The sequence below is a fragment of the Trichoplusia ni genome, chromosome 21, assembly GCF_003590095.1.
Source record: "Trichoplusia ni isolate ovarian cell line Hi5 chromosome 21, tn1, whole genome shotgun sequence".
NCBI lineage: Eukaryota > Metazoa > Arthropoda > Insecta > Lepidoptera > Noctuidae > Trichoplusia > Trichoplusia ni.
The window spans coordinates 1,369,187-1,633,808 of NC_039498.1; the positions used below are offsets into that span (position 1 = coordinate 1,369,187).

At 34.7% G+C, this 264,622-nt stretch overlaps 15 protein-coding genes, 2 long non-coding RNA genes and 1 other non-coding gene across 33 annotated transcripts; 7 read left to right on the plus strand and 11 right to left on the minus strand.

Moving 5' to 3' along the window:
- Positions 1-5,926: 5,926 nt before the first annotated feature.
- LOC113504354 lies at positions 5,927-6,033 on the minus strand. Its single transcript, XR_003401564.1, has one exon. It is a non-coding gene; the product is annotated as a U6 spliceosomal RNA (small nuclear RNA).
- Positions 6,034-9,922: 3,889 nt separating this feature from the next.
- On the minus strand, positions 9,923-11,676 carry LOC113504259 (kappaPI-actitoxin-Avd3c-like). Its single transcript, XM_026886475.1, has 3 exons — positions 11,395-11,676; positions 10,585-10,639; positions 9,923-10,050 (listed from the first exon to the last, which is right to left on the minus strand). The coding sequence occupies exons 1-3, from the start codon at positions 11,453-11,455 to the stop codon at positions 9,939-9,941; spliced, it is 228 nt and encodes a 75-aa protein (XP_026742276.1). The 5' UTR covers positions 11,456-11,676; the 3' UTR covers positions 9,923-9,938.
- Positions 11,677-12,232: 556 nt separating this feature from the next.
- On the minus strand, positions 12,233-16,151 carry LOC113504258 (kunitz-type serine protease inhibitor long epsilon-dendrotoxin Arg55-like). The gene is made up of 3 exons (XM_026886474.1): positions 15,986-16,151; positions 13,074-13,128; positions 12,233-12,363 (listed from the first exon to the last, which is right to left on the minus strand). The coding sequence occupies exons 1-3, from the start codon at positions 16,113-16,115 to the stop codon at positions 12,252-12,254; spliced, it is 297 nt and encodes a 98-aa protein (XP_026742275.1). The 5' UTR covers positions 16,116-16,151; the 3' UTR covers positions 12,233-12,251.
- Positions 16,152-32,563: 16,412 nt separating this feature from the next.
- On the plus strand, positions 32,564-33,982 carry LOC113504232 (trypsin inhibitor-like). The gene is made up of 3 exons (XM_026886408.1): positions 32,564-32,890; positions 33,341-33,404; positions 33,804-33,982. The coding sequence occupies exons 1-3, from the start codon at positions 32,830-32,832 to the stop codon at positions 33,916-33,918; spliced, it is 240 nt and encodes a 79-aa protein (XP_026742209.1). The 5' UTR covers positions 32,564-32,829; the 3' UTR covers positions 33,919-33,982.
- A 4,400-nt stretch (positions 33,983-38,382) lies between these two features.
- LOC113504206 (pupal cuticle protein PCP52-like) lies at positions 38,383-39,707 on the minus strand. Its single transcript, XM_026886382.1, has 2 exons — positions 39,278-39,707; positions 38,383-39,101 (listed from the first exon to the last, which is right to left on the minus strand). The coding sequence occupies exons 1-2, from the start codon at positions 39,287-39,289 to the stop codon at positions 38,508-38,510; spliced, it is 606 nt and encodes a 201-aa protein (XP_026742183.1). The 5' UTR covers positions 39,290-39,707; the 3' UTR covers positions 38,383-38,507.
- A 2,126-nt stretch (positions 39,708-41,833) lies between these two features.
- Positions 41,834-42,781, minus strand: LOC113504228 (pupal cuticle protein PCP52-like). The gene is made up of 2 exons (XM_026886404.1): positions 42,638-42,781; positions 41,834-42,461 (listed from the first exon to the last, which is right to left on the minus strand). The coding sequence occupies exons 1-2, from the start codon at positions 42,647-42,649 to the stop codon at positions 41,868-41,870; spliced, it is 606 nt and encodes a 201-aa protein (XP_026742205.1). The 5' UTR covers positions 42,650-42,781; the 3' UTR covers positions 41,834-41,867.
- Positions 42,782-45,624: 2,843 nt separating this feature from the next.
- On the plus strand, positions 45,625-47,352 carry LOC113504261 (chymotrypsin inhibitor SCI-III-like). The gene is made up of 3 exons (XM_026886477.1): positions 45,625-45,726; positions 46,615-46,723; positions 47,048-47,352. The coding sequence occupies exons 1-3, from the start codon at positions 45,648-45,650 to the stop codon at positions 47,208-47,210; spliced, it is 351 nt and encodes a 116-aa protein (XP_026742278.1). The 5' UTR covers positions 45,625-45,647; the 3' UTR covers positions 47,211-47,352.
- Positions 47,353-50,453: 3,101 nt separating this feature from the next.
- On the minus strand, positions 50,454-51,385 carry LOC113504308. The gene is made up of 2 exons (XR_003401548.1): positions 51,235-51,385; positions 50,454-50,843 (listed from the first exon to the last, which is right to left on the minus strand). It is a non-coding gene; the product is annotated as an uncharacterized LOC113504308 (long non-coding RNA).
- A 3,580-nt stretch (positions 51,386-54,965) lies between these two features.
- On the plus strand, positions 54,966-56,727 carry LOC113504205 (translation machinery-associated protein 7 homolog). The gene is made up of 3 exons (XM_026886381.1): positions 54,966-55,074; positions 56,030-56,152; positions 56,424-56,727. Exons 2-3 carry the CDS (start codon positions 56,030-56,032, stop codon positions 56,493-56,495), a joined length of 195 nt encoding a protein of 64 aa, XP_026742182.1. The 5' UTR covers positions 54,966-55,074; the 3' UTR covers positions 56,496-56,727.
- Positions 56,728-56,809: 82 nt separating this feature from the next.
- On the plus strand, positions 56,810-58,915 carry LOC113504204. 3 transcript variants are annotated; one of them, XM_026886379.1, is made up of 3 exons: positions 56,810-56,922; positions 57,254-58,497; positions 58,774-58,915. In XM_026886379.1, the coding sequence occupies exons 2-3, from the start codon at positions 57,261-57,263 to the stop codon at positions 58,854-58,856; spliced, it is 1,320 nt and encodes a 439-aa protein (XP_026742180.1). In that variant the 5' UTR covers positions 56,810-56,922; positions 57,254-57,260; the 3' UTR covers positions 58,857-58,915. The 3 variants fall into 3 exon arrangements, with proteins under 3 accessions (XP_026742180.1, XP_026742178.1, XP_026742181.1); XM_026886377.1 differs by having other exon boundaries at positions 56,810-58,497; XM_026886380.1 differs by having other exon boundaries at positions 56,810-58,367.
- Positions 58,916-59,489: 574 nt separating this feature from the next.
- On the minus strand, positions 59,490-83,094 carry LOC113504271 (PC4 and SFRS1-interacting protein). 4 transcript variants are annotated; one of them, XM_026886497.1, is made up of 17 exons: positions 83,021-83,094; positions 82,744-82,892; positions 81,744-81,799; positions 81,036-81,198; positions 80,505-80,612; positions 79,984-80,064; positions 79,514-79,689; positions 78,412-78,571; positions 77,693-77,729; positions 75,002-75,166; positions 74,341-74,442; positions 73,797-73,931; positions 73,070-73,251; positions 72,127-72,253; positions 71,592-71,711; positions 70,803-71,173; positions 59,490-61,353 (listed from the first exon to the last, which is right to left on the minus strand). In XM_026886497.1, the coding sequence occupies exons 2-17, from the start codon at positions 82,822-82,824 to the stop codon at positions 61,297-61,299; spliced, it is 2,121 nt and encodes a 706-aa protein (XP_026742298.1). In that variant the 5' UTR covers positions 82,825-82,892; positions 83,021-83,094; the 3' UTR covers positions 59,490-61,296. The 4 variants fall into 4 exon arrangements, with proteins under 4 accessions (XP_026742298.1, XP_026742300.1, XP_026742299.1 ...); XM_026886499.1 differs by lacking the exon at positions 83,021-83,094 and having other exon boundaries at positions 75,002-75,163; positions 82,744-83,001; XM_026886498.1 differs by lacking the exon at positions 83,021-83,094 and having other exon boundaries at positions 73,797-73,928; positions 82,744-83,001.
- Positions 83,095-83,592: 498 nt separating this feature from the next.
- On the plus strand, positions 83,593-146,893 carry LOC113504269 (phosphatidylinositol 4-phosphate 5-kinase type-1 alpha-like). Of its 7 annotated transcripts, XM_026886493.1 has the most exons (19): positions 83,593-83,905; positions 84,034-84,077; positions 96,448-96,586; positions 113,241-113,452; positions 115,918-116,082; positions 116,497-116,649; positions 116,968-117,120; positions 118,095-118,243; positions 119,267-119,314; positions 121,136-121,228; positions 121,731-121,863; positions 122,380-122,467; positions 124,388-124,450; positions 125,708-125,713; positions 127,802-127,876; positions 138,452-138,671; positions 139,226-139,320; positions 139,821-139,951; positions 146,381-146,893. In XM_026886493.1, exons 1-19 carry the CDS (start codon positions 83,809-83,811, stop codon positions 146,462-146,464), a joined length of 2,148 nt encoding a protein of 715 aa, XP_026742294.1. In that variant the 5' UTR covers positions 83,593-83,808; the 3' UTR covers positions 146,465-146,893. The 7 variants fall into 7 exon arrangements, with proteins under 7 accessions (XP_026742294.1, XP_026742295.1, XP_026742289.1 ...); XM_026886494.1 differs by lacking the exons at positions 124,388-124,450; positions 125,708-125,713 and having other exon boundaries at positions 83,597-83,905; XM_026886488.1 differs by lacking the exons at positions 138,452-138,671; positions 139,226-139,320; positions 139,821-139,951; positions 146,381-146,893 and adding an exon at positions 128,625-130,682 and having other exon boundaries at positions 83,601-83,905.
- Positions 146,894-155,232: 8,339 nt separating this feature from the next.
- LOC113504272 lies at positions 155,233-164,525 on the minus strand. The gene is made up of 4 exons (XM_026886500.1): positions 164,379-164,525; positions 163,494-163,989; positions 161,007-163,134; positions 155,233-160,732 (listed from the first exon to the last, which is right to left on the minus strand). The coding sequence occupies exons 2-4, from the start codon at positions 163,897-163,899 to the stop codon at positions 155,332-155,334; spliced, it is 7,935 nt and encodes a 2,644-aa protein (XP_026742301.1). The 5' UTR covers positions 163,900-163,989; positions 164,379-164,525; the 3' UTR covers positions 155,233-155,331.
- Positions 164,526-165,573: 1,048 nt separating this feature from the next.
- Positions 165,574-167,403, plus strand: LOC113504273. 2 transcript variants are annotated; one of them, XM_026886502.1, is made up of 2 exons: positions 165,574-165,675; positions 166,184-167,403. In XM_026886502.1, exon 2 carries the CDS (start codon positions 166,192-166,194, stop codon positions 167,269-167,271), a length of 1,080 nt encoding a protein of 359 aa, XP_026742303.1. In that variant the 5' UTR covers positions 165,574-165,675; positions 166,184-166,191; the 3' UTR covers positions 167,272-167,403. The 2 variants fall into 2 exon arrangements, with proteins under 2 accessions (XP_026742303.1, XP_026742302.1); XM_026886501.1 differs by lacking the exon at positions 165,574-165,675 and adding an exon at positions 165,682-165,758.
- Positions 167,404-167,474: 71 nt separating this feature from the next.
- Positions 167,475-174,084, minus strand: LOC113504274. Of its 2 annotated transcripts, none has more exons than XM_026886504.1 (8): positions 173,875-174,084; positions 171,026-171,137; positions 170,464-170,542; positions 169,777-169,901; positions 169,035-169,171; positions 168,249-168,752; positions 167,828-167,914; positions 167,475-167,579 (listed from the first exon to the last, which is right to left on the minus strand). In XM_026886504.1, the coding sequence occupies exons 2-8, from the start codon at positions 171,092-171,094 to the stop codon at positions 167,540-167,542; spliced, it is 1,041 nt and encodes a 346-aa protein (XP_026742305.1). In that variant the 5' UTR covers positions 171,095-171,137; positions 173,875-174,084; the 3' UTR covers positions 167,475-167,539. The 2 variants fall into 2 exon arrangements, with proteins under 2 accessions (XP_026742305.1, XP_026742304.1); XM_026886503.1 differs by lacking the exon at positions 173,875-174,084 and adding an exon at positions 171,473-171,772.
- A 1,968-nt stretch (positions 174,085-176,052) lies between these two features.
- LOC113504275 (PTB domain-containing adapter protein ced-6) lies at positions 176,053-255,080 on the plus strand. 3 transcript variants are annotated; one of them, XM_026886508.1, is made up of 13 exons: positions 176,053-176,190; positions 176,292-176,399; positions 240,567-240,684; positions 243,835-243,999; positions 246,860-247,095; positions 247,598-247,700; positions 248,318-248,483; positions 249,305-249,412; positions 250,020-250,134; positions 251,030-251,118; positions 251,910-251,996; positions 252,465-252,835; positions 253,918-255,080. In XM_026886508.1, the coding sequence occupies exons 3-13, from the start codon at positions 240,568-240,570 to the stop codon at positions 253,993-253,995; spliced, it is 1,635 nt and encodes a 544-aa protein (XP_026742309.1). In that variant the 5' UTR covers positions 176,053-176,190; positions 176,292-176,399; position 240,567; the 3' UTR covers positions 253,996-255,080. The 3 variants fall into 3 exon arrangements, with proteins under 3 accessions (XP_026742309.1, XP_026742308.1, XP_026742310.1); XM_026886507.1 differs by lacking the exons at positions 176,053-176,190; positions 176,292-176,399 and adding an exon at positions 190,920-191,269; XM_026886509.1 differs by lacking the exons at positions 176,053-176,190; positions 176,292-176,399; positions 249,305-249,412 and adding an exon at positions 190,921-191,269.
- Positions 234,249-235,193, minus strand: LOC113504277. The gene is made up of 3 exons (XR_003401543.1): positions 234,929-235,193; positions 234,476-234,680; positions 234,249-234,321 (listed from the first exon to the last, which is right to left on the minus strand). It is a non-coding gene; the product is annotated as an uncharacterized LOC113504277 (long non-coding RNA).
- A 974-nt stretch (positions 255,081-256,054) lies between the features above and the next one.
- Positions 256,055-260,152, minus strand: LOC113504276. The gene is made up of 3 exons (XM_026886510.1): positions 260,084-260,152; positions 258,933-259,317; positions 256,055-257,741 (listed from the first exon to the last, which is right to left on the minus strand). Exons 2-3 carry the CDS (start codon positions 259,312-259,314, stop codon positions 257,647-257,649), a joined length of 477 nt encoding a protein of 158 aa, XP_026742311.1. The 5' UTR covers positions 259,315-259,317; positions 260,084-260,152; the 3' UTR covers positions 256,055-257,646.
- Between the last annotated feature and the right edge of the window lie 4,470 nt (positions 260,153-264,622).

Below are 264,622 nucleotides of genomic sequence, written 5' to 3' on the forward strand. Positions count from 1 at the left end.
ATATACATATATTTACAATAATAACAAAATATCAGTACACATAAAACTACTAATTATCTAATACTACGGCATACACATTGCGGCGAGGCGCATTGGAAACGCGTTGCATCTCCGGTTGGAACCGGATCGGTCTTACGTCCGGCGCGCGCGCCGCTACTCACCGCGCCGCGCCAGTCGGCCACTTATCTCGCTCGCGAAGCCTGTGTCGCCCGCTAACCGAATGCTGTACGGCTACCGCACGCACCAGCGTGTTATTGTTAATATTTTCGTCATCACTATCGCTTGCCTATCCACCTTTCTCCTTCAAGCACTCCTTCTATTCTATAGCTCTGCTTGTGCTATAAGACTGTGTGTATGTGGACTATGTGTGATTGAACAATATAAATATTACGTGTAGTGAAGTTGTTGGAACTTTTATTTATCCGAACCCTCTTGACGAACACCACATCACCCATCCACACCACATGCTCTTTCTCAAGGTCAACTCTATCTCTGTACCAAATTTCATTAAAATGAGTTCAGTGGTTTAGACCTGAAAGCGTAACAGACAGACAGACAGACAAACAGAGTTACTTTCGCATTTATAATATTAATAATTAAGTAGGGACACTAAAATAAAGATTATAAATAACTGTTATACACTCTCTTTATAGACGATAAATGTATGTACTTATAGATATGTAAACAGACTTTTCAAATTGTCCATGAAATAAATTTCACCGTGTCGGATTTCACACAGAAACTGCTTATGTAAAATCAATAAAGTTGGAAACAAAATAGAAATAAGCATAAGACCTTTAATATAAGAATTCATCTACAAATATTAAATTAACAAGACATTCAAACATTTTATTAACTTACTAATGTAAAATGGTAAGAAAAAAACAATATCAAAAAATTATCATCTAAACACAGCTCTGCCAACCCTAGAACTAGATCCCCTCCCACTAGGGCTGTGCAACAATAGCGCCGTAGGGTTGTAATTAAAAAAAAGCGCGTAACGTTGGCGTGAATTTTCACGCGTACCACTCAATAGGGTGTACGCGTGTTCGAATTATGAATCGCGTATGTGTGCGTGTTAGGCGCGTTCTGCATTAGATTTTTTTTTATATAATTTTTTTATAGGGTTGTGGCTTCATTTTTTTAGCATTTTTAAGTTAGTAATTAATATGTTTTTTTTATTTTGATTTTAATTTTCTAGTATAAATTACTTAATTAGTTAGCAAGAAAAAGAAAAGACCACTGAACTCGCCGTTAAACAAAATGTTTGGCGAGGATTTTAGTCTTAAAAATAAATGTGAATTTTTAAAATTGTACTTCGTTAAGCAGAAATAAATAAATAATGATGCTTCCGTTTAGATTTTTTTAAAGAAAAGCCCTTGTTTTAATTGATAAACGTGAAAGTTTGTATGTTTAGATTGATGTTCGATCCTCTTTCACGCAAAAACCGACAAAACTTGGTACTGAGATGACTCATAACCAGAATTGTCACTTTCAATAACAAAGCCCTTTAACAAACACAAGTACTAGAACAAAATCGCAAACATTCACGTTAACAACATTAAAAATCATTCTACAAAAAAACACCGGTGTGCAAACACCCTAACGTTAAGATATATTTATAATATGCGTCAGTAAGTAATTAAAACAGTGCAGTGTAATCAGTCCTTATGTATTAAAATATATGGAGAGCTGCTAGACCCAAGCGGATTAGAAATGGAAAATATAACTAAAATGAAACATTTCTGACATTGTCATGCATTATTTCAGAATTAGAATAATTTTTTGTAATGAAAATGTATGAAATTGTAGTTGGAACAGGAATATTGACAGACTGGGCTGTTGGCCTAGTGGTTAGTGACACTGACTGCTAAATCTCGGGTCGTGGGTTCGATTCCCACCTAGGACAGATGTTTTTTTTTGTGCTTAGCACGTTCATTTGTTGTCTGGGTGTGATGTATATCTATACTAATATATAAAGCTGAAGAGTTTGTTTGTTTGAACGCGCTAATCTCAGGAACTACTGGTTCGATTTGAAAAAATCTTTTTGTGTTGAATAGACCATTTATCACGGAAGGCTATAGGCTATAAAACATCACGCTGCGACTAATAGGAGCGAAGATACAATGGAAAATGTAGAAAAAACGGGGAAAATTCTAACCACGTGGACGATGTCGCGGGCCACAGCTAGTTAGTCTAGTTACTTATGTATGTACTTGGATAAGTATGCTTATCAGTTACTGTTGTCTAGTAATAATACAAGTTTTGCTAAGTTTGACACTAGATGGCGTTGTGTGTAAGTTGTGGAATATTACTATTATAAAATAGGTGACTGATTCGCTCAAATGTATTGGAATGACAAGTCAAAGTCACGTCACTTGTCGACAAGGAATGTCATTCTTATACATTTAAAGATTTTTTGTATTCTTAGGTGATCACAGAACCGGCCACCACTAAGAAAGTGCCTTGATCTTATATGTATAATCACTTTTGTAGGATTATGTAACCATTTTGTCTGTCCATCCGACACCAGGCTGTATCTCATGAACTATAAAAGGTAAGTAATTTTTTTAGAAATTATGTATTTCTGTTGTGATTTATAATAACCAATACTAAAACGAAGACTGAGGTTAAGCAACTGACGTAACGGTGACAAAGTTGCTGGTAGGTGACAAATAAATTGGAGACTGGGTGCCACCAATTTCTTTTTTTATCTTCAGCCTTTAACACTTGGTTACGTGAGTTCGTCTACCATTTAACCGACTTTTTTCATCTTAACAATTTTAGTTAAACTTACCATTATATTTCAGATTCTTCAAAGATATGTAGTTTACTCCCCTGCCACTTCCCCACAGCATCTTCTTAACCAAGAAAATATAATTAAAATATCATGAAACGAGATTCTTTCGCTTATTTTATGAAAAAGAAATATGTTTCAACACTTTTTTTATGCATGTAGTCACCCTTTAGATGTAAATTCAAGCGTTTTTGACGCGGGGGTCGCAAGTGGCAGCTCGCGACACCTCACAGCCTTATAACATAACTGTATAAAGGAAAATCAAGATTTAAATTGTCATTACTGACGTTTTTGATGAGTTAGCATCATCCTGTATTAGTTCTGAAAAGGCTTTTAATAAATAGTACTTTAATAATTGGATCATGTTAAAATCTATGACTATATCTATACTGATAATATAAAGCTGAAGAGTTTGTTTGTTTGAACGCGCTGATCTCAGGAACTACTGGTTCGAATTAAAAAATATTTTTGTGTTGAATAGACCATTTATCAAGAAAAGCTATAGGCTATATAACATTACGCTGCGACTAATAGGAGCGAAGATACAATGGAAAATGTGAAAAAAACTGTGTAGATATAAATCATAACTTATAACTTCTAACCACGCGGACGAAGTCGCGGGCGACAGCTAGTGTTAAAATAATGGCAAAAATGTAGTGAATGTTATTTCAGGCTTAGACGAAATTACATCACAGCAGGATAGAAAATTTGAAACGTGTGGTACTTAATGATATTTCTTTTGGATAACTGACGTGACTTTGACTTGTCAGTTCAATATATTTGAGCGATTCCTCAGCGTTAGCGCGAGGAGACGTGCTGTCTATACGCAGAGATAATCTGTCAATTTTAAGCTTTTTAAAACTTGTATATGGAGGGCAAAGGAGTAATATAAACGAGATACCTAATAACTGAATTGGGTATTTGACTAAAAAAAAAAATTTACTCCATCAACTTTTACAAAATATGGGATACAATATTTTTTTATCGCATAAGCAAAAGTAAGTTAATGACGTACGTTAAACTCTCGTATGACGTCACTTGTCTGTGCACTTTCTACCGAGATGTGTCGTTATCAGCCCCCCTTAGACCTACCACCAACTATGTATGATGAGAATTACATTCTTTAATTTTCATTGATTTAATAAAACAAAAAAGTGGTGTATCAGTCCAATTATGAGCGAAACCGTCTTATACATTATTCTACACACAAAATCACCATTTCAAATAAATAAAAACATTGCTTAAACATATTTTAAGAGCAACAAATGAGTATCTTTTAATCTCGCACTGAATATAACATTTTATACCCATGTAAGTTTTGTCGGAAGCAAATGTAATTTCTCGCATACATTCACAGGTTTCTAAGCACGGTACCTATAGTACCTATAGTTGGTACCTACATGAGCTAGTGTCACGCACTTTTATAGACAAGACAGGGATCCGTTTCCATTGGACTTTTTGAAAATTTTTAAATGGTATGATGAATATTTCTTTTTCAATATGAGTCATGTAGTTAAATGTACATTGAAACTTGGCCTGGCACGCCACCCCGTGTCTTAATACGTATGTGGAATACCTTTTGTCCTGTAAGCATAAATTGATCGAATAGGGTATTTGACCATGTCTGATAATATAAATCTGTTTAATCCGTTAAAAAGATTTCCAAAATATATCGAACACGTATTTTTCATTTTAACACATCGTTCAAAAGTTCAGTAAGGAATAATGAAAGCTAGTAATATCAGTTGCTAGGAAAAGTGACGACATACGAGATTTTAAATCACTGTAACCACTTCTTTTTTTGTCAAAATAAAAAATATGTGTCCAATTTTTTTAGTCTGTCGAACCGAACAGTTTTTTGCGAGATACCTAATACAGTAAATGGAAATTACTCGTGACGTCACTTCTGCATATACATTTTGTAGAATCGTTACGTGACAAGCCCCCTTTCTTAAACTTTAAAGTAGTTTATATTGTTAATCACAGGTTTTACCAATAAATCTGACGTTTTAGCAACACAAATCTGCTATCGAAAAAGTAAAAAACTAAAGAGGTTTCAACATCCCATCAATGGAAACCCACATCAGTCATACTAACAAGCCTCAGCACCCCCTCACGCACACATCAACATTCAACTATTCACACACACGGACACGCACTTTGATGCCTATACATACATACAAACATACCTCTATACACTGCTATTACTCGTATCCGAAGGGTGGATTCTATACCCTTTAACGAGTCTGGACATAAGTAAAGTATTTGTTGGAGTACCACATACTTTCATGTTATTCGGGAGCGCGGATAGCCAAGTGCTTGAGGTCAATAAGACAAATAGTAAGCGACCGCAACGTGTCGAGTGTTCGATCCCCGCGTACGACAAAGAATTATTGTTATGTTATTAGCGAATGATTGATCTAATTTTTTTTTTGTACATGTGATTTGAATGTTTGTGAAACCTGCGATATTAGGATTATTTTATAAAGTGCGAGAGTCGAAAACAAAAGATCAATTTTATACAATGTATTAATTTACTAGCTGTTGTCTACGCCCGCCAGGTACATAGGTATTTCTCGTTATAAACTATCTAAGTACCAAATTTCGTCAAATCAGTTACAAGGTTTTTGCGTGTAACAGTAACAAACTGTCATCTATACCTAGAAACTTTCGCGTTTATAATATTAGTAAGATTTTGAGCCATATGTCATAGATTTGATGATGATGATGATGATGACTATTGGATTGCCAATTCCAAGGTCAAGGTTCAAATCCCAGCACGCATAACTGTATTACTAATAAATTATCCGTTGCTAAAAACAGCGTGAGGAAAGTGGCAGGCCTGAGAATTAATGCTTATTATTGAAGTAAATATCGCAAAAATTAAAATATCGATTAGATTATAATATTTATGAGATAACGTTTTTATCTTTAATCAATGTAAACAACATATGTGAATAGAGTTATAAACGACAAATATTTATTCACCTATTTATTTTGCGAGTAATAAAACTATTTATTAGCTCTCAACAAAATTAAATATATTTAAAGCACCGAATTTATAGTTTTTCGAAAGAAATGAGCGCTCATGAAAATCTACAAACTTTGAAAATTGTATGAAACTCTCCAAAAAATGTGGAACGCTTCACGATTTTGCGTGTCATCCTTGCGCAGGGGCCATGCTAATCTTCTCTGTATCGTTCCAATTTTAGTATATGTACTGCCGAAGCAAGTACGAAATATGAGCGCCAAAAACTTAATCTGTACCTATAAAATTGGACAACTTTGATTGCGCGATTCAGAACTCTATACATTGCGCCATCTATTGAGGAATGTTAACACCAAATGAATTATTATGCCATGCCTACAAAGAAAAAAGTATTTTTTTTCCTTAAATTACTGAATTTGTAGATTTCATGGTTAATATAATCAGATAAGACCTAAAACTTGTTTTTAATAATTTTACAAAAACTTTTATTTTTCCACAACAACGAGCGAAATGATGTCGCATTATTTTCTGATTGCGCAATTTTTTGTGTGGATGAGTGCGCAAATAGCATTATATTTAATTTATTTTTTGTATTTTTCAGAACAGAACTACTGGTTCAAATTGAAAAAATATTTTAGTGTTGAATGGACCATTCATCGAGAGAGGTTTTAGGCTATATATCATCACGCTGCGACCAATAGGAGCGAAGAAAAAGTCATAACTTATATCTTCTAACCACGCAGACGAAGTCGCGGGCAACAGCTAGTAAAATATAAAAACCAAAACCTGCAATCATCTCACATACAATCAAACTGTAATCACCTTCACATCTGCAAAAAAATCACAGTTTTGTCTAGAAAAGAATTAAGTAACATGAACTTGAAAAGGTCTTAGAAAGGAATCATAAAGTGTATTAATACATTTTGTAGTTCTTTTCTGCCTCTCCTTACCCCAATTCTACTATTTACAATTGCCGATGAATTAATGGAAATTGAATTCAATTTAACCCTATTATTATTCTCCTAAGCCTTATTTTCATTGAAAAATTTGGAAAATCATTGTATTGACACAGTTTTTCAAGTGTCAGTGTTCATCAATTTTCATCCAATTCAAATTCAATATAGTTATCCTAAGCAGTACCGTTTAGCTGCCAAAGCCACCAGGACTCAAACTCCATAATCGACCATTGTTCTTACCTATGTCGGGAGCAACCGCTGACAAAGTTTCAGTTTTTATAAAATAACGTAAGTCTGGCGTCCACGGGCTGTTAACCCATTGATATGCGAATATACGTTGACTCTAAAATATAAATAGGTTTAATATTATTCTAAATATTCCATAGCCCTCGAAGATGAATAAATTTCCCTGTTTTTTCCTCATCTTCCATTGTATCTTCGCTCCTATTAGTCGCAGCGTGGTATGTAGCCTAAAACCTTCCTCGATGAATGGTCTATTTAACACAAAAATATTTATTCAATTTGAACCATGTTCCTGAGATTAGCGCGTTCAAACAAACAAACACACTCTTCAGCTTTATATATTAGTATAGAGTATAGATTTATGAAACATAATTATAAAAAAATACTTTTAAAATATTTTTATGGCTATATGTCTATTCATACGAATCGCCGCGTTTTGCGAGTCAGACTCTCACTTGCATAGTTTCATACACATATTTAAATAAGTCGTTTGACGTCAAGTAGGATTCCAATCGGAATGCAATCTCGCTCTCAAATGGCTCAGTTCCGTTCAAAGATGAACACTGAAAAATGTGTTAAAACATGCTTACTGTGTGTACAGAAACATGCTTCCGGAGAATAAAGGATGGGAGACTGTCACACCGAACTGTAGCACATACATATAAGTAAGTTAACAATAAAAAAAATGTTGTTTAAACTCTCCCGCCTAAAGGAATATAATCTTTGTGCCGCAGAAGGGTTCACAAACATTTAAGTCACATGCACAAAGACACTCAGACACATGATTTGTGGAACACGCAAATAACTGTCCTATTGGGGATCGAACACGCGACACGTTGGAATAAATAAGTTGGGTGTGGTAACCTCAACCACTCGGCTATCCAAACACATTTCTGCCAGTTCGCCTCGCTCGCCGTCGGCTCTTGATTAAGCACTCCGGTTGAGTCCAAAACCGGAGTAAACCGTTATCAAATAAACAATGTTATAAATCGAAATCTCTTACAAACAAATCGGTCTAGTGCGAGTCCGTTGTGTCCGCTGAGTGCGGTTCCGTATCATTAAAGTTATGTCAACAGCATAAAACATGTTTTAGAATTCCGTAACCAAGGATTAAAAATATAACCCTATTAGTCGTATTACTGAGGCAACGCTGATTAAAATAATGTATTTTCTTGTATATGATTCATATTCATATTTATATATTTATTTGCATTCCATAATGTTACAAATGATGTTACAGAGGCTTAAAGCTAGGTACAATGTTATGGACCCTGTTAGGGCACAGCAAAAGAAGGCATTACAAATTTATATTACATAATATTTCAATAATATATAAAATACTAGCTGACCCAGCAAACGTTGTTTTGCCGAACTTTTTTTCTAGTTGTATGTATTTTTAATGCCAAATTATAAAAAATAAAATATTTTTTTTGAAAAATAGATGTTGTTCTATTCTCAGACCTACCCAATATGTACACAAAATTTCATAAGAATCGGTCGAACCGTTTCGGAGGAGTACGGTAACTAACATCGTGACACGGGAATTTTATATATTAGATTAATTATATGCTATAAGTTAGTAGGTTATTTTTAATTTAGAATATTTAATGATTCAGTAATATGAAACTACGCTATGGTTTTTTCTAAGTACTCATTGACGCTATAGTAAATGACGAATCAACTTTTTAACATGCAACAAACATTTTTACAGCCTTGTACTAAATATTTATACATGTATTAGGTAAATCAGGCCGTTGACTTGCCCACGAATGACCTACTTACGTATTCATACATGTTTGTTTACATTAAGATATCACCAAGACAGCCACTGTAGCAGTGTGATGATTGCTTAACTTTTCATTTATAATCATGACATATAATTCTACTGTACGCATGTCGCTGAATTCCTCCTAAACAGCTGGACCGATTTGGATGTTTTTTGCTAATTTTGACTTTGATTCACGTATCAGTCCAACTGAACGAAGATTGCTGTTTTAATTAGTTCATATTTAAAACTAGCTGTTGCCCGCAACTTCGTTCCCGTGGGTAGAAGATATAAATTATGATTTATACCTGCAATATTTTTTTCACATTTGCCATTTTATCTTCGCTCTTATTAGTCGCAGCGTGATGGTTTTTTAGCCTAAAGCCTTCCTCGATGAATGGTCTATTCAACACAAAAATAATTTTTCAATTTGGGCCAGTAGTTCCTGCGATTAGCGCGTTCAAGCAAACAAACAAACTCTTCAGCTTTATATATTAGTATAGAGTATAGATAATTATTTTATCATATCCATGCCTAAAACAGATTTTTTTTTTAAATTCTTTTAGTTATTTTTATTTTGAAAACCCATTATCCAACCGAATTCAAACAGGGGGAGGTTCTAAATACATGTTTCTGTATTTTGTTACTTCTGATCTTCGGACTGGATGAACCCATTTTGTTGATTCTTTTTTTTATTTAACGTTAGGTAATTGTCATTTGGTCGCATAAAAATGACGCCAAGACTCTCTCAGTAGCTCTCTCATGTTTTACTTTTTAGTTGTCAAAAATTATTTTAAATTTTTTATTGTTACACTACGGTGTACAATACCGCCATTGTCAAGGTGTGCGCTGACTCAGGATGCGAATAAGACTGTGCCAGTAAACGCAATTTGCGTTGCACTTTATGCATTTACCAGTACAAATGTGTTTCATCCTACTAATATCATAAAAGCGAAAGTTTGTAAGTATAATGTTTGTTACTCTTAAACCGCTGAACGGATTTGGACGAAATTTGGTTCACAGATAGTTTGACATGACTCGTGGCTTTGACATGTCATCTCAATACACACAAGCGTTAACGATTGTAGAAATGTAATTTGGCTAGAGGCTGGTGTAGATAATCAGGGTGGAGGACCGAGGCCTTCTGGCCGAGAGAATGAAAACGAAAGATGTCAGATTTCTAGTCTTTTATTTGCAAACAGCATTGCACTCTGCCTTACTGGTGAAACGGTTGTTATTACCCATACAGCCGCCATAGAAGAACTTCTCACAATTTCCGGTCTCACTGTTAAAGTAGTATCTGAAAAAAGGGGAATTTATATATTTAAGCTAAGCTATAGGTTCAAAAATTAGTATATTTAAAAAAAACGACCCCCACGGTAAGGAATTTAATCCAAGTGTCGCGGGGGCTTCACAAACATTCAAACCATTGCATGTGACAGACGGTGAAAGACAGCCAGACTCAGAACAAGCATTCGTAGATATAACAAATGCTTGTCCTACGCGGATCGAACCCCTAACACGTCGTGCTCTTTGGGTGAGTGGTCACCTCAACCACTCGGCTATCCGTGCAGTCAGGATGAGTCAAAAGATGACTCTACGATCTAAGGCTCGATAAATTGTGGGTCCCAGTCATTTGTATATGAGAGTTATTTATCTGCAACATGCATATTTTTAGTAATATGTCAATATGTTAATCTGTGATCTAGTAAACACATATAGCTTTGCTTATTTCGTCAATAGATGGCGTTGTATGGCAGTTGTGGAATGAATAGGAGGAAAATTAACATGATGTTTGTTTGTTTATTTGAACTCACAGTTAAAGATTACTTACGCAGGTATTTGTCCTCGACATATCCCAGGGTCAACAGGTTGCAGGCATTTAGCATCTATAACAAGATATAATTTTATCTTTAAAAAAATAAGTAAGAAAGCGAGTTGGTATTAACAAACCCAAGACAAAACAGGGGCCCAATTGTGCTATTTTAAATAGTCATTAAATTTACTATTTCACCATTAACGGGACAGAACAGTCATTCTCAAAACAATAAATGCTCAAAAAATGAGTTGACAAAATGCTAAGATGCGAATAGTGTCAAATTGCAATCATGAGAATTGCAATCCTGCACAAATTGTGGATAGCGAAATTAGGGCCTATACGAATTAAAATTCGATGGAGTTGAGACGGTTATTACAGAATCGTATGTCCATCATCATATCGGCACCATATTTCTTTTTCACACAAGATACATATACCTACATACAAAATATCAAGTCAAATCCATACCGAGAACTTTCAACTTGTAAGATTAGATTACAGACAAAAGGACCGGCAAAGAGCTCGTGGCTAAACAGCATTAAGTGCACAAGTTGATCGATCACAGGTTAAGCTACTCGAGATACATAAAGATGGGTGACCATTTTATGTCATGTAAAATTTATTGTCCCGGCTGTTATTTATACATCTTTGATAGTCGTTACAGGTAGTCAGAAGCTAACAAGTCTGACAACCAGGCTGACTAAGGGGTATCGTGTCGTCCAGAGTATCATACTCCCTATACGGGAATATGCCTGCTCCCAACAGTGAGACGAATATATAATACACGAAATTATATATTAAATAAATGAAAAGCTTTAAACATACCTCTAGCGTCGATCATCGCAATGACACCAAATAGCAAAGCAAAAATACAAAACAGTTTCATAGTTTCTTCCTAGGCACACTTTATTCTTCAAAACCTATTTCTAGACTGAGGCACAATAAATATAGCTCTGGTATATATAGGCTTGTTATAAGATAACTTTAAGGTCATCTTATGCATATATTATAACATTTTTTCGTTTTGCATATATGTAAAAAACTATAAAGTTCGAAATAGGCATGTCCTTTGTTAATATCGATAAGCTGTTTATCGAGTCGATGAGAATCGATATATCAAAATATCATGTTATTATTTAAGTAATTTATATTAATTTGCTTTGCATATTAGACATTATAGGTATACGGTAAGCGTTAAGAACGTCTTGCCATCGCTTAATAGGCCGTCCACATATCCGTTGATACCCTACTATGTCGCAAAAATTAAAATCGATATTCAGAATTATCGATAACGATCGGACATCCTTAGTTCGTCACGATATTTTGTAGGGTTCCTTAACCGCAATTCTAGTTAGTATTTTTCATATCTGTTTATTGTTATCTTTTTACCAAGGCTTTGTAATGTTTTGTGAATAGGAATGTCTTTATTTTCATTTAAACTTATGCCGCGTTTCACAAACATACGAATCACATGCATAAAGACAAAAATACTCACTACAAGCATTCGTGGGTCACACAAATGCTTGTCATAAACGGGTATCGAACCCGCGGTACGTCGCGCACAGTTGATTTAGCGTTTTGACCTCAACCACTCGCCTATCCTTGAAGTCAATATATATTGGGATAAAGCTATGCAGATGAGTAGAAAAAATAAAAACAAAAGAATGTTAGATCTGTTATATTTATTGACAAGCGGATTTGCACTCTTCTATAGTCTTGAAGCGGTTACTGTTACCCATACAGCCGCCGTAGAAGAATTGTTCGCATTTTTCAGTCTCACTGTTGAAGTAGAATCTGAAAAGAAATAAACAAGTATATTAATCTACTAGTTCATCATCATCATCATCATCTCAGCCTATAGCAGTCCACTACTAGACATAGGCGTCTCCATATGTTCTCCAGAGCAACCGGTTCATTGCCACCTGCATCCAACGGTACCAATATACTAGTTGTTCGCTTAAATCGAAAATAATCCCACGGGAACATAAAATCGGGATAAAACTATCCTATGTGTTAATCCTGGTTATAAACTATCTGTGTACCAACTTTCGTCTAAATCTGGGCTGTGGTTTTTGCCTGAGAGATGAGCAAACATCGACACATCCCTACATGGGTGAAAACTATTATACTTTCTAATAATTCTAAAACAAATCTGACTAACCGTCAGACAAAACATTACATAGGAAAATACCCAGTGGGAACAGAATAGAAAGTGCATGGTACATCATATACGGTGCGATGCTCTCTACAGGCAAAGGAAGCACATGACACCAACATTTACCAACATGACACCAACTTGCCGGGCCGGTTGGTCTGGTTAGTGACCCTGACTGCTATACTGGAGGTCGTTCGGGGTTCGATTCCCGCCCAGGACAAATGTTGTGTGACTTTGCTTAGCTTGGGATCAGATAACCGTGTGTGAGTTGTCCCAGGATATATATTTACAGCCAAACAAGCATTACTAGTAAAAAAATAATAATTTAGTATTACCAAAATAAACTCACCTTGGAATCTCAGCTCGACAAATTCCAGGCTCAGCAGGTTGCAAGCATTTGGAATCTGTGATAAGAAAATGGAACAATGTAAGATATTACTATATTTTTTTTAACATCATCATCATCGGCCTAGCCTTTTCCCAACTATATTGGGGTCGGCTTCCAGTCTAACCGGACTCAGCTAAGTACCAGTGTTTTACAGAGAGACTGCCTATCTGACCTCCTCAAAGGGCAATTTACAACGATAAAATGGGGACCCCCTATTTATAGTTGTAAACTGCATTGCCAACGGATTTGAAGCTACCCTGAAAATATCAGGATTTCACAGAATTTCTCATCGCCAAACCGTTGTGGGCTAGCGTGGTGATCAATGCTCAAAACATCGCTACACTTTAAGAGCCCAACTGTGGGATATTCATAGACAAGCATTATTATTGTTTTTAAATGCCAAGGTGAAGACGACTTGACTTTATTTATGTACGACGTGCAAAAGCAAACAAAACATAGTGCACAACAAATTATTAAATTCATTCGCTGTATGGCTGTGCTGCAATTAATGTTTATAAAAAAACTGGGTAAGTAAGTGACAGACGCATGACTTTGCGGGCCCGTATAAATAAGATAAAGAAAAACGAACACAAATAAAGCAATTGACCATTGACGTGACCATACAAACTACTGCTGCAATTGATTTAATGTTGTATATTTATTATCTTCTAGCTGACCCAAAAAAAAGTTTCTACGCCATGTGAAAAAGGGTATCAAATAGGATGTTGTCCGATTCTCAGACCTACCCAATTTGCACGGAAAATTTCATGAGAATTGGACGAGCTGTTTCGGAGTTCAATTACGCACACCTATATATTTATTAGATTACAGTGAGCACTTTAAAACGTCATCTGTATTTTTTTAACTTTTTGGCTATCACGCTTTATCAGATTAATTCTGGTGACTAACGGATGGACCAACATCCTATGTTTACACTGTGTATATATTTATTTTTAAAACAGTATCTAATGGAGTTTCTTGCCGGTGCTTCTCAATAAGATTGTCATTCTGGAACCAAGCAACGAGTGTCATTATTGTATCGTTTTGAAAGTGCCTAGTAAACGACCTAGGTACTTGAAATGAAAACCTTTAATTTTGATATTACTTTCTCTCATATTTGACACAAATATACCTATGTATGCAACTGATACAAAGTTCACAGGGTTATCTACTGATTAATAACTATGTATTTATGCATCTTATGTTTAGTGTTTTCGAATATTTTGCAAGTAGCACAAGAAACCATAATTACCTATTATCGACGTAGAATGCAAAAAAAAATACAATGCAATTTAATTTTCATAAAAGGTATTTTTTACTAATAATTAAGAAGAACGACGACAATTTTCTATTTTATATGAGTCAGTTATTGTAATTAATACTGGGTATTCAATATTTATTTTGTACTATACTGTACATATCTGTGATAGTTCCTGATCTCACCACCACATCTGATTACAAGCGAATCTTGAATGATACGGTGGAAAATATTATGCGTTGGCTCGATCAAAATAACCTTACAGCCAATATATCCAAGACTAAAGTAATAAAATTTCGAAATTATAATAGTGTGGCCTCAAGTGTTAAATTAGAATACTGCGGACAAAACATAGAAGAATTGGACACAACCAAATTTCTAGGAGTGTTACTGGATAAAAATGTGAACTGGAAAGCTCAAGTAGCGAGTGTCTGCTCTCGTATAAATAAATTTGTTTATGCCCTTCGGAAAATTAGAAAGCTTACTTGTGAAAAAACGGCTTTACTAGCGTATCACGGTTATGTAAGTTCGGTACTCCGGTATGGGTTAATATTATGGGGTAATTCTACAGAAGTCAGTAGGGCATTCATATCTCAAAAAAATGTATCCGGGCTATCTGTGGAGCTAGTCCAACAGAGTCGTGCAGACCACTATTTAGAAGATTAAATATATTAACCTTAAGTAGCCTTTATATTTATGAAATCGGAGTATTTGTTAAAAAGCACAGTCAGTTGTTTGAAAAAGTGAATGATAATAAAAGGTACCAATCACGCGACATAACAAAATTAGCTCTGCCGAGAATTCTAACTACTTTGTACAAAAAAAACTGTAGCTGCATGACGATCCATATTTTTAACAAAATTCCTAAATCAATTAGAGAACTCCCATTATCCAAATTCAAAATCAAACTTAAAAAGTGGTTACTAGACAAATGTTTTTATACGGTTTCTGAATTTATTAAACACAAAAACGCATGATACAATGTGTAAGTAGTGTCTAACACACTATGATGATTGTTTGTAAGTAATGTTAAAAAGATTATAATTTAATAATGTTTAATTTAATATTTTGTGTTATTTGTAATTAAATAGATTTTAATTGTATTATCTCGATTGTTGTAATTTTATTGAATTGTCTGAGATAGCACTTTTGTATGTGTATGACACTGTAATATTTATTTTTTATTTTATGTCAATGTAGTATGTACCAGTGTCTACTCGAAATTTGCATACCGATTGAGCGGTGAGATATGCATGTACATTATGTAATTTACCAAAACACCTGTACCTAATACCGTGTCTCTGCAAATAAAGATTCTTATTCTATTCTTCTTATTCTTATTCTATACTAAAAACATAAATTACGCCCACAAATATAATATTAATAATTAATACCGCAATTGTACGTACAAGTTTAATTGCAAAAACATTTAAAATAAGTGTGACGCCACTTTTATGTATAATTAATTTTACTTAGTCGGTACCACAAAAATCCCTCTTTAAAACAGATTGTTCAGATAAGCTTAAAAAAAAAACACTATTCACCTGACGAATAAAATACATTTTTAATTACTCACACCTAGTTGACATCCCTATTAACGAAAAATAAAACTTACCTCTAGCGTCGTTTAAGGCGAAGATCCCAAACATCAGAAAAACAAAAAATAACAGTTTCATTTTGGTACAACACAAACGCACAGTATTCTTCAAACCGCTTATCTTAACTGAGACACAATTATATCGCATTCGTATTTATATGCTCTCATATAATTTCAGGGTCATCTCTCGCATATATTACCTTTTTTATTGTTTTCTTAAGTATACTTTATTATCTTTTCATTCCATTTTATTATATCGATAAATTAAAGAAGTCATTTATGATGTCGATGTGCGGTGATCTCAGGATCTGCTGAATCGATTTTGATTGTTTTTTACTAATGAAAGCTACATTTTTATGGATATAGGCGATATGTTTATGAGTGTTAAGGCTAAATCAATATCAAAAGTTTTTAAGTTTATACTTCTTTTGTAAATACAAGAATACTATAAAAGATTTCTAACATAAAATTATTAACGTATGCATCAACAAAAAAAAGTGAGTGCATACAAAACTGGGGAAAATATATTAATATACACCGTGTTTTTTTTGTCGTCTTACAAAAACAGCCCAGTTCATGTATCCAATGACTAGAACACGTTCATGATAAAAAAATAGGTATTTATGAGATTTGAAAAAAAAAATGCAATTTTTATTCAATATTATTATGCAATTCGTAGTTTTTTAGAAACACAGCTCTGTTGCGAGCGCGGTCCGAGCCTTGTAACAATGGTGAGGGGCGCGGGCGGCGGCAATTTTATCATTTTTAAGAGTATATTTCAGATTTCTCTTGTTTAATTTTCTTCGTACTTATTATCTTAGTTGATGATAAAAAAAATAGAAATCGCGCCTAGGGGTATTTTACGTCGGATACATGAACTGGGCTGCTTTTGTAAGACGACTGAAAAATCACCGTGTATGTATTGACACAAGGATTCTAAATTATAGCCACTTATCAACTGAGAAAATTTTATATAGTTTTCAATAGGAATGCCCTGTCTTTTAAACCGTTACGAATAACATTTTATTACCGATTAATCGATACAATTCTGAATCGAATTCATGTGAATCGATCAGTTAGAAATTGTTGAAATCATTTTTTGTACCATTTTTATTAAAGCGGCAAAGTTTGTGATTTTGTGACTTAGTACTGTAACGGAGAAACTCAGCATGTACAGAACCGATAGAAAAACGACTCGAGAAAATAACATATTTACTTCACACAATCATGTTTTCGTTTTGCCTGAGTTTGTTAGCTTCAACTCGTGCATTTATCAATGGCTAAACAACACTGAACATTTTAGAAACCTCTTAAAACAATTCTTTAGCTATTATGAAAGTGAAACAGTACACTACACAGCGTAGAGCGTCTAGTGATTAGTGGCCCTGACTAATACCTACACTTGTCGTTGGTTCGATTCCCACCCACGACATTGTTTGTGTGATAAGCACAATCGTTTGTTGTGAGTCTGGGTGTAATTTATCTGTCATATATTATGCATGTATTTAGAAACATATAAGAATGTTTATCAGTTGTCTAGTACTCATAATAAAAGCTTTGCTTAGTTTGAGACTAGATGGCGTTGTGTGAAGGTGTGGATTATTTATTACTAGCTGTTGGCCGCGACTTTGTTAGAATAAGTTAGAATTTTCCCCATTTAAGCGCAAAAAATGTGTTTTTTTACGACCTCACATTAGAAACCTCAAAAATTGTAGCCTATGTGTTATTCTTATGTATAAGCTATATTGTGGTAAAGTTTCATTAAAATCCATTCAGTAGTTTTTACGTGAAAGAGTAACAAACATCCATACATCCATACTTACAAACTTTCGCCTTTATAATAGTAGTAGGATTCAGGTTATAAAGAAAAAAAACACGAAAAGAAGGTCATATTCGTTTTATTTTAATGACAAGCGGCTTCACATTCCTGTTTCGTTTCAAATCGGTTTTCATTTCCCATGCAACCTCCATAGACGAATTCTTCACATTTTCCTAAAGCTGAATCAAAGTGGTAACTGAAAACAGAGATCAATAATTATCATCTGTCTTTATAAATATGATACATCTATACTCTATACTAATATATAAAGCTGAAGAGTTTGTTTGTTTGTTTGTTTGAACGCGCTAATCTCAGGAACTACTGGTCCAAATTGAAAAATTATTTTTGTGTTGAATAGACCATTCATCGAGGAAGGCTTAAGGGTATAAACCATCACGCTGCGACTAATAGGAGCGAAGATACAATGGAAAATGTGAAAAAAATAGGGCAGGTATAAATCATAACTTATATCTTCTACCCACGGGGACGAAGTCGCGGGCAATAGCTAGTTGCAGTATAAAAGACTGCACGGATAGCCGAGTGGTTGAGGTCACCACGCCAAACCCAATGTGCGCGACGTGTCGCGGGCTCAATCCCCGCGTAGGACAAGCGTTTGTGTGATCCACGAATGCTTTAACTGAGTCTGGGCGTGTTTGTGCATGTGAATTGTATTTTTGAGAAACCCCAAGCGATACAAGGATTAAATTCCTTACTGCGGGAATCGTTTTTTTTAAAGAAAAGAAAGTCAACGGATAGAAAACTTCAAATATATGGAAATGACATAACATTTCAACAAGTGATGTGGCTTTTTCAAAACATATCCTGCACTTAAAAATGTGTTCCCTGTGTCGCGGGGGGTTTCTGAAACATTCAAGTCACATGCACAAAGACACCCAGAGTCAGGACAAGCATTCGTGGATCACACAAACGCTTGTCCTATGAGTTGATCTAACCAACGATTGGCTTGGCGATCTCAAGCTCGGCTATACGTGCATTCTATGTTTAGCATTTGTTACATTTTGACGCCAGTATTGCTGAACTAATTTAGATGTGCGTCATTACTTACCGCACTATATTTCCAAAACATAATCCAGGATCTGCTGCTTTAAGACATCTGCCTTCTGTAACGAGAAAAAGAAACGCAAAATTAAAACGATTTAAATATGTAATACAGATATATTTAATGTTTGAAAGAAAACAGAGATAAAATCATTTCCTCTTAATGTAGAAGGTATTGACTTTCTTTTTTCTTCGGCAAAAATGTTTTGTTTTCCTAATTAGTTTTCCTAAAGAACATGCAGAACAAGCATTTATGAATTACAAAATATTCATCCTATACGGGGATCGAACCCGCAACACAGTACACAAACACAAATAAAGAAAAACGTTTTTTACAATATTTTGTTTAAAAACAATGTACAGAACTATGTCATTAAAACCTTCTTTTTCTTTCTTCTTCTTCTCCTTTATACATAAAAGTGAATTGCTGTTCATTAGTCTCGCTAAAACTCGAGAACGGCTGAACCGATTTGATTTATATTATTTATTAGTCTTTAAATATTCGTGAAAGTCAAGGGAAGGTTTAAACGGTGAAAAATATATAAAAAAAAATGTATTTATATATGCATTATTATCATCGACTGTTAGGAGTTACGTATAGTTCGCCGGGACAGCTAGTAAACAATAAAAATGGCGTTATCAAATTAAATTAATTGTTTATAAACATACCTCTTGCGTGACCCAGGACGATAACCCCAAGTAAAAATAAAAAGAAATAAAATAATTTCATTATCACAAATTCTAAGTACTGTTTTGTATCAAGTCTCTTAACTGAATAACAATATATTATGATTTCTCGCGTATATGTATATTCCTATAAAGATGTTTTCCAGGGCCGTATTGACTAGGTGTATATTTATTTTGTTTTAGCAAACGAATATTGAAACGGATAGGACGAGAGATGAGAAGGTTTTTGGTTCCGTATATGATAAATATTTTAAGTATTTGCCTGGACTGTTGGTGATAGTAGATGGCCTTTGATTGCTATACCAGAGATCGTAGGTTCGATTCTCAGCTAAGAAAGTGTTAAAAATTGTGATAAGTATGATCGTTTGTTCTGTTTTTTTTAAGGAATAGAAATAAGTACGTTTGTATTGACAGTACAAGTTTTATTTAGTTTGATACTAAATGGCATGGTGTTAAATCTGTTTAACTGTAGTTAAGTTGATGATAGGTCTAGTTTCAAATAAATATTCAGTTTTGTACAATACCTATGTTACATACTAAATGTAATGGCCCACAATTGGGCAAAGGCACGAACTTCACGAACCTGGAAAATTGTTTATAGCAATGCGTTGTTTTATAAAAAAAAATATGACTTTGACGGATGGCCGTGTGGTACAAGATTGAAGGCTAAACATATTATTGTGTATATTGTGCGATGTCTTGCTCTCAAATTTCCAACTGTATTACTTTAAAAGTCGCTAATATCGCAAATAAATATACTAAGGTTAATATCTGAAACCAACATTTTCGAGATGGAAAATTAAAGCATCACAAACATGACAAGTTTTTTTTTCAGATCGGAAATCATCAAATGCCTATCAACTTTAGATTGTAGTGTCAGACTTTTACTGACTAAACCCACCCTTGTTCCTTCCTTTGCTCTTTGTGTTCTCGGTAACAATTTTGGACGATCCTGCTGGTTTGACACGATGGTACGATGTTACGGAACCCCAAAATATCAAGTAATATGCTCTTGACATTGAGGCAGAAAACCAGTAAACCAGTATTTTCAATTAAATATAGACAGCGTTAAAAACGTGTAGTGTTTAAGTATACATGCACACAGAGGCAGTTTCCCTATGCTTATCATATTGTTTATTTTAACGATGTGAGAAATATCGTACACTTTGAAATACATTGCGTTATCACACAGCTCTGATGGCGTTTCGGCCGCTGAGTTTCGTCCGATCTGGTCGAAATAAGAATTTCATTTTTATTCAAGAATCAAGAATATTAATTTGTTAAACATAGGTACCTACATTAAATGCTGGTGTTAAATATACATAAGGAACGCTATGTTTTGCCATGAAGGCGTACAAATATAACAATTAAGTTAAGATTTATACATTTTAAGTAACATAGGTACTAATATTTTTGTGTGGTAGTTCGGACTATATTTCTTTTGAACCAAATTTTGTACAGTCAGAATGAAAAACCTTAGGTAGGGTTATATTATATAAATAGAATGCCAGTGGATATTAATGACAACTGGGTGTAAAAAGAAAGTCTATTTAGATTTTAGTCCCTCAGTTAGGTAATCGAATAATACCTAATAGATATCTTTTCCTTTTTCTGAAAAACTAAAATTGAAAAAAAAAACAATCTGCTTTAAAGTTTAGAGGCGTCTTGTGACGTAAATCGTGACGTCATGCGTAAGTTTCATCCACTGTATATTGATGGTCGAACCTGCGACTCGTCGCGCACAGTGGGTACGACGTGGTGACCTCAACCACTCGGCTATCCGTGCAGTAAATGTTTGCGATACATCGCCAGCAATGTATTACAACTTGTTCGATATTTCTCGCCTCATCTGAATGAGAGTTTGTTCAAACAAGTTCTGAATCGACTCATAAAACGATATTATCTATATAGGTACTTACATATACATATAATTATATAAATTTGGAGTGTCTGTTTGTATAATATGTAATAACTGATCTCTACTCTATGCATATGAATATATAAATATACCTACGGCAAAGACACCATTTATTTTATAAATTTTTGTCTTTCTCTCTGTTTGTCCCGGGTATTCTCTAAAATGGCTGGACCGATTTTGAAGGGTTTTTATAGGTAGGTAGCTGATTTTATTGAGTAAGTATTATTAAGTAAGGCTACTTTTATTTATAAAAATAAACGAAGTCGCAATATTATAAAGCTTAGAGTTTTTTTTAACGTCCTGATCTCAGACGTTACTGGTTTAAAATATTGTTTCAGTGTTAGATAGCCCACTTATTGAGGACGGCTATAGGATATTTAAGCAGTAATTAAAGATGTTGCAAAAATGGGAAGAAGATATGTGTACTAAATGTATTTATCCAATTTCAAAAAACGAAGTCGCGCGTTACTGTTAGTTTGGATGCAGATATATATATTTCACATTATTACGGCCCTGGACCCACAATCAGTTGGGGTCATGCATTTAATAAATCTCTTCATAATAAATTTGATAATAATTGATCTACTTTATTATAAGGAAAATGTTACAACGTATTTAATTGAACCAAGGTATCTACTGCAAGAATGTTGTTTTTTGCCCTAGTAACTAAATATGTAAAGGAAACTGGTGAAGATACTTCCTCTCTCTTTCTCTCTGCCCTCTCTCGTTTTATCTTCCTTTTATTATTCCCCTTTCTACCAACTCTTTCCCGTGTTCTTTTTCCCCTATCCCAATTGTCCTATCCCCCCGTCTATCAACTTTCCCATTCCTCAAGTCGTCATCATCGTCCTAGCTATTCCCAACTATGTTGGAGTTGACTTCCAGTCTAACCGGATTAAATACTAGTGTTTTACAATGAGCGACTGCCTATCTGACCTTCTCAACCCAGTTACCTGGGCAACACGATACCCCTTAGTTAAACTAGTTGTCAGACTTTTCAAGCTTCAGACTACCTATAACGACTGTCAAAGAGGTCGGAATAACAGCCGGGACCCACAATTTAACGTGCCTTTCGAAACATATAGGAACTCTTTGTGACGAAAATAGTCACCCATCTACGGACCATGTCACACGTAGCTTAATCTGTGATCGATCAACTTTTGCAGTTATAGCTTAGCCACGAGCTCCATCCATTCGGCAAATAAAAACTTTTTATATAAATTTCAGTTAAACTTATTTTTTATTATTATTATTCAAGGCTTGCACTCCTTTTCGCAATCTTCCTTCGTATAGAATCTGTTGGCATTTCCCCCGCAGCCGCCGTAGATGAACGAGACACACTCGTTCAGATTCGCGTCGTAAGCAAAACTGGAATGATTAATTAAAAAGGTTTTATAACTATCAGCAAAGGACAAAAACCCACTTCATCTTTTCCACGACTCATTAAGGAATTGAATGTTCATTAATAGAAAGGAATTAAATCCTTGTGTCACGAGATTTTTACAAATATTCAAGTCAGATGCACAAAGACTCAGGACAAACATTCATGGATCACACAAACGTTTGTCCTACGCGGGGATCGAACCTGCGACACGTCGCGCACAATGGGTTTAGCGTGGTGACCTCAACTTGGCTATCCATGCAGTCAGTTACAACCGCCCAGGGTGTTTTTATTCGGTAAGACGAATCCGACGTAGAACCACGCCTTGTCTTCGACGTGAATGATTAAACTAGGGCTGCCACTAGGTAAAGCAGTACTTTTCGAGGTTAGGTTTTGGGTGGGTATCCACTAGGGTAAGCAGCACTGGTTTAGGTTTGGTTTTTGATAATAACAAGAATAATATGTATGTCTCACCTCGGTATGTAAGCGAGACACCGTCCGGTCTCACGAAGCCCTAAGCATTTCACATCCTTTGGAACTGAAAAACAAAATATTATTTGAATAGTCATAAGGTAGCAGTCTTTTTAGATAATTGTTATCATAATAATTCATAATAGCCCATTTAAAACAATGTGCAATGGTTTTGTAGCTACCTTGGGCCGTCCATGTTTGTTCTTTAATAGAGCAGAGATGGATGCCCCCTGGTAGATACCACATCACATTTTACATTAAAGTTCTCAACAAGACCTCTGCGTGTTGGACCTGTGTCCCCGTGCACACCTTTAAAAAGGACCGGGTCTGTTCCCATGAAGTTATCCCGTGACAGTAAAGAGATACACAACATTCGCACAACGCCATCTAGTCTCAAACTAAGCAAAGCTTGTGTTATCTACGTGACTACTGATGAACATACCTATAGGTAATATGTTTTTTTAAAATACAAACATATTGTAGATAAATTACATCCAAACACAGAACAAATGATCGTGCTCATCACACAAACATTAGTCCTGAGTGGGAATCGAACACACGACATCCGGTATAGCAGTCAGGGCTACTAACCACTAGACCAACAGGCCAGTCTTTCTTCTACAAGAATTTTAGGAAATTAATCCTGAAATGTATTTAAATGAACCACTTTAAAAAAAATAGCAAGAGCAAGTTATTTCATATTCTAATTTGTTTAATGTCTATAATGTATATTTTAATTGCTGTAATTGGTTTTTCATCGTTGTAATCTATACATATAATAAAATTGTAGAAATGTGAAAACTATACATTAAATATTTTTAAAAAGAACAATTGCTGTGTGCTCTACGGACGATTCCGAAGCCGAAAATATGATTTTTAGATTTTTTGTCTGTTTATCTCTTTGTCTGTATGTATGTCCGGAAAGATCTCGGAAAGTACTGGATAGATTTGATTCAAATTTTCAGAGAATATCAACAAGAGGTCGCACATTATCTCGCATTTCGTTACAGGCAGAAGCATTTTATATCTATCAACAAATATCAAATTATTAAATAAATAAAAATATTTACCTGTCGCACTGCAAAACGTCGCAAAAATGGCGAGAAACAAAACAAAAAATATGTTCTTCATTTCGATAATGTTACTTATTTCTAGTAAAATCCAAATTAAACTAAATTATTTTCAACAAAACTACATCTCTTAAAAGTATATTAGTATATTGATTCTAAGTCATTAGTACTAATATGATTTTAATAAGAATTTTATTTAAACTGATTGTATTCCGAAAGCTATATCATTAGGTTACTTATTATGTTATAAATAGTTTACCAGTTGCTACGTTAATTAATTGAAAATTAATTAAAATTATCATTTGTAATAACAGGTATTAATGTCCAAGTTGGGCACAGGCCTCTTCCCGTACAGGGGAGGTTTGAGCATTGATCACCACGCTAGCTCACTGCGGGCGATTTGAGATTTCAATATTAAGCATAGTCTTATCTATATGTCAATTCAAACTTTATTTATTTTATACATTTTCCACAAATCTATACTAATATATAAAGCTGAAGAGTTTGTTTGTTTGTTTGTTTGAACGCGCTAATCTCAGGAACTATTGGTCCAAATTGAAAAAAGGGGACAAGTGCGAGTTGTATGTAAGTTGGTACGCACAATATTGAGTGATTTACCATGTTATTTTAATATCATGGACTTCTTATAGGTTTTCCTATAATCTATAAGGAGAAAACGAATTTCTATATTTTTTTCAAAATTTTCGGTTCAGTAGTTTCGGAGACAGGGGGGGGGGATGGTCAATTTTCGTCTATTTTCTTAAATAACTTGGAAACTATTTATTTTAAAATTAGAAAAAATATACATTTCAGTTGGGAGAGTTACTCAATATTGAATCATTTCCATAAGACTAGGGCAGCCTGTGCAGGTAAATATGAAGTCCCCAGAGTAAATAATTACCATGGGGACAGAACACTCAGTAAAAGGATACCGTACCTTGTCAACAGCCTGCCCACCAGTATACGAAATAATAATAATAAAAAAGCTTTTTGCAGAACTCTAAAGACTTACCTTTTGGCAGGCATGTGAGTAACGACCTTTCGTTGCCTACATGTTTGTCAAAGGATACAGTCGGAATATATTATATTAAAAATATATATATTGTTATTATCTTAGTTACTATCTAGAATAAGTTTAATTGTAAAATTGTTAGTTAATAAGATTAATTCATTACGCCCACAGACAAACTGTGCAAACAGTTTTGTGGGGTTTATACAAAGCAAATAACTAAAATGTAAACAGTTTAATAAATAAAATATAAAAAAATAAAAAAAAAGATCTTCTCAACAAGACCTTTCATTTGATATGCCACACGATGCAGATTTCAGAATTATTATTTTTTATTTTCCCCTTCCCCTCCAAAAAGGACCCCCCATATACAGATTTCATCTGCTCACGTCACACCTCTGTGTTTGGGTCACAGGAATTGATATGTGCACCAAATTTCAACTTAATCGGTCTAATAGATTCGGAGATAATTGACTGTAAGCGACGGACGGACAGACACACGAGTGATCCTATAAGGGTTCCGTTTTTGTATTCAGACGTACGGAACCCTAAAAATATTGTGTTGAGTAGACCATTCATCAAGGAAGGTTTAGGATATATACCATCACGCTGCGACTAATACCAACGAAGATACAATGGAAAATGTGGAAAAAACAGGGCAGTTATAAATCATAACTTATATCTTCTACCCACGGGGACGCAGTCGCGGGCAACAGCTAGTATTTACATAAACATACACTTTAACGTCAAAATAGCAATCAAAAGAATAAAAATGACATTTCGTTTCGATATTACCATTAAAAGTAACACATTATTTTCAAACACACCATCAAATCTGCATGCTGTGATTTCACTGCAAAGTTTATGACACGATTGTAATTTAATGCTATCATCTTTTGAATCACACTTTGAGCAGATAAAGATATTTGATTTGATAGACCACGTGACTTGGACTTGCCATCTTCACATATTCGAGTGTTTTCTATTTACATGAGATATGTCATTAGACCAGAGAGGCAGTTTTTGAGTTATTCTTCTTTTGAAGCGATGAAGAATTACACCTGAAATTCTACATCGTGAAGTTGACATATTTTTTTTTTAATATAACTTTTTTAATTTATTTTTAATATTTATCGTTAATGACTAGTTTTTTAGTTATTTTTTCGCCTTACGCCAGAGAAGTAGTACTTCTAACATGAGTAGGCACACTTTCTTATTTCTCATAACATTTTCCTTTACCATTTAGCCATTATTAAAATCCATACAACCTATGACTTACAATAGTCGGTATCGACCCTACATTTCAAGCATACAAATCCATACGTTACGATTGTCTATCCACTCTGACAGATCTTTGATAGATTTCGTACTTCGTAAAATAAAAACTGTCAACTGAAGAAGAATTGGCTACGGCCTTTTGAGAATCCTATTTTTGACTTTACTGAAGAAAACTTGGCTACGGCCTTATGAAAATCCTTTTTGGACTTTAATAGAGAAGACTTGGCTTCGGCCTTTTGAAAACCCTATGATAGACTGTATTGAATAAGACTTGGCTTTGGCCTTTTTAATTGTAATCCAATAACTAAGTTTTTGGCTTATGTCAAATGAAATACATACACAAAGACATGGCTGTATGGGCTTAGATCCCGTTGCCTTTCCCATGCGGGAAGAAAAATAAAATAAAAACTGTCAAGTGCGAGTTGTACTGTCACTAGGGATTCCATACTTAATTATTAGAAGAAAAAACAAATTTGCATCAAAAAACAAAAAATAATAGAAGTCATTTTTTTTTGCAATCATAAAACGCTTTTATTTGAAGTCTTTCTATTCCACGATTCCGTACTTAAATACGAGAAAAAAAAACAAAAATTTTGACAGGTGTCATTTCTTTTTTTATGTAATTATGCTCCACAAGCCCTTTGGCAGTCTTCCATAGTGTAGAAACTATTTTTATTTCCACCACATCCGCCGAAAATGAAACTTGTGCATTTTTTTTTCACTAGATCATAGCCGTACCTGAAAAAAAAACATTGCACTGAAGAGGTAAATCAATAAAGAGGTTTAGTTTTTGACGGCAAAGAGTGTTTTTTTTTCAAAGTTTTGTGTTTTTGCACATATTATCTACTCTCATACAGTTTTGACAGATAAAACAAACATGATTAAATTTACAACTTGAAATAAACCGTTGATTTATTTTTTGTGGCCTTTTTTCATATTTGGTAAATTTTAACTATTCTTAGTCTTATTCTACTAGTCTTAAACTGGCGATTTAAAAAAGTTTTTGTGTCTCAGTTTGTGGGGCTCAGTCAAAATTAGTTGAACCCCATGAGGTAATCGATGCATGAATGCCACTTGCGGCCACAGGCTTACTCTGACCGATCTGGTACTTTCCTCGTAAGGCCAATCCAAGAAATACTATGCATCAGTTTATACATATACTCGCATTTTAACAATTGTCTAGACTTTAAAAGTTGAGTTTGTTTCGACATTTCTTCTTAGATAAAGTAGTCAGATAGGAAATGACGACTCCAGCGTTCTCATAAAAATGAGATAAATGATAATATAAGTACCTTACTTTCAGAACAAATTATTTCCTTAATTTACACTATTGTATTCCAAAGATTTTCAATTTCCTTACCGAATGCTCGCCCTTAAGCACATCCCGTGATCGATCGGTTGGAAACAGATGTTTTTACCTGAACAAACAAAGAATCCATTTGGAGCACCAATACACACATCTTACACGGCACAAAGATTGTACGTTCATCATCATCATCATCCTAGCATTGTCCCAACTATGTTGGGGTCGGCTTCCAGTCTAACCGGATTCAGCTAAGTACCAGTGTTTTACAAGGAGCGACTGCCTATCTGACCTCCTCAACCTAGTTACCTGGGCAACACGTTACCCCTTAGTTAGACTGGTGGTCAGACTTTCTAGCTTCTGACTACCGTTAAATCTATGCTCTAAGTTAAAGAAAGCGTACTATAAAATTTGTGATTATATAAATGATAAGCGCGCGTGGACTTAGTATTATCTCTGTACATGTGGTCTCCCTGGCGGTCTACTAGATCATTATCTGATTTTCCTTGTTATCTACTATTAGTTTAGCCACAGCTCTATTCATAGAAGCTATGACATGCCTTGACATTCCTGTTAAGGATTTGATTAGGACTACATATTTAGATTATGTAAAACTATCATTAAATTATTATTGCTTTCCTTTTTTTTTGTGAAATATCCTTTTATATGTATCAACAGTGTAAACCTCAGCAAAACTTACTTTATTGTAACGTTATTTTATTTTTTTATTTTTTCTTCTCCGGAGGTCAGTTTTTATAGAAAATCATTAACATTTTGCTATTTGATACTTGTTTTGCTAATTTACGCTGTTTTTGCAGACATTCACTTTAATGTAAAATGCTACTGTAAAATTTTATTTTGAAAAGAGTAACTTATGGAGTTTCTTGCCGGTTCTTCTCCATAAGAATGACACTTTGGAACCGTGCAACTAGAGTCAGTAATATAACGTTTTAAAAGTGCCTGAGATACGGCCTATTTGAAATAAAAACTTTTTGATTTTGATTTTTGATTTAGACCTGTAACCACAAATGGTGTGGTTAAAAATTAATATGTTCAGCTTACTTTTTAGCAGATCAATAAATATTTCACTCCCATTTATTTGCAGAATAATAACGATCAATATTAACACCACACATTTCATTTCGATTACTAACTAATATTAACTAACTAATGCGATGACTAATTATAAACACATCAAATAATCTTGAAGCGTTGAAGTAATTATTTTTAACTAATTATTGGATATGTCGTTGTGGCCTTGTAGTTCTATGTATAGATTTTTTATGCATATTTCAGGATCGATTCCGAATCAAGTAACTACCAATGTGACTCCCTTTAAGTTATATTATACAAGCAGTTGCCCGTTGGCCCACCCGCTACCAAACGAAAATGATCCCACGGGTATATAAAATTAGGATATAAACTATCCTATGTGTTAATCCCGGCTATAGAATATCTGTGTGCCAAGTTTCGTCTAAAAACGTTCAGTGGTATTTTTTTTGAAAGAGGAACAAGTATCCTCAAATCCAAATTTAAACTTTGACGTTTATAATATTAGAAGGACTTTTAATTATTGTAAGACTCCGCATAATTAAACGGAGAATAGAAAATTCGGGGTAGACCCTTTTTTTATGACTTCCTCCGCCTTGGGTTTAGGGAAAGTGAGTGTCAGACTTCTACTCATTAAAACCCACCCTTCATGTACCGGGGCTTTGGTAGCCCTTTCAGATAATCTCACTGCCCTTGCAGTCCTGAAAACCTTGATTCTATATATTGAAATCTGTGAAAATTGCTAAAACCTGACCTATATCGAAGAGGCCTGTGCCCAACAGAGAGAAGTGGCAATGGCAGCTTCGGTGCATAAAGTACCGGGTTCAAAGTTCGGATTGGGCCAAAAATACCTTTACTGACAGTGATAGCCTAGTCGGGGACTGTGGCAGTTGACTGCCAAGGTCTTGAGTTCGAAAATAGTGAGGAAATCTGGACGCCAAACATTGAATTCTGAACCACCCGCAGTGAGGTAACATTTTAATCAATGCTCATACCTTCCCTATATGGGAAGAGGAACGGCGGTTCAGATTTAGTCAGTAAGAGTCTGACACTACCCGATCCCTGTGGGAGTGGGTGTCTATGAGTATTCCCTTTACCAAAAAAAAGTTCGTTGAAGCAGCTAATGCCAAAAAAAAAGCTTCCAAGGCCCTTTCAGACTCTTCTCTTGTCTCTTGAAGTAAGAAGACCAAGATAGTAACAAAAAAGGGACAATCCCCCAGGGACAGTGCCCCATCTCTTTCCTTCCTAACCGATGGAAAAAAAAACACCAAACAATATTAAATATAAAAAGTACGTATATTTTAAAAAACTATAGTATCAATGAGTTCGTAGTCCGGATATAGAGGTGGGCATTGAGTATCACATTCCGCCTCTGATCTGAAGTTGTTTCTGTTACCTCCACAGCCTCCGTAAACGAACCTCACGCAACTGTTTATAACTGGCATGAATGCGTACCTGAATGGAAAAAAAAATCAGTTTTTACTCGACATTAGTTGTATCTCTTTTCTGTCACGGGATCACTTCATGTGAACAGACCCGGTCCTTTTTAAAGGCGTACACCGGGACCAACATGTAGAGGCCTTGTTGAGAACTTTAATCTAAAATGTGATGGGGTATCTACCTTATTATTACTAGCTTTGAATGTCCCACTGCTGGGCAAATGCCTCCCCACTCTTCTTCCACTGGTCTCTCTCATGAGCCGCGAGTGACCAGTTCGGTAAGAACGAATCCAAGTCATCCCGCCATCTTCGTTTGGGTCTGCCTCGCTAATTTCGGTTTTATGTCAAGGACACGATATATTACATACGTGTGTCACGATACAATGGACATATTAAAACTCTTGGTCAGTGACAACTTGGGCGTAGTTGGTAAAGTGATTGGTGTAAACCTGGTCCTGTGCAAGTTTGACTCGCGACACTGAGGGTTGGGTACGAAGAGGCGACAGAAAAATTATGAATTAACCTCGATTATGTTCTTAAAGCAATAAGATTTTTCACAGATAATAAATATGCATCATTTGTAACAAAAATCAGCCGCAGACCTGTCACGGTTCATGAGAGCCAGAAGACAGACGGACAGATAGTGTTATTGATCAGTGTTTCATTTTAAAAAACGCTGTGGGTACAAAACTTATTTTAGAAAGTCGATAGGAACCAAAACTTATGAATATGATATGTTTTACCTTAATTTTTGATACGAAAGCAACCCACCCAAGTTTCTTCTTTTGCTCTTTGTATAGGTACCGGATGTAACACCTTCAAATAATCCCGCTCTCCAATAGTTTTTTATTCCTGGGATATAATTTACTTACCTATTTATAGAACCTAAACAATAGCCTTGATCTATTGGTAGAGAGCAGTAAGGGTTTTCTAGAAGGAAAAAGAAATCTTTATATTTTATCAACACTATTTGGTAGTATGAGCAAAACTTTTATAATACAATTCTTTAAAACAGACTTTACATATATTTTTAACCTTTGACGTAACAATAGGGATGTTACAAATTGATCGATATGAGTCTGTGTATCTGTCTGGGGCACCGCAGCTCTTAAACGAGTGAAACAATCGTAGCGACGCAAAAAAGCGGCGATAAAAACGACTCCCGCAATAAGGAATTTAATCCTTGTATCGCGGAAGGTTTCCCAAACATACAAGTCACATACACAAAGACACCCCGACTCAGCGGGTGCGAACCTGCGACACGTCGCGCACAGTGGGCTTGGCGCGGTGACCTCAACCACTCGGTTGCAGTAAAGCAACTGTCTACACTACCACCCCGTCTTAAAATAATATTAATACACTTGTGCAAGCAAGACAGGGCGTAGAGTGCCGTCTCTTTCACACCCGCTATAATAATAATTAAAGATTTTAATTCGTAAAATTATTAATATCTCAAAAAAATTACCCTCCACTTCATTCTCATATATTTTTCGACATTGAATTTGCATAAAAACAACAGCGAAAAGCAACACCACACATTTCATTTTGAAAAATAAATTAAATTACTAAACAACTACATGTGGCTAATTTATCACATCTTGATTTAATATAAAAACATTAAATTCATTATTTTTGATTAATACCTTGTTCGGTACGCAGTATAATAATTCTAAGTAATTTTTAAATTATTAGATTATCATACTTATCAGCAATTTTCGTTTAACAATTTATGATAATTATAAACGCAAATCTATTTGGTTTTCGAAAGAATTTGCAATATTGACAGGCTTATAGAAGAATAGTGTTTGTAAAAATAGCCTTTTTCGAATCAATTTGTGAAAACGGTGAACGAAAACATCGTGAGGAAACAAGCACAGCTGAGGCTTTTTCAAGGGCATGTTAAGGTACGTCAAAGGCTTAAAACTGACATAATGCGGGAGTCATTTCATAAAAATAGAAATAAAATTTGTCGAAGGCAAGTCGTTTTAATCTTGTGGCTAGATTGTTCTATGTACGGATTTTTTACACGATGTTGCAGGTTCGATCCCAACGCAAGCAAAATACCAATGTGATTTTTTCAAAGTGTAATTCCTTAATTATTCTCAGACACCACTGACAAACGGTGGAAAACATCGTGATGAAACCTGGATGAGGAAAATTAGACTCCAAATATGGTAATCTGAATTCGGCAACCCAAAACTCGCTCCACGTCACTCATTGAGAAGATAGACAAATTACGACAAAGGTAATTACAATTAACCAATATACATTAATTACTCGTTAGTAACGAGAACTGTTAATTACAAATTTTAGAATATAAACTCTCGTTTTTGGGAAATCAAACAGTTCATTTTTGGATTGCGGAAAGTAACATCAAAATGAAGTGTTTAATTTTTGTCTTGTTTGTCGCTGTTATCGCCATGGCTTCTTATTCCGAAGGTGAATATTTATTTTGGTTTTTATAACTTCATAACAAGCAATTGTTTTCACTTTTCCCTTTGTCTTATATCAAATCGTGCAAGAAAAGTTTATCACTCTTCCCGGTTTGAGCTGTAGTTTTGAAAACATGTATTTTACGTGAAAATGTAATAACACATTGACGTGGAACTGTTCCTACTAGAGCCATAGGAGGATGAACTCACTAAGACTGAGAAAAAAACCTGTGTTTAAGAATACAGTTCTAAAAAGATTATTTGGTGTCTAACTAATCTGAAAAATCATTTTGACGCAGCGGCTCCACCCGTTACAAGTCGAAAATGATCAAACGGGTACATGAAATCGTTATAAAAACTCTTTTATAAAATCCGTTCAGAGTTAACATCCATCCATACTTACAAAACTTTCATAGTGTTAGTTGGATCTATCATTAATAATTGTTTTTTGTTTCAGCCCATCTTCACCTTAGATGTGAGCAGCCGATAGAGAAAGGAAGGTGCCATGGCCATTTCCCCAAGTAAGTCAGCTATGTCCCATATGTACCTAAAATAAGATAAGTTCCTTCGTGCTTTGCAAGGCATGTTAAATTGTGGATCCCGGCTGCTATACATTATATACATGTGACAGTCGTTACAGGTACTCAATACTCAATATTTTAATTGCACTGCATATGTAGAACACGCAGAATATTAGTGTAGTACACTATGGAGATGGACCCTGCAGTGCAGAAGCTAGAAAGTCCGACAACTAGTCTAACCAAGGGGTATCGTGTCGCCCAGGTAACTGGGTTGAGGAGGTCAGATGGGCAGCCGCTCCTTGTAAAACGGAGTACTTGAGTGACTGCAAGCCAACCCCAAATAGAAAAAAGTCTAGGATAATGGTGATGATTTTTACATGGATTGCTTATTTTTTTCAGATATGGCTATGACCAGGAGAAGAAGGAGTGCGTCGAATTCGTCTTCAGTGGATGTGGGGGCAACACCAACAGGTTCCACACCAAGAGGCATTGTGAGATCTCATGCATGCTTTAGATGAAATAAAGTCAACCATCAATTTGTGTCCTTTTATTTACCTTGCAACATCGTAATATCTTGATAGTAACTATTACTAACTATCGTGAGAATGATTCATTATTAAATTATGCAACGGTTTACTCACGTTTGTCGGGTTTGCCCGACTAGTTTCGGACCCAACCGGAGTCTTTAATCGGGCCCAGGGCCCCGATTCTGATATTTCCAACGGCCGACAAACGTAGTCGTGTTGTTCAAATAATCTTTCATCTCCTAGCATTGTAGCCATTTTCATGATAGTTTATTTAGTTTTTTATACTTATCAACAGATGGCACTGTTACAAGCTTATAAATATAATTATTTAGTCAGTGACCATCGTGCAATAAAATTGACCAATTCTGTAACAGAAACAATATTCCTTGTGTCCATTTTCTTGGCGTAAATAGCGCAAATATCTTCTTATATATGTTAACGGCCAAACCCGATTTCAGGATAAACTAGTTCTGCCTAGGCTAAACTAGTTCTTCCTATACGCGATAGGATTAACTAGTATAGCCTAGTTCAAACTAATTTGTGATAAGCCCGATAGGATAGAACAGTTTAGGCTAGGCCAAACTAGTTGATCCTGATATAAATGTACACACTCTAGGATAAACTAATATGGCCTAGTCTGAATATTCTAATATATCTAGAAAGTCAAAATCTATACTCATATTATAAAGCTGAAGTTGTTTGTTTGTTTGGTTGAACGCGCTAATCTCAGGAACTACTCATTCGAATCGAGAAATTATTTGTGTTGGAAAGTCCATGCATCGAGGAAGGCTTTGGGCTATAATATATATCATCATGCTATCATCAATAGGAGCAGAGCTGTGATGAGAAATGTTACAAAAACGGGAAGAATTGATCTCACTTGCAATTTAAACTTGCGTTTACTGCGTCAACGGTTAAAGTTAGATAAAAATGATGTATTTTAAATAGTTGAAACAAAAAATCCAAGACGGCATACGTCTATCTTTTAAGGCTGAGTTGAAATAACCGTTTTCATGAAAAAAATATGTACTATAAATGGTTTATTTTCGGAGGGGTATTAAGAGGTATGGCGTTAACTCTCATCAAAATAAATACAATACTCTTTACAAGCATTCAATTCTGAACAATGTCGAAATTTTAACATTACTCAACACGAAAATAATTTATCGATTGCCACTGCTAAGTGACGTGCTCAAACCTACTTTTTTACTGTTCAGACTAGGCCATATTAGTTTATCCTAGAGTGTGTACATTTATATCAGGATCAACTAGTTTGGCCTAGCCTAAACTGTTCTATCCTATCGGGCTTAGGACAAATTAGTTTGAACTAGGCTATACTAGTTAATCCTATCGCGTATAGGAAGAACTAGTTTATCCTGAAATCGGGTTTGGCCGGTAACATATATAAGAAGATATTTGCGCTATTTACGCCAAGAAAATGGACACAAGGAATATTGTTTCTGTTACAGAATTGGTCAATTTTATTGCACGATGGTCACTGACTAAATAATTCTATTTATAAGCTTGTAACAGTGCCATCTGTTGATAAGTATAAAAAACTAAATAAACTATCATGAAAAGAGCTACAATGCTAGGAGATGAAAGATTATTTGAACAAGACGACTACGTTTGTCGATTAAATAGTTAATGCTATCAAGTATCACAAAAACTGTATTTTACTATCTTTTGTAATTTACACAACAGCGCGCGTAGGTACCTACTGAATTTTATTGAGTAATATTTTGTTTGAACGCGCAATGACTTTTATTAATATTTCTATAAGCGAATGTATGTTGTCCTACTGTTGGACCAAGTCCTCCCTCCCATTTTTCCATTTTTCTCTCTCTAGGGAAAGTGAATATTCTAATGACCTACGGCCATCATGAGATCAGGGCCCCAAATCTGCTGTTTACAATGGCCGATGATCGAATGAAATTTGGCTTAAAATGTCTATTTTCGTTTTCTCTTAAGAATTTTTCTTCTTTTTCTTTTCGAATAATTTCAAATTTAATCCGACTGCCATTCATTCATCGGCCGTTGGAAATATCAGAATCGGGGCCCTGGGCCCCAATTCTGCTATTTACAAGGGTCAATGAATTGAGTTGACGAATTTTCTCATTCGACTCTGAATGAATCATTCTCACGATAGTTACTATCAAGATATTACGATGTTGCAAGGTAAATAAAAGGACACAAATTGATGGTTGACTTTATTTCATCTAAAGCATGCATGAGATCTCACAATGCCTCTTGGTGTGGAACCTGTTGGTGTTGCCCCCACATCCGCTGAAGACGAATTCGACGCACTCCTTCTTCTCCTGGTCGTAGCCATATCTGAAAAAAATAAGCAATCCATGTAAAAATCATCACCATTATCCTAGACGTTTTTCTATTTGGGGTTGGCTTGCAGTCTAAGCGAATTCAGCTAAGTACTCCGTTTTACAAGGAGCGGCTGCCCATCTGACCTCCTCAACCCAGTTACCTGGGCGACACGATACCCCTTGGTTAGACTGGGTCCATCTCCATAGTATACTACACTAATATTCTGCGTGTTCTACATATGCAGTGCAATTAAAATATTGAGTATTGAGTACCTGTAACGACTGTCACATGTATATAATGTATAGCAGCCGGGATCCACAATTTAACATGCCTTGCAAAGCACGAAGGAACTTATCTTATTTTAGGTACATATGGGACATAGCTGACTTACTTGGGGAAATGGCCATGGCATCTTCCTTTCTCTATCGGCTGCTCACATCTAAGGTGAAGATGGGCTGAAACAAAAAAACAATTATTAATGATAGATTCAACTAACACTATGAAAGTTTTGTAAGTATGGATGGATGTTAACTCTGAACGGATTTTATAAAAGAGTTTTTATAACGATTTTATGTACCCGTTTGATCATTTTCGACTTGTAACGGGTGGAGACGCTGCGACAAAATGATTTTTCAGATTAGTTAGACACCAAATAATCTTTTTAGAACTGTATTCTTAAACACAGGTTTTTTTTCAGTCTTAGTGAGTTCATCCTCCTATGGCTCTAGTAGGAACAGTTCCACGTCAATGTGATATTACATTTTCACGTAAAATACATGTTTTCAAAACTGCAGCTCAAACCGGGAAGAGTGATAAACTTTTCTTGCACGATTTGACATAAGACAAAGGGAAAAGTGAAAACAATTGCTTGTTATGAAGTTATAAAAACCAAAATAAATATTCACCTTCGGAATAAGAAGCCATGGCGATAACAGCGACAAATAAGACAAAAATTAAACACTTCATTTTGATGTTACTTTCAGCAATCCAAAAATGAACTGTTTGATTTCCCAAAAACGAGAGTTTATATTGTAAAATTTGTAATTAACAGTTCTCGTTACTAACGAGTAATTAATGTGTATTGGTTAATTGTAATTACCTTTGTTGTAATTTGTCTATCTTCTCAATGATTGTCGTAGAGCGAGTTTTAGGATGCCGGATTCAGATTACCATATTTGGGGTCCAATTTTCCTCATCCAGGTTTCATCACGATGTTTTCCACCGTTTGTCAGTGGTGTCTGAGAATAATTAAGAAAGTACACATAACTTTAAAATATGCAAAATAGTTTTTTCGGATTCCCAGACCTAAGTTTGCTACCAAATATGTTTCTTAAACGAAAAATCGAAAACGTTGACTTTATATAAATTGTTGTGATAGCTTCAAACACCGCCATCTATTGGTATGTGCAAGCAACTTTGCGTAGAGTTGCTTGCATCTTTATTTTAGTTCTTATGTCTTTTAACAGATGGCGTTAATTTTATTGAATTATTACAAAGGTCATCAAATCAAGTGGCTTCAATTCACATGACCTCGAATCACGTGACGTTAAAGTGTCACTTGACGAAATTTGACAAACCTTATTCCTGTTTTATTTTTCACATATTTTCTTGTAGATTAGTGACCATCTTTGTCATAACGCGTTTCTGCGTGTTTCGGAAGGCACGTTAAAGTGTGGGTCCCGGCTGTTATTCCTACATCTTTGACAGGTAGTCAGAAGCTTGAAAACTCTGACAACCAGTCTAACCAAGGGGTATCGTGTTGCCCAGGTAACTGGGTTGAGGAGGTCAGATAGGCAGTCGCTCCTTGTAAAACACTATACTTAGCTGAAGCCGGTTGGACTGGTAGCCGACCCCAACATAGTTGGGAAAAGGCTAGGCCGAAGATGATATTTTCTTGCATGCTGTCATCATCCGTAGTTGATGGAGTACAGACCTGCGTACTTTTTGTACTTAATTCTGAGTCTCACACGCATACAAACTTTGTTTGAGGTTCATAAATAACTACTTAAATAAATAAATTACATCAGGTGACCTCAAATCAAGTGGCCGCGGTATAATTTACATTCACGTAATTAGTGCAGTAAACTTTTTGTAACGTATTTGAGTAGGTTGTAAAGCAAAGACATCAATAAAATTACTATTTTAATTTATTCACACATCCTCGCTTCTTTTAGCCTGAATTTTTTTGGAATAATTTATTTACAAATCCGAATTTTTTGTATAATTTTGTTTGGTATTTAAATGTTATCACAGTTTATGCGTAGAATCCACGAGCGAAAGCGACGGGGGCGGAGTGCGCGACCGCAAGGGGAGCGTGCGCGTAGGCCACGGCGGGAGCGGCGTAGGCGTGGCCGGCGTAGCCGTGAGCGGCGTAGGCGACGGGCGCGGCGGCGACCACGGCGGAGTGGCCTACCAGCTGCTTGGCGAGTGTGGGCGCGACACCGGCGGCGGCACCGTCCAGCTGAGCCTCGGCGGTCTGGATGGCGTTAACAGCTTGCCAGGAGTGGTCTTCAGCGGCGTTGATAGCCCGTCCCTGGAGCTCGGAGGCTTGGTCGTGGTACTCGCGGGCGGCGTCGGACGCGGCGCGGACGTGGTCGGAGGCTTCAACGTGGGCGTCGATGGCGGCGCCGGCAATGTCTCCGGGGGAGATGGTGGGCAGGGCGGGCGCGGCGTGGGCCACAGCCACTGGGGCGTGGGCCACAGCCAGGGGGGTGGCGTGGGCAACGGCAGCGTACGGAGCCGCGTGGGCTACCGCAAGACCGGCGTGACCGATGAGGCCATGCCCGTAGGGGGCTGCCAGCAGGCCGGAGGGCGCGGCTGCGGCGCAGGCGAGGAAGGCGGCGACAATCTGCGAAACAAAGCCGATTAGAATCGATTACATCACAAACGAACATCTATATCGATACATTGATATTTGCACCCGTGTCACATCACTAATCACAGACACTGAACTCGGAGCACTTAAAACAAAAATGTTATGAACAAAGCACTAAACAGTTAATGAAACTGAATGTCTCAACTAACCAGAACTCTCATCGTGCACTTCTGTGTTAGACTGCTCGAAGGCTACTGACTGATCTCAATTGGTCGCCGCTGGTTTTTATACCATTGCACGAAGCTTGTGCTCTGTACGTAAAAAAAAGTAAGTGGACCGAATCAAGGGCGGCAAGGGTGTAATAATAGGAAGTGCGACATTTTTGACAGATAGATTGCAAGGAAATGGCCGACAACTTTCTAAAAGTGGCACGAGATTAAAGAATGCAGTCGATTTAATTTTAATTGTAGTTCAACTTTGATATTCGAGTTTTAATGTTGATTTCTTAAGGTCGAGTGACGTATCAGACGTATGTTATAATGAGCTTATTATGACGTACAACTGTAGCAGTTATTTGCATATGTTTGAGCTATTATACAATCAGTTTGAAGATATATTATCTCAGATCAATAAATACTCTTTAAACAAAAATATACGTTGGCTATGTAAAAATGGATGGTGATCGCCAAGTCATGATAAACAATATCATGACTTGGCGATCACAGCATGAAGAACATGGACACCGAACAGCAGTCTGGCAGTGGCAGAACATGTCTGTAATGCGGGGACGAGTCACTACATACGTTTCGACAAAGCCTCCGTACTTCCGAAGGAGAAATACTTCGTGCCGCGATAATTACGGGAGGCTATAGAAATCAGCCGTCACCCGAATTTCAATAGAGATCTCATGGTCGAAGGATACAAGATTAGACGTGAAAAATCAGATACAAATGTCAAGTTGTATAAAATAACTTGGACTGCGTCCCATGACGACAGTCGCTGAGAGAGGCCACGGGGTCCAATGTCACGTGAGGAAATGACGTGTCTCGTAATTTGATGCACAAGATTAACTTGTAACATGATCTGAGATGAGCGTGATGCAAAGTGATTAGAGATTGAGAAGTCTGTAAGCGTCAAGGAGTTTGAGGTCAGGTGACTACAGATCAAGTGATTTAAGGTCTACAGATTTAGGGTCACAAGATCCGAAGTCACGAGGCCAAGGCCCTAATTTTGCTATTTACAATAGCCGATGAATAAATGGAAATCGGCTTAGAATTACACTTTTTGTATTAACTTAAGCATTTCTTCTACACAATAACTGAAAATTAAGGACGGGGTGGAACACTCATGGTCAATACAACGATTTTCCTATTATTGTATTGACAAAATCCTTAATAGAACAGGAATAGTTTCAAATTTAATCCAACTGCCATTCGTTCATCGGTCATTGTAAGTAGCAGAATCGGAGCCCAGAGTTGATGTCAACTGAGGTCAGAAGATAAATGATTAATAGTCGTGTTGATCTTGCGGATCTACGAAGGGGTTTATATGCACGAGGTGCAGGTTCGACCCAAACGTAGGCCTTAAAAAAATGTAGTTTATAAAAGTTCAAAGAACTTTCTAAAAAGTTCTCAGATGAACTGACGAACGGGGAAGGAAAATATCGTGAAGATAACTTTTTTCTTTCGGATGGGATACTATGAAGTGACTCCTTTTGTTTTGAGTTGAGTGGAAGACCGTGTCAGGCAACTACTAAAACCCACCCATTTTGCTTCCTTTGCCCTTCGTGTACCAGGGCCAAGGTAACCCTTTTAGACAATCCAGCTGGCAGGATCGTGGTGATGAAATGACTTTACTTTTGTATATTTTTATTAGTAACTTTTAAATGTACATAATTATCATCGTCATCATCATAGCCTCTTTATCTTAGGACCGACATTCAACCTAACCGGATGCAGCTAAGTAGCATTTTACAATAAGTGACAGCCTGCCTGACCTCCTCAACCCAGTTACCTGGGCAACACGGTAACCCTTAGTCAGACTGGTTGTTAGACTTTTTAGCTATGACTACTTACCCGAAACGGATGTCAAAGATATGTAAATAACACCAGGAACTCACAATTCAACACCCATCCAATAGTCATGATATTTTTATAATAACTATCGTGAGACTGATTCATTATTAAATGATGTAATGGCTTACTCACGCGTATTTATCGGGGGTGCCTGACTAGTTTCGGACCCAACCGGAGTAATTGTCTCAAGTATTTTTCTTAAAAAAACGAAAATGTCCAAAACTTAGTGGTAACTTCAAACACTGCCATCTATTGGCATGTGCAAGCAACATTATGACAAAACAATGGTTCATCTTTATTTTAGTTCGTATGTGCTTTAGCCGATAGCGTGAATTTTATTAAAATAGGTTATTACAAAGGTCATCAAATCAAGTGACTTCAATTCACATGACCTCAGAACCCGTGACTTAATTTTTAGTCTTAAAATACGCGTACAACCATTGTTTGAGACCCATAAATAACTAATTAAAAATATCACATCCCGTGACCTCAAATCAAGTGACCACGTTACAATCTTCTATCACGTACTTAGTTAGGACGGTAAACTTGCTATAATAACTTGACGTATTTGTGTAGGTTGTAGAACAAAAGACATCAATAAAATTACTATTTTAATTTATTCACACATCCTCACCTCTTTTAGCCTGTTTTTTTTTTGGAATAATTTATTTACAAATCCGAATTTATTGTACAATTTTGTTTGGTATCTAAATATTATCACAGTTTATGCGTAGAGTCCACGAGCGAAAGCGACGGGGGCAGCGTGCGCGACCGCAAGGGGAGCGTGCGCGTAGGCCACGGCGGGAGCGGCGTAGGCGTGGCCGGCGTAGCCGTGAGCGGCGTAGGCGACGGGCGCGGCGGCGACCACGGCGGAGTGGCCTACCAGCTGCTTGGCGAGCGTGGGCGCGACACCGGCGGCGGCGCCGTCCAGCTGAGCCTCGGCGGTCTGGATAGCGTTGACAGCTTGCCAGGAGTGGTCTTCAGCGGCGTTGATTGCCCGTCCCTGGAGCTCGGAGGCCTGGTCGTGGTACTCGCGGGCGGCGTCGGACGCGGCGCGGACGTGGTCGGAGGCTTCAACGTGGGCGTCGATGGCGGCGCCGGCAATGTCTCCGGGGGAGATGGTGGGCAGGGCGGGCGCGGCGTGGGCCACAGCCACTGGGGCGTGGGCCACGGCCAGGGGGGTGGCGTGGGCAACGGCGGCGTACGGAGCCGTGTGGGCTACCGCAAGACCGGCGTGACCGATGAGGCCATGCCCGTAGGGGGCTGCCAGCAGGCCGGAGGGCGCGGCTGCGGCGCAGGCGAGGAAGGCGGCGACAATCTGCGAAACCAAGCCGATTAGAATCGATTACATCACAAACGAACATCTATATCGATACATTGATATTTGCACCCGTGTCACATCACTAATCACAGACACTAAACTCGGAGCACTTAAAACAAAATTGTTATGAACAAAGCACTAAAGAGTTAATGAAACTGAATGTCTCAACTAACCAGAACTCTCATCGTGCACTTCTGTGTTAGACTGCTCGAAGGCTACTGACTGATCTCAATTGGTCGCCGCTGGTTTTTATACCATTGCACGAAGCTTGTGCTCTGTACGTAAAAAAAAGTAAGTGGACCGAATCAAGGGCGGCAAGGGTGTAATTATAGGAAGTGCGACATTTTTGACTGATAGATTTGCAAGGAAATGGCCGACAACTTTCTAAAAGTGGAACGAGATTAAAGAATGCAGTCGATTTAATTTTAATTGTAGTTCAACTTTGATATTCGAGTTTTAATGTTGATTTCTTAAGGTCGAGTGACGTATCAGACGTATGTTATAATGAGCTTATTATGACGTACAACTGTAGCATTTATTTGCATATGTTTAAAGTATTGAACGATCATTTTGGAGATTTCTTGACAACTTTTTATCATTGAAACATTTAAACGTACTTAGCTGCGTCAATTTAGACTAGATGTTGATTCTCACTCAATGAAATGAAATAAAAATGGATAGAATTATGATGCAAAAGGCTAAATAAAAACAAATTTAGTCTTAAAGGCTTTTTTTGTAAATCGCTTACTATAAAAAAGACCGAATGAAAACACAAAACAAATTGGAATCAAATGTGTTTAATAAACAAATAATATTATTGAAATTTTTACAAAATGCAATAACATCATAATAACTATTTGTGCTGTCAAATCTTTTGACTATTAAATTAGTTAATCGAAAAAATGTGATATCTAATCACATCATCTCAGGCTATGTAACCTCAGATCTCGAGACCTCAGTTCTTGTGACTTCGGATCACATGACCTCAGTCCCCAGGCCATGTTAGCCTCAGGTTTCAGTCCACATGGCCTGAAACCTATCAATCTTGATAGTAGTTTATGGTAACGTGATCAACGTTACAGACAACATTTTGACTGCACGGAAAGCAGAGTGGTTGAGGTCACCACACCAATCCCATTGCGCGCGACGTGCCGCGGGTTCGATCCCTGCGTAGGACACATATTTGTGTGATCCATGAATGCTTGTTCTGGGTCTGGATGTTATTAAGCATGAGATTAGTATGTTTGTGAAACCCCCCGCGACAGAAGGATTAAATTGCTTAGTGCAGGAGTCGTCTTTCTTTGAAAAAAAAAACTGCATGACCTCTGACCTCTTGACCTTAAGTCACGTCACGTGACATCAAATCGCTGTGGTCACGCTTCAATCATAAGACTGATATCAGACCACAGAACCATGGACCATGACTGTGACCTGCGATTAAGTGTACCACGAGGATTCACGTGGACAGTGATGTATAAGGGGGCTCAGAAAAGGAATTCACCAACCTCATGACTTAAGATTTTTGACCTTTGACCACACGACCCGTTGACCACGCGACTTCAAACCGCATGATATCATATCACCGTCAAATCTGTACAGTTTATTTCAATCGTCGATGTTTTCAAATATTAAATATCATTGTTTTATATGTAGATAGTGTAGAACCGAAGAAGAGAAAAAGTGGTTAGCGTGAAAATCAAATGGAGTGCCATTTAGCAGTAAAACTTGAATAGGACTGCTATTAATGAACCAAAATCATGGTGTTTTAAAAAAACGGAAAACAAATGTCAAGTTTTACCAAACATTACATACAGGGTGTTGTAAGATATGGTTACTTTTTTATGTAACGTATTTGGCTTGACACAGATCTTCCCAATTGAGTCTAAACGTATTATCTGTATCTATACTCTATACTAACATATAAAGCTGAAGAGTTTGTTTGTTTGCTTGTTTGTTTGTTTGAACGCGCTAATCTCAGGAACTATTGGTCCAAATTGAAAAAATATTTTTGTGTTGAATAGACCATTAATCGAGAAAGGCTTTAGTCTATAAACCATCACGCTGCGACTAATAGGAGCGAAGATACAATGAATGAAAAATGTGAAAAAAAACAGGACGGGTATAAATCATAACTTATATCTTCTTCTACCCACGGGAACGAAGTCGCGGGCAACAGCTAGTACAGAATACGAAGACAATGTTTCTTTTCGGGTGTGTGAAGTGATTTAATTTTGACTTGTCAGTTCTATGTATTGACAATATAATATATAATATATCCGGGGACAACTCACACACGGTTATCTGATCCCAAGCTAAGCAGAGCTTGTGTTATGGTAACCAGATAACTGATATACATACTTATATATTTCTAAATACTATATTATAGATAAATTACACCCAGACACCAGAACGAAATGTTCGTGCTCATCACACAAACATATGTCCTGGGTGGGAATCGAACCCACGACCTCCGGTATAGCAGTCAGGGTCACTAACCACTAGACCAACAGGCCCGTTATGCCCGTGATGCTCGAAGAAGCTTGTCAAAAGTAAGGCGAAGAACGTCATGCCCTGCAACAGTTTTACTTAAGGATTGTGTTTTAGACTTACGGATAAAATAAACACATCTCTAACAATTGTTACGGGTAGTCAGCTAGAAAGTCTAACAACCAGTCGAACCAAGGGTATCGTGTTGCCCATGTAACTGGGTTGAGGAGGTCAGATAGGCAGTCGCTCCTTTCAAAACACTGGCACTTAGCTGCATCTGATTAGACTGGAAGCCGACCCCAGCGTAGTACTGAAAAAGCTAGGATGTCTTAAACTTAAAATATAGAGTAATCTGGCCCTACTCAAAAAACTAGGACCACATTCTTATACACCCTGTAGATGTAAGTTAGATAACGTTAATCGCGGAAAACTGAACATTACCGTGCCTTAACACGTGCAACCAGTCACTCTGGGTTCAATTTAATTGCATTTAAAAAAATATTCATTTATTTAAAAATATTAAAATATATCTAGTCATGTATTTATAAAATTACAAATGGAGGCATATTTTGTTGAAATTCAAATGTGATGTAATTTTTAATTTAATGAAATAAATTCAGAACAAAGTAGAAAATAATTAAAATTAAAAAGAGAAGACAGATTATTGCTAAAGTGATAAATAAATTTAAGAAAATAATGAGTGACAGTATTTCAATTATTTTATCACTTATTGTTATATTCAGTATATGCAGAGCTATTCAAGAAATTGAACTTGGTAAGAATATTCAATTGTTTATACAAAATTCTAGTAAACTGTACACAAATTGGGTTCTAAAAAAATCTAATATGTCTATGTACAGTACTAGAAAATGACACAGGTGACGCAGGATAATTCTTACGTCACAACAGAAATAAAAATTAAGATGGAAAATAGTTTGCTACAAAACTGTTTATGTCTGCAGTGATTTTTAAAATTGTGTAGTTTGCATGCCTTTGTCGGTGGGATATGGTTAATGTGCAGTATTATAATATTTAAGAACTTCTATGTACCCATATTCGCAAATGAATAAATGATTTGATTTGATTTGAAAACTATTGTACAACTTTTTTGTTGCTTTGGCTCTGGATGGTAATCTATAGCCTTAAAGATCCATCCTTTTCAGCCTTGATTGCTGTATTAGCCCAGGCTGCTAATTCGGGGGTTCGATTCCCATCACATATTTGAGTTATGAGCACAGTAATTATTTTGTGTCAAGGTGTAATTTATAAATGCACTACCCAGCAAACGTTGTTTTGCCAAATATTTTTTGCATATTTGTATGTATTTTTAGTGCCACATTATAAATAAAAACAATTTCGTCCAAAAAATAAAATATTTATTTTTATTGTGAGCAACTCTTAGGGGTATGAAAAATAGATGTTGTTCTATTCTCAGACCTACCCAATACGTATACAAAATTTCATAAAAATCGGTCGAACCGTTTCGGAGAAGTACGGTAACTAACATCGTGACACGGGAATTTTATATATAAGATAACTTGTGTGTATTTAGAAATACAGAAGTATATTTACCATTTACCTTGTAGTCATAACACAAACTTTGTTTAGTTTAAAACTAGATGGCGCTGTGTGTAAATGAATGACGTTCTTCTTTATTTTTCAGAAAGTGAAGAAGATGACGATGACAATATTTGTGATCTCCCGATAGACGAAGGTGACTGCTACAGTGACAGTCTGAGTGACAGTGACGAGGATATGAACGGTACCACTGTGTGAGTGACATTCGGTATTTAACTAATCAAACGTGCGATATATATAACTTATGGTACCAGCCCCTGATCCCAAGGTCATTTAGAAATGTGTTTAATGAGGCACGAGGAATAAATATCTTAGTCTACGTTATCAAATGTCTGTGAATTGTGCCCCATGCGACAGTGTGAAATTTTTTGTCAGTCCCAAAATCAATCTTGCTAGAATTATCAGCTGATTTTTCTTCATGTTACTTTATCTGAGTTTGTAACAAACAAGTGGACCAACAACAACCTTAGCCCAACATTAAGAGATAAATAAGGCTATTTCTAATTATTTCATTTCAGATACGGCTACAACAGAAACACGACAAAATGCGAGGAATTCATATATGAAGGCTGCGACGGTAATAAAAACAGATTTGATAACACCAACGAGTGCTGGAAGACTTGCTACACGCCAATAAAATACTTTCTAGCTAGAGTCACACAGTTATTATCTGCACAATAACAAATAAATTACAATGTTTAATACAATAAAAGCAACTCTTATTTTTCAGAAAATAGTAAAAAACAAAGTCGCCTTTTCCGTCCCTATATCCCTTTGAACGCTTAAATCTTTTAAACTACTCAACGGATTGTGATGCGGTTTTTTTAATAGATAGGTAAAGTGATTCAAGAGGGGTTTTAAAACCTGCGCATAATTTAGTAGAGGAATAGGATTCATAAGCTTAACCCTGCGAAATACATATTATTGAGCCACTGTAACCATTTTTTTTTAAACGCTTATTTCTAAGTTGTTTATTACGATGCAGCGATGGTATTAATCCTTATCAAAATATGAGTGTAACGAAAATTTTGTAGCGTATATTAGCATTGCTCCCGTGCGAAGCCGGGGCGGTTCGCTAGTATTATTATAATAATACCAGAATATTAGTTTCCCAATGCTAGGCACAGGCCTCTTTCCAAAAAGGCACGGTAAGAGCATTGCTCGTCAAAAGATTTCTGCATGATTGTGATTTTGGATATCAATATTTGGAAACCATCTCCAACCATCAACCATCATTCATTCTTTTCTTTTCTTCTTTGTCTTTAAAAATTAACGACTCCCGCAGTAAGGAATTTAATTCTTATGTCGCGGGGGGTTTTACAAACATACAAATCACAGGCACAAACACACCCAGACTCAGGACAAGCATTCGTGGATCACACAAACGCTTGTCCTACGCAGGGATCTAACCGTCGCGCGCAGCGGGTTTGGTGTGGTAACTTCAACCACTCGGCTATCCATTGATATTCATTGATTTAAACATTGATAGCAACTCAACATTCGTTGAAAAGTGGAGATTCGTAACAACAACCACTTGAATTTCGTAGCAATTTGACTTGACATTCGTAGCAACTTGCTTAATATTCGAGGAAAACTGCACATTTTTAGCAACAGCTGCGTGATATACGTAGACACAACTTGACATTCTTAGCAAAATGCCTTTGTAGCAATTCCTTAATATTTCTTAAACTCCGGTTTGGCATTCATAAATTAGGCATTCACGTGCAAAAGCAAAACAGTGAAAATTTGACATAAAAATCTGTCGTATAGAACAGAATAAGATAATACGTCAATAATGCATCAATTAAACTAACTAATCATTATCATTATAATTATATTATTAGATAATAACGCGCATTAGTTAATATCTGTACTGTTTATCACGCTATGAGCATGCTACAACAAATAGCTATAAATAAGTCAATTCTATATGATTTCTCATGACGGGAAACGGAATATTACACAACGGAATACATACTTAATTATAATTAATTTATGCTCATGTCTCAAAAAGTAATTTTAAATCGCATCGAAACGAATTAATTGGCATTAAAAATATTTAATTAACTTTGGAAATTATGGCATAATTCTTTTCAAATGTGTGTGTTTTTTTATAAGAAGAAAACTTTTATTTATTTAATATGTTTTTGACAAATAAACAACTATTACTAATACATTTAGAAACTAGATACACGTATTAAAAAATTAAAACAATAATGAAAATAAAGCATAAAAAAAAATCTTCGTCTTCGCTGCCGGCTGGGAGAGTGCCCAAAAGGCTAAGGTGTAAATAAATAGTAGAAAAACTTGATCCTAAAACAAGAATCGAATGTGTGACTGCCAGGCAAAGCACTACTCGCTTTACCGGCTAAGCTATTTTATTTTTATTTTTTATTTTATTTTATTGGGACAAGAAACAGTAGCATATTGAGGTTTACATTTCAAGTACGTATTTGCTAAAATGATAAACATACTACCCACAACGCTGTCCGCAGATTACAATACTGAATAGCTGTTAATAATGACGTGTTTGTGCTGCATAGATATTTAAAATTCTAAACTTACAAATTTACAGAGGCTTTGAGGCTTTCTTAGGTTTCCGTTTCAGCCTATAGACCTTACACCTTGAATTTAGGAATAGGAACTTGAATTAAAAATTAATCAGAAATTTCATTCATTTTTATTTAATTAAGTACATTAAAACTCAGGAACACCACCACGACTTAAAGTTAAATTGTTTATTTTTTTATGACAGTTATAATATGGGATTATGACAGTTGTAGAAGCAAGACAGCGCTATACACGGCGTATATCGGCGTCTCTCTTCCACACACACGATGTTATTACTTTTAATTTTCTTAGTACATTTATAATTTTATTTGTATCAGTTAGAAGGTCTGGTTTTTTATTCTAGTTTTCTTTTTTCTATTAATTTGCTTTTGGTACAACGGTGTTCGTTTGGTTGTAGAGTTTCTTCAGTTTCTTGGCAGACAACATGTGGCTTGCTATTACTGTAAATAAAATAAAACATAATCGATTTAAAAAATCTAAAAACCCACGTTTTAAAATACCACTTTATTCAAATTTCATCACAGCCGGTTCAGCCGTTTTTTATTGTAAATTGCTATGTCATCAGGTTTGAAGCTACACAGAAAATTTCAGCCTGCTAGCTTATCGGGAAGTGCCCCAAAATTGAGTTGCAAAAATCCAACCGGAACGACAAACATACAAGGAAAGTGAGTTTATAAAAGAGACATAGGAACAAAGACACTTACAAATAAAATGTTTTGCTATTGATAAAATAAAATACAAAATAGATTCAGTAGTTCATGAGTTATCCTACGTCGCAAACTCACAAACTTTATTCACTCTCTAAAAATAATACGAAACTTACCAAAATTATCAAATAGGAAATAACACAACACCGCAACAGTCATGATTATTAATAATTTATTCATTGTTTTATTATTAATTAATAGTTAATACGTCTATCGGTGACACTTGATCGATTTGCAATAACAATGATTGCAATGTGAACTTGATACGATAGCAGAAATAAACTACACAACAATAGTTTATTGTAAACATATAAAAACTGCTTATAGGGAAAAAGACTGAACTTTGCACTGACGTAATTGATACCAAGATAGACTAGCTGTTGCCCGCGACTTCGTCTGCGTGACTGTATAGATATAAATTTCGTTTCTTTTTTAAACAGATTTAGATTTTAAGCTAATTATTTTTTGTTTCTGTATTATTGTTAAAAAATAAAATAAAATTTTTGCCCTGTGGAATACTTTACATTATGACATATTTCAAAGCTAACTGTATCGAGGGTAAAAAAAGAACACTTTACTATTTTAAACATTTATTTTGTTTTAAATTTCCACTGTTAGGTACTATTAAGATTTAAAAAAAACACTGTACGTCTTTATAAACGGCTGCTTTCCTTTATTTTTTAACTGCGTATGTTATTAATGATGCAACGGTTTACTCACGCGTATTTATCAATCCTGCCGCGTCAGCTCATGATTAAGGACTCCGGTTGAGGCCGAAACTAGTCGGGCGATCCCTATAGATACGCGTCAATAACCGTTGCATTATTTAAAAACTAATAATTTTCACGATAGTTACTATAACAATAATTAGGTAACTATGTTGTTATATTGGTGCGGTAAATACGCAATAATTTACTGCTTTCCAAAAAGGGAACGTAATTTGGTTTTGGATCATATTCTATAATTGGTGGGTATGTTCTAGGATCGCTGCGATTCTCATCATCGTTCATGATTCGTTGTATCCGAAAAGCTGTCACTGCAAATAAAAGAATAGCAATAAATAACTAAACAATAAAATTATTTCATTGCTAAACGGATTAAAACAGGCACTTAAGGAACGTTAGACTTTTTTCTTCCTTTTTTTCCAAAATCGAATCTCGCTTTAAGGAATTAGATCCTTGTATTGAGGATTGTTCCACAAACATTCAAGTCACATGCACAGAGACACCCAGACTCAGGACAAGCATTCGTAGATCACACAATTGCTCAAAGCACAGATCACTGTATCAACTTCATTATTTGTTTACGACACAAAATAACTAACTTATTCAATAGTTTTTGTTTATTTGTCTGACGGACTAAACGGAGGTTTTTGTTAAATATGTACCATATTGTGTAAATATGTACCATATTGTGTAAAAACTTACCAAAAGTTTCAAACAAAAAACAACACGACATCACCGCAATTAATATTTTAAATAATTGATTCATTTTTAAAAATAATTATTTTGAAATATACGTCTCTTGATGAATCTTGACACATAAGCTATGACAGAGGAAACAATGACATTTATAATTTATAAGTTGTATACCACAAAAACAAATTATGATTAACTGTACTAAATTAAACCAGCTAAGTGCGAGTCGGACCCGCGTAAGAACGGTTCCGTACTAATGTCTACAAAAACGGTTTAAAACATGTTTGTTGTATGAAAAACCCTTGAATGTTAATTTATTCTGTTTTTTCTTTAATAGATATTTTGTTTTACAGCAGCAATAGAATTATATAATATTTTAATTGCAAGTCTTGAAAGCCAGGATTTAGGTACAATGAAACCAACGAAACGCTTAAGCTCGGTGTGTCCCAGGGGAAACGATTAAATGCCTTGGAACCCGCAACGAAATTAATCAGAAATAGAAGAAAGGAGGAGTGAGAAAAAATATTCCACTTAATATATTGCAAGCGGGAGAAAAAATTAAACTAGAAAAGAGATTGAACCGAGTTATAGGCTCAGTTGTCATCTTATTTAAGTTATCTTATAATTTAGGTCCTATTTTCTTGATTCGAATGTTAAATACGGCTAAAACGTCAGAAATAACTACTTATAGTGCAAATCCAACACCAGGTATCAACAACTCCTGAACTATCACTATTCATGAGACATATGGATAGAAAGCAAGAGTAAAAGGGTTTTTACCCTATGAGTACAGAACCCTAACACTGAAAAGTTAGCAAAATGGCAAATAAGGAAAAATACAAAATTTGTGCGGTCACAATAGGCCTGTTGTTTGTGTAGGCATCATATTAACGTAAATAATATTGACGCAGGCCTCTATTTTGATGCAAATAGGTATATAGTTACAGTAGGTAGTAGGCCTATAATATGGCCTCTGGATCTTTGCAAAGTAATAACTGTCCCAGCAAACGTTGTTTTTTGAATGGGTGTTTGAAAATTACATATTATCCCATTCTTAAACCTACCCAAAATAGCAAAGAAACATGAGAATTGGTCGAGCCTTCATCATCCTGGTCTTTTCCCAACAATATTGGGGTCGGCTTCCAGTCTAACCGGATTCAGAAAAGCACCAGTTTTTTACAAAGAGCGACTGCCTATCTGACCACCTTAACCCAGTTACCTGGGCAACACGATAGTATGATACCCCTTAGTTAGACTGGTTCAACCGGTTGTCAGACTTTATACCCTCTGTGTGACTGTCAGAGGAATAACAGCCGGGACCCACAATTTAACGTGCCTCTCGAAAAAGGATGGCGCCCTCTCTTGTGTCATCTCTCTTATACCTAAGGTGACCAGTTCGTGAGGACACAATAATTATCAACTTCGGTAGAGCGTCAAAAAACCTAGTTCTATAAAACAGAATCAACTGGTTGGAAAGAACAAGGTTAAATAGTTCCTCGTGTAACTCTTTAGTTTACTCACTACCTACCTATTTGTAAACTGGTTTAATGAAGAGATTTTTTTTAACAACAAATAATAGGCTGGGTTTTCACTATGCTTGTGCACCAACTGTGTTATGCGCAACTTTTGTTCGAAGCATAGACTACAAATACTGGGGATTTTGTTCCGCGTTTCTTCTCTAACAGCAAAAGTCCTTAGGAAGTGGTAAAGGGCAGGCGAAACTGAGTACTGTCCAGTGTAATCTGTCCTTCAAAAAGTGCTACTTAGTAGCCTAATTTGAATAAATGACTTTTGATTTTGATTAGACATTTATCGAGGCTATGGCGACGCATCGCTACGTTAAATCGATCATTTTATTGGTAACGGAGACACAAAACAACAACACTTAGGTAGTTTTCTTGGAGCTTGCTAGCTTTCTTGGTTAGGGACTTAGTATTTTGTTGAACCAACACAATCTGTCTGTTGAATCTCGAAATCGATTATTGCGATATTCGATTCTTGATGTCAAAAATCTTGTGGTGAGGGTTAACCAGATTGTTAGCATGGGGATAAAGGGCTTGTCGACCCATCCCCACACTACATAAGTACGCGCAATGTCACAGTCCGATGGCAACGTCGCGAGTTAAACTTTCTCTTAATTTCGTTTGTTCATCACTTAAGTTCGCTACACTTTTTTCAAACAAAAGACTTGATTTGGGTTAAAGTTAACTAAACTGTATTGGTTTTTCTTTGCCGGTAAATGAAATTAATTAATGATTTAATTTAATTTTATACATTATTACTTATATCTTGAGGATTTGATGACGTTACAAAATGACTCAAATTTTTCAGAGAGCTGGGATAAATACTAACGACGTTAACAACGTTCACAAGCAAGGGCGCCCAATTTTGGGTTCAGAAGCTGGCCACAGCACAGCCTCTTAATGTAATACATATTATTTTATCGAAATGGTGGTAAAGAGATGCACTCTACACCGTGTAGTGTTTTGTCAGGCTTTCACAACTGAAACTAAGTATTTCCATTGCTTAGCACCGTTTCGAACAGCTTGGGCAAAAAATATAGTGTGAACCTAGCTTAATAGGATGAATAGAACAACAACCAGTGCCTAATGTATTCATTTATTAAAACAAATTTATCCTGTTGCTAGCATTCACTACAATCCGCCATTTTGTTTGAACGCGTCGACAAAATGAAGTTTTTGTTCGTTTTATTTGTTTTCGCACTTTGTTATACTTTATTTTTAACATACTATGGTAAGTTTCTATATGTAATATTAAAATGGCTTACGTTCTTTTTTTGGCTTACAAACTTTTTACTTCAGAATTGTAGAAATGTAAAGATTTTGACTATGTTTCTTTTTCGTTTTTCGCCTGTTTTTTTTTTAAGATTTAATTAAACTCATTGTTTCGCGCATCGCTACCTATGTTAAAATGTATGTACATAATTAGGTACAATCTGTATTAGTAGAATTCTCTATAAGTAAACAAATAATTTCACTTTAAATTCCTTCTTTTTTACAGCATACGCTGACATCATTTTTCTTGGCCCTGCCAAACAAAAAAAGATTTACAACCGCACTTTGACGGAATATTAATTGAAAATAAATGTTTTAGTCGCAACCCTAAAGATGGTTTCATTTGTGGAGTAGTTGAACTGTTTGTGCCAGCACCAAGTTAACCAGTCTACTTATGCATAATACTTAAAAAATATAATTATATATTTAATATTTTACAAAAAATAATCGCACCAACTGCAACGTTAGAATACTATAGAACCCACCTTATGTAGACTTTAAGCTAGCTTTAAAACAAGATATATATTTACCTAAAACAAATTAATGTCTTTGCCGTAGTATCCGCTTGACTAACGACTTTTGGCTGGTTATTTTAATTTTATAACTGATTTCTTATTTAAATTCTTTGTTTTATTTTCAGCCCAATCGGCGTTTCTTGACATAAAAAAATTAAAAAAGCTTTACAACCGCACAAACCTAGGCGATTATTAGTATAGCATAATAATATATTTTTTTCTTCAACATATCTAATGCATTTATTGACTTAATTATTTTAATGTTTATTTTTTATATTTTAATGTTTATTTTTTAATATTACAAAGCTTATTATGATAATGTACGTCAAATGTTTAATATTTTGTTTTTAAATAACGGTTAATTATCGATTATTGATTTTATGGATGAAGTGACAAGCATTTGGCAACACCTACGTCTTGAAATTACTCCTGTCAGTCACTTAAAACGTCAAAAAATTGGTAGAAAAAGTTGGGTGTAGCGTGTATTTTACAAAACGCATTGCCTATTTCCATTTCCAACTTCCATATCATAACCAAAGGTACGTATGTAATAATTACTTTTAATTAAACATATATTCTGTACACTTTGTTAAAAAACTTTATAAATAAAAGGGTTAAAGAAAGTGCTATGTTGAGGTTAACAAAAAGAGCCTAATAATAAAGAATCTACGTCATAACTATTAAAAAAAAAGTTTTCGTTTCGTCCTCTTGCATTAAAAAATAAGGGTGTTTGTTTGTCGATAGATATTATCATTATATTGAGTGTCTTTACAAGACGTGTTGTTAGGACTGGACATAACTGTATTATTCATTGATAGTGAATATATAGATACTTTTATTTTTTCGTTTTACTATTCTCACTCCTGTACAGAAATATTTGATTCGTAATCTAATTTATTTTTCATTGAAAAAAAATGATATTTGTATTTATTGAAATCATTAATTTGTCACAAAAGTTTATAACACGCCAAGGAAAACATTGATGTTCAACAACATTTTTATTCAATCGCGTGTATTTTGTCCTCTTATGTCCGATCATGATAATATACTTCCATACAGACAAAATCACTACATTGCAGACATGATAAAAATTCCACATTGTCACTAGTCATTTATTTCCCATGCCTTTTACTCAAATTACATATTAAAATAATTTTTTGTCTATGTTATTTAAGAATAAAGCACTTTTCAGAGCAATGGACCACAAGTTTCATCCATTGTTTAAAGCGAGTGCAATATTAAATTGAATTTATACTAGAGTGGTGCTTTTAGTGCTTGAAGTACCACTTCTACAATCTTCACACAATTTTTTTTCATATGTAAAAACTTTTAAGCCATTGACAGTAGTGGCAGTAACATTTCTAAATATTCAGTCATGTTTTATTTAGAGTCCAATGTGTAACTTTTTGAATCATTTTTTTTAAATACTATGCAAATTCCTAATTGCAATTGTTTATATTTATTTGGTGGTGATAATTTTACACTATTTTACAGATGTCGGGTCGTGAAGGTGGTAAAAAGAAGCCGCTAAAGGCTCCCAAGAAAGAATCAAAAGACCTCGACGAGGATGACCTAGCCCACAAACAAAAGTTAAAGGAACAACAAAAGGCATTACAGGTAACTTTTAAGTCTGATCTTTTATTTTATTTATACTTAATTAGTTTAGATTCTTACTTAAAAAAAAATATAATCATGGTGATTTTGTTGTCAAGTAAAAGTCAAAATAAAACGCGATTATAAACAACGTAAAACAAAGATATAAATATTCCGGTAATATATAATTGCCTAAGTAGAAATCAAAAATTAAAAATTGCCATAGACAAAGACTTTATGTCAGAATAAGTTTAAAAAAAAATGTTTGTTTACATTCGTTTTTTTTTCTTTACAGGAGGCGAAAGCCAAGGCTTCACAAAAAGGTCCTTTAGCAACAGGTGGCATCAAAAAGTCTGGCAAAAAGTGACCAATTGAAGTTTAATTAATTTATAGGTTATAAATTCTAATGTAAGAAGTAATAAAAGATCTTTTGTTTTATTTGATGGAAATATACGACAGTATACACAGTAAGGGTATTGACTAGTATCATGTAACTTAAAAAATATTTTCCACTGCCATCGCTGGCTCAATATTATAACTTTCGAACATTATCAACATTGTAACTATGCATTTGGTATAATAAAGCATTTCTAATCGTATTTTCTATTTTTATTGTTGGCTGTATGCATTTGTACCTTTGCTCTGACTGACGTTGCGTAGCGTAAAGCTACATTCCCGCCGATTGAAATTTGAAACATTTCAAAGGTTGAAGATAACTAAAACAAATTGTGTAGTAGTTATAAAAGTCTTTAATTGGAAGTTAGTAATCTTTTGGGTATTTGACTTCACTTCATGTAAGTCCCTTAATAATTTGCTCGAAACAAGATTCCTACCTAAAAAAAGTACATACTTAAGGTAACCTACTCTTTGTGCGTGCACGGTGCACCTGTGTTATTTTATATTACTATAGCCTAATGCTACATAATTAGTTAACTTAGTTTTTACAGATATCTGATAATTATACGTTATATTCATAGTATCCATGTGTGTTGCTGAAAATACAATGAAACTAATAAATCTATATTTGTATTCAGAATACTTCCAACTGTTTAATGAAAATTAAACTATAATGTATTGCTTTATGATAACTTGTACACCAAATAATAATTGGTTTCTCTATTTCAGTTTTGTAATGGAGTTCTTTAGGCGTTTATTTCCACAGACGGTAAAGATACCTTTAGTTCAAATAAAAGATAAATCGACTGAATTATCAATTGCACAACCTTCTCAAAGTAATGCTAATTTAATTGAACTTGATACGAGCAACAATGATTTTTCAATTACTGATACCTTACAATTCGATAAAACCTCAAACCAAACTATATTAGATATTACGCAGACAAATGTAACGTCTACAGAAGCCTGTTGTAACAGTGCTGATAAGCCCAAAACCATGAAAGAATTGATTGATGTAACGATTAATGAAGCGATTATGAACGAAACGGATGAAAATGATACTTTTATAAAAGTTGTAACGTGTGATGATCGTATTTACAACAGAAGCAATGAAGCTATGGAAGTAAAAGATAATGTAACATGCTTAGATCCGAAAGACTCCGTCTCAAAAACACCCGCACAAGATAAAAGCGATGAAACTCAAAAAAGTCTTGGAGACACATGCAAGGAAATTGGGAAAACATGCATGGGAGATAATTGTGGACAGGAAATAATAGATTTGGATGAATTTCAAGAATTTATGGGACTTGGCGATGAAGAGACAGAAAAGAGTAATCTAAAAAATGAAAATATGGAAGTTTTTGGGGAAATTAATGTTTTGAATAATTCTCAACTGCTTGCTCTCGAAAATGTAGAAGTTATTTCAATAATTTCATCCACTGATGAAGCGAAAAGTCAAATTAATAGCCAAAACTTTATCTCAATAAGTTCAGAAAATAATTCCCACCTTGATGATTACAACTCCTCAGATTTTGAATTTATCACCGAGGAAGAAGCTAACATGGATGGATTTATAATAAACATTAATTTACCGAGTCAAGATTCTGATAACTCTTCAACATCAAGTTCGGAACCACTCAGCAATTATATCTTGCGCAAAAAAGATCTTAATTCCAAAGAGGTTGATGCTCAAAATGAGTTTATAGATTCTCTGCCAGGTCCTAGTGGACTGAATAATCAAAAACATGAATTTGAAGATAGGAGCTACAGAAACAAACATGTTTTGCCCGAAGGGGACCAGTATTTGGACCTTTTCCGAGGCATTTACAATCCTTTTTTGCCAGTATGTGAGATATTTTTTTTGGAAAATAAATCTGTTAGGGCTTCGGCTATGAATGTCCAGTATGAGGGTATTGGATTTGATAAACAGCTTATGCATAAGAAATATAAACCTGACAGTTCTGAAGATGAATGTTAGTATTTTTTTTTAATAATTGCTGTTTTGAAGTATGTAATCTTAGGTTTTGAAACGCATAGGTAAATGCCTATGGATGTCCTGTAAGCTCCCAAATTCTCCATGTACCCCCAATTTATCTTCAGTCTGAAGTTTTCCTATTTCAACGATTTTCTATTTCATTTTGGATAACTAGCAAAATTCAATCCTAACAGAAGAATAATATACTTCTTAGTTAGAAACTTACCTATTCTCTCTAAACGCTGCTTGTTGAATGTGACCTTTTATTTTCCAGTTGAAGATGAGGCTAAGAAATGTGCTCAAAAGATACTGAACATGTATCCCAGTGAAAACAGAAAGAGAAGGCGACGATTCTAAACAACTCTTTTATCTTAGTGTAGTTAATAAGTATTGATTTATTATACTCTCAGCTCAAGTGTTCTTGTTTTTCTTTTCTAAGCCCTTTCTTTTGGTTCTCATTATAACTTCATACCCTTCAGGACATTATTTACAACAATTTGTAATAGAAAAAAATATTTTTGGTTTTGATTTTGGGAGAAGCCTATGCCTAGCAGTGGGACATTTATAGGCTGATCGAGACTATCATAGGATACTAGGCAACATCTTATATCTATACTAATATATAAAGCTGAAGAGTTTGTTTGTTTGTTTGTTTGAACGCGCTAATCTCAGGAACTACTGATCCAAATTGAAACATTCTTTTTGTGTTGAATAGACCATTAATCGAGGAAGGCTTTAGGCTGTAAACCATCACGCTGCGACTAATAGGAGCGAAGATAAAATGGAAAATGTGAAAAAAAACAGGGCAGGTATAAATCATAACTTATATCTTCTACCCACGGGGACGGAGTCGCAGGCAACAGCTAGTCAAACATAAAGCCGGTTAAAGGTCACATTTGTTATAGAAAAGACAAGTAATTATCACCACAGATGCGTTCAGAAAATTCTATGACTGCGATAAAAAAAACAATAAGGCAATAAAACAGAAAATCATATAAGTAGGTATGTTTATTGTAAATATTTACAATGTAAATTATAACTAACACGTATCTCTATTAGAAGTCTAATACAAAAAAATGTACTTGAACTATTTATATTGTTTGTCTTAACATACGAACTAGCATTCCGCAGGGTCGCACTTACATATATTTTATGATCCTTGGGCCACCGTACCTGGGGAAGAGAGATGCCGTTCTACGCTATGTAGTGCTGTCACGCTTCCACAAGTGGGATGATAAGCCCCTGTACTAGAAAGTACCAGGGAAATGTTTTTAGTATTTAATTATTTATGATATGCACAATATGCAAGTGAAATAATAAAATGTTTTTCAGACAGGGGTAGTCAACAATTTAAGAACATCTTTCTGAAAAATTGTTATATCATTTCGAAGTGATTTTTATTTCCAAACATGCTTTTGTCTAACATGTTATAGATCGGAAGTTTATCACATTGTTGACTACCCCACGTTTTACACTAGGTACATGTTTAGGAATCGTTCTGTCCTTTCGAATAATCATTACTCTTCGTATTTTTTTTTCTGTTAATTACTAAAGTTATTCGGTATTTGTTTTGGCCGTTAAGCTACTTTGGACTTTAAAAAAATACAATAAACTTTCAAATGGTCACAGTTTTTCTTCATTTGAACCTGAGTGTACATGTACTCGATTCCAGTGCATTCGCTAGGCTATGGGGCACAAAAATTTAATCAATTTAAAACAGACGATTCCCTTTCCATAATTATTCACAATTTACACTTTTCGAGGTAAACATAATTAAAAACAAAACAGTAGTATCTGTGTATGAAATTAACTTTCTCTGTCTTACTTGACTTATCACCAAGTTTTTTTTGCATCAGACCTTTTTGATAAAGACGCATTATCAAGTATCTTCACTAAATGTATTTAGTAAAAGCTGATAAATTAGTAAAAAACTGTCTTGTCTTAAATAACGCTCGCCTTTGAGAATAACATTTATTTCAAACCCTAGTACTTTCTTGTACATGTAGGATGTATAGTTTTTCAAATATTCTCAAGTCATGCAGTTATACATTAGTATATAGTCCATAGCTTGTTGCTTTGAAATTTCTTTACAATATAAATAACGGTTTATACCGTTTTTCTTGTTCTATGGGTACACTTAAATATTATTTGTTATATAAAATGAATAGTTTTTTTATACATTTCAATACTTACAGCTAAAAAATTTTAAAAACAATTTTATAAGAATTTAAATCACAGTATCTTGACATTTCCATACAATTTATATTGTGAAAGCTTAGATATTTTTTCTTTAAAAATATATTATTACTCTTGAAAGTTATCGTCGAAAATATACAAAAGTTAAAAAGCAGATCATTATACAAACTAAGCAAATATATCAATGTTTTTAGAAAAAAAATGAAACATCCAAAATAGATCTCGAAATTTAGTTTTTTTTTAATTAATAACTATCACATCCCTAGACTTAGCCAAGTTTTTTACGAAGTCTACTTGTATTTACATTCTGTTTGACAATGACCAAGACATGACCGTATTGACAGCTTAAGGCGCCATTTTGCTATACGTATGACGTCGCATCGTGTCAATACACCATCCACAATGTTACATACAGCACTACATACTGTCAGTTCGATCACTTTACAGTTATAAGACCCATACCAAAAACCGTATCTAATATCATTACTATCTAAAAATATTACATTTTGAATAACAAAATAAGTATAAAAGTGTACCCACATCGTACGATGACACCGGCTTTGCTTATAAAGTTGAAATCCAATAGGTTCTATTGGATGGCCTAACATTTTGACTTCCTCTTTGCCGGAGACCTTGGAGGCGGTTCAGTCTTCTTACTCTGTAAATAAAGAACTTCGTTAATATTGAATAGTTGTAGTTTTTATTTATGGCTTAGGTTCAGGCTGTGTTAGGGTTAATTTTGTAGCGTGGGGTCGTTATTGCAATTAGTATTTACAAAATAAACATTATATGAATTAGATATAGAATTTGGAATAATAGATGCATTATAAATCTCACGTAATTTTGTTTTGTTGAAAACCAAACCAGTATTTTTTTAGTTCAATCCTTTTTATAGACATTAAGCTAGATTTAACTCGAATACCTATCCATAAAATACTTGCTTTTGATCTTTTCAGCCCTCGTAGACAACTAATATTACTACAAGATGATAAAAATCACTGAAGATAATGAAAATTACATTTCCTTCGCACTTTTAGATAATATATGTAACTTCCATACATCAGTGATTTTATCAATGATAATGCTTGTAGGAATATCAGCTGTCTAGGAGAGATTGGTATTACAATAAACGACGGTACTTACGCGAGATTATCGGTGCAGCCCGATTATATTCAACAACTGGTATGACCTTAAGGAAGTTCGCTAACGATTGATAATTTGTCTTCGGGCAGAAATTAGAGTTCAAAATCGTGAAATATTCACTTCTCAACTGTAGATTAACAATTTTACAATATTTTTATATCTTTGGAAAAGCAATTATTTTCTGACTGACAATAATTTTTTATCAGGGTAATCGACAACGATGAGATTTTTCACATTATAATATATTTAAGTTCATCAATAAGTGATAATTTCTACACAAAGATAAATTGTCAATCGTTAGCTCAGCCTACATAATCTCGTGACGCCATTTGCACGTTTACAAATCGATACTTAACTACCTGAAGCTTTCTACATCATATGATATACACTCGCAATAGTAAGACATTTATTTGTATAGACTTCTAGACAGTAGCTTCTCTGTTGAAAATACTAAAACAGATTGAACTCACACGTGCTGCACTGATTTCGACCATGTTAAACGTTATGGCAAACATTTTGTTTAACTATGCGCTTAGCCTGATAAATAGACTACATAACAGCGGTATTGGACTATAAGCAAAAAGAGTACTTCAAAATTTTTTGCAAGTTATTTCTTTTAAGACAAGAGACATGACTTTGTATGGACATGCAATTGCTTTATCGACAACTGGTATGACTATCTTTGTGGATGTCTCCTTAAGTTTTGAGTTGAGCGGAAAAGTGGGTCAGACTTACTGATTAAAACCCATCCATAACCCCAACGTAGTTGGGAAAAGGCTAGGCGAATGTTTTTATTAGCCCTTTATTTACTGAGGCGGTAACCAATTCGGATAATCCCGCTGGCCCGGCAGGCATCATTGTGTGGGCACAGAGTTTTAGTATTTTCAGCAAGGAATATATACAAAGGATATATTAGGGTAATGCAATGCCTTAAATATTATAATTAATTAAGATGTAAGTATTGTCCCACCACACGCCAGCGATGAATTATTAAGAAAATCGATCATGATACCTTAAAATAAAGTCGATTTTAGAGTAAAACTGATGACTAGTCGAGAAACCCCGATAAATACGCGTGAGTAAAGCGTTGTATCATTTAATAAAGACTGATGTGTAGTGGACTAATAAATGATGTTAGCGATGTCGTTTACATTCTATTTATTTAAGATCTTAAAAAAAAGAAGAACTATCTTGGTGTATTATTATTTCGTTTAAAAACTCCGTTTATGGGTAAAACGCGCATACTAACCTCTTAAAACAACAATTTAATATGTGTTTGTTTAAAATGACACACCAAGATCGTTTGCCTTGTTTTAAGTACCTAAACCATCGAAGTATAGACTATAATGGGCGTTAATTCTCTTGTTCACAATCTAAACATTATTTTAGGATTTGTTGCATTTATGTGTGGTACGGGTGTTATTTATTAGAACATAAAACCGGAAAGGGCACAGCTATCTAGTATTAATATAAGATTATTGGTTTCGATGAAAGGTATTAAGATTTTTATATTTCAACTGCATTTAACATTTGTTCTAGAGCGTAGTTTATTCTTAATAATAAAATAAAGGACGGCGGCACTGAGGAATTTAATCCTTGTTTTGCAGGTGTTTTCACAATCATGCAAGTCTCATATACACAAGTCACTCAGACTCAGGAGGCGAGGAGCGAACCCACGACACGTTATTAGACACGCTTATTGGGTGTGGCCTGGTGACATAGGCAATTAAATTCGACGAAGACCGTATTCTTAAGTATAAAATTATATTTTACCACTGCATAATAAATTAACCTTCCCTCATTGTTAGTATAAATTGAGTATTAGTTGTGAAAGTGTGTAATTAGACAAAATCTGATTTCCCAACTTTATTTGACTTCTTTAATTTACTTTTAATTTATAACAAAAATCGTTTTTTTTTAATGAAATATAGAGTTTAGATTGTGCTCATTAGAATTAACACATCTTAAAAAGCTTTTCCTTAAAATACTATGATTAAATGTATGTACTTATAACTAATTATGTACCTATATGAATATTACTTCATTTCTAGTCCAGTGTCAGAGACACATATACAGGGTGTAAGGAACACCGTGACTTTTCCGTGGGACCTGAGTTCTAGACATGATTCCAGACCCCACTGCGTTGGAATTTTTCATCGGTCTTTTCATGAAAATTGCAGTTTTTTTTCGCGTTTTTTTAATTTTATGTGTCATAAAATCATTTTTCCTACGTATTTCAATAATATTTTCATAAACAAAATCATTATTAAGCCGTTTTCACAAAAAAAGGCAATGTAAATGAAACACTAAAAACTGCTCCCGATCAGCTGATTCGTAAAGGTACTCGTCGGTCATCGCTCTCTTGCAAATCTAACCGAAAGTGACGTCGAAACCGAACCAATACTCATGAGCGACAAGCGTAAGAGATAGCGCAACTATTGCGCGCGCACTCGCACGCATTATTCGTAATCCTGCCTACTATTCCTTTAAAAAAAGCCGCGCGCTTTGTAGGCACCGCTAGCCGCCTTTGTCGACACCGCCAGCGCGTCGCCGACACCTACAGCGGTATCGGCGAGTGACGTACCTGTGACACTGGATAAAATAGTACATCGATTTTTGTTACACGGGTTCCATGTTATAAAATAGAAAATCACCTTCTCAGCGTTTATCAACTTATCGTACTACGAAATTTATTAAAACCTTTTATTATTAACAGTTTGTTATTGTTTAGAATTCTGTAGTTCTAAAACATGTTGTTATAAACAATAATTTATTTTTTCTAAAATTAAACTCTGTTTTGTTACTAATATCCATCATCTACTAATGAAATTCCTGCCTAAAAATTTTTATCATTTTTTTTCCTACGAACTGCTGAATAATTATTCCAGTCACATAAAACAATTATGTTCTTACACAAAAGTACATTTTGTGATTAATCAATTTTAAAGGTTTAAGTTAAGTACTTTATTGTCAAGAATAATTTTACGATATTCACTTCGACCTCATGTAATTTATCGATAAAGAATCATAGGTACCTAGGTCCAACACTACTCAAAGGTAAAACCGAAAGTTCGGCTTTTTTCAAAATAGTACCTATTTTTACTCAGTTTGTTCCTTACGCTAATCGAATGTGCATGTGCAATCGGGTAATTCGCGGACTAATTATCGTGTAGGCAGACAATTTTATTGTGTTAAGTGATATAAGAGCGTATGTTGTGTGTGTATTATTTAAATTACGATCCTAGTAGCTCGATAGGTTATTTTACCGCCCGGGAGAATGGCAACATGCTAATGTGTTATGGCGAAGCACGTGGCAATGCAAGTCTCGCGATGAACATTTACTGGACGCGGTACTTTTTGCCCCGGGTTCAGCAGCAGATTTTTCGCCGCGCCAAAATTTGTGTGCACGTAGATGGCGGACATTTCGAAATTTTCGAACCTTATCTGGTTAGAAGTGAGCGAGATTAAGGTAAGAGTAGGTTTGATTTAATAGTACACAAGACACAGATTGAAGTCAGAATAGTGTAAATTGATTGGTATTTTTTTGTGATTGTTTTTCGTTACATCACAACATTTTTATAAAATGCGCGCGCGTTTCGAATGTTTCGATCGTGTCGCCGAGTGTCGCCCTCCTACCACATTACAGTTCGTGTAAGTACGTACGCTGAGCGTAAGGATCGCGCGGTAACCAATTCATTGCGTGCTCAAAAATGACTAAATCTATAAATATTAATCTCCGACGGTAGCGACTTCTTTAATATTAATTAACACGTTATTTTAAAGTCATTATGCGACTTTGGTGGTACGGTGTTCCTTACACCCTGTATATCATATTAAAAATAAAATAGGCCTTTAAGCCCGGCCACAGGTGACCGACGTCAATATATCTACTGAGTCTTTTTACTTTTTTTAATATTATAAATAAGGAATGAACGTTTTACATGAACGTTATTACGTATACATATTATAGGGCGTGGTCCTTGATAAGCCGTTGCTTATGTATCATAACATGTTTGCAACATGACGCGGAGTAAAGCGTGACGCTATAGGCTGCCTACAACGTTTATATCAGGAATGTTGTGTGTGCCACCATTCAGCCCAGGGCAAGGCAAGGGTCTCAACTTGGTAGCTAGCGGATGGACGGCAGTTTTCGGTCTTAGAAGTGCCTTTTGCAATTTCTGTCTACTTTCAATCCGTATATCTGACTAAATCGTCACTTCCACGGATAACAGTTTCAAAATTTTGGAAGACAAGAACTTGTGGAAAAATGTTCTTATTAAACTCCGTCAGTAACCGAAACTTTTATATCATTTCAATTCTGATATTTCTTATTTCAGATATCCGACACTTTCAATCACAATGTTCCATATAACATCCCTGATTTATATGACACAAAGCCCAGTCTTACAGTCCCTAAACTCGAAAAAAATCTATCAAATTTTGACAATATCAGTCCGTATACGTTTTTAATTCGATCTCATTAATTTTGCAGCACCCTATATTTTCCGAAATACCCTTTCTTTAAGACCACGATATATAAATACCCCATTTGGAATACACTTAAGATATATTTTAGCTTTTTAAGTAATGTGATTTAATCTTACATCGATGATTCTACAATTTAATAAAGACCTATTTATAGGTATATAGCCGACTGCGTCAGAAGGAAAGTAATATTTTTGTCATATCTGACTGGAACGTTTACGTATCATTATAAAAACAAATATTTTTTTTTTTTGTAAATAATATTCTGTATAAATAAATTATTTTTGTGCTTTATCAAAATAACAATTTACAGTAGACGGAACTGAGTACCTTAAACTTAGGATATTTAAAAATAATATAAATTTTCGAGCTTAAGAAAATTATAACATTTTTTATAGATTTAAACTAAATATAAATAACATTCCTATTTAAATTTTTTAACCAAAATATAACTATAAATTCGGTTTTATGATAAATCTAAGATTTTAAATTCAAAAATGTCTTGCAGATAATATTTTGATCTAAATGATTGATCATTACATTTGGTAGAAAATTATTAAACTATAAACTAAAAATCTTATGAGCAAAATAAAATATATACAAAAGACTATGCATATCTATACAAAGCGCCTTAAACCAGTACTGAGTATTTGAATTAATTATATTTAAGCATAAAAGAAATTATATTTTAATCGACTGATCAGAAATTGAATGATTCTTCAAACTGAATGAAACTTCAAACGATAAAATTACAGGTCAAACTTTTTAAGTTTTATTTCAAACTTTCCTACAAGTCCAGAGGTTCAAACACCATGTCTTTAAAGTTATATAACTAGAGTTGTGGAAGCGTGACAGCGCTATAAACACTTATAGCGGCATCTCTCTTCTACACCCGCAATAATATTAATTTAATTTATTTAGACCATGAAAACAAAACCAATAAATCCAAGTTTTCAATGTTTTAGAACACTCTGTATAAATATGTGTAGACTTTTAAACTACATCCTAAATGACTGACAGAGAATGTGGTCGAAAGCTAAGTCTTAATATTATAATCGCTATTATTTTCATCCCAAATATGTGTGTTAATAATAAATTAGTGCAATATAATTTGAGATAAGCTTGGTACATTTTTGGGAATGATGCTTAGTAGAATAAGTGCTAAGCAATGTTTATAGACCTCAATCATATTTGATACCACGCTTTAGTGTTAGGCAACTTTCTCCAAGAAAGTATTTGAAAAAAACAGTCCGTCGTTATAAAATTTGATCAGCAGACTATTTTACATTTAAAAGCACAAAAGCGTTATCAAAATATAACCAAGCCTTGAAGACCTTAGTGAAATAAGTTTTCCTGATAGTTATAACATGTCAGGCATGCAATAGGGTATTTGACTAAATCTAATCATATAAATCTGTTTAGTCTGTGAGACGATTGCTAAAAATATCGAATACGTATTTTTTATTTTATGACATTATTGAAAAACATCACTTGCCAATAAAAGCGTACTGGTAAGTGACGTCAGACAGACAGATATTAAATCACTGTATCCCCCTCATTTCTTGTTTACGAGATAAAGGAAACAAAAAACAGGTTTTTTTTGTCAGATACCCTATTCCGTGTCGATCTAATTAAAAAACATGCTACTCGGATCTTCTAAATCAAAATAGCTTGGTTCTTCTAGAGGTAAGCTGCAACTAAATTCAATCTATTTCATTTCGATCCCACATAAGCCGCATGAAAAAAATGGGTTAAATAATTAGCTAAACTAAAATTTCGCGAATGCGATAGGCTATTTAATTGGGTACTTGACTAAATTTTGATCGTGCATTGTTACGGTGGATGTATCTCAAGTCTATATAAAATGTAGTCAAATCTTATTTATAAACTATAAGCTAGGCTGTTTAGTTTTTGTTAATACTGAGGTAAGTAGCTTAGAGTGAATGATGTTAGCAGGCGCGTTTGGAAAGAGATACAATAGGCGTCTTTGTTTCCGAAAAAGTGTCAATTAAGCAAGTCAGTAGAATAAATTATACAGGAAAATGTTTAAAATTATGGTAATTATCGCCTTGACGACAAGAATTATATAATTTTGATGAGATTTTTGGAAAATATAAGGCGACATGTACAATAATATCGTTAGTTAGATGTGTGTCTAGCAAAATGCACCATTTTCTAGTCGTTTCATCTCGCTTCTACTTTCCATCTCTTTTCAAATACGCCTTTCCTACTCTTACGACCGAATACTGAAACGTCAATAAAATTTAAGTCACATGCTGTCTCCGTCACTCTACAGTGTAAAGAGCGGGACAAACAGCCAGAACGTTAAAAGAGGTCCCACCAAAGATCCGCGTTACGACCGCGACCTGATCTTTCTATTACACTTTGGAAAGTGTTCAAATGCTTTGTATGAACAATTTGTCAAGACACGCCGCGTCTAAAACGCATCGACGTCTTACGTCTTTAATTTGTCCCTCTCCTTACCGACAGATAAACATTTAATTACATCTCGCGTTTCAGTGTTCGGTTGTTATTCTATTAACTAAACATGTTTATATAATTGACTCAAGTTAAAACGTTTTTCCGTAAGATTTGACCAATATTTTATTTAAAACGGAGACGCAGTACCCGTCTAAATAATTCTAATAATAAAAATCTGACCATTTTCGAATGATTCGTTTGACAGACAGTCATATTGTCATATAACATGGTGTCGCCTGCATCTAATCTGAAAATTAAATTCTCGTTTAATTTTTTTACAAAATCATAGTTAGATTAAGAAATGTATGATATAACTTAAGGATTCTGTTGATCTAAATAGTTAAATTAGCTTTTCTAAACTGTAACGACGGAAAGTGTGTATTCTTTCATAATTAAAATTTTCTTTTTAAAGACTGCATCTGTGTCGAATGGACACCAAATTAGTTAACATATAAAAAAGAATGTATATGTATATAAAACAACAATATCACATCACAGGACGGGCGAATGTTTGTATATCGTATATATCACAGTTTAAACATCTAATAACCTTTTCTTTCATACTCTTTTTGGTTATAGTCACTGGAGTGTTTCACCCTTCCCTTGTACTTGGGACCAGGTGAACGCGGTGCCAACTACCGCAATCACGCATTACCTAAACTAAACTGCCTTATCTATAGGTAGTCTTCAAGAATTATAATGACGTAAGTACCATGAATTTGGAGTATTCGGGAGTAATCAATTCTGTCCAGCATTTCATAGTCTTAATATTAGGTCTTTTAAGTCTTAATTATCGAGCTTTTTCCCCGTAGCTATACTGCCCTATATTCTAATTTATAGCCCTTCAATAGACAATTGTTACTATGTATATTATTTTTTTCCTAATCATTTAATCTTTGATAGATTGACCCTTAAATTACCATGAACTATATTCCATTGGTTTAGCTACTCAAAAAAGGTAAACGAAGTTGGTGTCTTTGTAATGTCTTATTGTCTAAAAACTCAGTTTAAAAATATAATGCTCCTAATACCAATGTAAAACAACTATAAAGATTATCGAAATCGAGTATGCTTACCTCTAAATATATCATTCGTTTGTTTATTTAAATAAAAAGACACCAAGGTTGTTCCACTTTTTTAAGTAAGTACTTAAACGAATTGAGGAAAATAATATTTCTAACATGCTTTGTGCGCTAAAAATATTTACATTGTAAATACCCAAAACAAAATTTTGTCGAGAATTTTTCATTTATGCTATTCTATATTTATTTGAATTAAAGTCTAGTATACTATTGCGAAGCTAAGAAAATGATGGATGGTTATGAATTGTTTTTTTTTTTTACTGCAAGCATGATTTACCTAACTAATTAAACAGTAAATTTGATAAATAGTTTTTGTATGCCAATTTATATATTTTATTAACAAGATTTCTGAAGTTTAATTTTGTAACTATATACATGATATTTATGCCGTTTTCATAACGTCGAGAAACCGAACGACTGTATTCTCCGCGATAGTATCCTCATACAAACTCCTAGAGAATCGTGGGCAGGTAGGGGAGATTAAAATCGTCGGCAATCGATGAAAGATGATCAACTAAATTTCTATTAAACAGCGTTCGAGAAACACGCTTAGACAAAGTTACACCGCATTACTGTAGTACTGACGTATAAAAACTCTAAATATACAAAAAAAAAAATTTGAGTGATTTCAACCATCATTAGGATGATGTAACTTGTCTAAAGATCTAAATAGCCTACCGCCACGTTTTAAAGTAATATTATTATAAAAGCGACACAACACTACATATAGCGGGGCGTCTTTTCCACAAATATAATTGTTTTTCCTTATGGTGTACAATAAAGAGTATTCTATCTATCTATAACAATAATACTTTAAGAGGTGATTAGACTAGCTGATTATAAACTATACCTAATATGTGTTTAAGCAGCCCTAAACTAGTCAAGTACCCAATTACATTAATAAACAGATACTGACCTCTCTCGATCGCTTCGCCCTCGGCTCAGCTACTTCTTCCTTTTTCTCTTCTTTCTCACTCTCTTCTTGAACACTCTCAGTCTGGCCGTTCTCCTCTTTACTCTCCTTACTTTCCTTGTTTTCCTCTACCGGTGAGTCTTCTTTAGGTTCCTCTGTGACTTCTGGCGTTGTTTGTTCGTTTTCTACGTTTTCTGTAACGGTTTCAGGGGTTTGTTCTGGTTCATTTGTTTCTGGTGTTGTTTCTTCTGTCGGTTTTGGTGATTCTTCTTTTTCCTTGTCTTTCTCTTCTTGTTGAAGTTTTCTTGAAGATTGCCGCTTGACAGGCTGTTTTGACGGTGTGTTGTTCGCTACTTTTTCTTTCTTTGATTTGGCTGTGAAGGAGATTGGGTTTAAGATGTAGTGATTATGTAACACTGAACACTTATTGGAACGTTTGTGTTACAATCATGTTATGTATTTATCTGCAATATGAAAGTAGTAATAGTATTGTGTGTAACTGTGTTTGCTGTTAAAAAGTATTCTATGGCTATCACTTGTAGTTTTAATTGAAGCATAATTATACCGATTTATAACCAACTTTTAATTATATTTCAAAGTGTAGTTCATGAGTCCTTATTTCACAGAATCCACTTTAGGGTAACCAACAAGTAAAAACGGAACACCGTTATTAAGCCCATCCATTAACTTAATTTGCTTATGGACTATACAACTCAACACTACGAACTAATAAGAGTGGACAGAATGTCAAAAACAACACTATCAACAAATAAAGAATGACAAAGAACAAACCTGGAGTGGTATTCTTCTTTTTCTGTGCTGTGTCTTCTTCCTCTGGCTGATCCTCTTTACCGTCCGCGCTTGCCGCTTCCACTGCTGATTTCATCGTGTGAGATGTTGGTACTGACATTTCTGGGAATTTTATGATTACTTACTTTTAAAGTTGTCTGTTATACATAAATACTTATTTCAAATGTACCATATAAACTCCTCTCGTTGCGGTAAAGAAATCTTACTGCGGTACTCGTAAAAATAAATACGTCTCTTTATTGAGTACGGCTTTTGTACATGAAGATTAAGGCTTCAAGAATGTATTTGAGTTTATTTACTACTAGCGGCATATCTCACAAATAATATCATAAATGCTCTTCAACCTCGACAACCTAATTTTTATGACTTTTCTTTCTAGATGATTAACGAGTCGTGCCGGTTGCGTCCGAAACTAGGGGCACTCCCGATAAATACGCGTTAGTAAACCGTTGCATCATTTAATGGGGTAACAAAGTGAGTTTATGACATCAACTAGTTAAACATGAATAACACATACCAATAGGTTCATGTATCATCTCCAGCAGTTCGTTGGCGCTGAGCTTGGATGTGACCTTCTTGAACTGCAACACTCGCTCCGTAAAGTACTCCCAGAAGGAGAGGCCGTCTGGGGTTGTGAATAGCTCCTGTGATGTGCAAAGCGTATTATAAGTATAATAAAAAAATAATTTATCACCTGTTGTATTTCGGGCGGAATTACTTGTTAAATATCACTGTCTTTAATTAATACATTGTGCTTGTTTGTTTTGATTTGGTTCGATAAAAAAAAATTGAAACTGATTGAATTCACTGAAATATTTTTGAAATTATTTTACGCGATAGATTTCGTACTTAGGTTTACGCGAATGTTAGACATTGAAAAGAAACTACTTTTAGATTAGAACGAGCAACATCTTCTGTCAAGACGAACGCCATCTCGGTTTGCCCGTGACCATGATACCTGCAAAGGTTTCGAAACGTCGGGAACTAAAATCTAAAATTAAACCGCGAAAAAATCCGTAACTATAAAATTTATTTGTCTACTGTATTATGTTAAGGATATTTTAGAAACCGTAAGAAATACGATATTAATGCCTAATTTATCGCATATAAAAGGTATGTAAGTAGCTGTGTATTACCTTGAAATTGTTAACAAATAATACGACTAACGAAACACGCGTGTAAAGACCTATAAACTAGTTCTGGTTCTGGCTTAAGGCAGACAACAAAGTGGTGTTATAAACCGTAAGGCTCTAGACAGACGGACCGCATTTTAACTGCAATTCAACCGCAAGTTGCAGTTTGAATGTAGTTGACACGTTACCGTCACAGTCTGATTGCAGTCGGCGTGCTATTGGACTGCACGTTTGTTGAATGTGATAGCACAACACCTGCTTCAATTGAACTGAAATCAGACTGCAGATTTGTTTTACAGTGGAGTGAAGCTAAGTGGGATGTGGTACCTTCATGTTCTTGTAGAGCGCGTCGGCCTGCTTGCGGATGCGGTGCGCCTGGCGGCTGAACACGAGCGCGGCGCTCTCGCTGAGCTCCCAGGACGGCGTGTTGCCCACGTAGGCGCGCATGCGCTTGATGGTCTCCAGGCACGTCGGGTGCTTCAGCAGCATCAGCGGCCGCACCTGCAGCTCTGGGGGGGGGACAGGGGTTTGAGCCCAATACTTGGTTTCAAAACAAATGATATTTATTCTGCAAGTAGGATACATAATTACTTTTACATGTCTTTATGAAAGGAGATCACATTTTCTATCTATCTACTCTGTGAAGAAATATCGAAAAAAACTTGAGGAGGCGGTCTAATCTAAAGTCCAGATACATTTAAAATAGAAGTGTGTTGAGAATGCGAATGGTATATGATACCAATCCACAAAGAAGGTGAACAATCTGCCTATAGATGGAAAGATACTCTGGACCAAATATTTGGAAATTGTCAAGCAAGCGTAGTGATCAATGCTTAATCTTCCTCTGACAGAAAAAAATTCTGGTGTGCAGTGGCACATTTATAAGCTGATTTTAAAGACTGTTTTTTTAATGAAATATTCATAAAAATCCGTAATAGGTACTAAATTAAATTCAGACATTATCTTTTCCTTTTTATGGCGTTAGACACTATATCCATAATGCTGAAACCTAAAATGAAAAGACATTTTTATACAAGATGTTATGTTAACTCACCCATCAACTCATCCAACAACTTCAAACACATTTCAGTGTCGGCCTTCTCGAGACACAAGCAGGTCTTGATCTTAGCGTCTAGTTCTATTAACTTCATTTCAGTCTTCAGAAATTGAACGTGGGATTTCTTTTCTTCTGAAAAAATTAACCTCTCTTTCATAATTCTATTAAGTTTTAAAGTTTTTATTTATACGGCAACAAACGCAAAAATCATAGGTTCGTAACTTTCGTTTAAAGTATAGTTTCAGGAAGTCCATTCAAAGGTTATCTGTAAGACTAAGAAATCACTCATTATAGCAGCATGTTACTACTTAAGTTTTTCAAAACCTTATGTGGTGTGCAATAAAAAAATTCTACTCTGTTATTCTACTTATAAATAATGAATAACTAAACATAAAATGGATCCATTCCCAGTCGGACTCGAGACTAATCTATTTATAACTAGCTGTACCCCGCGATTTCACCCGCGTCAATACGAAGGTCCCGTTGATATGTGTCAACGTAAATTATCTACTACCATCATTATTTCACAACATATACACACCTGTTTCCCTCTCCTTATCAAGCGTTGCTTTCTCCTCATCAGTCAAGTTGAGATCTGTGACCAACTGTGACAGTATCGATGTGACTGTTATTTGACCTTTTTCTGTTGACAAATTAATAAACGATATTTATTAAATAATGTAATATATTAAAATGTAACTGTAATATTTCAGTACAAAATGAACGACACAGCAAATATACAATATAATTTTGTTAAACACGGCAAAGAAGGGCAAGTGACAGAGGAGAACGGCATAAACTGAGGGAGGCCTGTGGCGGAGAGATATTGATGATTGATTATGATGATTGGTTTAACAAACCTCAAAATCCTGCTGTGTAAAAAACAAAAAATCTTATTTCCGCCGTACACAGAGGGAAGGAAGGAACATGGGTGGGTTTCAGTCAGTAAAAGTCTGACACTACCCTGCGCTCAATCCAAATCGCTCATTCGATATAACAACATGTCATATAACAACAACATCAAATTGAGTTAACATGCATCCTATCATCGGTGTACAATAAAGGCCTTGTTCTTGTTCTCAGCAAAAAGAGAACTCAGGAGCTTAAAATTACGATGACGACTGTACAATATCTACCTGGCGGAAGCAATTTAAGTTAAGGGCCTTGTGTTAACGATTATGAAAAGAGTTTTCATAACTTACCTAACTGCATCTTAAGTGTGATAGCATTGGAAGCGGCCTGCTTGTCCCACTGTAGTCTCGAAGCCTCGCTCTTGAAGGAGTTCGGTCTAGATTGGAACAGTTTGATGCCTATGTACTGTCCTGTCGGTAGGTACGCTATTAAGATGTTTTCTTTCTCCGTGTCTTCTGTAAAGAAATATATTAATGATTACTTAGTAATGTTTTCACGAATAGCCGACTGGTACAAGCGATTACGGTATGACAATCATTGTTGTGATCCACAAATGCTCTTTATTAGTTTGAATACTACTATATATTTATTTATTAAAATTTTCATTTCCAACGACACAAAATGAACAGCATGCAACCTTTGTGCATGTGATTCGGATTTTTATAAAAAAAGAAGTCTTTACGAAAAAAAAATCTCTTTTAAAAAGAATGTCTTCAACAAATAAATGTCAAATGCTGTTTTAGAACAAAATTACCTTAATTCTCTTTGATACTTGAGGCATTTACTACGGAATTCAGAAAATGCTTACAAAAGTCGAATCTCAAACAGATACTAAACATGCATTTAAAATTTCACAGAAATTGGTCAAGAATTTACGGAGGAGTATGGTAACTAACAGTGACACGAGAAATTAAAAAGATATCATTTCAGTTTCCACTCAACCCACTTTGGAAGTTACTTTTCTAAGCCAAGTGTGTTAACTAAACTACAAATAAAATACACGAAAAACTTAAAACCATTTAATTTTAACTAAAACATTTATTTAAACAACCTCTTTTGTATCGCAACACTATTTTCTTTAGGATACATATTCAAAATATTCCTAACAGCCTCTTTTTCTTCGGCAGTCTGATCCTCAACTCTACCCAAGCCCTTAATATAATCAGAATACTTCACATTAAAACCTATTTCGCCGAACTCTGTGGACATTGCTACCGGCTTAACTTTTTTAGAGCTATAATTTTTGAATAGTTCAAGGAAATCATTGCCTTGGGGTACTTTGTAAGTGTTTTTAAAACTACTACAATCTAAGTTTTTGTAGGTTTTATCAAGAGATACTACGGAACAAATAGATTGATTGCGAGTCATGGAAAGGTTTTTAACACTGGACTGATCGGAGTTTGATTCTTGGGATAAATGTTCAAGCATTTCTTCATCGTCTAGAAGGTTTAAAGTACTTGATATTATACTACCTATATTCTTTTTTTTCGGCGTTATAGAAACTTTTTGCATGTCTTTGGTTATAGAATTATTTTCTATTTGAGTGAAACCTTCAGTTTCAGCATTGTGATAACTGTTCAATCCTGTATCTTTGAGTACATTGTGACTTTTTTCTAAGTAATTACTATCAATATTAATATGATCTAATGAATTGAATACATTATAAGTATCAATATTTTCAATTGGTGTTATTTGTGGTCTTTCAATTCCTAAGTAATTATAATTGTCTAAGTTTGAGGTAAGTGTATTGATAATATTAGGTTCTTGGCTTGTATTATAAAACATTGGCGGCAAATGTTGGTTCAAGCTTGGATTATCGTCATTAGAAGTAATGGCGTCTTGGCATTTTATACTGGTCGACGGCAAATGTTGGTTCAAACATGGTTTGGTATCGTTTTGTATGGATATGTTATTCTTTTGAACATTTTTGATAGGCGGGACGAATTTCTTCGGTTTGCTAACTTTTTTATCATCACGTTTTGCATTTTTCTGCTTGCCAAACTTTGGTACTATTTTTGCTTGAGTTGGTTTAACTTTTTCTTCAGTATTGATCGAATCTAAAATAATATTACAATATTTAATTTAATTTTCTGTAGTAGTCTATGATGTCCTCTTTTGGTTCTTTAAAATGAAAAGGAAACAAAACTGTCGTTTTCGAAGGAAATTCTTCAAAAAGAATATAAGCATTCCTGTTATAATAAGAAATCAAGGAATTTACTTTATGATGTCACCATATAAATAAAAGCAGCTTTAAAATAAAAATTATAATCATAAAGTAAAATAAATATTTACCGCCTGATTGCGATTCAACCGTATCACCATTTGAACCAACTAGGAAATTATTTTCAAAACTCTTCAAACAATCGTCCGTAGCGAAATTATCATCATATTGACTAAATATTTCATTTGATAAACTTAATTGACTGTTTTCATTAACGATATCTTCCATTTTTCAATATTTTAACAATAATTTAATAATTTTTCGAATAAAAGTTTGCGCAGATTTTAAATGTTGCGCGGTAAACCGCCTCCTTGAAATTAGAACGCGTTTTAGTTTTTTTTTTTCAGATCATGGTATCAAGTATACTGCCAATGTAAATGTTTATGCATTATGTACCACAGAGGTTGTATTGTGTTGTTGTTGACTTGAGTTTAATAACGTGTGATGAGTAATTATTAACGCAATATTTGCATTTAATCTGGTAATCTGAATTTCTATTTTATTTTAAAAATCTCTGTACGTTAATCTTTGTTTTATGGATTAGGATTATTGGTATTTTTTGTATGTCTCTATTTTAATTGTTTTTCTTAAACTTCATTTTTCATTGGCCTAGCCTTTTCCCACTATGTTGGGGTCGACTACCAGCCTTGCAGTGTTTTTCTTAAACCTAATGGGTAAGATTTGCATAGCATCGTATCAGTAGTATACATATAGGTACTGTAAGGGTATTACGGTGATAAATAACATAACAAAATCTTACCTGATTTGAAGGGCTCCTTCAAATCTTCAAGTTCGGACTGTAAAAAAGAAATTATTCAATGTTACTACTTCTGAAAACATTTTTGTATACATAAAATTGTTGCGCCAGATATTAGTAGATTTTGGTTGTTTCCTTAATTTCATGAGAAAAGATTTAGAATTAATATTTATAACCATTTTAACACCCATAATTTACCTTGTGTTGACCATCAACAAAGAGCTTTGTTGTGTTTTATTTGTTGAAATTAATCTGTTGTTTATTTTGTTTAAGTCTCACCAATATGGTTTACCTTATTTCAAGTACTAAATGATAATAGGCAAAGGCATCCCCTTAGTCGTTCTAAAAATAAGGCTCATTTTATTATACCTGCCTAGAATCACAAATTATTAAGAGAAAATAATATATATCCATCATTTACAAAGCCGCTGGTTGGACAAATTTATAGATTTTTTCTGTGATTAGGTAGGATTTGAAAAGAGGATATATATATAACCTTATTAAATGATGTAACGGTTTACTCACGGGTATTTATCGGGGTAGCCCGACTAGTTTCGGACCCAACCGGAGTCCTTAATCATGAGCAGACGCGGCGGGATCGCGAGTCGAACTCACTAGTCGGGCTACGCCGATAAATACGCGTGAGTAAACCGTTACATCATTTAATAATGAATCATTCTCACGATAGTTACTATCAAAATATGACCTATTACTATAATTACCTGTGTAACAGCATTAAACTGTTTAATGTTCTTGTCTGCGGGCTTATCCTTGGGATCGGCCTTTTCTTTCTCTTTGTCTGGAGTCGGTGACCCGCCCCGCCGCTTCTTGGGCGCCGGCGATGGTAATGTCGCGTTGTCCTCCGTCTGTTCATCTATATACCTGTGTTATGTTTATAGGAATTAGGTGTGGAATTGTTTTTATGTAAAGTGAGGATTTCTCACCTTGCTACATGCGCAACGTTTATTTTTACCCGACTGCTGTTGAAGAAGGATAATGTTTTTACTAACATTCTTTTGATGATATCTTATCATAAAAAATTTAGTAATAGTTAGTGGTCGTCGCATTTTTATTTTATTTACCATTCCAAAATGGCGCTTTTTTATTGTCTGACACATCACATTCGAGTCATAAATGCGACCAGTTTTTTGCGAAAGACTAGCGTGGTTTAGAGATGAGCATACATTATATTCTCAAGAACATTAACCTCTTCCTCACAGTCGGGTAAGTGTAACTGTGAGTCTCCATCGCAAACGCAGTTTAAGATCTTAACAACTGTATTTCGGCAGTAGACTTTTAATGTATGGATACTTATATACCAAGCTGTTAACATTCAACAACCGGCTAGTACTGCATCCAATGTATTCATAAAATTAATAACATACTTGAGTAGATGATTTATTTTTCCAAAAAAAGCTTTTCTTTGAAAAAAGATGCTTATTCATAACTATTTGAGATTCTGTATGCAAAGGGTAATGTCGCTGTCTATCCGTTCGTCTCTCCAGGCCGGATCATATGTTAGACAGATGAGATTTTTACAGATAATGAACTTCTATAAAATAAATATAGATTTTTTTTTTCACAAAGCGCCTTCCTAAATGATTTGAAAGATCCGAACCAGCTTATTTTGATATAAACTGTTGATTGAAGGGGCCGTTAACTCAAAACCATTTTTTTATGATACTTTGTCATTGGGTTTCAGTTTAAACAATTAAGAACCATACGACAGCGTGGCCGCTCGGAGAAATGTGACTTGCCGGCAGAACAGCGACACCATGAGCAATTTGACCTTTTTAAAACTCAGTTTTAAGTTATACAACCTACCTCTTTGGTCGTATCTTCCTGCCACTCCTGCTGACTATTTCTTCTTCTTTCTTTTCTTCATCCTCATCTTTAGCAGCCTCTTCCTTCTTGGCTTTACCTCTTGGAGTCTTAGGTTCCTTACCAGGCTTAGCTGGCGTTTCTTTGGCTTTCACGTCTTTGCTTTTTCTTGGTTTTTGCTGAAACAAAATGTTTTTTTTTGTGTCATTCTCGAGGGTGTTGTTAAAATATTTGATTTTTTTTTAAATTTAATTCTATATTTGATAATATAAAAAAATACAGTAAAAGTTGATGGTTGTTGATTAATTAACATTTTACAGTTAAATGTGTACACTTCATTATACTAGAAGTTTGGATTGTTTATTGTCATTGTCTTTTTTCAAATTTCATGCCTTGCATTGGCTGAAGTCCTCCTTGTACTAAATAATTAAATAGCAGTTGTCTATTTGCAACAATAAATAATAAAAACTTACCTTTCCCTCATCAATTACCAGGTTGCCAGCTTCATCGGAATCTTCGACCGCAGTGTCATTTTGAGTGGCATTGAGGGTAGTCTAAAGAAAAAAGCAACATATTAGATAATATTCAAGAGGGAGTTACAACAATCTTAGTTAAAAAGGTAAGTCAGTTGATTTTGATTAAAAAGCACATTTCATAGAAGTGCTTCTGTGAAGTTTTGTTGTTTGGTAGAAGATATGACAGTTAGCTGTGCTCTAAACTTCATTACACTGTATCATCTTCACATCTAGAGCATTAAAGTAGCAGTGATCATTGGTGATAAGAGTCACTACTGTAACCTTTTAAAAGTGCCTGAAAACCTTATTTGAAATAAAAAATTTCGATTTTGATTTTCTACTTACTAGGCTAACCAATATTCATTTGAGTTTAGCAGAAAAAAGTTGTATCAATAGCTTATAATAGGCTCTTTATTCACTAAACGTCATTAACATCCATACAGATTTCCTTTACAACAATTGTTTTAGTTTTAACTTACGTCATCTGCCATAGTTTCATCGGCGGCCGTGGTGTCCGCCGTCTCATCCATTGTATCGTTGGTCGACTCATTGACTGTGTCGTTAGCTGTAGTATCAGCGGGCTGGTCCTGGATCAATGTATAAAAAACATCAGTCATTATAGATATGAACTTTTCTTAATTATTATATTGAATTGGGCTAAACGTTCGTTGTCGTAAAAACTGCCTATATCGCGCGTTAAGCTATGTTATGAAAAACTTGATTTAAGTTTTGTAAAATGGCCTAATATTTGTATAGGTTATCTAGAATTTTACCAAACAAAAAGGTAGACCATAGCATAAGAAGTATAATTTACAGTAAAAAAACATTTGAATATATGTAAAATGGATTATACCTATTTTCCTTAAACATATAAAAATGAATAATAGGTACAAAGACAATTTCTTATAAAACTGTGTAAATATTGACTGTTATGTCTTGAGGTACATAATTGAGACTCTAAAGATTTTTTTTTACAAAATACAACATTTAATTTCATTACATCGACTTACCTCAGCAGGTATACCAATAACTTGCTCCAGTGGTACATTGTTAGCGAAATCATGTTCAATTTGTTTCACACCATCGTTGAAGTCCCGTCGCTTAACAGTCTTCGTTAGAAACTTGTCTTTGTTCTCAGCGTAATCAAATATCATGTTTGGCGGTAGGTTTGCTCTAGAAGAGGTTTGATTATAAATTTTGTGTTAATTTGTGTAATTAGTATGGGTGATGGCGGCTATTTCCGCACGTAGGCTCCAAGCCGGCTCATTGTGCGAAAATAGTAGTGAGTGAATCAAGTTGTGTGTAACTTCTAAGTAGTGTAGTAACTCTAGTGCACAAATAGCTGAGTGTTAAAGGTTTACCACTCAAACCCACTGTGTATCGCGTGTCGCGGGTTTCATCCCTGCGATTAATTTTTCTTTTTTATTTAATTTGTTGATCTAGTAAGCCTTTATAGGTATTTTAGGAATTGTAGAAAATCTTATATGATATTATTTTGTGATATATGTGTGTTATTTCATATTAAAGTAGTTTATTGACCAACGCTATTCGCCTTTTGTATAAATTAATAATAGAAAAAATCAATTTTGATTTTAATATATTTTTTAATAAGATTAGAGCTTCTAGCAGTAATGGCTGTATAAAAGTTTCAAGTGCCTTACAGGTAAACATTTATAAAAAGCATATACTGAATATGTTGAATTAAAATGAACACTTACGTTTCTCCCGTCCCATAGAAATATACAAAATATCTCTTGCCATTATGTTTTTGTACCTGAAAGAATAATTTGTTGCTATTTAGAATACTGGATATACCACCAAAAATCTAGTTCAAGCTCTGACTAAAAAACAAAATTGTCTCAAGAGCTTTTTATGTAATTAAAAGAATGAAGATCAATAAAGTTGTCTTGTGTTTTTGCTAAATGCAGTTTGTTGGTCTTAACCAATTTGATTTAGTTTCATTTTTCTCAAATTGTTTTTATATTATTTGAATAATAAAACACATATAAATAACTTCCTTATCTAATCAAACAATACAATTTGTCATAATAATAGGTATAACAACAGTACTTAACACAAATCCTGTTTTATAAAGAAAATCAATACTTAATCTGAATCTAAAGTATAACCAAACAAAAAGAGGAAAAATGTTACCTAAAAACAGAAGCATTCTAGCATAAACATTTTATTGAGCCACATTTTGATAAAACAATTGATAAGTATAATCATTAACAACTTTTTAACTCACCATTTATAATTAAAACTAGAATAAATATTTACATTTACTTGGTCAGAATTAGATTAGGTAAATGCATTTTTATTACTATCATTAGGTGAAGTACGATTATTGAACATTTATTATACATCTACACGTCAATTTCATTAAATTGCTGGGATTGAGGCAGGCAAAGTCGCCAATTTGCGTGACGCGAAACGATCTATAGGTACGGTTTTGGATAGACTACAATGAACAAAGTAACATTGATCCAAAGTCTATGTTTTATTTTGAGTGATCTGTCTAAATTGTCAGTGTTTTTTTCAGAATTATTTGTATGTAACAGGCGTTGTTTGCGTTTCGAGACCTTGGGCTAATGCGAAGGCGTCGGACGGCGATACAACATGTCTTCCCGCGCTTGCCACCAATTAGAATGCAACAAAGCAAAAAGTTTTATCATTTTAACACTTGAGCATTCCAAAATCACTGTATATTACACTCACCCTGGCTGGCCAAGCGGGATATCCTTTTACTTTTGCAAATATAAAGTCACCCGACTTGTATTCCCTAACTTTTTTGCCCATTTTCGTGGAACGCCGCTGCAATAATGTATTCTTGAAATTTTCAACCGCTCACTGCTTTTTCACAGAAACTGGAAACGAAATGTATTTGCACTGATAATTTTTGGTTTCGTAATAGCGTATTATATTTGAAATGTATGTAATTATTTGTTTTATTCATAAGGACGCTAAGATAAGTAATAACCTAAAAAAATCTTACCGCGGCAACGGATTGACGGTAAAGAAATAAACATGGCGTTTGACAGTGTTTCCATGTTTAATATTTTTGGAATTCTACTATTTCCTGTTATCGATCAGTTTTATTTTTGTGAAAGATATAACACCTTGCAGCTTAAAGACATTATGTATTAAATATCAGAAAAAGTTCTTGAAGGCATAATCAATTTTAAAAATATCCAATTCTGTGGCACACACAATTGCTACAATTGTACAAACAAAATAATATTGCCTTGAGCTTTTTTATATTATTATGAACTGTAACATTTTTTTATACAAAACCTTTTGACAAAAATGTAAACACGGTTTATCAACTATTGAAACATGAAATTTAGCAAAAAACGGTACTCATTACATAACGACCCATAAATCAATTAGTCACAAACTTAATACTCAAAATCAATATCATAACCATCATGAAAATTAAGAATTTTAATAAAATCATTTAATGAAACAAAATATGCACAACCCTGGGCCGCAATCATTCGTTCATTCAGCAACTCAAGTGACAATACCGAAAACCACCCTATCCACCCACTTAAGTCTATTGTCTATACTATTATTTTAATTTGCAACCCAGTTACTATGAGTGGTCGTGTCAGACGGATGCTTCGGGCGAGCATTTTCGCGTAAACTAATTGATTTCTTGTAATTAAATTATAGTGAATCATTGTGTTAGCGATGCAAGTGTGATGTGAGCCATGCGAATTAATATTGTGCTAATATACAAACAAGAGACTTCAAAATAGGGGATGTAACTAGAAAACAAAAATGGCTTCAGGAGATACCGATCACATAGAAGTAATGGACAGTTCAGCGTCTAAAAAGACGGATAACACGACTGGGACTTCGGGCACGGACGACGATGGTAGTGCATTGCTAAATCTAATAATACTACAACGCATTCCATTGTTATAATCCCATTGTAACAAGATAATGCCGTTGTCAACGGGGACGATTTTCACAATGTTCAACGTCCTATTTTCCTTTTTGCAGATCGCGACAAGAGTTCAATCGCTGAAAAAAATGCACCATACGATGTAAGTGTTACTTATATTTGTTATTAAAGTGCTGATTTCATTCATAAGTATGATAAATCGTGGAAATATTGTAGAGAAAGTGTTGGTCTGATTATGTTCGTAAATTGGTGTAATTAGCATGCAAGATTCATTAAGTATTACGCGGTGAGAATCTGTTAAGTATCACAAATAGTTTTTTGAGTGTATATTTAGTGGTACACTTCATACATTAAAATTAAACACATTTACGCGCGACGTGCATTAAAATGTAATACGAAAAAAGTGATAATGTCTTTGGAATATCTTCTAGTAAAATCTAAAACTTGTTTTATCAAAACAAGGCCTGAATTTTTGGGTTAAGTTTGTTGTGCTATTAAAATAAGATAAATTAATATTATATCATAAACTGATAATGTAATCTTGAAAAAATAGAATATACTTGATTTAATTATTTACACATCTAAAAAAAAAAGTCTAGATAATTATTATTTATCAAACAATTTGTCATTAACCTAATTTGAAAAAGAAGGAGGATCAATGTTACACAAATTAATATTGTATTTGATTGTCAGTTTTGACTCACACAGTTATCAAACAGCTGATTTGTTGTTAGAATTGTGCTCATATGGTCATCATACTAATCATAGCTTAGGAATCCCAACCGTGGACAAAACCTATGTACTTACAAATTTCCAATTTATGATATATATGCATATTATGCATGTAGGATTTATGACCATAATTGTGGGCACTTATAAAATTAGTTGTAAAATTATCAATGAAGGCTTTAAAATTAATACTAACCAATCTACTATTAATATTGGTGTCTGAAGTTAGATCTGAAACTGCTAACCCACAACTGAGCACTTGTGGTTTTCCATGGGCTATATCTGCTAGTAAGAATTAAAGAGCTATGTAACAACATATATATAAAACATACAACTTACTTCAAATAAAAAGTACTAAGCCAAAATTGATGAAATTTGTTATATTAAATTAAAAAGTGCCAGACAGATTTGGTTCATTTATGCCGAAGTTCTGAGGGAAAAAAATATAATTAAGAAAAAATGAAAATATCCTCATTTTTAAATAAGATGAAAATATAGTACACTTACACTTCATTATCCACAACATTAAAAGAGCTGAATAAGCTTCCTTCTAAATTCAATAATACAAAAAAAGTGATTGTTCACAGCCAGTACTTGAAACTTGTTATATCACAATAGAACATTACTGGAATCGGCAAAAAGCATTCAATTTTTTTTTTATATGGCAACAATGTGTTTTTTTTTCTTCACTTAAGCTTGGTACCTGCTTTGAGGTTTTATTACAAGTATTGTCTGTATGGTGATGGTTAAAACTCTTGCGTAGGAATCTGTTGGGTTGTATTCAGTTTTTATACTTGTCTCAATATTAAAAGGGAAATTCTTCTCATTCAAGTCCAATTTTTTATGTCATAGGTATTTCCTTTATGATTTTCAAAGTCAGATTCTACTGTTCATGTTTTTTTCCCATACGATAGAGGTTTAAACCCCCTCAGCAGATGTCACATGACATTCTAGATCATTGTTCTCAACAATGCCTCAACATGTTGAAACTGCCTTTATTTCTGCCTTTAAAAAGTTCCAGATTTCTTCTCTTGTATAATATGTCTAATACTATTTGGAATGGTCAATATTCTCAAGATAACTTGGTGATAATGATGTAAACTCTAACTACATTGATAAGAATGTTTATCGACCTACATTTTCATACATAATTATTGTTTACATGTTGCCCCTGATATAGGCAGTAAAATTTTAATTAGAACAAAACAATTGTTCTAGTTTCAATGATGTAATACATTGCTGTTTATTATTGGTTATGTATGTATATAAAATATAAATCCATGCATAGAACCGCAAGGCCACTACTTCTACGTTAGAGGTCTATGCCTATGGCGTCTATTGTACAAAAACCGAATGGAAAAAAACAGGTTAGGAAGGTTTTCAAAATGCTTCTTAACAGATTTTCTCTGAGAATGGACATTCAAGACCTTAAAGATGATACCAGATTACTATACATTGCGGAGTCCCGCAGCTCTGGTATCAAAAGGAATGTATCATTGCCGGCAATGTATCGCAACTTACATGACATTTCTCATAACCTCATCTACATTAAGTCTTTATGTGATGTTTTGTAGCAATACTGCGCTTCCAAGCGAGTGGAGCCGATACCTAAAACCAGAATTAAAAATAAACATAACTAATTAGTAACTAAAACTATTTATTATCCATGACTATTAAAGCGTTATCGCCAATGTTTGTTTATCACGTAATATGTAATTTGTGAAAAATATCGACATAATTATCTACTATTTAATCAACAAAACTATTGTTGGTTGATTGCTGCATTTCTGCGTTATAATATACCTAATCTAATATATAAAATTCCCGTGTCACGATGTTAGTTACCGTACTCCTCCGAAACAGTTCGACCGATTTTTATGAAATTTTCTACACATATTCAGTAGGTCTGAGAATAGAACAACATCTATTTTTCAAACCCCTAAGTGACAAGGGTTGCCCACACTAAAATTTATTTTTTAATTTTTTGGACGAAATTGTTTTCATTTTTTTATAATGTAGCATTAAAAAATAAATATAACTAGAAAAAAAAATGGCAAAACAACGTTTGCTGGGTCAGCTAGTTATAATATAATAATACGTGGCTGTCTTTGTGTATGTGACTTGAATGTTTGTAAACCCCTCGCGACACAAGGATTAAATTCCTTAGTGTGAGAGTCGATTAAAAAATAGTTCACTTTCAGTTTTCATTAAAACTTATAATAGAGATATTGAGGAAAAGGGAAGCTACTCTACGACGTGAAGTTTGCTATCTCGCTTCTACAACTGCGCCTCTCATAATTTGGGACCCTTACTCCTTTTATTACAACTCTAAGGGAAGGGTTGAGGACCTTGATTTAGTGTAATGATTATTCCGATGGTATTTCGAGTCATTATACGTACCTGGCAGAAACAATTTTGCAGGATTCAAATTAAATTAAAAGTACAATAGGTATTGATGACTGAAATACTATGGTATATATATTTTTGCCTATTTTTGTTAAGAAAAGAATGCGACACACTTATACTTAAGTGTTTCCTTAATTATTTTAACATACCGTTGACAAACGGTGAAGGACCATCTTGAGAAAACATTTTAAATATCGGAATATAAAATCAATGCTGAAATATATAGGCCAACAGTGAGACGAATGAACGATGATTATGTTAAGTAATGAGAAGAGAAACTTAACGAAAGAGGCTTCCTTTGAGCTACTTCTGTCTTAAAAACAAATCTATCTTACAAACATTACTTCCAATCCCATACAAAAAGTAATCCCAAGATACCACTGTCCAGAAAAACATAACGCAAACTGCGTATTTAAGTAATGTCTGAACCAGACAGTCAAGCCATTTCCCCATGTCTGAGACTAAGATATCAGTATTCAAGGTTCATAAATATTGTGTATGGGGATAAAGTTATAGTTATCTGGCGTATCGCCAGCAGACGATAAAGAATTGCTTGGTTTTACTTAGGTATTGAGGCATTTGCAGATATCTTAGTTTCCTCCGAGCTTTAACGCTGAGTCGCTCAAATGTATTGAACTGACAAGTCAAAATCACGTCACTCGTCGAAGAGGAATGTCATTCCTACGCATTTGGACCCCAATGCTGCTATTTATAATAGCTGATGAAGGAATGGAAAATGGATTAAATATGACACTCTTATTCTTCTACGCATGTTGCCAATACAGGAATTAGAAATTCATTGTATTGACAGTGAGAGCCTCGTACTGAATTTCCAACTTTATTTTTGTAACCTAATTATAAGGTATGATTGTAGGCACTCGTTGCAGGTCCGATCCAAAAGGCAAAATGCCAATGTGAGTCTTTAAAGTTATTTGTACTTTCTGAATTCATCTAAGACACAACTGGGAAATGGTAAAGGAAAACATCGTGAGGAAACCCAGATTTCTAATATTGAGATATGAAATCGCCAACCCGCAGTGAGCTAGCTTGGTGATCGAATGCTTAAAATCTTCCCTATACGCGAAGAGGCCTGTGCTCAGCAGTGGGATGTCTGATGATGTCTGTCTCACAAGAAACACTCTTAGCAAGATGCCGCTGTGTATATTGGGAGTCCATCATCTCGCCTACACTTAATCAGCAGTCCTATGTTAAAAGCCCACACCAGACGTTCTTCCGTAGGTTAAATACTAATGACACACCAAAACCCTTCCTTGTCTCTGAACACAACATTGACCCTATCCCAGCTGTTACACATTAATCTTTGACTATAATTACATGTTTTACGATATTTACTAACTGTCTTAACAATGAGTATTTTATTGCATTGTAAACGAAGGGAATTTAAGACAGTACTTTGACCAATAATGAGCCTCTAAGTTAAGTTTTGGAGATAAGTTACGATTGCATCGGAAACAGATCCGAACATAGATATATTTGACAATTTGGAAATATACTAATGAGTGCCATTTTTTAAATACTCCAAGAACTGTAAACTTAAATCTACACCAGGGTACCTACCGCCTGTATTAAGGATTGTAGCGCATTGCCATACACCGACACAATATTGTAGCACCTCGGTTCAGGTTTATTCAGTAAGAGTATGACACTACCCGTTCCCTCTCCCGAGGGAGCGGGTGGCCATGAGGATTCCCCCGCTTACCGAAAAAAAGGGGTCTACCGTCACGTCTTAAATATTATTATGGATGTAGAAAAGAGATACTTTACGTCGTGTATAACGCTATCACGCTTCCACAACGATATTACTTTAGCCCCTCAGCAAAAGAGGTTAAAAAAAAGCCTCTACAATACTCTACATAGAAGTAAAATGCACAATAAAAAGCTCATTCTGTCACATTTACAAACGCTGTCGGCATCGTTCCAAACTGTTTGAGTCATGCACAATGGCCGCCTATAAGGATGGTTCACACAAGTAAAGGCCGTTGCCTGCTTATTGTCTACGACGATATAAAAATATTCAGTTTTGTATGGCTGGCTTTGGTTAATTAAAATGTCCAATAAGAATATTTACTATCAAAAAGTTTTGGTAATATTAGGAGGTTTTTTTTTGTCTTTTAATTTTTACTGTTCAGAAAAACGAAAAAATTCTTGTCAAATATGTTTTAATGATCTATCTGATGGATCAAAAAAAAATATTCTCTAGATATTTCGTTTGCATAGGTGTGCTCGTATCAGGGGTAGGGTAGTGATCGCGTTACTTCGCTTCGCATCCCTCAGAAAAAGGAAAAAGCACTTAGGTTTAAAAGGAAAATACTTCACTGCGTCCATTTAACCTAGAAACCAGTAATTTTGTCTCTTAATTAAGATGCTATGCCAAGTCATTATGTACTTTTAACCAATCAAAGATTTTTAGTTTTCAGTATTCAGTAAATAACCTTATAAACATGTCATCTGGTTAATCTACATGTTCTGTGGATTACATAAACTGTAAATTAAAACCAATACCTACACAGATTGGATTGGGTCTTTGTCAAAAAAGGCAACAATTTGGATCATCAGAATGATTCACTCAGCATTATTTGTTTCTTCTTATATTCCATTTACCGTTGTTTTGCTCACCGAATATTACGTATTTATTATATGGGCTATGACGTGTCCTTCTAATTAAATAACCTTTATTTTAATAAATTTTGATTAGGTTTAATCACGTTATTTTAATGTACGTGTCATGTTATAATTTTGTTTAAACACACGTTTGCGTAATTGTGTTTATACTAATAACTAATGTAAAGGAGAAATGTGTGTTTGTATGTTTGTTGGTTTACCTGAACACACTAATCGCAGAAACTATGTGATCGAAGTGAATTCCTGAATTGGTTTCACAAGCTACCATGTACAGTACCTGCGGTCGGCTTAAACTCTGACATCACGTTGTATATCATCACCATACGAAAAGAAGAATCTGATACTGATACTCTGATATTTTAACTATTCTGGAAGAATCCAGAAAAGTTAAGCTACCCAAGTTCTTTAAAATTACGAAGCGAAAGCTTAAAATACAGAGTACAGATCAGATACAGTCTCTTTTGGTACAGATTATGACTGGCTCCACGGATAGCCGAATGGTTGAGGTCACCACTAAGCGCGTAGTTCAATCCCCGCATAGGACAAGAGTTTGTCTTCGACGAATGCTTGTCAAGAATCTGAATGTCTTTGTGCACGTGATTTGCACGTTTGTGAAACCCCTCGCGAGCGAGACAAGGATTATATTTCTTACTGCAGATGCCGTTTTTTAAACGAAATAAATGATAAACGATTTCATCACATTATGAAAAACTTTATTTAATAAACTTTTCTATCTTCGATAAAAGAATTTATCTGATAAGTATGTAAATAAATGTATCAATATTGTTTGGTCTCGGTATCGTTGCTGCTAAAACCATCATTGTTCGGGACCGTTGACCCCGGCCAATTTAGGTAGTGCCACTATAAAAAATTCGTAACAGAAGTCACACTGTGTCAGAACTTTCGTATTGTTGGGCTCATTATGTTTTTAGGTAATATGCATTAAGTAGTTTTGTTTATTAAATCTTTAATTGCTTTTGATGCAATTGGTGCATGTGACTTAGTGTAAACCTCCCTCGACACAAGGCTCGACAAAAGCTCCTGCACATGAAACATTTTTTGAGTAAATAAATAATAAAATAAATGCGGACAACATCACATACATTGTTCTGAACCCAAAGTAAGTTGCCAAAGCACTTGTGTTATGGAATTCAGATGCAACGAAGGTACCACCAACACCCAGACCCGAGACAAATGTGATTTTTTACATTGACCGGGGATCGAACCCGGGACCTCAGAGTTAGCGACACCTTGACACGGAGGTCGTCGTATCTTGTATCGAGTACTATCGTATCAAAGCATTTATTTGTGATGATAAAGATTCATTAATTCGACTTGAAACGTCTACTTAAAGCGATAATTGACAACCTCACCAGCGTATCCGCTATTAAAATATAGTTTTCCATGAATGAAAATGAAAGTTTATATTGTAAAGATGTAAAGTCGTAAAGTTAATTACAATAAATACGAATTTTATTGTTAGTTAAACTTCTGACACATTCTCTCCAATGTCACGTATATTTCAATGGTGACAGTGGGTGTTGACTATAAATAACTAAATGTAGGTGAAAGAAAGGTGATTAAGGGAACAGCAGACTGCCAAGTTAGGTTTGTTTTTCATATGAGAATAGACGCTTACGTAAAAGATCATAGTGCGGTACATCCGACCCGTTTCTAAACGACTTCCGTACGGAATATTAATTTCCACGTGGTTTTATATAAATACTTACACATCTAGAAAATCAAAATCGATTATTGTTGTTTTATTGATAATTTTTCTCAATTCTAAGATAGATCGGCTGTGGCAGTTCTTCATGCTGTTTCCGTATAGTCAGTTTCTCAACGTAATTTATGTCTCTTTTAGCCTTCTCTTTTTACTTTTATTCATAGTCCGATAAATCATTCGATGCATCATAGCAAAATACGTAGATTATCTTTCTATTTCTTTAATTCCTTTTATCACCAGAAGCCTTAACTTCATCATTTAAACGATTGGATCGTATACCCGTTACCATGCCAATTGCAAAGGGGTTTAAACTTCGGGAAATAGTACCACTATAAACCTTTATAAAAACCCTTTCAAAAGAATTCCGAAATGTATACCATACAAATTAACCCCAAAAGTAATCACTCAACGTATTCTATAGATGTTTGAAAAGTATTCCTTCAAATGGCCACAAAATACTATTAAGGATTATTTTTACTATAAATACTTGTATTATAACCTAACCCTTCTGGGCCAACCCGTCACGAAACCCGTTGACCCGCCTCTCACCTTTTTGAGGTACATTATTAATAAGGTCAGTTTAGATCCAGTTAGACCCTTCCGGTATTTTCACTCTAGCCAACGCTATTAATCTATTATTTAAGGGTTTTGGTCTGTCATGTTTAGAATGTTACGTCGTTTTGAAAAGTTTTTGAATATTAATATTGAATGAGCCGCGATAGTGTCAGGCTTGTCTTGTGGAGGACCTACGCAATAAAGTTTTTGTTTTGTGTGCTTGGTCTGTATTGTTAACCCATTCCTGGGCATAAGACTCCCTTTATTTCTTCCAGTTTCCTCTGCCTCTCATCTCCACCTTTATGATAAATTTTGACGTTTTTCCATCCACCTTAACCATGTCTTCTAATTTATGCATTGCTTTATGTATTCTTAAAAACTCTTCAATTTTAAATAATTAACAGCTTGGTGCATTCATGATTATACTGCCAAGCCATCGATTTATCACAATTTGGGATTGGGAGAAAAAAATATAAAACGTTTCCTATTGAGCAGAAAAGTAATCTAAAAGCTTGTTCCTGTTTTTTATATGACCTTGTAAAGGATCACTGTTATCTCCTGCTACTATTATTAGAATAAGGTAGAATTAAGCGACTGTTAGAATTTTTAACTCGCAAGTTAAGTTTTGTTCCGGACACGACCGGAGAGAGATCAGGCGAAGGTTAAACGGGTTTACGTGTTTTCCGGGGCACGTTCTTGTGTTACTGCCAACTTGACTCCCAGACTCTGAGTAATAAAATCTTATCTTGAATCTGTTTAACAGTAGCTAGCTTCTCGCAATCTGACTTGACTGAAATCTATTTCTCCTTAATATAGTGCCAATAAGAAAAATCAGCTATTTTATCATTTTTATAGTTTACAAAGCTTGTAGACAAGTTACATTTCTCTCGAGCGCTAACGTTGACGAATTGCGTAAGTGCATTGATCTGACAATGAAGAATGAGAATTTCATTCTCATACTTTAAGAGTTTTCTAATCGTACAAAGTCAGAAAAATGACAATTAGTTTAGGAAGACTGGATAAATATCTCGTAGTATTTTCCGAAGCGGCAATCCTAAGCACTCACCGAGTTTTCTAGTGTTTTACACATAGAAATAAATATCACGGCTCGGGCAAGTAAAAATGATCTGATTTGAATCTGATCTCTCTCCAGTCGTGTCAGATTGCCGTCGAGCGATCAGATTAAATAGTAGGTAATGCTTCAGTTTTTGTATACGCTTAAGCACTATAATATGTCCTGTTCAGCTATCTGGCTGGTGTCTTGAAATACCTTCCACCATGGCTGAAAACGGTTGGGAGATCATTGCTATCAATATAAATGTGTGGTAAATATTCAAAAATCGCAATTTTCACCGAGTATTTCATCAGTATAGTCGGTATTAGATATTAATCCGACTGCACGCAAATAAAACACAGTTGTACGGTTTCGACTATCATTTATATATATCTAGCTTATCATCATGACATCAAAAATCAATCCCATCTCATGATTAAGTTTTGAATCACAGTTTTTGCTATTACGTAAGATCAGTTTTACTTAACTTCTGACGTTAATAAGTAAGTAAATTATAGTTCTGTTAACTTTTGGCTGGGTTTCGCCTATTGGGACGATTTGTAAAATACCACTTTTACCTAACACTAAGCTCTCTGTATAATAAGCTTTTCTTAAGCTTCGTTTTATATAATTATGAAGCATGATTGTGTTATCAATTTGTGGTTTTGTCTTGTACAATTCGTTATTTCCAGTTGTTACTACCGCTAGATATTTTTAAGTTCCTGTGATATTTCCATCTGTTATGACAAATAGGCCTGCAGATCTCCTGCAGATTGATAATGTGACAGATATTTTTGTCAGACATGACACATTCCTTCTCTGACAGACTCAACCACAGATTCTATAAACATTTCGTTCGTAAGCCTAACATTATTTTCATCAATCCGTTCCTTAGATAAAGCGTCGCAACGGCACTATCAGCTCATATTCAAACAATATAATTTTTCTTACTAAAGATAAGATGAAATCTCTTATCAAAAATAACACTGTCGTAAATTTATTACGTAATGTTTACAAATATTAGTCATAATCGCGTTTTACTCTAAGGTGTACGCTTTCTGGAGATCGCTGTGATTTTTGGCATATTTTTTTGTGGATATATTTGTCTTAAAGTTGTTGGCTTTGGATATGAATGTAAGTTACTAAATGTATCATAGATTTGCGGTTATATTTTGTGTCGTTTAGATGTGAAATTCCTGAAATATAAACCATGATATTTTCTGTCTGAGATGAAGTTTTCTTAGCATTGAGGCAACCCGTATTTTTTATAAAATTTTCAAAAAGGGGAAGGTTCTAAATTTGCCTGTATCTTTTTATATTTGTCACCTTAATACGTCATACTGGAAGAACCGATTTTGTTGAATCTTTTGAAAATGAACCGATTTGGTTGGTTTAGTTGTCATTTGTCCCATAAAAAATATGGCACAGTATTTTTTGTATTTAAAGTCAGTTGCATGTTTTTGTGGTTCAAACAATATTATTTAAATATAGATAGATATTATACACTGTTCAATTTTAGCTGTTTTCATAGGTACCTTTGAACTATTATATATACTCTTGAATATTCTAGAATTTATAAAAACAAAAATACAAGTCCCTAATTTATTAAATTTGTCTTGTCTTTACAAATCAATAGTGTTTCGTGTCCTGGATCAATCCTCTACGGAATTGAAACAACTAAAGTGTAACGGTGTATTAACTTTCAAAATTTAGAGGTCATGTCGGCAGCTACTCCGTGGAAAATCTTATTAAATATGTATTTATCAGTAATTTTAGAGTTAGAATTCGATGGATAGCTAGATCAAGCTTTATTTGTGAGGATGTCCCACTAATAGTATAAAAGCGAAAGTTTGTATGTATGGATATTTTTCCTCTTTAACGCAAAAACATCTTATAATATGATGACACAGCTAGTGGTAAAAAAAAATTGTTACAGAATATGCTGTTTCTTAATATTATACAGTTTTTTCCAAAAATATTTGAGTACAGTTTAAAAAAAACTGAAAACTAATATAAAACCAAAGAAAATATGATATCAATTAAAAATAACAATATCATCTTACAATACTTAAAATCTTGAATATCTTTAAGGAATCGAAACAGTTTGAGACAAAATCCAAAACATGAATGTATCAATGAAAGACAAGAACATTTAACAAGAACCCATTTAATAGCTCTCGTAACCATTCGTGCTAGTAACAGCAAATTATTTTATAACCCGCCAACGGTACGTATGCTTATTACATTTGACCTACTGAAGTGGCCTACTGGTAAGCCAGTAGCCTGCCCTACATTGTTCTTACATAATTCTTGTGTTACCGGAATGCCTGCGAACGGGGACCTTGACCTTATCCGTTTCTCCTTATATCTTGACAAAAATTAATGACGATGCATGTAGTAAAGAAGGTGAGCTAGCGTCGTCAAGCCTCAATCCTTCTCTATTGAGATTGTAGATACAATTATTTTAAATTGTATTAATAATTAGGTTGTATTATACTAGCATTAGCACATTTTCTGTGTCCATAAGGACTACTGACATGTTAACGGAAAATAACGAAGAAAGCAAGAAGATTTCCGAATCGTTTTTACATGATTACCTGAAAATAGGGCTGTGATGGCTTTAATTCCTGCCTTAAAAGACAGTGAAAATGTGTAGACTGTTTGTAACGATGAAATAAGGTAACATTCATGGGTAAAGTTCCCCAAATGTATAGACGGTAGTAAAACCATCGATGCTGACCTTTTCAAATTATTCCTTTTGTCTTTGGTCACGAAATAGGGTAACACTGGAAATTCGTACTTCCCTAAAACAACGCTCCGAGCGTTTTTAATCCATCCATCTACTTGTAAATGCAAAATAAACTGGGGATCGCAGAAGACAAACTGCTTCAAGTACAATAATATTATCGGCATGCTAAACATTGGCGTGACGATCTGAATAAGTTAATGAAATTGTGAATTACTATGTAGAAAGAGTTAAAAGTCCCTGACTAGTCGAAAGACGAGACATTTTGGGTTTAGCTGGTGACTTATACCACTCGGCTATCCATGATGTCAAAATTTGATCATCATTGGCCTAGTTTTTTCCCAAGTATGATGGGGTCGGCTTCCAGTCTAACCGGATTTTGATTAGTACCAGTGTTTTACGAAGAGCGACTGCCTATCTGACCTCTTCAACCCAGTTACCTGGGTACCACGATATCCCTTGGTTAGCAGGTAGTCACAATCTGATCAAATACTTCCAAATAAAAATGAGGAAAAAATAGCTAGCATGTACTTTTCTTCTAATGATTAATTGATGTATAAGTTATCTATATAGTCTGTAAGGTTTATGTCTATTAACGGGCCTTAGTATTTAAATTTTTCTATCATTTAATGTACAATAATTTCGTGTTACAGCCGGCCGTGGGCCCCTCGGGGGCCATCAGCAAGGTGCACAAGTCGGACAGGAAGATTGGCCACCGTCGCGTCGGCGAGGGTGGCGAGATCACCTACAAGAAGATTCAGTCATCACAGATCATGGGTTCCATTCAGCTTGGTAAGTACTAAAACTAAGTTATGTTAACTTGCATCAAGTCAAACGTCCAACTGTATGTAGTTGAATATAGACTGCGTGCGGTTGTTGTGTGATAGTGGACTTTCTCACGCATATTTTCGGGATTGAGAGATTTTCGGACACAACTGAAGTGATTAGTCCTTAGTCCTTAATCATGACCTAACGCAGCGGAGACGCGTATGTAAACGATAGTCACTAAAGACAGTGTGCTGCTTGGGAGTTTGATGTGCAGTTACTTCTCCCGCACTCTTGTACAAGAGAAGGACTTAGGTACGAAGTAGCACTTAGGAATAGGTGAAGAATTTGCGAATTTGGGAGCTGTCCATTGGAATTGGATAAAAAAGTGCGTCTAAGTAAACAAATTTAATAGTTTTGATTGTTTAACCGACTTCAAAAAAAGGAGGAGGTTATCGAAATAATTCGACTGTATTTTTTATGTTTGTTACCTCATAACTTGCGACTAGTTGAAGCGATTTTCATGATTCTTTTTTTATTTGAAAGCTGTTGCTTCCCGTGTGTTCCCATTGTCACCATTTCAATACCTGATGATGGGATCTTGTAGAAATCAGGTTAAATCTTCAATAAATAACAGCAGATTAACCGCGATAAGGTTTAAAATTAAACTAGCTTTCGATACTTTCCATTCTGTAGCTCAATGCCAAATTGACGTAATATTTGTATGTCACTTATATCGAGTAACGAAATAGACGTCTGAAAGATATATCCTTAACGCCCACTGCAAAAAAATTGCCCATCACGAAAGTCAACGTCTTTCATCTTTCAGTCACATGCAATATAGAACAATTCGCGATTTCAAACAGCATTATTCTACTTATACGTGTTGACACGACTCATATCGGAATGACGTTTGTAAATCATGTTCCGGACCATTTAACATCTGTATAATGGTAATTAGAAACGTCATCTGTCAACAGACACGTCATGTGGACTGTTTACATGTAAATTTGGTGTATGGATGTCATTAAAATAACTAAATAATGAAAGGACAGACATAAAATCATGGGTTTTGTCAGTTTTTTCCATGAGTAGGCCTCTTGTTTTTTTTTGTAGTCTTATCGAAGAATATATTTTTAATTGTTTAGAATCGTTTTAATAAGGTTTGAACACTTCACGTTTCTGGTTTAGCAGGCATTAAATAAAAAAGATGCAAAAATCATCAGTAAGTATAAATCTGTTAAAACACATATACCTACAAATCGAATTCACATATTAATTGTCAATTGCCCTGAGAGAAATTGCCCATTTTGAAGAGTTCATGGGCCGGCAAAGAAGCCAAGTTAACGGTGACATCATTAAGACAACTGTGACATATTCAACAGTCCACTAAAACAAAGAAAAAACTTTATAATTATGAAACGGTTTTTGTCACGTAACAACTTACATTTTGCACAATTCAACGGTTTTTATTTGACCCGAAACATGAAAGCCTTTTTCACACGATTCCGTGAGAGCTCAGCTATGAGAACCTCGTTGTTACATTAAAATTATCTTATTAATTTCGTGATAAGAAAGTATTCGGAAGCCAAGTTAGTCAGCTTGTGAAAGAAAGAAGATACGGTTTTGTAGGACTTTGTTATTGGTTAGACTTCCTCGAGAGAGCGGGCAGTGTTAGGACTCTTACTGACAAAACCTGGACTCTCCCGTTTTTTTACCAATTTCACACGGTTTTGTGTTTTTGATGGTATTCTCATTTTTGTTCCAAAGCATTGGCCATCCTAAATAAATATCTAAAAGAGAACTAGATAACTTTTGGTCAAAGTTTTGTGAGGCAACTCCCAGCAGTATAAGACTTGCCAAAAGCAAGAAACTTGATGCCAATTTGTACATTTTGCCAGTAGTGTTACATTTGCTAGATATGGAAGCTGCACGATGCCTCCACCTTCCTAAAGTCGCTACTTTCGAAAATGGCGGTAGCTACACAGCTTTTATTATAACTTTCGTGAGGCGGATTCATAATGGGTTCACTCAGGCGTATTTATCGGGATAGCCCGACTTGTTTTGGGCCCAACCGGAGTCTTTAATCATGAGCTGATGTGGCGACAAGTCGATATTATCGTCTTATATCCTAGAGAGATGATAAAATCTTCTTCCCTATCCCAAGAGCTATTTCTTTACATAGCCTTTAGTTATATACATACGTTTGTTTCTCCACGCGTCTATTGACAGAAGCCAAGTCGTTAACCGGTTTACTTCATTTACCTATCTCGTAAACGCTTCAATGAACAAGCCAAGTTTATTCAACAATACCACTAATTTATATGTACATATAGCTGTATGGTGTATCTATTTGTGATCAAACTTTTGTACAATTATATTAGTTAGCATTAGATTTGAAGTATAATGCAACTGCTGGAATTGAGTTTTGTGGAAACTGTCCTAGGGGTGGCGAACAGAATGTTAAACCTTAACTGTTAGCATAATTTTGACTGAACGGATAGCCGAGTAGTTGAGGTCACCACGTCAAACCCACTGGGCTCATCGTGTCGCAGGGTCGATCCCCGTATAGTATTAGTATTTGTGTGATCCATGAATGCTTGTTCTGATCCTGGGTGTAATAGTGCATGTGTTTTGTATGTTTGTGACACCTTCCGCGACACAACGATTCAATTATTTAGTGTGGAAGTCGTATTATAAAAAAAAACAGTCACCCAGTTTCCCTTTCTCAGTATTCATCCCAATCGGAGAATATAACTGAATGTAAAATGGTAACATTTTGATTTAAAATATTCTCTTACTATATACAATTTTGGGAGCCATGAAGTCCCTTTGATGCTAAACCCTTTACATTTGTATTGCTAAGTAAGAAGATCGGTTTAAATGATGAAGGAGTACGGTTTCTTTTTTTAGGTTCTTTACCCAAAGGACAAAAACGGACCCCTATTGCTAAGGCATCGGTGCTCTGTCCGTTTGTGACTCGTGGACCGCTATATCACATAGCTTAGCATAGCTTGGCATTTGAACTTTCTACTGATGTATTTTTGAACTACTACTTACTACAAAAAATCTAGGTTATCAAACGATTTTTTATTTATGTTTTGCAAATTTGTCTATCAGTTGAGTTACCTATCATTGTTGCGAGTCCGACTTGCTCGGTTTCTTAGAAACGTTACATAGCTCTGTATATTTTGGTACGTATTATTCCTGTCTTTTCAGCACTTAATAAAATGTGAGTGTAACTTATTTAATCAATAGTTTTGCTCTTTCTCCATCTCTCAAATATGTTTATTTCATTCACACACTTACGTTTCATTTCCCATGCCGATAGTTTGTGTGTATAAGCCAAAATTTTAGTTCTGACATTAATTAATTATCATAATTGCGAGAAAGTTGTTATCTATATTGCTAATTGACACATTGTTTCTGTTTTGTTACAAAATTAATGAGAAAAAATACAAATTAGTACAAAATGTGAAATGTATGTTTTGTTATCGTTTAAATTTCTTAAAACATAGCCTATTTAGTGTATTCCTGCTGTCAAAGATCTCCTCATTTAACACCCAGTTTATTGTTTTTGAACCATCATAAGAAAACTGAAACTAAAGAGTATCTGCAAATGGTCCCTGTCTTTAATAGACCGCTACAAGTGCTGGTAACGGTTTTAGTGGACTGAAAATTTTAACTGATAAACTTCGTTCACATAATTTATATAAAAGGAGTCGGTTGAAAAATAAAAAATACTACTCATATCTCTACAAATACTTTTTCCAAGCGGCTTTGAAATGGAGAACATTCGTCAAAAGCGCACCTAACCTATGCACACATAGTTTTTCAGTTCATATATTTTCTCATTGAGAATTGACTATTATTCTGATTGCTGATTCTTGAAGAGAGTTTTCCATTTTTAGGCACATAAGCACACAAGCATCGAGAGTATCTCCATTTGACTGCATGGATTGAATCGTGAATACACGGATAGCCGAGTGGTATAGGTTGCTACGCTAAGCTTAGGACAAGCTTGTTCCGAATCTGGGTATCTTTGTGCATGGCTTTTGAATGTTTGGGACCCCCCGTAGCACAAGAGTGCAATCCTTACTGCGAGAGTCGTCTTTTAAAAAACAAACAAACATATCCATGTCACAAAATCAGTATAACCATACTTTCCTGAAACACATAACATAGTTTCATACAAACAATCAAGGTGATCATACCTAGTTAACTATAATGACGTCATCCCAGTCATACTGAAGCAACCTTAACACTGAATAGTTACACAAATAATTTTCCACAACGACCCATATACCGGTGTATTTTATAAACACAACCGCTGGATGCGTGCAATGGATAAAATTAGACAACGTTGTGTACTTGGTTTGGGATAGATGTTTTGTTGGATAAACGTTTTAGATGGTATTGTGGGAAATGGTATCATGAAATCAGGATGTTAAGAAATATAGGTAATTCAACGAGGAAAACAAAATGGAAAGAGAAGAACAAATAAATAATAAAAGAAGTCATTGTCGATTGAGTTCTTTCTTTGGAATCAATATTATTCGTCTAAATAAATAAAAAAGGATCAAAATCGATGAGGTTTTGTTGTAAGGTACATGTTTTGTTCCACGTTCCACGTCCAGCATGAGATCAGCTCCATGTCGTTATATATATCCTGACACAGCATTAACCACTTATAATAACAACTAGCTGTAGCCCGTTACTTCGTCCGCGTGGTTAGAAGAAATTGCGACTATAACTTGAGATTTAAACTATCCTATCTCTCAAGTTGGATCGAACTGCACATGGTGTGCGAATTTTATTATAATCGGTTAAATGGTTTAGGAGTCCATTGAGGACAACTAAGAGATAAACATATACCATCACGGACTTTTTTGTAGACCTTTTTAAGTTGTACAATACTGTAGTACATTTTTTTGATCTGTCTTGTAGGATTCAGTCAGCGTTTGCAATGTAAGCGCAAAAAATGTGTTTTTTTACGACCGCACATTAGAAACTTTAAAAATTGTAGCCTATGTGTTATTCTGATGTATAAGCTATATTGTGGTAAAGTTTCATTCAAATCCATTCAGTAGTTTTTACGTGAAAGAGTAACAAACATCCATACATCCATACTTACAAACTTTCGCCTTTATAATAGTAGTAGGATTATTTGAGTGTGTACAAAGCGAGACGCCACAACACAGATAAACCCTGACATTTTATGTTAGAAATATGTAAGTGTATTAGAAATAAAAGTTAAAAAAAACATTATAAGGGAAAGACAAATATCTCAATCGAAATCCGGAAACAGAGAAAAATTTAGCTACCAAGATTTGATTAGAGACAGGGACAAGCGGAACTAAATAAAATCTTCTAAGAGACAGCTTGCTCGCGGTACTATATGTGCGTGCGATTGACAGCGATTGTTTATGACTATTGCTTTAATTTGTGTGACAGTGACACACAAATGAAATCTGTATTAGTTCACAACGTCGCTTTATATTTACAAGCGTTAACCACACACGGAGCCATGCGTTCAGTCAGATCAGTTGACTTAATCCATCTGCCTTTTCTGATTGACTGTCATTAGCAATTGTTCTAATGTTCTACGAAGGAGGTTTAAACACTACCTTCAGACTGTTTTCCTCAAGGGATCGACAGAGGTCACGAGGGTCAATGTTTTTATGATTAACTCACGTGTTAGGTGATCATTAAGCCGCGTTGTAGTATAGATGTGGAGAAACGCCTATGTGATACGTCGATATTTTTGAAATTATTATAATGAACTTGTTGGGTATTTTTGGTGAATTGTTAGTTAGTTTTTGTATTAAGACTTTGTTTTGTTGGGTATTGTAGTAAATGCTTACCGTGCAAGACATTATTCCAATTATAGTTTTTTGCTTGTTAACAGTTGCGATCAAATCTTAGTTTGTTTTGTCTAATTAAGGATCTATTTGCCTCTTACGGTCTTCTGCTGAGACTTACGAAGCCATATTGGAGATACAGCCTCTCCAAATCTCAATTTAATTTTATTCACATTAGTGTCTTCATACCCATTGATATATCGTTAGCTACCGCTTCTAATATTTTTTTTTACTTCTATTTCATTATCATATTAGCTTTACCACGTCCACTGCCGAACGTTGCTTCTCCCTCCCCAAAGAACACCAACTAATACAGCCATACCTCATACCTTCTACAAGGGTATTTGACAAAATCTAAGCAGTCCATCAAACAGGTTTCCTTAAAAATATTGAAAAGCATTTCTTATTTTATCACTTCATTAAAATGTTTAAAAGATTAAAAGCACTTAGTATGATGAAATGTATGGTAATGGGGTTAGTAACGTCACTTGACACTTCCTAGTAAAAAACCGTACTGGTAAGTGACGTCATAGGAGATTTTATTTCACCGTATCCCATTCATATTTTGTTCATTGTCATAAAGAGACAGAAGTACGTATGCAATATTTTTTGTTTATCTAGTACCCTATTCCATCCACAATAAACTCAATACCATCACATGTTTATGCAACAAGGCCAGCTTAATTGACAGATGAACGTAACGTTACAGTACCAAGCTAAATACCTACAAACATACAGTCATACATACTTGATGTGCACCACACAGGGTTAGGTACCGGATGGCATATTAGATTAGTATGCCTCGGACAGATCAACTTGTTAATATTATATAACATTCGCATAATGTTGGATTCTAACTGTAGGCTGTACTAAGCGAGTTTTTTCAGGAATACATTTGTAATTACTGGGAAATTTGATGTTGTTTGAGTGGTATGGAATGTATATTTATTTGTAATTAGCTGTTGATCGCAGAAAGACTAACAGCTCGTACAGACTAGAACTTTACACTCTAGAACTTCGAAATGATTACTGTTTTTAGTAAACAGGATTTATAATACAATACAACGGACAAACAGCGCAGCCTTATTTATAGGGGTTTGCTGTTGCCATAGGGTAAAAAACGCTTTGGTAAAAACCTACACGTACCGTCATTGTTATAGTAGTATACTACTATCACAATGACGAATCGAGCAATGACATATATCACTAAAGGTGCACAGAATTCTTTCAGCATTACAACCAAATAGTATTTATAGTAGAAACATTCATAGTGTTTTACTATGCATTGTTTGCCGTGTGTATAATAGCCATCCAACGCATGTAATTTATTGTTGACCTGTCTCGCTATTTTTATTTTGTTTACTCTTTTCCTGATGACTTAGTGAGGTCGATAGACTAGAAATTGTAAATAAACCGAGGAATATAGAAATGAGAATACCTTTTTAGCGGATTTTTAATTAGAATTAACACTAGTAACGTTGATTCATATTATTGTTGTATACCTTTCTTTGAGCTCTGAGTTTCCGATAGATATATTTAATCTCAGGTCAAACGTGTTTGTCTAACACTGAATTATTGGGAAACCTGTTGTGGAATGTCATGATCACAATTGTGATAGGTCACCTAGAAGTCTGAGAATCGATCACACCATATTTTTATAGTAACTGCTTGACAATTATTCATATGTAATAGTAAAGAGGTTTGTTCACGCGTATTTAACGGGATCACTCGATTAGTTTTTTTGCCCAAATCGGGATCCTTAATCATGAGCTGACGCGGCGGTGGGTCGCGAGTAAATCATACTCTGACTGTCTCGGACTGGTCGTGAGTCAGACGAATGCGTTTCAGGGAGATCCCGATATATACAATTGACAGTAAACCGTTTTACCATTTAAGTATGAAAAAAAGCACTGGAAAGAGGTGTTTGGGGTCTTTTTTAATATTTAGGTATCATTTTGATACAGCCAAACTATTGAAAACCATGTGGGTGTTAGTCTTTTACATTAAGTTTGCCCGATGACATGATTCCAAATTAGACCGATATTTGTAATTTTGCACAATATTAGATGATTCACTAGACACAATAAATATTTGTAAACATTACTCATTCCTATTTATTGTAATACTGATTATTATGGTAAACATTAATTTATCACTGTTACAATTTTGTCGCAAATTGGATTGTTGCCCGACTGACGGTGTTTTCCTTATAGCTTTAAAGACATATCCGAATTCATTTTGGGACCGGTGTCACGAATTCAATGGAACAATTCCATTATTTGTTGAAGACCAACACCTCTTAAAGTAGATGTGAGACTCGCTAGCTCGCGACCCCGCCGCCGCGTCAGCTCATGATTAAGGTCTCCCAGTTAGGTCCTAAACTATTAGGGCTTTCCTAATTAACGCGAGTGAGTAAATTGTTCTTAAAAATTATTATCTGTAGCAGTTGTGGAAAAGGGGCGTCGATCTACGCTGTCTTACGAGCCTCGGATTACGATACTCTCACACATACACACACAGTGTAAAAATATTCCGATTACACTGTTTCCACAAGTACTGTCCTTGGATAATCTACTGTTCAAAAGCATTTCTTTATGAATTGGCAATACCAATTCTTAAAGCAATATTATTGTAAATGTGGAAGCGTAATAGCGCCCTATATTCACATGTACGTGGTTTTTGGCTCGCGGAAAGTGAAAACCTAGGTGAAGAGTTCAGAATAGACAAACAAACATGTCGTCATCCATAAAAATAATAAGCGGACATCACAATAGCATTCGGAAACGGAAGTGTCCAATGCATCTCGCGAATTTGGCGCGTGTTTAATATTTTCCGATGATTCATTCATTTATCAAGAATACGCTTATTGAGTCATCGGCTTTTATAAATAAATCCATGTTTGTTATTGTTTTAAAATTGTCCTGATAACTCTGCTCAGTGTTTTTGCCAGACTAAAAGAGTTGGGTAAAGGGAGAGAGGGATAGAGAGAGCGATGGGTATTTTGTGTCGTCGTTTTCAAGTTATGTCTATAGTTCAGCTTACTAGCCAATAGATAGGAACGTACGGAAATGCGACTAATAGTAAGGCCATGTGACTAAGTTCAAAAAAAGGAACTCAGAATTTTGGAAGTCGACCCCATCATAACTAATTTATATTTATGTATATTTTTCTCTATTCTACGGTTGAATTTATTGAGTGGGGTACCTCAAAATGTCTGATTGATAAATGTTTGAAAAAAACATTTGAATGTTTTTGTGCTCAAGTTAGTTACCAATTTATTGGTCTTTTTGAAAACAAATTCTTTATAACTTAACCTAAAACCAGTCCTCATTGATGTTAATTCCAATATTTTTTGGGCATTCGCAAACATAGCGTTAATAATGGATGGTTGACTTGTTTCAACACCATGAGTATGTTTCTAAGTGAACTCATTATCGTAATATCTAAGTCCAAGATAAAATACAAAAAGGAACCATCATTGCTATTACGTGATTTGTTATCACCTTATTAATGATGTCTTATCTATATCTCAATTGCGGTGAACTAGATAAAACCAAACTTGATGGATTATTAGACAATGAATCATATAGACTTATTTTGGCGGTGCGAGAATACTCGTCCAAGTTGCAATACATTGCCGTCAATGTTACATACCTTTTGATAGCAGAGCTGTGAAGCGCCGCAATGTATGAAAGACGCGTGATATTTCTCACAACGTCCTATGGGCTTTTTTATCGTACTTCGTAAATGGTATTATATACCCAATTTTCGCTTTGTCATTTCAAATAAAACGGCAATATTTCTTTTTAGGATTATACATTTATCAGGAGGGGGGATTTAGGGACCATAGGATTTTGGCACTTGATTTATCACTGAGTCTGGATTGAGAGGGATTACGATACTGTTTGCTTTGTCTTGTACCAAACGTAACAGATTTTCTCGTCATAATAATTTAGACCTAACTCCCATAACCCTGAAAATTAACCCAACATACTATGGGAAAAGGATCTGTTTGTGTTTATAGATAGTTGTATGATGACTGCTTATCGACGTCACTGTGACGTCTATATCTAGCATGCGCTTATGGTATCAATGTTGGGTGTGACGTATTCCTGCAATTTATGTTGCTCATTTGTTTAATAAGTTCAGAATGATCTATTGCAGTATGATTGTTTTGTAGATCTGGGTACTGGTAACGGCGCCGAGATTAATGCTTTCTGCTTTCATTTAAATTTTTTTAGGATGTAATTTTGGTTGAAAAACTATACGGTATGTCATCGTATCTTCAACACTCATTTAAAGGTTTCTTAAGTATATTTTGCCGTTGCCGTTGTTCTGATAATTGAAGTATTTAATAAACGCACTCCTATCAATGAGATACATTAAGCCTATTATCATATCTCTGTCATCCACCCTTTAACATGTATTAAAAAGGTACAGAGTAACATAAAACATATACACATAAAAGCTGACATTTAGCGATGGAATTATTTGGATAAAAATAATAAACGCTTAACTCACTTGCTTAACTCTATCTTCTGTGTTAGAAATTCCAAAACCTGTATCCTTCCAGCCAACCTTCCAGCATTTAATCACCTGGCCATAGCAATAATGATTGACATTGACGATACAAACAGAACTACACTTAATAATACAGCAAATTGTTTCGCTAAAGCAATTCGTTGTGAACCATTCAATTTGATAATTGATACCAGACGAGAATTAGGATCATCGGTTCAAGGCCTTGTGAAGGCAATGGACTCGTTTCCATTTTGATGTCATGAGTTTTTATATTTATCGACGGACAAATGTTTTCCCTAAATAGAAGTAGGTATTACCTGTTTCATTTAAACTTATAGTTGATCTATTTGTGTTTGGAAATGAAAGAGACGATGCTTAATGTCGTGCATTCGCTTCTAACACTGTATTAGTATTATTTGAAGTGCAAGTAGGCACACCGAATTCAGATTCTAACTTCTTATCGATTTTTTTAATAATAGTTCTCTTTTGATTTTAACCAGAATCAGGAAAAATGAAAAAGTGCGAAGATGATAGTGGCCATTAATTTGGCAATTATTCCAAATTGTGAAGTAATTCCAGTTTATTTGCAAAGAATAAAAAATGTTCATAAGGATTTTAAATAAAAAAATATGTATTTAAAGAACTTTTGTGAATGGGAAATTTTGTCGGGGAACTACGAAATTAAAGGTCATCGATTCCGATGTTTCTTTTGCTATAAATTAGTATGCGGTATGCTAAGAACGATTTCTCGTTTTTGTAAGGTCTTTAGAACAAGTTTAAATGGATTTTATAAAGGCTTTTGAACTATCAACGTCAGGTTTGTTTACTTGATCTCTATAAAGATTCTAACTTTTCGATGAGTGTGTTATTTGTATCATTTTTTTTAAACTATAGTATTTTTTTTATCCTGGCAAAAATTACCGAAGACTCCATCAAGATCGCTACTTATATTTTGACTCGCTGTGTGCTGCAGTTACTATTCGTCTTCTATAGCCTATGAATTCTAATATTTTATTTTGGAACTTATTTATATCACAGCATTTTATCGTTAAACATATAACGATATTTTCAGACAACAGAAGCTAATGCTGATAAAATAGTATTAAATTTAATAATAACAACATTTGATTCGAATTTAGGCTGGCATATTTGTCTTATGCCAATTTACCAATACGCGAAAATCTTAGCAAGGTAGATCCAGGCGGAGTTGACAGGTACTCGTTCTTATCGAACTGGTCACTCGTTTCTCAAGGGAGAGACGAGTAGAACAATCTTTGCTAGCACTAGAGCATCCCGAGCTATTATAATAAAACAAACAATGATTATTAAAACAAACCGCTGTACTGTCACCATCAAATACAATGCAGCACCACTGATATCCAGTTTCCTGTCACACAGATATTAGCAATACTAGCTTTTCGTCGCGGCTTCGCCCCCGTCGAAGTCGGTTATGTCGCGTTTCCAAGAGAACTCTTCAAAAGTCCGGGATAAAAACTATCCTATTTTCTTTCTCAAGGTCAACGTTATCTCTGTACCAAATTACATTCAGTTCACTGGTTTAGACGTAAAAGCGTAACAGACAGACAGAGTCTTATACTTTCGCATTTATAATATTGGTAGGGATTTGTGTCAGTTGTTTGACCGTACTCGAAGGACAGTAGTCATCGGTCAGCCACCGTGATTCCAATAATATTTATTAATTTGAGGAAAATGGATTAAGGAAATTTACGGAGCGAAATTCTTCGGTTAAATGTCATTAGTGTTTCGAACTGTGGTCGATGGTGGTCTGTGATTCGGATGTGATGGTTTTTGCGTGCATTTCGGATTCCTCTTTTTCTGTTTTTGCTGATGGTGTATTGAGTGATGTTGTTTTGTGATTGAGTTTTTTGGGTGCTCAAAATATGGCTCAGTTTTTAATGGATAATGTGAGATGTGGTGAGTGAATTTAATTAAAGTATTTTTTTTGTATTGCGAGTTGTTTATTTGCGTCGTTTACCTAAATGATATTTCTATAGCAGGAAAATTTACGAGTCTATTTTAAAGGGATTTTGGTTTGTCATTCTTCAGAAACTTCAAATTTGTATTATATCAATTTTTGTAAATAATATGAGTCAAACAAATTGAAAATATGAAGGTTTAAGAACGTCCTTCCCACTGGTGCGACTTAAAAAAACGGTGGCTATGATGCTGCTGAGAAACAGATGCATCAAACTGATAAGCCCCTTTTTTCGCGTCAGATTTTAAAATAACGAACTGTTTTATATTTTGTAAATGTGCACAAGCTTTCACAATCAAAGTTTCCGTCAATACGACACACCAAGAATTTCTACCGCCGAGGCAATAGTGGTTAAAAATTTGGCTACCAGGCGAGCAAAACACGGCCGACTGCCAAGTCTCCAAGACTTATGTAGGTCTCGGAACTACCAAACGCTTTGTGCAAATAACGATAGCTTACCAAGCTTAAATAGGGACAATGTGAGAGAGAACAGGCTGGATTTCTGATTTTTGCCTTGAATTCTTTGTAAATGTTTCGTTTGTGAAACATTGTAGAGCTTGGTCGAGGCCTATGTCCAGCGGTGGACTTAAAAAGGATGATGATGATAGAGCATACTTATTTGCGAACTATCGAGTCCCATGTTTTGAACTTGAGGATTTATATAAATTAAGTATGCTCGTTTTTCTAGATACGCGATTTTGACATGTCGGTTCAATAAATTGCAATTGTAGGTGAATAGTGTGTGTTAGCGCTCGGAGATATGTAAGGTGAAAGCCCAGGTCTGTGATGTGATGACTAGGTGTAAAGCATGTCCTTTTAGAGGAGGGCTTTTGTCAGCTTCTGCTCAGGGGTCATTGCAAATTGGCCGATATATGTACATTACATATCTTGCCTCTTCTAAATAAAGGTACGCTCTAAAGCTATATAGGTAGAATCAGTTTTCTAAATCGGTTAAGTTTATATTGTGATATTTTATACAATATCGCATTTATTGGTTACTGGTTAACTTGGTTTTTTTGCGAGATCCCAAAATTCTCTCGTGAGTAACTCACGCGCATCGCTTTCGTGTCAATCATTTTTTGTTCGGCATATGACAGATATGAACTACCAATAGTGTCCTCATAACATATTATTGCTCATAATCCCAACTCTACATTATGAATATGAATTGGGGTTATTACGGCTAAACTGCTCGACCGATTTTAATAATATTTGTTTTGAGTATATTTAGAAGTCCAAAAGAAATAACAGACAATTTCTACATTGTTAAACAACAACCAAGCTCGCGATCGCTGGTACTTTTTAAACGAAAGTTACCCATTTACGAATAAAGTTTAGAAAACAACCAACCCCCTTCCCATTATCAGTTTAGAAACTTGCTAAAACAACAGCGAAATTATACCATTAATCTTCGTCAATGCATTAAACAAATAACAACAGAACACAGAGGAAAACAAAACGACTTCCCGTGGCGCATAGGAAGCTGATACAAATCCAAGGCCGTGCCATCAATGTCAAGTTTGCTTATAACGTACAATGACTGCCATGTATATATTTTGTTGTTGTGGAGTATTTTTAGAACGGCAATGTATGTTGAACTGTTTTTTTTTTGTGGAAGGATATGATAGGAGGCGTTTGGGTGGTTTTTGTTTTGGAAGAACTGAAGGACGTTATTTACGATGGATAGTCAATTGATATAACTCATCTCTCTAAGTATTGTGTGCAATATGTCGCTAGTTCGATTTCCGAGTAGAGTAAATATGTTTTAAATACACAGATACTTGAGTTGAGTCAGGTTGTCCTTTAAGTAAAATTTGAGTAGCTAATTACACTTAAAAATAAGCCGGTCATGTGCAAGTTAAAGGCCTACTTCCTACTAATATTAAAAATGCGAAAGTTTGTATGTATGAATGTTTTATCTTCTTTCACGCACTAACTACTGAATGGATTTAGATGAAAATTGGTTGACAGATAGTTTATAACCAGAATTAACACAGGATAGTTTTATCCCAATTTTAATGTTTTCGTGGGCTTATTTTCGATTTGTAGCAGTGAAAGCGAAGTAATAGTGTCCCGATTCCAGCCATTGATAATGAAAACTAATCTACAAAAATAAAACCAAACGAAAGCCTTGAAATGTATATTCGTGTAGTGTCTTGAATGCTTACCTTAATATTTGATACGCCACCTTCGATCGACGTAACAAACCACGTAGTATACGGAAATAACCACCTTCACGAGTGCCTAGTGTAAATATTTGATGACTACCTTCAAAGAACTATGAACTTTTAGTCATGTGATAAGTATTTGTTTGTACTGCATATAGATAGGTTTCTGTTGATATTGGGAGCTTATTATGATGTTCTTGTATTTTCTTGATTGCACGGATAGCCGAGAGGTTGAGGTTTACATGCTAAACCTATTATGCGCGACGTATCGCACGCCTTCGGTCCCCGCTTAAGACGAGCGTTGTGTGATCCACCACTGCTCTTCCTGAGTTTGGGTGGCTTTTGTGCATTTGACTGTGAGTGTTTGGAAAACTCCGCGACAGGGGGATTAATTAAATTCATTAGTGCGGAAGTTGTGCGTGTTTTTCAAGTGCTATGCGCCTCCTGAAGTTTGTCAGCAGCAAGTCGGGGAAGGGAGACAAAAGAGACACGATGTCATATATTGTCTCTTTTGTCTCCCTTTCGTCGTCTGTAAAAGAAGCTTTCTCAGGTCTCATATACCTCAGAAAGTATTGTTGACATGTCCGTGTTCTGGACTCTTAAAACTAGTGTTTCACGCAAGTCTTCTTGGTTTCCAAAGTTGGGAGTCGGCAACCCTATTTGAAAAACATCGTAAGGCACTTCATATTTGACTACAATAGTTATTTTTTTCTAAAATTGAGACAACGACAAAAAATCAAATATTTATTCATAATTTAAATGTTCAATGTTTATTCACATACTTATTGTCAAGGTTGTCTTCTCAATTCGTACCTTTGAACTTTTGTAATAAGTGATTGCTATTATATTAAAAATTCTCAACTTTGTAGATAGTCCAATGAAAGTTATATTTATCAAAATAAGTTTCTTTAGAAGATGCTTGTGGACTGGTTTTGGAAACTTACTAAATATGTGGATCTACTAGCGACAAGAGAAATTCCGCCATCTTGAAAAAAGGGTAAAGCAGAGATTTCCCTATAACAAATGATTTACCTATACGCGAATAAAAAAATAAAAAGATCTTATTACAAAATTTAGTTTTCTACAAATTTGTCTAAAATCAAAAATTATAGTCGATACTTTCGCAGGCTTAGGACACCACTAGCTAAAAGTAGTGGTATTGTTTCTACTCTTAAAAAAAATGTTTAAATTGTAGAAATGAGGCAATCGTGGCACCACTTCAGCACCTCCTCACGCCCGTATTTCGAACGTCCTCACTTTGCCTCTCATTCAAAATGCTTAAACGCTATAAATTAATGACAATTCATCTACAGTAACTTTTTGCATCCGCACGCGAGTTTCAACACTCAAGCAACCTTCAGACCACCAACCAATAACTCTTAAAGTAAAACAGCTGTATTTGTGGAAACGGGACAGCGCACTACAGTGTGTATATCCTCATCTCGCTTCCACAGCCGTAGATATCTGGCTTTGGGGAGTGGTGGTAAGCCCTCTGCACTATTAAATCATGACTTGTAGCCGCCGCTGTTGAACAAATGAGTTAGCATCTTAATACTCAATTATCTTGTAGGCTATTAATTATATTGCCTGTTTATTAGCTTCGAGAATAAAGCATCTTTTTTTTTATGGTAATTTAAGTATTATAGTCTTCTATTATATTCTGTTTGTCATTAATTTATAGTTTTATTGATGTCCTGCTAGGGAAAGGTATTCGATGTAGTCATTTTGAATGTTCGAAGTTTTGGTAATGGCAAAGTTGGAAATATCGTTTGTCGTTGATACTAGTTTCATGTTTCTAAACAATGTATTTTTGGCTCATTTTAATTATTGAAAAAAAAAAAAACGACTTGACTTAGCTTACTTTTGGGACAGTGCGACCAGGAACCTTGATTAAAAAATAAAGATCAAGATTAAGCAATGATTGCTACGGTCATAAATTTGTTAGGCGGCAAATAAAAATATAGGTTTATTTGTTTTTCATAAGCATATTTGTACGGAATCATCTATGTCGCGATTCTGACTCTTACTAGTTATAAATTGACTACATTTTTATTGAAAGCTACCGTCAAACAGCTACAGCTACAAAATTACAGTATTGACTTGTGTATTCAAATTCTTATTTTCTTTTTCACCAGGGATCCAGCACGCAATCGGCGGGCTAGCCTCCAAGCCGGAACGAGACCTCCTCATGCAGGACTTCATGACGGTCGAGACGACGAACTTCCCCCACGAGGGATCGAATCACACGCCGGCGCATCACTACTCCGAGTTCAAGTTCAAGACATATGCGCCCATCGCCTTCAGGTACTTCCGAGACCTGTTCGGGATACAGCCGGACGATTTCCTGGTAAGTTCTCTTTATTACTCAGTCTTGGCCCTAGGCCGGTACCGTAGCTAGGTGGCACCAGTAGGTACTTTTTTATACCACGTCTTTTGTTATACACTCACTTTCTCGCTTGTTGGATTTTTTTATTTTGAGTTACTCCCCGATATGCTGGTAGGCTAAAATTTTCAAGGTAGCTTCAAACCCGATGACAATGCAATTTTTAAACTATAAAAACGGCTGGATCAATGTTGATAAAATTTGAATGGAGTGAAATTTTAAAACGTGGGTATTTCGATTTTTTTAATTTAGCATTCTGAAAAGATACGGATAGAGTCGGTATTATTAAATGATGCTAGCGTGCCCAATCGGAGTCCTCATGATTAGAGACCCCGGACTCTGGTTGGGTCCGAAACTAGTCGGTTGATCCCGATAAATACGCGTGAGTAAACCGTTGCATCATTGAATAATGAATCCATCTTTACGATAATTTGTAAGATAGCGTTATTTTGTTATGTTTTTTTCGTAAGATTGGAGCTTTTGATCGTGATCGTAGATTAGTATCTTGCACAGTGTTTTACTAGTTGATATTTCTCTTAAAGTTAAAGCTTTGCCTATTGGTCGTAATTATAGATGAAGAATTTTAGTTTTTTTTTTGTGGTTTCATTCTCAATCTGCTGTCGATTTTTAGACCAATTGGGTAGTTTTCTTTTTATAGTTGTAAATAAGGCGACCAATGTCTCCGATACCTGACCTGACCTGATCTTTAGTATCCAACGATGCGTCCTTATATTCAAATTTATTTGTGTTGGTATGATAGTTCATTTTAAACTTAAATTTATTGACATCGGAGACTTGGTCGCCTACTTACTGTAGATAAAATAGAGACTATAGATATATAGAGATTTCTAGATATTAGCTCCAAAAAAAAAACATTTTTACATACAAATACATCCGCATTAAACACTGCATACATTAAACACTACATAAATCTTATTTACTTCGTTCCGATGACCGGTTTAGTTGACAAAGCGTCTTAACAATGAAATTATTTGCACAATGCTATGCGTCGATTGTAATAATCTTATGTCCTGTGTATTTAAATTAACCATTAGCGTGGTCACGTTGGTTCTAGAAGCTTCTTTACAGAATTGTCTCAGTGTTTGTGAAGTTAATTGCTGAAGGAAAGATGTTGATTTATTGTGTTAGATGAGAAATATCGTGCCAGTTACATTTAAGTGTAGGACTGAGTATTCAAAGTAAAAATCATTTAAGTCCGTTAGATTGATAATTAACAAAGATAAACTGTTTTAAAGTTCATGAGAGGGACGACTTGAGGGGACTTGTGACGTAACGACTTCGCAAAATTCATATACAGAAGTGACGTCACTGTTAAGTCCCCTTCTTTTTAGTTTAAAATCAGATAGTATACTTAGTTTGTGAACAATTGAATTATTGCGAAGAAAACATCCAAACATATAGAGAACTTTCTCATTTAAAAAGTTCGGATGATTCTTATAAAAATATTTTCATTAATATCTAGTAGCACATGATAATGCTATGACTGTCCGTATGACATATTTATGACGTATTAAAATTTTATTTTATTTTTCAAACGTGTTTTCTTAATTATTTTAATTAATTCACATAATCCTATGATATCATGGCCTCTGTAACATCCAAAGTAAGTTTTAAATATATTTTATCTATACGTGCCTAATCAATTGATTTCTTATCGATTAATACAGATTTAATCGAAATTCTCGTCTCCCTAAGCAAAGCAATTATTTAATTGTTTTAACCTTTATTATCAGTATCCATCGCTAGACAGTCATTATTTATGTATTTATAGATGATGACGTTTGACGGGTTTTTTTTATCTTTTTGTATCAGGATAAGAGATGATATGAGTCTTTATAAACTTGAATCAAGCCTTAATAGAACACTATCTACGAAGTATAATTTGTTTAAACTAACCTTTGTATTTTAAATACTGCCTCTGTAAAAGTCTTGAAGCAGAGATAGCCTAGTGGTAAGGCATGCAGGCTGTGCTACTAGCCGCTGTGCCCAAAAATCTCCCAGAATAAGAAAGGATTGAAAGAACAGTCACTAAAGTATGCATTTTTACTACGAACGTATATAGTATAGAAGACAGGATTGACGAGCGGCGATAGATGGTTAGGTTACGATTTAATTGCCCATTGTATGGATACAGGATTTATAGTCAATACCTTGTAGTGTGACTTATTTGAATTAACCACCAGTATCGTGGAATGTTGGTTAACAAACCCAAAATCATGGTCAGCGCAACCAGGAAATTTAATATAGGCTTGCAACGCGTTGCTTTACAAGATAGCACTGTAAATTGTATCTCAAAGGCTGATAGGTAGGGATACCTAACACACAGAATTTACCTAGGGCAACACTAACGCCTAACCACTAAACAATATAACTCGTAAAAACCATATTATGTTAATCATTCTCCCCAGATGTCGATGTGCAGCGCCCCGCTGCGCGAGCTGAGCAACCCTGGGGCGTCCGGCAGTATCTTCTATCTGACCAACGACGATGAGTTTATCATCAAGACTGTTCAGCATAAGGAGGGCGAGTTCCTTCAGAAACTACTGCCTGGCTACTACTTGAACCTCGATCAGGTGAGAGGAAAACATAGTTAGGCTGAAGAGTTTAGGTTGAAACTACTTATATCTGATCCGCTGAACTTCGTCGAAAAGGCAAAACCAGTGGAACGGCTAGCCTTTTTTTTATTTACTCAGGATTTAAAAGAATTGTTCACAGATTTTTCAGTTACAAAAGATATTTTCACAGCTGTTGTAGATTTACTGAAATAATCGTAATTTAATCTCGAAATAAAACAAGACGCTTTGTTGTGTTTTTATGTCGACAGCGACTGAAGACCTCAAATTAAAGATGAAAGAATAAAAAATTTTTTTTTTTTACCATATTCCAAAAAATAGTCTTTCGAAACTTGTTTTTCTACCCAACTCTCTCCCACTACAGGCCGAACGCATCTACCATCTCTTTTTAATATTACTAATTGTTTATTGCAGAACCCACGTACACTATTACCAAAATTCTTCGGTTTATACTGCTACCAGTGCAACAGCAAGAACGTGAGACTCGTTGCTATGAACAACATACTGCCTTCTTCCATTAAACTGCATCAGAAATACGATCTTAAAGGGTCCACGTATAAGAGGAAGGTATGGTATACACAAATATACTTTGGTCTTTTTCTAAAAAAAGGCTTAAAAGTCTTTTTGGATGAATTCATTTTGATCTGTGAGACTGCTCGGTTTCCTAATTATTAAACCGCAACACGGGCCGCATAGATGGAAATTGGACAGCCGAGTTATATAGGAGACCACTCCCAACCATCTAAGCGACGTGTCACGGGTTCGAACCCCGCTTAGAGCATCATTTGTGTGATCCAAAAGTGCTTGTTCTGATGCATCTTTGTACATGTTACTTAAATTTCCTATCGTTTTTTTTTAATCTACCACTTCACATTTTGTTTCCAGGCAAGCAAAGGCGAGCGTCAAAAGACCTCACCGACCTACAAAGACCTGGACTTCATGGAACACCACACCGAGGGTCTGTTCCTTGAGGCCGACACGTACAACGCTCTCATCAAGACCATGCAGCGGGACTGTAGGGTGCTGGAGAGCTTTAAGGTATGACCTACATACTCTAAAGACCCCGAACATGAGGTTACAAAACCCCGGGACCCCACCCATCAGTAATCAGCATCATTTATTATTTTGAACTGTGAATCGCGGACTCCCTGCACAAAAGTTATTCCTTCTGAATCTAGTCCGTCCAAAGGTTGTCTGTAAAAGTACGCTCTTAGCGATAAGACCGCCCGTTGCGGCATCATGTAACTATTTATTTATTACCGATCCTGTACTTATGTGGTGTGCAATAAAGAATTTTCTATCTTCTATCTATCTATATCATCATTCCCCTGCCCTTATCCCAATTATTATTTGGGGTCGGCGCAACATGTCTTCTTCTTCCATACCTTCCTATCAGCCTTCATCTCACAGGAAACACTCTTTGCAGCCTTATTGTCTTTCACACAATCTATCCATCGTTTCTTTGGTCGTCCTCTTCCCCTACATCCATCCTCATCTATGCTTGACTTCTTTACCACATGATTTTCATTCCTCCGCATAACATGATATGAGACCCGACTGAGCTTCGGATATTATAAGTTGGACCTAATAAACGTCGACTGTTAGGGTTGATTCGGACTGGTTCAAATATCGCGCGAGTGGAACACGGTCGGTTTGTACGGTAAGGTCTTTCTCGTTCGCGTCTAAGTTTGCCTTAAGAATTATTGATAACAAGTCTTACTGAAAAATCGAGTTCATATTATGTAATCTAGAGAACTCAAGAAAACAGTCAATACTATGAATTCATATAAAATATTGAGACCGGATGAATTTGAATGAAGGACTTGAAGATTGGCCACAATTAATTAAGCCGGTAGCAAGTTTTGATTTAACAATGTATGCCATATTTACTTACCCTTTACAAGTCTCCTTAAAGGACTCCTAAACCTCCTTCAAATAACAAATTACACACGATTACAAAATATCCGACTACGAATACCCACTCAACCCAACTACTAACCCTTTATCCACAGATCATGGACTACTCCCTCCTAGTCGGCATCCACAATCTGGACGAGGCTCAGCGCGAGAAGACGGAAGCTCGCAAACGTACCGACTCCGGACACAGCGACGTCGACGACGCGGAGGGCGAACCCAAGAAGAGCGGGTTGAATCGGACGAGGTATGGGATATATAAACCTTTATTTTGATCACAAAGACGCGTTAACGCTGATCGGATCGCTCTTATTTTTATTCAGTATATTTGAGGATTTTTCAAAGATGTGTTAAGTCACGTCGGAGGCCTAGAATTACAATGAAAAGAAGAATAAGTTGGGCACAGCACCTATTCCCATAAATTATATTATGGAAGGTTGACTTTCAGATTTTAGTTTTTATCTTGGTTTCCTCACGATGTTTTGTAGTGTCTCTGATTATTTAGGAATGTGTACACAGGCTTACAAATCGCCCTTTATGGAGGTCAAATAATAAAAACGCTCTTCATCGTTTTGAAGCTCTCGCTGAAAAAGAAACGACGTAACAAACTTCAAAGTAGCAAACTGGCATTATTAAAAAAATAATTTCACCCTATACATTTGAACGATCCGATCAGCGCTAACGCTTGTAAAGTTATAACTGTAAGTCTATATGACTGAATTATAACAGACTTAAAAAATATTCCTCGAAATTAAATGTTTTTTACCTCTTAATTTGTTTTTCAAATATTATATTTGCAAGCAAAAAAACACAAAGCTTTAAGTGTATTTTTATTATTTTATACGTATGCAAAACGTCTGCATAAATTCATATCTCGTTTTAGTGCTGTTTCTTGTACAATTAGTCATCATATTCGTTCGAACAAGGAACAACACTATCATGCAAAAATATCACTTAAAGTATTCTAAAAATCAACTATGAACAGATAAAAATAGTTTAAAAGTTATTAAATGATGTAACGGTTTACTCACGCGTATTTATCGGGATTGCCCGACTAGTTTCGGACCCAACCGGAGTCTCTAATAATGAGCTGACGCGACGGGATCGCGAGTCGAGCCGTTGCATCATATTCACGATAGTTACTATAAAAATACAGTTCTAAAGTATTAATTTTAATATCACACCAATAAAATGTATTTCTGTATGTTTGTTTTTATTCTCTCGGTGGCGGTAAAGTTATTGTTTGTTTTTTTTAATACACACTTTTCAGATCGGAACAGGGGAGGGAGGATTTCACCGCGCAAGTCAAACGAACCCAGTACGATTGAGTTTATATGTTTGAATGTTTATTTTAATTTATATTATTAACATTTATTTTTTATTATGTATGTTTAATTTCTTGGGGTGTATTGATTGTCGGTCATTTGAGATTTAATAGTTTAAAATAAGACGTTATTAACTCATTATCCAAGACATAATACTACGCATATTTCGAATGCTGCTCTTGTTCATGGATATTGCCGAATTTCTGCCGATAAAATAATATTGGACTATCCATACAAAGCTTTCATAATCCCACATACTATGTAAGACGTATTTTTTGTTTCGGCATATTGGAGTCTTGCTATTCAGCAAGACTACGCTACGCCCAGAAGCTATGTTTCAAATATGATTTTGTTAACTTTAAAATACACCTGTTCGGATGCTAAAAATATCGATAAAAGTAATCGATAACAACCGACAATCGATACATCTCAGCCCTCCCGTCATGTGCTCCTATAATAGGTATATTAACTGAAATAACAAACAATTGTTTATTATATTATGCATGTTCTAACATCAATAATAAGAGGCTCCATTGTAGTATTGTTCTTTATAATTACGTACTTAGATATGAAACAAAATATATTATATCTTGATCACTTAGAAATAACAATATATGAAGTCTTGATAAGTTTCTAAAGTAAATTTTGTAAAGAAAATGCATAGCCCTTAACTGTTGGGTCCGAGATTAACTGATTATTTAATTTCTAGTCTAGACTTTCATTATATATTTCATTCCATATGTTATAGACATAGCAAAATCGATGTGAATCATTTAAGCAGTGTAGTACGCCATTTAACTTACACAATGACAAAAATTTCGAGCTCTTAAAAGCAATTATGTATTGCTAGCAAGATAGAGATATATATTAAATTAGACCTTAGATACCTAATAAATCATTTATATATTTTCAGTCTAGACATAATTGTATTATTTAGATCTACTTTGGAGCTTCAAATGAATGTGTATGAATTCTAAAAGCATGCATTTACTTGTAAAACTCTTCAGTCGATAGAAAACCGTTTTGTAATATTTTAAAAAACATGGAAAACTACATTTTAGACAAACCCTCTTAAAATAACTTCTTTTATACGATTTTCAACCTTAAATGTTTGACTTTAAGGTTGCTTCTTCATTGATTGTAGTTAAATATATTTTTATTTTTCAATAGATTTGCCTCGGGTTGATGATTAACAACCATATTTGCTAGAGTATATGGTCTAAAATGTAATTGTACATGTTTAAATCTCTCACTGCACTTTTAATACACTAAGAGTAAATTTCAGAATGTTTTATTTAACAAATAATGATGTTCTATGTTACTGTTTTTATGTGCAAGTGTTTTGCTCCTATCAAATTCCTGATAGCTTTTGTTTAACATTTCCTGTTTGAGAGGTTGAATATTCTACTTTATATCTTTGATGATAGCTTTACTATTTATTCAACAGTATTCCTGTCTAATTTAATATGGAATTTATGTCGATTTTAAAAATGTCTTAAGCGAGTTAAGTCTAATGTTTCTAGTTTACATAATATATGAGTTGTTTAAACTGCAACTTAACATATTTGCCGAATTAAGAACCGTCTACTTTTCGATGGTCGATTATTTTTAAATGGTCAATTAAAAATATCCGAAATTTAAAAAGGTTACTTGTCTCAATAAGTTATTTTACGATACCTTGACTAAAAGGTTAGCAGTCCAATATTAAAAGTCCAAAAACCACTCCTATTCTCACACCCATGTCTAATGTCCAACACTTGTACATGAAAGCACCACATCGACTCCCAGCTTATATCCACCCTCGTCTCTTCCAGATCCATCAACCGTCAGCGACTGGTGGCCCACTCCACGGCGATGGAGAGCATACAGGCTGAAAGTGAACCCATCGATGAAGAGGACGATGTGCCGTGAGTAGACATACTAGTCTATGATATTCAATTAAATAGTTTTGTGGGGTTTTATGTAAAATAAAATATTAATGTAAACTGTTTAATAAATAAATAAATAAAATAATAAAAATGCTGACAGTCTGGGTCAGAAGGCCACAGACGAGAATGTAAACAATTTTTCAGGGGTTCATAACATTTCTATTGGAATTGACTATTATATAGTTCGAATTTTGTCAAAAATGAAGAAATGAACTTGTTCACAACATGGCTGACCAAATGTTGTCAACTGACGTACTGATTGCTCTCTTGTTCCACGAAACACATAGCGACAGCTGTCATCGACCAACTGACTCCATATATGCGCGTACGAGTGATAAGGACAGGGATAATAAACCCTCGCTATCGCAATGTAACTCAGTAACGGTCCGCTTGTTTACGTTTTTTATCTCGTCTGGTTGGCCTTACTATAGATGGCGTTGTGTGAAAGTTGTGGAATATTTTTATGATTTTTTTTCATCAGTCCGGGCGGTATACCGGCTCGCAACGCCCGCGGCGAGCGCTTGCTTCTGTTCCTGGGCATCATCGACATCCTCCAATCATACCGCCTGCGCAAGAAGCTCGAACACACGTGGAAGAGTATGATTCACGATGGGGTGAGTTTTATTATATTATATTTTCTCTTTAATCACAGAATCACTTCATGTGAAGAGACCCGGTCCTTTTTAAAGGTGTGCACTGGGTCACAGGTCTAACATGTAGAGGCCTTGTTGAGAACTTTAATGTAAAATGTGATAGACCAGGGGCCATCCACCACTATTCTATTCTATTTCTTCTTTATTTGCATAATAATAACTTGTTACATAAATATAGAACAAACAGCACTAAATGTAACATTATATAAAAGGGCGAAAACCTGGTGGCCTAAAATACAGGCCTAGAGTCTAGCTTAGATACCAGTCTCCCACTGTTATGGTATGGAGGTCTGAGCTACTCTGATGAAAAGTAATATTCACGTTTTCTTTAAAATCGTTATATTATGAATCATGTAAGTGTAATTCCATTTCGCCGGTCATATCATCACACGTGAGTTACAAGTACGCAGCAACAAATATACCCAATATTAATGTAACTTGTCCAAGAATTAATTTAAACATTAATATCATTTTCAGGACACGGTCTCCGTCCACAGACCGAGTTTCTATGCGCAGAGGTTTTTAGATTTCATGGCTAAAACCGTCTTTAAGAAGATACCTTCGTGTAAGTATTACTCCATGATTTATGTATTATTAAATACTAATACAGATACATATTAAATGTTGCCATATAGAATATAAGTGTTAGAAAGGGTTACCAGACTTAATATTTCGATGTTTCTCTCTCTTCTATCGCGTCCTATCATTAGATCAGCTCAATCATGTCGCTATTTTCTTTAACCAATAGTTAAATCCTATTGTTTTAGAAATATACTATTTTTCTAGTCTAAATGGAGATGGGTGGGATAAATATCAAAACTTTTGATTGTATTTTTAAAGCACTTTGTCTATTTCTTCTTGAAATAGGCAACGCCAGTCAACGATACTTGTGTTGCTTCGGGTATAATAATTCTTATAATATGATTATTATGATTTCTGCATAACAGTATACTTTTTATAATTAGTACTTTGTCTTAATTATTTATTCAATGTATAAAATATAAATGGTTATAAATTAAATATTGAATTTAATAGTGATAGTGTACCATCCCATCTCCATTTGTAAGTTGATCTGATAATAAGCGGTCCTAAGTAGATCCACAGTTTCTATATAAGTTTAAACATTGCAGACTATTTGATGTTACAAAATTATTTACACTTCGATAATACCAATAGGGGACGGAAGTAAAAATAAAAACGTCTTATGATTGGTTCAAAAACATGATTCACTAAATAACTCTAACAGATAGCTGAGTGGTATAAGTCGACGCATTTCACCCATTGTGCGCGACGCATCGTGGGTTCGATCCATGCGTCACACAAGCATTTGTATGATCCACATATGCTTGTTCTAATTTTGGGTGTCATGTGTACCCATGACGCAAGGATTTAAACTCCTTACATAAAACTTATGGTTTGTATGATATAAGTCAAAAGAGTTAAAAATAAATGAAAGTGTACTAAGACTCACCGTCGTAAATAACTGCAATGTTCAAACTCCTTAGTAAACTCGATCTCCAATAGTTAATTTGCTAACTATGTGTCTAACGTAATAAATGTTACCTAATATATAGGGGGTAAGGTGTATTACATAATTTTGAGACGCAATTACATTACAAAGTCGATATTTCTACCTATGATATGTTTTGCAAACTTTTACCGCAAAGTGGCATAGGTTTTCACGTTTAATAGCGGTGCTAAATGTTGTGCGGGTTCGATCCCAGGATGGGACGAAATGGAATATGTCTAAGTGAACTCTGATGGTATTCAAGAATACCGGAGATAACACAATACTTTTATTCGAATACAATTCGGGACAATGTAGTCCACAATATGAAGTCGTTAACGGTTTTCTATATGGGTACTATGTTTTAAAATATATTTTTTGTCTATAAAAGACGTCTCAAAATTATGTTATAAGAAAACGCTACTAAATAAAATATGTAGCTTTATTTGTTATGTGTTTAAAATGAAGAACAAAATTGCCTGTATCGAAGATATTTTGTTCCATGGCGTGGTTTAGAGTGAGTGATATAAAGCCTTGCGTTTTGTTAACCTTTAGTAACTGGTAAATTATGGTCGGTGTTTTATTCTGGGATATGTGTTTAGTATTTTACGTGCATCACGTATATTAACAAAGGAAAAGATTAAATTATTAGTCACACTTTGCCCTGCAGTGACATAAAAACGGGTCACTAAGGCTGTGACTAAAAAATAATTGAAGCGAGTTTCTTTACCAGTTATGAATATTTGAAATTGAAATTATCCTTTTTTAACCTATTATCAATTAAAATTAAATGAGCCTTTCCCTTTGAAACACTAAAAATAATAAGTATATTGTAGGTGGGAACCACATTTGGAAATTTTAATCCTTTAAATAAAAACCAAAGCCTTAAACTATTAGTATCAATCAAAACGCACAACCAACTCTAGACCACGCCGATAAAATACAAAATAACAATAACACGAATCTATGTTGCATCAGTGGACCTACCAGAGATCAAGGGCAACCATCGCAAGTTCCGTACGCTAGTCACCTCTTACATAGGTACCGTAGGGATATATACATATAATAATGTGTGTGGATGTGCTGTCCGGGGCGGGTGTTGGTGATCGAAACTTTGCTTGTATTACGCAAACTAACGTAGTTTTAGTTCTCTTGTAGACATAAAAGAAGCGTCGAATGAAACGTGAAACGTTTAGTTTTAGCTGTAGCTTAATGTGACACCTGTCACTGTGTGTGGTATGTGTTGCAAAAGATATTTTAAAAATACACAATCTTGATGTGTTGTTACTCTTGTTTTTTTCGTAGTTGGATAACTTTGCGGTAGGTAATTTTGAAAGATATTGGGTGATTAATAAGTAAGATAAGTCATAAAAAATCATTACTTTAATCTAAATCTGGCCTGAATGGAGTAATATAAAGTTATTCTTGTATTGACTTCATAAAAAAAGGCTTTTGGAAAGTTAACAGTACCAAGTCAATGTATAGAGCATAGAATTCTTACTGAAATTATCTATTACCAAAAAATTATCAAGTTATAGGCCGATTACCGAGGGAATAACTTTTATTCGACGAATATGTTTGACGTTTTGATAGCTTTCGTATAGAAAATATGTCAAACGGCCATATTTATTCCTCAGATAGAAGTTAACTGATGATTGAAAAATCGTCTCCAAGTCTTGTTTGTAGAAGCATGTTTTCTACATACTCTTGGTGACAAACATAGTTACCAATAAATAAGTTCAGTAGTTTTGCTAAATAAACATTTTATGTAGAGTTTTTATACGAATGAATAGTGTATACAGTTAGTAATTAAACGGAAATGCTCGTTAATTAATTCAAATGTTTTTATTTAAATAGATAAAATGATTTCTCTTCCTTTTCTAATTTAACTTAATCTATTATCTAGAAGACTGTCTATTAGTAGTAGTTTTAATATGACTATTTTGTTTTCTAGAATTATCCTAAGCAAATAACAATTAAAAAAAGACACCAACACCTAAACCGTGTTTTGTAGGAATTTGCTGATAACGTGATTTAATTTGTACTAAATTTTTATTTTCGTATATTTTAATTATTATTTTTTTGTTTCGAAAGCAATTAATCAGGCATGTGTTACTAGTCACCTTTATTTTAAACGATTGGATGCAATATACAAGTATATACATATATATATAGCATGACAGTACTCATGCACGTCACAAAGAAAAATGTTGCCAACCGAAATAATATCTGTATTTTTTTTCTATCCCCCCTTTTCGACAATTGTCCGATTTCGGATAATCGCGCGGGTTCGTGGAGGTCTAAGTAAGTCCCTGTGTTGTATGGGGTCTCGAAGCATGATGTTGTTGACTATTGACCCCAAGATTTGCCCCCCAACCCCCTATTTTCCAACCCATTCGTTCATGGTCTTGTCTTGTCGATGTTTGGATTTGTAAAAGTGTTTTGTTTTTGGTGTGGTTGTTGTTGTAAATATTCTCTTTTATGTCCTTAGTTTGTTTATTTATGAGAAATGTAATGTGAATTAAATATAAAATAAACGTGTACGTATGTGAATTAAAGCCTCAGCTGATAAATGAAATTTCAGCTAGCAATAACTGTTATAAAAACTTTCCAAAATGAGCAATTCAGCCGTTGATAGTATGATTGTAAAAAATGATATAGCTGATAATAAAATGGTTCTTTGAAGATGGTAAATTCACACTTTTTAACATAATTATAATTTTAACAGATATTTTTTATGTAACTTAATCAATGAATAATATTTACAATAACAACCCAACTGTGTTGTGGTCTACGTGCGCTAGTACATTCAAGCAAGTGGCTCCATCTACCGAGCTCACACACTCTCATCCCCACCCTATGTAGTTAGCTCCCCCCCCTCTTTGTCTGTGGTTTCTATCGATATGTCGACAAACGCACGTTCTCATCTCTATTGTTCTTCTTTTTTTATTTAACTTTTTTTCGTTATTTTTAAGGAGTTTTGTTTCTTTGAGATGTTTGGAGTCATTTTGCAGTTTGTTTTTTTATTTGTATGTGCGTGTGTGTAGTCTAATACATGACTAAGGTTTTGAAACTTTAATTAAATTGAGATTTATTAGATAATTTTCATTATGGATTTGATATTACTGTCATTTGTCACTGTTGTGTGAAAGGAACGACTGCACTGATAGTTTTATTTTAATAACTTGTCGATTAAAGATAAAGAACTAAGTTATAAATAATCACTGTATCTAACATTGTTTGTAGCTAACAACTTTTTCAACTTTAAAAATTGCAAAATGATTTCAAATCGAATTCACTACACTGTCTAAAATTACGTTTTGTTTTTTTTAATTTATTTCTTTTTCTAATCTATAAGATGGTTTCGCCAGTGTCTTTGCCATTATATTTAATCTATTTTTTTTTAAAGAACAAGTTTCTTTGCTATTTTAAAAACTGAAGGCCTCAACTACCACTTAAAATAATATAGCAGGTGTGGAAGAGAGATGCCGCTCTGTGCCTGTAGCGTTGTCTCGTTTCCACAACTACAATTATATCACTTTAAGACCTGGTGGTAGACCCCTAACTCGAATATAGATTATTATATCAAGCGTCTGCTTCACAATCACTGATCAGCCCCTATCCGGTAAAATTTATACATTCTTTGTATGATAAAATCTGTCAAGTAATTCAAAGGGAAGTTATGTGGCGATTGTGAAACAGACCCTAAATATAAGATAGATTCATTGAACACTGGCGTCACTATCTCATTTTACTATGATTTCACAAAATTCTACACCGTATTAGAATGCTTTTTTGAGATTTTTGACAATTATTTTGCGTGTTTATTTATAAAAGCGAATACGCTTTATTATAAACGATGAGCTTTTTACGACTAGTGAGCTGTTTTCATTTTATTTTTTAGTATCTTTTTAAATTAACTTGGAATATTATTGTGATGTTTGAAAAAGTAATTATAAAAGGGAAAGCCATGTTTTCTTTATTATTCTAAACAAATTATCTAATAATCTTGAATAATAATGATACTATTCTGTATTTTAACAGTTATTGAAGTCATTTATTGTCTTGTAAACTAACAAACATTAATGTGTAACTAACACTTTTCACAATAAATAGATATTTTTAACACATTATAGGACAGTGTCATCATAAAAAAAACAATATTCTTTATTGTTAAACTTTTTCACTGACCGTCTTTCAAATTGAGTGTATAATTTCTAATTTTAATTAGATCTTTGCCTTTAAAATAATCTAATTAATCCGTCCAGAATATTGAACACATATTTCTTGATGAATTAAAAACTAATTATCTATGCAACATTCACAATAATATTCCAAACTGACTGTCATACATTTACACAGTTTTATTAACATATATTGTTTATGATGTAGCATTGAAACACTCGCCGTCGAAACGGAAGAGCATCGCGAAGCCGAACAGACCCCAGGAGGAGATTGACACGCCAGGTACGATGTGTTTAGAGTTTTTATAGTATTTTATTTTTTCTAGATTTTTTTTGGTTTTTTAAGGGTGAAGTGAGTTGATTGTTGAATGTCTTAATACTGCAGTATGGTAGTCTATTACGTCGTAATACGTCTATTTATGACGTATTACGTCTATTATTTTAATTAAAAGTTTTTTTTAGTTTTTGTGAATTGTTCTTGGTTAAGTCAAAAAACATATTGAAACTACTGTGAAAATTAAAGGGCAGAATCAAACAAGGCCTTCTATGAATGATAGATTATTTGACTTGGTATTATAACTGAATTATCTTTGACATCAACTCATTTCACCGTTACGCTCAAAACAACTAAACCTAGTTTATTATTAACCGAATTATTTAAACTGTAGTTTAACCCCAACTATCCTAACATTGAATGCGAATTATGTTGGTACCTATATATTATTATACATTTCAGTTTATTTTACCCCCCACCCACCTCCAAACCCCCCTCCTTCCCGGTGTTTGTTACCCAAATCGCTGTTGTGTACCGTCCTTTACATTACCCGTTTACTCGTAGACATATTTTTTTTTCCAATTTTTTTCTACACTCGCGTTTTTCGTCAAAAAAAAAATTGTGATGTGTTTTTAAATGTGCTAACGGTGTTGGTGTTGAAACATGTTCAAAGCATGGTTTGTCGCCGGGGAGAAATAAACTGAAATGTACCACGAATCAGGGCTAGCACGACTTAAATACGACGTTTGTTATTCAGGGCGTATCTACATCGGCAGACCGATTAAAGATTACAACCCTGATTTGTTGAGGCAGTCGCGACTATCGCCCAGATCGTCAATACGATCGAGTATGAGCGATTTTACTGATACGACTATATCAACATGGAATCAGAGGCATCCTAGCATACAACAGCCGACCGAATACCCTTCAGTACTCTCAGACAGACTGAAAATCATTGATAGAGACAGACTAGGACCATTCCCCAGAAGAATAGAATTTGACACGTCCAATATAAACCGAGACCCTGGTACTTCTTACGCGAACAACGTCTACCGAGCATCAATACAGGACCGTATGGAATCCTTATCCGATCAGCTAACCAAAGTCCTCAGTACTGGAGCCGGTAGCTCACATATAAACGGCAGTCTAGCTGACAGCGGGATACAGACAGACAACACCAGTACCAGTGTACCTCAGATATACGTAGAGGCTCATACCAACTTCCCAAAGAAGAAGGATGCAGCCGTCGATACAAGGAACGAGAATAACCTCCAAGATATACCCTTCATAGACGACGAAGACGACGACTCCAGATGGAAACGAAGATCCAACTTCTTAGAGAAACATAAGAGTACTTCCAATATACCAGCGAGGATCGACGAAGTCAACTCGGAACATTCGAATGAAAGACTAACAAACAGCCTAAACAGAGCCAAATCACCGACTTTCGTTGAAAAATTCAAGAAATTCTTCGTCGATATTGGCTTAGTTAAAACTGAAAGTACGACTAATAATGAACAACAACCAAATACAGCTAACACTCTACCTAAAAGTCTCAACTCTAGCTATAGAAGAAGCGCAACACCGTCTTTGGAAACCAGAGAAACGTCAACCTTGCCCAAAGACATGCGTTTCAGAAAGGTTCGATCGACGCAAACAGTTTATATACGACAAGAATCTCCAATTATGAACGATAAAAGCTTTCAAATCAAAGAGCACGTTTCCGTTGTCAAATTAAACGGAAACGAACTTGATATTAAAGACTCTGATTCAGAGAAAGTCATCAAAGAAATCGTCTACGTAAGGAGTAGTATCGAGAAAGCAGAGATATATTCTACTCAAGACAGCGGCAGTACGATTATAGTTGTTCCGCCAGCTGATTGAGAGGTTATGAAGGCTTATGGTTGTACCTAAATTAGATTTTGATTCTGTACTATCGATTATCGATTTGTTCGATAAATTCGTAGTGTAGGTGTGTAAGTGGACGCATGTGAAATGGGCTCTATAACATCTTTGATTGTCCGTAAATAATGAACGATTTTGATGGGAAAACTTGAAGGTTGATGTCTATTTTCAAAGTCATTCGCGAAACGTGATTTTATTGACACGTTATTGCTATGTGTGATGTTATTTGTCGGTCATTAGTAAAAATATCCCCTCCACTTTACCGTCAGAGCTCTTTTTACCTGCGTTGACTTATAATATAAACCGATCAATGTATAAAATCGGTCAATACTAATCGATAAATTAGAAAGCATCGATTGAAATCGTTTGAAAAGACTTAGTATAAAGCTTGAAAATGAATTCGATAGTATATAGAGGTAGTTAAAACGCCTTGTGAATTTAAAGTAACATTGACAATAAATATTCTTTTTTTACATCTTAAGTCAATGCTATGCATATTTATTACAAGGTTATGTAGTCTTCGATAAATATATGAACGATCAAATTAATTGTTATCTGACTATCGAGAATAACTATCGAAATGCTTAGACTTTTTGGCCAATATAAACATATGTGTCAAAGAAAATTGCTTCACACCTATCTTAAATATATGATAGATTATGAATACCTACCACCACACCTTAGGCTACGTTTTCACAAGAGTTGTGCTAACCGAGGCGAGGTGAATGAAGCGATTTTATTTGTTCTATACAATCACATCCCTCGCTACGTAACCTTACACATGTCTAGTGGAAATACAGCCTTAAAGTGATATAATTTCATTTGCGCGACGTCTAGCGGGTTCGATCCCCGCGTAGGACAAGCATTTGTGTGATCCACGAATGGTTGTTCTGATATCAGTCTTGGTGCATGTGAATTGTATGTTTGTGAAACACCCCGCAACACAATTATTAAATTCCTTAGTGCGGGAGTAGTTTACAAAAAAAGAGAGAGCGCACTACACAGCGTAGAGCCTTCTCTTTCACACATGCAATAACATGGCTTTCAAATGTTTTTGAAGGTGGTTTGAACATTATTTGACGCACATATGATTGTTGGTTTTCGATATAATAGATTGACTAAAAGCTAAAACATATCCTAATGCTTAGTCGATTCTGAAGTTACCTATATTTTCCAGTGTAAGAGATTTAATATATACAGTATTTTAAATGAACGAATGATTTGTATGTTTTGGTTCTTTTTGAGGTCTTCAAGCAGATCTTTGCAGTGGTTTCTGTAGACGAAATGATCGTTCCATCTCTTTCTAATAACGTTTGCAGGAAAGAGATAAATGTGGTAGTATTTTGTCATTCAGTCTCATGTTGTAGTTGCGATTGTTTTTTGTCTCTTTTCAACTGTATTCACTAGAAAGAGATGGAATGAAATTTGTTATTGAATAATCAACTTCTGTGGGTTGATTTTATATTTTTATTTTAGGCACAATTAATATCCATCATTGATTTCAATAATGTTATAAGCCAGTGATGATTTTTCAATTCGAATAGTTTTTTTAGGGCCTTTTTGTATAAGGCAACACAAGTATTTAATATCCTTTTAACAGTCCGAGGGTATTAAACTTGTGCCTGAGTCACAAAAAAAACCGGCAATAAACATACAAAAACTATGAAAAATACTTCATAATAATGATTATAACTTATTCAAAATGTTTCTATGAATTTGAATTTATTATTTATTCATGAAAACATCAGTTTTGTATGATATTGTTCTATTTTGTTTATGGTGTCTGTTTTTTTTTTAATTCACATGTCTTTGGCGGTGTTTTTTTAAACTGATAAATTAGGTTCTTTATATATACATTATAATATGCTGGTCGTTTAATGTATATGACAGCCTGTCTTAGCCCAATGCTGGGCAAACATCTTTTAATTATGTATATAATAATATGATACATTAGCCAGTTGGATATATTTTTAAAATTATTTTCGATTTCTTCAAATTATTTATTTCATTAATTAGACTGATATTTAAAGAAACAGTAATAATTCTTGTTTGTTTGTGATTAGTAATGAAATGTCTTCCGTAATATGTTTTTTAAAGAATACTCTTTTATGTAATTATGTTAAATATCCCTCACTCTGTAGAACATTCCTCAAAACAATAGTATTTCAATTGTCACAATTATAATTAATAAAATAATTTGAACTATAGTGAAGTTTGGGTGATTTGCAACTCCAAGCTTTTTAGAATATTTGTTAAAGTTGATTAAAGATTCAAGACTAAGATTTATAATGTTTAAATATACACTAATGTCAAGATGAAGTCTTTTTGCGTAAACTTTAATGTTTTACAAAGCCTTGCAGTTTATGATATTGTATTTGCGGCTGTATAAATTTCTTGAACGACTTCCGCAGTTCGAAATGCAATTCTTGTGTCCCGAAATTCATACAAATGCTTGTCCTAAGCTTGGGTAGAACTTGAAGCACGTCACGCGCAGTCGTCTTGGCGTGTGCTTGTTGCCACTATTGAAGCCAAGTTTTAAGATTGACAAAATATTATATCTTGCGTTTCTACTGCTTTAACTTAAACTTCTTTAATTAAAGAAAATAAGTGCTTTTATAATGAATTGACTGAATTCCGAGCCCCATTTTGATAAGCTCTTGTTTTGCAAATAACCCACTCCACTGTACGGCGTGAAGTTATTGTAATAACTATATTTACTCGATTTCCTATTTATAATTACGAATAATATAATAAAATTACACCTTTCACAATGTATTGAGATTAAAAATGTATGATTATTAGAAAAATGTAACTTAAAAAGTTTTGTTGATGACTGTACATCTTTACAGATTAATCTAAAATCAAGTTTATATTTGAAGGAGCCGTTTTTGTATTAGTTCAATAATACTTAAGTTTATCAATCATGCCGTTATTAATTCACATTCTCTTTGCTACTTTTTAGACATTAATAGCTTTCACGTTTTCCACAACAACAATAATAATTAATACTTTAAGATGTACAGTCGTCAACAAAAGTTTTGTAGTTGATTTAAACGTGTAAAATGTATGTTAGTTGTGTACTTGTGTGGCAGACTGTTTAGTGTATTGATGTATGCGCTTGTGGTGTTTGACCAAATTTTTATGTATATAATATGATAATAAATGATTTTTTGTTGGCTGGATTATTTTTTGTTTAATTTGAGATTACCCTCTTTTGCCGTGCCAAGTTTAACAATAAAGTTGTTAGTGATGATATTCTAAACAAGATTTGATAACTGCGTACCCGATGTAAAATTTTAATTGTTCTCATAAAATATTTTACACATGCCAAATACAGCAGAAGTTGCGGTCACCAGTTAACATATTAAAACAAAGAACATTTACTAACTTATAACAAATTCTGCTTTAATATTTCATTTGCTCAACAAAATTCTTATTAAATTTATATTTGAAAGTTAAGAGTGCCTATATTTATCTTTAACAATATACATACCGTGTTATAATATAAATATGTATGCTTGCAATATCTCTCATGGGTATAACGTAATATTTTCACGCTATCGAACGGATAGGAGCTGGATCGAGCGGTGTTGCCAGCGTCAAAGCAGGTGAGGTTATATATTGTGTTGCAATGTTATTAATTTAATATAAAAAAATGAGTGAATTGGTTTTCATTTTTAAATTCAATAGTAGTTATAATGCAAAGGAATAACATTTTCTATTGTTGGCAACACTAATAAGTTATCCGTTTACGCAGGTTTTTCAATTATAGTGAAATTTTGCAAGTATATTTACATTAAACCTACTTTGTTAAACAACGTAAAGTAGATAAGTTCTCTGCGATGTATTCAATTTTGAACTTAATTCAGTTATACATTAAAATAAAAATACGGAAAAATGTTACCAACTAAAATGATTTTGAAATTAAACAAGAAGTGTAGCAAGGAATACACTTTGTAAAACTTTAAACTAACACATTTAAATCTTTATTTAAACATTTAAATAAACTATTGGCTAAACGTAGTTTGAAATTCATTTGCTTAATCGTATCAAAATTAATAAAATCACAAAGCAAAGCTTTTGCTTCTAGCTTCAATTGGTATCCATATTCAAAATTCATTACATTATAACCTCAAATTCCTATCTACCCGCAAATTGTAAAATTTTGAAAAAAAAACCCATGTTCCTTGCTACGCTTTTTGCAATTTGATTTAGGATGACAACTTATCGTGATTGACATTAAAGTATTAAAAATACGTTATTTTCTAGCGTTTTACGAATATTGGCAAATCGTCTGTTTCTACACATAGTAATGATATTTTCACTCCAAATCGAGTTCCAGAAAAAAAAATCCTACTATTGGTCGGCTAGCCGAAAAAATAAACTAAAAAAATACTATACCTCCCTTATAATTAGTAAGGGAAATCTACTTACTTTGTTGGCTCAGCGACCCAAATTGTGTCTTGGCCTCTGATACGAGAGAATGCCACTTTACCCGATCCTTCGCCACTTCTCGCCAGTCATCGGCATGAAGCGAAGATTCATCTCCAGGGGTAATCTAAGACAATGAATTTCATTCATGTTTATGTGCAATAACAGTGTGTAGAATCTGATTTCCAACTTCCGAAATAGTCTGTACAAGATGTTAAAATATTAATGCTGTTAATATTTTGTCTGTATGGTAAGTTGTCATTCTCCATCACCTCCTATTGGCTTCACACCGTATGTATTGTAACACAATGAGTTAATAATCAAACTTATGGTCTTGTTCTCTCTCCTTTCCACGCTGCTGACCTTATTGGAAACTTTTTCTTATTGGGTATATCATCAACTTGGCTTTTATTTTACTCCCTAAAACTGCATGCCGTCATTTATTTTATAAAATCTAAAACGAACTTGATGCACCAATAAAAAATACGTTATTTAAACGGTCAAGCTCCATATAAAAAATATAAATTTAAACATGCTATTTTGGATATGTAATTTTACTTAAAACCCGTCTAAACTATGCTTCCATTCATACACAAATCTTTAATATTTTACTGTTATATTTTTTTCTAATGTGCCAAATTCGGTTATACATTTTATTATTGTGTATTTTGATTGATATTAATAAACCTATACAACATTATGAGAGTTTTTGTCGATCGCCAGTATCTTTATCGGATGTGACAGCTCATATAACCCCGACGTCTGTGACTTCGCCGGTTTCCACCGCCGCCAAGGTCACTATGTCGTCGGCTAAGCCCACCGCCGCGTCTGAGCCCGACATCGCGTTCCCGGCTGTGTTGAAAGGCTCCCAAAAGCAGAGAGTACCGCCCCCGGTCCCTCCGCGAGGTTCGCCCAAAGCTAAACGGGGTGGGGGCAACTCTCAAGCGTCTAGCATCGACACGAAAGGTGATTATCCGACTTTAAGCATTTCTGTGAGTGACATCCCTCCACAGACGCCCATCACCAGCAGTGATGACGACTTCTGCTTCTATGGGCATGATTTTATATTCAAAGAACCTATTGCATGTCGCATCCCACCGTCTGTTTCCAATAGTTCCGTTAAGATCACCAAGTTAGTCGCGTCGAACTCTTTCCTTGATTACGTAGAAGAAGCTGATAGTATTACAGAGAGATCGCATCCTGCTAAAGATCTGATAGCTCAGACTTCTATGATGGCGAAATTCAATATTGATAAGATAGTGAGAGAGCATTTGGACTCTGGAGATTACGACGATACGTCTCTTACTGAGTCCAGTAGCGAAGAGAGAATTGTGATTCGTGAGGCTCACAAAAGTCAAGAAGTTGTTACTACACAGTCTAAAAGTCCATCGCAGTTTGTTAAAGAAGTTGTTACACAGATTGGTGATAAGTTATCAAGAAAATCACCAACAAACTTAGACTCGTCCACAGAGAAAGTCAGTGTGCATAACGTCAAATCATCTGATCTAATATTCGCAGCTAAATCTCTTAAGAAAGTCAACCAATCTGACGCTAAAGATAGTAAAACAAATGTGGAATCGACGCCAAAAGTAGTCGTTGAAACTAAGACAGAAAAGAACGGAGCAAAAGCAGGAATCATATCGGGTATCACAAAAAAACTGAACTTCAATCAATCGAAACGTGACAAAACTCGTTCACAAGACAAGAAGCCGAAACCGAAAGTCGAAATACGTACCTACACGCGCGGAATGACGAAAGACGAAGTTATATGCCACAAGAAGGCGAAAACCAAGATCGATATGTTCCAAAAGAGTATTTTCAAAGCCCAAACCGACTCTGACAGTTCACGACGTAGCTCAATATCTTCATCACAAGAAAGCAAGCAGTCGGACAAATTTGAACCTAAGAAACTGGTCAAAGAAACAAAAAAAATGTTTGAACCGATCGAATATACACACGGAAGCTTAACCTCGGTCGATAAGAAACATTTTTCTCTAGCAACAACAGCGCTAAACCCAGTCGTCTCAAAATCAATAAGTGGCAACGTTCACGAGAAAATAAAACAGTTTTCTGAGACACCGTTAACGAAAACGCCTAACAAAATACCTAGGCAGAAAAAGAAGGGTAGTTTCAAGAGGAAATCTGATAAGAAGCGAATGATTAGAATGAGGAAAGACATCGAAGAAATACTGTAAAGGACATCTGGTTATAAAGAATTATACTTCAGAAGCTTTTGAAGATTGCAAGAAAATTTTGGGATGTTTCCAAGGCGCGTTTGGGCTGAGAGCCTTAAGCATGTTTAGAATGAGTTGTGAACCAAATGACTGCCATTTTTCTATAGAGTTTTCTGCTCGGTCGTTGTTGTAATATTTGTCACTTCTATTGCATCCTCTATTTATGTAGCTGTCATGTTAGATGTTACCGTGATGTAGTATCTGTTTAGTTTTTGCACCAAGATTTTCGTGTTGTCTTACTAACGAAATAAATTTACGTACATCTCTTATAAGCAAATTGCAAAACATTCCGTTTTAAGGCGAAATACTTGTTTGTATAGAACAATAATGATGATTCGGAATAATTCAATGACGGATGGTTATCAAGTATCAAGTTATAATTAAAGATTGACTTGCGACTATGTGTGACAAATGCTGTGATTAGTTCTCAATCTTTTACTAAACCTATCACAGCGGTATCTTTTAATTAGAAACAAAAAAATAATTGATCAGCCTTTAAGACTTCTTTTAGTCGAATATGTTATTATAAAGCAACACCAACTGGACAAAGTTTCATCTGATATCTAAGCAGTAGATATACATTTGTTGAAGCTTTGTAAAATAAGAGAGGATATAGGAATCCCTTCATCCTTAAATCACTTGATCATTTGTGACGTTGAGTTGTTGGAGAATTGTTACAATGGGTCTATCTGTCTAATATCACCCTCTGAAGGTTAGACTTTTGTATTTGTGGAAAAGGGACGCTGTTTGACGCCGTGTAGTGCGCTGTCTCGCTTCCACAAATACCTATCAGTATTTATAAAAAACCCTGTCCGATACTTAAAGGGCATACGTAGAAGTGACTTGCCAGACGTGCTGAAGAAAATATTGAATGAGAGATTGTCTTCATGTAATATCTAAAGTTTTCTTCAGCACAGCATTTGCAGAAAATCTTAACCTGATTCTTTGGAAATTTTCCGAAACTACCAACTCCCTCATGGGAAATGAGGGAACTAAAACTTTAATAGTAGGAATTTCAAATTGATGGGGGAAAATTCTCATGTTTTTTCCGACACATAATCAAAAGTATTTCATCATTTTACCCTACACAACAACCCCTATTGATCGGACAGGTTTTTAAATACATACTGCAAAGGTTGTATTCGTCCCTAAGAAAAAAACCAATTGCGAAGAAGCGCTCTAACAGTTGAACGTCATAAATAACACATACCTGCTAGTACCACTATAATAGATTCAACCGTATTATGAGTAGCATAGAATTCCTTTTTCACTAATACGCTAGATCAAGCAGCAATATTTTATTTGAATGTGAAGCAGTTTTGGATTGTTCAAAATTATATTCAACATAATTAATTGAATATAATTGTATATTCGATGTTATCAAATTAAAATATTTTGCTCAGTCCAAACTGCATTTTTTTTTTGTTCTGCGTATCATCCTTTGACTTTTAACATAGCATGCTACTGATATTCTTACCGTTTTCCTTTTATCCCAATTATCCTCAAAGATTGTTATCATGTATACTCCACTTGTTCAAATACTTAAAAAGAAGGTAAACGATCTAGGTGTATTTTTTGTCTAAAACCTCAGTTCAAGAACAAAACTTGAATAAAACTAATTTGAAAAAACAATAATGATAACCGAAATAAAAATATCACTGACGTAATTTATATCAGTCGTTTATATATTTATTAACTTTTCTATAGAAAGCCGCATCAAGATTGTTAACCTTATTTAAAGTAACTAAACAAAAGGAGGACAATATTAAAGCCTAGGAAGAACAGTATAATTTTTATGATAGTAAATAGAATCAGCCTACAAACAAAAGTCGATACATTCATCAGTATCCTAGTCCAATCATCTCATTTCTCATCGATTTTAATATTTAGAACAACTAGAAGCATTTGAATGCCCATTTCGATCCCATCTCATCCATGCGATTGGCATTATCGCTTCAGCCAAACTCGTCTCCAAATTGTGCTAGTTACCGTAGTAACGCTAGTTACCCTGCAGCTGGCGCGCCGCTGTCTTGTTGCTCGACGCCACCTCCTCCGTTCGAGGAGACTCTGCCCCCGAGGACCAGTCGCACAAACTCCTCGTCGACTACGTCATCAAGTGCGTCGGGCAGGCGCCGCGGGGCGTCCAGTGCGGCGAGTGTTATGACGACGTCGTCCGCGTCATCGCTCGCGTTGACGCCCGCCGCGTTGAGCAGTGCGCGCAGTAATGATGCCAGGTGAGTGATCTTTTTATTTTTATATCTCGACGCAAAATGGGGTGAGTTTGACTTGTCTGTGTCTCAAAGCACTAAACACAATGGACCGATTTGGACCAAGTTCCAAGTACGAAGACGTAAATATCGGTATGTATGTCTGTCTGTGGCATAATATCTCCCGAAGAGATTTAGTGATGTCCATTTATCTAGTTTTTGTGTTAGAGGTGTATGATGTACGAGCATTCTTAGACATGTTTGATTAAAATCGCTCGAGTCATTTAAAAGTTGCGGCTAAAACATTTTCTGTTATAATATTTTTATGATCCAAATCCAAAAGGTAAACGGTTACATCACCTGTTACAACTACCAAGATATTTATACTATGTATGTTATGCATGCGATACATTTTCATCACTTATGTGTATATATAGTCCTCCTTATCGTTTTCGATAACGGCGACCCTTGGCAATTCACTTCCTAGCGTGAGCCCTGATGTGACTGACTTGACCGAGTTTGGAGCTAAACACTCGGTCGTAAGCGTATGTATATATAATCATGTATGTTAAACATTTCAGTGTGTGTTGGACCCCGCCTGCCTCAGTGGAAGGCTCGACGCCGACGTGGACGGAGGGCACGCCCAGCTTCACTGAATCCAGTAGTAGTGAACAAGGTATGAAGGATTATTGTTTAGTGTTGACTACGAAATGCTGTATCTTCTTTCTTAAAAGTTACAAAAAGGCATTGTATTTTTGTCTGCATTGTTATCATCGACTGTAGGGCGGTACGTAGTTCGCCGGGACAGCTAGTTAGAAATGAACATGTATCTTTATTAAATGATGTAACGGTTTCCCCACGCGTATTAATCAGGATTACCCGACTAGTTTCGGACCCAACCGGCGTCTTTAATCACAAGTTGACGCCATATATGTAGGCTGAGAGCCGTGGTATGGAATTACTGGAATGGTTATTATCTTAATTATTCTAAGACACCACTGACAAACAACTTTAGAAAACATAAATCTTTGACAATCGTTACAGTTAGTCAGAAGCTTAAAAGACTGGAAACCTGTCTAACTAAGGGGTATCGCGTTGGTCAAGCTTAGCTGAATCCGGTTAGACTGGAAGCCGGCCCCTACATAGTTAGGCTTACGATAATCATTATTTGTGCAGGCTACCCAATAACGCCAGCCCGCGGCGCGACCCCCTGCGACAGCCGCGACGGGCGCCGCTCGCCGCGCCCCCCGCCCCCGCCCGCCCGCTCCAACCCGCCCACCACCATCAACTGTCTTACCAGCGAGGTGGTGAGTACCATGTCACATGTTGTCTCTTTAGATCTGAAGTGATGGTTGATTTGTGTCTGTAAATGTTTTAACTTTGGCAAGTAAAAAAATGAATTGAATATTCTGATGTGTCGATTCTTCCTTTTTATGGTTGACAGCATTAAGTTTCGAAAATAAAAATAAATAAATTGAACTGAACATAATTGCCTGTTTAATATGGTTGTTTTACAACGCAATGTCAGAGTTTTGTACTGAGCATATGAATTTGAAAAGAACAGTATTTTATCTAAAGCTTTCATTAAGTGTTTGGACTTTACGTTAAGTTATTTTCATGTAGGATATAATGCCCCAAAAAGCCATATACTGCAATTTTAGGTTGCAATCTTTAACGCACTACGTTTTATATTCAGAATTATCTTTTATTTAGATAAAGCTACTTAAATGCACTTGAAAAAAAAAAACGATTTTTAAATGACGCGAAAATACATTTACAAAAACAAATCAACCGTCACTTCGATACTGTTGCTAATATCAGGTTTGGCAAAGTAAGTAATGAAATGTAATATATCCTCAAATTTAGGTGATTGGGTATTGACATACTAACAACACTAACATGCATTTAACACGCTAACGCTTACACGGTGTGGAAATGAACGGCAAAATACGTGTTCTTTTAAATTGTTAAAATAAACTGTAATCTCATTATCATTCCCCTGCCCTTATCTCAAATATTATTTGGTGTCGGCGCAACATGTCTTCTTCTTCCATACCTTTCTATTTGACGTCGTCTCACAAGCAGCATTAAATTAAATTGTAATTAGTGATTGAATTGTTTTGAAACCTTTATTATTGCAGAATTAAGTACTGATAAGTAACGTCACACGAAACTGAGTGCTGTCCAATGTAACCTGACCTTCAAAATGTGCTACTTAGTAGCCTAATTTGATTTTTGATTTTGATTTTGACATGAAATTGTAACACACTGCATTTTAATTTTTGCTAACGAGATACAAGATACATTTTTTTTTCAAATCCTACTATATTCTCTACGTAATAAAAAATAAATGAAGTAATATCGTATTTTGCCGTTCAAACAAACAAACATTTATCAGAAATTGTTAATAAATGTAACATTTAATCAAATTCGCAGATTTTGAACTTTTAAACTTATTCTGTCACTTTTAACATTTTCTGATTAACCATCGCATACACGCATACATTATACTTTATTTCACATGTACTTAGTATATTATTATGCGGTTAATGATTTTAAGTTGGCAACCCCAGTATGAGTATAATGCAAACAAATTTATGGAGTATTTTCTTATGAGAAATGTCGAAATTGTTTTTGCTATATCTCGGGATATACTGATTGTTAGATACACTGGATGAGATACGAATTTAATTAACTGCTTGGCCTGTTGGTCTAGTGGATAGTGACCCTTATACCGGAGGTAGTACAAATTCTATTCCCACCCAAGAAAAAGATTAGTGTGATAAACACGTTCTATGTCTGGGTGTAATTTATTTATAATGTGTGTATTTAGAAATAAATAAACATGTTTATCAGTGTTCTAGTACTCAAAATACAAGCATTGCTTAGTTTGAGACCAGATGGCATTGTGAGAAAGTAGAGGAATTAATGTTCTGAGTAATTTTAAAATTAGTGGAAAAGTAAAAATACCTTTCTCCACAGTGGCGCCATCTAGCGAAAAACGTTTGCTTCGTTGAATGTTCTTGTACCTAGTCACTAGTGTTGCCAACTTGAAACTAATAACCTTCCCCCCTTTAGCGCATAAGCAATATTAATGAATGCCATTTCTCTTTGGACGCTGCTTACGGTGGGTTTCTAGTTGCATTTGAAAGAGCGAGTAGAGAAGGATTACAAATGATCGAAGTATCATAAAACCCATATTTATAACGCTTGAAAAAAACTGTTTTTACAATGCTAGCTTTTTAGGTATTTTCTGTCATGGCAATCTCAATGTTAAAACACAAATTGGGTGCTTCCATTTTACGGAATGCAAAAATAATGCTGTTGTTTTAATAATAAATAAATATCTCATTATTTAATAAAAAATACTTATAGCAATAAATACCGTATTTTCGGCTGGTAATAAATTAATTTTAAACTAAGTGTTGCCATTGTATTGTTGAAAAAAATATCGTAAATGAAACGCTAGATAATGAATGTTGTACGCCGTTTTCGAAATATTTAAAATTGCCAAAAAAACGGACCCATTTTTTTAAACAAAGGTTTTTTAGATTATAAAACTAGCTATTGTGTAGTATGTAATTGTTTAATATATTTTTTGTACTTTGGGACTTATTTAATAGACAAAACGATCCAACACAAAATCACACCTATCCTATACTTATACAATCTCATTATAGGATAGGATAGCATAGAATATTCTTCCAAAAAATATGGTTTGTGGAGGTCAGATAGACAGTCATTCTGTAACACACGGCATTCAGCTAAATTTGTTGTCACTGAAAACTGACACCAAAGTAACTTAAAAAAAGGCTACACAGAAAAAGCCCTTCACATTCCAAAGACACGACTTCTTAACATAATAATTGGTTTTCAAAAGATTCTATTAAATAAGTCCTAAAATAAAGGTTTCGACTGACTTCATCTAATCATTATCAGCAATCGACTGATCTCGTCACCTTAGTGGGTCTAGAGCATAAACAGGGTTTTCACAAATGTATGTGTCAGTGTGAGTCAAAAATAATATAACAGCACTACACCCTGTATAATACCGGCTAAAGGCGCTAATATACGAAAATGACCGAATGAAAAGGTATTACATTCAATTGAACGAATGAACTAATCGTTCTCCATTCGATATACAACGATTTATCTTTGCCAACATATCTTAGTTTTCCGGTCTTCTCAGACTTAAAAATGTAATTAATTCGATCGTAGCCGGTATTACCAGTAGCAAAAAACTTCAACTGAGACTGTCAAAAGCTTTTTATTTCATTCAAATTTAGAATATACGCGTCCAATCGTACGTAAGACTTCATATCAATTCGTTGCTAGAGTACAAATTTGAAAAGAGAATTGAACTTCCTTATTTAAAATAACTGCCACGAGATCCAGTGTTGCCAACACAAGTCGACCAAAACTACCATTTTTCGTATTTAATCAGTTAAATGTATGCTAATTATAAAGTGAAGGTTGTCAGTTAACAAGCAATTTGTTGTACGCTTTGGATAAACATATAATCCCGCTTTCATGTGAGTGTAATATTATACTGTATGGGATCTGGAAGTATTTTTACTGCAGTCAGTTTTAAAAAATGTTTATAATGAAGACTCGATTGATACGAGCATAGAGTTGAAAAACTTTCAAATTGTATTGCAAACTCAAAATTAACTTAACTACTTAAAGCTCATATTAAAATTTATTCGAAGCAAAACAGGATTATAAGTGCTCTCTACGGAGCGTTCGAGTCTTTTTAGTGTAAATGTCGAGTGTTCGCGACACGTCGCAGGTTCGGACCCTATTTAGCACAAGCATTTGTGTAATCCACGAATTCTTGTTCTGCGTAAGAGTGTCTTTGTAAATTTGATTTAATAGAATCGTTCTGAAAACTCCCCCGGAACTTTGGTCTGACTCCTTTTGCAAGAATCGTTTCTACGTTAGAAAAATATTGAAGCGAACAACTCGAATGTCAAAGAATAGAAACAACAAAGGCGCATCTAATTTCGCCAATTTTTCATAAACTTAATAAGTAGACTATGACAATAAGCAGATTCTTCCTTTAACAGACGTTTTGCAATTTCAACTCTGTGCTAGAATAAATCGACCTTTAAATTAACAAATGCATTGCTTAACATTAAAAAAAGCAAAAGCTTGTTAATACTATATCACAAAAAATAAATTATTGTTGTAATAAAAGACTATATTAACCAAAAAAAATCGTAGATATAAATAATTGAATATTCATTATTAAATGATGTAACGGTTTACTCACGCGTATTTATCGGGGTAGCCCGTAGTTCGACTCGCGATCCCGCCGCGTCTACTCATGATTAAGGACTCCGGTTGGGTCCGAAACTAGTCGGGCTGCCCCGATAAATACGCGTGAGTAAACCGTTACATCATTTAATAATGAATCAGTCTCACGATAGTTATTATAAAAATTGAATATTCATTCGAGAGTTACAAATGTAAAGGTACTTGCAGATCGATATGAACTTTTTTGTAAGTGGTGACCATTTATTAGGTATTTGTAATTATAAAAAAGTGTATGAAATGTGTTCATTAGGTTCACTCAACAGTACAAATTACTTATTTAGTGTAATTAGTGATCTTAAAGGTTATTCTAGGTTAAATTAAAAGTGTTCTGAGGCCCTACATCTATGTCTTAAGGTAATGTTATTTCAGTTGTGGGAGTATGACAGCGCTACACGGTGTAGAGTGACATCTCTATTCCATGATTGTGGTAATATTACTTAAAAACGTGGGGGCACGCTGAAATTTGTTGAGATTTGGAAAAAGAATATACCTGTAACAAGTAAAATATTGCCGATTCAATATTGGGTTTAGGAAAACAAAAAAAAAATAAGAGAAAATTTGAACTGAAAAGTTCGGAATGTATTTTTCTTGAATGAGCGATAAAATTGCAGGCTTGATTTGAAAATTGTAGACGTAAATAATAAATAGCTAGAAAAAACAAAAGTATAAATAACGTAAAATCAAGTTATATCTACGCCAATGATATCAGCAATAAACAAAAATTCTACCAAAACAAAATAATTTTCTCGACTGGTCACCCTTACGAAAACGTAGTCTGGTGTGTATAAACTGTTACGTTTCTCGTCGTTGTTACTATATATCAATAATGTATATTTTGTTGTTAACTATTTAAAACGACCGACCTGTAGAATAAACATTTATGAAAATATCTGGATCTACATTTATAAACCTGTTTACGGACCCCTAAAGATATACGGAACCCTGTTCTATAAAGATGCGTCTTAGCATCATAAAACCAACACCTTTTACATAAAAAAAAAGCATTCAAAAGAATTGGATCTACCATATATAAGTTTATCGAAGAATTGATGAATCGACTGATTTTCTGTGTACATAATATCTTTCGTAAGTCGGAATCATAATTATTTATTTCATGAAGACTTACTCATGCGTTTTGCGACGGCAGGGATGTTGGTCTTGATAAATAAGCGTGAGTAAAGCGTAGTTTAATAAATAATTGTGGTTTTTCTGGGTCTGTTTATTGCCATACACAAAAGCATTATTTGAAATATAATCGGAGTCGGTTTAAACACGTTGTAGACGAATTTATTGAAAAAATTATGATATTGAAAACAAGTTGATAATTTATTAAACGATTTCAAAAAAAAAATAGATTGAAATTGCACTATTTGTAATAAGCTCATGATCTTTTTGCTTAAAGCAAAACTAGAATAAAATAATAACAATATAACTAACACTCAACAAATTAATGATTAAACCATTTAGTGTAACACAATTAGTTACCATATTGCCTGCTCTAAAAATTAGTTATCTACTATTACTTTTAAAATCCTACTAAATTGGTAGAAATCATGCTTAAAGCTTACCTATGGCTGGCTTTAAGACATCCGTAACATTTTATTTAGTTTAATATGGACTGCCTACTGCTTGCAAAAGGTAAGAATTTTGTATATTTATATATATTATAGATATTAAAATAATTAAGCGATGGGAAATAATAAAATGTAACTCTTGTATTACAAAAAAAAACGAACATTTTATTCCTTTCCAACGTTAAAACGGGTCTATTAACAATATTAATAAATAAACTTACATGACTTTTCGATCATATCAAAATGTATCAATATTAAAAATATTGAGTTACAAACAGAATTAACTTGAACTGGTTTCACAGCTGTCCAAATACCCTTACTGGCAGAGCGTACTATAGATACGCATTAAAGATAGTTCTTCCGTCCCTATCTTGAACTGACTCGTTGGTGGCGTCGATTTTATCATTTGGATATTGGAGAGAGAAAGTCGTCGTCTACGCACCCCTTCCACAACTGCAATTTTTATGTATGTATTTAGGTATGGATGTAGGTATGTTCCTCTTCCACGCAAAAACCAAGAATCGGATTTAGACGAAATGAAATCATTTATTCTGCAAATAGGATATTTCATCACTTTTACATGTTTTTTTAGAAGGCTGGAGTCGAAATTTCCTATCTGACTACCCTGAGAAGAAATGTCGAAACAAACTCAGAGGTCGCAGTCGAAACTTGGTACACAGATAGTTTATAACCAGGGTTAACGCATAGGATAGTTTTTATCCTGATTTTATGTTCGCTTGCCCGCTAGCCAGCTAGTATTACTTTATGATTCAGCTATAATTAGACAGCTTTGAAACCAGTCTAAAAGTATGTGAACACAAATTGATCTAGATTTTATCACGACAGGTTGAAATCGCACATTTAAGATCGGAGATATCAAGAATTACAACGTCGTGTTACGAGCTACACAATGAAGAGGAACCGTGTTAGTTTATAAGCAGCTAGTTTTGTATGTCTATTGCAATATAATTAACAAAAAATAATTAAAAGAACACACGCCATAAAGTCTTCTGTAATGACAGTGTTCATTTAAAAATTTGAAGCTTATCTTGCATTCTCTAAACATTGTTTTGAATTCTCAATGAATCTCAATTCGAATCTTATCTTTTAAAAAATAGAATTATGCAAAGATATTTGTCAATGAAGTCATTGCATTGCTATTTGTTTAATTATAAAGCTCCGCAACGTGACGGTTTAAGCGGCGCGACCGAATTCAAAAATGTTTAAGAACACTAGCACATAGTTCACCTTTAATACAAAAGAATCTAAATGAAAATCACTCAATCCGTTCGGAAGCTATGATGCCATAGACAAGTCAAACTTATAACACCCCTCTTTTTGCGACGAGTGTTTAAGAAACTTAATTGTAAATTCTTGTTGTTGACTATTATTTGACGACCTCCGTGGTCGAGTGGCGTACGCACCGGTTTCAAGGTCTCGCTAGCTCTGAGGTCCCGGGTTCGATCCCCGGTCGGGTCAATGTAAAAAGTCACATTTCTACATTGTCTCGGGTCTGGGTGTTTGTGGTACCTTCGTTGTATCTGAATTCCATAACACAAGTGATTTAGCTACTTAATTCGGGTTCAGAACAAATGTGATGTTGTCCGCATTTATTATAGGCTTTTTCAAGTTCTTCCGAAGCCCCATTTACCACGTACTAAAAATAATCTACAAGAATTATATCTTCATATTTTGTTCAATTATATTGCAATAAATAAAATAATAATATATGCAGGCTATATACATGTTATTGTTATAAAGCTTTTGTAATTGTGAGACAGTATTTAAATTGGTGCTTTAAGGGCAATGTATCTGGAGATCGAAAACTCTAAAGTATGTACTTAAATATCTCTAATATTAATAATGTAATCGTGACGCCAGAAGCTCCCTCTCCAAAACTTAAAAGCAGTTTATATTTGTTATTTTTTTGTTGTTCAGAAAAAGTTAGCAAAACGATCAAAAATCAACTGAATAGCCAATATGTTTATATGTTTAGGGGTCATAAAAGTCTTCTCGGATCTCCAGATTAACATTTAAATTAAATTATAAAAGCCAGTTGAAATATAATTGTAAAGTAAAAATAATGGAAGGTGTTTCCAGATAAAGTTGATGTTAACAAGGTATTGCAACAAATTCATGCATTGACTTTTACGAATTAATACTACCAATAGAGGTTTGAAACAACTGTCACTTTGACAGCTAGAAATTCACTATTGCCACTTGTTCTTATTATATTCTACTATTTTAGTAAATATTATAATAGAAATAACTGTTAAAAAATCAAGTGGTTAAACTGACTGTTGTCGCAGCTAAATGAAAAAGTCCTCTACTTATTCTCACTTCTAAAAGTCCCAATAAGCCAAAAGTTATAAAACCAGTGTTGCCATCGTTATAATATATAATAATCTGTAAAACTATATTACTTGGTATATTATTAGAATAAGGATCTACCCACTGCCATTCTAGTTAATTTTAATATCTTAAAGTATTTTATGATTGGTATCTACTTTAGCTCAAATTATTAAATATTAATTGACACTAACTATACAAGTTAAGTTTTGCCTTTTACAAAAACAATTATATTTATAGTATAGTAAATCGTAATAAAAATTCTTACTGCAATCTGAAAAGAACGGGACGATTAAAATGAACAGAGCATTGATCATCACGCTTCCAGTCAAAATGGCAAAATAATATTTAAAAAGATATAAAATAAGTTGAAACAATGAAACACAATTACTTAAAATGTATTTACAATTCAAATAAGTATATTTCGTTGTAATTTTGTCCTCATTAATAAATTCAAATCTTTCACCCACAAGATTGTGTACCAGTAAAATATTGATGTAGCAATAAAATTGGAGTTTGTATTTTTCTTATTTCATTAGATACCAATCATAAATAATCTTAATAATTACGTAATTAAGATACACAGTAAGATATGTTATTATATTTATTTGAATTAAGGTGCAAATGTCTTTATTTTTTTTCTGTTTTTCTATTCAATATTTTATTGTTTTCATTTTGGCAACGTATTACTTCATTTCGTTACTGTTTTTAATTAAGTAACGTTAAGTAACAGTCTTGGTATTATAAATCAGAAAGTTTTTTTAAATCAGGTTTTCCTACAACATCATAAATATGTTTTCTTTGTGTTAGTCACCTACAACAGCAATTGTGTACTTCAAATATTCATATTATAGACATCTGATTGCAGACAATATATACAATACAGTATTTAACATAAAAAAAATCTAAGTAGACCCCCAGATAGGTGTAGAATACGTATTTTTCACTTCATCACATAATTAAAGATGAAAAGAAGAACTTAAGATGTAAAAATGTATGACAGTGAGGGCTAGTGACGTCACTTGCTAGTAAAAAGCGTATTTGACGAAGTGAACAGTTTTCTTATGTCTAGCACCCTATTGTTATAACGAATCTCTATAAAACAGAAGAAGAATACATACTATTCTAATTACATTTTAATTTTAAATAATGCCAGCCTATTTGAGCCTATGTTATATGTATATCTGCTGCTGGGCACAAGCCTCTTCCCGTTAGGAAAGGTTTGAGCATTGATCACATCGCTAGATCACTGCGGGTTGGTAATTGCAGATTCCTATTGTTTATTGATAATGTATTTATTTTAATTCAATATGATTGTAACGTGTTTTTTTTATGTAAAATTAAAAAACCAGTATGTTTTTTCTAGTTCAGTACTGTATCAACTTAGCTAATCTGCATAGACTGAAATCATTAGATCTGATCTTTTATTCTTTTTATTTTATATACAACAAAATTATTTTAATTCTAAGTTGAATTTGTATTGTTTTAATTAAGTAGGCCAATCTTTTCATTTTCTTTCTTTTTTAAGTTATTTATTTTTTGAATATTTTTATAGATCATACCAGTTTTTCTTTTTATATTTTTTTATTGATTTGTATGCTCAAATTTCACCAAATATTATTTTCTCTCTTCTAACATGTGATCATACACGTTTGTATATTCAATAATATTGTATAGATAAATACAATATTATTATACTTGAATTCTTTATTCTAAATAAACATGTGCATAAATATTTTTGATTTTATCTAAATTTCATTTTATTTTGTATTTTTATCGTGTATATTAAGTATATACAGTACCAATATCTGAATCTATGTTTTTGTAACTAAGAAAATGATTACTTAGATCATTTTTGGTAGTTTTCAGGAGATCTCCTGATGTTTTACTCTTGCTTTTAATATTATTTTCGAACTTATTTCTTTTAATAAGTTATAATAATATAATAGTGCTTCGAGATGTTTATAATGAGTATCATTCAATTATTTAATCTTTCGAAATCATTATAAGATTATATATTTAAATTAAATCATATGTTCGGTGTTGCCACTTAAATTTACAACTTTCTACCATATTTTAAATGTTATTTTATAATGGCATCTTCATATAATTTTAAATAGGTATTAAAATTAATTTATTATTGTAATAGTTTTTGTATTAAATTAGTGAGTTTCCACCGGTGTAATCGTTGTTCAGTAGAATTAGTATTTAATGATGTTTAGCTTACATTATCTATTTTAAATAATCCTCTATTAAAAATAAGCTGGTCGTTGAAAATTACTATGAAGTTAATTTACTATAAAATACTATACTGTAAAGTTGTAATAAATAGCAGTTTGTAAGTGGCTGCTAACAAACGAATTTCGACCCTTTTTTTGTTAAGAAATCTTTATAAATCTTTGTAAGGTTACTAAGATTTCCGTTATTATATGAGATATTGGCTATATCATTTTCACATTTGAATCAGCTCTCGTGTTCTGCTCTTAAAGCAAAAATCTTGCCATTGAAGACTACATGCTGTCCCGTTTCAACAACATCAGGCTTTAAGAGCTTTACTACCTCCTAGAACGAGACGGCATAATACACATTATAGAGCGCCGTCTTTCTTCCACAAGTAAAAATCTAATGAGTAGATTCCTTAAAAAATATTGGAGGACAAGAGAAATTACATATTTTTAGTCAAATACCCAATTTTCTTAGTGATGTTTATACTCATGTTGATAAGATTCAAAATAATTTGGCAAATTTTGCTACATGTAGAAGCAGACGGCCTCTGGTCAGTGTGAACTGGTCCTAAGAGGTAGTGATAGACTCATAATTATACAGGACAGATTATAATTTCTTTTACAGTATGATGTAAGCTAAAATAACCAACTTATAGATTTTTTTACAACCGACTTCAAAAAGATACAGTTTCTCTATGCTTTTAAGAAGATGATTTCATCAAATATGGCTCAGTAGTTCTTATTTGAAGTCGATTGTAAGTTTTTGTTCTTAAAAAATATATTATTTGTATAAATATAATAGTCGTACAAATGTTTTGTATGATTCTGGATGTTTCTGCAGCTGTTTTTGTGCCGACAATTATATACGTATTGTCAAGTACTTATTATCTATATATTGCGAGAGATAAAATATTAAATGCATATGCAATTATTTGAGTTTAATTTTTTAATATCCAAGTTTTTTTGATACCTATTTTTTTAAATGAGTTTTGGTCTTGAGGCGATCGAGACTCAACTATAAATGGGCAAGTTGATTGATCGCAGGTTAAGGTAAACTTGATGAGATTGGTCCATGGATGGGTGACCGTCTTTGACATAACGAGTTCCTCCGTGTTTTGGAAGGCACGTTAAATTGTAGGTTTTTTAAGCCGTGACGGGTTGTCAGAAGTTAGATGCTTTAATTTAAATTTTGAAATAATGTTTCACTGCTTATGCAAAGGCTGGTGAACCTATTTTTGGCGACTATGTAATGACAAAATCATTATATTAATGATTGAATGGGGATATTTATTTTTATACCCAGTTATCAAAATCGAAATTTAAGGAACACGGCTATTCTAATTTCATCAGTTTCTAAAAAGCCTGTTTTGAAAATTCGTTTATCATTTCAAATATTAAAGTCTCAGACACAGTTAGACTTTTCTTTTGCACATAAATTGTTTGTGTTAATTTCGGTGTTTGGGTGACGATAAGGTAAGCTGGGTCTTATATGTTGCATGTTATGTGTTTTTATGTGGATTTTATGCTATTTTTTGTCTTTGTTACACAAGTGTTGGAATAAATGTGGTAGATAAGGATGGAGAAAGAATTGTTTAAGTGATCCTTTTTGTAATTTTGTTGATGTTTCTTTTTCTTTAATATAATATAATCTATAATTTACTGTTTTCAATTAAATATACTTAAAAAGTTTCTTAAGATACTTAAAAAGGTAAACAATCTTGATGTATTTTTATGTGCAAATCAGTTTAAAAATAAAACACGACCAAATTATAGAATAGTACTACGTACACGACTAAGACACATTAAAAATAACAATGAAGATTATCAAATCAAATTTACCGCTGAAATATATCAGTCGACTATATATGTTTTTGTATAAAAACTCACACCAAGATCATTTGCCTTAAATAAATAAACATGTGGTTACTATTTCCCATCGATATAACTTAAAATAGCGTAAAGTTTTTAAGTAAAAATAAAGATCATAAACATTTTATACATAATTCTACAAATAATTTTGTTGTTTTTTTCAGACACGGCTTTAAAACATGGCGGACTAAGTTATACGTAACGTAACCAAAGGAAATTATCTCTTAACTTTTAATTGTTATTGCAGTTCCTTTATTGCATTTATATACAGCTCAATAATTATTGTACCTTTTGTTTTAAAGAACTAAAATCAAAACTGACTAAAACTATAGAAAAATATGTTATTTTTTTTATGTATGGTCCTATTATATACATCTATATCCGTCCTTTTTTAGTAGTTTAAAACCAAAATAGTAAGGTTAAGCTCTTTCTTCAAAGTTTACTTTGACTGTAATAGCTTTTGTTGGGAACCTTGCAAGTAGAACATCTTTACAGCGAGTGGCCTGGTGGTCTTATGGTTCGTGGCCCTGACCGCTTTACCGGAGGACGTGATTTCGATTTCCACCCGCGAAAAATGTTTAGTGATGAGAACGATCATTTGTTCAGTCTGGGTGTAATTTATCTATAATATGTATGTATTTAGAACTATATAAGTATACTTATCAATTGTCTAGTACTCATACTACAAGCTTTGCTTATTTTGAGACTAGGTGGCGTTGTGTGAATTGTGTGTAATAAAGTTAAACATTCTTGTATTGTAGCATGCTGTCTAGTTTCACAGCGATGACAGCGTGTGTGTATACCGTCCATTATTGAAATAAGATTTTTTATAGTTGTATAAGAAAAGATTATATCGCCATGTTTTTATTAAAAAAAAGGTACTAACACAAAGCTATATTCCCGAAACTGCATTGGTTCTAAATTTGTTTTAAATAAAATGGAATCGAGACGTCAAAACTAAGATCGAGTCATTAGATGTCAGATTCAAAGATCTGTTTTCTGTTATCTGTATCTATAGTAAATAAAAAAATTAGGCTCTAGACAGACGGATCGCATTTAAACTGCAAACCAACCGCAAATTGCTTTTCAAGTGCATTTTGAATGCAGTTGACACGATAGCAATAGAACTGCAAACCAATCATGAGTCCGATTGCACGTCGACTACAATTGAACTGCAATTTGCAGTTGATATACGGTCCCTCTGTCTAGTGCCTTAGCTGTTGATCGAGGGTAGTTCCAACGCATGACACGCAAGGAATTGGCGCTAGTATCTCAACTCCATGCTGGGAATATACCTACTAAATTGTAGTCCTACTTAAATCGCGTGTAAGCGAGCTTGCTTATTGTTAAAAAATAATAATTATAAATTGTGTGTTTATATTTAGTCACTATTTTAGTTTACATTTAGAGATGTATAGATCTTTTCATCGCTTTTTATGAAGAAAATGATGGAAATGATCGGGAATGGATAAATTAACATGCAGCTTGTGAATGTTTTCTCTCTTATTTTTGTGTTTCATACTGTAACATGTGAATTCCAATAAGACGAGATCTGTACTTTTGGTGCTTTATTTAAATATTTTGAATGGTAAAAAAAATATCATTATTTAATTGAATCTTCATGAGGGACATTATAAAATAAAAGTCAACATTCTTCTTGCTGACATATACAGAGGATAGTTGCGTACTTGAATAGTCATGTATTAGTATTAGAAACGAAATTGATACATCGAAAATAATTGTAAATGTTTGAAACCAAAGCTCTGTTGAAGTATGGTGGACCTATATAACTACAAAAGAGATCGACTTGGAGAGGGTGGCAAATAGTTCCATTATAAGAAGTACTTAATAGTGCGTGTAATATAAGAATCACGATACATTCTGCTCACTTAATTAATATTGTATTCTTAACCTAGTTAAACGATGGAAAAGCGATCGGACATCGCTCAACTAACAACGCCATCTCGTGACCACAGTCGGTACTTATGTTGCAATATTAACCTAAACACACCGCTCTCCAAGGACATTATTGGAGAAGGTTAAGAAACTGTTTTACAGTCTGGCGATTTATTCATAAAATGTTTTGATCAGTAAGTAAATGTAGAATACTTAGATACAATTCATATGTAAGTTGTTAGATTGGACTGGAGTCAGATGGTAGAGGACTGGCAGTGGTATCATCATGAAATATGGGAAGAAGGTGCATTTACTTTAAGACAGAATTTAAATTGAGACCGATATCTCTGTATTACGTAGATCGAGATTGCGTAAATCTCGCTGTGGGTGATTTGGTGAAACTTTGGGAGATACCTATTCCTACCAAAAGCTATTAGATAAAGGAAAGGTACAGTTGGGCATGGCGTTAAGTCAATTGATGGATAAATTATTTTTATATTTCAGCTAGCGTCATCTTTAAGCGTCAGCTTTAATACACTGGACCGGCTGTTTCTTTTGTAATTACAGTTATTTATTTTAGCGTAAGTCCTATTCACTGAAAATACGTTTCCATATTCATTTATTATAGACAAAAAGTGAGTTGTTTATAAATTTGACGTGTCTGTCTGTTGCATCATTTGTCCCGAATGGATTGAGCTATTTCAATTAAATTTGTTTTGTATTAAAGGTGATTAAATTATGTGCTAGTGTTTTTAAACGTGTAAGATAAAAAATCGAACGAGCTCTTTAGCATTTGTGAGGGCAGTCTTTAGGGAAGAATATCTGAGAATGACTTAATCAAGAGAGTTCTTAGCTGTTTTGTTCTATGTTAACATGGGTAGTGGGAAAATAGGATATGGAAATACAATTGTCAAGTGAGAGTATTAATTAATATCACTCACGCTATGCCGCTACTATAGAAGATTTGTTGTCTGGGTTTACAGAAGGCATTTTTTAATGTTATCTTTTAAATCAGGAAAGGCAAGAAATTTGTCTTCGTCCCTATTCTGCTTCTGACAAAAAATTAACTTAAGATTATCGGTCCAGCGTATTAAAGAATTTATTGGTTTTAAGTTGAGTTTTAAATGATAAGTTTTAAGTAATGTTGCAATACCAGTACTTATGATCTTGTAACGTCTAGTGATACATTTTGTATTTTTGTATAATTTGTAATATGAATTAAATGGTTTTTAGATGTGTGAAGATATTTTATTTGACCCTTTCGGGCCCAAATTCGGACCCAACCCATCATTTAATAATTAATAATTCTCACGATAGTTTAGAAATGTAGTTTAGTAAAGAAAAAAATCAGAAACAAAATTAAGAAACAAAAACCGTATATTATATAAAAAAATAGAAACCTAAACAATCTACACAGATTCCCATCAAAGACAAAAAAAAACACGGGAAATCCAACAACTATCTGGTAATTGCCATCATCACAATATTTCTCTTGCATATGCTATCCGCGTCATTGGCTATCGCCTCATAATTCGTCTCTATTTCACTTTCCCGATCGTAAACAAATTTTGGTAGCTTAGCAACCAAATGCTCTCCATCATTCGAAATAGTCTTTTCCGTGTAAATCTCTAGAACAGCCTTTTTCGTTTCGTAAGACTGCAAAATATCTGAAGCTTTTAGCAGAGATAGTGGGTCTTTCATTTTCTTCTTCCGTTCTTTAATTTTACATTTAGCACATTCTGCGCTAACGCGCGTCGGCTTGCTACTAAGTAGAACTATTTTATCATCATCGGATATACTCAAAATGGTGTTTCTATTAAACTTACGCATTTCACATTCCCTTCGATGATGGTGAGAAATCTTCTTCACCGTAAATTTCTTCTGATCAACATTTATTACTCCTGAATTTGTTCGTATAGTATCCGTATCGCCTAAAATACTTGATTTGATACTTTTATTCGTTGATAGATTAGTACTGTTAATTTTGCTGATTAGGTAATTCGAGTTTTGCGTTTCGACGTCAACGTAATCCAGTTGTTTGTAATCATATTGGAAATAGTCGGAACCTTTTTTTAGATCGCATGTTGTCTCTTCGTTCTTTTTATTGATGGTTTTAGTCCCACAACAGCATCCACCTCCCTCGCCAATTCTTGATGCTAGTTTTAATCTAGCGGCTAACGTACTGCACATACAACCTCTATTAGTTGATTCGTTTTCTGATGAGAATGCTTCGCTTTGGTTGCTGTTACTGCAATCGCTGTTATTCTCAACGGACGGGTAGACAACTTGAGTGTTAATCTCCGCTGAAAGTTGGGTATGGCTGTCAGTTCTATAGTAATTGTTCATGCTGTCACTATCCCTGAAGTAATTCGGTTTTAATGACGCGTAAGTGACGTCTTTCGCTAAATCATTTGGCCGAACAGACTTGCCGTCATCGTGATCGCTACTGTCAGATGTTAAAATCACTTTTAGCATGTCTCTTAGTTTCCTCATCCTTGTTTTATTTTTCGTTTTAGTTTCGTGCGCTTTTTCGAAAACTTGTTTTAGCATTTCCTTTTTCTCGTCTTTTGTGTGTGGCTTTATAATGACTTCTATGCTTTTGGGTTTTGCGTTGTATGTGTCTTCTTCTGCGATAGGTTCTTGGTCAGTCGTTGATTCTTGTTCTGTAGACAAGAAGGTATCGTATTTGGGTGCTGTATGTTTGTCTGTATCCGTTTCTTCTGTGTCATACTTAGTTTCTGGAAGTTTTTCACCGTCTGTCTCCTCCGTGTCATACTTTTGATCAGTCTGCTTATCAGAATCTTCAGTCTCGGTATCGTATTTATGTGCAGGCTTATTGTCTGTATCAGTCGTTACTGTTTCTTCCTGAGTGTCTGTGTGTCTGTTCGTACTATATTTCCTACTCGAAATAGATTTCAAGTCTTCATAATCTATCTTACAGTCTGACATGTCAGTCATGACGCATCTACAGATAGATGGCGCTGACCTGACCTTGCCATGTCCTGATAACGTCTCGCTCATAATTTCTTCACTTTTATTGCTATGAGTTTTAGACTTATCGATCGATGACGTCAGGTCCACAGTAGCTCGGTGTACTGAGAACACATTGTCATCATGTAATACATCACTGTAGCCAGTCGATACAGTGTGGAACTTCGCTGATATCTTCTTCGCGAAGTCTTTACCGTAGTCCTCACGTTTTGGTTTCACAGATTTATTTACCCCCGATTTAGGTTTAAAGTTTTTAATAACTATACGAATGTTGATATCATTCTTTGGGTCTGAGTGAATTTCTGGGTTTTCGCTTCCATTTTTAAGGACAAATATCTCTTGAGGACTTTTATTAACAGGCTCTAAGATGTCTAACTTATCGTCTTCATTCTCCTTATCTCCGTCGTTGGCGATATTAATTTCTGTTGTTTTCTCTCCTTGCGTGACTTTCAATTTAAACTGGATCTCTATGAGATTGGCTATGCTTACGTCGCTGTTTCCTTCAACCATCTGTTTAGGGCTGTTCTTACCTTCAGATAAGTCTTTCACCGATTTAGTTGTCGTCACTCTTCGCACTTCCGATGTTCTATACATGTCTCCTAGCACTTCAGGTCTATTCATGCCTGCATGCTGCAACCTATAATCTTTCCTCTCAAACAGTGTCATTCCATCTTCGTCTTGCACTTTGATGTTTAATCCTTCTCTGAGTTCGTCAGTGCTTGGTGAATCCTTTTTAAGTCGTATTGTAATTTTTTCTTCTGAATTTAGACTTATGCAACCGTCATCTTGCTGCTGTGACTCCCAGGCTAGGCAATCTTTGGAGCAGACTGCTTTCTTTTTATGGGGTGGAACAGGCTTCATTTTAAGAAAAAGTCCGGACATTTTAGATTTGCTTCTGCATCGGACTGGCTCTGACGGAGTCTGCCGAGGTTCGGTGCAGGAGGCAGTAGAGCGTGGGGGCGGACACTTCATCTCGGGAATGCAGGGCGGGCGTGGCGAGCCTTTCCGGTTAGGACAACTTTTCTTGCAGTCTTTTTTCGGGGGTGGAGGTTCATCACCAGCTGCTTCTTTATGCATATTAGGACACTTTTTAGTGCATCCATATGCAAGTTCCTCCTTCGGTTGATTTTGAGACTGATAAAGAGATGACATTGACGATTGATTAGAAACTTGATTTTTGGTTGGCCAGGGAAATTCGTCTGCTGACGTGAAGCATGGATCGCATTGTGGACGACTATATGGTCCCTGGTTGGATGCATCGGGATTGGCTTGGCAATCGAATGAAGGTTGTTTATACTTAGGACGATTCTTGTTACAAGGAGGTGTTTTACAGGGTGATGCAGACTTTTTAGGTTTATCTTGCTCTGGAGGGCAGGGATGGACAGGGGAGTAAACGTATGGTGGCTCCGGGCCGCGATGCTTCATTGATCCGTAGGAACAGGATGTCATCGAAAACTTTTGACAAGGCGATGGTATAGGCCTTTTGGAAGGCGGCGTATTCAAAGGCGAATGCTGGCACCCTAATGCTTTGCAATGAGATGGTTTACAAGGCGTCGGCTTACACGGCGGTGAACTCGGACACGGAGGTTTCTTTCGAAAAAATGGTGATAGTTTCTGACAGATATTCTTTGAGGATTTTTTACATGGATGTGGTAACGCCGGGCAGCGGTTAGGGTCTACTGAGCAGCACGAAGGAGGTGATGTGGGACACGCTGGTGGCGATGCTGGACATTGTTTGGGTGACTTACGGCGAGCGCACGGAGGTGACAACGAAGAAGGCTTATGACCAGGAGTAGATGGAGGTTTCTGATAGCAAGGTGGAATGTAGAGGCAAGGTGGTGGGATATAAGGGCACGGCGGCGGTGAAGAGCAAGCCGGAGCGTACGGGCATGGGGGAGAAGGAGAAGGAGGTCGAGTACGCTGATGCGGAGAAGAGGGCGGTGAGTGAGGAACACATTTAGGTGAGTGAGGACAGGAAAGTGGAGGCGTAGGTGGCGTGTTTGGACCCGACAGAGGAGGCAGGGGGCAAGGCGGGAAATGGGGGCAGGGTGGGGGAGGTGGAGGACACGGCGGCGAGTGAGGACACGATGGTGGGATGTGGGGACAGGACGGAAGAGAGTGCGGAGTCCTACATGGAGGGGGCGACGAGGGACACGTCGGCGGCTTCTTATTAGGAGGGCTAGGACAAGCAGGGGCTCGTTTACAAGGCTGAGGTGTTGGTGGACACGACTGCTTCTTGTGTGGCGATGGGGGACATGAAGGAGGCCTCCGACTTAGCGGACTGCCAGGAGGTGACGGACTTGCTGGACGTCTCATACACTGTGGCGGGCTCGTGGGTGGTGACGGATTCAGAGCAGGCCTCCTACAAGGCGGAGGACTCGAGGAAGGTGAGGAAGAAGGAGACGTTCTCTTGCAAGGAGGACTTGATGGAGGTGAGAGGCCAGGCCTCCTGCAGGGTGGAGGACTCGGCGGCGGTGACGGACAAGGGGGAGATCTTCTACATGGTGGCGGGCTTGCCGGCGGGGACCGATAGGGAAAAATAGGTCTGAGAGGAGGACTTGATGGAGGTGAAGGGCTACGAGGGGACCTTCGCATACAGGGTGGCGGAGACGGAGGTGATTGAGGACGCTTGCATGGTGGAGTCGCTGGACGAGATGGTGGCCTTCTTGCTGGCGATGGAGGGCAAGATGTGTGATGTTTCTTTGAACGTGTGGGCGTCGAAGGACATGAAGGTAGCTTCCTGAAAAAGGGGGGAGAAGGGCACGGCGACTTAGATCTTTTTGAATGAGGGGGAGACGGGCAAGGCGATTTTGACTTTTTGGAATGAGGAGGAGATGGGCAGGACTTTTTTTTGTGGGGAGGGCTCGGAGGGCATGATCTCGAAAGTTTTGGAGTTGGTGGCTTTATAGCGGGAGAAGGCGGGCAAGACCCCTTCTTGCTAGTAGGGCAAGCGCCGGGACAAGTCAACGGCCCGGGATGCTCACAAGACGTCTTCGACTTAGCACACGGCGGGTTTTTCATCTTTTCACAAGAGTCTCTGCACGCGGCTCTTGGGATCTCACAAGACGGTTGCGGGATAATTATTGCGTGTTTTGGACAGCAGCCTTTTTTTTTACAAGCGTCACAACCCGCTGAACCTTTGAACGCTAAGATCCCCGAAGGTACCACATTCTCCAACCGCTTAGCGAGTGACTCACTCATGGCCTCGCAGTTCGGTAGAGAAACATGTTTTTTACACACTCGTTTCTTCACCTTCTGTTCTACAGGCCTGCTCCAAGGCTTATTATTTGGGCAGTCAATCAGCATTCCGCCTTTACTCTCACAGCTGGGTCTCTGCATGCCTGGGCAGGGCGTCTGCGAGCAGGGTGGCATGTTTTGCAAGCTCTGCGAATACTCGGGGCACGACCATTTTGATTTGTCGCTCGCTGCGTATAGCTTCCTTTTTCTGAACACCTCAATCGAGTCTTTTGGAAGTGTTCGTTTATCGTGCCCCTTTTTCTTCAATAATTTTCCCAACCATTTACAACATTTATCGGATGGTTTCGAAGACTCTGCGTCGTATAGATGGCAATGACTACAGGATGAAGCGGCGCATGACGACACAATGGTGGCAGTTTGGAAGTCATCATAGATATTGGGGCATGATTTGGTGCCGTCACCTTGGTTATTATAGCTTGCTTTTGAGTTTTCCGAGCAGCATCTGAGATGGGAGTCGCTGACGCACCAGGAGTATGAGTCGATGCCTAGAGGCGTGCAATGACGGTAGAACTCTTGCAGGTAACTCTCCGCCAACTCGCATTTCGTGGGGCTTATTCTCAGTCCTTGGTTCTCATATTCATCATCGGAATAGTCATCTTGAATCTTTAAACTGTAAATTTAAATTGCTTTCATTAATATAATCGTCATATCAGCTTTAAATATCCCACTGCTGTGTAGGCCTCTTTAACGCCCTTAGTGGCACAAAGTAACTTCTAATACTGAAGCTAGGTTTATATAAAATAAAAAAATAGTCTTTAACCAGCTACTGAATAACTTTATAATTAGTTTTGTTGTTTTTAGGTTCGATACTATAATAATTAACGGTAAACCAACATTAACCTTAACGCTAACATTTTCCAAACAAATGTAAAAGTTTAACTCACATGGGCTTCCGTTTATCTCTCAATTCTCTCTGCGTGATAATTCCCACGCCGATAACATCGCACCTCTTAAGGATGTACACCTTACTGCCTTTGAAAGACACATTCTTATAAACCGGAGGTTGCTTCATTAAAGTATCAATGTACTGCGCGTCATAATCTTTGCTCTCTTTAACACTCACTGTCACTTTAATATTATTCTGTTTATGATCACCTATGTCAAAGTTACGAACTGTCTTATCCTTCTTTAGATCACTACCAGTTTCATACTCAACTATTTTATAAACTTCTTCGTCGCTTGACTGGTTAGCACCATTCTTATTTTCATCACTACTTGAATCTATAAAAAAACCTTTTGGGATATCAATCCTTAGATATTCTGAACTCTCTTCTTTATTTAATTTAACCATATTATTAGAATGTAATACAACTTCAATTTTATGTGAAAATGCTTTTGATTTATCTATAAACCATTTTTGATCTGAAATTCTTACTTCGATATTGTCTTTTCGGTCCTCGTTTGACTTACATCTCATTTTCGGGAGTAACTTCGGTTTGTCTGTAAGAGTTTTAGGTACCATCCATGCTTCTATGTTTTGGTGAACGAAATTGACATGTTGCGCCGTATACGACTTGTAAGATGAATGGACTGTCACTTGACTTTTGGATCGGAAAACTACGCCTGTATCTTTGTATACGTTATCCATGAGTTCAAATACAGTACTGCTGCTGGTGGCGTAAGTTTTGTTGTTCCATCGGACTTGTACACTGTTTCGTGATTCTATTGCATGTGACATGAATTTTGTGACCCAAGCCTTTCTGATTAAATCATCGTAATCATCTGGCACAGCCTCAGGTTCTTTAATAACAGTTTCTGGGATATACGAGGTACCTCCTCCACCAATTTTGATCATCAACCCATCTCTCACTTCGCACCTACCAGTGGTAACGCCCTTTTTTGCTTTGTAAGGTTTCTCTTTATATTTATTTTTCTTTTTAAAAAAGAAAAAACGTTTTCCATCTTTCTTCACTTCCACATCGTCTTTTATAACTAACTTTGGTTCCGGGAATTTCTTTTCAGGTCTCTTTGGAGGTTCTTTTGGGGGTACGTACGAGGGCTTGGGGGTTGGGTTCTTTTTGTTATAGTAATCCTCCTCTAGGTTGAATTTCTTTCCCCATAACTTAAACATTCCTTTGACTCCTTGACATTCACTGTCCTCGTCATCTGGTCTTGATGACCATTGGGAACTACCCCTTTCTTTTCTGCTGGTGACTGACCGTCTGTAGTGTGATGAGGCTCTAGAACTATACGTAGGTTTATCGCGACTGTAGCTGGTTGGAAAAGGGGTGTAAGGCTTAGTACTAGAATATGATCTGCCTTCAAGAGATGGTGGGTCGGAATTGATGGAAACGTCTTTACGACTGGCCATACTTGGTGGACTAGTAACGTCAGAAACATTCAGAGCGTTCTTTTTAGAATCTTCTTTCTTAGCTAAGCCTCGCCTTAAAGCTTCGAATCTACGTTTCAGTGTAGACGTACTCTTAAAATCCCCCATGGGTCTCTCGTTACTCGATTTCGTATCTTTGGACTTATTCGTGAATATCTTTCTGTATTCCCTTTCAAGTTTATTTTCCATGGGATCAGTCGCTTCCAGAGACGTTCGACTAGGTTTGTAATCGCTTGGATTCTCAAGGTTATGAACATGTTGAACTAAGGAGTCTGAAGAAAAATCCTTTTCTACGTCTTTATCTTTAAGTACTGAAGGTTTGATAACTTCTAAGGTTTTACTTTTCATTTCCTTCGTTTCTTCCTTGACTATTTCCTTCACCATTAGTATTGGTTTAACTTCTTCTATTTTAACTTCTGGTTTTACTTCTATTTCTTTTTTTGGTTCTTCTACTTGTGTTGTTGTGTTTGCTAGACTTTTGACGACTGTATTGCTGCCTATTTCTATGTTTCTATTGTACGTGGAGTCTCTCGGACTAGTGGATCCAGATACTGTTTGCACTATAGGAGACAGCTTTTCGCTCATAACGCACCCAGTGTTGTACTCTAGTATACCTCCCACGCACTTTGATGAAGTTCGTTTTTGTTCATAATAACTATTGCCGCGCTGTTGTCTGTTTCTTCCTTGAAATAAATTAAGAAAAAAATAATTTAAATGGGGTAAAGTTATTGTCGTACATGAAAGCTTCGAAAGAATATAACTTTGCGCAATGGCGACAGATACTAAAAGTTACGGGCATCCTTTTTTTATATTTACTTCAAAATTATTTGGCAGATAGCAATTTCACCGAAATTAATTGCCTATCTTGCATTAAACATTAATTGACATTGTGTTGTTCAATTGTATAACTGAATACAAGCTCACTCAGATTTAGTTCGGCAATCAAAATCATCTTTACTAACAATCTCCGCAACTAACCTCTTCCAATACACTCATCCCACCTACCACATGGCCATCCCTATCTAAGAAACAAATAACTTACGGTTGACAAACGAAGTCAAATCCGAGCTCCCGACGCCTCGATCGTCAGTCTCCGGCAAATAAATCCTCTTAACCTTCTTCCTCTGCAAAGCTTTGACACTCCCAACACCAATATCGGTGAAGCTCCTCGTTCCGTGATAAGCGTATATCTGCTTCGGCAGACCGAAGTACCTAATCTCTTTCTCTTGTTTTTTCCTTATCGTTGCCAGATGTCTACACGTGCAAATCAGGTTATCCCGCTTATAATCGCACTGGCACCCCGCCTCTTGGGTTTGCTGCGCATATCTTAGTGACTGTGGGGAGTTGTCTCTACTGTTTTGAACCTTATTCTCATATGATTGCTTCTCTTTGCTACCTTCGTACCTTCTATCACGTTTCGTAACATATACAGCTTTACTCTCTTTCATTTCTTCTTATTTATCATTATTTTTTTTGTGCGCTTTCATTTTTTGCTTTTGATTTAGTTTTCGGTTGCTTGTTATGAAATTATTTGACTTCTGGAAATTGGAACGGAGTTTAATACTGTTTGGTCAATATTCTATATTCAGTACCCAATATTTGATTGCATTTCACAATGTAGAGCACATTTTTGGTCATAGCAAAGTAGTTCTCTCTATTGAAGATAACTTACCAGTTAGGGAACTACTAGAGATTTTAAGTTTACACCAAATATTTACATCCACATATCAATATTTATAAATGTCAAAACAATAAACACAGAGGGCATTAATAAAGAACCCTTGTTTTAAACTTTAAATGTTATAGACTCAACTGTGTTACATACAGTACTTACTATTTTTAATACGATACGAACTGGTGCACTTATACAGGGTTTATTTCAAAATTCTCGTCTGCCACTAGAATAAGGAAAATTACAAAAACTCACCAATTAAAATGGAAACCAATTTTCTTTACAAAAACCACTGGAATTTATCACCGAAAGTATATTATGAACGAGATTTTTTTACGATGAATTTTCTCAGTCACGGGAATTTAGACACTTGCCTTATTGTTTTCATTCTGACAGTGTTTGGAGTATCAATTTTTAAAAAAGAAGATTTAGTTAAATGCCTTCCTTGCAGAGAAACGCTTTGGGAGCTTGAAGGTTTGTAATAACTATCTATGCTTGGGTCAAGATGGGAGACAATCTTGACACTGCTTTCCTTGTACTTAATAATATAATATAATATTGGACAACATTCACACAACGTCATCTAGTCTCAAATTAAGCAGAGCTTGTGTTATGAGTACTAGACAACTGATAAACATACTTATATAGTTCTAAATACATACAAATGATCGTGCTCATCACACAAACATTTGTCCTGGATGGGAATCGAACCCACTACCTCCGGTATAGCAGTCAGGGTCACTAACCACTAAACCAACAGTTAGTTAATAATTGATTTACTTAACACAATGTATAAAGATCTTACAAATATTATGACGTGAACCCTGCAGGCTAAATTACTAGAAAAAGAAATGGAAGTAAGTAAAACATTTTTTATATAGGAGGCCAATATCAGAGCTTTGGATTTAATCTTCAATGACCTCTTAAGCATTTGTGGCTTGGATACAAAGTACGAGTATCGGAGAGAGTTACCATCGGTAGCCTTTAAGCTGAAGTGGAAGCGTTTCGTTCTTTTGTCGAAAAAAGAACGATATGATCTTAGGAGGCACATATCAAGGTAACCAGTTTTATTGGCTACTTTTCGTCTCGATGGACACTATATGATGACACTATATCATATGACCAATGACCTAAAAAAGGCAGCCAGGCAAAAAAGGCACAGCTGTGTGGTTTCGAGCTGAATGCAGAAGACGGAGCACAGGGTGTTGTGGCTAAACTTCAGGGAGGTATATGTTTAGCAACGGACCTTGATGTGATGCATCGAAATGAATATGAATTTTATAAGCACAGACATCAAAACCGTTCCACAATATAGAAGGAAAAGGATTTATTCACAATGTTCGAGTCTATAACCTAATCAAATATTCTGCTGTCAAATTTGAATATATTTTTATTGACATTAGGCAAAATAGTATATAATTATTATATTTTTACTGTGTTTATTATTTTTTATGTGTTTTTATATATTTTTCTAGAAGTTTTTCGATGTGTTTTTATCGAGTTCTAGCAAGGTTGGGATATGCAATGCAATAAAGTTATCTTCGATGACAGGGTGAGGTTCTGTTGTAATTTTGAATCCTAATTCCAGATACATGCGGATTTTATGCTCTCATGTACTCCCAAGTGGAAATCAGAGTATGAATTATTTATTTTATTTAGTTTATGTACACACAAAATAGGAAAAATACATTACATTGCTGAACATATGTAGGTACAAGAGTGCTGCATTTGCTGAGTAATGCTTGATGAGAAAACTCCACCAATAACCCACCTTTGGAGGTATTTCATATTGTCAGTCAACTATGTACTGTATTAGTCTTAATACATATTCAAGCTTTTCTGATTTTATTCAAGCACTCATAAATACAACATCCTGATTCGCTGATTCTTCACCACCACCTTCTTTGCTACCCCACAGAGAAGAATGAAAAAAACTAGCATCGATTTGTGTCTGAAATTTTAATTCATTATAAGTTACTCGCGAATGAATAATTAAGTTAAAAAAAAAAGATTTCTGTTCACTGATTTTGACCGTCATTCACAGAATATTTTACTTTCAGAACTTCATATGAAAGCAGGACCTTCAAATAAAAAGGTTTCCATACACATAACTACATACAAAACTGAACTTGACGAATTACCTGCAATGGAAGACAGAAACCACAAAAGGAATAATAAGCGCAATCAATTCGTTTGCGCCATTTGTTTAAATTCTAAACTGGAGGACAAAATGGCCGAATGCTGTCGAACAGTTCCAAAGATATGTCCAAAATGTGTGAAAACCTGCGACGATTGTACCAACACAGACAAAAAGGTAAAAGAAAAAGTTGTTGGAGAAAGGAGACGGATTGTCTCACCCAAAAGTCCCGCGAAAAGAGTACAGACGTCTGAAACAGAGGTCGCTCAAGGACTGACCCTGTTAAACGAAGTCCTCACGGTTTTTCAAAACAAAAAAGTCGATATGAACAAGGAGAAAGTCAAATCTGGACTTTTGAAAGATGCTGCGGTATCTACTGATGATCAGAACAATCCCAAAGACCCCTCAAGACTCACTATAAGTACTTTTCAGTACTCCATAGATGCCACCAAAAAGCAAGAAAATGGTAAATTTACAATCGTGAATTGTTGCCAACCAGACTTCGTTCGGAAACAAAATTCTTTAGATTTAATTAAACACAAATCCTCATCCATCCCTCAAATGAAGTTAGAAGAATTAAAATACTCATTAAAGGAAAAAACTAGATCGAAAGATGCCATAGAAGAAGTCAATAGAATGTTTGCCACGGTGAATAGAAGATCAGGTAAATATATAGAAAATTCTAACCGACCGATGGTTCGAAGTGGGCCCAGAGTGTTACCAGTTGTCAAAAATAATGACTTCTACCAAGAGAAGAAAAATGAATCCGGCTTTGCAAGCAACAAGCATCGCTGCAAATGTTGCCAGACTCGTATGTCGAGTGGGGACTCTGTGACGGAGTGTTGCCAAGATACTGATAGGGAGAGATGCGACAAATGTGTTTACATGCTGTGTTGCCAGTACGAAAATAAACGGAAAAGGCAGACGGGGTTGTTGATTTGTGAGCATTGCAGAAGTTTGAATGAGGAGCATCATTGTCATCGTGAGTGTTATGTAGACGACGGTTGCTAGGTTTTTTGTAAACTTTTACACTTTTTATTGTATTCAATAAAGTTTATTTGTACAGTACATGGGTGGTTATGATATTTCATCAATTCGAATTTTTATCTCCGGCGCAGAGGCTTGCAGCAGTGGAAGCGAAACCTCTCTCTACCATAACTGCAATAATCTTTAAGACGCAGTACTGTTTTAGAACAATAAATAAAAGCAACATGTAAAAAGGAGTAATACAATAGTTTATTGTTAAAGTAACTTAAAACTCTTCACAAATTACAGTAAATTAGAAGTAAAAACTCTCCGATGAAAACTTCTTTTCGCCTCTGAAATAAGACAAAAGAAAAAATAATAAATCGAAAACCAGGGCCCTAATTCCGCTATTTACAATGGCCGTTGAATTAATGGAAATTAAATTGGAACTATTCTTATATTCCCAAGCAATTCGAAAATACAATAATTGGTACTTCAGTACGGAGTGGAGAGTCATCATATTTTCATATACTGCAAATATTTCAGTGTTAACGTTTGGAGGAGTATTATTTAGGTAGAAAAGGTTTCATTCAATACTAACCTACTATTGTTTTCACCGTACTTGCTTCTTGCCTTGTCCATATTTTCGCTGTGAGCCCTCTCCCATACCCTGGACGTATTCCTACTGCTGAATAACAGAAGAAAACATACATTAGGATGCTTTTAAAGCTCTGCATCTGTTCTGAATAGTCAAAAAAAAATCAGTTTATTTAAATGTTTATTAAAGGTTAATCCCGTAAATTGTTAATAAGGTAGGACTGATTTCAAAAAATCTAGCGGCAAGCTTCTAGGAAATTACTATTAAGCTGAAAAGAACAGATACAGTTTGATGTTAGCCAAAAGGCCAGAAGCGATGTAGATTTCACTAAGCTCAAGTACTACCAAAGAAATGCTTCCGCCCCAATAGGATTACCTCAAAACAAAGTGAAAAAAAAGTAATCGGACATTTAAACAGAACTTACTCTCCTAAACACAAATCAAAAAACGGCTGATCTAGATTCAGATGCTCGCGAACGTTATGCTTCGAATCAAACTCTTTAGTCAGAACCTTCTTCAACGTATTCGACGAGTCGACAAACTTACACATACACTCATTCAACGTCTGCATTTTCATCAAAAACTCATCTTTATCGCATTTCTCTATCGGATATTTAATCAGCTTTTCTAGTTCCCTAGTTATCATCTTGCAATTGTCTTTCAAGTCAGGAATATCTGACCATTGTAATTCAGTATTCGTCGCCGAATGTTTTAGTATTTTTATCTTTGGTGTAACTGTTTCTATAACGAATTCTCCTTCTTCTATTATTTCGTCTGGTGGTTTGTAATAAGGCTGTCTGATCCCGTAGACGGAGACATGGGCGGTGTCTTCTGAGAGTCCGTCTTTTGTTTTAGCCATGACTAGCTTTAGAAGGTTTTCGAGACCGATCTTGTGGTCGTTGAGGAGATGTCTGTCTAAAACTGTTATTCTGTAAATGAAATCAAAATTGTTTAATACAAATAAATCATTTTGAAGTGGCATTGTCATGTTAAAAAAGATTTTCGACTCCAGATAATCTTCAAAACGAATCGAAAAATCTATAATTTCAGTGAAATATAAGACAAAAAAAAAATCTGAAATATAAATTCACTGCTACGGGGACGAAATCGAACGATCGACGAAATCACGCTGTGCCTTTTACAGGCATGAGAAAAGGTAAAATTACAGCTATAACTGCTTCGAAAGATGGTTATGTTTAAACATAAATTACCTGTCCGCATCAAAAGAACACAAATGGCATGCAAAGGTCTCTTTGACCTCCCTCAAGGTTGTCATGATAGTCGCTCGGGATCCAGTCGCTTCCAGTTTGAGGTCCTTAGAAGTGCAATCACTCACGATAGAAGTTTCCTGATGAAAGAACAAATTGTATTTGAAAAATTGCCAGAAGATATGAAAAGAAAAATCGATGTTGGTCCAAATCGATATTCCCAATTAATTCCGTGTGTGTCGTGTGAAAAGACAGACTTTTAGTTCAATAGGTATCGACTGTATGGATAGAAAAGTGGTAGCGCCAAACCTACTGAGCACGACGTGTTGTGGTAACGTAGCTCCACGTAGGTGACTTAGTGCATGTGACTTGAATGTTTGCGAAACCCGCCACGAAGAAGGAAATTCCTTAGTACGGGGGACGCTTTTTTAATAAAGAATTATTCCCATTAGCAGTTTTGAATGCACGGATAGCCGAGTGGTTGAGGTCACCAAGCCAAACCCACTGCGCGCGTCGTGTCGCGGTTTCGATCCCCGCGTAGGACAAGCATTTGTGCGATCCACGAATGCTTGTTCTGAGTCTGGGTGTCTTTGTGCATGTGATTGGTATGTTTGTGAAACCCCCCGTGACACAAGGACTAAATACCTTTGTGCGGGAGTCGTTTTAAAAAAAAAACAGCCCCAACATAGGTCGGAAACAGGTTGAGCCGAGCTGAAAGAGGACAAAAAACTGACTAAAAGCTTACAGGTCCGTGAGCCTCGTTCCCCGTCTCCGATGCTTCCTCAGGATGAGAGAACAGTGTTCTGCTGCGACAGATGCGCGCGCGCAGCTTGTCTAGCAGGCGTGTCGCTGATGATGTCCGACCAATTACTAGAAATAATAAGCATCGATTAATTAGACCTTCTTGTATTGACTATTTTAACTGTTGCATCATCCAAATTGTCATTTGATGTGGGAACTGGTTACTTTTCTTAGATCGCCTCGCGATACTGAGAATTGTGTACCCAAAGGCTAGATAAATAAATCAGTTTGGTGCCTTTTTATTTGCGAGTGGATACCAACCAATTTATCACTGTAACAACCGTTGATTAATCGATCTTCATTTACAGTATGTATTGTTATGCGGCAGCAGAAATACTTCATCTGTAAAGATTCAACTATCAGGACAGTTTAAACTTACACGGTTTATGAATACAGCCTGGTGGTGGATAGATGAACAGACAGCGAAGCCTCAGTAATTTTTACCCTTTAGATATTGAACCCTATAAAAGGATAAGGCTCTTTTAAAGAGTGATCCTTGCTATCGCCTCTCCGACGGTGTTTAGCGTTTTGTCACTCTTTTACAACTGCACGATTACTTTAGACGGCGATTTGACAACATATTTTGTGAATGAACCCTCTAAAAACAAGGTGTATGATGTAGTCTACTCACGCTTCATCCCTTTGTTCTTGCTCATAGCATATTGTGAAGAACTTACTGAAGAACCGCGGGGGACTGTGTTGGAATTTTCCTGAAAGAAAAAAACATTCGTACATTACGAACAAAGTTCAGAATCAAACGAAGATGAATGAATCATTAACGTTAAACTTAAAACTTGCTTAAAGTGAATATTTATTTTATAAAAAACCGGTAAGTGCGAGTTTCACTTAGCATTCTAAGGATTCTTTCCTCTGACTTAACAAATAGTCTTAAGAGAAATAAATGGGTTGGGTGACAAGTGAATTTGAGGGGGTAACTACAAATTGTTTCATGAGATACAGCCTAATGACAGACGAACGGATCAACAGACAGGAGATCATCAGTGACAAGGTTCAGTTTTTAGTCCGTTGGCTACGGGAAACATATAAAGTTGCTACATGAAGGCATTTTAAACTTTTGGGAGGCATTTCAACTTATTTTTCATCTAGTCCTCAAGTTTTTTTTGCCCTTAAAGGCAGTCTTGAGTCTAACACTATTAATATTCAGAAGACTAAATACTTGAATTTTTACTGACCGATGTCACTCTGGGAGACATTTTGGGTTCATGATAGTCGCTGGCGTGGTGCAGCTGACGGTGCATCATCAGAGCGCTCTCGAACTGAGCTGTGAAGGCACATTGTGAGCAGCTGAAACAGAAATACATGTTCAGGTACACAATACATGATCAACATCATTATCATCATCATCCAACCTTGAATAACTCAATAATTAACTGAAAATCAAAAACTCAACCAAATTAGTTTCGGGAGTATGACCTTGACTCCAATTGAAACCTGGATTTGCCAACCTTTTTCGGTAAGATGGGGCAATCCCCATGGACGTACTGACTAAACCTGAACCGCCGGGTGACGTACCTACACATAGTGCTGCATAGCCTGGAGTATGGTAAAGATGCTTGTGCCCAGCACTGGGCATATGTAAAGGCTGCTTTGCTAAACTAATATCGGATAAAAACACTTACCAATGCGTCATTATGTGTATAATTATCAGAAAAAATGGTAAATTATCAAAATAATGTTTTTACCGATACACTGTCAAAGTTTGTTTGACACGGGGACAGAATAAAAAATGTTATCTATGTTTTTAAGAAGTTTCATATCAATTTTCATATTAAGAGGGTGGATGGTCATCGTGGCCTGAGTGTTGGCTCCAATCGCCACCCACTCTGCAGTCAGATAACCTGTACAAGCCTTGGATACGAAAATTAGTTAGTTCCCAACACATATATAATATAATATATCCTGGGACAACTCACACACGGTTATCTGATCCCAAGCTAAGCAGAGCTTGTGTTATGGTGACCAGACAACTGATAAACTTACTTATATATTTCTAAATACATACTATACAGATATTATTATAGATAAATTACACACAGACACCAGAACAAATGATCATGTTCATCACACAACATTTATCCTGGGCGGGAATCGAACCCAAGACCTCCGGTATAGCGGTTAGGGTCACTAACCACTAGACCCACAGATGGAAAAAAATAGGATTTAGAAGACGTTCTTGTGCTGTGACAAGTTTAGACGGTGCAGTTGACTAGGTTGTGTACCGCGTTTTTCTTTATTATAGATGACTCCCGTACTTTGGCATTGAATCCTTGTTTCGCGGGGATATTTCTGCTGCCGCTATAACAACGAATAACAAAAAATAATGATGGTGGGTGTCGTCTAGCCGATTGTTCTTCTTCAGAATATTTAATCGGAACCTTCTGTATAGCGATATTGACTCTACCTTAACCAGTGCACTCTGGTATGAAAGCATATTATGTTAGCTTAGTGTAATTAAACAGTCTTATCATAACCTTATCTCTTGCCGCCATATTAATAATAATAAATAATAATAATAATATATCCTGAGACAACTCACACACGGTTATCTGATCCCAAGCTAAGCAGAGCTTGTGTTATGGTAACCAGACAACTGATAAACTTACTTATATATTTCTAAATACATACATATTATAGATAAATTACACCCAGACACCAGAACAAATGATCATGCTCATCACACAATATTTGTCCTGGGCGGGAATCGAACCCACCACCTTCGGTATAGCAGTCAGGGTCACTAACCACTAGACCAACAGGCCCGTCTATTAAAAGGACACTAAGTCGAAAGCTTCCCAAAAATGTTTTGGGAAGTGCTTGAAGAAGTTTATATGGGGCTAAATGATAGCTATTTCACTTTAAACGAAATAAGAATTTAAAAATGGTTCGTTAAACGAAATAAGAATTTAAAAAATGGTTCAAGTCCGAATATCTGAGGTAACAAACTTTAAACATAATAAAGACAAATTGAGAAACTCCTTCTTTTTAAAATGACACTCCATTTGAAATAATAACATGGAAACCCGCAAAACCATAAGAGTCGAAGTGCATCGCCGGCCTTTTAAAGACGAATAGGCTCTATTCTTGAAGAAAATACTGCAGGCGACAGATCATTCCACAATTTAGATAAGCGAGGCAGAAGTAGAGAAACGCATCGTTGTGGATTGCCTAGTGGTTAGTGACCCTGACTGCTTTACCGGAGGTCATGGGTTCGATTCCCATCCAGGACATATGATGGAATGGTGAGCACGATCATTTGTTCTGTGTCTGAGTATTTGGAAATATATAAGTATGTTTATCAGTTGCTTGGTGCTCAAAATACTAGCTTTGCTTAGTTTGAGACTGGATGGCATGTTGATATGTTGTGTGATGGCGTGAATGATGGAGATGGAAATGTTGTCGCGTTAATTTTATGTTAATTTTCGACAATTGTCATTGAGTGCAACTATCGCTATAGTAGAAGGTAAGTGTCGTTACCATGGCTTAAGTAAGTTCACTGACACTGATAGAACAAACTTTTGACATTAGGTTGACATTTGTTAAAATTATTACGTGTTAAATGTGTTTAAAATGTAGGTAGTTATTAAAATTATAAATAGACAACTGTTTAAATAAAACTTTTCTTTTAATTTTACTTAAGTTATTTGCATATGCACTTGTTAGCTTTGCATTATGTAGTTATTTTTGTTCATGAAAGTTTAAGAAAGAAACAAGCGTTAACAGATTGTACTAAAAGTGATTAATACATTCTAATATTTCAGCGTTGAGATAGGTTGCTGCATAATTGTATAGTTTAATAAAAAAATGTTATTGAAATTGCGTGAGTAAAGACTCATCTTATGAAACTAGAAACAAACGTAACAAAATTTTATACATTTAAGACGGCAAAAAGCAATCTACAAACCGAAACCTGTCAGCTTTTCTAAACTTTTAATTGTTAACCACACTCGGCACAGGTACAAACCCATACAGCCATGAATAAACAAATAAAACCTACATAGTAAAATAAGTATAAATTGCTTACAAATCAATGTATTTCGCACACAGCGCATCCGTTACCAGCCTCAAGTTATTTATGCAATGCAACAGGGAACGAAGCTACCTGTGCGGGTCACCATTACGGAGGTACCACCTGTTGGTAGTGTTGCCAGCTTATGGTTTTTCCCTTGGTTGTGGGTGATTTGGAAACGTAAACGTTCCACATTTTTTTTAACCATGATATACCTACCATGTGCTTTTGCACAATGAAAATTAAAATTTAAGTGCTATTAGTTTTTGCCATATATAAGCTAATGTTTAATACTGTCTAAAGTACTATAAAATATATTTTATTAATTCGTTTATTTTCATAATATTTTTTAAGTTTATATTTCTTTCTTTCTTCATGTACGTTACACTCAAAACAACTATTTCTTTTGACGAAATTACGCGTGCGCTTCAGCGACGTATTTAAAAACCGTTTGTCGTACTTTAATTACAAAATAAAAAAGTGTTATGTCAAGTCTTGGGTGGTCTCATGAATTGACAATAGAATTTGAAGTAGCTTTGTATTTCTTCAAATCCATTCTTTCTTTTTGCCTTGTCAGCCGTGAGTCAGACAAAACCGATTCAATTAGTAAAATCAACACGTTTTGAAATAAATTCTTGACACTTTGGTGTAAAATATTGTTGTGCCGATTATTTATTTTACATTGCCTAATATAAAATGTTAGATATGTAATGATTTTTGGAAAAGAATGGTGTTTTATTCAGGGTTTTTATGTACTTACATACCTTATAATGATGTTTATAGAAATAGTGAATCAAACTAGGATAACTATTTTGACGGGATTGCCCGACTAGTTTTGTAAGGACTCCGGTTGTGTCCGAAACTAGTCGGGCAATCCCGCTTAATACGCGAGAGTAAATCGTTGCATCATTTAAGAATGAATATTTCATCTACATTGAAGACCAAAGACATCTTCTTCTTCTGGTGCCTTATTAATGATTGTAAAAGAACTGTTGCAATTAGTGTGCCTTACCACTGACTTTAAAATCGTACTCTTGCTGGCAGCTGTATATGTGACATGAGGCATAACTTTGTAGTGCGCCATCACGCTTCCTCAATCGCAGAAGTGATATTTTAATCGTTGAAGGCCATCTGTTTACAATGGTGATTGGTCAACCGATTATTGAACCACTTCTTGAGATGGTACGTTTGAGAAACCAAGTAAAAGTTAGCTATTCTATAACTGTAGTATGTATTATCGTATTTACAAAATCCGTCTATATTTACCCTGTCAGCCTTACTCAGCCCGTTTTAGCGTAGGTACTATTGTACTACTTAAATGTTGTTAATAGAGGAAATTATCGCATAAAAATATCCCTCCCTAGCAACAACTTTAATGTTCACAAAAATGCTCAGTTACAAGGAAAATAAATATACATGTCTAAGTTTTTTCATTGTGTATTTCCCCGAGACCGTTTTAAGATGTCCAATGTATAATACCTACTAAATGAGTACTAGAAAAACTTTAATTAAGTGTGGTAATTAAAGTTTTAAATACACAAAACCTACAGACGCAATACGGATTTGTCAGAGCTAGGGTTTCATACGAATAGGCTAAGTAAAAAGAATTTTAGGTAAAAAAATAGCCTCTAATCAAATTTGTAACCGTACCCACGTTACTTACCCTGACTGGAAATTATAACTGTCTACCTTAGTAACTTAGAATCGTAAGATATAGCCTAGTGACAGACGGACGGACATATACCGGGGCCTTAGTAATACAATGCCGTTGTGAGCATCAAATCTTAGTTAAGTCTCTAATTAATTATTTTTATGTTTCATTTGGTGCATAGGTACTTATTGTGCCTACTATTAATTAAGTGCAGTTAATCAGTAAAAAATAATTAATCATTAACTTTTCAAGTCACTGAACGTGTGAAATCTTTATATTTTTTCTTCCTTTAATGTCATTCAATTATGTATTTTTTATTCGTTTTGAAAACCATTAAATACTCTTTGTAGGCGTTCTATCACGATTACGATTTATCACCAATTGGTTATTACAGTCTCATTTCAATTTAGCAAATAATAATGTACTTTATGTCGAGTGTATAAGGCGCTATTGTGTTTTGCCGATGCTTTATTAACTTGGTTGCAAAGCAAAACCTTCTTCGTGCACTGGTAACACTAGCCGTGCTTGGCTGGTACTTGGGGAGTCAGTCCAGTGCGGGGGGTCACAGCAGTCGCGCGTCGCGTACTTTCTCCATTCACAGTTTCAACACGCCAAAAATCTTATTGTAAAACAAATAAATAATATTGACAGACTATAAACAAATTGAATAAACATAATCTGTGAGTTTTTCGATATAATAACGTTAAAGTTTAATGTTAAAAACCGGTTTTGTCGATAGGAAGTTAGTAACAGTTATATAAAAGTTAATTTTCTTTTGCAGGTATACCGTTTACGTCGTTTTGTTTGTGATTTATATAAAACTGTTGTTTAATTGTTGTTTTAAAAGTGTTTTTTAATAGTTTGAGTGTGTCGTCGCCGACCAAATCAGGTGAGTTATTTATCTAGAGCGTTCATTTTGTCCGCTTTCTCTTGCAGGGTTGTATAATTGTGTTACTTTGACAACAGTTCAATTTGAAACTCGGCGAAGTGTTCACAAAGTTTTGTTTTAAGCGGTCGTTGATTGTTTATTTGCGTTGTACGTATTTCAATGAATTCCGGCGCTGGCTTTTATTTACTCGGTTAACACGTCTTGGCGTACCTAATTGGACAAATGAATAGGTGCCTACTACTTATAGTTGTAGCTTCCGTCTGCGTGGGGCCCACTAACATCCTTAAAAACATAAAAACAAGAATCATGATTTAAAGTTTGCGACACAAAAAATAGACGTCTTATATTGTAAACCGCCATGTTTGTTCTATACCTACCTACATTGTTTTTATCCGTATTTAATAATAGACTGAATACAAAGAACGTTCTAATCTAGTTACAGTTTGTAAAATGTTGTTATTTTATTTTAAAAAGTATCTGTTTTTATCAGTTTAATCGTAACACAATACAGGGAAATAAAAATTGCTTGTTGTAAAAAAATAAAACAAAAAGTGTAATTTTGTAGGTACTTACCTAACTTAGGGCCGATTTTTCAATCATCAGTTAACATCTATCTGAGGAATAAATATAGCCGTTTGACATATTTTCTATACAAAATCTGTCAAAACGTCAAACATATTTGTCAGATAAAAGTTATCTGGCGATTGAAAAATCGGCCCTAAGTCTAATTAATTTAATACAATTTTGATTTCCACTTTTCTGTTCGTTTAAGTCAACATTTAAAAGAAAAATCGTAAATCACAATTGAAAGTAAAACGTCAATATTTTTAAATATGTATTCTTTTTTTTAATTGAGTCATCGGTTTCCCATTGTGTTAGTACAGAAGTTTGAATCTAGAAAATTCCATTCGCTCGTTCTTTTTTCGAGTGACCCGCCATTCTAAAGTTTTTATTTTGATTTGGGCGCCATTTTCTGAGTCATGCTGTCATTTGCGGTGAAAACGTAAATAGGTTTTGCAGTAATCGACGTGACTCGACTGGTTTGACTACGTTGTTACTTTTCCCTAGAGATTTATGATTAAGTCGGCATTATAAATAGCTGGGAATACACTTTTATATACCCACCTATTTCGTTACTACGAATCTGAGTTGTACATGAATTTTGAGACTTAAAAACACGACGTGAAATCGTCTAATTGTTTTTCTTGAACAAAACTTTTGCCTAAATAAGAGGAAAATAATTACAGCTGCAAAATAAGCCTAAGAATACCGTCAAAATATTTTTGGGAGTTCCTGTCAGGTATGATTTACTAACGTTTTGTTAAAAAGTTATATTTAATGTTTATTAATGAGTCGTAGTTCAAATAAATAAATACCTACCAAGATGAATAATTTGTGGTAGGAATGATATAGGTAAGGAGCAATGGTACAAAATCAAAAATCTTTTTATACCCAATATATTTGTTATGTTTTCACGACAAAACCGCGTAATTATTTTAATAGAAATCAATATACACAACTAATTATTTGCATCCAATCCTGTATTTATGTGGCGTGCAATAAAGAATATTCTATCTATCTATACATAGACTAGCTGTTGCCCGCGACTTCGTCCCCGTGGGTAGAAGATATAAGTTATGATTTATATGTGCCCTGTTTTTTTCACATTTTCCATTGTATCTTCGCTCCTATTAGTCGCAGCGTATGGTTTATAGACTAAAGCCTTCGTCAATGAATGGTCTATTCAACACAAAAATAATTTTTCAATTTGTACCGGTAGTTCCTGAGATGAGCGCGTTCAAACAAACAAACTCTTCAGCTTTATATATTAGTATAGATATAGATATAGATTAAGCTTCATCTGAAACGAAGGTCGTAAAATACTTTTTACTAAGATAACCAACCTCTACCTTCGTCAATACTAAAGCAATTCTAATTTTTCACGCGGTGACTAAGTAACTAGTAGGTATGGTACAAAAACTATCGCGAACTTGCGTAATGAATCGAAGCTGTAGTCCATTTGAATATTAATTGTTTAAGAGTATAAAACCAGAAGAACTTACATTGTTAAATGAATAAATCATAAATGCATGTTTGCATACACTTTGCGCGTTAAACATTTCCTTAGTTCCTAGTTCGTAATCAGTTACCTAGTTTTATAACTTTATCAATACCTTGCAACTATAAGTTTTTAAGTCGTATTCAATAATGTCATAGCTATGTCTCCCTTAAGTGTCACCGAGTCTTTGTAGTTGTCAAGTGGAAAGACAAGTAGACATTTTAGAATGACACTTAGCTAAATATCGTTCGTGTTGCAAAATTTAGCTATTTCAGAAATATGGTGCTTTAAAAGCCCAATTTTTACGAGGACTTCTTTTAAACATCTCCCGGAGTGGACTTTAAACTTTGTGACCGCGTGAGACCCAAAACATGCATTCGTAGATCGCAAAAATGCTTGTCCTACGGTTGAATTGATTTGCGTGGTTAAGCGCAACTGGTCTATCCGTGCAGATCTAATGAATTTGTTGTCCTATCCATTTACCCACTGGTTATTTGGCATTATGATAACGTACCTACCTAGCCCAATTCCACTTCAAAATGACAACCGATCCATAGCTGTCGGTTGCAGTGTGTTGAATGCGATGTTGGAGAGGCAAAATATAGGTAATCTTCGTATTTCAGTCCCCCCTTTCCTTCAGCTATTGGTCATATGTGAATAAAACCTTTTTTCTTGTACCATCTGCAACTTCAAAGTCTTTACTCCCAGATTTCTGACCCATGCTTTATATTTTTAATTCTATCAAACCATCATTTATGTTAAAAACATTTATATCAATAAACAGCTGTTTCCAAACCTGTTGACTTCTCATTATTATTAAATTATTGTAATTTCATATTTATAGGTTACGGTCGCATATTTATAAACAACCTTGTGTTGATTATTTGAAAATAAACTATAATTTGCAATCCGATGAAAGTAAAAGAAGGTCTGTACGTAACATAGAGTGGTTTCAGAAACAATATAATTGTAACAGCCTTATTTATGAACTACTATGTGTTGCTCCAGGCTATGCCCGCCTGGATATCGGCAAAGAAGCTAAAACAATATCCATATTAACGAAGTCGGATAAAAAGTCTCTTATCCAAGGTGTCATCTACCTCCATATGATGTGATGATTAAAAGGTTATCGCACATAAAACTATAAACGGGAAAGTTTGTATGTAAGGACATTTGTTATTCAGATGAAACTTTTCACAGATAGTTTATAACCAGGATTATTTCGGGATCATTTTCGATTTGTTTCGGGCGGACCTGCGGGCAATAACTAGTGACTTTATAATTACAAAGGCATATTAATAAGGCCTCTATTTGCCTAACAACATGCCTAAGCATTGTCACAGCGTCTATTATTATGGGTAACACAACCATTTTACGCTGTGTACCAGCTATAAGTTTAGTGAAAGTAAGACTGCTCAAGACTTTTACGGCGCCTGCCTTATGGGGTCAAAGTGTATCGACATTTTACCGGCCATGTTTGCTTGTGTTTCTAATTTGGAAGTCAGAAATAGACGGATAAACATGCAATTAGATCTTTATTGTTTGATATTTGATTTGAAATGTCACATTGTTGATGCTAAACTTGTTTTAACGTGGGTTGTGGTAGTACTATGTCAAGATTTGCTTTTATGGAAAAGATATACCTATCTACTATTTAGATCTGCTTCAAGACGGATTCTTTATTAGTCTTTCGAAGATTAGTTAAGATTAATCTTTCAAGAGTTTCGAAAAAAAGTCTACGAATTTGTTGAAGGCAATACTGCCATAGGTCTTTTGAAAGAAGCCAGTGGACTTACCACCATCTGTTGAAGTAATTAAAGTGGACAGAGAATGGAGTAGTAGAAGTAGTCGTTAAAAAAAAGAAGTAAAGGAGTCATTGCAGTTGTGGAAAGCTGGGAACATAAGGCTACATGGTTTGAAACGGCTTAGAACAGGTTGAAGGGAAAGAATCAAAAACACATCTTTGCCCCAAAAGTAAATAACATCCCTGCCAGAATTCCAATCAAGGAATATACTATTTTTTGTAACACAGTTAAGTAATCTACTTAGATCCGAAATCTGTCACAAATTTAAGCAACTTTGAATGTAGATGCAAAACGGAAAGTAACATTCAATATTCATTTCAATAAGAACTTAATTTATTATTTCCTCGGCGTCTGGTAAGTTGAGCGCAAAACAGGTTTACCAAATCTATTCTACATTCATTTTAATTTAGAACGTGGAAGCTGCATAAGTAGTCTACTGGTTTCAGATAAGAATCAGCTGATTGATCCAACTCTATCATCGGATTAAATTATTCCCAACTGTGTTGGGTTCGACCATATACACCAGTGTTTGAGCGACTGCCTATCTGACCTCAACCCAGTAACCTGGGCAACACGATACTCCTTAGTTAGACTTTCAAGCTTCTGACTACCTGTAACGACTGTCAGATGCATGAATAATAGCCGGGACCCTCATTAACGTACCTTCCGAAACACTGATTAATCCAGCTCTGTGTTACACAAATTTCTATCTCATCTAAGAAGATGATTCTAAGACACTACTGATAAAGGAAAACATCGTGATGAAGAATGGATTTAAGATGTTGGAATCTGGAATAGTTGGTGATGAGGATCATACATCGTCATAGGCTGGCGTTATATCATATTTCAAGTAAGTACTGTCTGGGTATTATGGTATATCTGCAACTAGTTGTTGCCAGCGACTTCGTCCGCGTGGTTAGAAGATATAATTTAGGGAATTTTGAACGGAAACCTTCGAAGATGAATATTTTTCCCTCTTTTTTTCCACATTTTCCATTGTAGTTTAGTCGCAGCGTGATGGTATATAGCCTAAAACCTTCCTCGATGAATGGTCTATTAAACACAAAAGAATTATTCAATTTGAATCAATTGAAACAAACAAACTCTCCAGCTTTATATATTAGTATAGAGTATAAAATGCGGACAACATCACATACATTGTTCTGAACCCAAAGTAAGTTGCTTAGAATATATGGATAGCAGAGTGGTATAACCTTCTTCACTAAACGCATTGTGCGCAAAGTGTAGTGGGTTCAACCTCCACGAAGATAAGCATTTCTGTTACCCACAAATGCTAATCTGAGTCTGGGTGTCTTCGTGCATAGGACTTGAATGTTCGTGAAACCCCCGCGATACGAGGATTAAGTTCTTTACTACGTGAGTGCTGACAAAAAACGTATTGCTAAATACAATTAACTTAATGACAATTTCTATACTGACAAACAGTTTGCCCATAACAATTGTTTACAAAACCAGTATAATGCTAATTGACATGTTTAAAAAAAACGTTTGATAAATGCCCATTCCTTGAAGAAAGAGGCACAATATTGTGGTATCGTAATTTTTTTCACGGAAAAACCTAGATATTAGTAGCAATTAAATTGAAAATATGCCTTTAATAGTATTTTACAGTAAAATGTCGTATTTAACACGCACGTCACTGTCAAATCAACTACGGTTATAAGCAGTAATAGATTGCTTAAGATTAACAACACTTTCCTATATCTGAATAAAAAAACTCTAGTTATTTCAAAATAGTATTGAACTCTATCTCCTTGTTTTCAAATAAACTTATATTAAGTCCCCGGTATCCATCTACTCATCGTCAATTTACAACTTGAAGTAACCCAAATTTCCGTGCTATTATTAAAAGGCAACCTTCAGTAATTATTTCGTATCCAAAAATTTAAAAAACATAATATTTATTTGGGCCTCCTTGTAAACAAAAACAAGCCTGTTTTGGTACTATTACGACTAGTTATTAGATCTATTAAAACTAGTGTATTATTACAAAACGGCTACTTAAAAGACACATTTCAATAGCACATAAAAAAATCATTTATTTGTACACATTAAATTGCCAAATCTGTACTGTGACTGACTAGATATCATTTCAGTATCCAGGCCTAAAGAAATCGTTCTAAATCTAGATCTAAGTAACGTTGAAAATGAAAACAGCTGGCGATACCTCACATAGGACAAACAAGAATTCCAATAACGGTACAGTTTACTGCGAAAGTGCGACCGAGATGGCAACACTCGATGTAAACGAGTGAGGGAGATAGCAAGCGTGGAATTAGCAAACTGTCATCTCATGTTGCTTTACTGGGTATTTGTTCTGTTTGGTGTTTGTTAAAGCTTTAAAGTTATTTAAAATGACAGATCTATTGATTGTAATACATTAAGATTTAGATTCTTGAAACTATATTAAACTTAATATCAATACAAAATAAACAATACACCTACATAATTTACAGAGCGTCAAAAAGACATCTTCATCCCTGCCAAAGCCGGGAAACGTGCCCAAAAGGCTGGCTGCATTGCCACGTTGAATGCCAATGCTGATTCTTTGTTTGTAAGTGTGTTTATTAGATATTTTAGTTGAGTAAAGAATTTTCCAAGTGCGAATCGGACTCGCCATATTGAGGTTCAATAAAAGATGGCTGGTTGACTCGAATTTTGGACCCTAGCACTCGTTGCTTAACTGCGATATTTACTTTAAACTATTAACATTAGCAGCTGACTTAGCGAACTTCTTTTGCCTTTCTAATTTCAAAATTTGATCTATCCAGGGCGCCCCACCAGACGCATAAAAAAGACATTCAAATCGGTACAGCAATTTAAGAGACGATCATTTAAATACAGTCTTACAGCACTAATTTTAAATATCATAAAGGTCTTCTTAATTAATAAGATCCACTACATTATAGGGACTAAATACTAAACCTTTACACATCCCACTCAAATACCAACCATTTATGTTTATAAGAATTATTATAAAACTTACAATCGTATATAATAACTATTAAGGCATTTGTTGCGACCAGAAAGCCTACCACTACATCCCAAAGTGATATTATCGCAGTCGTAGAAGCGAGACAACACTACACGTTGTACAACGCCGTCTCTTTCCCACAGACCAATAATATCACTTTAATAAGTGGTGGAGGTTTGGATCCAGTATTGACGTCATACAATGACCCGTGCCATGCACTCGCATAGTTTAACTCTGAGTCAGTTATATTACCATCCTTGTGAACGTAATCGTTGTGGTTTTAAATGTAATCTAACAGAGGTAATATTTTGAGAACTATGAAAGACGAAAAGGGGAGAAGTAACGCAGAAAAATCTGTCAAAAAAACATTAATATATTGTTATATCTTTTGGAAGTCGGAATCCTGCTCTTGGGTATCTAAATCTACGCCTTTTAGGAGGTTTATTATAAACGTGATGATAACTGTACGAATCTATACTAATATTATAAAGATAAAATATTTGATTGTTTGTTTGACAAGAATAGGCTTCGAAACTACTGGTCCGATTTGAAAAAAATCTTTCACTGTTGAGAAGCTAGATTATCCCTGCTGAACATAGGCTATAATTTATTTAAAAAATATCAGGGTACCGTAAGAAAATTGCGATAACGACTGCGGTAACGACCCAACGCGGACGTAGTCGTGGGCAACTGCTAGTTATAAATAAATAGGTCAGCAGGAACCATAATGCCCCACCTTTCGAGGCTTAAATCCCCTTTTTTAAATTAACCTAAATTAATACCTGGATGTATTTTTCTCGCGACACAAGGACTACATTCCTCACTGCGGGAGTAAATAAAAAACCTTTTGATTTTTTTAATTCAAATTTTGCCTTTTGATATTAGGCACTATATCTTACGTAGAAGCATCGATATCTCTCTTATTTCCTACCAAAAACTGCGGTTTAAAGTAAGGTCTACAATTTTTAAATCTGTTGAAATAAGAAAAGTTGTAGAACCAAGCAAAAACAACCAACACCTAGAAAAAATAACGAGAATATTATTTTAAAATACAAACGCACAATAAAGATGTTTATGCTAGCATTATGCGCACACGCATGCTACCTGACCCCCTTTAATAACACTTGTCTCTAAGCAAGGTTATGACAACCCAGATTAATAGATGATGTGCAAAGGCATTGAACTAAACTATTATTGTTTATTGGTTGAAGTGACATCATTTGTGTCTTTGTGTACTTGGATTTTTGTAAATAAATCACCTCAGTCTAACACTTGTGTATGGATTTTTTTGTTAAATTAATATAAGAAGATTGGACGCGACTTGATGCATGTAAAAGGAAGAAAATGTAGCACGCGAAATGGAGTTCCAAAGAAAAAAAAAATAGCTTGCGAAATCCAAATGTTAAGTGTCATCTGTTTGAAGATACAAAAATAGCTGAGTGCATACAAACAAAGCACACTCGTAGGTATAATAAATGCGAAAGAATCTGAGTGTGAGTGTAAATGTGTATGTTTGCGACCTCTCCACGCAAAAAACCGCTGGATAGCTTTCGATGATTTTTTTTATATAGGTAGCTGACGCTTTGGATTAATACATAGGATACCCCCATCCGTTAAAAGACGGTACTAAATATTTTTGCAACTATAACCAATATCGGGCGAAGTCGCTAGCATATTAATAATGACTGATATTCTCATTTAACTCTGCACAAGCACACGCGCCCTAGACAACAATACAATGCAAAATTAAACAAATGTTGTTACTAAGACGTTGCATGTACGACCTAAATAATCCTTTGTATATTTGCGAACCGTAAGATATGATAATTATCACGATATCTCCAATAGAAGTATAAACAGCTGTGTAGCGTATGTTAAGTGTATTTTACATGTATTTAAATGTAATGACATCTGCATTTTACTTGGGTTCAAAGGCCCATACAGAGAGGTCATTGATTATCAGGCAACTTGGTATATTATTGGTAAGATACATTTTCTTTTCCGAGGTGAAAATCTAATGACTTAACCCACGCTGAAGGCAGCGGGTGGCCGCCCTCGCCGTATAAAAACATCACGGTTTCAGCAAATTTAGTGTATTGGTAAGATACCAAAAATCTCGTGTATTCCCGTTCGTACCCTCGACTTCGTCCACAGACGGGGACGATCCGGAATACTCGAAATATCTAACGTCATTTATTGAAATAAGGCTACGGTAGCACTTTTTGAAGGTCAAATCACATTGGACTGCACCCAGTTTCGCCCACCCTTCACCGCTTCTGAAATGCTTTTGCTGTAAGAAGAAAATATATCTAACTGGACCATTTACTTATTATTCTTTGATTTAAAAAATCTAGTTCACGACCCACTCCATTTTGCATTTCATCAAAATATCAATAAATGCATAGTAATCGATCGTTACATCACAGCTCCACAGTTTATACAAGCATAAACTACAAACAAAAAGAGTTACCAAGCAAAAAAACTAGGCTGAACTAATAAGTCTTTAGAAAACAAAAATATAACCTAGCGAAACCAGCGAAAGTCATAGACAATTAGAGAAAGCAAACGATTGTCGTACGCCATTACATTCCGACCAATTACGGGTCATAGCTAGTTGTGTAAACCAATCACGTGCCTTGAAAGTGAACAGGTCCAATTTTGGCGAGCGCTCATTGGTTGACGCGTTTCAAATTTGAATTTTTGTTTTCTTTTTTGTTTCTTAATTGTGGGAACGTTGTACGTTTGTTTGGGTATGAGCAATGAGTATTTATTGTTTAGTTGGACATTAATGGTATGTAAGTAAGTAAGTGCTGATGTAATGCGGCGATGAACAGTGATCATTCTTTTGAAGGTTATAGGGTCCCTCGGAATGTGGCCATGGTGCCTCATGGTGATTATTTAACTTTCATGTTGTCATGACATGTTATTGTCAGAAGATTTATTTTTTTCTCTATTACACATCTAAAGAGCAACACGAAGAGATAACGCGACAACGGATAAACATACCTACAGATACCTATTTTTTTCATTTCAAATTCATAAATGAAACCAAGACACAAAACACATATTATGCTAATCATACAAATTTTTCTTTTCGTTTGTAATCGAACTCATATCTTTAATATACAGTCATTATTTCAATTGAAAATACAAGAAATCTTTTCGCACCAAATAATAACAAACTAGAAGTGAATCAGGGTTCGTTACCTGCCCTTGACTCTCGCCAACTGTCTCCAGCGACCCTGAACGAGTTGCAACTAGTACAAACGTGTCGCAATCAACAGAAATAGAAATATTAAAACTGTATCTTAAACTGTATCGCTCTCCTAGTTGAAACTGCCTTTTTACCCAACTATGGTTGAAGGAAGGAAGTTTGTCCATGTAATTTATAATGGGATCTGAAATTAGCCTTTTTTGGGTACGAACCTTCCGTTATATTTTTTTCTAATTTTAACCCCGAAATTGTTACAAATAGATAGACATTCTCATTATAAGTATTTTTGTGAATGGATTCATATGTATATAATAAAACTGTATCCTTAACGCAACCAAGTAGCTTCACAGGGCGTGTTATAATGCACAAGTGTATACGCAAACACTGGTCTAATCTCTGTTCCCCTTAATGCCATAGACCGATGGGACCTGAACCAAACACATTTTGACTTACCTACGCATAACAACAAACTGAGGAATTTTATCTTTCAAGTCACTTGGAATTTCACACGTCATATAAATAACATGCACTAAGACACCCAGGTTCTAATCAAGCATTTGTAGACCACACAAATTGTTATCAAATGCGGAAATCGAACGGGCAGGCCTCACACAATGGTCATTTGGCGCAATACCATTCGTCTATCCATGCATATGCCTACATATATGTACCTACTAGGTATTGCCCGCGACTCCGTCTGCGTGGACTTCAGTTTACAGCGTTCGGTGGTACCCGTTTCCATGGAAATACTTTCCCTTAGTGATCTTATAGCTTTTACGCACCTTTTAAATTTTCCCTCGGGAACTATTTAAAAAATCGGGATAAAAGGTAGCCTATGTTCTTTTCCATGTCAATGTTAGCATGCCAAATCTCATCTAAATCCGTTCAGCCGTTTTTGCGTGATTGAGTAACAAACATCCAAACATCCACAATTTCACATTTATAATATTAGTAAGGAATTTAAGGATATAGTCAACTAGCTTTTCAAGAGAACTCTTCAAAAGTCCGGGATAAAAACTATCCAATGTTCTTTCTCAAGGCCAACTCTATCTCTGTACCTAATTTCATTAAAATCAGTTCTATGGTTTAGACGTGAAAGCGTAACAGACAGACAGACAGAGTTACTTTCGCATTTATGATATTAGTAAGCATATAGTCAATAAGCATTCAATATTATCAGGTTTCCTTCAGTAAACCAGTATTAGTTCACACAAACGGTGTCTTAATACGAACCGCCTTGACCCCTTAACATATGTTATCTTGAGTTAAATAGGTCATAGTGTTATCTCGACACTCCCAATCAATTTCTTGTGTTATTCGGTGAATTTCCTTTATTTAAACTTGGTCTAAGCATTGAGATTCATTTTACAGGTGCTGATGCAAATGAACATGGTTTTCATGTGACTGCACGGATAGCTGAGTTTTTAAGGTTAATCTCACTGAGCGCGACGTGGTTCGGGTCCTCGCAGGACAAACGTTTTGCGTGATCCACGATCGATTCGTCACGAACGAAACATAAGCTTGCACGTTAGAAAATAGGAAAAGGGTATGTTTTATTAATTAAAAAAAAAATGAAGACCGCTCAAAAAAATACCGACCCCCTTAATCACAGATCACACAAAGTCGCATTAAGGCCAGCTAAAATCACTCAAAAGTATGAAAGCAGTATTCCTCTTCGACAAGTGACGTGACTTTGACTGGTCAGTTCAATACATTTCAGTGATTCGTCAGCGTTAGCGCGAGGAGTAATGTAACTACGGACTGCGAACTTTTAAAAATTTCAAAAAATACGCTTATGTTGTTTATACATAGTTGTAAAATCCACATTAATATAAACTGTTTTTATTAAGCTTTAGATATAGATAATGTTGTTTATAATTGACTTCCCTGGTTATCACGTGGGAGTTTGTGTTTACCGGGTAAATTCTCGGATTGTTTTATTATTTATTTGCGGTTACTTATCAAACAAATTTAATGTCGTTTTTCTCTTCAGACTTGTTCATAAGAAAAAAAATCATTGCAATATCGACTACACGGATAGCCGAGTGGTTGAGGTCACCACGCCAAACCCACTGTTAGTGACTAGTCGTAGACCAGGCGTAGGACAAACGTTTGTGTGATCCACAAATGCTTGTCCTGAGCATGTCGTTATGCATGCGACTTGATTTTTCGTGAAACCACTCTCGACACAAGGATTAAATTCTTTAGCACGTTTAATATCATACATATTTTTAACTTATCGGACTGCACTAGCATACCTAAGCTATTAATTGCTGCCTACCCTCTGTGTCTACCTTATAATAATTAACAAATTCTCCCTCAGTCCATTACATGTCAAATATAAATGTTTCCTAAAATTCCCTTCTTATCAAACCGGACGTTTTTCTTTAACACCATAAAAAAAAACAATTAATAATAAATTTGTTATTGTAAACAATCACGCCCCTTACATCCAAATTCCTAGGAATTGTACCGTCCGCGTCCACCAGTATTTTGCTCGGGATTACCCAAAAATGCGGATGACACCGCTTGGTACAAAGATATTACTGGTTACGTGTTAGGATGTGTGTATGAGAGATGTAGCCATCGGAAAATATGAAGGTTTATTTTTGTATAAAAATATATTTGTTTGAATGTTCTTTTGAATTTGTGATTGACAGATATTTGTTATGGAGTATATTAATAAACTAGCTGTTGCCCGCGTCTTCGTCCCCGTGGGTCGAAGGTTATGATTTATACCTGCCCTATTTTTTTCACATTTTCCTTTGTATCTTCGCTCCTATTAGTCACAGCGTGAAGTTTTATAATCTAAAGCCTTCCTCGATGAATGGCCTATTCAACACATAATTTTCAATTTGGACCAGTAGTTCCTGAGATTAGCGCGTTCAAACAAACAAACAAACTTTTCAGTTTTATATATTAGTATAGATATTAGTATAGATTATGTTAGAAAAATAAATATTTAGTGTTGTAATAAATTCGCAATGTTAAAATATCATAATTATTTTTTATTTATTCGTTATAGTTTCTTAACTTAATATTAAAATAATAATCCTACTGCATTTGTATATTATTTAACTGTTTAATGTATTTCTATCCTCATACCAGTTTTTATTTTTTTAAAGAATTCGTCAAATGACTAAAATAAAATTTTCATTCATTGTTAATACGCGGTAAAGTTTTGTTTTAATGTGAATGACGTATTATTAAGCAGAATTGGATATTAAGTAGTTTATTACGGGATCTTTAATTAACGTACACATAATATTGTTGGCGTAATTTGGAACTTACCAGTAAACTTAGTTGTTATTGTGGTTAAAATCTTAAGCGAAAGTTACTGTGAGAATAGTATTTATATTTTTTTCTGTAAAATTTATTTTCAATTGTTTCTTTTTTTGACGTATGGCAGCCTGTTTTGTTTTAAATTTCTTATTGTTTTATAGATGTATGATATAAAATATTGACTGCTTTCGTAATCTGTATGAGTTTCAATCGTGTCTGCTCTAAGACATCTTTTAATGATGAATAACAGTCTAGAAATATCCCACTGTTGGCTTGAATGGCTTTAAAAACATCATTCTTAATATCTTGTACCATATTTAAAATTTCCTCGTTAGAACTACTCAGTTAGCTATTATTTTTAAGATCTTAAATACATAATAATTAATTCCAAACGAATGAAAGTTGTTTTTTATGTAATCATAATAGACACGTGTACGCATCTTTGCACGGCAAGAACTTAGTTGCGTAGATTAAGGTTATTTAAGCAATTTTACTTTCATTTTCGTGTTGTTTGTTGAAAAATGATAGTGAATGGATGTCTTTGTATTTTTATTTATATGAAAAACTCACTATGAATAATATCTTTGTGTAAGTTTATTTGATATGGTTGTTTTGTCTCTGAAATTTCCAGTTAAATTAACTGTATCTGTACATTTGCAAAGAAACTGCATTTTTTTTTAGAAAATATGTATTAAAATCGCCGTGTTATGTTTTGGGTAAATGAATAAGTATCTTCCAGTAAACCTGCGAAAGGCAAAATTGATATTTACATTTATATATTTCCATATTGATATATTATCTGTCCAAAGTTCAACTTAGTTATGTAATCTGTGATCTAGGCCAACTTTGCGTGTGTTATGACAGTTTAAACATAAAGAAATTGTTTTATTATTTATTCTAGTTTGAACTGGGCTTGGTTTAGATTAAAACGAACGACACAGAAGTACATCCATTTGTGGGTCAGATTCTTTTTTAAATTAAGCTATCATGTGAAAACTACCTAGTGGATTTCTTGTAACAAACTATAAGTTTACATAACTTTCTTGTTATTAATTGGATTAATTAACAAAACATACCATAAACCAGTTAAAAATATGAAGAAGCAAAATAGAAATCAGTTTCACTTTACATAAAAAAAACAATCTTAAAATAAAAAACAAAAAGAGCAACAAAAATATTGCCTCCGCCATCACGTTTGCATAAACCGATCCAATTATCAGTGCCACAACAACGGCGGACTGAGCATCATATGTTATCCGACCAGTGTCCGTCATTATATTAACATCAATAAAATAAACGTTGGAGCGTTCAGTGCATCGCTGATCGCCAAAGAGTCGCGACGTGCGCGGTCAACACCACGTTCTCAGTTACAAAATAAATTCACGTTTTAATAAGTGTTTCTATAAGTTTTTGGAATATTATGGCCGAAGGTGACGTGCCATTAGTCACAAGTTTTGGCGGCAGTGAAATTGAATTTGGCGGGAACGGAACGAAGATGACAAAAGCTAATTCAAGGTTTGTTTTTTTTTTTCGTTCGGATATTTGTTGTGGCGACTTTTTCTTTGTGAAGCCTAGGTTTTTCCTCTCGTGTTGAATTTTAATCGTGTTTGTTTATTTCTTTATATGTTAATACAACGTAAGCAAGGACCTTGGCTCCAACGAGAAATACTTTAAAACTGGTTTTGTGCCTAATCTTTCTATTGAATAAAGATTTTGTAAAACACAATTAAAATAATCTCTTTGCATAGATATTCATGCCAAGTGTTGTAAATATGCTAACAGCGTACGTGGGTAATCGTTTCAAAATAAAGGACAATGTAGGTACTGAGGTGTCATTTCATAACAAAGACTGCATAATGAAACGTCTAGCGAAAGCAAATAAACAAGAGATCATGTCATTTAATATTCTATTACAAAAAAATGTGACGAATTTTACAAGCTTACGAAAAAGTATACACAAAAAATTATTTTCCCAAAAACAACAAATTATTAACCTCACAATATAATTTAAAAAAATGAAAATAATTAAAATGTGCCAAGTACTGTTAAAAAAAAAACTACAACATAAAATGTCATAGATGTAACATGGCGGAATTGAAACTGGTTTTTTTTTCTAAAGCAGGCAATGACGTTGCGTTTAAACAACCACGTCGTGCTGCATTTATTTGCCATAATAAAATAGTTATTATATCTGCTATCAGCTGATCTTTTGTGACGGGAAACTACTATCAACGACAAATGCTATATACTTGTAACAATCATGGTCGCTTATGTAAAACTGTTTTTTTTTCTTTAATATTTTACAAAGGAACTTTAGATACTCAATTTAAAAAAAAAATATTGTGAAGTCGCGAAATCAAATAATTATAAATGTTTCATAATTTTATCTCAAGGTTAATACTTTAGTAAGGCTAGTTTTCGTAATTCCGCCATTCTGTTACAATTATACTAATTATTTTGTTTTCTTGGCTACTTATTTCATAACAACAATTCAAAAAATTACAATATTTCTGAAGATCTGTGTTAAGGCAAAAGAAAACAGCTGACTGTCAGTTTTAAAAAGGAATTCATTGTTCTGTATTCAAATTTGGAAACCCGCCAGTAATTTTGACGTTTAACATTTTTCATTTGAGGTCAACAAGGCTTTGTTGTTGAACATTCTGCCATAAAGTACTTAGTCATATAATTATTCATTTTAAGGATAAATTGTTTTAACCTCAAATAAAATTTTGACTTAAAACAATTGGAATATTATTTTTCTTAAATAAATCTTCAAGAGTGACATCTATTTGACGTCAAAGACGATTATTTTAAGTGTCAAAGGCGGCGTGACACTTAACGGCTACTTGAAGCAAATTATTATTTTAGTTCGTAGACATAAATAACAATTATTTAACTACCGGAAAAACTTTCAGGAATTGATAAAACGTTTATTTATATTCGATCGTAATTTTCTTTATTATAAAAATAACTTAATAAATAGGTAAAGTTTATTTTCCAATATTATTAATATAGAGAAAACATTTTCGCCATAGAAAATTAAATATAACATTTAAAATATTTTGTATATAAATAATGTTACCTATTATTTTTATGACCAACATTTTTATTATAAAAGATTTTGCCGCCGTTTTCAAACGTAACTTGTTCAAAGTCGCTCTTAATTATCATGCTGTCTCTATCATTTTCAAATGGAATGATGAGACAAGAGACATTTTAGAACGTTGTTACTACGTAATGTATTGTTTGTGAATACAGGTGTTAGTCTAATAATAGGTCATTTACAGATATATTTTATTTTATTTAAGTAAGTACCAATATACTATTATTATATTATTTTACACCTTTTTGTAATTAACTATTTCATAGATCGATTTTATTAAAAAACGGTATCCATTTTTAAAATTGTGTCGCGTATTTTTTTTTTCGTTTTAATTTAAGAACACATTGACAATTATTAGAAAATACCGTTTTTAATTCGACAATGAATACCAAAATATCTAACGGATTGTATCTTAATTTTAATATGTATTTTTAGTTTTATTTTAACGGTATATTTTGTTTAAACTACGCAGTCAACTTATATTAACCGGTCTTAAACATTTGCATAGATATTATTTTTAAGGTCGGGGCTAACGCAATCAGTCATTGAGCTATTGCAAAAGATTTTAAATCCTTATTTAAATTGTTAAATTAATAGACCAATACAATCAAAAAAACTAGCTGACCATTTATGTTAAGCAACGTTAAGTAAGGTCATTTGAAGATGGGTGACCGTCTGCGGCGACTATTATAAACAAATATTGAAATACTTAAGTCAAACTTCTTTGATTCGGAAATGGAACGTGTAGAATCATAAATTAAAAAGCCATTCGTTTTCCATTTCAATCTTTTTTTTCCAAGCGTTGGCTTCTTGCTTTTTTATCCGCTTTGTGCAACTTTGTGTTAATGTTTTCCGTTTAGGAAATAGTCTAGTAAATCATTTACTGTGTTATTTTCCCTCTCACCTTAAACTTAACTACATGGTCACAAACAATGCCAATATTAATCGTTTTAATTTATTTTTTTACTTTTCATTTGTTATTGTTCAGTAGTTTAGTGCAGTCATGCAGTGATTTTGCCGCCAAATGTGACAGTTGATTAAAAAAAATGTTTAGGCACAGGTGTTCGGCTGTATCTGGTCTTTGTGCTCCTACAATAAGGTTAGTTGGAACTCTTTAGTGCTATTCTATCCATAGTTTTCTTTTAAAAGTGTAAATCTTGTTTTTTATTCATTACTTAAGTGTTTAGTAGGCCATTATTTTGGCTAGCATCTGTCTTTTTAATACAAAATGCATGGATGCCAACGATTATTTTAACAATCAATGTCAATTATGCGTAAAAAAACTTATTAGCGATATTGTCAATTTAATTTGTAAAACATTAAAGGAAACGAATACTTTAAGTTAAAAATAATTCAATTGTGCGGGTCAGGTATTGCCTAATTTATTTTAATTTATACAGAAGTGAAGGACTAGTTTTGTTTTAAGAGTTTCCGTATTACACTAATTAGCAATTTTACAGTACAGTATACCATGTACTACTGAACGTAGTAAAACTCTGTGCTTGTGTCTCACAGGGGCAAAAGGAATATAAAGATCTGGACTCATACAAACACCTCTTAAAGTAACATTAATGCAGATGTGGGAAAGAGATGCAGGGCTACATGGCGGATAGCGCTGTCTCGCTTCCACAAAAGATTAAAGGATTAAATGATTAAAGATTAAATGATGCAAAGGTTTGCTCACGCTTATTTATCAGGATCGCTCGATTAGTTTCAGGCTCAACCGGAGTCCTTAATCATGAGCTGACGCGGCTACAAGTAGAACTGACTTATCACGAAAGATACTATACCTTATTATCTTAGAAGAGGTTATGTTAGGACTGTATGAAGGATTGCAACGCATTGCTATACACCGACACAAAAACGCGGATGACGTAGCACGGCGATTCAGGTTTAGTCAGTAAGAGTCTGACACACTATACCCTAGCACGAGGATACACAAGCCGAACCAAAAAAAAATCTAGGCCCTAAAACACTTGTTCAACATTTTTATTGTTTTTAAACTGAAAGGCAAAGTTACGATATATTATGTAACAATTAGTTTCTAGAAACTTGTAAAACTCGAAATTAAAAGCAGTTTTACAAGTGCGTGATTCATTTAAAATGCCAATATGGCGTCATGTTTTCATTATATCAGCTTGGCATTGTAAACAACATTTTTTTGGGTATTTATATACATTTTATGATATATTATGTATGAATAGATTATGAATTATTTTGTAAAGTATTTAAAAGAAGATATGATTTTTTTTTTTACTTTTACATCTTAAATTTTAAAGGTAGTGATGTATTGCACATTATTCTCTATTAGACTGTCTAAAATATTTACACTGAAATGCAGTGGTACCAATCTGAAGTCTACCACCTATTAAATTTAACATTTTTGACCCCTGGAATCTGAAACCTATTACACTTACGCTATGCTAAGGACTCAAAAAGCGTGTAAAGGAGACTTGATCTTATGGACATTGGTCGCGAGTTAAATAAAAGGACAAGAAACGGTGGAAATATTTATTTATTTAAAATATCAACTAAAACAAATAATAGACATGAATGTATCTTGGTAGCTTTATCGTTTCATAAACTGTGGTACCTTCGTTGTATCTGAATTCCATAACACAAGTGCGTTAGCAACTTACTTTGGGTTCAGAACAATGTATGTGATGTTGTCCGCATTTATTTACTATCTTAAGCTCTGTCGACAAATTTCAAAAACGATCTTTGACTAGTCTTTCTGTGTCTTTAATATTGTATATCTATGGATCGAAATTACAAATCCTTTTCTCAGGATTGTTGCTGATTGTTCCTAGTTGTACACGAAAAATAGGCTAAAAATAGGCCAAAGATACAAGCTAGGCCAACAGATACCGTGTTATATAATTACAAAAACACTTGCGTGTAACATACTATGACCATTACAAACACGAAGGTTTATGCTTAAATATGCTGATTGGAATTCGTTGTATGTTAGATTCCGTACATGTATCATACATACATATTTAGTGTTTCATACATTCTTTGTAACTGATACTGGCTTGTTAACAAGGATAAGGTCTTTTTGAATTATTAACATTGAAAATTTGAATTGTAATTTTCAAACTGTTGATTGATGAAACAAAATGGCGACTTGACATTTGACGTTTTAGTATTTAGCTAACATAATATCATATTTTAAAGGCCTAACTGCTAGGCACATGCCTAGCAACTTTTCATACAGAGAAGACAATTCTTCTGTGTATGACAGGCCGCTCTTTACCACTACGTTAGCTCACTGCAGGCAAAGTGATTCTAGATTCCAATATTTTTGATCCAGGTTTCCTCACAGTCCTTTACTTGTTTCAGAAGACATAGGTAATACCTTTGCAAGAACAAAAACGTACAAGTGACTTCAAATAAATAAACTACTGAGCAAAACTTAATGCAATATTTATGGCACTAGATTTTTATAGGACCAAATGACAGATATTCCACGATGAAATAAAAAAAACAACAAAATCAATTCATTCACTCAGAAGTTCGGAGACAAACATTTAAAAAATCAAAATACAGACGAAATGAGGCCGTCCTCATTCTTTGAGTCGGTTAAAAATGAAATATAATCCCTTTTAAATATCCCAACTTCTGAACAAGCACGTAATCTAATTAATTATTTATTAGTCTATTTACATATATCTGTAATCACTCACGAACACTCAAATAAGATTTTGAGGTTTACTTGTAAATATAATGAAGGTTATTTTTGATCGGTGTTAGCGGGTTAAATATTTGAGTGATTGCACATTATCACGTAAATCTTAAATAATCTGTTGAACTAATTACTGACCCCAATTAATTAATTTAATTTCGGTAATGGATCTTTGTCTAAGTGCCTTGAGAAGGTTGCATCTCAATAACGTAGAAAATTAATAGAAATCTTCAAATGTATGACATTTTGTTTTGACAAGTGACGTGACTTTGACTTGTCAGTTCAATACATTTGAGCGATTCGTGACAGGTATGTCAGTTATTGACAAACAGGTCCTGAACACAGATCTAGACAAATTAATACAGAGGAAAAACATATAAAATAGATTATTTCAGTGCCCAATCTATAGACTAACTTTTACTCGCGTTTTCATCCGACTGAAATTTGGTCTGCCACATCACATTTCACAATAAAATTCAGATAATTTAATCTTGAAAAGTTTGCATTGTGAATATTTTTTTAAAAGTCGAAATTTACTCCCCGCGAAATGAAATAGATAATTTTGTATTGCATATTATTTTATGCATTATAAAAATAGCTAAAGTCACTGACTCGCTATTATTTGAGGATTCTAAAAATACAAAATGGATTAGGCGTTAAAAAATTCTGTAAAATACTTAACATACTTTGATTTAGGAATATACCTAGGGAAATTAAAATAAATAAATGCGGACAACATCACATACATTGTTCTGAACCCAAGCACTTATGTTATGGAATTCAGATACAACGAAGGTACCACAAACACCTAGACCCGAGACAATGTAGAAATGTGAATTTTTACATTGACCCGACCGGGGATCGAACTCGGGACCTCAGAGCTAGCAACACCTTGAAACCGGTGCGTACGCCACTCGACCACGGAGGTCGTCATCAATTGATAAAAGAACTCTCAGACACGGATTAACCCTGAAAATAATACCCTCCTTTTTGGCAGTCGAGTAAAAAGTAAACTATGATATAATACTTTATAACATGTTTCATCAATGAGACAATTAGATACCTCGGGTAAAGTTCAAGAGCATTACGACTAGCTAAATAACCTTGTTCACAAAGAAATGCTAATCAAATGGTGTTCCGTACATTTGCATTTTATTAGAGTTAGTACCTGCGCCGGAGTTAAGTCTTGGGTCAACTGTATTCTGCTTTATGAACAAGTTGATATGTGAGTTATTCTTTTATGATTATTTGATTAATTAAAAACGTCTAGGAATACTAAGGAATTTAATATTTGTGTCACGAGGGGTTTTGCACTTTTTTATGAACGAAACTATATAAGATACAAAATTTTAAATAGAAAATGGGGTGTTTTTGTTTTTCTATCTCATTTCTCTACTTCGTTCTTAGGAAATATACCATATGATATTATGTTTTTGTAAGTGATAGTTTTAACAGTAATTTAAAGATAAATTATGGCCAAAAAAAACACTTCCCATACCAAAGAAATGCTATTTACCGTAAATCCGGAGCTGTTTCAATTAAAACAATTAAATTACTACCATTATCTACCAAAATAGAAGGTCAGCGGTAAATCGAAAGTACATCCTACAGTGACGTCATCCAATGTCGAGATTCTATTCATTGTCTAAATGAATACAGTTAAAATTAAATCTTATTCTCGTCGATTAGAGTTCAAAATCCAAGGATTAGATTTTGTAAGGATATCTGTTAGGCTTTGTCATTTGATATCCTGAACGAATTTTAGTGGAGCTTAACTTTAATATATGTCTAGTTATAGTTACATTAACTAAAAGTCATAGTCATTCTACTTTTCAGACCAATCTATTGTTTATAAAAGTTTATTTGATTTTGCCTTACTTGTAGCACTTTAAATGATACTTACATGAAATGCATCTAGACACCGAACAGTTGACACAAATACATATTATATGATGTCACATAAATGTTTGTCCTGAGATGCTGTTTCATTAACCACGAGACCACATGAATCTCACGCGAAATGCCACTTACTAATTGATAAGGAAGTTTTAGAAATTAAAACAGCAAGCTACAAATTATCATAGAGTATTGACATGCGCAAAGATTATGTGAGAAACTGCTGTCCTAAGTTGGGAAAACAGAGGTTGTAAGCTTTTATGAGAGACCACTTACGAAGTCGTTTGTTTCCATTATTGTAGATCTAAACATCAGCTGAATCTAGCCAGACTAACTAGAGTCCGTCGTGCACCTAGCTATGGTCATACCTGTAACATTTTAAAAGTGTCTGGAAAACGGCCTACCTTTAAAAAATCCTTGCATCGCGGGAGATTTTACAAACATTCTAGTCACATGCACAAAGACACGGAGACTCAGATCAACATTTGGATCACACAAATGCTTGTCCTACGCGATGATCGGTGGGTTTAGCGTGGTGACGTCAACCACTCGACTATCCGTGCAGCCAAAATGAAAAAAAAACTTATAATTTCGAGACTGGAAGTCGACCCCAGTTCGGAAAAAGGGTAGGCAGAAAAATACCGTACATTATAAGTTGTGTGTTTGTTTGCCTGTGTCTCTAGAGTAGGCAATGCGGTGGGCGTTACCGGAAAGCATGATAATTATGCGTCAACGTGCACATATGGTCACAAGTACAGAACGATTGACCATTCATTCAAACTATATTATTTACCAAGTGATAACTCTGAAAGAAATTAACGTTTACCTCAACGCACGTTAGTGGTACACTGTGTGACGTGGTGGAGATTTAATCCTCGCGTAGGACAAGCATGAATATGATTCTCATAAGCGTGCCAAAATCAGAAAAACTAACATGGCTGCTGTTTTAATCATGTGTCGTAGATGTTAGAGGCCACTGCTGATTATGATATAAATTTGCAAAAGTGGAGTGTTGTTTTTTAACTTTTTAAAATTTGTTTAGGGTTTTCTGCTAAGGGTCAATTGCAGTTTGCAGTTGAAATGCGGCCCGTCTGTTTAGACCCTAAGACGTATGACGTATTTCTGACAGGTAAAGTCGCTTTTTATTATTATTGGCAGATATTGTAATGTCAATAATATAATCCATTCAATTATATTGAAAACGACGATGCTATTGTAAACAACTTCTTATCAAATAAAATGACAATCTTGTGGTTAGGTACTCAAAGTTTCCCATTTCCGTATTTGGTACAATACTGTTTGGGTATTTTTATATTTATAAACCTTTAATATACTCGAATGTCGAAAAATAAGGGTTAGATTTTAGTAAAGAGTACTGTTTTTTTTAGGTTTGATAGCACAAAAAGATAACTTAAACAACGCTGTGTGGATGAGATAGGTTAGTGGTTGAGGTCACCACGCCAAAACACACCCGCGTCGGACAAGCGTTTGCGAAATCCAAGCTTGTTTTTAGTATGTGACTTGAATGTTTGTGAAACTCCCGCGACACAAGGATTCAATTCCTTCATGTGGGATTGTTTTTTACATAAAAGACTCTTATAACCGAGACAATATATCATCGCATTATAATAAAAATTACCTCAAATATATGGGAATGCCACCCTTTTCAACAAATGACGTGACTTTGGCTTTGTCATATCAATACTTTTGAGCGATTCGCCAACATTAGCGCTTGGTCAAATATAACTCGTAAACAGGTCTTTATATTCCATTTCTAAACCTTAATAGTAACTGGAATGACATAACAAGTGCAATAAAACTGTATAAATAATACAATAGTTTATACAAAGCTCATTCTGTTAACGAAGTGATTGTGTAACCAACTTTCTCTATTATTATGGTAATAAGGTTCTATAAGGCGTAACGAAATATTACTCTATCCGTTTAGAGAATAACCGATGACAATGCTCTGAGAATTAGAGGAGCTCGTGGCTAAGCTAAGTGAAACGATCACAGGTTAAGCTATGCTTGACGCGGTTGGTCCGTAGATGGGTGACCATCTTTGTCATAACGAGTTCCTCCGTGTTTCGGAAGGCACGTTAAATTGTGGGTCCCGGCTGTTATTCCTACATCTTTGACATTCGTTACAGGTAGTCAGAAGCTTGAAAAGTCTGACAGCCAGTCCAACCAAGGGGTATCGTGTTGCCCAGATAACTGGGTTGAGGAGGTCAGATAGGCAGTCGCTCCTTGTAAAGCACTGGTATTCAGCTGAAACCGGTTGGACTGGTAGCCGACCCCAACATAGTTGGGAAAAGGCTAGGCCGATGATGAATGCTCTGAGAATAACCACCTAAAACTTTAACTTACAAACGTCAAAATGTATGAACTGTCACTGTTAATTTGACAGCTCTTATTTGACAGATTAGATTAGAATATTCTTTATTGTACACCATGGAATTACATCAGTGATTCTTAATACATACAATGTTGGGGTACAATGGCGGTCTTATCGCTAAAAGCGATATCTTCCAGACAACCTTTGGATGGACAGGAAAATTATCAGTATGTACAGAGGTAGATGGTGTACTATTGTGGTACAGATTCACATAAGTTTATAGTAATTGTGGATTTCTATAAAATGTTTTAAGTAAATTATGCGTCGACTAATAAGATGCCTCATTACTGACATCTATCTTCACGATAAATTAAAACCCTGTCAATTATTGCTATTAAAACGTCAACATGACTTTGACATAAGCTATCAACGGGTTAAGTGATCTGTCAATGTCATTAGTCATTTCCGGAAAACGTTCTAAATAAAAACCGTATAACAAGCGGGTTAATAAATCATATATAAAATAATATTTCTTTGTCTGACAATTATTTTTGCACTGATAACCTAGAGGTCAAGTAGCAAGTCCCATTGTATTTTTAATCTGTATTTAATGCTGCCCATTCACGATTATTTATGTTCAACTATAGTTGATTGATTTTGTTTTATTATAGAATGCTTTGGAACTATATTATTTCATATGATATTTGAGTTGTTACGCCTGCCTATCTAAGTCCTACTACTGGGCACAGGCCTCTTCCCAGGCGTCACTTGCTTGCCTGAGTATTCATCAATTCTACACTTCATGTTTAAAAATCCATACACATAACTTCAAGCCACTACGACATTTATTAGTGTTAATCTATAAAAATGAAGTTCAATATTCTTCAACATGTCTAAAAACCTATTCGTTAAGATGATTTTACAAAATCAACATAATCATCATCATCAGCCCATATTCGGCCACTGCTGGACATAGGCCTCCCCAATTGCACGCCATCGAGATCTATCTTCGGCTGCATCAACATAGTTATCCTTTAAAAACCCACCTATTTCAAGTTTTGCATTTTTGAATAATGTTATTAATCTTTTAATTCTATTCGTGTAATACGTACTTCATAATTGACATTTAAGTGCAGTCCAACACGCGAATCATTTCAAATGGTTAGTCACGAAGCTGCCTTTGTTACATATACACAGACACTGCATGTACAAGTTTTCCTATATAACGTTTGAGGAGATAACCTCCATGTTTTAAAGTAATATTATTGTGGGTGTGGAAGAGAGAGGCCGTACTACGCCGTGCAATGCAATGTCTCGCTTCCACAATTACAATCATCTTACTTCAAAACGTGTCAGTTCTTTTTCTGGGGTCGTGGTGTGCTTGAACAGTAATGTTATGCTTTCTCTGTCACTCCCATTCATTCTTGTAAAGTAACGACAAGGACATTTGTTTTTGCTAAAAACCGTCTCGCTCTGTAAGGAATTAATCCTTGTATCGCGGGAGGTGTTACAAACATACAAACTCTCATGCACAAAGACACCCAGGCTCAGGACAACCATTCGTGGATCACACAAGTGATTGTTCTACGCAGGGTTCGATCCAGCGACACGTCGCGCATAGTGGGTTTTGGCGTGGTTACCTCAACCACTCGTCTAAACGTGCATTCACTATTACGTTTAATTTTGAGTATTACAAGTAAAATTATGCACTATCTGTGACGTAATCACCTACGAATACCGATTTCAAAAAAGTCCAGAATGGCTAAACTTTACAGTCTTTCCACTGTACATTTTTAATTCAATTTCGTTTTTGTTTCTCAAGATTTAGTTACAATGCACTCAAGTTTCGTCAAAAAGTATTGCTTAAATCTTAATTATCAAGGTTTCATTAAATGAAATTACTTTATTATTTAGAAGAAATATAAACTGAAATTGTTTCATATCGGCACTACCCTTGAAAGTCTATATCCGTTCACTTTTAGTGATTTTGAGAGCACTATTGTTACAAAGGAGTATTTTATATCAATGCAAACTTTTGAAGTAAAACGGTTGTGGGAGCGAGATAGCATACTTAACTGCATATCGGTGTCTCGCTTGCAGTTGCACAATGTTTCTGTTTGAAAAAAATTGTAAGTGCATTAGTTAATTTTATTAATTTATGATTAGTTTTCAGTTATTGATTGGTGTTCGAGTCACGATTTCACGACTTTTAGAATACTTAGTAACTGCCTTACTAAAGTAGATGAATTCATGTATTTTTTTTGTCAATTATTCTACACTATCTGTTGCTCGCAGCTTCACCTGGAAATGTCGGGTAAAACTGCAAAAACATTATCCTCCTTAAATAAAGTCGGATTTAAGCAGACACGATCCAAGGTGTCACCTACTTCAAAACAAATTTCATCGAAATGGGGCCTGCTGTTTTGCGTGAAGAAGTAACACACGTATACATATACACAGACATGTACTGTAAACAAAGTAAATTGAAAATTTTAATAAAAGTTTTGGATGTTAAACGGAACAAATATTTTTGAAAAGAAGAAACAATCCGTTTGTTCTTTTAAATCTTATGCCAAACTATGTTCAGTTACGATTTTTAGTTCAACCAAAAAAAGATACTGAACAAAAAACACCGGACAAAGAATAATATTTTTATTGCAACATTGCAACAAATACCAGAACTAGCAAGTTTAATAAAAATACCATTAGACAATACACCATGTAGATATTATCTAAACTTGTACCACGAACTCTTAAAGCTAAACTATTATCGTTATTGAAGAGAGATGGCGCGACGACGTGTATAGCTCTGTCCCGCTCACACAGCTGCCGTAATATTAATTTAAGATGTTATGGTAGAGGGTTAGTTATTATCAAGGATCTTGTTATTAATTCTAATAACTTGACGGTATGAACAATTTCAATTTCGTTGATTTACTATCTTAATAGATTTTGCAACTTGGTTATAGCAAATATATCTCCTAAATATAAGAAACGAGAATGTTTGTAACAATGGAGTTGGTACAAATGGATGTTTGTCGCATATTCACGCATAAACTACTGAACGGATTTGTTTGAATTTAGCACAGATAGGTAGTCTGATACAGTGCCGGCGTAAGGGCCACTGACACCCCGGGGGAAAATATTGTGGCGCCCACTTGAGGGAAGCAATATCAAGTGTTAGTTTTTTGCTGATCCCAAGTAAAATTATATTAAGAATTTCATCTTTCCTTAAGCGTTACGTTTGGCGGTGGAAGTATTCCACCTCTAGCGTAGAGCACAGTTCTGAGGGTTTGCGCCAGGACAGGCAAGAGACTCCAACTTCAGACCTTGGCGCCCCCCAGAATTTTTCGCCCTGGGCCATCGCCCCATTACGCCCACCTCTCTAACGCCGGCACTGGTCCGATATAACATAATATTTCGACATAAAAAAAAGAAAATTCTGACCACTGATAACCAAGTTTTGACTGCACGGATAGCCGAGTGGTTGAGGACACCACACCAAACCCAATATTTGCGACGTGTCGCAGTTTCGAATCCCAGGTAAGGCAAGCGTTTATATGATCCTCGAATGTCCTGAGTCTGGGTATCTTTGAGCATTTCTTCCCGCGACACAATGATTGCTTTAGGTAAATTCTTAAATTCCTTTAATTAATAACGGAGTTCCTTATAGCAAATTAAAAACCACGTCTTTTAAAAACCATCCAAAGCAATCTGTACTGTCTCCAATTTGCAAAGGTATCATTGAAATGATTAACATTAGTATGGTCCAGTTGTGTTAATTGTGTAGCGGCCATCTTTTGTCATACTGGGTCATTGGGTCAAAAAGGTTGTTTCAATGGCGTCAAATATTTATGTGATGACTTATTGCGTTTGAATAATTAGTATTAGTCTTTAGTCTAACAATAACATTCTGAAAAAAAGGGACCAAAAGGATAAAATTTACTTTCTCCATCTTTTTCAAAGTCAGTGAATAAAATGTTTGGTTCAAAACGGGTGTAGGTCGACGTGTCTCGGGTTCGATCCTTGTGTAGGACAAGCTTTTGTGTGACCCATGTATTCTATAAGTCTGGGTCTCTAAATGTATGTGACTTAATGTTTGTGAAACTCCACGCTATAAAACATTACATTCCTGTTACTTACAAATATAGTCTTCTAAACTACAACTTAGACAATAACACAAAGCCCTGCTCAATTGAGGTCACATAACATTCTAACTGTTGTGCAAATACACATGATACTAATTGTTACGAGTCGTCGTTTATGCAACACCCTGTACTGTAAAACTCTTGAAGTAATGTTATAAGTGCGAGAGCGAGATAGCGCACTATGTTGTGTAGAGCGTCGTCTCTTTTCCACGATTGCCATAAGATTACTTTAAGATATGGTGGTAGGTGGTGTTCCAACCGATTTGGCCGATTGAAAAAAGGAGGTGGTTCTCAATTATTCTATATATTTTAGCTATTTTCGTTACTTCAGTACTTCGGAATGGATGAACCAATTTCGTTGTTTCTTTTTTTAACGTGGTGTAGACGTCATTAGGTCACTGGATGTCAGTTTGGCTCAGTGCTTTATATTTTTGTCAGTTGTATATTTTTGTTTCTGTACTCAGGAATCTACGTGCTGCACTAAGCATTCTATTTTTGTGATTCGTTTCCTTAATTAAAAAATAATGTTCCTTATTAACTTCTTTAAAAAAAATTACAATATTTATAACTTAAAAATAGTTTTCCTCACAATCCTTTATCTCAATATAATACAATCTAAATCTCATGATAAGCATAAGAAAACAAAGAATTAATGCAAGACAAATCGTCTTTGTCATGCCTTTGTCCATTAAGGCATATTTAAACGAGGAAACATCGTGATAGCAGAGCTTATTCATGAGTTGCAATTATGCAAACGACTAACGAAACTCCTGAATATATTGAAATGACAAGTTAAACTTAACTTGTCTATAAATTCCGGTCTTTCCATCGGTGTTATCGCTTAGAAAAATAAGCGTTAATTCTTTTTCGTAGAAGAATAGTTAAAGACTGTCGTTGCCTCTGAAACTATCAGCTGTGAACAAGGACTCCGGATGAGTCCGCAACTAGTTAAGCAGTTCCAATAGCCATGCAGGAGTAAACTCCTTTTCCTCAGGCCCAAGTTATTCAAAGTGATTTTACCGCCGGCAATGTATTGCAATTATTTTATATTTGTTAATTGTTAACCGTAGTTAAGTTACAATGGTTGAAACACTGTTGATCCGTCTTTCTGGAGGTAGCTTATAGCTGCGACACAGTTTTCCAGACTAAGGGTGCATTTCCACCAGAGATGTGCGATGGAAATGTTTCGTGCGAAGATGTCCGCTGAGCCGTTTGTAAGCTGTGCTGACCGAGGCGAGCTATACGAAGCGATTCTATTTAAAAAAAAATGCGGACAACATCACATACATTGTTCTGAACCCAAAGTAAGTTGCTTATGCACTTGTGTTATGGAATTCAGATACAACGAAGGTACCACAAACACCCAGACCCGAGACAATGTAGAAATGTGAATTTTTACATTGACCCGACCGGGGATCGAACCCGGGACCTCAGAGCTAGCGACACCTTGAAACCGGTGTGTACGCCACTCGACCACGGAGGTCGTCATATTGGTTCTATACAAACACATCCTTCGCTACGCATCCTCGTACATCTCTGGTGGAAATGCAGCCTAATGCGGCTGTTAACGTACACATAATAATGTAAAACGTATTTTTTGGTTCATATAAATATACATATTTGTATATGCCACGATAATCCCGCATCGTCTAAACAAGCCTTTACGCTCAGACAGTGAGACAAGACAGTGTCTCCTTTGTCATTCTGCCTTTGTCCGTAACGCGGAAGTTGTACGCGTTCCGGATAGCACGTGAATGGGCGGTTTTATTTCATTAATTTGAATTTATGTAGGAATACTTGGCAGTGGCGGTAGTGTAGTGTACTGATAGTAACCCAGTTTGATTGATGTTTTGTTTTATCTCCTACCTTTTCACTTAAGAACGTTGTTTGAAACGAGACACCGCGAGAAACAATGCAAAATAGATGCATTAAATCCTGAAAAGGTTGTATAGCATTCGATACTAACTTTTCACTTCCCTACAAGTTAAAATATAACTAAACGTTTAGTTCGATGATATAATCATAGTATTTAACTAACACGACTAGTTTCCTCAAACACAGTTAATTAAATCAATTAATATATGCGTCCTCAGTGATAATTGTATTACAGATCTTTCCTTGTTGCCACAAAGTCATTTTCTAAACGTAAATAATGGCTGTGATTGGCTGAAACATAAACAATGTAACATAGCATTATAATAGAAAACGAATAGATAACTTCTAATGTATGAGAATGACTTTTCCCTTCAACAATTCACGTGACTGTTTCGAAAGGCACGTTAAATTGTGTATCCCCTTTGTGAATCCTCATGGACACCCACTCGGGGCAGGGAACGGGTAGTGTCGGACTCTTACTGACTAAACCTGAACCGCCGTGCTACGTCATCTGCGGTTTTGTGTCGGTGTATGGCAATACGATGCAATCCTTCATAAAAAATTGTGGTTCCTACTGTTATTTATACATTTTTGCCAGTGGTTACGGGTATAAAGAAGCTAAAAAGTCTGACAACCAGTCTTACTAAGCGCTATGATTTTCAGTCGCTCCTTGACAAAACACTGGTACTTAGCTGTATTCGGTTAGACTGATTCCATAACTGCTGCAGTCTAACTAAAAGAGGTGATAGTTAAAGTTGCTTTTGCTGTTACACAACCAAAACTTAAAAATTGAACCCTATTATTCCTAAGGCTTCGTAGTCTGTACGCTTGTTACCTAGCTGTACCTCTTTAACTGTGATAGCTGAAAAGATGAAATTTAACAAAAAATATGAAACAAAAACGAGATTAAGAAACGGCTCTTACAGTCATAAGATGGGTGAATAATTTAATCTAGCATTTTTTCTCAGCCTATTTGTGCTGTAAGCTTAGCCTCATGTACCACGATTTTTTTTTTATTCGATTCTCGTGATAGTTACAAGAAACTAAGTATGAAGGCCACACACAAATGACCTTGCCGGTGCAACGTTAAACAGATTCTGCATTACATGACTTAGAAAATGTAATTAATTATTTTACGTACATTTTGATAAGGTTTAATTAAAATTCTGCTCAGTACGTAATGTTTGTGCTTATCTTTACGCTGTGTGTGCGAGGTCGGTAGATAACTGAATTAGGGATTGCTTTTTATTTGCAAATGTTTGGTGTTGCTTTTTGCTTGGTTTATTTAGGAAAAATGTGCAAATTGGTGGGAAAAAGACTTTGAAACTTATTAATTTACTTGTCAGTCAAAAGATTTATGGCACTGATAGATTCCAGTTAAAGAAGCGTTATTAAACTTTTTATTTGTAAGTCAAAAACATTCATGACACTGGGAGATTCGACTTTGACTTATACCGACCTACTTTCTGTTGATTGAAAATAAAACGTTATATTTTGATAAATAAAAACACAGCTTTCAAAGTTCTAAACAGAAATTACGTCAAATCCAAGAAAAAAACGTCGCCATCTTAAAAAACACTTAAAAAAAGCAAATTCTATGTTTGAAAACAGAACCGTTTGACCCATATAATGGCAACGGTTTACAAACGCGGATTTGCGTATTATATGCGGCCAGGTATTGTTCTGTCAACGGGGCGTTGACCCGAGCGCCATCTTGTAATGTAAACATCTGTTTCAAAATCGAAGAGTTATGGATAGTTTTGTTTTTTTTTTGTTTTTTGGAGTCTGACCTGTATTATAGTGCATTAGGGCTTATAATACAGGCCAATGTCAGTGACTGCTTAGAAAAAAAAAACAGCTAGCCTTTGAAACGTCCATTGGCGTAGTTCGATGTAAATTTCCATCATTTGTTGTCAAATATTAAGTTTTAATACACTTATGTCAGTGATTTTAGCTCTAAGGGTGACGAGTTCATTTGAATGAGTTAGTTATATTAAAAAGCGCAAAAAAACCTTTCAAAAAATCTAACATAATACAAGATTTAACCCAATCAAAAATCTGTAAAAAGTTATTTCTCTTCTACAAAAATTAAGCTTAATTCGTATTTCTATAACTCCCAAGCCCTACTAATGATTCCCAGTCGTAGTCCAAACACTCCAACGTACCTGTAACCACAGATCTAAGTTTGTCCATGACTCAACCTATTTGCTGAAATGAGGATGTTCCGCAGTGGAATGTGTCCAGGCAATTTTAGGAGATGCTCCTTACGTGTTATAAAACTAGGCCTTCAATAGGGCTAGGAAAGAATTACGTTGAAAATGACGTTTCGTTTTTGACAAGTGACGTCACTTTGACTTTGACTTGTCAGTTTAAAAAATTCGATATTTAATACCGATATAAGGATGTTACTTGAAGACAAGAAGAAATCACATAATGACATGTGGGTGGGGCAACAATTTTGCGAACTTAGTTGAAATTATACTTTTTTTTGTTTATGTGTAAAATCGGACCAGTTCCTCAGATTAGCGCGTTCAAACAAACAAACTATTCAGCTTTATAATATAGTAATTGAGTTGTTATAGATATATTATTCTCTATATATAATTTTAGTAATAAAGTAAGGATATTAAAACAAATTCGACGCTTCAATATTACGAAATTGATTTTGTTATCTGCCTATCTTCTACAATCACAACTCCGATTAAAATATTTAACTAAGCTAGAATCTCATCAAGTTGCATTTAGCAAATACACTCAGTAAAACATCTGAGCTATTTATAACCGCTGCCTCATACGATTGCGTAACACCACAGTTCGCATAATCTGTGCATTTACCTAACTTAGTGCCTCTGCATGCGTCCACAAGACACAGAGGATTATGAAAATTAATATAACTAAATACATAGCTATGCCAGCGACTTCGTTCAAGATGAAAAGTGTTTTTTTTTAGTGATTCTCAGCGTTCTCTAAATTGGTGATAGTTTTTATTTATGAGCTGATTCATATGATCAAACACTAATGTTTAATATTATGTGAAGGTTACTTCAAATGATCCAGGTTAGGTACTATAAAACCGCAACTGAATGAGACAAGCAGTTGCTGGGTTCATCGCGCACAAACGCACAGATAAACAAACGGAAACATATTCATTTCTGTCTCCGTTTCTATAATGATGCCTTTTGCGTAATTCACAGGCAAAAGGCATTATTATATAAAAAAACAAATACAGTTTTCTTTCTAGTTCTAGTGCTCTTCTATCTGCCTGTCTGTTCGGTTCAGTTTTAGTTTCAATGTTTTATATTGCCGCAGTAAAACAACAAGCAACAAATAAAACATTGAGGTTAAGCTACGATTGGTTCTGTAATAACTTTGATTGGTCATTTTATTTGCAACAATCCTTACTCCTTACTTTATAATATTATAAATTTGAAAGTAACTCTGTCTGTCTGTTACGCTTTCACGTCTAAATCACTGAACTGAATTTAATGAAAATTGGTACAGAGTTAGAGTTGTCCTTGAGAAAGAACATAGGATAGGAGTTTTTTCCCGGAATTTTGAAGAGTTCTCTTGGTAACGCGATATAACCGACCTCGACGCGGGCGAAGTCGCGGGCGAAAAGCCTAGTATTCAATATAAAACTGACTTCAAAGTAAGCATAATGCAATGTAACAAAGTACATTATTACATTCACAAAAATGTTAATTTACAGGTAAATACATAACGTATTATGTTAAACCTATTGCGTTACGAAGAAGGAGGAAATTGTATGCGGATCTAACTTAATCGATAACTCATCGAGTGTTGTTTATTACTCGATTGTAATCGATTGATACACTCGTTATGTTTGTTTGTTTGTTTGTGAACAATTGTTGTGGTAACCTATTGCTTTGTAATCTTTGTTGTTGTGTTGTTATTGGGGTTCCGTTCTCATCGAGTAAAAACGGATTCTTATTTACTAAGGACCCGCTGTCTGTTCGTTTGTATGTCACCAGGCAATTTTGACGTAAAACATTTTTTTAAACGTGTCCCATTTTTATGAAATATATCTAATTAAATTTTCTTTTCTTTTTCAGGTAATTTACAGTTAAAAACATTTTAATTTCCGTTGACGCTCTAACGTAAGTTTAATTTATCATATTCTAATTATGGATGTAATCTTACTGATAACAGTATATGAAGAACAAAGGATGTTACAAAAGCTTAACTATAAGCACAGGAAGTTAGGATCATATGATAAGAAACTGGGGCATGACACAGCGTTGGGTTAATGACAAAATATTTACAGAAAACTGTATTTAATAAAGATACTTAAATAAAGATGAATAATCCTGTTGTCTTTTTGTCTTAAAACTCAGTTTAAAAATAAACCGAGACTTAAAAGAATAAAGATCATTAAATTTTCTTTTGATCGAAAATTCGGTGCTTTTTTTCTTTCTCTAAGGCATGTCCATTAGTATATGTCGGAAGAGTGACAGCAACTTAAAAAAAAACTTTTGTTTTTTTAAATCAGAACGTCAATTTTTGCGAGTAGGCATGACATATTCAACCAGGCGCTACAGATTACAAATCGATATTGTTCCGGCGTGACTAATTGATATGGACATCAATGTAGACTGTTGTTGTAATAAATGATCGATTTTAAAACAAAATATTTATGTTGGTTCAGTTACGTGTTCGTTACATCACTCGGTACATTTCTTTATATGTTTAATATCCGCTTGTTTGTATGTATGAAGCTAAGTGTTTCCTATATTTCGGGTTTTTTGGTTTACCGTCGTAATTAGTGTTCTGGACAACTTTCACTCAAAGTCATAGTTTCAAACTTTACTAAGTTTGTAACTTGTAACGAGATTTCAAATCATTTTTTGTTTACGAGATAAAATAAAAATACACATCCAATATTTCTTAGTAATCTGTCTGACGGACTAAAGAGATTTTGTCAAATACCTTTTTATCGAATCAAAAATAGAATCAAATCAGATTTCCGAGAAATTATTAAAATCTTCATAAGTTTTCTTTCAAACCACTTACATAGACATATAAATGACTGCACGGATAGCCGAGTGGCTGAGGTCACCACGCCAAACCACAGAGCATGTCGTGTCGCGGGTTCGATCCCCGCGTAGGACAAGCATTTGTGTGATCCACGAGTGCTTTTTCTGAGTCTGGGTGACTTTGCGCATATGTCTTGAATGTTTGGGAAACCCTCGCGATACAAGGATTAAATTTCTAAATGCGGGAGTCGTTTATTCAGTAAAAACAATAATTTCTTCTTCAAGTTTAATGGCTACACATCTTTTGTATACTAGCTGTTCCCCGCGAATTCGTCCGCGTGGTTAGAAGATATAAGTTATGATTTACACCTGCCCTGTTTTTTCCACATTTTCCATTGTATCTTCGCTCCTATTAGTCGCAGCGTGATGGTATATAGCCTAAAACCTTCCTCGATGAATGGTCTATTCAACACAATCAATCAATTTGAACCAATAGTTCCTGAGATTAGCGAGTTCAAACAAACAAACAAGCAAACTCTTCAGCTTTATATATTAGTATAGATATAGATTTGTATCCTTACATCACATAGTTACGTGAGTTAAACATGACCCAGTAAAGATCCTACGAATGAAAGTCGGGTGACATTACGTGGTTAACACTATACTCGTTGATTGGCGCTTACGTTGGATAACGCTGACAGAATATAAAAGTAGATAAAACTATGTTTACCTAATAAAGTAGATGGGTTTTCGTTTCTATTTACTTGCCTAAATCTGAGTTGAACCTCTTTTAAGTAACGGTAAAACGTGTTGAAAAGACGGTAAAACGGTAAAGCGTTTTGGGGTGGATAGGAACAGAGTTTTTATTGAAATTTGGACGTTCAGGACAAACATTTCATAAAAAATTATGTATGTTATATATAAGAAAATGCATGCGACCCCCTCAAAAACACTATTTTCTATTCACCCCTTGTAACGATTTACCCCGTTTTACATGTCAACAAATCCTTACTTGAATGTGAAAGTGTGGATGTTTGTTACTCAATCACGCAAAAACGGCTAAACGGTTTTGGATAAAATTTTGCATGCATTGATATGGAAAAGAACATAGGCTACCTTTCATCCCGGTTTTTTAAACAGTTCCCGAGGGAAAATTAAAAAGGTGTATAAAAGTTATATGATCACTAAGGGGATGTATTTCCATGGAAACGGGGACCACTGAACGCTGTGAACTGAAGTCCACGCATACGGAGTCGCGGGCAACAGCTAGTGGAGTATAAGTGTCAAACCCATTTTGCTAGATAATATCAATACAGAATATATTTAAGGATGATGATATAAATTTCTTCAATTTCCGTCCTAAAATTAAATGAATAATATAGGATACGTATTTCTTTTTCGGTCTTCCAATCGTAAATTGATCAAATAACAGTAAATTAAAGTTATGTGTGAAGTCACTTCAGTTACGTCACTAGACCCCCCCCCTCTAATGTTTATAGCTTTTTATCTTTGTTAATTTTAATTGATTATTCAAAATATGCGTCTCAAGATTTTTGCTATTAATAAAACTCGACAGTCATCGTTACTCATTAAGTTTCACTGAGTGCAGTTTTTTTGTAATGTAGTTTGTGGATTTCTGTTACAAACTGTACAAAAACTAGTTTATTATTATAACACATCGACCTAGTACTTTTCGAGAAAAAACACCAGTAAAATTATATTTACTGAGAAAACACAAAACCCAGACAAAAATAATCGCATCGTTTAGAAAAACCCGAATAATAGCAAGGTGACTTAACTGACGAATTATAGTTTAAAAGACGTCAAATTGACCGACAGAATGTATCTGTTAAACTTAAAAATCTTAACAAAACTAACTCGAGCAGTTAAAAAATAACACTAAGTTTAATAGCAAAATGTCGGACTATCTTTTGTTTTGTATTATTGTTCTGAACGCCATTATTTTGTTGTGTATATCCTACTAATGTTATAAACGTGAAAGTTTGTATGTATGGATGTGTGTTCCTCTTTCACGCAAAAACCACTGAACGGATTTAGACGAAACTTGGTACACAGATAGTTTATAACCAGGATTAACACATAGGATAGTTTGTATCCCGATTTTATGTTCCCGTGGGATCATTTTCGATTTGTAGCGGACGGGACCGCGGGCAACAGCGAGTATATTATAAACACCCAAATACTGGCAATATATTTTATATACTTTTTTTATATATGTAATGCGTCCACAGCGTAGATTTTATCAATATTCAACACTTTTTAGGCTTTTAAGCGCATTTTTCGAATTTGATGCATACCTGAGCCCCAATGAGCCAGTCTCAATTCCATGTGTAACTAACCCAGAAGGATTGAAAGTGGCCTTTGCAGTGGGGCATTGTGGGCTAGATAAAAAATAAAAAAATACAATTACTTATTCCTCACTCCGCTCACTTGCCCGCCACTCCGTCTGCGTGGACTTCAGTTTACAGCTTTCGGTGGTCAAGGGCCATGGGAATACATCCCCTTAGTGATCTTATAGCTTTTACACACCTTCTCAATTTTCCCTCGGGACTATTTAAAAAATTGGAATAAAAAGTAGCCTATGTTCTTTTCCATATCAATGGCTATATGCATGCCGAATTTCATCCAAATCTGTACAGCCGTTTTTGCGTGATTGAATAACAAACATCCAAACATCCACACATTTATAATATTAGTATCTAAGGATATTAAAGTTATGATTCATTTACGAATTTATTCGACAAACCACATCCGATAGTTATCAGAATCCGGATTTCCAAGTTCCGTTGTTATCTATGAATACTCATTCATTCATTCATTGAATGAAATGTATCAATGAAATAATTAAATGATAATTGGTAGGAATCGATTAAAATTAAACACTAATTCAGTCAGTTGTAAATTAAAGTTCATCACTATTATGTACAAATGCAATAGTTTGTGTGTTGGTTTGTCACCTTTTGGCGCTTAACGCCTTAACCTATTTTGATGAATTTTGTTTCGGAGATAACTGACGTCCTGGATTAAGACATAGCCTAATTTCACACTTTTCAATTAATTTATATGTAGTCTATAGTTCATTTATTTATCCAGACGGTCTCGGTGCATATGTACTTTCCTTTAAAAACTCAGTTCAAAACAAAAATAAAGATTGATCAAAACAAATATACGACTGAAATATATTAGTTATTTACTGTCAGAACATAGGAACAATGAAATCTATACTTCAGTAAAATTATACCTCACCAATTATGGAAACTAAAATAGGTATAATATTTCTAAATCCGAATGAACAGAATATCAATGGAATATAAACCTTCTTTCTGTAGGATAGACTCTAATATCCACTACAGAAATATAAATCACTGCAATATCCAAAAAGCTAGGTCGATTTTAAATCGTAACATTATAGAAATAACATTCAAAGTCAATTGTTGGCTAAATTGCTGCAATCATTTACAAGTTAGATTAATTTTAAATCTTAGTGAGAAGGCAATAAGGTTGAAATTCAAATTGGAATTAAGTCACGAATTTGCTAAGTCAGCCGTATGGATATATGATATTCGTTAATACTCTCGTTTAAAGTGTAATGTTACTTTCATTATGGGGAATAGGATACTAGAGTATTAAATTATACTTTTCTATGCAGATACTTAGATTTCTTGCTCGTAATATGTTATATAAGACACCATTGAGAAATAATAGAAGGAAAAATCGTAATTAAAACTTGATCCCAAAGAATAGGGGTGACTGGGTTTAAAAATATTTTTAGTCCGACAAATAATTAAAGATAATGGACAAAGATACACTGCTTTAAAGTTTCTAAGAATTTTGCTTAATTTATACAATGTAGTGACGTCATTTACAAGTAGTATTCACTGTAATTTGATCTATTTATATGTGCAGGATAAAAATGCATTATTTTTCATAAAAATATATAACGGAAATTGAAAAAAATGTCATCATCTCTATTGAAGTATAGAATTTCCTGCCCGCAAAAAGCTAGCTCAAATAATTTACATTTATTTATTTATTTAATTATCACACTAATCTACCATTACAGGTTACTTAACCTAATGCGGTAGCTAGATCTAAACAAAGGTCTAAGTAGTATAATATTCTCAATACTCAAAACTTTTTATGAAAAGAAGGGGTCGATTCTAGACTCCAATAACTATAAGTTGAATTCAAGATTCCTTACGATATTTTACTTAACCGTTTATCAAAAACGACTTATTATATCTCGTCACATTTCTATCTCTATAAATGATTGCTTCATCGTAACAATAATTTATATCACACAATACAAGAATGTTATAGTTCCCCTGTGAACAATAGCAGGCGTGATCTCTTTCACTTTTAACCTAAAACGGTTGCCATTTTAGCGCCGGCCGCCATCTTGATGTGACCTATTGATGCGAATCGGGATAATTGTTTTAATACTTTGCACTATTGTGGTTAGGAAAATTGACGTTCTTTTTTATGTCACTTTACTGGTAATTGATGTTTTCTGTGATTTCAATACGTTTTATTTTCAATTATGTTGTGACTGCTTAAGACCTAAGTATCTAGCTGCCCGTATTTATGTCCTTTTAAGAGTTTTCTGTAATGATATGATGATTTACAAACAAATATTTACCAAAATCAAAATCATTACGTATGACAATGATTTTTTCTAAATTTGTAAGCAATTTCTTTATTTATCTGCTCCCGATTGCTTTGCAATTTCCAGATACGTAATTCCACTACAAATAACTGCAAAATCAAATAACCTCTGCTGTAAACAAAACAATAATACGTAAAACCCTTTTACCCGTTAGCGTAAACAATTTCAATTACTTTTTTAATTTAAAATGGCGGGCTGGCATTGGCATATACGTATAATGCTTTGTTGGGCATAAAACAATCTTCGAAGTATGTCTAGGTCATCGATCAGTATTCGCTAATAAACTGCTAAGATGCTAATAAGAGGCAAGACCAAATAACTTCACATATATGATGATATAACAGTTATACTTTAATACAATGTATTTTTGGTTGCATTTGGCAGTGTTTTTAACTGGGTTGAGGAGGTCAGATAGGCAGTCGCTCCTTATAAAACACTGGTACTTAACCGAGTCCGGTTAGACTGGAAGGCGACCCCATCATAGTTGGGGAAAGGCTAGGAGAATGATGTTTTGGGAGACTCTTAAATCTTATAATCTTATAGGTCACCTGGTCAAACCATATTTTGAGCGACGTGTCGTGTGTTCCCGAACAACAAATATTTATGTGTATCTGGGTGTCTTGTGCATGTAACTCGAATGTTTGCGAAACACCCCGCGACAGAAGGATTAATATCCTAAATGCGGGAATCATTTAAAGTTACCCAAATCGTCTATTCTATTTCACCTTGTTTTTATTTGTGCAAAAACTCCTGTCATCGCAAAACAACCTTCCGAAGTCGTAAAATCAATGGCATCACCAAGTACCATTGTGGCACTTTGTACGTTAATCGCAAAAACTACTACAAAGTATATATTAGAAGTGTTTGACAATGGACAAATACGGGTGTACCAAGGTCGGTCGCTAAGCTGTGATTCACAATAAAAACAAAATTGATGGCGCGTTTTTGTGTTAAGCTATTTAATTTGTGGGTTTTACTAAAATGATACTGGATCGTCATAAAAAAGGTCTGAAAATGTAGGTTTACTTATGTTTGTTCCATCCTGGTTAGCAGCTAAAATGTAACTATTATACAAGATGTGATTAACAGATAGATTTTTACATGCCATATTTGCCTGATCAAATGTTTTGATCTTGCATTATTTTAGGCTAACCTGGAAATAATTATGATATTTAGATGAATAAGATTTTCAAGAGCTCGTGGCTAAGCTGCAGATGCTGATAAGGATTGAATACGTCTTAACGTATTCCTCCGTGTTTCGGAAGGCAAGATAAATTGTGGACTAGTACTTAACACGTTTTTGACAGTCGTTACGCGTAGTCTGAAGCTAGAAAGTCTGACAACCAGTCTGGATTGAGGAAGACAGACAGGAGTCGCTCCTTGTTATTGGAAGACGACCACGACTGTTGGGAAAAGGCTAGGATGATAATGATGAACTAGACCTATATTGCCGTTAAGAAAATACAATAAAGGCCAAAATTACACTGTCTAAACTATTTTTATTCAGTTAGGTATATTAAGGCATGAATATTTAGTTGACTAGAAACTCGTGTCATCGAAAACAGAACAGCTATTCAGCTTATAGGAACTAAATATAAACAAACAGACAATAACTACCATTTTAGATAATAACATCAATATTTATCTGCAATGAACCTTGAACTCGAAATGTTTTTCCGCGCAAAATGCTTTATCTAAACAAATATTATTTTCCCGACGATTCGCATGAACTGATAATGAGCTAGCAAAACAAAACCATTAGTCGTTTTTAATTTCGCAAAAACAACAGAATGGTTTGGGAAAACTTAAATAAGGTTTTCCTTGAGTCACAAGTACACATCAATCTTCCAAGAAAATACCATACTTTTGTTAGTTCTTTCGATATACAAACCGGTATAGTTACCGGCACGGATCTTGAGCGCTCGGCGGAAGAGTGGGGATCGCTTTTGCGCATCGTAAACTCATGACAAAATAAAACGCCAATCTTGAGCTGTCTTGAGGTGCATGCAACTGCAGCAAAGAACGAATTTCAACGAATCACGAGAGCCGGCTATGACGCGATGCGCTGCGGATCAATCACTGCACTTTAGTCCGCCCCGCACCTCACTTCACGCCGCAAAAAGGACCCAAAAAATCACTTCTGCGCAGGTGGAGGTCAGCGCTCAAGATCCGTGCCGGTAACTATATGAGTTTTTAAACCGTCTATAGTCCCCTAAAGAATTGAGGATCGATGCCATCCTTTCTTGGCTAAAATTGCTTGGTGAAACAGAAGACTTAAAATCACTGGCTTCTGGGCAATAAATATATTATCATGCAACATTTAGACAAGAAGCTAAGTCAAGCAACTGACTACAAGTTTGTCATTAATTAAAGTTTTGTTATTACTATATTACTTTCTCAAAGAAAAGTTCTAAGATCAAATTTACACTGCTATAACATTTATTTTAATACATTAGTCCCACAATCATAATTAAGGTCATCCAACATAACAGCCTTCGCTACCGTCTCCGGGTCGAACGGGAACACGGCACTAAAAGTACCAACAAATTGTCCCTCGGATATTTGGACAGCACTGACCCTCGTGACCCCAATAGTAGGAGTTTCAACACTTACACAACACACTTAAGGGGATCAATTTGGACCACGATTCGTTCATCTCGTGAATTACGAATAGTGGTCCAATTTTCGTTAAGAATTGATGATTTGTTACTCTGGTCCCAAAAAAGATGACGAAGTTTTTGGATGTATGTGACAAAATTGAATTTTAACAGTTTTCAGCTCTATCTAATATGTATCTAGTTTAGTTATCTTCTTCTAATATATAAAATTCCCGTGTCACGATGTTAGTTACCGTACTCCTTCGAAACGGTTCGACCGATTCTTATGAAATTTTGTATACATATTGAGGAGGGTAGATAGCCCTAAGTGATAAGGCTTGCGCACAATAAAATTATTATTTTTATTTTTTGGACGAAATAACGACGTATTTTGTTTTTATTGGTATTTTGTGGCATTAAAAATACATACAATTATAAATAATTTATTAGGCAAAGCAACGTTTGCTGGGTCAGCTAGTACAGTATAACAGTTCTTCTTTTCGCACGATTGATGTAGAACTTGGTGTCAGAGCTTCGGAACCTGATGTGGTAAGTATGCTCTTGACACACCCTTCAAAATGGATTCTTCACAGTTAGCAGCTTTGAAAGACTTTCACATTCATTTTTGGTTCTTTTACCCTATCCTTATTATTCTTCTCCTGACGACCTCCGTGGTCGAGTGGCGCACGCACCGGTTTCAAGGTGTCGCTAGCTCTGAGGTCCCGGGTTCGATCCCCGGCCGGGTCAATGTAAAAATTTACATTTCTACATTGTCTCGGGTCTGGGTGTTGGTGGTACCTTCGTTGTATCTGAATTCCATAACACAAGTGCTTTAGCAACTTACTTTGGGTTCAGAACAATGTATGTGATGTTGTCCGCATTTATTTTATTTATTATTTACTTCTCCGCTGTTACTGATTCAAACCTACGATTTTGACTTGGCAGTTTAGTCTTATTTTAAGTAGTCGATAATTTCGTATGGTAAGCCCAAATTTTGTCAAGACCTGAATGATCCAATACTTTGTAAATCTGTTTAAGTTTAGGTGTATATCTGAAATGTTTACGAACAGGAAGATTAAATATAAACACTCTTAGCTTCTAAGAAGTCTTTAAAAACGGATGCATCGCTAATCACTTTGACTGTATACATCATATTCCATATTGCATCCTCAAGCAATTTACGGGAAAAAAATACATAAGAAATATTACTATCCTAGTCTTTTCCTTCCTGTTTTATCGGAATTAATTTTAAAGGAAATGAATGGCGGATGTTTTACAGGCTTCTTGAGGCCTACCGTCCCTCACGTCTTAAAGTTGTATCATTACAGTTGTGGCAGGAAGACTAAATATGTTGTTCTCTTTTATAAGTGGTGATGGTTTACCTGTTCCATTACTCAAAGCCACTTTTTTTCTGCCATGGCCACCCTGAAAAGCCCTCATCCCATAACAATGTCAATATTTGAAAGATACGGTTTTTAATTCTAGTGAAGATTATATTTTTTCTCGCACAGTGATTTGAGGCGGTCGTTATCTTTTTCGCTTGTCAATTACTAGAAAAGGATATAAAATATTTTCATTAACATTATTATTTATCTGATACAAGTTGCATCTCGCCGTTTTACCCGCATTAGTTACTCTTGCCGTGTCAATACGGGGATAAATCTGTTACATGCTTATAAAGACGTGTATGTAATGTATCCTTTCATTAGTCACAGATTAGTTATATCAGTATTGTCGCTTAGGCTTGAAAGTGTTACAAACAGACACACATTAGCTAGAATTTCTGCTGACCTGAAACAGCTCATAAACTTAGAAACTCTTGAACATAAAGCAAAAAGGAGGTTGCGTATATTTTTCGTCACACTATGAGAACCATTGTCTTTGGTCCGTCACAGACAACATCGTGGGAAAACTATTTATAACCTGTGCATTTTAATTGGCGCCAACACCATTGTGTGTCAGAGAGAATTTTTGTATTTTTGCCTTATCTGTTATTAAAAATTTTAATCTTTTTCGCAGATTTTAATTATTTTGAACACTATTTTGGTGAAGTTAACATGCTTTGGAGATGAAAATACACTGTTGAGATACTTTCGAGCTGGTTTAATGATGAAAATAGACCGTAGCTGCGTAGTTATAAGATCTCAAATGATCACCTAAAACTCAATCCAGTCTTTGGACACAAATATTTTCCAACGTTTCTATAAACTCAGTTTCTTGTTTGTTTGCTTATTTGTCGTTTCGCATGGATTTTGCAACACAATTTTGAACACTTCCCGATAAGCTAGCAGGCTGAATTTTCAGGGCAGCTGCAAACCCAAGGACAATGCAATTTACAACTGTGAAAACTAACGAAATTTGATAAAAATTGACATTTCAAAACGTGGGTATTTAGATTTTTTAAATCTATTAATTTTTATGGACACTTTTACTCAGAGTCCACTGTAAAAAACTTTATTTTAATTTCAAAACGATTCTATTTATACATAAGATAATCCTTGATTGTCAAACACTTGATCCCTCAGTATTATACGCAATAGTGATGTACTACTATCGATATTGCATTATGAATGTCAAATTGCGCGCGTGTGTTGACTATTAAATAGTAAATGAATACTTTATGGTTATGAAACCTTTGTTTAATTGATTTATTACAATATGTTTGCTTGAAGATACTTGCTGACAAAGTTGTAAGACTAATTGTCTATGGTTTCTGGCCTTAACACACGCAGCATGGCTGTTTCCTCAAATAGTGTTATCTTTAGCCGTTATCTTTGACCAAGTACGAGAAAACGATTCCGTGTGTGTGATCTACGAATGATTATCCTGAATTTGGGTGTCTTTGCGCATCTGACTTGAATTCCGTTTGTTTCACAGCGTGATGCTGGTTGATTTGTTTCTCCGTAATTTGGACCTTCAACAAGTGCTAATTAGTAGCCAAATTTGAATAGATGACTTCTGAAAAAAGACTTGATTCGACTTGTGTGCAAAGGGCTTATAAAAAGTCCTTGTATTACTTTCATGTATATTGTACATATATCAAAGCTTGAAAAGTTTAGATTAGATTGACGCCAACGCTTTTAATATGGCCGTCGTAATTACGTAGATAAAACGAGATATAATAACGACATGGGCATGTGATGAATACGTCAATACTAATATGTAAGGCTTATAAATTAACTTCACAAGCTACGAAAATAGGCGAGACTGGTATCACTCAAATGTATTGAACTGACACGTCAAAGTCATGTCAATTGTCGAAAAGTAATGTCATTCACGTACATTTGAGGATTTTATTTAAATCTGGTAACTCTTGTATAAGATTGTTTTAACAACGAAAACATTCAATCGACTTCAAATAATAGGTCTACTAACTACAAGTCGAACTTGTGAATTTTTATGGGACCTTTTGACAGCTATTTCACGTTAAATGATAAAGGAAAAATCTGTTTCCAGGAAAGTTAAGAGGTACAAAGATAATAAAGAACAAAATACAGACGATTTAAGAACCTCCACCTTTTTTAATTCGATTAAAAATGTAACTTGTGTTTCGTTCTAGTCCCTTTAGCCAAGTCTTTTAGACTCTTTTTCTAGATCTTTTTTCGTTCACGTTGTTAAAATGACATTTCTTTTCAATAAATCTCGCGACTAACCTGTCATCTACATAAATTCGAGCTTTTTAACTTAACTGTCAGAGGTGGCATATGGGCATATATACATACATACAAATACTTGAATACTGAATGCAACATATCAAACCTCCTTTTTCGGAACTTTTTTTACCTAAACCTTATGAGAAAACGAGTCACAGTTATCTAACATACGACAAGTGAAAATCAGTGCCAACAATTTTACGAAACACAAAACTGCATAGCAAAATACACATTATCACCAAGTTATAAAGTGTTATTTAGATTAAAATACTACATGTTACAGTTAAATTATTTTCGCGGTTAGTGGTAATTCGAAGATAGTTAAATATAATCTCAGTGGAGTAACTCTGAGCCTAATATGTATCAAAATGATTGGAGTTTCATTTTCGTTACATCTAGATTTAGCAATTATGTTTAACTTGGGTTTTTGTGTGGAATATCTATTTATTTAGCGTAGTAAATAGGAGGAATATCTTAAAAAAAACTATTTTAGTTTCCGTTTTGCCTTAAAGCTAAGAAAATCAAATATTTTTTAGTTCATCCATGTTTATTTATAAACACAGTGAGATAACATAAGGTATTTAAAAGTCCTTTAGAGTAAACTGCGATACCAACATAAAATGAACATAAAAAATGATACAACGGTGTAATCACGTAGTTATAGGGATTGCCCGACTAGTTTGACTGCAGTTGGGTCCTAAACTAATCGAGTGATCGCGATAAATAAGCGTGGAGCTTGCCATAAAACAAAACAAACTGAATCTTGCCATATAAGCTAATTATGCACAAACTCACAGACAAACAAACAAAAAAAAAGAACATTTTACTCTTCCGTGACGTTTGTAATACAAACAAAAATAATTCTTAAAAAAAAACAATATAACAGATTTTACTTCTTTTATTTTAAACAAAGAATAAAATGTCATCGTTACACATGTCAGTGTCACACAAACGTCAAACGGATATAGGTCGTAATGTCAATTGTCGCGTCGTAATAGAAAAATTAGGTTATCAATGTTTTAAGAAATATCATCCATTATGTTTTCCGGGTTAATTTACTGTCGCGTAATTTCACTATCAAAAGGTTTAAAGGTTGATGTATTAAATTATATCTAATGATTGCAAAACGCAATAATGAAATGTTATTTCGATATAATAATGACCTCTTTCTTTTGTTTGTTTGTCCGTTTATGATAGTTAGTTTAGTGCCAATGTTACTTTCTGTTTTATTTTAAGACACCACTGAGAAAAAAGGCATCGTAAGAACAATTGGATTGCAAATATTGGATTCTGAAATAGCCCGCAGTGAGCTAGTGTGGTGATCAATGCTCAAACCTTGAGGATTGTGCCCAGCAGTAGGACGTAAAAATGCTAGAATTAAAATGTTAAAACGATAAAATAACTTTAAAATCAGAAAATCGAACTGATTTTCCAACGACATTTTTCAACTGTAAAAAAGATTATATAAATAGATACTTAGGTTCACGTTAAAAAGTGCAGTTCAATAAAGATTTTCCTTTTTAAACGAGATCGGTTAAAAATGTCCTGAAATTTTTCATATTTCAGGACATTACGCAATAACTTAAAAATAAACCTATTTTCAAACAAATATGTATTTCTTCTAACCTCAAACGATTTCCTACAATTCCAATCGGTTAGCGGAAACGCAAACCAGTCTCAACATTACGTATAATAAGTTTAAACGTAACTTTGCACGTTACGTAAACTCACGTAACGACAGTAAAGATATAACTGTTTTTTAACATGCATTTTAACTGCATATTAAAGTTACTATAGAATACAGGCGAAAAATTGGATAATACGATTTTTCTGTAATAAATCTCTGATGCTGGACAAAGATTGGCTGTATAATCTTTATTATACAGCCAATACAAAGATTGGCTGTATAATCTTTATACAGCCAATCTTTGTCAGAATGTTTGTCAGTAATGCCAAAAAAAAAATGCTTTTTGACATTTGTTTTTTTTTTTCATAATTTTTACAATAAATTAAACTTAACTAATATTTACATTTTTCTAAATTAAGTTAGTATAAATTCAAGTACTAGAAAAGTACATTAATTTGGTAGATAATAGATGAGGAAGTTACATAATGATATACGCGTTTAGTATGTACCTATGAACTTTTTGTAAACACCAAGCGAGCGAACTTTTTTGCTTTATTTTGTCTATGGTAGTGTTTAATCACGAACAGATCAATCACTTACTATGAGGATAAATATTAAATATGTAATTTATTAATAAACTTTTAGTTAAACAAGAAAAAAGAAGGTCACACATCTCTGAGGGTTCTGTGCAAATAATTGATAGTAAAAACTGATTTAAAAAAACAAAACACCATGAATTTATGACCTTACCAATCGCTTCTTAATTTATTTTATATTAAATTTAAATCATATATCCTTAATTGGAGAAAATTGTCGCAATGACAGACAAACAGACATTAAAAGGGTTCAATTTTACCCTTGGCTACGATACCCTAAAAACTAACACGCCCAAGCATTCAAATTGAAAACACATTTGAATTAAGAACACATTTGCGTGCGTTCGTTTTGCAACACTCATTTATTCCGATTCCAAATTCAAATGCACAATTCGCGCGCGAAACTACACTTTATTGACTACAGAGATACGATTTAAATAATTGCTATACATTGCTTCTCACATTGGCATACGATTTAGGTATTTTAATACTAAAACGGCATTGTATACGTAACAATGGTATTGAGATCTTAAGGTGTGTATAAAATGAGTCAGGCTGTAAATATGTATGGAACGCCGGGTCGTGAGACAAACGAATGTATGAACTAGACTCGTAGTGGTTGCGACATCGATGAAAGGATTTTACGAGTAATCGGGAATGAACTAGTTGAATAAATTTTTCAATCTCGTTCTTAGTTCAAGAATGAACAAGAAAATAGACATTAATCTCAGAAGAGAACTAAACGCAGCATAGGGACCCGCGTAAAAGAACACATAGAGAAGAATTAATATAATATCAGACTAGTCTTATTCCGAGTCAAAATGATTTTTGCAAGTCATGTGTAAAGTTATGTTTTGGTTTACTGTCAGTCCTTTTTTAACCTGACCATCTCAGCCAATTTAACAAGGTAACATTATTATTCCATGCTAGGACAAAATCGAATATTAAAATAATATAATAAAACATCACTACACAAAACAACTTTAAAAGAAACAAAACACAGCACAAACAACGATTTGTTTTCAAAGAATACGAATTCTAAATTTAAATTCTTGCAATTCGAAACCGGTCTCACTGTTTTTGCGCGCAATCTTTAGAACAAAGTCTCAAAAAAAGTAAATTTAAAAAGTTTGTTGCTTCGAGACGCCATGTTTTATTTACAATGCAAAGTCGAGATTTTGATGGCGACACAATGTTATTTAAAATAACATATTTACTTAAAATAGTATAAAATATTAATAGAGTTTATTTTAATGAGACGTTAATAATAATAAGCGCGGTTTACTGAGACTATGAGACGAACTCGATTCCTGTTAAATTGGCCTCATTTACGCATAGACAAGGATAAATAGAAAAAGGAAAATAAACACACTTATTACTAGTGGTTTTAGTATTATTAAGTAAAAATACATTTAAATTTAGTTTTCTGATAACTTAGGTGTGATTGTTGCGAAGTTTCTTCCTCACAGCCAGAGCAGTTAGGAAGATTTGGCAGGCGAACCATCGTGTGTATGAAGGGTTGCAACGCATTGCCATACACCGACATAAAAACGCGGATGACGTAGCTCAGCGTTTCAGGTTTAGTCAGTAAGAGTCTGACTCTACCCGTTCCCTCCCTCCAGGGAGTGGGTGTCTATGAAAATTCCTCCGCCTTACAAAAAAAAAGACAAAGGGTGTTGTCCAGTGAAAACTTGACGCTCGTACTAATTACTTGGTCAATAATCAATATTAATAAATGACTTGAATTTTGTCACTGTACAGTCGTTTATTTAACTTTTTTCAATACTCAATAATCAATCATTTATTGCATTCCAAATGTTACAGGGATGGTAGAAAATAAATAGCAGTTCAATATGGACCCTGTTGGGCACGCAAAAAATATAGGAGAGAGGAAGAGGGCAGAATAGCAATTATGTAAATTAATTATGTAAATTAAGAAAGCATCCATTTTCTTTGATTTCTCAAAAGAAAACTATGTAAGATGATATTTTGTTCTACTGTTTCAAGATTAAATATCGATATTTAAGTTTCATGCATCATTTGTTATCGAAACCCTTCACCGTTTTAGAAAGCACTTCTTTACAGAAGGTTGTATTTCACTAGCTACGCCCTGCTGTTTTACTTTCGCTACTTAGATCCTTGATATATTATATTAAACGTACGTATTTTTTCGCAAAAAAATAAAGCTATCTAATTCAAAAAGAATAATTCAAATCGTACTAGTAGTTCCAGAGATATTCCGACCCCAATATAGATCGACAAAAAACCACGCAGAATATAAGAACAATTTTTAAAGAAATACTCGCCATAAATTAATACAAATTCAAATAAATTATATTTAAGGGCATAATAGCAGATAACAATATCCTTTTGACCTAATTTGAATCTTGTTCCTATTCCAAAACAAAATGGCTGACGTTTCTTTAACTGATAAAATAGTGCACGCATGCAGACAATAGGGATGATGACTGGGTATAAAAAGAAAAAATCTCATTAGTCCCTCAGTTAGATAATTGAAAAGTATGAGACAGGTAATTTTTCCTTTTTCAGAAGAACTAGAATTGACAAAAGTTAACTGCTTTAAAGTTTAGGAGGGGGCTTGTGACGTAACGATAGAGTAAAATTTATACTCAATCGTGACGTCACGCGTAAGTTTCATTCACTGTAATTTGGTCAATTTATGTTTGCGGGACAAATTAAAAAATACGTATCCATTATTATACAAAAAACTACAAGACGGACACTGCAAAAAAAAATTGTCGTCATGTGTAACCCTTGTAAATATAAAGTGATAGTGTGTATATACATAGCCTTTATTTGTGTGTCACTGTCACACAAATTAAAGCTTCAAATAATTAGCAATCACTAGACATCGCACGCACACATACCTATCGCCGCGCGCATATAATATGAGTTGAACTATTAAACTTACTCACTTAAAATTGAACATGTTTTTTTTTATATAATTTGCTTGTTTTTGCCTAAACAGTTTTTCTGTACTTTTTTTCCCGTTAACAATTTACCTTAAAGAAATGATTAACTAACGACAACTATCATTGTACACAAACCGTCAAAAAAAAGTATTTCTATTCCGCCATTTTGCGCTTGAGTGATTAGATATTAAAAGTGAAACTGGGAAAAGTTGTACCAGAATTTCTTTGGAGCAGTTTTTGTAGTCGGTAAATGAGGGTAATGCGTTTCGCGTGAATGCTAAGATGTGTGACTGTGCGAAAGACTGTTAGGTAATGCTGACTGGTCTAGAATTCTAGATATTGTTTTTAGCAAGTCATTGTCTGTCTGTGTTTGCAATGTGCAATGTATGTTTCACTGAATGTATCTAGATTTGACTGTATGAATGATATTGGTTTGTGAAAGCTGAAAAGTTTGTTTGTTTGAACGCGCTAATCTCTGGAACTACTGGTTCAAACTGAAAAAAATATTTTTGTGTTGAATAGACCATTGATCGAGGAAGGTTTTATACCATCACGCTGCCACTAATAGGAGCGAAGATACATAGGAAAATGTGGAAAAAAAGCAGGGATAAATTATTCATCTTCGAGGGCTTCTGTTCAAAAATTCCTAACTTATATCTTCTAACCACGCGGACGAAGACGCGGGCAACAGCTAGTAATAAATATAATGAAAAAGTATGTTGTTCTTTCCCGTAGTTTGATCTTATTATCAATTCAGAACTATCTGAAAAAATGTCTGGTTTTTTAAAAATAACCCTATAGCATTATAAGATTCAATTTTCGGCGTACGAGAGAATTAACACGACATAGTGTTGTTCGTCATCGGTAGAGATGTGACACAACAAATAATAAAAATACAAAAACACAGTTAGAATTGATATAAACGAATTAATTATTTAATTACATTACTTCCTTAAATTCTGACTAGACCGATGTTTTTCGAGTGCATCGATTGTTTTTTGTTACAACCGCAAATATTATAACTTCTTGGTATTCCCGCGTATCTATGTTTGATTTCCTGTGACTATTTTTTGTTACAAGAGCTTTTTAATGAGTATAAAAATATGGAAAACCACTTTTTCTCTATCCTAGGACCCTAATTGATAGTCACGAATAGAAAACTTCAAGTGTATGAGAATGACATTCCTCTTCGACAAGTGACGTCACTTTGACTTGTCAGTTCAATACATTTGAGTGATTCGTCAGCGTTAGCGAGAGGAGTACCTAATATAATAAGTCTACAAGCCTATACTAGCTGTCCCGGTGACTTTGCCTGCGTGTTTTATTGTTTTTCCATGTTTTGTTTTCGCAATAATTCATGAATTACCAGAAAGCATGCCGTAGATCGACACCTATTGTCTTGTTCCTGAGAAACATTCTTATTTGGGATCTTAATGGAAGGATGTGAGCAAATTCCTACTTTCTTTCGTTACTTAGAAGATTCCTTTTCGTTAAACCTTTGTAACTTCAGATCCTAAACTAACGAAATTGGTTTAAAATGCACGAAACTTGTTATCAAGTATTTTTTTAAGTTTGCCATATTGATTACTCTTTTCGAACATATATAATATATCATAATTAATAAATTATTTTATTTGTTTGCAGGTAATTCCTTTGGCCAAATCGAAATGGATTTCCGTTCTTACGGTATGAAATAACAGTGGCAAGTGTGGTAACAAGTAAGACAGTTTTTAATTAAAAAATCTCACGGATTGAAAACGAGATTACTATCTATAATACTTAATTTGAGGAAATTATGTAAAAAATAATTATGTCATAGTAGCGGCCAGTTCTTAGGCTTACTTTTGAGCGCGGTTTGCCCGCATGTCTTTATCGTGATAATATTAGCTAAAGTTCTTCTCTTTAGTTGCATTTATCTCGAAAAAAGTTTTCTTATTATCGGTTCAGGATTTTAGACCAAGATAACAAACAGACAGAGATACTTTAATATCTATACCTAGTTATAATACAAATATGGTGAAATATTTGATTTGTCTAATGGCTATAATAGGGATGATGACAATTTTTTTTTGCGTATTTTGAAATTTGTCTCGCAAACATAAATTGACCAAATTACAGTGAATGAAACTGACGCGTGACGTCACGATTGAGCATAAATTTTACTCTATCGTTACGTCACAAGCCCCCTCTCCTAAACTTTAAAGCAGTTAATCTTTGTCAATTCTAGTTTTTCTGAAAAAGGAAAAAATACGTGTCTCATACTTTTCAATTATCTGATGAGATTTTTTCTTTTTATACCCAGTCATCATCCCTATTGGTATATAAATCCAATAGTTTAAATAAACTTAAGGAAAATCCTTACTTCTATAAATAAATATTCTTAAACATCTGAACATCATGCGGGCGTACAATTTATAACCTACTAGATAAATACTTCTTTTTGTATGACATAACTACATCATTTTCGTATTAATATTCTGTAAAAAATATAGATAAAAACGCAGTCTATTTTAAGTTATCATTCAAGCATTTAATTTTTGCTCTATAAATACTGAGTTGAGCTAAATGAGAGAGTTTCTTTTTATAAACTTTTGAACGTCTTTTGACCAAAGTTAAAAATATTGTATTAATACAAGAAACTATTCAAATAGATCTAGTAAACAAGTTCTGTTAAATATATTTAATCATTTTAAAAACTACGCAAACATAACATGAAAATTTTCATAAAAAACTCAGTACGAGTAAATCTATCGGTCAAGAATGGGTTATAATAAGTGCTGCAGTCGTTCAGACTATCATACTTACACATTGACACTTTCAAATAACCACCTCATTTCCTTTTTCATATCGATATCCCCTCCACCTTAAATAAACCTCTAAAGAGAGCCCCTAGTATTAAACAACAGCTGGTTTGAAAAGTGACGTCATTAGTCGTTCAAATACTAAAATGCATGCATGCGGACTCTTTAGGCATATTTGCTAATAAGATATTATCTATCACTACATATTATAAAACAGAATATATCTATACTAATATATAAAGCTGAAGAGTTTGTTTGAACGCGCTAATCTCAGGAACTACTGGTTCAAATTAAAAAAATATTTTTATGTTGAATAGACCATTCATTGAGGAAGGTTTTAATCTATATACCATCACGCTGCGACTAATAAGAGCGAAGATACAAAGGAAAATGTGAAAAAAAAACAGGGCAGGTATAAATCATAACTTATATCTTCTAACCACGCGGACGAAGTCGCGGGCAACAGCTAGTCTCGTCATAATCCTCGGTCTGTAAGAATTTATAAGGGTCTTGAAAATGTCACATCGCATTGGAAGAGAAATTTTCAAATGTTATGACATTCCTCTTCGACAAGTGACGTGACTTTGACTTGTCAGTTCAATACATTTGAGTGATTCGTCAGCGTTAGCGCGAGAAGTAATGTAACTTGTACAAGTTTTGGACAATATTAGTAAAATTAACATAAATACAGAAGTGTCTTCAATAATCTGCTTATCTCCGGTTCTCCTGCCTAAGGATAGATCGCAGTAACCTAGTCTGCGCCGCGTCCGGTGTCAATGTGTGTGTTATGCAAGCTTAGTGATGGGGCATGTCGATAGTTTGTAACTTGAGATCTGTCGATATTATCGAGAGCTTGGTTTCGTGAAAGGATTCTGTAATTAATTGACAAATTGAAATACTGATTTTAAGATTTTTGCTAAACCTAATCCCATTCGTCATGCTAAAATATCATCTCTTTATGAAAAAGAATAATTATTACCCAAACAAAATAAAGAATCGATAAAATAATAACAAAGAACACAGATAACAATGATTTATTTAAAACGAACACCTTAGCAACGAGTGAAAACAAAAAGTGCAGTATGTAGATTTAATATTAAACAAATATAAAACCGCAGACGCCGCATATAAAACTCTCACGCATCCATTGTTTAAAATTATAGTTTTGTCGACCTTGCTGAAAGACATTCGAAAGTCACCTAAGTCTGGGTTTTAGCCTAACTATTATAGTTCTAAACGGCATCAAGTAAAAATGCAAGCCTCCTTTACCCGAAGACTGGTGGTCTCTGATGCTTGTAGAAAAGTTCTTTGACTTGTGCGAAGACAAAATATGGTGCTTATTTCTAAATGTGAACGTCTGTACTTATTTAACAGAAAATATTTAACTCATATAAAATACCTAAATACAAAGGGGGCTATTTTTGACACTTCTGCGTCTTGAATATATTTTTTTTAGCAATTGTATTTTTATCCTCATTATAAGCAAAAGATATTGTTTTCTCTTTGAATTTTTTTTAAAGCTAAAATTACTTTAAACTTAAATAAATTTCACGCGCCTGCTTATGCCTATTTAAAAAAAAACCTATATATATAAAGTTTTCTTGATTAGATTTATGACACCTAAAACATAAATATTTAAACAATAACGTGGTTCAATGAACTACTCAAAACTCTTACTTATTGAGGTTAAAACTGCATTATTTAGTATACATTTTTGTAATATGAAAACATATTTATCACTCTTTTATGCTAAAATAAGAAGAAATAATGATCATTAACACTAAAAAATTATAAATATTTTTTTCTATGATTTAGACCACATTGTTTTGATAATGCTTATGATTTTTATCCAAAACCTTTAATTAAAAAAATAATGGTTGCCTGTGAAGTCGGTTTTACGGGCGAAGACTTTACGTGACAACGTCTTTTTCTCGGTAGAATATTTATTGATATGAATATAATTAAATTGCACAATAGGAACAAGGAATTGAATGAAAATAAGAATTGCACAAATTTTAACTATAGAAATATATTTTGTTTACTAAAACATTGTACATGTAAGCGCCGATTCAATGCGCCTAATTCTCTAGTGCTGCGCGCGCGGCAGACCGATCATAGTTGAGTGGGAGAGGAGACACAAGGCATTCGGCGGGCCTCTCTCTCGTTCGGTGACTCATCGTAACGTTACCGGGCGTTACACTTTTTCATAAGTGACTCCCAGCCGCAACCTAATTTAAGACGTTGTCACGTCAAAAAACACATAACTTTAATTGAGTCAGTATTATGTATAAAGTTACTTATTCTGATATTGAGTACTATTAAACCATACATACTTACAATCGATCCACACCAAACAATTCCAAGAAAATCTAAAAACGAAAAGAAAAAATAGTACCAATTCAACAAAAAAAACATCACAGCTGAATAAAACTATCGACAATATCGACTCTTGCCCATCCCTACGCTACACAAGTGTGAATGAACGGCTATTGCGTCAGTGTGCGTCGTCGCCGTATCACCCCGTACTAAGTACGGAACTCAGAGCATAACCTATAGCATTAACGTCACAACTACATCTCATACACAAAGGAAACCCGACTTTATGACATGAGAATAGAGAAGCTTTTTGTCTAAAGCCAATAACGAAACAATGCCAATGAATACTTTTATTTACGTTAAGTATTTCAACTTTAATCTCATGTTGTTAAAGTCGATTTTCGCTTACGTTTCAATCTTAAACATGTGGCTGTTTAATAGATTTTGATATCTATTTTAATGTTGTTAAAGTAGGTTTTTGATTGTGTTTATCTCGTTAAGCGATACTTGTTAAATGCGCAGATGAACTGAAATCGGTTTTAACTTGATAGTTAGTTTTTGGGTTATTGCAATTGACAGTTAACTGTTAGATACTTTAACTGTAATATATACAAATACTAGCTGACCCGGCAAACGTTGAAATTATTTCTAGTTGTAAGTATTTTTTAAAGCCACGTTATAAAAAAATAAACAAAAAAATTCGTCCAAAAAGAAAAATATTTTTTTTAGTGTGAGCAACCCTTAGGGTAAGTCCAGGATAGATGCCACACTTTTTGAAAAAGCTTAATAATTCCGAAATTTATAATCTTAGAGCATTGTGTTCTTTGAGAAATATTTAATATATTTCTTAATGCATTATTTTATCTGAATCGATTTGATATAGACTGTGTAGATTTTGTATAAATTGTAATTTGCTGGACCTCTAAAAAATAGGATAGACGCCTACTGTGGCGGATAGAAGACTTTTCATGAAAAATGATGTGAGGATAGGTGCCCTTAGTGGGGATTGACGACTTAGTCAAACATTGTAACTGATTTGTTATGAAATGAAACAACTATATTATAATAATCAGTCTTTATTGTGTTTTAACATACATAAACATTATCATCTATTAACGATCACATATTTTTTTAATAATAATCAACATCTTTTACTAACTACTAGGTAGTAATTAACTTGCATGAACTTTAATACTTCTCCAGTCTTCTTGATATTAGTAATAATCATCTTAAAAAATAAAAATCAACTTTGGTATCAGACTAAATTATTCTTAAGATAGGGGGAGATTTTCGTTATCAAACCCTAGCACAGGGTGTTTACCTAAAACAATAAAAATAAATGCTGAGTAGGTATATAGAATTAATTACAGTACCAATAAGACAGTAACTAAAATGATAAGATACAAGGTATAGTAGATCAAATTTAAATTAAAAGATAGTAAATATAGTAATTCTTAAAATAAACTAGAACATACCTAATGTCAATTTTTGTTGGTCATTTTTAAGAAATCTTCGTCTTAATGTTCTAGATGGTATGCCATAAATTTTAGAAATCTGATTTACACCCTTGTCTCCCTTTTTCATCTCTTCAAACGCTGCTAGCATACTTTCTTCGGTCCAGGTAACAGCGCGAGGGATAACACCCGGTTTTCTTTTATATTTACGAGGCATTTTGCTCTCCTGCAACAAAACAGCTCTTATAAAAACAGTTGAGGATAGTTGCCCTTAGGGGCATCTATCCTAATAAAAAACGAGGCAACTATACTTTTTGTAGGGGATAGAAGCCCTTCTCAATAAAAACAAAAAATGAGCTTTAATGACTATAAAATTTATCAATTTACATAGGTTAATCTTCAATGCAAGCAGACTAATAGAAAAAAAATAGACATTATAGGCGAGAGAAAAGATACACTGTTAAAATTACTTACGAATCTTATTTTGGCGCCTTTTGTCGTCTCGCCGCGGAAGATTTTTACTCACACGGACGAAACGCGTGCGCTCCTGTCCACAGTCTGCCTGGCACTGAGGTTGGTGGGGGGAGGACTCGTTACTTATAGAGAAATTTAACTCTCACAGTGCTCCTAACATAGTGAAATAAAAATCAAGTCATCTATCCCACTGAGGCATGTATCCTGGACTTACCCTATCACTTAGGGGTATGAAAAATAGATGTTAGTAGATTCTTCTTCTGATATGACGCATATACAATTTGGTAAAAATCGGTTAAGCCGTTTCGGAGGAGTATGATAACTAGCATCGTGACACGGGAATTTTATATATTAGAAGAAGAGATACCGTGTAAGTTAATTAATATCGACAAAAATGTATAAAGAACAAATTTAGTTTATTATTTTTCTATAATTCATCATAAAAATCTGGAATCTTGCAAAAGAAAAAACTGTTTTTTATTAGAATCGTTTTATTCCTTTACATTCTACAACACACAAACATAAAAAAATCTAGAATTCTAGTAAAGTAACAGAAAATATTTATTTCAAGTAATAATGATAATTTACACTAGTTGACCCGAAAAACGACCTGAATTTCATAAATTCTAATCTCGAGTCAGCAACCCCCAGTGGGCAAACTCGAAGAGTATTCCCAACAGTGAAACATCCATAGGCTAGTATTTTCCTTACGTAAATCCCTAATTAAAAGATTACATGACGTCATAAACATCAAAAGTGATGTGAAACGTACATCACAAGTCACAATGCTGTGATGCAAGCGTTTCCGTGTGCCCTATCACTTAAATGGGGTTGCCACAGCTGAAATTACATTTAATTATTATGACGCCAACACTGAGAATAAAAAGATTTTATGATAATAACCAAATGTCGGGAAACACGTCAATTAATGTATTATCGTGTAATTAGGATGAAAATTACAGTTTGGCTAGAATATGTTCTAATTTTGTAGCTTTTTTAGATCTTCTTGACTGATCTGACATCTTATAAATGTGAATTCGTTTTTTTATAACAATTTGCCTCTTTAACAGCCGGAACAAAATTGATGAAATGGTTACAGTACAGGGAATACTTTTATCTGCGAGTAAAATCGTAGGACAATGTTGTAATGTGTGCAAGAGAAGAGAAGGCGTTGTATGACGCTCTTTTTACAGCTCAACCACTTAACCGATTGTGATGAAATGTGGTATGGATGTAGTTCAATCCCAAAGGAAAGACACGCATTTTTGCAACTAAATTTTGAGGCACTTCCCGATAAGCTAGTGGGCTGATATTTTCAGGGTAGCTTCAAACCCGATGACAATGCAATTTACAAGTTTAAAAAAGGCAGTACCGATTTTGATAAAATTTGAATCGAGTGACATTTAAAAACGTGGGTTTTTACTTCAAAAAACCGAACCAATTTTAGTGAAGATTTTCACAGTGCCTGATTAAACCTAAAGAATGATAGTAGCTACCAAGATAAAACCTCGAAAACCGACACACACACACACAAAACCGCGGGAAAAAGTTAGCACATTATAAAAACTGTAACAAATTCCATTCGTCTTGCGTTGCTATATCAATTACTGATATGTACTGAACAAAATCGATGATACCCGAATTATGCGTGTTGGTGAAACTGCTGAGAGTTAGTTAGTATCGCGTGATCTTCATGAAAATCAATATTTATATAATAAACACGCTATATTAGTGTGTAATTCTACGATAAATGAGAATAATCAATGTTACTCCTGACAGAATTTAGATAAATAGAATATTGTCTATTGCATATTGCATCGATTTGAAATTGAGTACTCTTGAACCCAATACTAGCGCCAATAGGGTATTTGACAAAAATACTGTTGCGGGTTCGATCCAAGCGTAGGACAAGCATTTGTGTGATCCACGAATCCTTGTCCTGAGTCTGGGTGTATTTGTGCATGTGACTAGAATGTTTATGAAACAACAAAAATTACATTCTTTTTAATTAAAACTTATCTAAAAGTCGATTTCTGTTATCGTCGATTCAAAAATATCGATATCATTACATAACATCACTATTTCCTCAATATTGCATCTAAGTGTTGTCAAATAAACCCAAGTTCGTTGCTCGTAAGGTCAACTGCATGACCTTGAGCGTTGTTAGGGAAACTTAATAAAAATGTCACGTCAAATAAACGTCGTGTTCCGTTATAATGCGGATTTATTTCTTGTTTTTATAATAAGACTTATTTTGTATCATTATTTTTGTAAAATACTAAAATAAGGTTAGGCAAAAATATTTTCACGTCATTTTTTTAGGGGTTTTTTGAACTCTGCCGGAATGTATACAATAAGGTTGTCAACTGTAAAGAGTACTTAGTATTTAAACTAAAACCTTTTATACACGTGGCAACAGATTCGAAAAAGTCACTAATTACAGTGAATACAGTTTGCTAAATCAACAAAAGCATGTCTAGAAGGCTTATCACCATGTCTTAAAGTAATATAATTGACCTGTGGAAGAGAGATGCTGCTCTATGCAGTATATAGCGCTGTCTCGCTTCCACAATTGCAATTATATCTATTCCATTAAGAGGTGGTGATAAGCCTTTTAGACATGCTTTAAAAAATATATTACAGTTTTGGTTAAGGGCCTCACAACTCAGTAACTAAAAAGATCTGTTACAATTAAACTTGTCAAATAAGGTTCCGAATTAATATGCTTAAGGTCAAAATATTGGTTAGTAGACCAATTTATAGCCGTAACTACCGCTATTTGACTTCGATCTTTATTTTTAGTATTTATTATTACAGTAGCAGTATAGATACGTAATATGTAAAAAAATCATCCCTATAACTATCACTCTTCACGAGATACAGCTTGGAAAAGAACAGTCAAACAACGGAGCCTTAAAATAGGATTCATTTTTACCCTTTGAGCACGAAGCACTAAAAACTATAAACACGAACAACTTACATAAATACCCACTGACGCAGACAGACCCAGGGGGCGTGTTACATACATATATACATACATACACCTATTAGCTATACACATATAAGTATAATTATTCAGCTACAATCACGCGCAGTCCTTCATGCGTGTGCGATGAAGCGATAGCGTATTAAACGCGAATTAATATCTACGTAACAGTCGTGCTCACAAATCACGAGATATTTAATTATATATAATGAGAGTTAAACGAAAAAACACCAAGTTTCTGATAGGAAAATAGCTTGATAACGCGTCCCCTGGATATATGGGTATATGTCCGGCTCTCGTTTGCTAGAAAGATCCCGGACACCTTCAACTGCCTGAACCAGAGCCAGATCGCTTGAAATCAGAAAATGCTCCGCGTGACTCTGGTTGGAACTTCTGTAACCCTTTTTTGTTTTGGCGGGGGAATCCTCATGAACACCCGCTCCCTCGGGGAACAGAACCAATTCCAAACACATCACAAATTTGGCAAAGAACAAAACTGACATCTGTTCACCCCTTTAATGTAAATTTTTGCTTTAGTTCTCTGGTCACCAACACTAGATGGCGCTATACCGTGACAGCGTAATTCTAAAGTACTATGGTCTAGTTCTAAATTATGAATGGTTTTATTTCATTCGTCTCTGGGTTTGAAGAACATGAACATATCCTATAGTTTTAAACTTCGGATATTTTATACGACGCTTTGTTTTGTTTAGAAATCATAATATTTAATCTGCCTACTCAAGTTATAATCTACACCTGCCGTTGCCACTTAAAGATGCACACATGCACATCAAAAACACTATTATTTATATAACTTCCGCATACAATAAATTGTATACTTACTTAACACATACGCATAAGATTCTCAGATTTGCTATGATGGAAATATACGCAATTAGCGATATACTGTCATTTTAAAACACGTTTGAATTTAATTATAAATGATCATAAGTAAGACACGTGTTTGAAAAAAACATTGATTTTAAATGCTAAGGATGTTAGACTTATGTGTATAAGTAGTAATTTTGTACCTGCAATCTTCGCTACACAGTATAAAACGAAGTCGCTTTATGTCCATATATCCCTTTGAATGTATATGTATATATTTTAATGTTGACTCACTATAACCATTTTTTTCGGTGGCATTATCCCACGATTTTATACACCTACTTTTCTTGTTTGTTTGTCGTCCCGTTTGGATTTTTGTAACTCAATTTTGAAGCACTTTTAATAAGCCGGCTGAAATTTTCAGGGTAGCTTCACACCCGATGACAATGCAACACACAACTATAAAAACGACTGAACTGATTATGATAAAATTTGAATGGGGTGACATTTAAGAACGTGGGCTTCTTTAACAAAAGCTATCAAGTTTTTCTCAAAAACGCTTATTTGGAAGTTGTATTAGTTACGATCTTACCTTGCAGTGATGTTATGTTTCCTTATCAGAATAAGGAACGTTAATGAAATTCTGCAGTGATATTAGCATTGCACCCATGCGAAGCCGGGGCGGGTCGCTAGTTACTAATATTATAAAAAGGTACAGTTCTAGACGTTGGTTGTAACCTTTGGATATATTGAACTGAATTTGACTTTTTTTGCAAAAGAAAGCCACTTTATATGTGAGTGTAAAGGCTAAATATTATGCCGAAAAATAACACCCAACAAACTCTCAAGAAAATTATGGACTGTCAAAAGATTCTTCTTAGAATGACCATTGTATAGAATTTAATAGAATAGATGTTGAAACATAATCTCCTCATATCTTGGAATATTTTTCTTAACAACACAATATGGGAATACCTTTGCAGATGTTATTTATATGGAATGTTATTGTATATTAATTAAATTAATGCTAAGTAATGTGTTTTCATGTAATCATAATGCGTAGTAATCGTTAATACTAGATAAATACATATTTCCGTCTCTCATTTCATATTGTACTAGCTGTCACCTGCGGGTCCGCCCGATACAAATAATAAATTTAAAAATCAGGGTAAAAACTATCCTATGTGATAATCTTGATTATAAACTATCTGTGTACCAAGTTTCGTCCAAATCCGTTCAGTGCTTTATGCGTGAAAGAGGAACAAACGTCCTTACACACAAACTTTCCCGTTTATAATAAAGTAGGATCTTTCTGTTTTACCCCACCGCGACAGACGAAAGGTTATGTGTTAAATACCTCATTTATAGAAGAAGAAAATGTATCTATGATTATAGAAAAGGCCAAACTCAATTCTCAAGAGTAAGAACTCACCAAACAAAATGATTAATCGCTCAGCCAAAATATGTATGGAGTTGCAAATTTTCGTAATAAGGAGATATACCCAATAACCTTTCGTAGAATTCCTAAGGGGTATCGTGTTGCCCAGGTAACTGGGTTGAGGAGGTCAGATAGGCAGTCGCTCCTTGTAAAACGGAGAACTTAGCTGCATCAGTATAAACTGGATGCGGTAATAATTATTCTATTTCTTGCTATATCTAAAATCTTCTCTTGTCAAGCCTGTGGCAAGACATGTCGCTCCCGTATCGGTATGATCAGTCATGAAAGGCGAAATATCACAGACACCACCACATATTAATAAAACGTCTTCAATAGACGAAAAGGCAGTTGTTGTAATATCTTAAATGTATTTTTACTTGTTTCAGGATGTCTACCTTGCTGTTCTGGCAGGGGAAGGGCAAAGCCAACGGGGCGCCCAACGGCAGGACGTGGATTCATGCCCCGGACGCCCTTGTCAAGGGACACGTCGCATACCTCGTCAAGGTGAGCCCTTTAACGTCCTTAAAACTTCAACTGGCCTGTTGGTCTAGTGGTTAGTGACCCTGACTGCTGTACTGAAGGTCGTGGGTTCGATTCTAAACCAGGTCTAATGTTTGTGTGATGAGCACATTGATTTGTTTTGTGTCTGGATGTAATTTATAGATCTGTATTATGTATTTAGAAATATAGCCAAGTGGTCATCATGCCAAACCCTCTGCGCGACGAGTCGCTGGTTTGATCACAGCCTAGGACAAGCATATGTGTGATACACGAACGCTTGCTCTGAGTCTAGGTGTCTGGTGCATGTGACTTGAATGTTTGTGAAACAACCGCGACACAAAGATGTGGGATCGTTAAAAAAATCACCTTGAATCATCTGTTTACCATCCAAATTGATTTCGAATAACACCAACCTTTAATTTAGCATCCAGACAGATCAGAAATAAACAAAAGCTATTGTTGAACTAGATAACATTATCAGACACGTGCCGTTAACAGATGTCTGGCATTACTCAGGGGGCGTAGGTCCTACGTCGTTATTTATCAACCAGGCTGATTAACCGGATACTTGTGAAGCAATTCTATTTAAAAGTGCGTTGAGTCAGTGAGGATGTGTTCGCAATTTTACGTGGAGTTGGGCTGAATGGAGCGGAGTGACTTGGCTAATTCCTTTGCTTAATTTTATTCTTTAAAATATTGCCACAAATTTATCTAGTCTTTAACAGACTTTTAGTGATGAAGAGATTCTTTTGGGTCTTCTATCCATGCGTCCTCAGTGAAATAGGAGTCTTAATATTACAAAACTTTTTTGAAAGTCATCTGAAACCAATTCCTTTAGCCAATTCTTTTAGCCTACCTTCTTCAATATGGGGATTACAAATCGATATCAAAAAGTCTTTTATTTTAAGTCTGCCTTTTCAGAAACTTTGGAAACGTTTCAACTGTAATTGAGCGGTCCCAAAATTTCATTCCTATGGGAAGGAACTGGCAAGCAAACCAACACAATTAAACACAAAAACAATAGGTTATACCATAATAGACTTTAAGTAATTATATAATTACTAGCTGACCCAGCAAACGTTGTTTTGCCGAATTTTTTTTTTCTAGTTGTATGTATTTTTAATGCCACATTATAAAAAAAATATAAATAAACAATTACGTTCCAAAAATAAAATATTTCTTTTCAGTGTGAGTAACCCTTAACACTTAGGGGTATGAAAAATAGATGTTGTTCTATTCTCAGACCTACCCAATACGTATACAAAATTTCATAAAAATCGGTCGAACCGTTTCCGAGGAGTAGGTACGGTAACTAACATCGTGACACGGGAATTTTATATATTAGAAGATTATTAACTCTAAGGGTTCATCATGGGAAGGCCGTGAGAGGTAACGTGGTAGATCTTGATTTTATCTGTTTATGCCAAGTCAGTTTCTCTTATTGTAACTATCTTGAAGATTTGCTAAGAGAGGAATTGCTAAGGAATGTGCGAATCGCAGAGTTTTACTAATCTTCTTCTTCTAATATAAAATTCCCGTGTTAGTTACCGTACTCCTCCGAAACGATTTAACCGATTTTTAACAAATTTTATATGCGTATTCAGTAGGTTTGAGAATCGACTAACATCTATTTTTCATACCCCTAAGTGATAAATGTTGCTCACATTAAAAAAATATATGTTATATTTTCGACGAAATTATTTGTTTTTTTTTTATAATGTGGCATTAAAAATACATACAACTAGAAAATTTCGGCATATTCGGCAAAACAACGTTTGCTGGGTCAACTAGTATTCAAGTAATATTAAAAAAAGCCTAACACAAGAATATTCATTTTTCTTCCCCATTTTCATACCCACGTTTACACAGTTCAAGCAATTTTTATTAAACAAGCTTAAGAACATTTGCACATAATTTACCTTTAATACAAAACCAAATGAATTAAATCGCTCAATCCGTTCGGGAGCTATGATACCACAAACAGATACGTCAAATTTATACCAACCCCCTTTCATACCCTCTCAGGGGTTCAGAAGAAATACTTATATAGTAGGCCTATCAAATTACACCTTTAATTAACAACTCTATTTTCGTGACCATACGGATCATTTTCGCTAATCAATTTTCTATATTCTAAATACATCCATAGATTTACGACTCTATTGTCATAGAAATAGAGATCATTGTCTCTAATCAGTCTTGTTGTTATACGCATTAGTTTGTGTACGTGATATAAGAAAGCAGTTTGTTCACTAACATTATGTCAATTATTGTTTAAACCGATCTGTTTTGATTTGATCGACTGTTTTGACAGCTGTAGACGCCATCTTTATTTCGGTATTTGAATGAAAGATGGAGGACTAGAATTAAAATGGAGAATATGTGTGTGCCTGTGGTTTTTTCGAACAAATATGACCTTTAAACCTTCAAGATAAGAGGGTTTCCTTTTTAAAAGGCCTGTAACGCACTTCTCCACTTGTCGTGACTCCATTGGTTTTGCTGGTGTCCATGGATGTCCGTGCAAGCGAAAAATCGCTTACCATGAGACGATCTGTCCACTCGTTTGCCCCCTATAGTAAATCAGTCAGGCTGCGTTCGGTCGTCATGACCAGTTCACTCCCACTTTATCCTGGCTATTATTAGCCGATATCTGCTTCTTACGTTATGGATCGTAATGTGGTTTTTCAACTCGCCCAAAATGTATTTTAAACATCATCACCATCCTACCTGGTACCTTCGTTGTATCTGAATTCCATAACACAAGTGCTTTAGCAACTTACTTTGGGTTCAGAACAATGTATGTGATTTTGTCCGCATCTATCCTAGCCTTTTCCCAACCGTGACGTCAGCTCTGAGTTAAACCAGATGCAGCACCAGAGTTTTACTGAACGACTGCCTATCTGACCTCTTCAAACCAGTTACCTTGTACCACGATACTCCTTACTAAGACTGGTTGTTAGACTAAAGGCTCATTAAGACGATGCGAGAAAATCCTACGAGCCTATACATTGCGGGATCGCCAGCTCTGGCTTCAAAAGTGATGTTTTATAGCCGGCAATGTATCACAACTTGCATGATACTTTCAACACCGTCTAAATCGGCTTTTAAAAACTGAACAAGTGTGTTAATATTGTTTTTTGTTTTCATTTTCAGTTCCTAGGCTGCACGCAAGTAGATCAGCCCAAGGGTATAGAGGTCGTGAAGGATGCGATTAAGAAGCTCCAGTTTACGCAACAACTTAAGAAGTCCGAAGCTAAAGATGGCGCGAAATGCAAGAAGGTGGAGATCACCATCTCCGTAGATGGGGTTGCCATACAGGTGCGTAAAATTTCCCTAGAATTTTTGAAAATAGTTTTCATTTTTTTCCCACGTTTTTATACACTCACTTTTCTTGTTTGTTTTTCGTTCTGGTTGGATTTTTGCAATTAATTTAGAAGCACTTTCTGATAAGCTAAAATATCTAAAACCCAAGTTTTCAAACAGTTCTTATTATTAAGACATTTGAAAACGTGTGTTTCAATTTACTAAAATCTTTATTTTTTCTGTCATCATAATCCTAGCATTTTCCCAACTAAGAGGTCGGCTTCCAGTGTAACTGGAGAAAACCGCGTTTTACATAGCTACTGAACTTGTCAACCTTAATTTTCAGCCAATAAACTCGGACTGTCCGTATTCACTGCTAGACATAGGCTACCACCAAATTTCACTAAAAGTGACCACAACAATTTTTACATTGCGAAAACTATACCTTATGCTAAAAAACGTTCCAATAAATAGCATTAACCTCGTTTTATTAATTTCCGTTATATTATTTTATTAGATCATTCTTTTTATTATCATTTAACGTTTATTTTATATAATAACTTTCGAAAATTGTAAATTAGAGCCTATAATATCTGTTATATATTTGTAACATATTTATAATATCCTTATTATGTTTTAATTAGGCAAAAACTTTTAAATTACATAACACAGTTATATAATTTAAACAGCATAAGTTATAATCTATTACCGTGTGCCCTTTTCTTAGTTCATTGTTTATTCGAATGTAACTTTTGTCACCCACAAATAACGTTGCTTTCTATTGGTTCGACTCGCGATCCCGCCGCGTCAGCTCATGATTAAGGGTCGAGTGTCAGTAAGTCATGGTTGGGTCCGAAACTAGTCGAGCTACCCCGATAAATACGCATGAGTAAACCGTTACATCATTTAATAATGAATCAGTCTCACGATAGTTATTATAAAAATATGGTAAATAAATTTTCAAAATCAGTCCTTTACAACGTCAAAACCTTAAAAACAATAATTATAATATTGAATTTGCAAAAACATTTATGTAAACAATCTTTACCTAATTATACGCAGTTCGTTAAAAGTGAAACCGGTAAGATGCAACGTGCGTGAGAATGATAATTAGTAATAAGATCTAACTAACTAGTAAAAGTTTTGTCTATGCTCATAGAGTGGTTAAAAACAGTATTATTGTTTTTGGTTATAATGAGATGGGTCTTATGAGCTTCATATGATCCCATGATCATGATGTATCTATATAATGTATCTATATCTATAAAAATGAATTGCTGTTCGTTAGTCCCGCTAAAACTCGATAACATCCTAACCGATTTGTCTTATTTTAGTCTTGAAATGTTCGTAGCAGTCCAGGGAAGCCTTAACCGGTTTTAAGATATAAAAATTTTACATAAAACTGATTCGGGGCAGATTCGCCCGAGACAAATTTACCAGAGGCGAATTTGGTACACCAACATTTTGTAATGTACCTACTATTCGCCCAAATCCTGTTAATGTACTAATTATTTTTTTCTGAGGATATAATAAATTGTATTTGGGCGAAAAGTACATTTCAAAGTTTCGGTGTACCGGATTCTCCCGCTGTTAAATTTGTCTCGGGCGAATCTGCCCCTAAAAATATTCAAAATTGAAAGTAATCTTACTAAGCCAGTTATTTACTTCAGTAGAGCAGGGCACAGTTTCTATTCTACGCTATTTGAGCCTGGCCATCGCGGAACAAAAATAAACGTATAATTCGGTGTAAACCTACAATCCAATGCATTTACAGCTATTAGCTTTAACTACTTCAGTACCGTCAGCAACACAAGTCGGTTGACACTATTTAATTTTCAAAATGATACTAAATCTTTCATGAGTTGCTACTTTGCTTGACACCTACCTTTCAAAAACACTAGAAAATGGTATTGAGACCCAAATATTTATATCTATTAGAAAAAAATACAGCGAACTCTTGTCCTAGACAACAAAAACGACAAGAGAACAGAATAGCTTTTGCTTAGCAGTGTGTATATAAAGTTTATAGACATATATTGTATATTTATTAGATTTTTTTTCTTTAAAATAGTAGTACCAATCTAAAATTTTAACCAACTCAACACTTATGTCATAATTATATACCACTCATGTCAGGCACTTAAAAATCATAACCAACTTCTATTGCCGATTGTACAAACAACAATGGCATAGTTCTAATCAATGGCGCTCGGCTGCGTTCGGCTCTGCTCGTGTCTGCTCGTGCGTTTCCGGCACTTTCACAGCGCGCTGCGCGGGCGCAAGGTCAACAGTGAAATGAGCGTCACCGATGTCTTTGTCAAAGCGGTCACTTTAGGCTTTGTGATGAACAATTTTTTTACAGTAATTTGCTTATAAACTTAATTCAAATGTTTTATTAAAGAATTAATAATAATCATGGGGCTGCTCGTGGCTAAGCTACGACTGCACAAGTTGATCGATCACAGGTTAAGTTAGGCTTGATACAGTCGATACGTAGATGGGTGATCATCTATGTTATAACGAGTTCCTCCGTGTTTCGGAAGGCACGTTAAATTGTGGGCCCCGGCTGTTACTTACACATCTTTGCCAGTCGTTACGAGTAGTTAGAAGCTAGAAAGTCTGACGACCAGTCTGAATAAGTAGTATGCTGTTGCACAGGTAGGCTCAGATAGGCAGGGGCATGGGAAAAGGTTAGGATGATGATCATGATATTATTCATGGAGCAGACAAACAATCTCTATTCATCTCCCATTACGCCAAGCATTCAGACAAGATCACCTTCATATTTTGCTTTGGAGTCCAAGAAAATCTGTTAAATGAAGCATAAATTCCCAAAACAATTTCTAGATTTCTAATCCTTGATTTCTTATTCCAGGAGCCAAGATCAAACAACATAATGTACCAGTTCCCGCTCCACCGGATATCCTACTGCGCGGACGACAAGGGCGCGAAGAAATACTTCTCGTTTATAGCCAAAGGTGGCAGCACTGTCAACGGAATGAACGGCCATGATGGGCCCGCTGAGAAGCACGAGTGTTTCGTGTTTATTTCTACGAAATTGGCGTCAGAAATCACTCTTACTATCGGGCAGGCTTTCGATTTGGCTTACAGGTGAGGTTTCATCATCATCATTAGATTGTCTGAGTCCAATGCTGGGCATAGGCCTCTACCATGCCATAAAGATTTTCTTAATACTAGCTGTTGCCCGTTATAGATGGCAAATGTTCCCACGGGTACATAAAATTTAGAAAAAAGCGATCCTATGTCTTAATCTAGACAAATGACTTGGATAAGGAACCAAGTTTCGCCTGAATACGTTCAGTGTTTTGCTGCGAGAAAGAGTAACTAACATCGCGTGTTTGAGTATAGTAAAGTAGGACTAAAGACTAAAAGACAACCTTTCTTAGATACTACATTAATATTTAATACAACAAAGAGGAAAATCTATTTTACAGAAGGTATTTTCTTTAAAATAAATGATTCTTGACCAAATGACCAAATGTTCCTTGATTATTTTTTTCTTATCTCGTGTCCTTTATTTTTTGACATAACGGCTGGGTTTTTAGAAGAGATAATACTTACGATGTCTAATTATAACAATGTTACGTTCTAGACGGTTCTTGAACGACAACGGCAAATACATCGAGATGCAGAAGATGCAGCTGCAGAACAAGAAGCTAGAGTTACAGATGAACGCGTACAAGAGTCGCTTACAGGTAACATTATTCATTAAACAATGGACGAAAGTAATCAATCAATGGAAACCCTAATTATAATGATATGCCGTTTTGTGAAAGCTATAGAATATAAACCCAGCAAACGTTGTTTTGCCTAATAAATTATTTCTAGTTGTATGTATTTTTAATGCCATATTATAAAAAAAAATGTCCAAAAAATTAATAAAAATATTTTAGTGTGGGCAACCCTTGTCACTTAGGTGTATGAAAAATAGATGTTGGTCGATTCTCAGACCTACCCAATATTTATACAAAATTTCATAAGAATCGGTCGAACCGTTTCGGAGGAGTACGGTAACTAACATCGTGATACGGGAATTTTATATATTAGAAGATTATCCGACAACCCATTTTACTGCTTAACAGTGTTGTACTCCAGCTGATCCGTTTGTGTGTTCTTTCAATCGATTTCAAGTAGAGTTTTTATGTTTTTCACCTCGAAACTATTATTTCAATCATTATTGTTTCATTTAACTTGAAATAACTTTTGATTGTTTAGATCTAGTATTTATTTGAAGTCAATTGTACGCTTCTGTTGTTAAAACCATATTATCTTTAAGTATCCTAATTTTCATCAATAATTTTCATATTTCCAGGAGTTATCAAAAATAACGTACAAGGACGATCTCTCGTCGTACCTGGCTCGCAACAAGCTGTCCGACATCACCGAGTTCAAGCCGCCACCGGAGCTGGAGAAACAGATCTCCTCTCTCACTCTCTCCAACGGATTCGCGAACATGAATGGAAATAACTCTGAGATGGGTAAGTGTTAACACTCCAACTGTTTCATTATTAAATGATGTAACGCTTTACTCACGCGTATTTAACGGGGTAGCCCGACTAGTTTCGGACCCAACCGGAGTCCTTAATCATGAGCTGACGCGGCGGGTCAGCGAGTCGAACTGAACTGAAACTAGTCTAGCAAACATACAGACATACAAACAATCGAACAGAGAACCTCCTTATTTGAAGTCGCTTAAAAAACAGTTTCATCTTATACCAATGAGTGTTTGCGACACCGCTGTGACACAAGGATTAAGTTTTTTGGAACGAGGGACGCTTTTTATAAAAAAAAATGACCAGAATCATTATATCAATTTACTCTACCTAGGTTCACTGTTGAATATAATTCTCTTTTTTATAAATAGTTTAATTTTGGTGAGGAATTTACAACTTATTTGATAGATATTGGTTAAGGATGTATAAAGCATAGATGATAAGTTTCTATCTCTTTATATTCTGGTCTATTATACTTACTATAAGCTAGTTTTCGAAATAATTAATTATTAACTTCTCACACAAAAATATTGTTTGAGTTTTTACCTCCTCCTTAGCTTAAATACCTGGTGAAGGGATTCATTTGGCAAGGGCCTTATCATTATAACTTTCGTGTAACGAATTTATAATCATTTATTTTTAAAGGTCTAATTATCGGTATCTACCCCTACACAGAATTATTTAAAATTATTAAATAGGATAAACATTCGTAACTAAAGGTAGATAAAACAAGAAATATTTGAAAGATAGCCAATTTCAAAATCTTACAAAAACAATATTCACTGACCGACTTATTACACATCTAGCTCGCAATAAAACGGATGTGACGGAGTTTAAACAACATCCGGAGTTAGAGAAACAAGTCTCTCTCACACATAACGGCTTCACGAAGTCTAACGGCAGCAGCGAGATGGGTAAGCACAGTCATGAGATTGTGCATGACAGCATGGCATAGCATAGCATGGACATGTCTTTGTATAGAATGATTTATGTCGCCATCTAGTAGCTTCGACTTGTAAAAATAACGCGACAGCGATTTTGCTGTCAACTGTCTTTTTTTTAGTATCATTTTTGCCACTATTCGCTACTAAATTATGTTTTAATGTTTACGACGATAAAAGATATATTAGAAAAGATTATATTGCATGATTAAAGATCAAAAGCTATCGTATTAATCTGTTTGCATGGTAAGCTTGTAAGATTAACACAGAATATAACATATTATAGGCATGCTTGTAATTGTAACCTAACGTTCTTATCCTATTTAACTTCTCTATGTAACTTTAAATGCAAAATCTGATATTTGATTTTAGCTTTATTGATATCTTACACTAACTTTTATTTATTTAAAAAATCTTAAACCAAACATGCATTTAAATTTATTCTATTATAATCAAGAATTTTACTCAAAAATACTTCTTACAATTATAATTTACTCCATAGATAACCAGACAGCATGAGCGTCAAAAACAGCCATATTCAATGTTTTCAATATTCTTATGACATTTTCTTTGTCACCAGGCACAGACGCGTTGTCAAACAACTCGACAGACACGTTCAACTCGAGTAACGACAATAACTTGTTGCTGTCGACGCCGCCGCCGCAGCACAACGGGAAACACAACTTCGGCACTGGGTATGTATCTGACAACTAATTAGGATAACTTAAATTAAAAAGTTCTGTAAGTGATAGCATCATAGCCGAGTGGTATAGGTCAACCATGCTAAAAGATAAAAGAAAATTTTTTTTTTTCGATCCCTGCGAAGATTCCTTACAGCCGGAGTCGTTTTGAAAATAAAACTGATAAAAAATCCTTTAATGGTCCTTAACTAAGTTTTAATATATCATAGATTAAAATTAGTATTAATATTTCTAAGTATATCATAGCGAAAAGATATGGAAGATATTTTTTCATTAAGAAAACGGGTCTAAAAATTTAAGTTAAAACACGATCAAAACTTGAACAGATGCGGGGCCCATAGCCATTTTTTCTTAAGAATAATATCACAAACCTAATAAAATTCAAGGAAAATATTTTCAACTTTTGGTATAGAAATTAAGTCTGTGATGATTCACTCTTAGACTCTAGACCTATGGACGGTATATCAACTGCAATCCAACTGCAAATTGCAGTTTGAATGCAGTTCAAAAAAGAACAAAACTCATTTATTCAAATTAGGCTACTAAGTAGCACTTTTTGAAGGTCAGCAACATTTACATTGGACAGCACCCAGTTTCGCCCACACTTCACCGCTTCCTAAGTGCTTTTGCTGTGAGAGAAGAAACGGCGCAACAAACTCCCCAGCAGCTGTCAATCCGTTTACAAAAATATTGTAATTGTACAGAACAATAACAAAATGTTTGATAGCACGCCGACTGCAATTGGACTGCACATTTGCTTTGCAGTCGTGTCAACTGCATTCGAAATGCACTCGAACTGCAATTAACGGCTGCATTACAGTTGAAATGCGGTACGTTAGAGCCTAAAATATCATAGATTCTCGCACTTATAAACAATTTCTTGTTACAGCAAACTCCTGGGTGATTTGTCGTCCAGCAAGAACCCATCAGTGGGCACCAAGCTTGAGGGACTGCTGCTCAATTCTGACTCAGACAGTGGTGAGTACTATATCCTTAACATAACTAAATATGAACTGGTGAATTAGTCAAAGTAGTTCAGGCCATTTGCAGAGACTTAAGAAATTTTGAAGCTAATTGTACTCGCTTTAGAAATGAGGTAATCCGTCAGAGAACCAAGGTCATCGACAAAGCCCACCGAATCAGCAAGCTGAAGTGGCAGTAGGTTGGCCATAGTAGCCGAAGAACCGATAACCGTTGGGGTAAACGAGTTCTAGAGTGGAGACCACGCCTCGGCAAACGTAGTGTAGGACGTCCTCAGGCACGGTGGAGTGGAGTGATGACTTGCGCAAGACGGCTGGCAGGAGCTGGATGCGAGAAGCCGAAAATCGATCTCAGTGGCATGCACTTGGAGAGGCCTATGTCCAGCAGTGGACTGCGATAGGCTGATGATGCTGATGATGTACTCGCTTATGTAATTCTTTTGCACGCTGCTGTACTGCTGACAGGACTGCATCTTATAATATAGACTACTATTATTTAAAACAATATTATCATCATCAGCCTTCAATTACCCACTGATGGGTATAGCATTCTCGTCTGTCTCTTGCCCTTCGCATGGATCCAATTCAGACTATCCGTTTTATATCATATGTCCATTTCATATTAAGTCCTCTGAAAAAAAATCTGCCTGCATTTTCCCACCTGCAACAAGAACTCTACTGGATCTATAGCTCTAAGCATTTAGTGAGGTCGCAATAAGCCCTCTGCAAATACTGACAGCATTGTACCTTGTAAGACTACATGACCTAATGTAATACTTTTTGTGTCAGACTTCGACCCGCGCGCCTTCGAGAGCGAGGCGCCGCGCTTCCCCGCGCCGCAACACGACCTCACGCTCGCCTCGCCGCCGCCGCTCTGTATGTCGCTCAACATAATACTATAATGTCATATACTCTGACTGGCCAGTTGGTCTAGTCAAGTCTCGTGGTTAGAAGCCCTGACTGCTATACCGGAGGGCGTGGGTTCGATCCCCACCTACAGCTCCGATTGCCCCGATGAATTAATGGCAATTGAATTAAATTTGAAACTATTTCTATGATCTTTATATTTTTTCGTTTTGCCAACACAATAATTAGAAATTCATTGTTTTGACCGTGAGATTTCCGCCCAATAAAACTGGAGATTTGAAGTTGAATTTTGAACAGTGAACGGAAAATCAACTACTTACTCACAATTTTATGATTAAAATATGTCTTTACAGATAATTTTTCACAACTGTAGCACTTTTTAGTTTATCTACAACTCAACTTCAGCTTTAACTTTTGTATTATTTCAGTGGTTTTACTAGTTAATTAATTTCTAACAAAAAAACCTCGTTTCCACAGTGGCGCCCCCACCAAAAGCGTCTAAACGTCAAACAGTTCAGCCCCCCGCCATGAACGGCAGCGACTTATTCGGTTCGGCGCCATTTTCCCCGCCGACGCACCCGCCGCCCGCGCTCCCGCCATTCCCCACCACAAACAAACCGAATTACGACATCACGGACTTCAACCTACAAACATCAGTTTTCAACACGACCTCCTTCACAAACGGCCTCAGTGGATACGACCCGTTTGACACGCAGAAGGCTGGCAACATTTTTGGAAACGGATTCAATAATACTTTCAACGGTTTTGGGAATCTGAGCGAGAAGCAAACTGTTGAGCTTGACAGCAATTTCAATGGATTTCTAGATAAAACTATTTCGGAAATGAAGGTTAGTAGGTAACAATGTTTACTATTCTTATTTTTGGTAGAATACGTGTCTGTATTCAGAGGAATCTAATCCTTGGGTTGTCGAAGGTTTCACAAACATTCAGGTCAAACCCACTAGGCGAAACGTGCACAACAAGCATTTGTGTGATCCATGAACTCTCCTACGACATGAATATTTGTGAAAAGCCCCGCGATACAAGAATTAAATTATTAGTACGAGAGTTGTTTTTTTAATAATAGTACCCATTTCGAGGCTGCCCAGAAGTTTTATACTGGAAGACTAATCTACTCTCGAAAAACATAACTCTTTCTTCTGGTGGAGTTGCGTAAAAAGCTATTCAAATAAAACAACATTTATTATTTTGTAACACGTATTCTAGCTTAATTAAAAAAAAAACTGTTAGTAATAAGTTTGTAAAACACTAAAAATATTTAAAGCGAAATTCATTTTTAACAGATCAATGATCGGTAAGTCGCGAAATGAATGGTAAAGTTAAATATTAATTGTTCTGGGATAATATTCTACGGTATCCAAATGCTGGGCAAAGTACCTTAAAACTGAAACTATTGAAACATCACTAACTACTGAAACTACACTGCCCTAAAGACAAAAAGTTTTTGGCATTAACATTAAAATAGTTTTTATAATGTCATTTGGAATGACAAAAAGAATTGGGTGTAGATTTTAGTCATAATGAATTAATATTCAAATTACTTAGTCTGACAAGTTATATCTTTTAAAGGAAACATTTCAAAATTATGTGTGTTATGCGTGCCTAATAGGCCTATACGACATAGTGCCGACTTTCTATATCTATAATCATTAAAGAGAACTTCAAACAACATTTTCCCTTCTCAACTTAAAAAAAACTCGTAGCAATTCTTTATACCAACTGTGGGCAGATAGACAAATTTACATTTATAATTAAAACTCCTTTACCATAACTTCTAAACACTCATTACAGAGAAAAGAGTGTTCGTCTTTGGTATTTTAAAGGTTTTATACGCTAGCAACACATACAGACAGTGTTGCCATAGTACAAATTATAAAACAAATATTAATGTCTCTTTTTCTCTTCGCAGGACGGATTCAGCCGGGGCATCTCATTTGGAAACGATGATTTTTCAATAGACAACCTGGATCCCTTGAAGAAAAATTAAAATACAACATTTTTCATAAAATTAAATCGCATAGTTAAAATTTAGGTGAATGAAAACCATTGTTTTAGTTCACACAGCATAGTTTAGACAAATGCAATAAAATTATTAACTTTCAGGAATGTATTTGTGGATAAAAATATAGTTTTAAGCGCTGCGTGAACTGAAACGACGTTTTTAACGTATGTGTTGCCATGTTATTGGTTACATAATAATATTTGATGCGTTCGTGATAATAGATTAGATTTATTCTGCCAACGTTTCCTTCCTAAATCTTGAATCTCGAAATTTAACCAGTAATATGACAAAACATTGAAATTGTAATGAAAAAAAGTATATAAATTTTTTTCGGTGATATATTATGAATATAGAAAGCGCGCGAAATCGCTCAATGTCATTCCGAGTGCCTTAATTATACAATAATACGAAATTTTTACAAATATCTTAAAAAAAAAACATTTCTCCAATAGGTTTTTTTAGAATAAAAATGTATTTTGGTAGAGAAAAATGTATTTTAGGGGGTAGAGGACCAAATTTTTATACAATTTGATTTTTGAATTTGAAGATTGCCTCATATTATTCTGTGATAATTCTTTTCAAGTTGAGGTTCTTCAAATTGTATTTAACGTCCAAAATATCGACTGAATCGGGAATTATAGGAATCTAACTGGATTTGTAAATAAACTAACATTGTACACAAGCGTTACAACTGGCAATGTTGAAAACGAAATTTAACTGCTTTTTGCAATAAAAAAAAACTAAATGCGAAATCGATCGATTTAATAGTCCGCCAACAAAAGCACAAAACACAAAGTTGCCAGTTAAAAAATCGTAGTAATTACGAATGACATTGCAGCTACAAGGGCCAACATTCCATGAACATACCTATTATAAAATTAACTATTTTTACTCTGATTATTATAAATAAATGTTTTATTTTTAAATGTGTATGATAGTGTTCGTAAAACTGTTGTATTGAATATGTGTCATTAGTGTTAATGTTTTAGTATTGTCTACGCTAATGTTACTGTAAGGCCAAAAAATATACATAATTGTGTATTTTCAATAATAAATTTATATTTATAATAGTTCTGTTCTTTCAATTCTTTGCCTAGATTTTGGGGTCACAGCTTCAAATTTGGAACTCAATAAAAAAGCTGGCTTTTAGTTCCTGATATCTTAAAATAGCTTGATTTAAGTTTTAACAACTTCATTTTTTTTTATTGCGTTTCATAACATTGCTTTGCCGAGATAATATTAGGCAGTGCTGTTTTAAACAGGATCGGTTTTCATCACAGTAAATATAATTTGATTCAGTAATAAGAATATTTATATTTTGATGAAATTCTTGTTTACCTGGAATCGAAATCAGTAAAACATTGACATAATTTGAAAAAGTTATAGTCCTAAACATACCCAAAATGCAAAATATTTCATGAGAATCGATCAAGCCGTTTCTGAGTTGTGTGAAAGCTCGGTGGTGGGGATGAAATCAATCAGAGCCGTATTATCCATAAGGCACTTTAGTGACTAAGTGACCAGTGACTAGGGGCCCACTATGACCAGGGACCCACCACTATGACTAGGGGCCCAGCACACACGATGAAATAAAAAAGAAATGAAACCACGGTAGTAAGCCCACATTATTGACACTATGGCGTTGCTACCGCCAGTTAGTATGACGCACGCGCTAGCGCGAGTTTTACAAAGAGATGTTTAATTCTAATGTCCCAGCCCCTATCCCCCATCCCTAAATAAATCCCAGCGTCTTAAATAAATCCGGAGGAAAATGTTCACTTAACGCGGAGTTACTTGAATTTGTTCGTGTATCTGTATTGTAATATAAACTTACCAAGTGCTTCTGAAGAAAAACATCGCGAGGAAATAGGATTTTAAATATATTTTGGCTTCTGAAACATCCAAACTGTAGTGTACTAGGGTGATGATGAATGCCCAAAACTTCCCTTTGAGAAAAGTACCCTATGCCCAGTGAGACGGTTACAGCCTAGAACATCTCGCATGGTCCTACCTCTCAGGTTCAACAAGAAATAAAACAAGCAAATGACATGTAAAAATAAATCGTTTATTAACAGAAAATCAACTGTGCTCACATAAATTATGACTAATAACAAAAGTAAAAATAATTACATAGTCCACAAAAAAATCACCCAAAGGAATGTCACATTTAATTAATTATAAATGCTTTTCTAAACTTTAAATACAATATTGGCATAATCACAAGCTTTTTTTTAATAAACGATACAATTGTCTTTTAGTTTCTAGCTTTTCGCTCGCGGCTTCGCCTGCGTCGAGGTCGGTTATATCGCGTTTCCAAGAGAACCTTTCAAAATTCCGGGATAAAAACTATCCTATGTTCTTTCTCAAGGACAACTCTATCTCTGTACCAAATTTCATTAAAATCAGATCAGTGGTTTAGACCTGAAAGCGTAACAGACAGACAGACAGAGTTACTTTCGCATTTATAATATTAGCAGGGATTGAAAATAGACCAAGTTAATCTGACTGTTTTATAATAAATAGTAAAACTTATAAAGAAATATAGAAAGTACCTAAATGAAATGAATTTCACATTTTAAGTCCATTATATATTATAGTAAGGATAATTTGAATATTAAGTCGGAAACTAAAAAATTGTATCATTTTGTTAAAAAAGAACTTACGATATTATGCCACAATAATGTCATAGTTTTGCTTCTGATGTGCGTTACAATTAAAACTAAGTGTTGCCAAGCGATAGACTAAAATTACAAAATAATTGTAGAGCAACACTAATACAACAGGAAATAAATAAAAAAATATTAATCTTAAACGTTTTAATCAGTCATTTAAAGTTGTGTATGGAAAATTAGGCGCTTAGTAAGTTGTATTAGAAAAAAAATACGTTTTGACATAACGTGATACATACATACATTTTCATCCAATCAATTTATAATCAATAGGTTATATTTGAAAAAATTTCATTCAATATGTTTTTTCTAAAAAAATATTTGGCCAAGTTAACCTAATGGATTGGAATGTATGAAGTTTTTCAGTAGACATTTATCAATACATCGATGTATGAAAATATAATTAACATCTACCCACGTATCACATGTTAAAATAAGAAAGTTACAGCCATATCCAAGAACGACGCTTAGTAGACGCACAGCAAGAGATCCCACTTATTAAACATGCTATATCTGTCATGGTCTATAGGAATGTAGAGGAAAATAGACATTTTAAAACTTTACTTAACTAAGCATTATTAATGCATACAGCTGTAAGTTTCCCATAATAATCAAAATCAGTATAACTTTGTTACACATTCACGAACTAACCTACTAGATTGTTGAAACGTATTTTAATTAAAATTGAAGTTATGTTTTAACAAAAGGAGTATGAAAACCCCTTATATACTTAGCCCCGTTTTGATGTCGTTTCAATATCTGTAGATATTTTTTATTTACCTTTTTGAGACGCTAACAGATTCAAGAATGTCTTGTAGCAAAAAAAGTCGCCGAAACGATTTTTTATCGATAAATAGACATTTCAACACGTTACAAAATACTTGTTTAAACAAATGTTAAATATAAAAGAACATTGACTTAGTTTTCCAAACACAACTCTTGCATCCTCACACCAATTCGAGGGTATTCATTTCTTTTTCTTCATCTGCTTAGCCTTTTTCTTTTCCTCTCGTTTCTTTTCTTTTTCTTTTATCGATTTGTATAGTTTGTAGCCGAAGAATACTGTGGAAATAAAAAGATAGACATTAATGAGTTATCCCATAACTTCAGCTAGATACAGCTGTTGGAAGGTCTAGGAAAAAAATGTGAATTACTAGACGTTTATAAGTGAGTTGAGTCGAAAAAGGCCTAACATGAGAAAACCTAGTAATATCTAAGGTAATCAACCATAACAGGAACTAACATTCCATCAATTAGACTGTGTTTAAACCAGGGATGAGAACAGAAATAAGTTTTTAACCAGCTAACTTTACCGAATAACTTTATCGCTCTTTTACCAATTACGGGGCATAACAAAATAAAGGTTTTGAGGTCACATTAATTGAAAACGTTCAAGATTGGATATTTGATTAAAATTAATATTTAGATAAAGAAAAAATACCTATCCAATATTTTTTGGAAATCTGTCTGACAAACTCAAGAGTTTTTTTGTCAAAAACCCCAAATAAGAAGTATATTTGCTATTTCCCAATATGGTTTATCCATGGATTTAGATAAAGGTATATTAATCAAAACAAACTGTCTATTACGTTATCAAAAATGTTGTCGTTGCGTAAATATATTATCAAAATCTGTGATTAAATATGATAATATAGTAATTAATAAAGATTTATTTATTGATAGGTATTTTTAATAAACAACTTAGCGTACCGTAAAAACAAGTTTAAGACACTGGACCCGCTTAAAAATTATTACCGTTTATTATTTAAACTTTATAGTTTCACTGAAATTTGAATATTTTTTTGTGCAAGTAGAAATAAAACGTTGTGTGTTTTTATAAAACTGAAAACTTCTTTTATCCTCCTATTAGTCTTAAGACGTCCTAAAAAAATCGTATCATGGGTGTGATCACATACATCTCGCATTATCAGACGAAACTAACTTTCAACTATTTATTTTAAAGTGCATCATGCAAAATAATTTACATAAATGAAAAGCTTTAAAATTATATGTACATTATTAGAACTTAAAAATATTAATCACATATCAAGTCGAATCGCCTCGACTACAGTTATAAGCCCAATAGGAATCCTTTACCACCGCGTTTATGAGTCATCGAATATCACAAAAAGTCAACCCAACGAGTTAAAAATCTTATCAAATCTGTAAATAAATGAAGAAGAAAAATATACCGGTTAGTGTACTAAAAATTACTATGCTAAATAAACTTTGACGGAACATACAAAAACATACCAAATATTAATATAAGCAGTAAGATTCCCGCCGCTACCATATACAGTTTCGTCATCACCGCCCCTCGTATCGCATCCTCAACGTTGGCCATCATTGCATTGTCTTTTAACCTATCTCCCAGCTTTTGAACTAAGCCTTCTTTAATTTGAGCACTAAACTTGGCTTTGTCGTCATCACTTAGATCTCTGAACTGTGCCAGAACACCTCTAAGCTTATCCCTAATTTCTTCAGATTCCTCATCTTCAGGCGTCACTGCAACCATCTTTTGCAGAGTGTTCAATAAATCCATGTGTTGTATGGACTCTCTTAATTTCTCCCCGATGACTTCGCCTAGGTTTAGGCGGGCTTCGCTTATTGAATCTTGATCTTCGATTTCGGCCATTGTCTGTTTAGATTTTTAAATATATTTGTCTCAATATTGATGTAATATAAAGTGGATGCATTTAGTGCGCTTGCACTAACGAGTGGCGTTACGATGCGTTCTTATTAGCATCCAAAAATACTATCTTATTTATTTTGGGAAAGCCCAGGTCTGATGTTGACAAGCCTATTGGGAATACAGTTCATGGCTATGTGTTAGCAATCATATGTAATAGAATTCATAACTTTGGTTATTTGATATGAATAAGCTGTTTTAGGTGCCTAAGTTTGAATAGGCGATCTCTTGAACATTTGTGGATAATTTTAAGTCTTCGTTCATTGGCCCACATAATTCATACATTAAAATTATGAATAGGAATTGTTAAATATTAATTATCTCTCTTCCGCATCCGGTTTCACTAACGTGTAATATTGTATATTGTACAATATTATAATATTGTATGTTAACAGCAATATTTATTTACAACACATATATCACAGAAAATGTATACTTTCACTTAAAAAATATACGAAAGACAAATTTCATTGCAATCTTATAAATCTATAACTAAAGACCATAAATCAAAACATACACAAAACTTAAAAAAAAAAGTTTAAATTCAATTAATTTAATTTCAGTTACAGCAGAAGTTTTTATGCTGTTCTGTCATTCTAAACATTTCATAAGGTCTTTAAAACGTCCTAAATCTAAAGATCGCAACATCAGACCGTGGCAAAATTATTTAAATGTAATGTTTAAACAAAATATAATACATAGGCATTCCACTCACCGCTGTATCAGACTCCTAGTGATAAACTAACGTATTTATAGGACAAAGATTAATGTCAGCGGCCATAATACGTGTACTAACATAATTGGAAAATTATTTATCTTTATACGATATGATATCTCAATTTTGAAACTGTATTATTGTTTTTTTATCTGTTTAAAGTCGTAGCAAATGTGAAGCGACGTCTTGGTCAAGAGGTGGTACATTTGTCATGTATTGGACGAAGATATTTTGTTTTGCATTGCAACGCATTGTAACACCAAAACGCGGATTTCAAAGCATGGCTGTTGAAGTTGCATTTTTTAATATCCTAAAGTTGTTTTTGCCTTTGGGGAGAAGGTTGTCGGCTAGTATAGGTTTTCCAGGAATGTCTTGAAATTTATCGTGTTTTTTTGTTAATTCTGGTCACACATACTGCGGATATAATTCAGTTGTTCCTCTTCAAGGTTGTCCTATTGTAAGATATGATAAAATCTTCCTCAAAAAGATGACCTTGTATTTTCAAGAGCCAATACATAGAACACCTTTAATTCACTTATACAACATTCGATCTCTCAATACTTTCAAAGAGTCAATTATGTTGTAGCGTCATTTAGGGTTGAGCGTAAGAATTAGCCCATATTTCTTTCTCTCCCTTTCTTTGACAATCTTTCCAAATATCTCTATGAATCGATAATAACTAGTCCAGTAAGAACGTGTCCAGGTCATCCCCGCACCTCCATATAGACAGCATATAATCCAGTACTTCTTAGCCATATCCAATATTCTGAATTCGCGATGATAAATATTATTACAAAATAACAGCAATAGCGACACATGTAATCAAAACTCACCAATATCGCTATTGCGTTTACGTAATTTAGCCTACTGGATAGTGGATAGTAAAAACATTGATATATGCATCAACTAAGTAAGAAAATTTATCATACAATATGTCGAAGACCAGCTTCATTGGTAACTATATGATCCATACTAGTATTATAAATGTTTAAGTAACTCTGTCAGCCTGGGTACATTAATACAGGTAAACTGGGCGCAAATTCTTTTATTTACGAATTGACGATGAAAGAGTGAAAATTGGCTTAAAATTACATTTTTTTGTATTCTCTGAACCTTTCCTACACAATAATTGTAAATTCAGTACGAGACGGCACACTCAATGTCCAAACAATGAATTTCCTATTATTGTGTTGACAAAAATAATTTCAAATTCAATTCAAATGGGACCTGTGTCCCCGTGTACGCCTTTAAAAAGTACCGGGGCTCTTCCCATGAAGTTATTCCGTAAATGAAATGAGATACACAAAACAAAATATAATTTAGTTATTTCCGTTACGATAACCGATGTCGAAGCAGGTAAAACCGGAGGAAAAGCCAGAAATATAATTCAGAATAATATTATATTTAAAATAATAATAATAACATAATATATTTCTTAACTTGTACTAATCATTTTCTCAAATACCTACATATTGGATTCGCTTAATAGTTTTGCCGCAATTACATTCGCCAAAAACCTTTAGCCGTTAAACACAGCAACAGCCCGTTAATACATTATTTCCTTATAAAAATATTGTTCTACTTAGGAACGATATCTTTACCGTACACATACTTTTGCCATACAACTCCATATGCTCTCAATGAAACAACTTATAATATATATAACTTATAAATGGAGATCATTTAAGATTTCAATATTAAATCCTAATGTCCTTGAAAATACCAAGATTTTATATTATTATTCAATAAATAATCTTATCGAAACTCAGCTATGTTTTTTAAATAGGTTTAAACGCACCACGAATGAAACATAAACGTATAGAATTTTTTTAATTACAACACATTAGCTATGTGACTAATTGATTTATAACTATGATGATGATAAAACATTTTCTGAAGGTTTTTTAAGTGATGTAATTAAAATAGAAATATATGGGTTATTGTGGAAAAGTACAGGATTTATGCGTTATCAAATTAAAACTTTTCTTTATATGATTTACCCGAGCCTAATTTATTGGGCGGTATTCTTATGCCACTAATAAGTAATATTGATAAAAATCACTGAGAGATTTCCGAAAGATTTTTAACGAAGAATTTTTAAAGAAGAATTATAACCTTAAGGTTATAATGATAAAAAATTAATTTACCTATAGATTAACTTGTGTAACGTTTCAAAATAAACTTTACTTTTTTATATTATGCAGTAAGTATGTCATGAAAGCTAAAAGAACGCTAAACGCAGGTTATGTTTCATCGGACTACGTCGAAGCAAAATGCATCAATACATCAAACTTAATTACTTAATAATCGTAGGTACTTGGCAGATAAAAAGATAATCGCGAAGGCAAATTTTTTCTCAGTAGAAAAACGAGAATTTTAATATTAACTGTGACTAAGAAAATTTTCACTTATGAGTTACATAGAGTATGGATTATTATTAACAATAATCATTACGATAAAATCAGACTGGGAAAATGTAGATATAAAAATAGAATATTTAAACTATTTCTTTTAAGTTGTTATAAACGTATTGGTCTACGAGCAGCAAATGTTCATCTACGGGGCATATGCCATACGAGACGAAAAGTCGGACATACGCCGATAAAAAATACCGGGATCCCGTCGTTGGTGGAAAAGTGGGATCCGCTTGTGCAATCCCTGTGCTTCACGACAGATATTTTCTAATAATCTAAGAAAGTTTCCCTTTCACATGAACGGACTAAAAAAAACGTACTCACACAATATAAAGAGTTAGTTACAAGAAGAAAAAAAACACTAAGTGTAACTCTAAAACTTTAAATAAATAATCATAATTATAGTAGTTTCGTAAATCATTGAATGGATATTCCACAAGGAACCAAGTACATTCAATTAATCCGCTAATCCACACACGTGTCATAATCCAACACGAAAAACTTCAATTACTTAATTAACCCACGTAACTAATCACCGCTCAAAAAAGAAAACGAATCACCAGTAAAAAAAAACACTTACTCAAAAACGCGAAGACCAATAAGATGAACAGAACAGCCAATAGGGACCCACCGCCAAAACTACCGAATACTTTGGGCACATCACCAGTGAGCATAGCCTTTAAATTCTCCTTCATTTCATCACTTAATTCCACAGTGTCCAACATTTCGAGTAACGCCTTTCTAGAAGGTGCCTTTGAGGGGTCAGCATTCTTCATCAACTCCTGGAGTTTTCCCAGAGTTTCTTGATCGAGACCGTCCATTTTCGAAGAGGAATTTCGTCAAATTAACACTGTATCGGTAGTGCTTACTTATCTTTAATGTAACGTGGAGTACACGTTGATAAATCGCGTGTGGTGCAAATGATTCGCTTTGAGCGGTGCGATTGGCGATTTTTGGATTGGGTGTTTCGGTGATTCGTTTTTTTGTCTATTGGGTGATAAGCACAATAAAAATATTATGAAATATTATGAAAACAGAGTTTATTGCGGTGTATAGTAGATAAATCTTTCTATCATTTGTTATTCCATTGCTCTTGAATAAGCCGATATAAGAAATATACATGAACCATGTAGAATGGCTTAATGCTTGAGGCATTCTCTACCAATCAACCAAACTTATTTATTAGATCCATTTTTTCTTAGTTGGAATAGAACATTTTTTTTATTATTTAAAGTATTAAAGCTAATAGTGAATACACAAAAAATATTATATTGAAAGAAATATTTACAAATCAACAATCACACTACTTTTTACCTGTACTAAGCACAGCAAGTTGTAAAGTTAGTCTAAGATAAAGCCCGTTTAAACCAGACATTAATATCTATACAACTTTCTCTGATGTAAATCCCGCTACCACTTGTAACTTGGACCACACACGAAGTTATTGACTGCACAAGTGTGCTATCAATAATGTTAATGGCACCGACAGAGATGTAGGTTTCAATATAAATGTAACATATATAAACATTGTCTGAATTGAAGAAGAACTGAAGTTGGGTTTGTCAAGGACTTTTATTGATTATAAGTTATTTAATTTCATAATTTGTTACTTAACATAAGTTTTATTATTGTATAAGCGATAAGTGCTGCGTTTATTACTCTGCTAGGGAATTTGATTGGACCATGGTGTTGTGTATCTCATCCATGGATAAGGCACTTTAAAATCTAATGTAGAATAAGAAGTATAGGAATTTGTTGATATAGGTCAAGGCAAATAGTATAAGGAGTATCAATACTTATACTCCTTGGTTGGTTAAGGACACCACACCAAACCAACTGTGTGTTATATGTTATCAATTAAATCCCTACCTAGGGCAAGAATTTGTATAATCCATGAATGCTTGTTTTGAGTCTGGATGAATTGTGTATGTGAGTAATATGCTTGTGAAACCCCTGCGACACAAGCACAAAATTCCTTAGGGACATCGTTTATTTTGTTGGTATTCAACAAGTGCTATTATAAGCCTATTTCATACAAGAGCAATTCAGCCTATTAAGGTCTGCTGCTTTCATACACATATATTTTTTGTTGTTTTCTATTATAATAGCAAGAAGCTGGGCCAAG

What these genes read in the sequence shown, in the direction of transcription:
- LOC113504259 (XM_026886475.1), bottom strand. Translation starts at nt 11,455, where the DNA reads ATGAAACTGTTTTGTATTTTTGCTTTGCTATTTGGTGTCATTGCGATG. An exon ending in TGCGATGATCGACGCTAGAG is followed by an intron (nt 10,640 to 11,394) that starts GTATGTTTAAAG and finishes ATCTTGTTATAG; the next exon opens with ATGCTAAATGCCTGCAACCT. An exon ending in TGTCGAGGACAAATACCTGC is followed by an intron (nt 10,051 to 10,584) that starts GTAAGTAATCTT and finishes CCCTTTTTTCAG; the next exon opens with ATACTACTTTAACAGTGAGA.
- LOC113504258 (XM_026886474.1), bottom strand. Translation starts at nt 16,115, where the DNA reads ATGCGATATAATTGTGTCTCAGTTAAGATAAGCGGTTTGAAGAATACT. An exon ending in CGCCTTAAACGACGCTAGAG is followed by an intron (nt 13,129 to 15,985) that starts GTAAGTTTTATT and finishes TTCTTATCACAG; the next exon opens with ATTCCAAATGCTTGCAACCT. An exon ending in TGTCGAGCTGAGATTCCAAG is followed by an intron (nt 12,364 to 13,073) that starts GTGAGTTTATTT and finishes ATTTCTTTTCAG; the next exon opens with ATTCTACTTCAACAGTGAGA.
- LOC113504232 (XM_026886408.1), top strand. Translation starts at nt 32,830, where the DNA reads ATGAAGTGTTTAATTTTTGTCTTGTTTGTCGCTGTTATCGCCATGGCT. An exon ending in CATGGCTTCTTATTCCGAAG is followed by an intron (nt 32,891 to 33,340) that starts GTGAATATTTAT and finishes TTTTTGTTTCAG; the next exon opens with CCCATCTTCACCTTAGATGT. An exon ending in TGCCATGGCCATTTCCCCAA is followed by an intron (nt 33,405 to 33,803) that starts GTAAGTCAGCTA and finishes TATTTTTTTCAG; the next exon opens with ATATGGCTATGACCAGGAGA.
- LOC113504261 (XM_026886477.1), top strand. Translation starts at nt 45,648, where the DNA reads ATGAGTGACAGTATTTCAATTATTTTATCACTTATTGTTATATTCAGT. An exon ending in TATTCAAGAAATTGAACTTG is followed by an intron (nt 45,727 to 46,614) that starts GTAAGAATATTC and finishes TTTATTTTTCAG; the next exon opens with AAAGTGAAGAAGATGACGAT. An exon ending in GATATGAACGGTACCACTGT is followed by an intron (nt 46,724 to 47,047) that starts GTGAGTGACATT and finishes ATTTCATTTCAG; the next exon opens with ATACGGCTACAACAGAAACA.
- LOC113504205 (XM_026886381.1), top strand. Translation starts at nt 56,030, where the DNA reads ATGTCGGGTCGTGAAGGTGGTAAAAAGAAGCCGCTAAAGGCTCCCAAG. An exon ending in AACAACAAAAGGCATTACAG is followed by an intron (nt 56,153 to 56,423) that starts GTAACTTTTAAG and finishes TTTTCTTTACAG; the next exon opens with GAGGCGAAAGCCAAGGCTTC.
- LOC113504204 (XM_026886377.1), top strand. Translation starts at nt 57,198, where the DNA reads ATGTATTGCTTTATGATAACTTGTACACCAAATAATAATTGGTTTCTC. An exon ending in TGACAGTTCTGAAGATGAAT is followed by an intron (nt 58,498 to 58,773) that starts GTTAGTATTTTT and finishes TTTATTTTCCAG; the next exon opens with TTGAAGATGAGGCTAAGAAA.
- LOC113504271 (XM_026886497.1), bottom strand. Translation starts at nt 82,824, where the DNA reads ATGGGCAAAAAAGTTAGGGAATACAAGTCGGGTGACTTTATATTTGCA. An exon ending in TGATAAGGAGAGGGAAACAG is followed by an intron (nt 73,932 to 74,340) that starts GTGTGTATATGT and finishes TAATTTTTTCAG; the next exon opens with AAGAAAAGAAATCCCACGTT. An exon ending in AAAGAAGAATACCACTCCAG is followed by an intron (nt 71,174 to 71,591) that starts GTTTGTTCTTTG and finishes TCTCCTTCACAG; the next exon opens with CCAAATCAAAGAAAGAAAAA.
- LOC113504269 (XM_026886488.1), top strand. Translation starts at nt 83,809, where the DNA reads ATGGCTTCAGGAGATACCGATCACATAGAAGTAATGGACAGTTCAGCG. An exon ending in GGGTGCTGGAGAGCTTTAAG is followed by an intron (nt 117,121 to 118,094) that starts GTATGACCTACA and finishes CTTTATCCACAG; the next exon opens with ATCATGGACTACTCCCTCCT. An exon ending in GCGCAAGTCAAACGAACCCA is followed by an intron (nt 119,315 to 121,135) that starts GTACGATTGAGT and finishes CGTCTCTTCCAG; the next exon opens with ATCCATCAACCGTCAGCGAC.
- LOC113504272 (XM_026886500.1), bottom strand. Translation starts at nt 163,899, where the DNA reads ATGAAAGAGAGTAAAGCTGTATATGTTACGAAACGTGATAGAAGGTAC. An exon ending in TTTGACTTCGTTTGTCAACC is followed by an intron (nt 163,135 to 163,493) that starts GTAAGTTATTTG and finishes ATTTATTTCAAG; the next exon opens with GAAGAAACAGACAACAGCGC. An exon ending in AGAGATAAACGGAAGCCCAT is followed by an intron (nt 160,733 to 161,006) that starts GTGAGTTAAACT and finishes TTAAATTTACAG; the next exon opens with TTTAAAGATTCAAGATGACT.
- LOC113504273 (XM_026886501.1), top strand. Translation starts at nt 165,716, where the DNA reads ATGCGGATTTTATGCTCTCATGTACTCCCAAGTGGAAATCAGA. An exon ending in ACTCCCAAGTGGAAATCAGA is followed by an intron (nt 165,759 to 166,183) that starts GTATGAATTATT and finishes TTTTACTTTCAG; the next exon opens with AACTTCATATGAAAGCAGGA.
- LOC113504274 (XM_026886503.1), bottom strand. An exon ending in GGAACGAGGCTCACGGACCT is followed by an intron (nt 169,172 to 169,776) that starts GTAAGCTTTTAG and finishes TTCTTTCATCAG; the next exon opens with GAAACTTCTATCGTGAGTGA. An exon ending in TGTTCTTTTGATGCGGACAG is followed by an intron (nt 168,753 to 169,034) that starts GTAATTTATGTT and finishes TTTCATTTACAG; the next exon opens with AATAACAGTTTTAGACAGAC.
- LOC113504275 (XM_026886507.1), top strand. Translation starts at nt 191,175, where the DNA reads ATGGCCGAAGGTGACGTGCCATTAGTCACAAGTTTTGGCGGCAGTGAA. An exon ending in TAACGGCAGCAGCGAGATGG is followed by an intron (nt 249,413 to 250,019) that starts GTAAGCACAGTC and finishes CTTTGTCACCAG; the next exon opens with GCACAGACGCGTTGTCAAAC. An exon ending in CGCCTCGCCGCCGCCGCTCT is followed by an intron (nt 251,997 to 252,464) that starts GTATGTCGCTCA and finishes TCGTTTCCACAG; the next exon opens with TGGCGCCCCCACCAAAAGCG.
- LOC113504276 (XM_026886510.1), bottom strand. Translation starts at nt 259,314, where the DNA reads ATGGCCGAAATCGAAGATCAAGATTCAATAAGCGAAGCCCGCCTAAAC. An exon ending in ACTGCTTATATTAATATTTG is followed by an intron (nt 257,742 to 258,932) that starts GTATGTTTTTGT and finishes TTATTTCCACAG; the next exon opens with TATTCTTCGGCTACAAACTA.